Genomic DNA, 270,379 nt, shown 5'->3' on the forward strand with positions numbered 1-270,379 from the left:
ACCATCGCCAATAGTATCTGCAACAAATGAAGTCAGGGTTTTAAAAAAGGGGGGGGGGGGGGGAAATCAAGCATTTTACGATTAAAGCAATAGTTTTCAAGATATATCAAAAATCTAGGCCCCGCAGACATAAAATTCAAAATTAAAGAAAATACAGAAGAAAAACTAAAAAACTAACAAATATGAATTAATAATACTAAAATAACCACAGAAAAATACTAAATTACGGAAGGGTGTTACTACAAAAACTTAAGATATCTCTTCAGGAAAAAATTAATAATATTCAGAATTAAAAATTAAACATATTTGGCTTGCACACAAACAAAGGAAATAAATCATGGACGACATCTACGCACTATACAAAGTAATCACATCAAAATTCAAAAGGAAAACTCACGAAATATCACAACCGAAACATTAAAACACACAATCTTCAAGAAAAAAGAGAAACGCTCAATGAATTCAGAAACTAATAGAACGAAAGAAATTAGAAAAATCAATCGGACAAAAAACACCATTAGCAAACACTGATCCAAAAAACATATACGAAGACTTTGAATTCAAACTTCAGGCATCATGTCTAGAAAATCAGGATAGGGGAAGGCGGGGCAAGATGGGGATATGGGGTAAGACGGGGTAGTGGCACTTCCAAACCTGCCAGCTGTTGCAATCTAGCGGTGACAGTTGGAACTAAATCAAAGTAATCGTAGAGAGCAATACCAGCGTTGGAGCCATTTTCTCTTCAGTTGTTCATGACACACATACAAGTTTGCATTATTCGCCGACGTTGATATAATTTTCAGCATTTTACTATCATCCAACGGTAAGTTGCTTTAATATATCTAAATAAAATTTATCATACCATCAATAGTGCTCCTTTTATGGATTTAAATGCAGTATTTACTATAATTTTATCGTTCGTTGGTACTAATCTAAGTCGGTATAACCTATAAGGCGTGGTTTGGGGCAAGACGGGGACGAATGCCCGGGGTAAGATGGGGAGGTACCCCGTCTTACCCCAGTATTGACCTACATAAATAAAAAATTAATCCTGAAGATAAATTTTGTTTGTGAACATTGCGCGTGACACTAAATGGATCACTCTTGTAAATGAAACTTTATTAATATGAAAATGAGGGTTTTTATTACAAACTGTTGTTCTTTTATAATGTTTAGGTATATTTGAAATTTTAATTGTTCATTGGTTTCTAAATTTATAATTTTAAAATCCATGCAAGCATTTTTTTTATGTTTTTAGTCTTCCGACAATTTATGTAATTACATATCGTAACTGATTTTTGTGTTTTAAATTTAATTATTACATGTAAATCATCCAAAATTCAAAAGTAGATTAATAAGAAATGTATCTCTTTAAATGTTCATAGTTCTGTTTATAAACTCGGAATTTTCCAGTGAATTGAATGTATTTATTTTTATTTTCCAGAAATGGTTCGCTGTTATAAACGGACCAGTAACAGAGGAGCTTGGTCAGATGATTCTATGATGAAAGCAGTGAATGAAGTTCTGAGCGGAAGAATGGGTTACTACAAGGCTGCTTCAATATTCGATGTTCCACAAACCACACTGGAACGTAAGGTACGAAAACATCGAACAGAAAATGAGCAGAATGAGATGACAGATGTGGAAAGCGTGAGAGAAAAGTTAGGTCCCATGACCACCGTATTTACCATGGACGAATAAAAGGAGCTGGCAGCTTATGTAAAGCACATGGAAAGTCGGCTATTTGGTCTCAGAACAAATGATTTGAAAAAATTGGCTTTTCAGCTAGCTGAAAAAAATAATAAGAAACATAATTTTAATAAAGAAAAGCAGGAAGCAGGTGCAGATTGGCTGGCCGGTTTTTTGAGAAGGAATCCTGATCTGTCGATTCGGAAGCCCGAGCCTACATCGATAGCTCGTGCTACAGCATTCAACAAAGAAAATATTTCGCAGTTTTATAAGTTGCTGGGAGAACTTTATGACAGCTACAGCTTTACACCAGACCGAATTTACAATTGTGACGAGACTGGAATTTCAGCTGTTCCCAAATCGACATCTAAAATTATTGCTACTAGAGGAAAAAAGCAGGTTGGAGCATTGACTTCAGCTGACAGAGGGAAAACAGTTTCTGTTGAATTATGCATGAATGCTGCCGGCACATTTATGCCACCCATGCTGGTGTACCCAAGGCAAAGGATGAAGTCCGAACTGCTAAACGGTTGCTCTCCTGGAATGTGGGCGCAGTGCCACATTTCTGGCTGGATGCAGAAAGATATTTTTGAAAGTTGGTTTGAGAGTTTTGTGCAGTTTTCAGGTGCATCAAAGGAACGTCCAGTTCTCCTCCTGCTGGATGGGCATTCAACTCATGTTCAAAACTTAAACATTCTCGATAAAGCCAGAGAATGTGGGGTGGTTATAATGTGTTTTCCACCTCACTGCACCCACAGACTACAACCCCTTGATGTTGGAGTTATGAAACCTCTTAGCACATATTATGACCAAGAGACAACAAACTGGTTAAGATCGCACCCAGGAAAGGCGGTCACTATGTTTCAGATTGCTGAGATTCTAGGAAAAGCCTTCATTAGAGCTGCAACAATGAGCAATGCCATAAACAGCTTCAAGGCGACAGGAATTTATCCTTTTGATTCAGATATTTTTCCTGACTCAGCTTTTCATGCATCAAACACTACTGACCACACCTATCCTACTGTCAGTAATGAATGTGCACTCAGCGAGGCAACAACAGCTGACCCTGGTACGTCTCAAGTCAACAACGAACCTGGATGTTCACATCATCTTGTGCCTTCGAGCCACCAAGACGACTCCATCCTCAGTGACTCAGGGAAGATGAGTGTTTTCACCACTTCTCCAGATCGAATATTGCCCATTCCTCATGTAGTAAAAAGAAACGTTAGGAAGGTAGCATGTCGAAAAGGCAAAACAGCGATAATTACAAGTTCTCCTTATAAAAGAGAACTCGAAGACAAACTTTCAGGGAAGGGCAAACTGCAAAATGAGACAGTACAGAAGAAAACACTATCTGACAAAAAACTGAAGAAAAATTTGCCAAAAAAGTGTAAGGGGATTAAGGCCAAGAGAAGAGCAGGAAAAATAAAATCTAAAAATGTTTCATCGGAAAAGGATGTGGATAGCTCAGACAGTGAAGGAAATTGTGATACAGAATGTTTGTACTGCGGCTACTTTTATACTCAGTCTAATGAAGGATGGGTGTCATGTAGACACTGCTACAGATGGGCACACTGCTCATGTGCCGGAGAGGAAGATGAAGATGATGAAGTCAGTTTTGTCTGTGAACATTGTAAGCAAAACTAAATGGTTCACTTTAGTAAAATCTAAACTTTATTAGCAAGAAAATGAAAATCTTTCTTATAAGCGTGTGTTTAATGGCAATGGTTTGTTTCAAAACTTTATTGCTTTAAAGTTTCAAACTTAATAGGTACTTTTAAAGTTCTTGTGAGCGATAATACCTAATGTTTTTATGTAATTATGTATAATAACTCATTACTATGTTGAAACTTTAATTATTACATGTAAACCTTTCACATTTAAAACTTTTTACTCATACCCCATCTTACCCCAACAACCACCCCATCTTACCCCGGGGGTCGGGGTAAGATGGGGCATTTGCCACTCTCTGAGAAAACGAAATTTTTTCGTTAATGTAAAAAGTTATAAGCATTTTGACCAATGTGTTTGAAAGAAAACAAGACAATGTTAACATGTATACATAATAAAACATATTCTGCTAAATAATTTATTAAATATATTACGAAATCCCTTAACCACCCCATCTTGCCCCGCCTTCCCCTAATCTGGCCACCGCAATTCAATATGTAATCATCAACACAACAGATTCTGGACCTAATATTTTACTACCAAATTCACAGTACGTCCTCAAAAGAAAACTAAGAAGTAATAACCTACCAACAGAAATCAATGCACTAAAAGACTTAATAAATAAATCAGGACAGCTACGAGGGATTAATTGAAAACAATAACTGGCATGACGAAATTAGACATCTCACACAAAAATACGGCAAACTAACACTAAAGTACAACGCAAACGCTAAGAAATGGGAAGAAACGATCACAAGAAGCTAAAAATACTGGACAGGTGTGCACCCAACTAGGCAGAAGAGGAAGAAGAATGAACCCCCTTTCCCCCCAGTCAGGCGCTAGAAGGGAGCGAGCCTGCAGCACAGTTTTGACAGTTGTAGAGTAGTAGTAGTAGTGATAGTGAGTAGTGAGTAGTGAAGTAGGAGTAGGAGTAGCGTAGAAGTAGAGAGGAGAGTTGAAAAATATGTTAAAAACACCAGAGCACTTCCAGGACACCACCGAAAAACACAATGGAGAAGAGAGGAGGAGCAGAGGAAGAAGGAAGAGAGAAGAAAGGAGAAGGAAGAGAGAAGAAAGAAGGAAGAGAGAAGAAAGAAGGAAGAGAGAAGAAAGGAGAAGGAAGAGAGAAGGAGGAGAGAATGAAAACACAGGAAGAACAGAAGAGGAAAAGACTAACAGAAGACACCGATGAAGATGAAATAGTAAAAGACAAAACATTCAAAAGTAATAGAATCAGAATTCGTACAATCAATTTCTAAAATCAAAAAATTCACAAAACAGATTGAGGCACTTCAAAAGACTTAAAAATTTCAATTCTTACTAAATCAAACATTTTTTAAATTATCAATGGACTCCAGGATATAGTTTTAGAAGAGGAATTTGAAATCATACAACTAAAAACACAACTAGATGAAAAACAAAAACAAAAAACTACACAGCAACTTTCGTATGCAAAAGTTGTCCTTCCTAAACTTAATCAGAACAAACATGAACCGGTAAAGCTAATAATCGAACCTAAAGTCAAAGAGAAAGACGGTAGCAGCGAAACAACCAAAAACCAAATTATAAAAAACCAACCCCAGCCAAGAAAAAATCCAAATTAACAAAATAATTAAAACTAATTCACAGGCAATTATCTTAGAAGTACCAACACAGGCACAAGCCGAAAAGATCAGTCAATTCATCCAAACAAAAAAAAACCCAAATGAACTGTAAAAACATAATCAAAAAAAAACCAAAGTAATTGTATACGATATCCCAACCACAATTAGCAAAGATGAAACACTAAATCTAATCTATCAACAAAATTTCGAAGAACACATTGACGAAACAGAGTTTTAGAATAACTGCAAAATTTACTTTGAGACGCGACCGAGAGGGGCGAGTAGACATGTGATTCTCGAGACATCCCCTAACATATTCCACAAAATCATAAACAAAGATCGATTGTACATACACTATAACTCACACAAGGTAAAAGAATTTATTTCGGTCATGCAGTGTAACAAATGTTTAACCCCTTATGGTCCACCGTAACATATTTGATACATAATATGTTTTACCTTAAAAATATTATTTTTTGCCCAAATATTCATTATATCTCTTTGGTAATGTGTCTAGAAACACTTCAGTGATATTTTTTAGCCACAAGTTTTGCCATACTGTTGTTAGTGTAATCTATGGCTCTGTTGTTTTTCATAGCAGCCATCTTGTGAAGAATACTCTCAAATTGACTGAGTTGATGTTCACCAAACAAAGGTAATTATAATATTTCTCCTACATAAAAAATATCATCTTATAGCTTATACTTTTAGCTATGTCTGTATACCAAGAAGTTTATAATTTGGTGCATTTTTATGTTCTAAAATAACAAAAATGTTTATGTATCAAATTAGTTACATTGGGCATCAATGGAAAATTTCCAATTTTAGGTTATGTAAATTTTTAAGATATAAAATAATGAAATGTTCAAGATATGAGATGTTAGTTTGATTTGTCATTAACTATTAAATAATTTCAATGTTTTGGTTGATATTTAAATGTAAAGTCTACTCTATTTTGGCTCAATAACTGAAAACTATTTAGTACCTACTGATAAGATCTTGAAACAGATGCATATATTTTCATTTGCTTATGTTATATAATGTTTATTTACAGATGAGTCGTGTTCCAGGGAAGATGAAGAAAGTGGCAGTTCCGCCTAACAGTTCAGAAGACGATAATTTTGACGATAGTGATGATGACAGAGACTGGATTCCTAACCATACAAGTGCCAGTGAATGTTCTACAGGTAATTATATTAAATATAATGTTTTTTTTTAGGAAAATAGTTTAACCTTGTAGCAATTCATATACTTTATACACCTTGTTGATTGCTTTTTCTTTTTTTGCATCAAATGTCAGTTTATTTATTCTCAAAATATTGATTTTATGACTTTTTCACAACTGGCATATGATGACTTTTTTTTTAATTTGCTCCACCAGATACAGTGCAAGTGGCACATGATTGTCCTAAGCTAGGACACATTGTTTATGCATTCACAACACTAACACTGGAATACAAGTCCGAGTTCTAGTAATTGAAGTGCAGGGCACTCGGGCAGCGCAACTGCAGTGCACTAAATATCAGTAATTGGAGTGTACAATGATAAAGTGGTGCTTGTGTATTATCACATCCCCTCTTTTATTTGATTCTATATACTGTTTTGTCTTCATGAGGCCTAAATGTCTGTGAACTTTTTTTTTTCTTTAAAAATATTCATTTGGTAGTAAATGTGTTTATGTTTATTTTTTACAGGCTCTGATGTTAGTAGTAATGATGACAACGGTGATACAAGCGAGGAAGAACTGCCACTACCTTCATGTTCTTCAGGAAAATCTCCTAAGCCTAAACAACACTGGTGGGATGTACCAAATAACCTGAGTGAAAAACCACATCCTGTTTGGACAGGTAATGTTGGTGAACCAAATTTATTGCAGTTTCCTGTAGACTATTTTCGTTCTTTGTTTAATGAGCAAATAATAGACAACATAGTTCAAGAGTCTAATTTATATAGTGTGCAGAAGAACCCTAATAAGCCTTTGAACACCAACAGAAAAGAAATAGAGCAGTTTATGGGCATATGTATTTATATGTCTATATATGGTCTTCCTCGCAGTCGCATGTATTGGTCTAGCAACACTCGTGTTGAAAAAGTTGCCGACATCATGTCTCGCGGGCGGTGGGAAGAACTCAAAGCAAATTTGCACTTCAATGACAACTCAAAATTACCAGCAGGGAATGATGGCAACAAGGACAAACTTTTCAAAATCCGTCCACTTTATGAAGCACTTTGTTGCAATTTCAAAAAATTGCCAATGGATGAACAAATGCTTTGTGTAGACGAACAGATAGTGCCATTCAAGGGCCAAAGTTCTTTGAAACAATACAACCCTAAAAAGCCTAGCAAATGGGGATACAAAATCTTTGTGCTGGCTGATTCCAAGGGCCTCATCAAAAACATGGAAATATATTCTGGACAAACAGAAGCTGTTACCAATTTACCTAATTTGGGAGCAAGCTCAAATGTAGTTCTAAGATTAGCTCAGATTGTGCCACATAACCAAAACTATTTGTTGTATTTTGACAATTGGTTTTCATCACCGGGCTTACTTGTAACACTCGGAAAACTTGGAATTGGATCTCTCAGTACTGTGAGGCTAAACAGATACTCTGGTCTATCTTTTTCCAGTGACAAGGAAATGAAAAAGAAAGGAAGAGGTTGCATTGAAGAGAAAGAAACAAACATTGATGGTATTGATATCAGAGCAGTAAAATGGTGCGATAATCGTTGTGTAGTAGTTTGCTCAACTTTCGAATCTGCATATCCTGTTAGCAATGTGAAAAGATATGACAGCAAACAGAAGACTTCAATTGAAGTTTCATGTCCCAGAGCAGTTACCACATACAATAAATTCATGGGAGGTGTGGACCTAATGGATGCTCTAATAGCGTATTACCGAATTCAAATCCGCTCAAAGAAATTCTACTTGCGTTTCTTTTTTCACTTTATTGACCTTGTGCTTGTCAACGGATGGCTTCTGTACAGACGTGACTGCGACTCCCAAAATCTTTGCAAAAATGACCGCCTGGATCTTCTGTACTTCAGAACTTCTGTTGCTGAACTTCTCTGCAAGCATGGCATCGATATGAAGAAGCGTGGCAGACCATCATCTTCTCAAGCTGCATTAGACCACGAGTACATGCTGAAGAAGAAAAAGAAATCTGCCGCTGTCCTGCCATCATTTGTGTTGAAGAGGGATGGTATTGGTCACTGGCCCAAGGTCCAAGAGTGCAGGCAAAGATGTAAATATATCTTATGTAAAGGCTTGACAAGTTTTTATTGTACCAAGTGTAAGGTGCACTTATGCATCACAAAACATAAAAATTGTTTTGTAGAATTTCATTCCTAAATGGTATTTCATACAAAACTTTTTAATTTGTTGTGTTATAATGAGCCAACGTATCATTTTTCATTTAATGGTTGACTATATTATTGCTGTGTTTCAACTTATGTCCAAGGGATGCCACAATGACATGTTCCTACTGTGCAACATTTTGTTTTTACTCTTAGCATTGTAATGACTTAAAAAAATCTGGGATGTCTAACTAATAAATGCCATAATGGAATGTTCCTACTGTATTGTATAATATTTTATACTGTTAACATTATAATGACCATAGATATGTTGTCATGTTCTTTCTGTTCAGCATTGTTTTTTTTCTATAAGCATTGTTATGGCAATAGAAAATCATTGATGTAATACTAAGAAATGCTACAACTTTACGTTTCTACTATACACAAATAATTTGCATTTTTAGCAACATTGAATGAATTACTAAGAAATGCTACAAGAGTGTGTTCCTATTGTACTGTATTATTTATTGTACTGTTAGCATTGTTACAACCCAAGTAAATCCAAAAGGCACACAAATAAGTTATTCTTTTCAGTGTAATTCGGATTTATGAAAAAAAATATTTTGTTTAATTATTACAATACTTATCTGGATAATTTTAGGAATTTATCTGCCACTAAATATTTGGTGCGACATTTACCACTTGTTGACCAGTGTATCAAATTTGATACATAATTGAATTTTATATAATAAAGTAAGAATAAAATTGGAAATAATATTTTATGTAAATAATATAACTATTAAACAATAAAAACACTAGTGAATTTTTTTTAACTTGATTTATTATAATAGTGGTCCTTAAGGGGTTAATATTCGGACACACGGAAAAAAGATGTAGGGGCGACATCACATGCTGTTCCCAAGTGTCCTGTGTCAGAGCAGTGCTCTGACACAGGACACTTGGAACAACAATGCAAGGAAAAATTTTTAAAATGTATAAACTGTACCAGAGCAAAAAAACCACGCAAAGAATGTAAACACTCAGCGAAAGACATAAACTGCCCCCTTTTTGTTTCCGCCAAAACTAGAGTCAAAAACAATATAAATTATAATGAACAATAATACATATAAATTTTTACAAGCAAACTTACAAAATTCTAGAATAGTAACTTTAGATACAAACGCTAAAATAGTAAACACTGGCTGTAATGTAGCATTCCTTCAAGAACCCTACCTATATCTAAATCTTTATATATATATTTCTTGTGTGCGTGTGTATGTCACTGAACTCCTCCTAGACGGCTGGACCGATTTTGATGAAATTTTGTGTGTGAGTTCACTGGGATTCGAGGATGGTTTAGATTCACAATTAGATATTTTATCTCAATTCTGAGTTAAAAAAAAACTAAAAAAACACGCTTTAAAAGCAAAAATTGCAACGCATTATTAGAAGCCATTATGTTTTGCTATTGTAAGGAACTAAGTAGAGAGTAAGAAAAAAATAAAGATCCTGACAGTTTATAGCGTCGCCATATTTGTTTCAATTTTCAATACCCTTTTTGTATATTACAATTTAAATTGCAGAAAAAAAATCATGTTTCATAGCCACACAAATAGTGAGGATGGTTTAGATTCACAATTGGATATTTTATCTCGATTCTGAGTTAAGAAAAACTTAAAATACACGCTTTAAAAGCAAAAAAACTAAGCATTGTTGATAATTAGCCTCAATGGCAACGGGCTTTTGCATTGTTGTTGCCTTCTGCGTAACCATGGGAAAGGTTTTTGGTAACGGCAGTGGCGTGCCCAAGAGGAGGGGTATGTATAATGAGAAGATACAAAATGTCCAGCGTAGAAATACTTACCGCCATATCCATACCTCACAAAAAGTACATTTGGGCAGGACAATGTCTGTCGGGTCCGCTAGAAAGATATATAGAGATAGAGATATAAATAGAAAGATAGAGAGAGTTATAGAGATATACATAGAGAGATAGAGAATTAGAGAGATAAAGAGAGATGCTTAGTATACGTTTAAAAAATTACAAAAAAATGGATTGAGGCATTGCAACGCATGCCGGGTATTATCTAGTAAACATATAAATTTGAATAAAGATTGGCATGTAACACATAATCAAACAGAAAGTAAAACACTAACAGCCATAATAATACATAAAAGAATATAAATTTTAGAAATGAAACATATTAAAATTAGTGAAATAACAGTAATAATAACAAAAATAAATAATGTAGAAACAGTACTAATTTCAGTGTACCTCCCCCTATCTAAAGACATAGAATATATTTTAAACCTAATACAAAAAATTATAAAAGAAAATAAAAATAAACCATTCATTATAGCAGGAGACTTTAATGCAAAATCACATAATTGGCATTCTAAAAATAAAAATGAAAGAGGCAAAATAATATTCTAAATTCAGAAGGTAACGATTACACATTTGATAGTATACAAGGACAGGAAAATATAGATATCACATTAATATCAAAAGATTTAGAACACTTAACAACAGAATGGAAAGTAGAAAAAAGTTTAAGCGACCACAATATAATTACATGGAAAATAAATAATCACTCAATTCCAATTATAAGCAGAGAAAAAGGATTGACAACACATGAAAAATAATCCAATAAATATTAAAAACCTAGAAATTAACGAACAGATTAACACACTACAAAACAAATCATAACAGCATGCACACAAAAAAATATACACAATCATTAAAGATAAAAATAAAAATAAAATCTGGTGGTGGAGTAAACAATTAGAAAGAACAAGAAACCTAGTCTTAATATATATAAATCTCGTGTCACAATGTTTGTCCTCAATGGACTCCTAAACCACTTAACCGATTATAATAAAATTCGCACACCATGTGCAGTTCGATCCAACTTGAGAGATAGGATAGTTTAAATCTCAAATTATAGTCGCATTTTAATTTATTGCGATTTATAAAAGCGAAATACCACTCACTGACTCACTCATCACGAGATCTCTAAAACTATAAACCCAATTGACTTGAAATTTAGCATAATTATTCATTTTGTGATGTAGACGCTCACTAAGAACGGATTCTGCGGAAATCCGATCCCAAGGGGAGTTTCGGAGGGGGGAGGGGGGGGGGGTAATATATCAAAATTTCCATTTTTTGGTAGGAAATCACCATGGCAACGGCTGTTGCTTTGTTGATGCTTCATTCGTCTCTATGACAACGACTATTTCATTGTTAGTGCAGTCCTCATCACCGTTGAAATTTAGCTGGTATCTAAATATCAAAAATTACCCTTTTTTTTTCAAGTATTTATATTTTACAGACTTGAAACTTCACAGTAATGTTCCTTATGTTACGCAGGATGACATTTTCCGAAAATTAGATCCCATGGGTGGTTAAAACAAGGCAACAGGATTTTGCATTGTTCATGCCTTCTGCGTCTCCATGGCAACGGGCAAGGCAACAGGATTTTGCATTGTTCATGCCTTCTGCGTCTCCATGGCAACGGGCATCGCGCGGCAGTGGCGTACCCACAAGGAGGGGCAAGTATAATGAGCGGCGCAAGCGTGATCTGCCTGTAGACTGCCGTAGCGAAGTACGGGTACATCAGTTGTACGTTGCGTGCACGAGTCGGGAAACCATCGGTGCTATTCATTTTCTCTCCGGTACATTATACAGCATTGTAATAAATTTTCACTGATTTTTTTATTATTTACCATTACTGTAAATGAGTGATGTGGCTTAATTTTTTTCCATTAGTATAGCCGTGTGAAGCCGGGTCGGGCAGCTAGTAAATAATAAAAATAGACAATACCAACGATGCTGTCCCTGTAGGGCTAAACAACAATTTAAAGAAGAATTAAAAATTTTACGTAAAAAATATAAACACTCAATAAATAATAACACAAATGAAAACTGGGAAAATTTTTGTAAAAGATGAAGTTAAAAAATCAGTTTGGAATGTCACCGATAAAATTGTTAGAGGTAAAATTAGACGAACAGAACCCATAAATAGTATAAACATAAATAATGAATGCACTAAATCAATTCAGGATACCTACACAAAACTCACAGATTACCTATTACCATTTGAAAGAAGAAACATTAAATCAACACGTAGAATTAACTAATACAACTAACATAAATGACGAAGACCCTATAACTAATGAAGAAACATATAATGCAATTAAATCATTTCGAAATAATAAAACACCAGGTAACAACACTATAACAATCGAAACAATCACACAAATATGGCCAGAAATACAAGAACAATTTAACAACAATATATAATAAATGCTTAAATACAGGAAACTTCCCTAAAATATGGAAGATTTGAGAACTAATAATTATAACGGTAACAATAAAAATAAATCTAAACCAACTTTGTACAGACCAATATGCCTATTACCAGTTTTCGGAAAAATACTTGAAAAAATAATTTTTAAAATAATAACACCCACAATAAACTAACTATTACATGAAAAACAATTCGGATTTAGGGAAAATAAATCTACAGAAAATGCAATAAATAAACTAATGAAAATAATATCACAAATTCAGGACAAACATGCAATAGTAATTTTTCTAGGCATCAGTAATGCATTCTCAACAATAACATGGTACGATAAGACTGCAATAAACGAACTCCCCGTAACAATAACTATTAAAAAAATCTTATACAATTATCTTAATAACAGAACAATTCAAGTAAATATTGGCACCACTAATAATACACGAATAATGAATAGAGGATGCCCACAAGGCTCAGTTTTAGGCCCCACCCTTTGGAATTTGGTCATAAACGATTTAATTAAACTAATTGATATAAATAAAATATACACTATCGCTTTCGCCGATGACTTAGCAATAATAATAACTGGTAATAATAGAGCCCAAATAGAAGTTAAATCCAAAAATAGTCTAATCTTAATTAAATCCTGGATAGGTAACCATAAACTTAAAATATCTATTGACTATGGAAGTTAAAGGAGACCTGTATAAACGCCCACCAACAATAAAATACGACAATAAAACCATTAAATTCTTAAAACAATTTACATATCTAGGATTAATAATAGACCATAAACTAAATTTTCTCCCCCATATAAAATATAAAACTGATAAAACTAAGCTAATTTTCTCTCGCCTAAGACAATCTATCTGGAAAATAATAGAATATAATACTAAAAACCAAAAAATAATATATCAATCTCTTTTTCTTAACATAATTCAATACTCAGCATCGACTTTTAACCACAGACTAAATCACACACATATAGTAAGAACACTAAGAGCAGCCCAAAGATATAACTTAATAAAATTAACAGGAGTTGCTAACACAATTTCATATATCTCAATACTTATTGTAAATAAACAAATACAAATTTATTACCAATTAGGTGAGATGTAAATAACAATCATTTTCTGCAATTAAAAGACAGGACAGGACAGAGCCCGCGTGAGGCGGCGAGCGAAGCGCACGCCGGTAACCAGGTCAAGGAGGCCGTGGCCGGGGGGTCCCAAGGAATGCGCGCAATCAGCAACTCTGCGACAGCCGCACCGCCTCGCCGACGAGCGCCGTAGCAGCCACAAATTAAGTCAATACATTTACTTTTTAAATAATCTTTTTAGTAAATACTTTGGATGTCTGGTTATAATTGCATGTGATGCTTAAGCCATCTCTCGAGAACTCTCATACAATATTTTTCTAATTTTTAATTTTCGGGGAAAACTATTATATTTTTTCTAATACTTATTATAATACCTTCTTCAATATTACCAATTCATATTACGGATCTTAAATTTAAAAAACATAAACACAAACACTAAGATTTTTTTTTTATTTTACGGGAAAATTCATCAAATTTACGAAATATCAAATTTACGAAATATCAAATTTATGATGTTCCTTAGCATATATTATACTTTTTTTAAAATAGCTTTTTCAATATCACGATCTCATACTTTTTATTACCTCATGTTTTTAGTAAAATTAATTTGGAGTCCCTATAAATCCCTCAAATCTTTTATAACATATATCTTTATAAAACTATATATTTATTTTTTAAAAAAATATGTATCCATCTCAATATTTTAATAACTCTTTATATACAATATATATATATATATATATATTTATCAATGTTATATAATCTTTTCCAATACTTACTTTAATATACAATATTTATATCCTTTTCAATTTTTTTAATAACTTTTATGTACAATTTATACCCTTTTCAATGTCTCAACATTTTAATAACATTTATATATTATTATATTTTAATCTTTCTTATATATAATATGTATCATTTATAATACTTGTCCTAAAAAATATGTTTACTAAAATTATAACCTTCCTGCAAATGGAAGACAAAAAAATTGTAAAAAAATTCAAAATATACAAAAAAAAATTATAAAAATTAAAAAAACTACAAAAAATATATAAAAGAAAAAAACAAAAAAAATTAGGGGCTAGGGTCGCCGGGCAGCAACCTCCACGTGGTACCCTGCGGTAATCGGACACCAGTAGCTGTAGGTCAGTGAGAAAGGGTTTGTGCCGCGTCCCCACTGGTGGAGCTGGCCTGTAGGTGTGCGAGGACAGCTGGGCAGTTTGTGGAGGCACGGTATTCCGGCCTACTGCAGGAGCCCTTCAGTCTGACCTAGCCCTGTGGTACCGCCCTATCGGTCAGAGGAATAGCGACTGCGCTCTGGACCACATTTCCATTAACAGAGAACACAAAATTACATCTTTGTTTTACAGTAACTGTTTACAAAAAAAAAAAGTATATTTAATAGTGATGTACCCATTTCTCGAGTCTAAGGAATTGTGGAGATGTTTTTGTTTACGGATATCTATTGATAACATTATTTGGCAGGTATGCTTCTATTTAGGCATTACATGTAATAAAACAATTGAGAAAAAAAATTTTTTTTTTATTTTCAGCTTTGTTCCCATTTACAAAAAAAAATTAATTTCGCTCTTCATGTTATAAATGTGGTTATTCTACAAAATTTAAATTGATATGTTATTTATTTTATTATGTTTCCATGAAAAATGGAAAGGAAAAAAGTAACAACTATACAAAAAAATTCTACATTCAAGTGATATTTATAATGTTCGTAGTTTTATATTTTTGGTGTTATTTTGTAAACCATTTCAGCTAACTAGCTGAATATTTACGGGACATACAATTAAAGCGACAAATAATCTATTTACCCTTCCAATTAAATCTAACTAGGAAGTAGAAACTTAAAAACTCACTTCCATTTGGTGTATTAAGTTAAAATACTTACACACATAAACCCTTTTTTTGTAGGCAGGAGAACAAAACTAAAAATGAGTGCCTTAAAATTCATACTGCCCAGATTACAAAAACCATTAAAAGCAATTCTAAGTTCATAATATATATAATTAATATCGACGATTACATTTTTTATGCCAACAAAAATCACTTCCAATTATTCCTGTTCCCTACTTGTTTGGTGCATTTTTTTGATTGGTTAATCCAACACAACCTTTGAATATACTGTGATTTGTTGTGTGGTTAATGACTGGTAGAAGACGGTGCTGGTAACTATAGATGGAAAAATCTACTATTTGTCATCAGAGTCATGTCGTGTGAATAAATAATTTATTTATAACTATTAATCATACCTATTTATAATTCCTTTTAAATTTAATATTTTATTCCCACTGTATTTTGGAAAAATCAGTGCATAAGAGAGCATTTGTAGGGCAGGTTAAGTGAAATAACTTAAATAATTAATAGCTTAAAATACATTACTCTTGTTTAAAAATATTTTCACCCTACAATTATTCTAGATGGTATTTCTAAAGGAGATCCTTGTTTGAAGTGTTTGCTAGTTTGCTATACTTTAATAAATTACACTACCTGCTGGATGCATACACTTTGTGCCGAACAGCAATACTGTGGCTTGTTGCTGTAGTATAATTTGTTTTATATTAAAATATTTATTTTTAGTTATTTGTCAGCTGAGTCACAAATCTCAGGGAAGAAGAATTTTTTTTTTTAGGCATTTAATTATATAAATTTAACCGTAGTTAAGGAAAACTGCATATATTAAATGAGATGGCACTTGGAAAGATTGGCAAAATAAATTGTATGTACGCCTCAACTTGTAGAGTAAAACTAATTTAAAAATTCCCTATGTTACACAGTGAAGTCTAAAGTATTTGCCATTGTCACACCTGATACTCTGCACATCCCTGGAATTCATTGTAAAATATTTGTGTTACTAAATATTTACCTTGCAAATCTTTTCCTTTCAAAGCAGCCATTATTACAGGATGCTTCGGGCGTTTCAACATTCCTGGGGAATATTTGTCCCAACTAGGTTGGCTGTCTATAAAACAGAGCACAGAACATTTCTTATCAACTCTATAAATTGGGTTGTGTGCACACAGGCATGTCAAAAAATTCCAACAAAAACATGTCAATACACAAAAACCAGCATGTTCGTAATAATATAAGATTTTTTTTGTACACTAACTAAGGGACCTAAATGTTTATACAGTCAAACCTCATTATTACAAACCTGAAGGGACCATATTTTAGCACTTTGTAATAACGAGGGTTTGTATTAACCAAACTATTGGGATGTCATGACAAAAAAAAATTTATTGAACTTTAAATGCCTATATTTACAATTATAAAGAAAATTATACACACCGTTGGTAGTATAAGCTGGCTTCACTACATGCATGACAATATGTAAACACTGAAGAAAACAAACACAATGCAACACTTAAAGAATAAATCATAATACAAACTTCAATAAACTTGCATTCATGACACATTTTCAATTCAAACATTTGGTTTAAAAAAAAGCATCAATTCAGGTTTGCACTATCTTTTTCTTATAGGCATTGTTTACCACATTTAACTTTGGTCATATATACTGCTGCCGACTCCCTACACATAGTTCTGCCAACAAGATTGTTGTGATCCTTAAACCGTTGTAGCCAACCATTGCTGAACTTGAAGTCTCAAATTCCTAACCTCAATGCTAGGTAGTCTGTCTTCTTCTGAATCATAGGTCCAGAAATTGGCAAGTTTGCTGCACACATTTCTTAAAACCACTGCAACAATGTAGCTTCCATTTCATGATGTTTTGGGCCCCGCATTCGTTTTCTTGTTGATAATCTGCACGAACTCGCAAAAGCCGATTCAATCTTTTCACGATTTTTTAATATTGTCGAAAACGACGATTGCGGGATGTTAAATTCTCTTGCAATTTCAGTTTTCGTTCTCTCTCCATTGTCTACTTCATCGATAATTTTAACTTTAACTTGCAGTGTAAGTTCGTTGTGTTTACGTTTCGCAGTCATATTACAAAACAACAAACACTCAAAATTGAGGTTAAGATACACGTGCGTGAACAATGGAAAATATCAGAACTTTTTTCCATAGATTGTTTAAACTTCTACGTATGTACACTTCCGACGACTAATATCAATAAGGTATAGAGTTCTTTCCTTTTCGTTTTCCGTTTACAACATGGCATCTTTTCTAGTTTAGTTACTAACATCGCCACTAGAGTTGAACTTTTCATCTTGTTTTTCGACCATTTTGTGCTGTAGGATACATACATTTATCTTTGGAGAAACGTTTGTTTACATGACGGTTATGAAGACAATTTACTTTAGACTTCGGCGGTGAAATTCGTATTAACCGTTAACAGCTACTTGAGGGATCAAAACAACTTCGTAATTCATATTAACCGTATTTCGTATTAAAAGTACTGAATAACATAGGAAATCATACTTAATTTTCCGGGACTGTGAAAGTACTTCGCATAAACGGGAATTTCGTACTAAGCGGTTTCGTATTAATGAGGTTTGACTGTAGATCATTAAAATACTATATTAACTGGAATATGACTGCCAGGAAACTGTTTACATGTTGAATGTGCATATGCACAAATGTAAGTGCATTTCAAATGCAATGCACCTCCATGCCATCAGAGACACAGAAGCCTTCACACCAAAATATTTCACAAGGAATGAGGAAATCCCGGAAATTAAGTATGAGAATGAGTACTTCCAGTACCTATTGGAATACCAGGACAATCAAATCAACAGGGAATTTACTCTGCTCAACACTCCTCTCACAATGGTGCCTCCTACAACCACCCCACCACCCCAACTACCCATGGAGCAGGAAGAATGGCCGAATGCATCAAAGCGAAAGAGTTGCTCGCCAGTAAACTCTGGAGCTGAGAACAGGCCACCTGCGAAGGTGTGTCGGGCTAATTACTAGTCTCATTCTAGCAAAATATAGCTAGTTGAACAGATTCATACATTGTATAGGATAATTTTTCCTTTTGCAGTTTCAGATGGCGCTGATCATTGGGGATTCTCAGGTCAAGTACCTGAACCAGTATCTCTGTGATGGAATTACTTGCATCCTAAACCAGGGTACAAGGTTCAGGATCTTGTACCGATCATTTAAGAGGTTGGACCTTACTTCAATAAAGTAGTCCTCCATTGTGGAACAAACAATGTGCTGAGTGAGGATGCAGAGACCATCGTCAACCATTTCTTGAATCTTGCAGAGACCTTGAAGAGGGTAAATTCATATGCTACCCTGATGGTGTCGGGCATCCTACCAAGGAAAATGAATGGCTACCACTGCGAAACATCTGGCCAGCGTGTTTTTGGGATGAATGCCAAGTCAGCTTGTGTAAACTAAATGCTGTGACAATGTTTGCCAAACATAAAGGTAATTTTCATTGAACTTTGTGATTTGTTTTTGCAGCCAGGAATGATTTCACATCACGGCTCAAGGTTGAATGTTGCTTTGCAGATCTTATGGGAAGTTTTGCAAGAGTAAGTTGCCCATAAAATTTTCAGTTCCTACAGAACATAATGTTGCTATTATTTCCAGAATGACTAGTATGATTTCTAGTGAGCAGCAAGTGGTCGCAGCATCTTTACGTTATTATGAAGACTTTCCTTCCTTGGCAGAATCTTGTACACAGAAACATTTTGTCCCCTCTCAGGTTCCAAAAGTCAAGAAACTACCTGCTTTTCAGAGAATGTCCCAGTGTGTGAAAGGTTTTGCCTAGCCAGTTTACTTCAATCTCTTGTGTACCTTGTGTAGTCCAGAATTCCTCTGCTCCAGTAAATCCTGTTGTGCCATAAGCTGTTGAGTCCCTTCGAAGCAATTTTCAGATTCCTGTGTCCACCCCATCTTTTGGACAGTCATCATCTCAGGCTAAAATGTCTGCGCCACTACACAACGTATCTTCAGCATCTCATACACCACTGCCTTCTTTTCAGCACAGTGCTTCAAAAATGTTTTTTCGCCCAGTTCTGCCACGTATTTAATCATTTGTCCATGTAAACAAGTTTAATGTTTTCATGTCTGTAAAACAGAGAACAAAGATGCCGGCATGTTTTAATGTAGTTTTGGTGGTAAAAAGTGCACTAAAAAAATGACATTGTAGGTTTAAGAATAGTGCCAATCCAAGGAAAGTTCGGAGCCATTTCATTATCAGAAATAGTATCAATAAGTAGTTATAAGGAAGTTTATGAACAGGTTAGAAGGACATCATCCATTGAAGGTGAACCATTCCGTAAGAAGTCCTGGTGGTGGTGATGATAATATTCCTTATGTGCAGGTAAAATATGTGTGTAAACATTTTGGTAAGACTAGGATTAGAGGTAATGAGGTTCGGCCAAATCATAAGTATAATGCCAAAGGTTGTCCTGTATATGTGAAAATTATTTATAATAATAAGCTAAAATGAAGTGCGTAGTATGATTAATGGCCATAATCATGAAACTGGTTCAGATGTCATTATGCATTATCCTGATGAAATATTACTTGATAAGAGGGAACAAGAGGCAATTGCCCCTTTAATCAAATATAACATGGGCATGAAGGAATTAAGACAGCGGGAAAATGTTACAGAGTTAGGATATTCACTATTTACGTCAGCGGGCAAAGGAGAATATTGATGACGGGTGCAGTCAGGCAGCTTTGTTGGTAGATGAGCTAACAAAACTGCAAGAAGAAAATGGCTGTCCAGTTCATATAGTGACACGCGAATTGCCGCGTACATCTGTAATCTCGAAGCCGTCAGACCCTCACTTCCTAAACACGTGTGCGAGCCGCCACGACAGCTGCCATCGCCGGTTGCCAGGGCAACCTTTGCCGCGCCCTTGGTTGCCAAGACAACCAACCGAGTGCGCACGTAAATCCCCCCCCCCCCTCTTCCAATCATCGCCTGCCCGGCCGCCTCCTCCCGCCTCTCCCTATCCCACCAAGCCGAGGTCCGTCCAAGTCACATAGGCCAGCTGGAATTCCTGGAATTCCTGGAACCCCCAGCCCTTCCTACGTCACGCCCTGGCCCTCAGGAGAGGTATAAAAGGCCGGCCCTTGGGCCAGTTGGTGTCGAGAGACACCAAGGGGCAGCCGAGCCAGTCTCACCGCGCCTCCAGTAGCCGAGCCTTGCTCACCGCACTGACCTATCTCCAGCTCCGTGAGCAGCATATGCGTGCCGACGACGAGAGGACCGCCTGTCGCGTGCATCGAGGCCCGAGTGCCGGAGCCCTGTTCGTGGAGAGATGCGTGTGGCAGTGTACGCGACCGCGAGTGAGAGTAGTGTGTACGGGAAAGACTGCCGCTACCCCATAGTGCCGAATAAAAGCCACCAGTTAAAACCATTAAGTGTCTTATCCTTTCGGGGGACGCGGAATTCCACGGGAAACCCCCCCCCACCCTCAAGGCACCGAACGCAGCCAGCACAACCTATGGAGACCCAGCCACCGCACCACCAGACCGGTGAGAAACATCTGCAGCTGATGCCCTTCTCACGCCGGGGAGGGGCGAAGAAGCCCTTCCAGCCCCAACAAGGTAAAACTACGCCACCCCCAGCCTGGCCAAGACCCATCCCTGTGGAAGGGGATTCGCCAGATCCAGCCCCCTGGGTATACACTAAAGCCCGAGACAAGGCGGCCGTGGAGAGGAGAACGGCAGCTGCTCGCGGCTCTGACCCAGCCGCCGTGTTCTTTCCCCCGGCCTGTCAGGCCCACACCGCCCCCGACACCTGCAGTCAGGGAGCTCCAGCCGGTTTCGGTCGGCCAGTCGATGGTCCAGAGGAAGAGTGATCCCCACTTCCAAGGAATCCCTCGCTGGGAACAGACCCCAGAAATCATCACGCCATTTCCCCCCACTCCACCCAGGAGCTGGCATTAAGCAGAGAGACACCGCTAATCAAACTATCTGCCCCATCCATAGGCAGCAAACAGATTGCCGGCATAGGGCGTTCCGAGTCAGCAGTCGAAGGGAAGCGTACCGCGACAATAGAAACTGATGAAAATAATGAACAACTTTTTCTTGTAATGCAAACTAGTTTTATGAAAAATTTAGCTACTAAATACAGTGATGTTTTGATGATAGTTGGTACTTACAAGGTTAATACTGAAGGTTCTACTTTATATTGTGTTTTGTGTGAAGATGGAAAAGGGCATGAAAAACCTATTAGTTTTAGTTATGTTATTGTCAGAAATGAAACAGAAGAAGTTCTTAGTAAAGCTTATGTTAAAGTTTTGTACCGAAATCCTAACATGTTGTACCGTTGTAATGTTGGTGGCACTTGCTCAACTTATTTATTTATAATTATTTTTTTTCGTTTTTTTGGGCGAACTGGTTTCCACACGTTTTTAGTTTTCTATATTGGTATTTGTTAATGGTAATATGTTATTTAAATATTTAAAAGTTAATTCTGAACGAAGTTGTAATAATTATAATTATGTGTAATTTAAATGTTTTAACACATCAAATTTTTTTTATAGTGTCAATGTATTTTTTTGAATCTATTATGAATAATGTGTTTACAAGTTAATTATTATAGTAAATATGTGAAGGTATATTTAAGGAATTATAAGTCAATCTTTTGTTGTAATAGAATTAATACTCCAAGAACAATCGATCTTTGGTTGTTTTAAAAAAAAAGTACTCTCTACGAGTGCCATGTTCAATGTCCTTCTTCGTCTTGCACTTACAGGCCACAAACGGTCTTTTCCAGCACCTTGACGCCATGTTGCAGTAACGCCAAAATTTTTGATATTGTGATTTTAAGCTTTTAAGATGCATTAAGCATCTACAACCGCACTAAGTGGTAAGTTTTGTTGTCTTATTTCTCAAGAACGTAGGGAAATGTTTGTAACACCGGGCGTGTTACTATTCTTTGTTATTTTTATGTTAATTAGCGGTAATCCACGATACCGGCCATGCGGTAAACTTGAAACAACTTGTGCTGTGGTGTTGGGGGCCTGTCCCCGGCAGCCCGGAAGCAAAATGAAGTGACCGCACCTAATTCAGGAAAGCCGACGACTATTTCATTATTTTTGGCATAAACTACTAACCTTTTTTATCAACTCTACATAATGTGAAAATTTCGTGGACTTAACCTCATCGGACTTCTCGTCAAACTTTGTCTTCTCTTCTATCTTAAAGAAATTTTTTTTGAACCAATGTAACGTCTTATTTAATATATAATTTACAAGCAACGAAATAATGTAACATGGACTAAATATATTTTGATAATCAAAAAAAAAAAAAAAAAGTTTTGTAAGAAATTCATCATGTGATATTGTAAAGAAATTTTTTTTTCTTCTCTCTTGGGGCCCCAAATAAGATAAAACTTAAACATAATAAAATCAATATCATGTTAGAAATAATTTAAAATACAAGTGATATTATAAGAAGGTCAGGGTGTTTTTTTAAAAAAAAAAATAATTTACATAAAAAATAAATTATTTATCTGAAATTGTCCTTTTTTTTATTAATCATTGAATAATACTCTTATAGTTTATTGTGAGTGTGCATGACCAGTCAGCCCTGTTGATACTCTAACTAACCCCTCCGCACATCGAAACACTTCATGAGCCTTGGTCCACGAGCTTTCAGCATCCGCCTGCCTCTGTTCATAACCTAAAAATTTATGAGTAGGAGGTAAGGTGTGGTGCAATGTTAAATTACAAAGTAATAATAATGGACAAAGACAGGGTAGAAATGAATATAGTATCAAAAATGCTCCCCCACTGCAAAATTATTTTATGTTTCTTCATGTCTTAAAAGCTTTCAAAGAAAAAGTTGCATCGTTAGATTGTACGAGAGAGAAGAAGGCACAGGTGGTGGCATGCTTGAAACAGCTTCTTTATTCTTCAAAAGAAGATTCTTTAAATACTAATGTTCAGGTTTTGTTAAATGTAGCCCTTTCTGAATTTATGCAATACTATATTATAAACTGGGATAAATGTAAAGAGCTTGGGTGTTTGCTTTCAGAAGGAAGGAGTTGACTTTACGCAAAAATACAAATAACAGACTGGAAAGTCATAATCAAAAATTACAACAGTATTCAAAGTCAAGCTTGCATTTACCTGAAGCAGTGTAGGCACTGCGTGATTTCATACGAGTTTTGGAGGTCAATTTTTCTCAAGAAGCTTTTAAAGAAATGAAGACTCATATTGCAACGGCCTAAAATACTGTAGGATATCAGGGAAAGTTTGTATTGTTTTTTTAAATAACTAGCCAGACGATCAGGACCAGCGGGACACGATGAGGAAATGACAAACACAGCAGGAAACATTAAAGGACAGGTGAAGCGAGATTTGCGGACACAATGTAAACGATAGCATAACACGGCCGCGGAAACAAACAGGGGGATGCCGCGCGCTCATCTGGCGCGACCTTGGTCACAGCGCAGCGAAACTTGGTCATAAGCAAGAACAGGGAAGGAGGGGGAGTGTGTAATGACGTCAGAAGCGGCGTGGAAGTGGAACTTTTTTATGTTATAACCAAAAAACACAAACAGGGTCCTAACGGGCTTCTTATACCGGAAGATTTTATTCGAGAAGGCGGAGTCACAGAGTCAGTGGGAAGCCACGCTAGTCCGCCGCTGAGACGATTGGTGAGTGACCAGCCACGATGCGACGATGGTTTAACACTAGACAGCAGCACAATGGCCTTAGGCCCATGTAGCTTATAATAGTTGGTATCTCGCTCTCTCATTTCAAAAACTAAAAATACTCACTTTAAAAACCACGCGGTCGACATGATTAATTAATTTAAAGTAAATTGTCACGTAACTTGATATATTAGTCTGCAACTGTTGGTAACGAATCACGAGACAAATGAGGTTAAGAATAAGCTCTAGAAAATGTCCGACAGCACGGTTTATTTATTAACGACAGTATCCCCGATAGGAATAGGAAATGTCCCACAGAACGGTTTATTTATTAACGACAGTATCCCTGATAGGAACGACTATGGTTCAGTAATTATGTATTAGTAATAGACGGTTATCAAATGTACTGGTAAAGACCCAAAAAGGAAAAGAATAAAATGTTAGTTAAAACTGTGTAAAAAAACCTGTTCTTGTGGAAACATTTACCCTTAACCACTAAATTTAAAATGCTTTGCAAATAGGGACTCGTCACCCTACCTTAAGGACTGTTTAAGGAAAAACAGGAGTGGTGGAACCGCCCCCAGAACCTGATACTCATGAAAGGGCCGTCACGATTTCAGGTACACAGACGATCCCGGTAGATTCACTTCCATTCCCTTTCCCCATCATCCATCACGATTCTTTTCATGTACATATTCCCTTTATTTCCATATTTACGGTCGACACAGATACGTGCGACGTGCCGCGCACGTCTATAATCACTAAGCCGTCAGCCCCTTCCTTCCTAAACACGTGTGCGCGCCGCCGGCCAAGAGATCCCGGATAACTCCACGAAATAGCTCAATATCCCCGTGCTACCCCCGGTACATTCCCGTGGAGGGCGACTCCCCTGACAAGGCACCCTGGGTGTACGAGAAGGCTCGAGACCGAGCAGCAGCAGCCCGCCGCCAGAGCATTGCAGCCCCCTTCCAGCCAGTACCTCCGCACCCCAGTATGTGGTAACCCCACTCCAACTGGCCAGGGCAATAGTCCCACAACTAGGCTGCAACCCCAGAAAGAGGTATCAAGAGCCACCGAAGACCATCTGAAGGGAATCCCCCGATGGGGATATCCACCTGAAATAATCAGGCCCTTCCCTCCGACACCCCCTAACCAGACCCATCCACCCGAGTAGGCAGTCTCAGTTATAATTTGGACGTAGAGTGAGGTCTCGTCTCACTAGGGAACCTCTTCATGCAACCCTACCGGGGCCAAAGGGATACCTAGGAGAGAACACCACTATAACTGCGTCAAGGTTAAGAAATACCTAGGTTAGGTTAACCATTAAATGTCCAGAGAAACTAAGTACTTGAAAATAGTATAATTTATACAAGGGTTATAAATGTTTAAGGAACAAAAGGTGGAGTTTTGAAGAATAATAAGGAAGTGAAACCAGTAGTTACTTTAGAAAGTTCAGAATCTGAGGAAGATAATTTAAGTTTAAGAGCTAGAGATAAGATAATATTAGATTTTAATTTTGAAAGTAAAATAACTGAAGGAACAGGCAAAGAAACAGAAGATAATTAAAACCAAGTGGTATTGAAACAGGTACAATGGAGCAGTCTAAATTTTTCATTGACCCAGGGTTTTACTTTGGAAAAAGTTCAGAATTAGTATGAGAGAGATGGAGATTTTTAATGTTTATTATTAAGTGTAGATTCAGATTCTGATAGAAGGTTAACAAGTGTTAACTTCAGGGTTACAGATTTTAATCTAAGTGGAGGAAGCATTTGAGATTTTTTTTGAAGTAACAGGAGTTTATTTACGGTGAGGATAAAGTTTTACGCGATAAGTTGTTTTAAGTCGTTTAGTTTATTGGAGATTTATCGGGGATCATTACGTGAGGAGAATGCATTTGTTAAGAATAAGAATCGGAGCAGAATACAGAAGTTATTTATTTTAGGTGTCTATAGGGAGATTACGTCCATGTTGAAGTAATAACAACGGGATATATGTAGTTTAAAAGTTAAATTTACAGTTCGTAAATTAAGATTGAATTTTAAGTTCGTAGCTATAAGGATCGGTCTAAGTTATAATTTAAGTGCTTGATAAAATACAAGTGTTTATTAATTAAAGATAATTAATGATCGTAGGTTAAAAGATTTATAATTTAAAATAAATTTGTGTCGTAAATAGGATTTTTGGCAATCAAGTGAAGTTTGTTTTTGTTTTCGTGAGCGTAGGAGACGTAAGATGTGTAGACGTACGAAGTAAATCTTTTGAGGGGAAAGATATACGTTAAAAATGGATAAAAGAGAAACCAAGAGTTTAGGTAAAAGAGATTTATGGTATTTATAGTGATGTGGTGTTTTAATAAGTAGTAATGTTTAGAACAATAATTTTAACAGAATATATTTATTTTTTCGTCATAATTATTTTATTTTGGCGATAATTAATTATTGAATATTGAGTTTTGGATCACTAGGAGATACACTGTAAAGTGGAAAAGCCCTGAAAAAAGGGTGAGGATAGTTTATTTGGTTGTTGAGGGAATTAACTCCAGGGGAAATAGAGGTTTTCTTTAGGCTGAGGGACCCTAAGGTGAGGGTTTCTGTTATTGTCCATCCAGTGGAGCTGAGCTGGGACAAGTTGAGGTGTTGTGTCCCTGGGAGAGTAGGGACGAGAGAATTGTAGTGCAGACCCATATGAGATGGGCTGGCTATGGGATAAAGGGTCAGGAGAACCCTGAGGTGTTAGTGGTAAGGGGCAGGTGATCCCCAGTGTAGTACCGAAGTGGTTATCCTGTATGGGATAAGGTACCACTTCAATAAATTTTGTTGGAGGATGTAGAGACCCCTGTGTAGGAGGTTGTGTAGTGGGCATAAAGCAGATAGCCCCTACAGTGAAAATTTTGTTGTTCTAGAGGTAAATTTCCTGGGTTAAGTAAGAAATTGGATTCAGTTAGGAAGAAGGGAAATGCGAAACATTGCTGAAGTGAGCTAGTGTACCTGCCTAGGTATCAAATTAAATTTTAATAAATTAATTTATGAGAATGTTTATTCTGTTAATAAATGTTGATTGAAGGGAGCGTATTAATTTTTTTGAGTAAGGTGTTTTAAGTAACAAAGTTGAATAATGTTAAGTCAGTTGAATAATTGGGGAGGAGTTTCTCCAAGATAATTGTTTTTGTATTTATTGATATATTCAGCCAGTGGAGTTTAACTGTGAGAGATACAGTGTGATTTTAAGAAATCCCTGTTCTATTAGTAAGAATGACAGATTTTATGTTAAGAGTCAGTAAGCATATTTAAATTCATGACATGATAATTGTTTACAGTTATTAAGGAGAAAACAGAGCAATATATATATTTTTTATTTTAGTTGTTTGAAGATAAGGTTAAAAAAAATTTTTTCGGAAGTTTCTTTTGCATGTTTGAATAATTTTTTTTTTTGGATTTTAAGAAAATAGAGAAAACTTAATTGATTTACCTTAGTTTAGAATTATGGAGGTTTAGTGTTCTATTAGCCCTAACTAGATGGTCGGATCCCAAAAGAATGCCGTGAAACCGATAGCCATTTGAGAGGAATGCGGTAGGCGCTTGTTTAGAGAGGGGTATTGGCAAAACTCCTTGGGACTGATGGCAGATCAGGGGCCCTAAATATTGTGTGATGCTGTAAAACCAGTGCAGGGGAAAGCCTGGTATGCTTAAATGTTTTGTGGGCACAGGTTATGTAAACCTGGGGTTCCATGGGATTTAGTCATGTTAGCTGCTGTGGGATATTTGTATTTCCAGGTTCCATAGTAAAATCAGAATTAATTTTTGGTTTTCTTAAAATAATAATGTTTTTATTTTTTTAGATATTTTATTTGGGACAATGAAGACAGACCCTGAGGAATAAGAGTTGTCAGGATGTGAGAAGGGGTGGTAGGCCTAAAGGGTATAGGCACCACAGAGGGAATTTGCATCACATAATTAAGTATAAGAAAACTTGAGAACTTGAGAAATGTTGTTGTTGGGTTGGACGCCCATAAGAAGAGTATAGGCAGATTTTTGATTATTATGAGATGTCTAATTTAATTGAAAAAAAAGAAGAGGGTTTTAAGAAGCAAAGTAACATTATTGTTATATTAATAATGTAAAGTTTACAAATAGAAAGTAACTAAGAATGAATAATGAGTTAAATTTCGTGTAAAAGTTTGTTTATTTCGGTAAGTTATGAGTCATAAGTAATTTTTTGGAGACAGAATTTCATTGACAGGAAGTAGTAGAAACTTATGTGAATCTTATGGTAACACAAATAATGTAATAAAAAATAAATAGATGGTAAGTCTTAAGTTAGGATTAACATTTGAAGCACAATTTAATTGAGAAGAAGAAAAATAAGTAGGCCTAAATAAAAAAATTAAAATAAAGGGTTTCAACCTAATAAAAGTATAATTTTTAGGGGAAACAGGATAGAAGAAAAAAATTATGGTGATGTTAAAACTATGATTTAAAGCGTACAGGTGAAAAAAAGGGAGCCGCCAGCACGATGATGAACGGGAGGATGATGCTGGATAACCGCCAGGATCCTGCAGGAGACAGCCACCCAACCACCAGTGGGAGTCATCACCGGGCACAGTTCCAACCGGTAAGTAACGCTAAATTGTACACATTCTCTGTGCCAGTGCATTTTAGAATAACCTGGATCAGAAATTAAATTCAAACCAACGCTGTAGGGAGGATGGAATTAAGGTGTAGCAAAAGTCCAAACCAAAGTCAGGTCTTAAGCGAAAGGGGATGCCCAGGAGCTTTAGATGTGGCTGTACCATGTGATTGTCAAATGTATCTGGAGGGAGAGTTGAAAATAGATGAAACATACCCTTGTGATTACCAAACTACAACGAAATTTGAGATAATTCATGATATTCCAGCAGCTTGGTCGAAATTAAAACATTTGCATTTCCCATCACATTTCACTTCCACAAAGACAATTTTCCCACACTTAACGGATTGTTTAGAGGAGAACTGGCCTTCAACCATTCCCCACTTAAATGTAGCATTTGAAACGTATAAACAAAGTTCACCAGTTGACCTAAAGGAACCGCATGGAAACTTACAAACTTTGGCATTAGGAATAGTGAGTATGTTTTTAATTATTATCAGAAATCCCTTTCTAGTAGGAATTAGAGTATTGCCCAAAGCTACAGCGGAAAACGCAGAGGGATTATTTGTTAGAAACAACCTCATGTGTATCAGTAACACTAATAGCGATGGTATTGTTAATATTTGTTTTGTGGAGATTGTTTAAAGCCAGATGCCGATCCCAAACGAACCATGTCACGGAGGAGTCACCTTCCAAGGAAGAAGAACAGACACCCTGTGGGAATAATCCTCTAACGATTATTCAAGGTCAAGGGAGGGTTAGGGCAACATTTAAAGATGAGGAGGGTAACAAGTATCACATATGGTTAAGAGTAGAAGAAGAAGTAAATGAGTAATTATAAGGTATAAACCAGTTAAGGAAGAATAAACGTAGATTTTAAGTTATTAAGTATTGTTTTATGTAAGAAGTCAAAGAATGTTAACTGGTCGACCAGGTATAAAGTTGTAAAGTTATGAAGCTATGTAGTGAGGAAGTTATACCATTATGTAAAGATTGTTACAAAGTAAACAATGGTAAAAATTAGAAAATAATGTAACAGGGTTACATTATAAAAGCAAGGGTCAGAATGACTAAATAGCTATAATGGTCAAAATGTTATAAGAATAGGATAATTGAATTGTTAGGTTAAGTTAGACTTTAATAAAATTGTAAAACCATAATAGGTTAAGCGAAAACAATGTTCATTAAGAGGGAAGGGGAAATCAAAATAACTATGGCCAGTTTAAATGTAAATAACAAAATAAGTCGGAGAAAGATAGAAGCCATGAGAATAATTAGGGAATAAAGTAAAATAATATAATTAATTTGAAAAGGAAAGTTGTAACTAAGACAAAGGGTGGGAGATACAGTTATCCTTACCCCATATAGAGTTACAAATCATTTAAACAAAAAAGTGCAACAACAAAATAAACGACAAGCATAGAGTGTTCAGAGACTTCTGTACAAGAAGATTTTACAGTTATAGAAGAGAACCACGATAGACAACAGCACAACTGACCCAGTGCACACAAGACGTCGAGCAGAAACTCCAGGCAAGAGGAAAGAAGTAAAGCCCAGCAACCTCCAGGGATGCTATGTGTAGCACTGTTCTACACCCACCGACCTGAGACTCATCTTGGGAAGCATTAGCCCCTACTCTAGCAGTAAACAGACACGAAGGTGAGCTGACCTCAAGAGACTAGTCCGCCGCAGAAGAAGATGAGACAGCTGGTACGAAGACACAAGGCGTGATACACTACGGCCGAGTGTGCGTCAAGAGTCAACCGAAAGCACAGTACATCAGTGAAATACCCAAGTGATAGACACTCATGAACTGCTAAAAGAACTGTTAGCTACAAAGTGAACAGAAAAGAGTGAAAAACGTAAGACTCTTCCCAAACCATCCTTAAAAATCCCAGACTTAGAAATAATTTGCATGGGAGGATAAGAATAAGGAGCGAATTGTTAGTTCAAATGGAAAACTCTCTCTCTCTCCGACTTATTTAAGCCAAAGTAAGATGTAACCAGGTATGTTTGTCATAGGGAGCAGGGAGGCTGTTCTAAATGGAATCGGAAGGGCTGGTCCATCATGTGTAAAGACACCCTTGGGGGGGAAGTAACCAAACCAGAACCCCCCGACACACAGACGCCTGCACGGAAATTGTATAAAAGTGAAATTGTTTTAGTTTAACTCTAAGAGAAAATGAAATCCAAAAAACATTAAGACTGATCAAGGGTGTGAATATGGAAGTGTAAAATGAACCACAGTTGAACCTAGGAGAGTTACCATACGTAAATTTACGTAAAGAGGTAACACTCCAATAGCTGCATTTCCTTACCCAAAAGGGAAAAAAAAGGTTTTGTAAAATAATTGTATAATAATGTAAATTTTAAAGTAAACCTATCAGCGTGAGGACACACCGCTGTTGTGGAGGGGATATTGTAACGGCCTAAATACTGTAGGATATAAGGGAAAGCTTTTTTGTTTTTTTAATAGCTAGCCAGACAATCAAGACCAGCGGGACACAATGAGGAAATGACAAACACAGCAGGAAACATTGAAGTACAGGTGAAGCGAGAGTTGCGGACACAATGTTTGCAAACGATAGCATAACATGGCCGCGGAAAGAAACAGGGGGTTGCACTCGCACTCAGCTGGCGCGACCTTGGTCGCAGCGAAACCCGGTCATAAGCACAGAACAAGGAAGGAGGGGGAGTGTGTAATGACGTCTGAAGCGGCGCCGGAGCGGAACTGTTTGTTATTAACAACAGACGCAAACAGCGTCAAGACGGGCTTCTAATACAGGGAGATTTTATTCGAGAAGGGAGAGTCACAGAGTCAGTGGGAAGCCTCGCTACTCCGCCGCCGAGACGACGATTGGTGAGTGACCAACCACACGATGCAACGATGGTTTAACACTAGACAGCAGCACAACGGCCTTAGGCCCATGTAGCTTGTAATAGTTGGAATCTCTCATTTCAAAAACTAAAAATACTCAATTTAACAATCACGCGGTCGAAATTATGAATAATTTAAAATAAACCTTCACGTAACTGGGGATAAATTAGTCCCCAACTGTTGATAACGAATCACGAGACAAATGAGGTTAAGAATAAGCTCTAGGAAATGGCCCACAGCACTGTGTATTTATTAACGACAATATCCCTGATAGGCATGACTATGGTTCAGTAATTATGTGTTAGTAATCGAAGGTACTTTTAAAGACACAGAAAGTAGAGAATTGACATGTGTTGAATAAACTGTTAGTTGAAACTGCTGAAATAAACCTGTTCTTGTGGAAACGTTCACCCTTAACCTCTTTATTTAAAATGTTTTGTAACTAGGGACTCGTCACCCTACCTTAAGAGGCCACTCCAGTATTTCAGGGGCACTACGCAACCCGCATTAACCTCATAAGATTCAATGCTATTTTCATTTTGCTTATAACTAATTAACTAATGTAGATTTTCAAATGATGCTCTTATCAAAGCCCCTTTCTTCAAAAACGTGCATAAATTATGGTTTTATACTAATCTTTACTAATATGTATAAGTGTATTGTCTAGGTTTGAACCATAATTTATGCACGTTTTTGAAGAAAGGGGTTTTGATAAGAGCATCGTTGTCTCACATATCAACCAAGCATCATTTGGAAATCTACATTAGTTAATTAGTTACAAGCAAAATGAAAATAGCATTGAATCTTATGAGGTTAACACGGGTTGCGTAGTGCCCCTGAAACACTGGAGTGGCCTCTTAAGGACTGTTTAAGGAAAAACACGAGTGGTGCAACCGCCCCCAGAACCGTATACTCATGACAGGGCCGTCACGATATCAGGAAGCGACGATCCCGGTAGATTGACTTATTCACTTTCCCCATCATCCTTCACGATTCATTTCATTATCAACATTTTATGTACATATTCCCTTCATTTCCATCTTTACGGTCGACACCGATAAGAGAAGTCGACGGTCGACACCGATAAGAGAAGTCGACGGTCGACACCGATAAGAGAAGTCGACGGTCGACACCGATAAGAGAAGTCGACGGTCGACACCGATAAGAGAAGTCGACGGTCGACACCGATAAGAGAAGTCGACGGTCGACACCGATAAGAGAAGTCGACGGTCGACACCGATAAGAGAAGTCGACGGTCGACACCGATAAGAGAAGTCGACGGTCGACACCGATAAGAGAAGTCGACGGTCGACACCGATAAGAGAAGTCGACGGTCGACACCGATAAGAGAAGTCGACGGTCGACACCGATAAGAGAAGTCGACGGTCGACACCGATAAGAGAAGTCGACGGTCGACACCGATAAGAGAAGTCGACGGTCGACACCGATAAGAGAAGTCGACGGTCGACACCGATAAGAGAAGTCGACGGTCGACACCGATAAGAGAAGTCGACGGTCGACACCGATAAGAGAAGTCGACGGTCGACACCGATAAGAGAAGTCGACGGTCGACACCGATAAGAGAAGTCGACGGTCGACACCGATAAGAGAAGTCGACGGTCGACACCGATAAGAGAAGTCGACGGTCGACACCGATAAGAGAAGTCGACGGTCGACACCGATAAGAGAAGTCGACGGTCGACACCGATAAGAGAAGTCGACGGTCGACACCGATAAGAGAAGTCGACGGTCGACACCGATAAGAGAAGTCGACGGTCGACACCGATAAGAGAAGTCGACGGTCGACACCGATAAGAGAAGTCGACGGTCGACACCGATAAGAGAAGTCGACGGTCGACACCGATAAGAGAAGTCGACGGTCGACACCGATAAGAGAAGTCGACGGTCGACACCGATAAGAGAAGTCGACGGTCGACACCGATAAGAGAAGTCGACGGTCGACACCGATAAGAGAAGTCGACGGTCGACACCGATAAGAGAAGTCGACGGTCGACACCGATAAGAGAAGTCGACGGTCGACACCGATAAGAGAAGTCGACGGCCGTAACAATATACTGCGATTTTGAGGCTGTGCTAGCGAAAGTCAGCTCATGCCAGTCAGATCGTGCAAATGCATACACTGAGGCATACCAGAAGCACGAACCTGATAGCTATGGCATCTACGTCAAAGTAGATGACAGTGCGATCCCTGTGGCTCTAACAACAGACTTGCCGCAAGAGCCCATTATTTATCGAGGCGTGGATGCTGCAACCAAGTTCATGCAGGAGATTGTTGACATCAGCAGCAAAGTCAAAGCAATATATGAGACCTCAGTACCCATGACACCATTGACTCATGCTCAGCAAGCGAACTACAGATTGTCGAAAGACTGCTGCTACTGCACTAAGACTTTCACTGTTGAGAACTGTAAAGTCAAAGATCATAACCACTTCTCTGGAGATTACATTGGGGCAGCATGTAATGGATGCGATTTGCTGCGGCGTCGACCGAAGAAACTAGTAATATTTTAAGCAGCTGGGGGACAGATTTTCGGTGCATTTCGTGGACTCGTTTAGGTTCATGTCCTGCGGGCTGGCCTCCCTCGCACAAAACCTACCTGCATCGCAGTTCACTAACACGATGGCATTCTTCGAGCCCCAATGTGCACAGCTCGTAATGAGAAAAGGCATCTTCCCATACAATCATGTTGATATGTGAGAGCGTCTTGATGAGCGGCAACAACCTCCCCAGGACGGCTTCTTTAATATTCTTACTGATTCTGACAGTGATGCCGATTATGACCACGCCAAGACTGTCTAGGACACATTCAAGTGCTCTACATTAGGTGAGTACAGTGATGTGTATAGTCGCCGCACGGTAAGTTCGTACTTTTGGGAAGAACTGTTGAAAAATGGAACTAAGAATATTTGGTTTACTATTGTGCAATTTGTTTGACAAATAAATAAACAAAATAGGACGACATAATTTATCAAGCTATTACGTTTCCGTACGTGTGTATGAATACTGAAATAATTTGTATTTGTTAATTTTATATTTAAGTTTTTAAACACGCGTGGTAACGATACTTATCGGTATGTTGGCTACACACTTGAAGAAATAGTTCCTTAGTATGTAATTTTGAACAGCTGAAATAACGATAAATATTGCTTAAAATGTTTCACATATGTTTATTTCCAGATCCTGGAGTAATATTGTTTAATATATACGAAAGTTAAGTTATTTTGTTTACAGATGACGTTCCAAGCTGTTGCGGATGAATCACCTACGTAACTGTGTGTCGGCCCGAGCCATGTTGAAAGCTTGTTTGCTCAAAACGACTTCTGATTTTCCGAAAACATCCAGTGTATTTGTGTACTAATTAATTTTCTAATTTTAAAGGGTTGTCTTAATTGTAACTTGTAATGAACTATTGCTTTTACAGTGTAACTTTGTGTTAGTTATTACGGTTTGTTAGGTTATTAAAATGAATGTAAAGGAGGAGACAACCGGTCATCAGAGACAGCAAGATATTATCAACGTGGCACGAAGAGTTACGATGTTAATGAATACAGGTCAAATGGAACATGGTGATGTCGCAGAAATGACAGCATTTCTTCTAGATCTGGGCGTCACAACCGTGAAAAAGTGAGTGACTAATTAACACGTTATGAAAGTATGTGCGTGAAAACGTTCCGTTAGGTTGGAGCGTGTTTGTAAAATAGTGTAAAAGTACCTTCCTCGCAGCTTTCTTGTTTTGAATGTCGGGCAAATTACGAACAGACACGTTCTTATATTTTCGGTTATATATTAGGTAATGGATTTATCTGCTGTGCACCCGTTGAAAAATGCAGGGCTGTTCAAGACAGCACATTAAATAATACATAGGTCCCTAGAGCTCAGTATAGGCCTACAATTAAATACTGTAAACATAATTGTGTAAACAATGCGTAGCGTTTTCTTTCATTTGTTAGCATTTTTAACCCACAACATCAAGGAGGAGGAGGTTCACCGACTAAAAAATAGCAATTAATGTATATTTTTAATTTAATTCAAGTAAAAAATGTATAATTGTGTTTACATTTCAGTGCAGTCATTCTGAAATTTATTATAATCTTTTATTTTGCGAAAAATACCCCTATGTTTGGTAAATATTAGAGATTATAAAATCGGTATGATAATTTTTTTTTTAAATTATTGCTTCTAAGCTGCATTTAATGATCCATTTAAGTTTGCGTAGGTAGGAATTTTTACAATGTAGTTGGTAGCTAATTATTTTTGGCTAGTACACACACTATTAGTAGATTTTTGATAAAAATACTGATAGCTTCATGAGTTTTATTACAGTATCAATTCTAGTGGACGATATAAAATGTAGGCTTTTTTGCATTATTTTAAAATCTAAGATTAATTTTTTTATAATGTCCTTGGAATGTATTTTTTGCATGGGTTAATACATACTTTGTCACAGTTACTTTGCATACATGTAAGTCACCAGTGTACTTCTATTTGGAATGTTTTTTATTGTTTGTTTGTTATTATTAAACCTTCATTTTTTCAGCACGTAGGCTCACTTAAAAGTAGTTGTCAGTACAATAAACAAAATAAAGCATAAGTTTGAGGATAAATATGACGTGCGACGTGTCGCGCACGTCTATAATCACGAAGCCGTCAGCCCCTTCCTTCCTAAACACGTGTGCGTGCCGCTGCCACTGACGGCCGCGACAGCTGTCACCGTCCGGCCACCACAGCGTCGCCGTTGTCAGGGCGACCACGCCGCGTCCTTGGTTGCCATGCCAACCAGCTGGGTGTGCGTGCACACTCCTACCGGCCACCACCCCTACCCCTCTCTCGCCGGCCAGCGGAGAGCGTGCGCAGCTTCCCCCTCTTCGCCCAGCACCGCCCACTGGCCGCCACCCCTCGCCTACCCCTTAATCGCCAGGCCGAGCGGGTGCGCGCGCAGCCTCCCCATCCTCACCCGCCTCAACCTGCCCAGCCGCCTCCACCCCGCCTTCCCCTCACCCTCCAAGCCGAGGTCCGTCCAAGTCACGTAGGCCGGCTGGAATTCCTGGAAGCGCCCATGATTCTTGGAACTCCCAGCCCTTCCTACGTCACGCCCTGGCCCTCAGGAGGGGTATATAAGGCCGGCCCTTGGGCCAGGAAGTCAGTTGGTGTCCTACAGGCACCACTGGCAGTCGAGCCCTGCTCACCGCGCCATCAAACGCTCACCGCGCCTTCGCTGGCAGCCGAGCCTGCCAGCCAAGAGCAGAAGAAACGCCCGCTGAATCCGCAAGTAGCCAAGTGTGTCGGGAGGCTGTCGGTGTCGACCGCGAGTGCTCATAATAAATTCGTACCTCATATTCGAGAGTCTCTTTTCGGGGTGAGGGGACTCCTCGGGAACCCATTCGGTCAACCGGTCAACCAGCGAGCCAGCCAGCCAGCCAGCCAGCCAGCCAGCCAGCCAGGCAAGACGCGTTGACAACCCACCAGGAGCCCCGTGAGTATTGCTGCCGATGCCTTACTCCCACAGAGGCACAGGGAAGAAACCCTCTCGGGCCCAGTCTGGTGGATGCTGTCTTCCCCCCTGCAATCCTCGACCCATCCGTGTGGAAGGAGATTCAATAGACGCCGCCCCTTGGGTCTATGAAAGGGCTCGGGATCGTGCAGGCCGAGAGGAGGCAGACGATAGGAACACCCCCTATATCAGTATTCTTCCAGGCGCCCATCAGGCTACCATCTGCCCCCACTCCCGTCAACCAGAAAAGGGGCGACGACCACCTGCAGGGCGTCCCACGGTGGGGCAAACCACCAGCACTCATCAAGCCGTTCCCGCCAACCCCACCAAGGGGACTGCACTAGGAGGTCAGGCAGCGCAGCAAAAAATATTGAGCGCAGGGAGGGGACTTGCTCCAGTAAGAAGCAACCCTCACCTCGCGACAATTAGTGGCGCCCAACGTGGGGCCACTCCCTTCTCACCCAGGCAGGAAACAGGATTGACGCTTAAGGCCATTCTGGAAGAGCCAGAGAGGAGAGCCAACACGCGACAATTAGTGGCGCCCAACGTGGGGCCAACTAGAGGACACGTCAGTAGACGGCCACCCACTACTGCCCCCTGAGATCACAGTAGAGCGGCACCAACAGTTATGAGACTGTCACAAAACTCAGTGAGGCCCAGAAAACTCAGTCAGCCATAACGGCTACAACAGGATCCCGACGGAAGCCAAATTCCCATCTCACCTGCAGAGGAAGAACACAAGGGAGATTTGAGGGGTTTCGAACCACTGCACCATGCGGAACCGAAAGTAACAACCCACCCAGAGGACTAGCCCCTCCCTCAGAAGCTCCGAGTCGACCTAGTGGAAGACCCAGTCACTGAACTCAACCTCAGAGTCAACAGTACCCGTGAGCCAACAACCACCCAAATGCCGTTCAGCCCGGCGACCTCGGCCTGTCCACCAAGTATCCAGCACAGGCAGGCAAGATCGTCGGAACCCGTGGCTTACCCAGGCCGACCGGTCAGCTAAGGACCTCCCAGCCCTGACCAGCCCTGCAGCCAAGGAGAAGGTTGAAGAGCAGTCGCCTCCCCCAACCAGGTCTGCAGGAGGCTCGGGCTACAGCACACCCCAGTCGGCCGGACCAGAAGACACACTGGACCAGCCACCCCAGAGGAACCACCAGGCAGGCCTACCTACCGTGGCATCAAGCCCAGTTCTGACAAGGACTGCCACCACCATCCCAGCATGGTGCCACGGCCACCCTAATGCCGTTCGTCCCGGTGACCTCGACCTGCCCATCACCAGGAACCCAGAAAGGGCAGGAAAGGTCGCCGGAACCCGAGGAGATACCCTCCCAGGCTGACCAGTCAGCTAAGGACCTCCTGAACCCGTCCGGCCCAGCAGCCAAGGAGAAGGCTGTGGAGCAAATGACTCCACCAGCCAGGACTGCGGACCACCAGGACAACAACACACCTCTCCCGGGTATGCCAGTCCAAACCCTGGACCAGTTACCCCGACTAGAAACCCCGAACCAGCAGTCCACCCTGAGGACTGACACAGTGCCAGCGGAAGCTGCCACCGACATTCCAGGTTGGCGCCAGCCCGCCAGAACCCAGCCGCTGTCCCCAAGACGACAGCAGCCGTGGCGGTCATGCAAAGCAGCCGTCGAGAGCCGACCCGGGAGGTACTGGGTGGGCAAACCCAGCATCAATCAGTGAGTGTGTGATTGTGCACGGATGGCCATTTGTAAGAAAGGGGTGAGGACGATAACCTCATTTCCTCAGGGGCTTCGATAAGCCACCTGCCCACTCCTGCGTGCGGGTGCAGGATCAACGAAAAAAAATAAGCCTCAAGACAGATAAAGACAATTACGATAGACATTTTCAGAACCGTGCAATGTATAGCAGTAAGAGAAAAAGAAGAGCTCCACTCTAAGAAATGTAGCTATGTGGAAATTGTAAATGTGTAAAGCCGACAGCCGTCCCCAGGGAAAGAGAGTGTACATCAGTCTTAAGAAACATATGTTATAGCCCAATAATCATAATGTATATATGTAAATAGATAGGAACCAACCCGAGATTAAGAAATTTGAAAACTTGGCAGGGCACACCATGTTTCCAAGGACACTAACAATAATGATGGTGTAGCATGGGCCCTGGTTCCTTAGCATGTAAGATAGAGCCTCATCCAGTTGTCAGAGATATTTTAAAGAGTTCGAACTAGGCAGCAAGTTTTAGATTTGAGCCTCCTAGTCACGTCGAAGAGCAGTGTTTATTTCTTCCCCCCTATCACCAGTCAGGTAGGAGGGACAGGTTCATTTCACCGTCATTCACGCCCAACCTGAGGGTCATCCCTGCCTTACCCATATCCCCACCTCCCAGAAGACGGAGCACCGTGGAAGGCATCATCCCCAAGACGGAAGGAAGGATGGAAGAACCACCCCAAAGAACAGGCTGCACACGTGGAAAGTGACTGCCGGCTTTTCAAGGAGAGGGGGTTTGACGTGCGACGTGCCGAGCACGTCTATAATCACGAAGCCGTCAGCCCCTTCCTAAACACGTGTGTGCGCGCCGCCGCCACTGACGGCCGCGACAGCTGTCACCGTGTCAGGGCGACCACGCCGCGTCCTTGGTTGCCATGCCAACCAGCTGGGTGTGAGCGCACACTCCTACCAAACACCACCCCTCGCCAACCCCTCTCTCGCCAGGCCAGCGGAGTGTGCGCGCAGCCTCCCCATCCTCACCCGCCACCTCCCCATCCTCACCCGCCGCCTCCCCCCGCCTTCCCCTCACCCTCTTAGCCGAGGTCCGTCCAAGTCACGTAGGCCGGCTGGAATTCCTGGAAGCGCCCGTGATTCTGAACTCCCAGCCCTTCCTACGTCACGCCCTGGCCCTCAGGAGGGGTATATAAGGCCGGCCCTTGGGCCAGGAAGTCAGTTGGTGTCCTAGAGGCACCACTGGCAGTCGAGCCCCGCTCACCGCGCCATCAAACGCTCACCGCGCCTTCGCTGGCAGCCGAGCCTGCCAGCCAAGAGCAGAAGAAACGCCCGCTGAATCCGCGAGTAGCCAAGTGTGTCGGGAGGCTGTCGCTGTCGACCGCGAGTGCTCATAATAAATTCGTACCTCATATTCGAGAGTCTCTTTTCGGGGTGAGGGTGTGCCGGAAATTAGGCATTTCGTCACCTTTTTTTAATTTTTTTTCTATAATTTTAAAATTTTTGGGATTTCTAATTTTTTTAATTTATCTGGTTGTTAATGGGGGTGATTTACGTTTTGTTAGGCCGGTGTACGCCACGGATTTAAACTTTGTGCCAGTGGACCGAAGCCCCTTCCCAGGGGGCCAATCTGATATTTTGCTGTCTAATGTGGACATGGTCAGCCCGGTTGAAATTTCTCTCGCCTGCAGTCACGTCCCGAGTTTGTAATTTTAATTCCCTGCACGACCAAAACTGCATAGAGCAGCTTCTGGGCTGCAAGCTGCTACTTCTCAGAGAGCTGCTGAGAGTAGTAAATCTGGTCACGAATACGTATTAGGTTCTCTCCTCGAGAAGCACGTCATGGACGCTTGTTCTCAGCGTCGTTGCACTTTTGTTCCCCCCTCCTCTTTCGGTTCTAAGAATCCGCCTAAGGCCAATGACAGGTCAGAAACCCCAGCAGACAGCGACCGTCTCCCAGGATGCCTTGCATAAAAAAATGTGTGTGCCAAGATGGACCACCCCGCGACACCTAGCGGCAAACTCGCTAACCACCCAGCCAACTTACCCTGTAGGCCGCCAGAGTGTAGCACTAGACTGCGTCCTTTAACCCTTGGTTTAAGCAGACGCCTTGGGCGAATCGATTCTTTTTTATTTCAGACAGCCCCCAACAGGTAGCGCTAAAGTCGACGCAATGCTACCAGCTTCGAGACTTCAATCAGAGTTTTTTTTTATGGCCCTCACTCGGGGAACTTCGGGACCTTTCGGTCCGGACTCCCAGTCCTCCCCTCCACTTTTGATTCAAGTTTTACTTTTAATTACGAGACGCGTTTCTCCGCGGGACACTTCGCGCCGCGACTGCAGACGGACCGTTTGATTATCGGCGAGTCGACGAGACTCTGCAAAACTTCCATCCGGCCGCAACCGACTATGTAGTCGCCTAAATGAGGGATGCTATCCCAATAATCTTTTTCAAGTAGTTTAGTCCGCCTGCGTAGTATAAAATGTAATAGTTATTTTTTATCTTTTAATTTTTTTTTTGAAATTAGAAAACGACCGCGCCCAGCCGCGTATTCGCGGGACCCAGTTCCTGGCTGGCGACGCATCTGTAAATAGAAGTCAACTTCCCTGTCTGGTGAGTGACAATCCGGCCTTTTTCCCCCCATTCCCGTTTGTTGGCCTTTTGCGCCGACGGTGTAGGACTGTCTGGAAGCAAGTCTAATTCGTTTTGAATTTGATTTGGGTTTCAGACAGGGTTGAAGTGCTGGAGAGACAAATTGGTCCCAGCTCGTGGTCCTGCACCTCCACTGCGGGTCACATTAGAAGAGAGGTTTCTGCGACTCGACGTTATTTTTTGAAGACCCGGGTCTTCAATGTGAAATCAACATCCCCCCCCCCCCCCCCCCACTTTCTAGCTACAAACTACATTAATCGAATGAATAGCCTACCAGCGAACAGTGCCTTCCTCAAGAATCTGTAAAAAAATCGAGGAAACTCATATATATATGTAATTGTTGGGACATTCAAATTTGGTGCAATTTTTAAATTTTTGATTATGTAATAATTTTTGGTTAAGGTGTAATATGTATTATTTTAAATAATCCTGGGGCGCCCCCCTTTAAATTTGTTGATTACTAAGATTTTTATTGTCAGGTTTGAATAATATGAAAACAGAATTCATTATTTACATTTTTAAATAAAACAGGGAACCTATAGACCAAGCTACTTGTGTAGTGTTAAGTTATTTATGATATACCTTCTTCCCTTAAACGATCCACCAGCTCCCCAGTTGCTTGTGTCAGGGAGTTCCAAATTATCTTGTTCTCCACCTCGTGCCACCTCTGGTCAATAACTTAATTTTTCTTATTTTTCTTACCCAGCAGTTTCCAAGGCTCTTTTTAATTAATTTAAAATAATTTAATTTTGTGGCACGAGGGGCGTTACAAGGGGACTCCTCGGGAACCCATTCGGTCGGCCGGCCGGCCGGCCGGCCCAGCCGGCCCAGCCGGCCCAGCCGGCCCAGCCGGCCCAGCCGGCCCAGCCGGCCCAGCCGGCCCAGCCAGCCAGCCAGCCAGCCAGCCAGCCAGGCAAGACGCGTTGACAACCCACCAGGAGCCCCGTGAGTATTGCTGCCGATGCCTTACTCCCACAGAGGCACAGGGAAGAAACCCTCTCGGGCCCAGTCTGGTGGATGCTGTCTTCCCCCCTGCAATCCTTGACCCATCCGTGTGGAGGGAGATTCAATAGACGCCGCCCCTTGGGTCTATGAAAGGGCTCGGGATCGTGCAGGCCGAGAGGAGGCAGACGATAGGAACACCCCCTATATCAGTATTCTTCCAGGCGCCCATCAGGCTACCATCTGCCCCCACTCCCGTCAACCAGAAAAGGGGCGACGACCACCTGCAGGGCGTCCCACGGTGGGGCAAACCACCAGCACTCATCAAGCCGTTCCCGCCAACCCCACCAAGGGGACTGCACTAGGAGGTCAGGCAGCGCAGCAAAAAATATTGAGCGCAGGGAGGGGACTCGCTCCAGTAAGAAGCAACCCTCACCTCGCGACAATTATACACATACATTTAAATTATAAGCCAATTGCACATATATTTCATGAACCTGAGTAATAAAATGTTTTGAATTAGATATACATACATTAGGCCTATAGATCATTGCATATGAATATTATACATTAAGACAATTATCCTCACAATAATAACCCTTGCAGTGTAAACAGTTTTGATAGTAACTGTTGCTCTGTCATGATAGAATATTCATAAGTGTTTTTCTCTTGTCAACAAATACTAATCATTCCTACTGCATTTTATAGATCCCAATTTCAGTACTTTTTATTTTATTTTATATTCAATTTGTAGATCCTACACAGAGTAACAACTCACGGATATAAGACTTATGGATGATGATCAAGTAAAAAATGTACATATACACAGCAGTTCCTATCATATACTATCATGATAAATGGTAACGTGAAAATGAGCCTTAATGATGGCTCTTTTACAGAAATTAAAGTATTACGCCTAAGCATCAATAATTTTTTGTACGTGTTTCGTTTTTATTTATTTTCATAGTGAGAATCAATTTCCATGTGTACAAAATTCACTGAACATAGTTTATTTGTACCAGATACTATCGCTTGGAATTGGACCACGTTGGTACGCCAGGTAAGAAGCGCAAGAAGAGACCACAGGTTGGAAAGTCACCCTCAAGCATAGATGACTTCACCATTGGTGCCATTCGCCGGACCATCTACAGAATGTACAGCCAAGGTAATCACATTAAGTTTTTCATTTTCATTGTGTGTAGAGAGGAAGGGTATTTATTATATTGTTGCAGTGAGATAAAATGATTCTCGATACTCTTAAGGAATAATTTTTCCAAAGATCTGTTAAAATAATTACTGAAATCACAAATCTGGTTAAATCATTATATTTATGTTTACAGGGTAAGTTTAGCAACAAATGATATACGTACTCCCTAAACTATTTATAATACAGGCATGGTTTATCAATGAAAAAAGCTTCTTATGTTACGAGAATGAGTCACCAGTAAAAAAATTCATGGTACTCATGTTTATTACTTCCGATTTTTGTAGATTAAAAATGTCCCACAAGCAAAACATATTAAATGTAAGGGCATGTACACAGATACTAACCTAACATAACCTATCCTCAACCAACATAATGTAACCTAATGTAACCTAACCCAAACCAAATGAGGTTTATTTACATGAAATTAGGTTTGGTAAATTTTGGTTAGGTTAGGAAACATAATTGTCAATAATTAGAATGCATTTTAAAAAACTTGAGTAGAAATTCAACTCTACGTAGGTTATTGTCATGACATTTGTTAACACGTGTAACCATAAAAAGATACAGCATTTGAATATTTGAAAATGTGTGTATAATAAATACCTTTAGTTCTTTACATATCCGGCAATTCTTCAACAGAATTTACAATGTTTGACAATACCATAATCATGAAGTATACTTTCTTACATTAGGCATGATTTTTCTTTGTCTGAAGGCAGTTTCTTAAACTTTACAGGCCTCCACAGCACGTTGTCTTCCATTTTGAAAGAAATTAGAGAGAATCAGTTGGACTTCGTGGGAGGTGAATCAACTCTCTGCAAGTTGTTTAAGTCTATGAACTTTACATGGAAGAAGGTGAATGGTCGACGATTTCTTTTGCATAGGACAGATGTTTTGATTCAAAGAAGAGATTTTTTGAGAACCTACCATGAATTGAAGGCGACGGGTGCAAACTTCATCTTCATTGATGAAACATGGATATTTGCGAAAGGTATTCTTCAAACTACCTAAGTAAAGAAATGTAATGCATTTATGGATGCTGGCAGGTAACAAAAGGTTATTTCTACACCTTTTTTTTCAGGAACAGTGGCAAAGGCATGGCAAGATGATTCTGTCGAGACAGTGAAGAGGCATACCTTAGGTGATGGGAAGAGATTCATCGTCCACGCTGGAGGGGTTAATGGCTTCGTGCCGGAAGCTGGTTTGCTTTTTGTTTCAGGTCAGAAGAGTGGAGACTACCATGGGGAGATGAACGGAGAAATTGCTGATAAGTTTGGAGGAGCCCAGTGTCATCATCATGAACAATGCTGCATATCACAGCACATTGGTATGGCATTTTTGTTGAATTCACTGAAAATTAGTATGTACCAAATGGGGAGGGTACACAAGGGCAAGGTATCGTACACAGAGTGCAGACATCTGACGGTGCCTGGTATCTAAATACCCTTACGGATGACATGAAATAATGACCTGCAATGAAACAGTGGCGAAATGTGAAAAATGGAAGAAACAGTAGATCCCTGAGAAACCTCAACATCCGAAGATATCGTCCTCCATGTTTACCACATGCGATAAATTGTTCATTGGTCCCGGATTGCCTTGGTGGGAGTCGAGTCGTCTGACCACTCGGACACAGTGGCCCGAGTATTGTCTTTGTAATATATGCCTTCTTGAACAATACCAATTGAAGAATTTTGGACATCTATAATTTGTATTTTATATGTTTACAATCACTTCTTTATACGAAAAAAAATTTTGTTAGGTTAGAAGGTACAGTCCTGTAACCTTCTTTTAGACTTAATGATGTTTTATATTGTTTCAATATTTTGCTTTCATTATACCTATTAAGAAACCAGTTGGCAATCAATTTATTTCGTAGCCTAAAGTCTTTTTTAACTTCGAGATCAATGTGTAACATCAAACATTTGTTTAGAGGATGAGTTTTTTTTTATCAAAAATTTTATTCAGTGTTCTCCAAATTACAATTTAAAATTCTGATTAGAGGTTACCGGGTAATTTTGTGTTAGTTGTATGAACAGCAATATTTTTTGCTTTCCTTGTCACCAAAAATACTAACAGAGTTTACTGTCAATTAATTTCAACTGTTTTATACTAAAAGCATATTACCCATTGTTTTGTCAAGTTTTTACTACATATGTACCCACAGTTTGTTGCAAAGTACTGAATCTGAAGTTATGTTTTAATATTTTATCATTGCTTACCATTTTCCATATCAACTAACATTTTTTACACAACAATTAAATTACAGACCGATAAATCACCAAACTCCAAATGGAAGGAGAGTGATGTCGTTTCTTGGCTGGAACAGCATAACATCCCGTTCACTAGGACTGCTCCAGCCAAACTACACAGACCAGGAGGAAGGTAAGTCTATATATTTTTTTTAAAAGCAAATGTAAATTTCAACATAGTTTTGTTAATGCCTATGTATGTATTGTACATTATCAGTTACTGATCACCATTCTTATTTTGAAGATATGTTATTGACGAGATGGTTCGTGATCATGGCCATGAGGTTCTGCAACTCCCTCCATATCATTGTCACTACAATGACATTGAGCTTGTTTGGTCCCAGTGCAAAACTTATTTCAAAAGCCACATGGGAAGGGGCAACAAATTTGATGATGCAGCTGTCCATGAAATTTGGAGCGAAGCCCTAGACTTTGTCACTCCCGAGAGGTATTTTTTTTTATTATTTTCCCTTACCATATATGAAAATAAAACTTGACTTAATCAAAAACAGGGATATCAGTTTTTTTTAAACTATAAACCAAATGTTTTCCAATTAGGTGGGCTGCTTGTGTGGCACACGTTGAAAAGTTAATTGAGCAAGATTGGGAGCAGCAAGTCTACAAGAACATTGGTGATGTGGCTCCCTTGATAGTTCACCTGGGTGAATCAGGTGAAAGCAGCAGCGAGGATGATAACGTGGCTGGGGAAGGGCACAGCAGAGACACAGAAGTATTGGCAGTACCACTGAGTGAGGGAATTGTAATATCTGACTCTGATTAAGGTTCAATGTGAGTATAGCGAGGATCAGGGCACCAGATCGTGAGTAATGAACATGTAATAATTTATAATGAGTTTTAAGTGTTTTGTAAAGTGTCGTGTCGTGTCGATGTACATTCATGTTGGGTCATAAGTGTATGTTAGTTAAAATTTCATGTTTTTAATTACATATGCTCAGGGTAAATGTGCTAATGTATGCTTTTTAATTATACGTGTTCTGGATAACGTGTTTAGTTATATGTAATTTCTCTGCTGTGTTTATATGTGATTCTTAAACATTAGTTTCATTACAGGATATAACATAATATTTATGGTAGTGATAATTTATTGCTGAGTTTCGATTTATTTAATATATTTATTTTATTACAGACTCTTAAGTTAAGTTTTTCATGGCAATAATTTCTTTTCTGCATTGTACATACTTAAGTGATATAGTTTTTATATGAGACAAACCACATAGACACATAAAAATACACACTTACAGAAATGTTTAATGTATAACTTGGAATTTGAAATTAAAATTTATTCTGCTTGATAGAAAATAATGCCTCTAATTACAAAAAACATGTTGGTTAGCCATAACCTTTAACCGATACTTGACTCGGTTCGTAGTGCCAGAAAAGTGTTACTAACTTGTTATTATCTATTCACAAATGACCTCTCGATGTAATGTAAGTGATGTGCCTGGCACTCACGGCTTTAGGAAACTAACAGTTTAGATAGCTACCTCATACTGAATCATTTCTTAAAGTTAAATTCTTCATAAATGATACTGACATAATTTTCATGCTTTCAACCATAGCACTTTGTGATATAGTAATCTCGAAGCAGCAAAATTTCTTTAGTAAAACTTAACATCAATTTTTATAGATATTATGTGAAGACACAGCACCACGCTGCGTTTAAACTCTAAACAATAAAAATTTGCTTAGAGTTTTTTATATTTAATATTTGAATTATTAAACATGGTGTTATGACATTTTCTACTGACATTTAACCAATTATAAAAATTGCAGTGTAATTTTATTATCCATTAATTACATCCCTATTTGACAGTTACCCAACCAAAACATTGCCATGTGGTAGTCACATGGTTTTCCACATGGCAATGTTATTGTTGATATTTGGCCGAAGGATACATAGTCACCTAGAGTCAGGGGGGAGCCGATTTAGGGGCTGGGAATAACGGTACTTGGCCGCCCGGACCAGCAGTCTCTTGCCCATGCTCGAGGAACGCGGCCTACGCTTGCCTGGTAAGCTCGCTATCGCAAAGGCGCGTTGTTTACCACAATCTTTCTACGTATTCTGTACAAACTGTAAGTAGGCTCTAATGTTTGATGATAACATCATTACTTTATAATGTAGAACCTATTGCGAAACCCATCAAACGTAAATAAGTGAAATCAAAAGTACGGTGTAAATACTTCAGTTACAGATAATACTTTGAGCTCTTTTTTTTTTTTTTACTGAATTGTGACATAGTATGGTATGCAAATAGCTGTTCTTCAAGTTAAAATTTTCTAAGATGCCCGGATGTGCAGTGCAAAATTGTAGAAACTATAAAGACAAGACAGGCGCAGCTATAAGTTATTTTAGATTTCCAAAACACGATGACTTATTAAAGAAGTGGATTTTTTTGTGTGGTAGGAAGGATAAATTTGACCACAAAACAGCACGACTTTGTTCCGAACACTTTACCGATGAAGATTATCAAAGAGACTTGCGAGCCGAATTAATGGGCGAGAAAAGGCGGAGGTTGCTTAAACATAATGCAGTCCCAAACATTAATTTGCCAAACAACAAAAAAGCAGTTGATTCCACGAGGAGCGATAGACTTCAGTCTAGAACCGTTAAACGAAAGCTTGTTGACGAGTTGAACACATCTAAATCAAAACAGCTGCGGTCTATTGTCGATGTATCTGTATCACAGGAAATACTACTTAACAGTTCTCATTGTGAAAACTCTCAAATTGAAAGCTCCAATACAAACACTGAGGCAACTTGCCATCATGATTTTACACAAAATATACATTTACAAAAACAAATACATTTACTACAATTGCGGATTCTCTCTCTGGAAAAACAAATTGAAAGTAGAAAAGAAGGGGAGAAAAAATTACAAAAGCAAAATGAGCTTCTGAAATCTCAGTTACTGTCACTGAAAATTGTTCATAGGCAGTGCAAGAGGTCTGTTAGGGATGAACTAAAAAAGATTTTAGAAAATATTTTTACCCCCAAGCAAATAGAACGGCTTTTAAATAAAAGTAAAAGACAAGTGTGGTGGGAAGATGGGGATATAGCTGCAGCAATAACTTTACGTTCAATTTCCCGCAAAGCTTACCTCTACTTGAGGAAAAAAAGTCGGTATTCCTTTACCTGGTTTATCAACTCTCCGGAAATGGACAAGGAACGTGAAATGCTCTCCAGGTATTCTTGAAGAAGTCTTGACTGTTTTGCATGCAAAATCAGGATCAATGATGCTTACTGAACGGCTTACAGTATTATCTTTTGATGAAATGAAAGTAGATGGAAGATACTGTTATGACCAAACAGCAGACCAAATTTTATGTCCTAGCAAAAATGCACAAGTTATAATGGCCAGAGGTCTGGCTTCTAAATGGAAGCAGCCAGTTTTTTATGATTTTGATGTCAAAATTACTCAAGATTTGCTTACTAAAGATATTAATAAACTGGAAGAAAGGGGTTTTATTGTGGTTGCAATAGTGAGTGATATGGGAGGCAGTAACCTAGGCCTCTGGAAAAGTTTAAACATATCACCGGAAAATGTTTCCTTTCCAAACCCTTCGGACGGAAAAAGAAACGTATGGGTTTTCGCCGAAATTCTTCATCTCATTAAGCTACTGAGAAATAACTTCCTTGATTTTGGAATACGGCTAGGTAATAGAACAGTAATCCTCAAACAGCACATAAATGACATAATAGAAGACAAGGAATGGAAGTTGTATCCTAAACTGACAGAGTTGCTTTTAACTGTCAAAGGAAGTACAAGGCAGAAAGTTAAATATGCGGTACAACTTTTTTCACACCATACCGCTAGACGTCTTCTGGAAAACTACAAAGATCACCCAGAAATCGGAAATTTTTTCGAAACTGTTGACAAATTCTTTGATATTTTGAACTCCAGATTTGTCAGAGATTCGAAAAAACCGTGGCACAGTGCATTTGGTCTAAATATTGACAACCAGCTTAACATACTACAAGAAATGGAACATCAAATATCAAGTTTAAGAATATTGCAACACAAAGGCCTCATGCCATTTCAGAAAGGAATTTTGGTAACAATAAATTCGCTTCGTGAATTACGCAATTTTTTGAACGCAAAGTATTCACTGAAATTAATTCTCACGTCTCGTCTGAATCAAGATGTTTTGGAAAGTTTTTTTTCGCGGATTAGGAGTGCTGGACACGCAAATCAAAATCCGACACCTGCAGACTTTAAGTATTGTCTACGTTTGCTGCTTTTAGGATGTGAACTACCTCTGCCAGCTGGTGCTTGTGTCACTGATGAAAGTTTGGCTGACAAACCGTATTTGACAAGCCAAATGTTTATTTCATTAAACACTGCGAAAGAAGAAAGTGCCCAAATCCCGACCCCAACACTTCAATCTTCCGACAAGTCCTTTTCTGATATGACAACAGAGGAAAGTGAGGCACTGCGATACGTTGCTGGCTACTTGGCCCATGGCACCAATGACGGAAATCTTATCGCAGATTCGGCTGTAAACGAAGGTATGTCAAACTTTTGAAAATACCGGTACTTGCTGTTTTATTATCAAGGTGTGAGTGTCCTTTTATTCAACACGAGAGAGGGCTTAATGCAAATGTTATAAATGTTATACACAAACAGTAGCTGATATTGTAAATTATTGGTTCTGGTCATATTGTTGTAAATGGATTCATTGGTTTTTACATACAACTATTTTGTGAAGCAAAAAAATGGTTTTTATAGTTATTGTGTAAACAATAATTATTTTAAATTGTGTTAGTACGGTAATTAGCTAACATCTAACTGTTTATAATGTCTCAAAATATTATGACAGCATCAAAGAAATATTGGGTACTGTTAATGTTAAAAACAATTATTTCCCTCACAATTATAGAAATAAAAGACCACGGCCTTGAACATATTGCTATATAAAATTTATGTTAATTTATAAATGTGCTTTGTTTATGCAAATGGATGGATAGAAAAAATTAGCAGAGGCGGTTTGACGATTCCATCCCAGGCATTCGTAAATGCAGTGAAATCAGCGGAAGAAGTGTTTACGAGTCTTCACGGTAAAGGAATAAACTCTCACCCAAGAATTATACGAGCATTTTTTAATAATTTGGTGACGAAGTTTCCTGAAATAAACTCTAACGTTTTAATGAAGCTTGCAAGAACTAGGACATTTTTTCGACTAAGGCATTTGAATAGAAGAGCAGAACAAGACAGCAATGCAAAAAGGGAGCAGAGAAAAAAGAAGCAGTTCACCCAATAACTTACGTAAGTAATAATAATTGACTTCCTAAACGTGTATGCACATACACACACCAACACACACACACATATATATTTCTTATACGTATGTTCTATGTAAACCACTGTTTAACAATTGTTTTCTGGTCGTACGCCAGGTTGTGGAAGAACACAATCATCTTTTTCGGTCTGCGCCTGAGAAGGTTGCAGTCATTACATGCAGGTCCAATAAATTCGCCGGTGAAGTGATTATGATCACGAACTTTCTTTGCGACCCCTCCAAACTTTCCTCCACAGTAGCAACACACACTTGCTTTCAGAAAAGCAGTGTTCTGTGCATTTGTGAGCGGAGTCATAGGAACAGACGTAGAAAAAATTTTCTGTACATCATGCCCAATCTCCACAATGCAAGAAATGAACTTATCCTCTGCGTCACAACCGCGATACAATTCAGGCTCTGATGGAAGTGCTGAAGTGAGGTGTGCTGGAATGACGGAGTTATCTGCTTTCACATAAATGCAGTAGCTGTACGCTTTATGTTTTTGGTACTGCAGCGTGTATGCTTCATCAGGATTCGGGTGACACGTATGAATTTTCTCCAGAATAGCTTCAAAGTCGCAATATACCACGATGGGCATCTTATCACTGTGATGGAAGTTTTTGAACTTCAGAACAGGTGGCTGGCCGTTTTCATCGGTGGATGGCATCTCCATCCTAACAGCAGCATGCTGTTAGCAGAGCTCACGGTGTTTTGCCAAGCACTGAAGACCAGTGAGCCCGCTAACGCTATCCCGATCATCATAATGCTTGAAGCATCTTTTGCAAACTTGAATAGCATCATGTGTAGTGAGTTAAGACCGAACCAGGGCAGAAAAATTTTTAATGTAGGTGAAATGGGACGAATTGTCATTGACTAAGAGCAGAAGGTCGAAATGATGTTCTTTTTCTTCAGGAGCGACTCGTGCAGGTACAACATTCAGATTCTCGTCGATGCTGTAGATGTTGATGGAGACTCCGGGGTTCTGTTTTTCAAACAGCGGTATTTGCCTGATTAGAGTAGGAAACTCTATGTTGTTGAAATTGAATTTATTTTCCAAGTCATGGTAACGCTGGTTGACACGTTCTGGGTGCTCGCCTTCAACGTACTTCACAAGAATTGACCACTTGAAGCACATGTGATCATCCAGGTTTTGTGGATTTATCACCGCATATTTGTCTTTGATGGAAGTAGGCAGTTCGATGTAGGAGCTGGCACGGAGTGGATCAAGCTTGTTGATTCTCAACTGTAGTCGCTTAACGGCTGACAAAGTATAACCGGACCCCTTACCCATGTAGTCTTCCTCCTCCTTGCAGATCTTGGAGATGGATTCAGTTACCGCTTCCTCCACCTCGTGAACTGCGTAGAGGGGGACATTCATGGTTTTGAATGCTCTCTTGTCTGCTGACATCCGTAGGTTATTATTTTGTTCTTGATGGAGTTGAGATATCCGCATATATCCTTGGCAGAACTTGACATGTTTTCTGCCACGTACGTCTTCAAGTTGCCCTTGAAACCTACTTCGGCGGAGATGAAGCTGTGGGCATTGGCCAAACCCATGCCGGTCACCACCTTTGTTCGGCTGGTCGAAGGCTTGGGCGTAACTGCAGGCTTAATTGCTGCCATCCTCTGCTTTTTGGTTGGAGGCGGAGCAGGCCCCTTGCATACCTTAATGTGGTTGCGAAGAGTGTCAGACCTGGCGAACTCTTTAGCACAGTTGTTGCAGGAATGTGCTATGCGGTTAGGATTAAGTCCACAAGCCGACTCCTCATGTAGTCTGGCGACATCAGCACGGGCGAAGGCCTTGTAGCAGAAGCTACACCGCATGCCTGATGTCGTGGCGATAGCACCGGTACATGATGCAAGGTGCTGCTGCATCTTGTCGCTGCGTGCGACCATCTTCCCACACAGGTGGCACTGCTGGTAGTCACGATGCAGGTTCTCGCCACACTGACGTTCATGTCGGTAGCGGTTGTTGCCTGCCGTGACGGAGGCAGAGCAGAAACGGCATTTCGACAATCGGTAGTCTGGTCTCAACGTACGGAACAAGCGAAGGAAGCTCGACGTACGGAGAACTATAACAAAAAAATAAAGAAAACAATGTAGCTAGATGTTACATGAAAACAAACATAACCTCAAAACTCTAGCCTAAAGCTTTCTAACCTAAACTGATAGTGATATTACTAAATAAAAAAGTTGCAAACATAACCTCAAAACTCTAGCCCTTAAGCTTTATAACCTAAACTGATAGCAATGTAACTAAATAAAAACAGTTGCAAACATAACCTCAAAACTCTATTCCTCAAGCTTACTAACCTAAACTGTTGCAATGTTACTAAATAAAAAGTTACAAACATAACCTCAAAGCTACTCCTTCATGTACAATCCTAAAAATGGTAGAATATTTAAAGTACTGATAAAAGTTATAGCTGAAAAAGTATTCAATGTTAACTAAACATGTTCAAAACTACTCTAATGCACAACCTAAAATTGCTAGAATATTTAAAGTACTGTTGAAAGTTTAAGCTAAACAATTCCTGGTTACCCGCACATAAGTGTACAGAGAAAAAACTAGCTAGCTACAAAAAAAGATGAGAAACATATCGAAACATGTAGCATACCTCAGAAAACGGTGAAGTGGAGCTGTAGAAGGCGATGTGGCGTTAGCGGTAGGAATCGTGGTAGCAGCGAAACTCACACACAAACTAACTCACTCAAACTCTAAAAACACACTGAAGCTCCGACAGCTAATCCTGTCCTTTTATAGCCTCGGAACTCCTTTTTTTTAGAAAAACCAATAGGAACAAAGTATTTCTACCGAACCTACCAATAGGAACAAAGTATTTCTACCGAACCTACCAATAGGAATGTAGTACATGGAAGTACCATTGTCTTCGGAAAAACCCAGCATGACTCATACCCTACCACTCGCGAGTCGGGTAAAACCACTAATGATCTAGGTGATTAGAGATTAGGTCGCGAGGCACTGCCTGCATCGTGACGCTGAGGAGGGCCGAACAATATACTTAACCGTGAATGTCGTAGCAGGTCCATTAGTCCGCGACTTTGTGGCGTCATGAGGTGCTCAGGAATGTCTAAGCCTGCCATAAACAGCTTGTCAACAGTCCAAGCACTCGAGCTGCAGTCATGACGCACTTGTTACAAAAGGTCTGCGACTTCGTGGAGTCAAGCTGCGTTCGAGGAACATACAGCTAAATACTCATTATAGATATGTAAGGAAATAAATAAAAAATAAATCGGGTATGTTTAATACATTTATTAAAAGTAAGAACACATTACAAAACTAAAACATTAAAAATTTATTCTACATTTATTATCTCCGACATACTTTTTAAAATCTTTTGCATTTCATTACGTACAATCCGTTGAACATCCACAGTATGCAAGATCGCTGGTTCGAAGAAAGTACTTGTAGTTTTCAAATTGTTTTTAGCAGGCTTGCGAGGATTTTTTTCTTTCTGGTACACTTTTCGCACGTTGGAAATTTGTTCTTTCGTGGTTTGAATACCAATTTCACTCGTAGTAATACAGTTTGTTGCAGGATTGTAGAATTGTATAGAAGCACATTCAGGCGAATGAAGAGGTAGTCTTTCGTGATTCTTGGCGAACTCAATTACTTGATCGATAGAACTCGGTAGTACAGTTTTTTCCCTCATGTAAAACACAGGGCACTGTCCGTAAATTTGACAGCTAACAATATTTTGACAATGTTCGTATGAATTCAAGTCATCGGAAACTATAGTATGAAATAGTCCGTCACATGTTTCCGTATAGCTTTTTAAATCACCGCCATTCCAGTAAGAATAGCTTACCTGGGATAAAGCTTGTTTCACACTGACGTACGGATTAGCAGGATGAAACGTCTGCATGCTGAGGCTTCCAAACTCGTACTGATCAGTTTTTTTAAATATACTACTGATCAGTTTTAACATATAACCGGTTAAAACCTGTCTGTATGACTCAGCGTTTAAAAATATATGCAAACAGTCGGCGAATGCATTCACAGAAACCATGATAGTGGTGATGACAGTTACAATCACAATTAATTTCTGTAGAACTTGTTTCTGTATTATGTACATTACTTAAAGAATTAATATTAAAAACAGGGCATTTTGAAGAATCACACATTTTAGTTTCGAATATTTTTATTACCAATTTCTCTCCATGTAAATAACCAACATGACAGTCATCATTACACTGTTCAGAGAACAAAACATATCTGTCCGAACTATAAGTAACAGTTTTATATCCCTTTAATAAAGTAACATATTTTGCGTCCTCGCTGTAGCGTAACATTTTACAGACTGAGACATTATTCGTTAACACACATTATTTAATCATGTTCGTGAAGTTTCTTGCACCAGCTACGACTGTGTGGTGTTGAAGGCATGTCTTCATTTTGTCCGAAATTCGCGTAACACTCGGTGCACGGCAGACAATCCACTATGTCCTGATCATTTTTCAGGTTGGCAGGTAAGTATTTGAATACCCACTTTATTTGATTGACTGCATACACCAGCAAAAATTCTTTAGGTAAGTAGGGTAGTTCTTCTGTCTTATCAAGTTCAGTGAGCACACCACACTTTCCAAAGGCTAAAATAGCACACATTGTTTTTTCATGACTCATTTTTGCATCAGATTAGCCCGACACATCCATGGAACTGCAGGAACTGGTGTCGTCATCCTCATCACTGGAGACAGCCCAGCTCGGCTTATCGGCCAACCATTCGTCCAAAGCTTTTGAGTTACACTCTGCACACTGCAACCTCCTTTTACGTCGCTGGCATTCATGTAATTTATCTGCATACTTCACAACAAGGTATGCAAGTGGCGGGCAGCAAAACTCGCTTTGTAGGTCGATAATATTAACACTATTTACAGTACCTCTGCAAATTTTCTGCAACCACAACTTCTGCTGATAGTCGGCGACGTATATTGTTCCAGTCAGTAGCTCTTTAATGGTACTACCGATCTTGTGGAATGGAAGTTCGCCGTGATGCCATTGAAGCCCATGTTGAGTGCAGGCTAGTCGAATGTTGGTTTTCTTACATCGCTGATGTAGGTAATTCCAGTCGTATGGTGGCTTGAATGTTTTTACTATTGTTACTTTGTCTTTACCAGTAAATGCAAGTTCTTTAACAACGAACCCTTTTTGTGAGTTTAATCCTTGCACGTTACACGTCATTCTGATACTGACTCATCTGCTCTGAATTCACTCCTTATATAGCTTCGGGGACATTTTTTTTGCTCCCATTTCCACATAAGCCATGTATTCATCTGCGAGCTTGTTTCGACTGGACCATAGTATTCTTTTCGAAGTTGCGCAAGCGAAGGACAGTCATACTCCTTCTGAATATCTATTACATTAATTTCCGGTTTACAATACTTTTTTAACAGACGTTTTTGTTCGATTCCCGACACATACACATCACCAAATAATATCTAATTAACAAACTTTTCAATTTCTTTATGTGAAATATTACCATCACCCCACCTGAGACCATGTAAATTTTTCGTTAACCATTTATTTGTAGACTTTGATTTTTTGTCCAAGTCGTTCCATGCAAATGGAGGTTTGAATACATAAGCAATTGATTTTCCGTCGTTGTAAGTTACACTAAGTTCTTTCACTACAGTATCAAACTGGGACCGGAAGGCTTGAATGTTACAGTACATGTTAGCTCGAAGGCTAAGACACGACTGACATGATTACATTAATATCTTAACCATTTTGTCCCTAGAATTGTAAGTTGCTAAGTGGTCATGGATTATGAGAGCGTACGCTTGAGCGTACGCTTTTGTGTCTTTTGGCATATTTTCAGAGGCTGTAATTTCAATCCTACAGTCGATTATATTTGAGTTAATGCGATCGTCTTGTGCCGAAACATCAAAAACCAGAAGAGGTGCCATGGCCTTATATTTTTCCGCGTCGAGTGTAGCAGAGCTTGCCGACCAAAATAGGCTTGTTGGAATCTCGAATACATTTGTTACGCCATTAGGAACAAACCACTATTAAAATTAGCATTTAAATCCAAGTACAGATATGCCTTGTGCCATTGTGCACTTGTTGTGTGGGCATGCGCCCATTATTGCTTATATATGTTGTTTAATTAAATGCAAACTGGGAGGCTACCTTTTTTATTTAAATCGCTTTGCTATACCTAATTGTTTTTAACTTTTGATTATTTGAAGTATAATGAAATTATTATTATCTTAAGTATCAATTTGTAAGAAATAATTGTTTTTGTATAAAAATCTTTTTTTTGTTAAAATATATTTATGTCTTTGTTAAGCTTTGTGGATTTAAAAGAAAAACATATGGACTTCAAAAGACTTTAAACATCATAAATTAATTTTTACTTTTCTTTATATTAATATTGTGGTTAAGATTAATTATTGAGTTATTGCACGTAAGTGCAGGAAAGTGTAACATTTTAAGTTTCTCATCTCTACGTAGTGTCATATCTATGGTCATCTTCCTATTGAAAAGGAAAAGGTAGTACTTTCCTTTCTGTTTTTGTCAGCCATGATGTAGACTTCAAAATTTTTGTGCTCATCAAGTATCCATCGACATCCATCTCGAAAGTTATGTATTTACTACCGCATAAGGTGAGTTTTACCGCCTTTTCCCCGGGAATCATTGTTTTATAATTATTTATGGGATAGTTTTATTTTTTTGTTGTTAAAAACTTGTTTAGCGGTCCGGGTGTTGGCGACCTCTCGCTGCCCCATGCCTGAGGCGTGATCCATAAGCTTCGCCCATAACATCTGGGCACCCCAGGGCTTGTCCCGTGGTTCTACGGCGATGGGAGCCGCCAACAAAAATCCCAGGAAAGTTTTCGACGACTAAATCCTAAGCATGCAGCATGGGTAGTTAACCTGTTTCGGCCACGCGTATCTTCTTGCAATTTCATCGACTATTTCATCAAACTACCCCTTTGGCATCGTAATCAACATTTAATTCATGAGCAATATTTTAATACTTTCTGTATCTTAAATTTACGTTAATTATTTTGAAAATGTAACTAAGTAATAATTATTTTGAAGATGTAACTAAGTAATAATTTTTTTTTGGGGGCCCCATTTTTGTTTTGACTGTACGAATACTCAACTAATACTCTTTTGTTATCTTATTTAAATAAATATGTTTTGTTATGGCTGACCCAATATCAGTGTGTATTTTATGTTGCAATTACCTAACCTTTTATTTAATTTCTTATTTATATAAATTCTTAACAGGTTATCAACTTTTGTTCGGTAGTTTTCCCAGTCGGCATATTTCCTCTTTCTCACTTTTGAATACAACAAAGCAATACTATTCAACCTAAGATCCCGGGGTCTTCCGTCGTGATTTACCTTGGTGAGGTTTAGCAAACCGAAACAAGAGTGAATTACCGGCAGAAAGATGGTAGCAGAGCTGGTGGTTGTTTTGGTGTTTTGTTTTGTTGTGTATTTTTCTTGTTATAGATTAATCGTAATTTTTTTTGAGTAAATTAATGAATTTTAAGTTTTTATAGTTTTAACTTTTAAATAATTTCTAATCTATCATCTTGAAGTACTATTTTAACTATTTAATTTAATGGTAATTATTGTTTGATAATCTTTTTTATGGCAATCTATTTTTTTTACTTTAAAGTGTTTTCCTTATAAGGTACATTATGAAGTTAGTATTGTCTAAGAGATTTCTTTGATTTCTTATTTTGCTCTCGGTTTTAATCTTGAGGTTTTAATTTTCAGTTTCTAAGGTGTTTTGTCTTCAGTGACATATAATCTGCAAGAGATCTAAACTTTGTTTTAAAGTATGCATCTTTCTTAATATAAGCAAATTATCTATTTACAGTTTCTGGCTATATTTGAATCAGTGTGGTTGTCAGTCCTGTTGTTTACACCAGTTGTGTTGCCTTTATCATGTAGTTTACAGGTTATTTTGGGTAGGTTATTAAGTATTCCTTTTAAGTATAATTTGTAGCCTTCAGTTTAAGTGTGCATTGTATAAGAGCTGCAGCCTAACTTTGTGTCCTACTGTTGGCATTGTTTTGTTATTTGGGTCCTTGACTCAGTTGATCGTGGACTGATCACCCACGTGTCCTAGTCTTTGAGACCCTCGTAACTTTTGTACTCGAGTCATAAGTAAATAAAAAACCATGGTACTAGTTTTTAAGTTGTTGCAACATTATTTTTTTAATATTATTTCTGGGGAACAAGTTTGGTTTAGGGTTTTCTTAGTTTGAATTTTTATGTTCAAGTAATCATGTGGTTATTAGTTGGTATTTGGGGTATGTATTTTCGTACAAGTTATTTTGTTATCATCTTCATGTTTTGTTTTATGAGTTTTTCGTGTCTTTCATTACACGTAATTTAAGGTTTGGTGTAACAACTAGATTAATTTCAACACTGATTTTTTTTGTTTAATTATGTAAGATTGAGGTTATGTTTGGTAATTGTTGTCGTTAATTTGTCGCAGGTTGTTTTAGAGTTTTAAAATTTTATTACTTTTCACCTATGAAATTGTCTTAGTGGTTTTAATTTTTAATTTCACTATTTGCATATGTTTTAGTAATATAATTCTATATGAAATTTCAATTTTATAAGATTGCAGGTTTTGTTCGTGAGAGAACTCTTTAAACATTATTTCTCGTTTTCATAATATTTCAATGTTTCTGATTTTTTTTTGCAGATTGCCATATGTTGAAAAGTCTGTGGTTTCTTCAGTAATATTTAATTGATATGATGTTTGTTTACTTTTCGTGTTATCACCATTTGGGGCACGTTTTTCATAACCTAACAATGATAGGTATATTTTCTTGTCTTGTTGCCATCGTTTGATAAGTTCTTTTTTTTTAGCAGGTGGTTTTAATCATTTTAATATTTTTTTTGCACATGTTGTGTTGTAGGTCATCTTGGGTATGTATTTTATCTAATTTATTTTCAGAGACATTTTGCCGTTTTCCTAATAAGTTCATTTAATGTGTGTTCTAGTGCTTTTCATTGCACGATTTAATTATTGAGGTTATGGTAACCTAAATTTTATTAATATTATGGTATTGTCTTATAAGTATTTAATTTCCAGTAAACTTATCTTTGAATCAAGTATTTGAGTAACATTTTTAAGTTGTGTTGGATCATCATTTAAATTTTTTTTCTTGAGCCTATTAATGTTTCTCTTCATTTAAATGTCGTTATTTTGCTTTGTTTTGTTTTAATTATTTTGTTTCAGTGAGATGCAGTAAAAGGTCAGTGGTTTTCTTGTTAGAATTTTGTCGTTTCTCTTTTGAATCTTTTCTTTAAGCACTATTATAAAGGTTTTATAGTTTTTAATGCATTGTATGTATGCAATTTTGTACTGTGGGAGTAAGTGACTTCCAGACGATATTTGGGTTGTGTTTTAAATTGTGTTGTTGACTTTGGTCAAGTTTAGCCAGTGAGCAAACTTTTTATTTTAGGCAGGTCCTCTGAGCCAGAGCCATGAGCCAGTGCCAAGTCCTGTTGAGAAGTGTTTAGGCTTCACCAGCACTTTTCATTTTTGCAGGCCTCAGTCTTTTTTTTTTTTTATCAAACCATATATCTGCCATGGAAGATCTATTCACTCATTTTAATAATAGTTTCATTTTAGATTAATAATGTTTTGTGATTTTATTTGTTTTAAATAATAAGTAATTTTTTTGAGTGCTAACCTTGATTTATTGCTTTTCTATTTTGTTTGTCTTGCTAGTGTCATCTTTTAAAATAACATTTTAGTATTTGGGTTTTGTTTTTTTGTCTTGTCATCCAAAACATATACTTTTTGAAATTTCTGTCTTGTAGGTTATGTGTGTGTTAGTTCATGTGGGTATGTGGTGTGTAATGTGTTTTACACAGCTTTCCACACGACACAGCTATTGCACATGTTTTCCACACATTACACAGTGTAGTTTTATCCACCTAATCAGTCTTCAATTTCTTGCAGGTTTGTTTTGTTTTAAACTTAGATACTGTTCTTGTTTTTGATTTGTGTACTAGAGTTGTTCCTGTATGACATCTCTCCGGTGGGGTGTCTGCTGCATGGAGTTTGCTAGGGTGGTTGCGGCTTCGGCTCGGTGTTGCTGCGACTCACCGTTTCAGCCATCTCTGGTGAATTTCGTGTAGTGGAGTTCTGCTTGGTGAGACTGTCGTATAGTGGCACATTCTTCATTGTAAGGTATGGTTTCTACTTTGATTTATTTTCATAACATTTTCTTCGATTAATTGCAGGCAGTTAGTTTTATTCACTTCCCTTTTGCTGAATCTTAACTTAGTGATGTTAAATTTTGTGTTAGTGGTCAAGCTTGCTTTTGCAGGTGCTAAATTATTTCTTGAGTGTCTAAGGTATGGGACTTAGTCATTCACCTTTGGACGACCGTTTTCTTATTTTTCTTTCAATTTTGTGTTGTCGTTGAATAAGCATTTTTGATTTTTTGTTTTCTTTTTTTGTGGCTCATATTTCTTTCGTATTTGATCAGTATTGTCAATGTAAGTTTTGTTAAACTTTGGTGAGGTATTCTTCTATTTGAATTTTTTTTAAATTTTATCATGATGTGTTGTTTGAGCGGTATCTTAAGATCAGGATTTTAGTGACCAGGATTTATGCAGGGGTAGAGAATCCCCAATTTTGTTAATATGGAGGAGGTAGAAGCCCCCCCATTAAGCTGAATAAGTAGGGGTAAGGAGTCCCCACTATTCTGAATAAGCTGACGGGCATTTTATATGAGGTATGGTCCTCTTTTGTTGTAGTATGTACTGGCGGTCCTGAGTATTTGTACCACCCTTCTGTCCTGCTTGTTTCTTCGATTACACATTCATTTTCTTCGTCCTTTTCGTATTTTGATCTTCGTCTTCGTTTTTCTTTAGCTTTGAGATTTGTCTCTCGTAGGTATGTGATCATCCTACGTTTAGCTAATTTAAGTTGATTCCGAGACAGAGATTTTTTGTTTAGCTCACTTGTGTGAGTATTTAAGTATTTTTAATGTGAAGGGGTGCGTAGTACCCATTCTGATGTAGATGTGTATATTCCTCATGGTGCATTGTCTGTTGTTTCATCTCTGTTTTCTTGAGACTAGCAGAATATTGATCCTGTGATTCTCCAATAGGAACAGTACTTTTACTCATACTTTTTGCAAAACAAAATCAAGGTCTACCATAATCTGGTTGACAAAAACATATTCGTGGTTATTCGTTTCCACCACTAACTCAGTCATTACCACTTGTTCGTCATTCATTGTGATTTCATTGGTTCTTTCTTTAAGATGTTTGGTTCGGTAAGTCAAACTTATCTTTACCTACCATACAACTCCCAAAGGTTAATTGTAACATTAGCTACTTAATGTTTTCAAACATTGCTAATCCATTTCTTAATATGTCTATTATTCAGGTTATTAACAACCTAGTCGTACCACCATTCTGTCCTGTTCTGTTCATCTACACACATATTTATTAAATAATATTTTGATCTATTGATATCTCTCGTATATTGATGTTTTGCATTCTCGTGTATTTAAGTTTTATAGATTGCCATATAAAAATAAATTTTTTTTAAGAGAGTGGTGTGCTTTGAGGGGGGAGTGTGTGCCGTTGTGCACTTGTTGTGTGGGCATGCGCCCATTATTGCTTATATATGTTGTTTAATTAAATGCAAACTGGGAGGCTACCTTTTTTATTTAAATCGCTTTGCTATACCTAATTGTTTTTAACTTTTGATTATTTGAAGTATAATGAAATTATTATTATCTTAAGTATCAATTTATAAGAAATAATTGTTTTTGTATAAAAATCTTTTTTTTGTTAAAATATATTTATGTCTTTGTTAAGCTTTGTGGATTTAAAAGAAAAACATATGGACTTCAAAAGACTTTAAACATCATAAATTAATTTTTACTTTTCTTTATATTAATATTGTGGTTAAGATTAATTATTGAGTTATTGCACTTAAGTGCAGGAAAGTGTAACGTTTTAAGTTTCTCATCTCTACGTATTGTCATATCTATGGTCATCTTCCTATTGAAAAGGAAAAGGTAGTACTTTCCTTTCTGTTTTTGTCAGCCATGATGTAGACTTCAAAATTTTTGTGCTCATCAAGTATCCATCGACATCCATGTCGAAAGTTGTGTATTTACTACCGCATAAGGTGAGTTTTACCGCCTTTTCCCCGGGAATCATTGTTTTATAATTATTTATGGGATAGTTTTATTTTTTTGTTGTTAAAAACTTGTTTAGCGGTCCGGGTGTTGGCGACCTCTCGCTGCCCCATGCCTGAGGCGTGATCCATAAGCTTCGCCCATAACATCTGGGCACCCCAGGGCTTGTCCCGTGGTTCTACGGCGATGGGAGCCGCCAACAAAAATCCCAGGAAAGTTTTCGACGACTAAATCCTAAGCATGCAGCATGGGTAGTTAACCTGTTTCGGCCACGCGTATCTTCTTGCAATTTCATCGACTATTTCATCAAACTACCCCTTTGGCATCGTAATCAACATTTAATTCATGAGCAATATTTTAATACTTTCTGTATCTTAAATTTACGTTAATTATTTTGAAGATGTAACTAAGTAATAATTATTTTGAAGATGTAACTAAGTAATAATTATTTTTTTTTGGGGGCCCCATTTTTGTTTTGACTGTACGAATACTCAACTAATACTCTTTTGTTATCTTATTTAAATAAATATGTTTTGTTATGGCTGACCCAATATCAGTGTGTATTTTATGTTGCAATTACCTAACCTTTTATTAAATTTCTTATTTATATAAATTCTTAACAGGTTAACAACTTTTGTTCGGTAGTTTTCCCAGTCGGCATATTTCCTCTTTCTCACTTTTGAATACAACAAAGCAATACTATTCAACCTAAGATCCCGGGGTCTTCCGTCGTGATTTACCTTGGTGAGGTTTAGCAAACCGAAACAAGAGTGAATTACCGGCACAGCTTGAGAATTGAGAAATACTTTAACATTTTTTATATTAACTTGGTCGAAAATAGACTTATCGGCTGTTATCGTGTTTTGTCTTTCTTTCTGAAAACCTAATATAATAAATTGAAACCTCTCCGATCCCAATGTAAATTTTACGTTCCAATTTATGCTATGTGACCGAGGTAAACTAGGATAGCTTTCCAACGTCCATGATCTAAAAGAAAGTTCGATATCTTTACCTTTTTCTATAAACTTAAGCAGTCTTAATCGTTCTTGTGTTTTAACCTCAATGTGCGGTACCATCCACTTGATTGTTAATAAAGATAAAATCATATTTTCAGGATTTTCTTCAGATGCTAGTACGCTATTATTCCATGTGTTTGCAAGAGAAAATACTAGTTCTTGTTTTGAGTTGATTATTATATGTTTGTAGTCGTCTGCGAATCCTAGGATCGTAGCTAGCGGTACGCAAATTTCAAATTTCCCACCTTCATATACAGATACTTTAAAATTTTCTTCGTTACCCCACCCCGCCATCTTTGCTACAGGTAATTCGTTTCTCGTAAGATTTAAATAATTTTTTATTGTACATGTAATTCCTGGATCTCTAACAGAGTCCAATTCGATTCCATTTAAGTTATAAGATATTCTAGAAAATAAGTGCAAAACACCATTTCGAATAATCCACGTAGTTGTTGGGTGTTGACCATTATTCTTTAAAAGCACGCCTCTTATTCGTATGAAAGACTGGCTCGGAAGAGTATACACATCTTCGTTCTGAATAGTTATAATAACTTCGGAAGATTGTAAGTACGGACCTGAAATATAAGGAGAGTAGCTATGTACTTCCGACTTTGTGATTGAATCATCAAAGCTAACTCCCTCATTAAGATTGAAGATTTCCGACTCCATACTTTCTTACTTTATATCCTAGAATGTGTAGAAAAGCCTGATTAGTAGTTGTTGACCTTCTTTCGCAAACTAACTTTTTTTTTAGTTATGCGCCTGCTTTTATACATTCTGTTAAAATTAATTCCCATCTTTCTTCAAGTGCAGTCTCAAAGTAATTTCTTCTCCTCTAAAATTAACTACCTTTCCGTGTTGATCTACAAGTTGAACTGTTATTTCACTAACTAATTTTACTATTACAGGAATGCAGATTACGGGTTTTGGTATTTCAATCAAACGAAAGCCTGGAGGAACATTTATTCCAAACTCATGTATTATTGTAGATGGTTTACCATTTAAAAATGAAGATCCTACTAAATTACAATTTACACGAACTACATTTATCAGTAAAATATTTATCGACTTAACAGACTCATGAACTTTCCCTGCTTCATATACTCTAGGCTCGAAACCGAATAGTGATCCTATGCTACTGTCACCTTTAAAATCTATATCGCAACTGCTAACTAAAATTCTTTTCATGGTATTTATATTCCCCGTAAGAATTATTGTTTCATCCGGTTGTAAAATATTCTTTAAGTAATCTTCAATATCGCTAATTTCGTAACATCCAACAGGTATTTTTACCTCTTTGAAATAATCTTCGCTAAGGTGTTTGTATCTGAAAACATTATTCCCTTCATCAACATTAGCTATAGAATTAAAAGTTTGTAAATCCGTCAGCGCAACTGACCAGTTTCCCTGCAATTGTATTGGAGGGAAAAAAAATAGAAGTTAATTCGCTGCTAGCACCTGACAATATTGTTGTAATACTCATGTTTACAACAAACTGGCTAATAAATTTACATGCATCTGTTTATATACTTTTTTTACGTAAAGGTTTTACCTGTAAAGTTTTCAAAGTATCACAGATCGCTAGGAAAGAAAGTATTTGCAAGCAAACTGCGGTTGCAGAAAGTCGTTAGTGAGATCGTTAAATGTTCCAAACCTCCTGGCGTGTCACAGCTCGTCGGGGAACGGGTGCGTATTTCGTGCGGGAGCGCGTCATTAGTCAAACTGTTTCCTGAAATGTTACGTCGGTACTGAGGAATGTGTGTTCGAACAGATGTCATTACTCGCGCGGGCGTTTCACGGCAGGTTTAGTGGTGGTATACTGGTGTCTGTCTGCGACTGGTACTAGAAATGTTTTCACGAATATTTCGCTAGAAATATTAAACATAGTTTTCTACAATTTTCAGAGTTAAAGTTTTGTTCTCTATTGTAATTGTATGATATTTTTGCACCGTTTAAATAAATTACGATTTCTCTTGGAGGCTTTAAATCTCCGAAACTATCAAAGTAAATAGCTGTTTTACCGCGTTTCACATATGCTGTCCAGTGAGTACCACTGTTACTGTTACTATCTAAATTAACAATTGAAGATTCGTTAACTTTAGGTTTTTCTGGCATTCCATCTCTCATAAAAACTCCTCTAAAGTTCTTTATTTTTAGTTTATGAGCATATTTTATTAATTCTGTGTTTGATAATGCTAGAGTTGGTATTGGTTTATAACTTCTTGTTTTTCCGATGTTTTTTCTTTATTTTTCCACCTCCTTTTGCATATGGACGAAGAAACATTCCCTTTCCGTTTTTTGAACTTGCTAGTGCCTCCATCTTCTCGTTGTGCCGTCTGGCTTCTTCCAAGTTTTTTTTTATTGGTCTTTGCCGAGTTAATTGCTCTAACTACACCGCTGCCCGCACCGACCAATCCTGCTAGTGCGGCAATAGCAGGTAGAAGTGGTAAGAATCCACCCTTCTTGACTCGTTTCTTAATAGTTTTCTTGACTTTACGTTTTTTCTTAAGCCCCATACCTAATTTCACTTTTGAATTCATGATTTTTGAAACGGCAAATGAAGCTAGCTTTTCACCTAGTTTAGTACCCCCCGCCTTGTACAAATTCTCTGCTGCCTGCGATAGGATTTTGTCGGCCTCGTGTCAGTCTTTCAGATCTGTGCTTTTGCTATAAGCTACGTCGTGGTTTTTACAAAAATTATCAAGTTTGTTTATACCTTTATCTCCCCGCCTAAGTCTCTTAGCTAATTTCGTGCCCGGACCACAGTAGTTATAACCTGGAATGTGTAATTCGAATGGTAATTTATTTATCAAACTATTTACTAATCTCCCACCGAGCTTAGACTTACTCTCATAAGTCATTGAAGCTTACTGAGGGAAACATATAAATACAGCTCCTTATATAGCTAAGTACCTCAGTTGTAAACTGAACTTTGAAGTAGTTACATCGACTGTGTCAGAATGTTTTACTTGTGTAAATACTGTGGTAAAGGTTTCAGTTTAAAACATAATGCTTCTCAGCATGAAGAAAACAAATGTTTAAAGACTTATTCCTACCGCTTTTTTCGCTGTCTTAAATGTCCTCGAGAATTCAAGAGAGTTAGTAACTTGCGAAAACATAGTATTACTTGTAGTATGGATAGGGAAAATATTTCAAACATAAATGAACATATTTCAAACAAAACTCAGCCTATTTCAAACATAGATATGCATATTTCAGACAAAACTCAGCTTATTTCAAACATAAATGAATATATTTCAAACACCGATCACGTAATAACTAATAGTTTAGGTTGTGGTATGAAAATTATAAAACCTGATTTAACTTTACCTGTGAAAATATCAGAAGTTGACCACGGAAGCTTACTACCTAATACTGTAAGATGTATCATTGCAGGGCCATCAGGGTGTGGGAAAATGTGTGTGCTCATGAGCTTGCTCGAGCATCCGAATGGTTTACGATTTGAAAACATATACATTTACTCGAAATCCTTACAACAGCCTAAATATGTACGACTTGAATACATACTAAAATGTATTGATGGTATGGGGTACTATCCCTATAGTGATAATGATGCAGTCATACCTCCAGAAGAAGCTAAACATAATTCTACAATTATTTTTGATTACGTCGCTAACGAAAAACAGGGTAATATTCAAAGATATTTTTCGATGGGTCGACACTCATACATGGATTGTATATACTTATGTCAAACATACTCGAGAATACCGTAACATCTTGTACGTGATAATGCAAATGTCATTATTTTATTCAAAATGGATGACCTCAATCTTAAACATGTGTACGAAGATCACATTTCGAGCGATATGACATTTAACGAGTTTAAACAAATGTGTTCTGTGTGTTGGAACGATAGGTTCGGTTTCATCTCGATTTTTAAAGATTTTCCGCTATATAATGGACGTTTCAGAAGGCAGTTGGATCAGTATATCGTTAGAGATGACTGACTCCATAAGTAAGTTTGGGCATAGTGCCTTGAAACTTACGCGTGAAAAATCAATATTACAGAAATGTGTGATGGGAACTTGTCAGTAAATGGTAAAATTTTACGTAATTTAGGACAGCCTGCACTTTCTACAGATGCTAGCACAAAGCAGAATGTGCAGGAAATAAACTCACAAACATTGCAAACTCTGAAACTAGTTGTGGACTCTGTAAGTGAAAAACAAAATGAAAATTTTGAGCGTTTATTTACTAACATAAAAAACGCGTTTGATGAAATTCTTAACAGCAAACTAGCAATTGTGTTGGATGATGTGAATGAGAAAATTTTGGCTCTGAGTCATGATGATGAGTTATTTAGGCATTGTGAACACATACGCGAATCTTTACTAAAACAAAGTGAGGGAATTAAACTGGTAGTTGAAAAAAGTTTTACTAATTTACATAAACAGTTCCTGACCGAAACGAATGCTCGTATGGATAGATTAGAAGAACATATAGTTATTAAACCTTTACAAGATCCTAAAACTTTACCGCAAAAGGGGAGAAAGCCGGTTTCATAAAGGTATATAAATACGTGATGATGGAGTTAACCGTCATTTTATTAACATGTCTGAAACAGCGAAAGAGCTGCATGACATAATCAAAAGTACAGTACACTCCCTATTTAACGCGGTTGTCGGGGGACATAACTTTTACCCGCGTTGTTGCATAACCGCGATGTTTCGATGTGACCAAGGTCAAAAGGCATAAAACACCGCCTGTGTTCTAATAGGTCGGCAAGCACGCACAGTATAGACGGCCCGCCGTTGTGCGGACTTTGCATCCGCAGTTTTCACTAAACGCGGGTGAAAAAATAAAAATAATAAATTTTAAAGATAAATATTAAATGTTGAATTGTTTTTATTTTTCCGCATGCCGCGCACAGTTTGTCGCACGGCCTACGAGCGCGCCACACGCCGCCATACACACGTGCGGCACACAAGCTGCTGCCAGTCTCGTGGTGTCAGCCACAGTATCTGCTTTGTCAGTGTCCGTAACAAAGTAAGTGCAGTGTGTGCGGTTACACACGATTCTGTGGTCGAAGTCTTCTAAAAAGAAAGGCCGTAGTGATACTTCAAACCGAATATGAATCGCAAAGTACAGAGTTTGATTAACAAAATAAAAATTCTATATTTACTTACAGATAGCTTGTCTTTTGCAGAAGTAGGCCGCAGATACAGGAAAAAAACTATTCTAGCATTCGTACAATAAAAAATAAAGAATCGTCTATCGTGTCAAGTCGTTAAACTTTATTATCCATGCTTACAGTAAATTATAAATGGTCACGTGTGGGAAACAAAAATTGCGCCAATTTAATTTTAGCGCAATCAGTGACGCCGTATTAAAAACCGTGTTAAACTATGTCTTTAATTATTTCACCAAACACTGTGTCGAGTTGCTGAGTGTGTGTTTCTCGGATCGGCAAGTGTTATATTCCCCAGCCTCTGGTTAAAGGTCGGGAGACCGCTACACATGAACATTTCCGGGAATTGTTTACTACCTCACGGCAAAAGTGGTACAGTATGGTTCACGTAAGTATTGGACCACTGGGAATTCCTGGGCAAAGATTAAAAATACGCTAGCTGATTTACTTTACCATTTAATGTTAAAACATTATACCAAAGTAAAAAGATGAACGTGTATAATACAATGAATTACCCAATAATATAACGTCTGTAGGTTTAAGTTGTAACAAAACATTTATATACAGATGTACCAATTATGATTCTGGAGTGGAATTTTAAACACCGGACTACCTGATTTTGCCTTGTACGCAGGGACGCTGCTCAGTCAAGTGACTCATGCTCTGCCTGTGTGCTGCGTGAACACATTCCCTCCCCCACTCCATGTTTCTGCCCGCTCTAATCTCTACCTCTCTCCATATTCTCGGCTCGCCTCTCCCTACCCAGCGCTTGCCGACAACCAAGCCTATCCAACATCAATCCCCAGCCGAGTCACGCTGGATAATGTCGCTGGACGGTGGGCTTTATCAGGTCCCCTGTCCGATGCTTCATTTGTGAGATAAAGCGACATTAAGAACTAGTCTTTCAGAAAATATCACTGGGCTGGATTGGACCATAATTTGAAAACACTACAAGATAGAGGAATAATGTACGGAGATATCTTGTTTAGAATTTCACTGCGGACATTTTCTACGCCTAGGCTTTTTTCTGCCCGATGCTTAGTTTGTTAGTTACAACGCAAAATTATCCTAATCGGCTATCAACCATTTATTCCATTATTATTCATTTCTGACTGGGGGACATGGTTTGACCCGCGATATACCCGATTCCGCGATCAATCGGGGCGCGATATACCGGGAGTTTACTGTATTCGTGATAAATACTTACTCGCGAAGAAGGAAAAGTTAGGGTGTGATATTGTTAATGAAAGAATATTCAAACCAATTACTTCACGACTAGATAATTTAAAACATGAAAATGTTTCTCCTACACTTGTTAAAACTGAAAATGTTTCTTCTGAAGCGAAAGAAAAGAAACCTGCTAAATCTTACCGTAGAAAGCGACGTATCATACATGTAAACGAAGAAGATGTACCAATTTCATATTTACTACAGCATAAAAAATTACGTTCCTCAGAAGTTGAGCCAGAAACTATTGCTTCTACTTACTTGTCTTCATGCTCGTCACACAAAGGAGATCCTATTTATGGCATTTTTAAACGTAGCAAAAAGTGGTACATGGGTAAATTGGAAGTACGTTTTTTACCTGGTAATGTCATACAAGTAGGTGGATTTACCACGGTTGGGACACCTGGACTCTATAATTTGCTGTTTCTTAGAGATCCTCAGCGATATACAAATACAGATTTAGAACAATATAAGCTAGTGTTAAAAACTACAAGCGCTCATTACAAAAACAACTGTTCGAAAACTAACTTGTTAAAAGATGAGCATCATATAAAGTATGAAATTATATCTAAACTGTTCCCTGAAGTAGGTGTTTCAACAGGATCCGGTTTAGTTAGTAAATTATTTGATAATAAAAGACTGTCATACATATTTTGGAATAATCCTAATGAACTTGTAGATCGGCTTCATTTGCTGCTTGCTTCTAAAGAAGCAGTGAATACTTCGCATCAAAACGAAATAATATCCATACTTGAAGAATTACAGGAAGACGGATACATCTCGAAATGAGTCGTCGAGCTATCGCAAAAGAATTACATAAGCCGGCGCGACGTACTTTTCCTAGACGAAGTGTTCTGACATTAGGGCTTTTAGACTTATTTCAAGCGGATTTGGTTGAAATGATTCCTTATTCTAAAGTGAATGGTGGGTACAAGTATCTGCTTACTGTTATAGACGTCTATTCTAAACGGGCGTGGGCAGAGCCTGTTAAGAGTAAAAACTCGAATGATGCAATGTTAGCCATGGAACATGTTTTTAAATTAAGTTCAACACCTAAGAACTTACAGACTGATAACGGAAAAGAATTCTATAATAGTAAATTCCAGGCTCTTATGAAAAAACATCCAATAAACCATTATTCCACATTCACCGAGATAAAAGCAGGGGTTGTAGAACGTTTCAATCGTACTTTAAAGGAAGCCATGTGGAGGGAGTTCACAGCAAAAGGAAGTTATAAGTGGATTGATATGTTACCGGCATTATTAAATGACTATAACAACAGAAAACATCGAACAATCGGTATGACCCCGGCTGATGTAAAAGATGATTCACTCCTTAAAACTGTTTATTCTAACATAAATAAACTAGAGGTAAAAAAACCTAAAGCACAAATTGGAGAATTTGTACGCATTTCAAAATATAAACATACTTTTGAAAAAGCATATACACCTAACTGGTCTACAGAAATATTCAGTGTTGTTAAAATACGTAATAACCGTCCGAGATGTTACTACTTGGAAGATTTACGAGGTTCAGCGATACGTGGTGGATTCTACGAGGAAGAAATTCAACCTACCAAGTACCCGAATGATTATTTGGTAGAGAAAGTGTTGAGACGAAAATATGACAGGCTGTTTGTAAAGTGGTTAGGATTTGATAAATCTGAAAACGGTTGGATAAAAAATACTGATATTTTAATGTAATGTGATGTAAATAATTTATGTTTGATAAATGAAAGTTGTAAATAAATAACTTTGTTTTATTTATTTCCGTACTGTTATACACTTTTTCTTTAGCGTCGGAGCACTTGTGGGTGGTACTTAGGAGGCTAGGATCGTGTGGTGACAGGTCCGGGCTATTAGGGTCGGGGAGGTTAGGGGTGTAGGGGGTAGGTACGTCAGAGGCTGTACGTCACGGGGGAGCGCGTGCTTGGACAGGGCTGTCAAGGAGGGTGGGGAAGGGATAACATAAATACCGTAGACGGCTGGAAGCACGCTTCAGTTTGCTGCAGGATACTGATATGTCTTTTCACAGTAGTGATTTTGAGCACAGCTGGGGGAGTGTGGAGGAGGGTGAAATAATCACCATTTATAGTGACGGGGAGGAAGACTACGGCACCATAAGCGAGGAGACCTATCTCCACAATTGGGCTGCCATCGAGCAGTGCCGACGTCAAGGTCGCCGCTGGACACGGGAGGATCCGTGGGGGCAGACTCCTGAGCGGGAGCTCTCGTCGACGCGGACGGCTCGACTGGTTTTTGGACCACCACCACCCCTCATCCCGATTGTTGTTGTCGGTCGGCAGACCACTACAGAGGGGTCTGGGGTGTGTGAACCACCGCCACCACCCCTCACCCCGATTGCTGTCGGGCAGCAGCCTCCTCCTACAGAGGAGACAACACCGTCGGCTACACCCCACCTGGATGGGAGACTGACACCGTTGATGGAGATTGCCAGTCGCCGCCCGCCGCCAACATCAGCGGTGTCAACACCACCACCTACATCACCGCCGCCAACTCCAAGTTCTGCTGGAACTCCTACCACACTGTCGCAGTGTGGGTGGGGCACACCTTCGGAGAGTGACTGCAGGCAAGTGAGCGTGTGTGGGTGTGCCGGGCTGGGCGAGAGACTAGCCCTGATGGAAGAGGGCCTCAACGCCCGGTACGACAGTCTAGAAAACATACTAGGTAACCTGAGCGTGGAGGTACGACTCCTCAATATATTTTTGCGTGAGCGATTTGGAGGAAAATAAGTGTCTGATGTAAATATTTTTGAGATGTGTTTTTGTGTTAAATAAATTCTTTTCATTTATTTTTTTCTTTGAATTTATGTTTCAAGGTAACTGGTTATTGTTTCCAAAGTATTAACATGCGAGAGTTAGTGAAATCATGTACGCAAACATTAATATATCTGCTTCCATGCAGCTTTTAAAACACGAGTACGCAAACATGGTCTTGTTTTGAAAAGTGAAATGATATTATACGCAGACATTAAAAATATCTGCTTCCATGCAGCTTTTAAACACGAGTACGCAAACATGGACTTGGTTTGAAAAGTGAAATGATATTATACGCAGACATTAAAAATATCTGCTTACATGCAGCTTTTAAACACAAGTACGCAAACATGGACTTGGTTTGAAAAGTGAAATGATATTATACGCAGACATTAAAAATATCTGCTTCCATGCAGCTTTTAAACACGAGTACGCAAACGTGAGAAGAGATTATTACTTGTGAGTTAGGACTCTGAAAAATTTCTGGTCAGCTAAGATTGAGTAATAAATGTTTTTTTAAATTATCATCACTTTAACTAGCGCATCCACAATGATAGTATTGATAACATATATTTTAGTCAAAACCTATAAGTGATAAGACTTTAAGAAAAAATGGTGGTTACAACAACAAAATGACTGGATTTTTGTGGATTTTGGTCTATAAGGTTCATAATAAGGATGGTAGAGAATTGTAACTCAACCTTACATACACTAACATACTTTAGAAACCTACACCTGATGATGACATCCATCAGATGAAATCAAGATGGCAGTCTCCACTAAATAAGATGGCTGCCTCCAGCAGACAACGATGGTATATATTTTTTTCCTGATTTTCTAAGTTAATAATTATGATTTTCCAAGATGGTGGATGTAACGAAAAATTGTAACAGGAATGAGTGGGGCATTCGATGCATAGGTTTTAAATTAAAATTTTAATAAATATATTTTTTAGTTTTATTTTTAAAATTTTTATTATTTAATTGTTTAAAATTTTAATTTTTTTTTTCATTAAAATCGGATAATTAATAAAGATTTTCAAGATGGCGGACGAAACTCTAAATGGTGGAATGTTCTAGAAAACAAAATGGCCACCAGACTTGATGTAGTCCAAGATGGCCGCCGGAAGTGACGTAATCCAAGATGGCCGCTGCGGATCCCCCGATTACCCACCACCCACCAGAGTCCCCATATGAACCAAATACACCTACTACCTAGAAAATAGATCCCAGCTTGAAGCAGGGCTTCCTAAAAGTATGAACTTACCGTGCGCTGGCTATACCTCAAGTCTGACGTCCTGATCCTGTGCGACGTATTTGAAAACTTCCGCACACTTTTCCTTTCTACATATGGCCTGGACTGTGGGCACTTCATCAGCGCCCCCGGATTCTCGTTCGATGCTATGCTGAAGTACACTAAGATGCAGCTCGAACTTCTTACAGACTACCACAAGTATCTGTTGGTCGAGTCGGGAATCCGGGGAGGTGTGGCACAGTGCATGAAGAAACACTGCGTGGCCAATAACACCTATCTGCCAGAAAACTACGATGCGAGCAAACCAATAACACACCATCAGTATCTCAATGCCAACAACCTGTATGGGTGGGCCATGTCTTGCCCTCTGCCGGACAATCAGTTTCAATGGGTCGCCGACACAACCATTGACTTTTTTAATGTACGGCCCCATCGGGTACATTGTGGAGTGCGACAACAGTACCCAGCAGCGCTTCATTCGTCCCACCGCGACTAGCCCTTCCTTCCTGTGAGACAATGTCCTTCAAATACATCCCAACCGAAACTCATCACCACCCTTGCCGACAAGTCCCACTATGTTGTTCACCATGTAAACCTCAAACAGGCCCTTTCTCACCGACTCCGCATAACCAAGGTGCACAGAGTCCTACAGTTCCAGCAGTCACCTTGGCTGAAACCATATATTGACCTGAACACCGTCAAACGTCAGGCAGCACAGAATGACTTTGAGTGGGACTTTTTCAAGCTGTGTAACAACTCTTGCTTCGGGAATCTTATGGAGAATCTTCGCAAGCGACAGAAGATGGAGCTGGTGTGCAGTAATGAGCATCTGCAGAAACTTGTTGCACGCCCCACATTCAAGGATAGTACAGTTTACGACGACAGTCTGGTGTTGGTTCGTCTATCTAAAGATGGAATTTAATTCAACAAACCAATATATGCAGGTTACGCAGTTCTCGATCTGTCGAAGAGTCTAATGTACGACTTTCACTATGGTACCATGAAACCCAAGTACCAGGATCCTGACCGCACCAATACTGTTAGCTGAAATTAGTTCTTGTTTTTCGAGGCGTTTAATTTAGTGAATTTAATATTTTTCAAGCAGGAATCGTACTTTATGAATTCATATTTTTTCTTACAGCGATGTTCTTAGTAGAATATATTCTATGCTTTGGAAGAGGCCTTCACTGCAGTGCGTGTTAGGGCAGGAGTAATCGCCGTTGAGGTCACGTCTCGCCAAGCCACTCAGGGTATTTGTAAATGTTGTTTGTGACATTCCTGGGCTAATGGAACGTTGTTTGGGATGTTCCTAGGATTTATTTCCATTAACACCGCACCAGCTACAGGGTTGCGACTGGCAGCCTGTATTTCACAGAATTATGGTTTAGTTCGACTAGTCTCTACCCGCGCTCCTGTCAACATGACTTCATCCAGCGACAGTGAAATGGACGATAGTAGGAAGCGATCTCGCAGCCCTCTGCATCGAAGGACACTTCCTTCTTCAGGACCTAGTCTAATTTCTTCCCTGGACAGAGAGGCTGAAAATGATGCAGTTTGAACTGCCATTCTGCTACTCAGCAGTGGTAGTGATGATGACGATGATGACGATGACGATGATGATGATTATGTTGACATGGATAATTATACGGAAGATGAGTGGGATGCTTATTTACAATATTTGTTTGCGGAGATAGATGATGAATGGATGGGGAGAGATTCCCACCGCGACTAGCCCTTCCTTCCTGTGAGACAATGTCCTTCAAATACATCCCAACCGAAACTCATCACCACCCTTGCCGACAAGTCCCACTATGTTGTTCACCATGTAAACCTCAAACAGGCCCTTTCTCACCGACTCCGCATAACCAAGGTGCACAGAGTCCTACAGTTCCAGCAGTCACCTTGGCTGAAACCATATATTGACCTGAACACCGTCAAACGTCAGGCAGCACAGAATGACTTTGAGTGGGACTTTTTCAAGCTGTGTAACAACTCTTGCTTCGGGAATCTTATGGAGAATCTTCGCAAGCGACAGAAGATGGAGCTGGTGTGCAGTAATGAGCATCTGCAGAAGCTTGTTGCACGCCCCACATTCAAGGATAGTACAGTTTACGACGACAGTCTGGCGTTGGTTCGTCTATCTAAAGATGGAATTTAATTCAACAAACCAATATATGCAGGTTTCGCAGTTCTCGATCTGTCGAAGAGTCTAATGTACGACTTTCACTATGGTACCATGAAATCCAAGTACCAGGATCCTGACCGCACTAATACTGTTAGCTAAAATTAGTTCTTGTTTTTCGAGGCGTTTAATTTAGTGAATTTAATATTTTTCAAGCAGGAATCGTACTTTATGAATTCATATTTTTTCTTACAGCGATGTTCTTTGTAGAATATATTCTATGCTTTGGAAGAGGCCTTCACTGCAGTGCGTGTTAGGGCAGGAGTAATCGCCGTTGAGGTCACGTCTCGCCAAGCCACTCAGGGTATTTGTAAATGTTGTTTGTGACATTCCTGGGCTAATGGAACGTTGTTTGGGATGTTCCTAGGATTTATTTCCATTAACACCGCACCAGCCACAGGGTTGCGACTGGCAGCCTGTATTTCACAGAATTATGGTTTAGTTCGACTAGTCTCTACCCGCGCTCCTGTCAACATGACTTCATCCAGCGACAGTGAAATGGACGATAGTAGGAAGCGATCTCGCAGCCCTCTGCATCGAAGGACACTTCCTTCTTCAGGACCTAGTCTAATTTCTTCCCTGGACAGAGAGGCTGAAAATGATGCAGTTTGAACTGCCATTCTGCTACTCAGCAGTGGTAGTGATGATGACGATGATGACGATGACGATGATGATGATTATGTTGACATGGATAATTATACGGAAGATGAGTGGGATGCTTATTTACAATATTTGTTTGCGGAGATAGATGATGAATGGATGGGGAGAGATTCCCACCGCGACTAGCCCTTCCTTCCTGTGAGACAATGTCCTTCAAATACATCCCAACCGAAACTCATCACCACCCTTGCCAACAAGTCCCACTATGTTGTTCACCATGTAAACCTCAAACAGGCCCTTTCTCACCGACTCCGCATAACCAAGGTGCACAGAGTCCTACAGTTCCAGCAGTCACCTTGGCTGAAACCATATATTGACCTGAACACCGTCAAACGTCAGGCAGCACAGAATGACTTTGAGTGGGACTTTTTCAAGCTGTGTAACAACTCTTGCTTCGGGAATCTTATGGAGAATCTTCGCAAGCGACAGAAGATGGAGCTGGTGTGCAGTAATGAGCATCTGCAGAAGCTTGTTGCATGCCCCACATTCAAGGATAGTACAGTTTACGACGACAGTCTGGCGTTGGTTCGTCTATCTAAAGATGGAATTTAATTCAACAAACCAATATATGCAGGTTTCGCAGTTCTCGATCTGTCGAAGAGTCTAATGTACGACTTTCACTATGGTACCATGAAACCCAAGTACCAGGATCCTGACCGCACCAATACTGTTAGCTAAAATTAGTTCTTGTTTTTCGAGGCGTTTAATTTAGTGAATTTAATATTTTTCAAGCAGGAATCGTACTTTATGAATTCATATTTTTTCTTACAGCGATGTTCTTTGTAGAATATATTCTATGCTTTGGAAGAGGCCTTCACTGCAGTGCGTGTTAGGGCAGGAGTAATCGCCGTTGAGGTCACGTCTCGCCAAGCCACTCAGGGTATTTGTAAATGTTGTTTGTGACATTCCTGGGCTAATGGAACGTTGTTTGGGATGTTCCTAGGATTTATTTCCATTAACACCGCACCAGCGACAGGGTTGCGACTGGCAGCCTGTATTTCACAGAATTATGGTTTAGTTCGACTAGTCTCTACCCGCGCTCCTGTCAACATGACTTCATCCAGCGACAGTGAAATGGACGATAGTAGGAAGCGATCTCGCAGCCCTCTGCATCGAAGGACACTTCCTTCTTCAGGACCTAGTCTAATTTCTTCCCTGGACAGAGAGGCTGAAAATGATGCAGTTTGAACTGCCATTCTGCTACTCAGCAGTGGTAGTGATGATGACGATGATGACGATGACGATGATGATGATTATGTTGACATGGATAATTATACGGAAGATGAGTGGGATGCTTATTTACAATATTTGTTTGCGGAGATAGATGATGAATGGATGGGGAGAGATTCCCACCGCGACTAGCCCTTCCTTCCTGTGAGACAATGTCCTTCAAATACATCCCAACCGAAACTCATCACCACCCTTGCCGACAAGTCCCACTATGTTGTTCACCATGTAAACCTCAAACAGGCCCTTTCTCACCGACTCCGCATAACCAAGGTGCACAGAGTCCTACAGTTCCAGCAGTCACCTTGGCTGAAACCATACATTGACTTAAACACCGTAAAACGTCAGGCAGCACAGAATGACTTTGAGAGGGACTTTTTCAAGCTGTGTAACAACTCTTGCTTCGGGAATCTTATGGAGAATCTTCGCAAGCGACAGAAGATGGAGCTGGTGTGCAGTAATGAGCATCTGCAGAAGCTTGTTGCACGCCCCACATTCAAGGATAGTACAGTTTACGACGACAGTCTGGCGTTGGTTCGTCTATCTTAAGATGGAATTTAATTCAACAAACCAATATATGCAGGTTTCGCAGTTCTCGATCTGTTGAAGAGTCTAATGTACGACTTTCACTATGGTACCATGAAACCCAAGTACCAGGATCCTGACCGCACCAATACTGTTAGCTAAAATTAGTTCTTGTTTTTCGAGGCGTTTAATTTAGTGAATTTAATATTTTTCAAGCAGGAATCGTACTTTATGAATTCATATTTTTTCTTACAGCGATGTTCTTTGTAGAATATATTCTATGCTTTGGAAGAGGCCTTCACTGCAGTGCGTGTTAGGGCAGGAGTAATCGCCGTTGAGGTCACGTCTCGCCAAGCCACTCAGGGTATTTGTAAATGTTGTTTGTGACATTCCTGGGCTAATGGAACGTTGTTTGGGATGTTCCTAGGATTTATTTCCATTAACACCGCACCAGCTACAGGGTTGCGACTGGCAGCCTGTATTTCACAGAATTATGGTTTAGTTCGACTAGTCTCTACCCGCGCTCCTGTCAACATGACTTCATCCAGCGACAGTGAAATGGACGATAGTAGGAAGCGATCTCGCAGCCCTCTGCATCGAAGGACACTTCCTTCTTCAGGACCTAGTCTAATTTCTTCCCTGGACAGAGAGGCTGAAAATGATGCAGCTCAAACTGCCATTATGAATGTTGTTTAGAGAAGGAGTAAGAGCAAGAGGAGATAACCAAATCATAAGTGAGTTCTCATGATCATATTCCAGGTAACTAATATTGAAGGACCATACTAAGAAGACGCCGATGAAATGTCTGGTTGGGGCCCCGGTGACGTCGTTGTGGACCACGTCCATAGAAGAGCCCACCTTCAGCTTCGCACTCAAGGCCGGAAGACAACGCTGACGAAGATGAGAGCCCAGCAGTCTGTTGGTGTTCCGAGACCCATCTCCATTGACCAGCCCATACAATGTATTGTAAAGTGTGCTTATTCCTGTTGAGTGTTTTGCACCTTTTACTGCCACTTTCATATTGCAGTGCATGTTTGTACTACTTCTTGTAATAAACGTGTTCTAGTCCTGCATAGGTATGTTATACCTAGGTTGTACCACCGGTTGATGTGTATGGGTGTCTGGAGTGCGAGTGCCCTCACGCAATATCGATGCATCCATACCTGTGGTGGAGATGTGCTCGTTGGAAGGTCCCTTTGTCTATAGCATGGTGCATGTGAAGATGAAGGTTGTTCGGCTCTAGCTGCTGCCGACCGATGGAATTGGAGTCTGCTGGATGCTGTTGCGGCGTGGATCTGCTAGTCGTATGACGTGCAAGTTGAGGTGTCGGACCCACCCCGGTGGGCACTAGTATCCGAGACCAGCTAGTCAACATAGTTACGGAATGGTTCAAGATGCGAACATAAAGCCTCTCTTGAGCACGGCGACTCCTACCTCCTCGTGGTACTGCCGGAGTCAAACTGACAGGATCTATGCCGACAGGAGCTATGCCGACAGGATGCGGATAAATCCCTGTGGTCCTCCCTTGAGCAAGGTGGTACCACGTCGCTCGAAACCCAGGTTCAGCCTACTCTCTTAGGTTTCCGTCCAAGGGGAAACGGTTGCCATCCGCCATGCCCCCGAACAACGGGGATGGTAAGAGAGAAGTATACAGGCATGTATACGGAGTCGTGCTCGGGCCAGATATCCTGCGTGACTTGCTCGACCCTATATCTCCTGGAAGATTACCTAAGCCTCGGATGGGGGTGGTCCCTATGATGGGCGCCCCCGCACCAAGGACGCGGGCGCGAGCTCCCAATCCCCGCGCCCTAGACCCGCCACGGGTACATCAGCTGGAGGAGGAAGAAGAGGAGGTGTTGTGCCCCTCCTGCCGGAAGGATTTGAAGGACCGGCCTGTGCCAAACCGTGCTCGCCACATTTAGCAATGTGTGCAGCCTCCCCCCGGGGAGGATGGCAAGTACACATGCCAAGTGCACGGATGTGGAGAGTCCTTTGACACCTACCTCAGAGTCCGTCAGCACCACAAGAAACAGCACGCTGCCGATTACAATGTGCGTGACCGTGCGCTGGTGGACCTCCGAGGCTCCTCATCCAGGTACAATGACGAGGTGTATGCCAGGATGGCTGAGGTGAAGTGCGAACGCGAGAAGGGAATGCTTCAGTAAGACATTGTGAAACAGATGTCCCAACAAGTCAAAAGATCGGAACATGCTCTGAAGTAGGCTAGGAAGCATCCGCGCTACCTCAAAATCCTAGGGGAGCGCAAAGAAGAGCTTGCGCGGGGAAGCAGGGTGATCCGCCTCTGATACTGCCAGTCCTCGTCCTGGAGGTTGCTTGTCCATCGCCACGCCTGTCAGAAAGAGTTCGAGAAGAAGACCTGGGATGGTCTAGACACCGAAGAGACCAGTGCACACCGAGGATGCGAGGCATCATCGATTTGTGCACAGAACCGCGATGCCTCAATGGGGAATTTACATGCTACATCGAGGGACTGTCGCGGGAGGCTCCAGCATGGAAGAAGGCCCTTGGCGGAAAAAGGGGAAGAAACGGAAGAGCGCTCAACGGACTCCTAGCAACAAGCGTCGGGCCCACGAATATGCCGAGCTGCAGCACCTGATGTGAAGGGAACCGGCCAGGGCTGCAGCGCTGATTCTGGATGGAGCCCCACCTGAGGGCCAACCACCGCCAATGGCTGAGTGCGAGGAGGCATACATGGGGATCTTTGCAGCAGCAGAACGTTCCTCCAAGATAGGTCCGATTGGTGATGGATCCAACGACCTCAGCAAACCGATAGACGTGGAGGAGGTGGAGAGATTCCTGCACCGGCTGAAGGAGACGGCAGCCGGTGTAGATGGTGTAACGAGGGGAGACCTGGTGAGCACCCATAGACCAGATCTGGTGGTCTTGCTCAGAATCATATAGCTGTTCCGCTTCATACCAACACCTTTGAAGCGGAACCGGACAGTGCTGTTGCCCAAGGGAGGAGACCCAGCCCAGACCAAGAACTGGAGACCCATTACGATCTCCAGTATGACCACGCCAACCGCCTTCCTACACGCGCCGATGAGTGACAGCGGACTGTCAATCCCCCGTCTACGCTACCAGATCAGCATGACGTACTTCAGGAGGTTGGCCAAGATCAGGTCATCAGGTGATCCCCATGCTATTGCAGCCTTGGACTCAGACGCAGGAAAGAGACTCATCCAGAAGCTCGGCGTGATTTGTGGGCTCGTGGGCACCTCCAAGGACGGGGTGAAGATGCAGCAGCTACACCACCATACAGGGGAATGGCCTCCACCATTCAGTTCCCCAAGGAGGGAGGTGGATCACCAACCCGCCCAGATCGTGGAAAGGGCGGGACTACTGCGGAGCCCTCCAGCTTTGCATTGGCTGCTTCCCACCGTCTGCACCCCCTATGTTGAGGGGGAAGGAGCACCTCCAGTAGGACACGGGAAACACTCTCCCATGTCATACAGAGGTGTCCTATCACCCACAGTATGCGGATTGAGAGGCACAACCACGTCAACCAGCTCCTTCAGCATAGCATGTAAGCAAGCCTAAGGTCACCTGGTTCACGAGGAGCCGCGACAGACAGCGGGGTGGAGTAGGTATATACCGGACCTCATTGCTGTCCGGAACGAGGTAGGCTACGTCATAGAGACTACGGTGGCATGAGAGCACGGCGGATCCTTAGAGCGGGCCCACGACACCAAAAGGGATAAGCATAATACCCCAGAGATCAAGCAGAAGAGTAAGGACAGATACTAGGAGGCGTCGGCAAAGATGAGGTGGGGAGCAAAAAGTACTGAAAGGGCGAACTCCATAATAATACCTCCCTAGGGACCAGGTTGGAGCGCATGCTCCCCCAAGGAGGAAAATGGGTGATGAAACCCCCCCTGTTGGTGGACGGGAAGAAAATACATCTCCACAATCTTTCTGTGGATGGGATTGCTCCCCACCAAAGGAGCTCCTTACGTTCTCCTTGAAAATAGTCTGTGCCGCAGTAATCTATGTCAGACCAGAGAGACTTTAGGTCATGTCATCCAAAGGTGCCCCATAACCCACTACTGTATAAGGCAATAGAGGATAAGCACAAGGATGTGCACTTAGAGCCGAGATTAAATACACGGTCTGACTGCTACATACCTGATATCATCGCGGTGAAGAATGGGATTGTGAATATTATTGAAACCACGATAAGCTGGGAATATAAGGACAACCTGAACTCAGCATACGGGCTTAAGAGACAAGTAAGATTCCCCTGACTTATGTGAGAAAGTTCGACAGACTTACTGTGTCAATGATGTAAGATTCTGTCCCTTTGTAGTGGGTGGACGAGGATCGTGGTTTCCCGAGAATAAGATTATCTGGAGTGCTCTATAGTACCTCCATCCATAAAACTTTCATGAATGTTGTTTGGAGGAAGAGTAAGAGAAGATATATGCTGAGCATAAGTGAGTACTTGAGATAATAGTTCCAGGTAATGAAGATTGAAGATGGTTATGGGAAGAGATGAAGATAGCCCAGCCGACCTTCTACGCTGAGTGCGGCGCTTCAAATGAAGATGATGGAGGCCGATACTAAGAAGACCGGAAGACGACACTGAATAAGAGGAGAAGAGAGCCCAGCAGTCCGTTCGGGGTCCACCTGGTGATGTCGCCGCTGAAACCCATCTCCATGGAACAGCCAAGATTGTGTGTTATTTAAGTGTGCCTGTCCCTGTTGAGTAGTGTCTGTCATGCTGTGCTGCGAGTAGGAGGTGCCTTGGTGTCGCTCCCGAAAATGCCTTTGTTTGGGGGGGAAAAAAGGAGCCCAGAAAGTTGAAAACAGACATCTGAGCCTGGGGAGTGCCCACCGTTATCCTGCCGAAGGAAAAATTTCAAAATTTCATTTAGGTCCTAAGATAAAATTATTTTTTTTATTTTACTACAGCTCCGCCTTTTTTTAACTATCTTGAATTTAAATTATTTTAAAAAATCAAGCAAAAAATCTAGTTTCCAGTGATATATTTACCTTTTTTGTATGACTTATAAAACTCAAGAAATAAATTTTTGAACATTTATATAGTATTAACATCTGGACTGTAACCTGCCCTGAGATCACTCCAGGACCCATTGTTCTCGGCACGCGCCTGTAAGGAGGTCAGGGATTCCGAAACAAACACCTGGTTCACCTCAGTACAACGATGAACTCACAACACCCGAGTGCAGTTCCGACAATAAGAACTCCAGCCAAGCAGTCCAACTTAAATTTCATCTGATTTTCACGAAATTTTACACACAGAGAAGGGAACTTAAATTAAATGTATTCTATTCATTGAACTTTTTCCCTAAAACAAAAATTTAAGAAGATATGATTAAAAATTACTAACTTTTAAAAGGGCCCAACTGCACACACCAAACCATCCCCAAAAGTGTCTCCAACAAACGAAGTCAGGCTTATCATAAGGGGCATAAATTGAGTATTTTTCTCTAAATGCAATAGTTTCCGAGATATAAGCATATTTAGGCCCTGCGGACATAAATTTAGAAATTAAATGAAAGTTTCGCAAGAAAAACATAAAAACTGACAAATACAACTTCATAGCATAAAAACTATCACAAAAACAATCTACATTACATAAGGGCATAACTACAAACATCAAGATTTCACTTCGGGAAAAATTGTAACAAATTGAGAATTAAAAACTAAACATATTTGGTCCCCATATAACATTTGATAAATCCAATAACTTAAAAGATAAAAATAAAAACAAAAATCATAGATGACATTTACTCACTATTCGAAGTTCATAAGTTCAAAATTCAGAAGAAGTAATTATGAAACCAACAAACAACACCAACACAAGAAAACATGCAACCTGACACAAAATCTACAAGGAAACAAAGAAATGCCCAAAGAATTCAAAAACTAGAGAACCAAAATAAAACACACATTGCAGGCAAAGACCCAGTAAGTATGTACGAAGACTTTGAATTTAAACTCCAAGCATCCCTACTAGAAAGCCAAGACAACCTTTCCACTGTAATCCATTAAGACAATTCTAACACCCTGCTATGAGGGGTTCAAGTCATTCTTTCTTTCTTTCTGTCCCTGTTGAGTGCTCTTGCACTTTTGACTGCAACCTGTAAAGTTGCAGTGAATGTTTGTACCTTAACTTTCTAGCCAAATGCCTCGTCGTCTAATTAGTGATGCACATGAATGGATTAACCAGATTCCCACTGTCCCTAACTCGGGGGCTACTCGCGATGTCGCTGTCGAAGGAGTAGGTTGTGCTGGTGGGTAGCTCCCGAAAGTGCGCGATTTTGAGGGGGAAAAACATTTGAAACATTCAAGAAAACATAATACATCGATGCGGACAGTGAAAATCTTCAATTCAGTGAAAACAGTTTATGAAAACTCAAAATAGTTCAAAAGTTATTAAAGAAAAAGTGAATTAGTGTAGTGCTATCAAGAAACAGTGAAAAAAATATGAAGCAAGAAGAATTTGGCAACCCAAGAGATGTCATTTAAATCGTAAATTATCTTCAAAACACAAAAAACAGCTTTTCTTAATTCGTGACGGTTCAAAAGTTATTCAAAGAAAACTGTATTTACATTTTGACCATTGTGACATAATTTTCGGACATATACCATAAACCAGTGAATCTCTACGAAAACTTCGGTGCACTTAGACAAAACTTTTTGGATTTATGGTACATTCTTTCGGCACATTAACAACAATTATCGGGTGGAATTTTCCACAGGAAGTGCACTGACCTCAAAACCAACACTTAGAAATTTTTACAACTGTTGTACATTTTTTTTACAAGTGTTACATTCCTTTTGACTTTCCAAGATTGATCCAGTAGTAATTATTAATACCAGTATTTATCAATTTCTTTTATTAAATGTATAAATAATTATCGTATCATACCATAATTACACCCAGGTGTACCATAACTCCGGTACACACCCAAATTTCATGCTGGGCCTACCATAATTCTGGTACACGTACCATAATTATCGTACGCACGTTTTTTTTCAGCTGCCTGGACATCATGAACATTATCACCGCAATCATATTAGCAATACAATCAAAATTAAGCAAGCAGAAGCCATTAGAACCAACACATGAAAAACAAGAAAAAAATTATGGAACTAACCTACAAGAAAGAAACAAGGAAAATGAGATAACTAATAATCAGAATAAAACAAAAAGACAGATCAGAAACAAAAACCGGCTCCAAATGTACAGGAAGAAATTAGAAAACCAAACTGATCCGACAGAAATCTACAGAGAAATGGAAAAAAACTTAATGCTAAGTCGTCTGGAAGAAGACGATAACCTATCATTGGCCATCAAATTCATCATCCATGAAACTTCAGAAACGGTAAAAAACATACTACTACCATACTCCAAATATGTAATGGCAAGAAAACTAATTACAGCAGGTCTCCCAACGGATACATCACAGCTTACAAAAATCATTAACGAATCAGGAATTGCACGCGGATTAAACGCTATCAATTGGAAAGAAGAAGAACGCCATTTGATTAAACGTTTTGGCAAAATTACACTTAACTACAACAAAACAAAACAAATCTGGCAGCAAGAAATAACAAGAATCTGAAACCGAATTTTCCCCTTCGGTCGCGCATTAGTAGGGAGCACCTAGTGCACTTATTTTAAGATTGTGACATCGATTAGTATAGAATAGGGTGAGTAGCAGTAGATTAGGAAATGAGTGAAGAAAAAAACACGGACCCGTTTGCACGGGGTATAAAAACTCCAAGGACACCCCCTAAAAAACAACAATCACAGACTACACCACAGTCTACACCACAACTAGTAATTCAAAAATCATCTATTTCGGATCCAGAATCCTGGTACCAACCGACACCGGAATCGACACAGAGAAGAAAGAAGAGGGAGGAGGAAGAGAAGAGGAAGGAAGAGCAAATGGAGACACAAGAAGAACTAAAACGAAAACGATCAACAGAAGACGACCTGGACGAAGACATACAAGAAATCAGACGTGACATAAGACAACGAAAAGACATAGACACAGACGAAGACACAGTATCACTCTTCACCATCTCGGCCTCTAGAATTAATAAGTTTGGAAAACAAATCAAAAATGTTGAAAAATACTTGCACAAGGATACCAGATTAACCGTAGCAATAAAGAACCAAATTTTCGAAATTTTTGATGGACTTCAAGGAATTATTTTGGAACAAGAACTCGAAATAACCCAAATTAAAACTAAATTAGAAATCAAGGAACAAATTGTACAACCATCAGCAGGACAACCCACATATGCACAGGTAACACAACAAAAAGCTAAGAAGAAACAGGAACCAATCAAAATTATTATTGAACCCCAGAACAAAAAAGCCGACGGTAGTAGTGAAGTAACCAAAAATAAAATTCTAGCAACATTAAACCCAAAAGAGCAAAAAATACAAGTTTACAAAATTATTAACGGTAATAACCAATCAATAATTCTGGAAATACCTACTCCGGAACAGGCAGAAAAAATCCAAGGTATTATTAGGGAAAGGGAACCAACAATGAATATTAAAAATATTGTAAAACGAAACCCAAAAATAATCATCTATGGAATACCAATAACAAATAAAAAGGAAGAAGTATATGAATTAATTTACCAGCAAAATTTGTCCGAAATTCTAACATTTGAGGAATACGTTAAAGAATGTAAAATTGTTTTTGAGATTAAACCTAAAGGAAATACAAAAAATTTAATCCTAGAAACTAGCCCAAAATTATAACAAATTATTAGGAATAAAAATAGATTATATATTCATTTCCAAAGTCATAAATTTAACGAATTTATATCTATAATGCACTGTGCTAATTGCCAAAGATTTGGACATACGGAAAAAAGGTGTAGGGATGAATCTAAATTTTGTTCAAAATGTGCTAACCAAGGACATATAGAATCCCAATGCAAAGAAAAAATTACCAAATGTATAAATTGTGTACGCGGAAAAAAGAATGAAAAAGACTGTAAACATAATTCTAAGGATAGGAACTGTCCGTTCTATGTATTAACATTTAATAGGGTTAAAAGTAGTATAGATTATGGTGACTAAAGCTAATGGAGAATATAGTTTCCTCCAGGCCAACCTACAGAACTCGAGAACAGCAACAATAGACATGAATGCCAAAATTATTAACGATAGGGTTGATATAGCTTTTTATCAGGAACCATACTTGTATTATGATAAATTTATAAATTTAGACAATAATTGGAACGCTACATATTGTAAATTAGATGGTAAAGCTTTAAAGGCCATACTTACGCATAAAGAAATAGAGATTTTACAAATGGAACATATAAAACTAAAAGAAATAACCGCAATTATAGCAAAAATTAATAATATTGAAACACTGCTAATTTCAGTATACCTTCCCTTTCAAGATTTCTAACATATCATAACTATAATTGAAAATCTTTTAAAATTACACAAACCGAAACCATATATAATTGCAGGAGATTTTAACTCTAAATCATTTGCTTTGTTCTCCAAAATAAACGACGAGAGAGGTGACAGAATCCTACAATTTATTGAAGATAATAACCTAATAATAGTAAATGAAGAAGGAAATTATTACACATTTGATAGTCTAAACGGTCAGGAAAATATAAACATAACATTAGTATCCACAAATTTTTCAAATAAAATTAAAAATTGGACTGTTACAGAAGGAATCAGTGATCACAACATAATAACATGGGACATCGATAACAACACATTAACACAAGTAAAAGAGGAAAAACGCCTGCACAGATTAGTAAAAAATTGGGACAACATAAAACAACAAATACTAGAAAATCAAATTAATATTGAACATAATGAATTAACACATAATATAAATGAGATTCAAAAACAAATAATAAACCTGTGTACACAAAAAACTAAAACTAAAAAACTTCAAAATCACGACATCTGGTGGTGGAATAATGAATTAGAAACAGATAAAATAATTCTTAAACATAAAAATAGGAAATATAGGCGATGCTGTCAATGCGAGGCAAAAAAACAATATAAACAAGAATTTAAAAAACTAAAGAAAGAACTTAAAATTAAAGTAATCACACACATGAACAAATCTTGGGAAAAATTCATAAAAGAAGAAACAAAAAAGTCAGTTTGGAATTTACCTGATAAAATTAACAGAGGAAAAATTAAAAGAAACGAACCAATTAACAGTATAAAAATTAATGATAAATACATAGATATGCCAACTGTTACGGATATTCCGTAATTATTACTGATTTTAACCATAATTACGGGGTTACGGACGTGACAAAATTTCTACGGAAAATGCCTTAAAAGAAGAGACGAGACAGTCGATATATGTTATCGACTCTGACTTGGCTGTGGCTGTCACATGGCGATATATCGAATCGACTTCAGCGTGTGCGCCATTCAGTTGTGAGAACTTGCGTCTCGGCGTGTTGTGCTGTTAATTTTTTGTAATTTTAATGTGTTACGTGTTGCGACCGTATAGTGTGTGTATAATAGTATGTGTTAGTCAACATTTTTTGTGATAAATGTTCTCACCATGTTTTCAAAGCGGCAAAAAGTTCTTCAGAAATATAGACAAAGCTACACTGAAGAGTGGCCATGTTTGCGTGTGTCCAAACGGTCTGAAAATCACGTGTGGTGTTCTGTGTGCGATTGCGACTTTTCAGTTGCTCATGGAGGTAGAGACGACTTTAGGCGACACGTGAATTCTACTAAGCATCAGGACAACATGAAAATAAAATGTACATCGAAGCCGGTAACATCATATTTTGCAAACAAAGACGACACTTCCGTTACAAATGCCGAGCTTTTATTCTCGTCATTTCTGATAGAACACAACATTCCAATTGCATGCGCGGACCATGCGAATTCTTTGTTTCGAGCAATGTTTCCCGATTCAACCATTGCAAAAAAATTTGCATGTGGAAGGACTAAAGCTACTGCTCTAGTTAAATGCATGGCTGATTCCACAACAAAGCATATTGTACAGCAGTTACAAAATGGGCCGTTTGGTTTGGCAACAGACGGTAGTTCAGATTACAATATGAGCTCTGTAAAATTGTATCCAGTTGTTGTGTCATACTATAATAGTTGTCAAGGCCGAATATGCACCTCGCTATTGTCTTTGCTGGAATCCACTGATAGTACAGGGAAAGGAATCTTCGATATATTGAATAAGGAACTGACTCAGAAGTCTATACCTTGGAAAAATTGTGTCTCCTTCGCATGTGATAATGCAAACACAATGGTGGGCAATTTAAAAGGAGTTATAGCTTTCATTAGAGAAGTTCAACCTTCTGTACTTCTGCAAGGATGTTCTTGTCATCTTCTTCATATAGCTGCACAAAAAGCCTCTAGTCAATTCAGGGATTTAAATGTTGAACAGCTTTTGATACAGTTGTATTATTTTCTTCAAAAGAGCTCGAAACGTAAGAACTGTCTAAAGTTGTGTCAAGCTGTTTGTGGCACCAAACCCCACAAAATTTTGAAACATGTGAGCACTCGATGGTTGTCTCTGTTGGATTCTGTTAACAGGATGATCGAACAATTTGAAGCTTTGGAACATTTCTTCTCTGGTGACAATGCTGATGTTTCCAATTCACAGTTTCTCGACATAAAGTCTCAGATTGAAAATCCTTTATGTAAACTGTACTGTCTCTTTTTCAGTAACACTCTTCCACTTTTTGTTTCTACCAATGTTTTTCTTCTACAAGAAGCTCCCCAAATACATGCTCTACAGAGGAAACTTGTTGCTCTTTACACAGATTTACTAGTAAGATTTGTTAAGCCTACAGCACTCAAAGATAGTACTGATAATGCATCTATTTTTGATGTTGACTTTCAAAGAAGAAAAAATCAGAAAGATGATCCTGACCTAGTGATTGGTGCTAGCACTAGAGCCTACATCCAAGGGAAAAATCTTACAGCTTTACAGATAAGTCAGTTTTATTCCAATGTTAGGGAATTTTACAAAGCAGGCTGTGACTACATTCTCAATGCCCATTTACAATGAGTTTCTGAAGCATGCTGAGGTATTGGATGTTCGTTTGAGAAGAAAAGTTTCATTTTCTTCTGTTCAGTACATGGTTACTTTGTTCAAAAACTTGCCTGTTAATATTGGCCAATTGGAAACTGAATTTGCTGCTTACCAGTTCTCTGATTTTGGTGAAGAAGTTCTTGCTGCTCCTAGTATCGATGTAGCATGGCACAACATTTCCAGATTGCAAGATGAAAGTGGGCTGTACAAATTTGGAGAACTCAGCAAATTAATGTTAACTATTCTTTTAGTTCCTCATAGCAATGCACCAACTGAAAGAATTTTCAGCATAGTACGAAAGAACCAAACTGTATTTAGACCCAATTTATCTACAGAAACACTAAATGCACTGCTTGTGCAGAAAGTGAAGTCATTTACTCACAACACCATATGTCACAAAAACAAGTTTAGCAAAGAAGAGTTGGCTGCAGCAAAACGTGCCACAAAGTTGTCCCTGTCTGATGAAGGACAGTAATATGGGGTAAGCTACCTACCTTTGTTTACTGAAAAAACTATCATGTATAAACTATCAAAAAATGTTTTTATATAGTGTAACATCCAATATGAGATTTATCGTTAACATTGGATTATACTCACTATCAGTAGGTTCATAATGTTCAGTGTTCATAAATTTTTGTCGCGCCTGATTTACGAATGTGTAAAAAAAATTGTGATTACTGATTGTCTCACCTGGGGGTTGGCATCTCTAAATACACAACATCAATAAATGAGACATATGAAAAATTAATAAACTATTTACTCCCACTAAATGAACCATACCTTAATAATAAAATAGTACCTATAAAATTTAATAATAATGACAATGACAATGAAGAAAAGGATATTACAATAAGCGAAATAACGTACATTATTAAAACATTCCGAAATAATAAAGCCCCTGGAATAGATACCATAACAATAGAAGTAATCAAAAACCTTTGGCCAGAAATTCAAGATAACATTAAATACATATTTAATCAATGTTTAAAAGAAGGAACCTTCCCAAATACATGGAAAACTGCAGATTTGGTAATATTATATAAAGGAAATAATAAAAATAAAACAAAACCTAACTCTTATAGACCCATTTGTTTACTACCGGTTCTTGGAAAGATAATCATCCTGTATAGAATTACACCTATAATAGACACATACTTACATAAAAACCAATTTGGCTTTCGTAAGAACAAATCAACAGAACACGCCATAAATCAATTATTAGAAACAGTACATAAAATAAATGACAAACACGTTATAATCATATTCATAGACATACACAATGCATTTTCAACAGTAAACTGGAATAAAATTAAGGAAGTACAAAATAAATTACCACTAAGCATACAAATAAAAAAATTATTATGGAGTTATTTACATGACAGAGAAATAAAATTTAATATAGATACAGTTCACATAAATAGATTAATGGATAGAGGCTGTCCCCAAGGTTCAGTTTTAGGCCCAACGTTTTGGAATTTAATAATAAATGAATATATTAAAACAATAACAGATGACAATAATATAGAAACAATAGCTTTTGCTGACGATTTAGCCTTAATAATTCCAGGAAAAACTAGACAAGAAATAGAAAATAAATCTAATAATATTCTAAAAATAACTAAAGACTGGATGGATAAACAAAATTTACAGATTTCTATTGATAAAACATATGCAATGCAGGTAAAAGGAGATCTAAATAAAAGACACCCCACTATAAAATATGATAAACAGAGCATAAAATTTGTTAAACAGTTCACCTATTTGGGTGTAATTCTAGATTCTAAATTAAACTTTTTGCCCCATATTAAATATATAACTAATAAAACTTAAAATATTATTTTCAAGACTAAGACAAGCAATCTGGAAAATACTCGAATATAATAATAAAAACAGAAATATAATTTATAAAGCACTATTTATAAACATAATACAATATGCATCTTCATCATTTGATAATAGAATTAATAATACACACATAATTAGAACTTTAAGAGCAGCACAAAGATATAATTTAATAAAACTAACCGGAATATGTCCAACAAATTCATATATATCTACAGTAATAATTAATAAAACAATTCAAATAGATTATCAAATTAAAGACCGTAATATACTATATAAAATAAAAACACATAAAATAGCAATAGATGATAGAGGCGAACACTATAATATTGTAGAAGACACTGATAATAATAGACTTTGGATCCTAATAAATAACGAACCATATAACATTAAACAATTTAAAACTTATCTTAATAATAAAAGCATAATTGAATGGAAAAATGAGATACAGAACACAGAGGGGAGCTATTCACTTAAAAACCACATTAAAAATATAACTAAATGGTATGAAAGCAAAATTTATTTCAATAAAAATATGATCCCACTGATAACCGGTCATGGGCAATTTAAACATTATTTAAAACATAAAATAAATAAAACAATAGACAATATTTGCCAGTGTAATGAAGAACAGCAGGATACATATCATGTTTTATATAACTGTAAACTGTTTGAAAAAGAGAGAAATGAACTGAAACTAAATTTAATTACACAACATGAAACTTGGCCATTAAATAAATATGAAATCTACGATATAGAAATTTTTGAATATATTAGCAAATTCTTTAACGAAACATATTTAATACTTAAAACTCTAAATGACGATTTGGAAAATTTAAATCAGGTAGTCGGGTTCTGTGGTTAGGCACTGGAGGTGATTTATTCAATATTTATTTATTTTTAAACTCATGTGAATAACCCGTTGTATTTATTTGATTTTGTTTAATTTTGTTATGTATTATATCATTATATCAAAAAATTATGCCACTATATTATTACCTTTGTATAATCATAAATAATCACTATAACTGTATACTGTATGTCTATATGTTCTGTGTATTGTGTAAGTTATATAATCTAGTTTTACATATTTCTTTTTTTTTTCTTCCAAAAAAAAATTTTTTGTTTTACCGTCCTCGTTCCGGAGTTGGTATATATAAATGTGTGCATTGCGTGGGTTGTCCTGTGTGATCCTAAATTATATTGTAATATTCTTTTGTATATGCCCAGTGCAAACGTGTTTTAGAAAAAAAAAAATAAAAAAAATAAACAAATAAATAAATAAATAAATAAATAAATAAATAGAAAAAAAAAAAGGGAGGGGTCTATGACCGGACGGTGGCCTCCGCGTGGCACCCCGTGGGCAACTGGGCTCTCGAGTGGGATCTCTCCTGGAGGAATTTGGGCTCGGGGGTCTTTGAGTTTCCGCCGGGGTCTTTCGGGGGCTGGGTGGCGCGTGTCTCTGCGCCTGGTGGGGGGGCGGGGCACATGGATGCTGGACAAGGCACGGTATCCGGCCCGCCGCTGAAGTGTTGCCCTTCGCCCCTCCCCCGGGTGGGGGGATGCGTCGCTGCTTGACCGCCCCCTGGCGCTCCTCTGGTGTGGCCGATGACTCCTGGTTCATTCCGAAGGGAAGATCCCGGTAGTTTATAGGCTCCTTCACCACTGGTTTTCCGTGGATGCCTGGAGGGGGTAGCTGGATGTTCCGCTCCCCTGCCGGCGTTCTCGGTGCCTGTGGCGGGAGGATGCAATTTAGCAGCAAACTCGGACATTCCTCCCTCACTCGTGAGGGATCGACTAGCAGTAGTAGCACCTAGTCTTCGAGAGCCCAGGCTAACGACCGTCTTCCGTTCCTGTTAGGCCCCAAATGGGACCTAACAGGAACGGACCTCCAACCGAGATTTCCATAGCCCGGAACCGAAAAAAAATTAAAAATAACCTAATCTTTTTGTTCCCTTTTTTTTATTTTTTTTATTTTAAATGCAGTGGTTTCAATTAATGTAAATTTAAGTTCAATATATCTTATAAAAAAAATTTTCTATTCCTTTTTTTTTTTTCAAAATACCGCGGTGGGGGAGGCATCGGGCCTTGGGCAGGGAAACCCAGTGAGGGAGGGGGGGCCTCTCGAAAAGGAGAGCGCACAGGGGGCCCCCCTAGCGTCCGATCTGGGTGGAACTGTAGAGAATGGGGCACGGTGTCTGGTTCACTGTGGGACATTATTAACAATATCATTAAATAAAATTTAACGTAAATACCCCGGAAGGCTAACGCTATGAGGGGTCCCGGTTTTCTTTTCTTTCTTTCTTTCTTTCTTTCTTGTCCCTAACTCGGGGTTTTCTCGGGGTATCTCCTGTTTGCGGAAGTCTGAGGAAAACCACCATCTAGTTGTTGTAGTTGTACTTGGCGTCGAGGTTGTGTAGACGATTATGGCCTGGTGAGCAACGACAGGTGCACCTGTGCTGCGAAGCACAGACAGACTGCGTGCGAAGTCTCTCCACCTCCACGTGGTGGTGAATGGTAACGAAGGCGGGTGATCAGACGACCAGTCGCTGCCAGAACCGAGTTGCAATAATTCCTCTGAAGGACTCCCTGTCACGGCGAAGGAGAGAACAGGGGTAGGCGCATGCGCAGGGGTGGATCTGTCCACCTCTGCATACTCACAGGACCGGATGGACCCCGTCGAGGAGCGCGGGGTCTTCCGTAAGCCTGCTACCGGCACGCGGATGCCAAAAGACCCCCATCTGGCACGAGGGGGGGAGCGCATAAAAGCTCCGGCTTGCCCCCCAACTGAATCGGATGTTGAAACCACGGCCGAAAGTGATGACTCGGCACGGCCAAGTAGGTCCAGGGGCGAGAAAATGGTGAAGCTTGTCGAGCGGCCTTGGAAAGAACAGCGAAAACGGAGATCTAAGAAAGAAAGGCGGATCCAGAAAGAGGAAAGTGATGAGGCGATTGATAAGGGTTTGCACGAGGAGTCGGCCCAGGTACAGGCCACAGAAGCACTGCCGGGCCCCTCCGCAGATGGAACCCGGGGAAAACCCCCCGTCAAGGCTAATGGTACAGAGCCCTTGCACGTTCCAGAAACGGCTCCTACCCAAGAAAAGCTTAAACCAAGAACGTTGGAAACGACCCCGACTGCGCTCAGCTCCGAGGCACTCGAGGTCAATAAACTCGTGGCGGAGTTATATGGGATTTGCTCCGACCGCGAGCGAGTGACTAGTGGGGCTGCGCGTGAGATTGGGGCGAGGGTCCGCCTAATGCAGAACGCTATTGACCGACTCGTACACGCCAACTTGTTTCTTGCTGGTGCAATGAGTACTGCGGCCAAGGTTGGAGCGGGCAACCGGAAACGGTCGTACGATGGTGTGGCCAGTGGCAGCCCGACCACTGAGGTCCTGCCAGCGGCAGGTCCCGTGCAGATAAGGCCAGCGCGAAAGGTTATGGTCGTGTACCCCGGTGATGAGGCTGCCCCATCCAAAGACACGCAGCAGGCCGTTAAGAGTGGATTCGCCAAAATCGAAAAGGACATCAAGATCAAAGGGATGCGCGCCGTGGCACATGGGGGCGTAGTGGTCGAGGCTGCCGATGACGCCACGATGATCGCCCTCCGTACGCAACTTGCCGCGCAAGCAATTGGGAACCATCTCGGCCAGCACAGTGGTGCAGCATCGGCCACGGCCTGAACCTCAGCCGGTGGTGGGTGCCCATGAATCCACACGCGGATTACTTAAAACACTAGAACAGTTTAAAGAATCTGTAAGTGCACGTGGGTAACCTAGATTGCCCCCGTGTACCTGAGAAACCTGTCTGGCGTCAGCCGGACAGGTGGAGGGGCGTGCTTTCAAGCAACACGGATCCTTGAGATAGGCAACAAGTTTGTGTCGAAGCTTTGATAGGCCTGTTCTAACATCTATCAGCTGTCCCCTGATTCTACCTTTGAGGTGCAGGTACAGGGAGGGAGGAGGTGCGGAAAGCCGGACATGTTCCGGAAACTCGGGACTACTTGCGATGTCGCTGTCGGAGTAGGTTGTGCTCCTGGGTAGCTCCCGAAAGTGCGGGACCTGGGGATGGTACGCATCTCCGCCTCTTGGCCAGGATCCCCAATGCAAAATTATTTTTGAAACAAAACCTAAAGGAACTGCAAAAAATTTAATTTTAGAAACAAGCCCACACCTATATTCAATTATCATGAACAAGAATAGAGTATATATCCATTTACAGTCATAAAATTAAAGAATTCATCTCCATAATGCATTGCAATAATTGCCAAAGATTCGGACACACTGACAAGTGATGTAGGGAAGAAACAAAAATTTGCTCAAAATGTGCGAACCAAGGACACTCGGAAACACAATGTAAGGACAAATTTACTAAAAAACATTAATTGTATACGCGGAAAAAAAAGTGAAAAAGATTGCAAACATAATGCCAATGATAGAAATTGTCCTAAAACAGTGCAGTGCTATAGAAAAGTAACAAAAAAAAAAACACGAAGAAAGAAGATCCTGGGCACGAAAGATATACAATTGGAACTGTGAGTAAATTATCTGTACAACGCAAAAAACAGCTTTTCTAAATCTCAAAGAGGTTAAAAGTTATTAAAAGAAAACTGTTTTTGCACGCTTATAATGGTACTATAATTCTCAGATACCTGCGATAAATTATCGGACACTTACAAAAACTCTGGCAAAACTTAGACTGAAATTTTTTAACTTTTTGTACACTATTTTGGTATCTGATCAAAATTATTTCGTGGAATTTTCCACAGGAAGTGGCAATGACCTGAAAACCAACATTTAGAATTTTTTACTTTTTACAACTTTGTACAACTACTACTTGATCCAGTATTTATATTGTTCCAGTATTTAATAACTTTTATATAAAACACATTTATAATTAAGTCCATATGTACCATAATTCCGGTACACATACCCAAATTTTTTGATATAGCGTACCGTAATTTCGGTACGAATTATCATTCCGTACCATAATTACCGTGCACCCGTAATTCATTCTCTGGGACACCATGGATATTATTTTGGCAGTTATTTTGGCAATACGACATAAATTCAACAAAACAAAGCCAGTGAAATCATCAAAAATAGTCATAGAGTACAAGAACCAAGTAATGAAAACATTTCAGACAACGAAAATGAAGAACAATCAGCACCAAATATCAAAAACAAAACTAAGACAGATTAGAAACTACAACCGACTTCAAAAACACAAAAACAAGCAAGAAAATCAAATTTACCCAACAGAAATCTACAGAGAAATGGAAATGAAGTTAAAGTTAAGTCGATTGGAAGAAGAAGAAAACCTATCTCTGGCTATTCAATTCATCGTCTATGAAACTTCGGAAACAGGAAAAAATATTTTACTCCCACACTCAAGATACGTGATGGCAAGGAAACTCCTTAAAGCAGGTTTACCAATAAATATAACGCAACCAACAGAGATAATTAATGAATCAGGTAAAGTACGTGGTTTGGATCCAGTTAATTGGCAGGAAGAAGAAAAACATTTGACGAAACATTTCGGCAAAATTACCCTAAAATATGACAAAATGAAGAAACACTGGAAACAAGAAATAATAAGAATTTCAAATTTATTTCCCCTTTAGTCATGCACGAGTAGGGAGCACACTGTGCACTCTTTTGGATAGTGACACGAATAGTGGTAGTATTAGTGTAGGCTGAGTAGTGAGTAGAAGATGAGTGACGAAAACATTGACCCGTTTGCACGGGGTATGAAGACCCCAAGGACACCGCCCAAAAGACAGCAATCACAAACCACACCACAACCGACACCACAATCGGCACCCAGAAAAACATCAACATCCGAACCCGAGTCCTGGTATCAACCAACCCCTGAATCAACACAGAAGAGAAAGAAAAAAGAAGAGGAAGAAAAGAAGAAAGAAGAACTTATGGAAATGCAAGAGGAGCTAAAACGGAAGAGATCAACAGAAGAAGAATTAGAAGAAGAATTAGAGAAAGACATACAAGAAATCCGGCGTGACAACGAAAAGACACAGATCCAGAAGAGGAAGTATTATCAACTTTTGCAATCTCGGCCTCCAGAATAAATAAATACGGAAAACAAATTAAAAATGTAGAAAAATACTTAAATAAAGATTCAAGATTAACTGCAGCAGTTAGAAATCAGATTTTTGAAATATTGGATGGACTACAAGAGATCATTTTATAACAAGAATTGGAACTTACACAAATTAAAACGAAATTATAAATGAGGGAACAAATAGTACAGCAGCCATCGACAGGGCAGCCCACATACGCACAAATCGCACAACAAAAAATTAAGAAAAAGAAGGAATCACTTAAAATAATTACTGAACCCCAGCAAAAGAGAACAGATGGAAGTAGCGAAGTAACTAAGAATAAAATTCTAGCGACATTGAACCCAAAAGAACAAAAAATACAGGTAAACGAAATTCTTAGAGGAAGCAACCAATCCTGGAAGTGCCTACTCCGGAACAAGCGGAAAGAATCCAAAACATTATTAAAGAAAAGGAACCGACAATGAATATCAAAAACATTGAAAAACGAAACCCTAAAATAATTATTTATGGAATACCGGTTACAACTAAAAAGGAAGAAGCATTTGAATTAATCTATCAGCAAAATTTATCAGAACTCCTAACTTTCAAGGACTATATAAAAGAATGCAAAATTATTTTTGAAACAAAACCTAAAGGAACTGCAAAAAATTTAATTTTAGAAACAAGCCCACACCTATATTCAATTATCATGAACAAGAATAGAGTATATATCCATTTACAGTCATAAAATTAAAGAATTCATCTCCATAATGCATTGCAATAATTGCCAAAGATTCGGACACACTGACAAGTGATGTAGGGAAGAAACAAAAATTTGCTCAAAATGTGCGAACCAAGGACACTCGGAAACACAATGTAAGGACAAATTTACTAAAAAAACATTAATTGTATACGCGGAAAAAAAAAGTGAAAAAGATTGCAAACATAATGCCAATGATAGAAATTGTCCGTTTTATGTATTAACGTATAACAGGGTAAAGAGTAATATAAATTATGGTGACTAGATCTAATAGGGTATATAATTTCCTCCAGGCCAACCTCCAGAACTCGAGGACAGTAACACTAGATATGAATGCTAAAACTATTAAGGACAGGATTGACATAGCTTTCTACCAGGAACCATACTTGTATTATGAAAAATTTATAAATGTAGATAAAAATTGGAATGCCACTTATTGCAAAATAGACCGTAAAGCATTAACAGCCATAATTACACATAAAGAGATCGAAATTTTACGAATGGAACATATTAAACTAAAAGAAATAACCGCAATAATAGCAAAAATTAATAATATAGAAACACTACTAATTTAAGTATACCTTCCCCCCTTGCAAGACTTTGAATATATAATAACAATAACTTAAAACCTCTTAAAAATACATAATCCAAAACCACATATAATTGTAGGAGATTTTAATTCAAAATCAGTTGCTTGGTTCTCCAAAATAAATGACGAGAGAGGCGATAGAATTTTACAATTTATTGAAGATAATAATCTAATAATAGTAAACAAAGAAGGAAATCACTACACATTTGATAGTATAAACGGTTAAGAAAACATAGACATAACATTAGTATCACAAAATTTTTCAAATCAAATTAAAAATTGGACTGTAACAGAAGGAATCAGTGACCATAATACAATAACAAGGGGAAATTGACAATAACACACTAACTCAAGTAAAAGAGGAAAAACGTCTGCATAGATTAGTAAAAAATTGGGAAAACATAAAAAAACAAATAATAGAAAATCAAATTAATCTTGAAAATAATGAATTAACAAATAATATTAATGAGATTCAAAAACAAATTATCAACCTGTGTACACAAAAATCTAAAACTAAAAAATCTCCAAACTATGACATTTGGTGGTGGAATAATGAATTAGAAAGAGATAAAATAATCCTTAAACATAAAAATAGGAAATATAGACGATGTTGCATATGTGAGGCAAAAAAACAATATAAACAAGAATTTAAAAAACTAAAAAAATAATTTAAAATAAAAATAATTACACACATGAATAAATCCTGGGAAAAATTTATAAAAGAAGAAACAAAAAAGTCAGTCTGGAACCTACCCGATAAGATTAACAGAGGAAAAATTAAAAGAAATGAACCAATAAATAGTATTCTTGGAAAGATTTTAGAAAAGATAATCCTGCATAGAATTACACCTATAATACACACATATTTACATAAAAACCAATTTGGCTTCCGTAAAAATAAATCAACAGAACATGCAATAAATAAATTATTAGAAACAGTAAATAAAATAAATGAAAAACACGTAATAATAATCTTCATAGATATACATAACGCATTTTACACAGTAAATTGGAATAAAATTAAGGAAGTACCAAATAAATTACCATTAAATACACAAATAAAAAATCTACTATGGAGTTATCTAAACGAAAGAGAAATAAAATTTAATATAGATACAGTTAAAATAAATAGATTAATGGATAGAGGCTGTCTTCAAGGATCAGTTTTAGGCCCAACATTTTGGAATTTAATAATAAATGAATACATTAAAATAATAACAGATGACAATAACATAGAAACAATAGCTATTGCCGATGACTTAGCTTTAATAATCCCAGGAAAAAATAGACAAGAAATTAAAAACAAATCTAATGATATTCTAAAAATAACCAAAGAATGGATGGACAAACAAAATTTAAAGATTTCTATTGATAAAACATATGCAATGCAGGTAAAAGGTGATCTCTATAAAAGACACCCCACTATAAAATATGATAAACAAAGCATAAAATTCGTTAAACAGTTTACTTATTTAGGTGTAATTCTAGACTATAAATTAAGCTTTTTGCCCCTTATAAAATATATCACTAATAAAACTAAAACAATATTCTCAAGATTAAGACAGGCAATTTGGAAAATACTAGAATACAATAATAAAAAAAGAAATATAATTTATAAAGCACTATTAAGACAGGTTATTTGGAAAATACTAGAATACAATAATAAAAAAAGAAATATAATTTATAAAGCACTATTTATAAACATCATCATTTGATACTAGAATAAATAACAGAACTTTACGTGCTGCGCAAAGATATAATTTAATAAAACTAACCGGAATATGCCCAACAAACTCATACCTATGTACAGTAATAATTAATAAAGTAATCCCAATAGATTATCAAATTAAAGACTGTAATATAATATATAGATTAAAAACACATAAAACAGCAATTGATGATAGAAGTGAACACTATAATATTGTTGAAGACACTGATAATAATAGACTTTGGATCCTAATAAACGATGAACCATATAATATTAAACAATTTAAAACCTATCTTAATAATAAAAGTATATTTGAGTGGAATAAGGATTAATTTTTATTATTAAGTGTAGTTTCAATTTCTGATAGAAGGTTAACAAGTGTTTACATCAGGGTTACGGATTTTAATCTAAGTGGAGGAAGTATTTCAGATTTTTTTGCAGTAACAGGAGTTTATTTAGTGAGGAGAATATAGAGAGAAAACCTAATTGATTTACCTTAGTTTGGAATTATGGAGGTTTAGTGTTCTATTAGCCCTAACTTGATGGTCGGATCCCAAAAGAATGCCGTAAAACCGATAGCCATTTGAGAGGAATGTGGTAGGCGCTTGTTTAGAGAGGGGTTGTGGGAAAACTCCTTGGGACTGATGGCAGATCAGGGGCCCTAAATATTGTGTGATGCTGTAAAACCAGTGCAGGGGAAAGCCTGGTATGCTTAAATGTTATTTGGGCACAGGTTATGTAAACCTGGGGTTCCATGGGATTTAGTCATGTTAGCTTCTGTGGGATAATTGTATTTCCAGGTTTCATAGTAAATTCAGAGTTAATTTTTGGTTTTCTTAAAATAATAATATTTTTATTTTTTTAGATATTTGATTTGGGACAGTGAAGACAGATCCTAAGGAATAAGAGTTGTCAGGATGTGAGAAGGGGTGGTAGACCTAAAGGGTACAGGCACCACAGAGGGAATTTGCATTACATAATTAAGCATAAGGAAACTTGAGAAATGTTGTTGTTGGGTTGGACACCTATAAGAAGAGTATAGGCAGATTTTTGATTGTTATGAGATGTCTTATTTAATTGAAAAAAAAAGAAGAGGGTTTTAAGAAGCAAATTAACATTATTGTTATATTATTAATGTAAAGAGATTAAGAGGTAAAAAGAAATAAGTAGTTTTTTAAGTAAGTACTAAAGTTTACATATAGAAAGTAACTAAGAATGAATAATGAGTTAAATCTTGTGTAAAAGTTTGTTTATTTTGGTAGGTTTTGAGTCATAAGTAATTTTTTGGAGACAGAATTTCATTGGCAGGAAGTAGTAGAAACTTTTGTGAATATTATGGTAACACAAATAATGTAATGAATAATAAATAGATGGTAGGTCTTAAGTTAGGATTAACATTTGAAGCAGAATTTTATTGAGAAGAAGGAAAATAAGTATAAAAAAAGAAAGAGCACTTTATGGTAAATAAATTTTTTTTTTAAAGTAATAAACAATAAACAAATTAGTTTTGTGTTGCAGAGGAAAACACTTTTTTTTCCCTAATGAGTTACTATGTTTGTGCCTGGTACTTAGTTCTGTAAAGTAGTGTTTCAGAGACTGTGGATAGTGATGCTGGTCGCACTCCAGGGAGGACCTGATGCAACCACCAGTTGATGCTGTTTCGAGTTGTTGTTCCCACCAGACGAAAACAATCAGATGTTTGTTGCATACAGCATTGCATGTTGTTAAGGTGAAAGTATTTTTAGATTTTTTTTTTATTTGTTGAATTTTGGGCTAGGATGTTTAATACAGTTTTTATTTCAGCATCCATTGATTATTAAATAGCAGGCGGGACCAGAGCAGTACTTCCTAACAAACCCTTCAGGAAAATTAGAATTGCAATGCATGAAACATAACAATGAATCTTAATTTTTAGGAAGTGGAGACATTCTCAGAGCTTTGGATAGAGAAGTACCCTGTGATTGTCGTGTGTATTTAAACCAAGAACTTAAAATTAACGAGTTGTATCCACGTGATTCTTTAACGAAATCTAAATTTCAATTAGTACATGTAATACCAGCTGCTTGGACGAAGTTACGCAAATTGAAAATTTTCCCTCATACTACGTCAACACATACAGTTTTTCCATCTTTAATGGATTGTTTAGATGAAAATTGGCCAACTTTAATACCACATTTAAAACCCCTTTAGACCCAATTCATTTAAGAGAACCAGAAAACGTACCTAGATTTGTTACGAAAAACTTGCAGAGTATTGCGCTTTCCATTGTAAGTAGTGTCTTATTATTAATTATTGTTAAAAATCCATATCTAGTAGGTATTGGAATGCTACCAAGAGTATCCGCCTTGGACAATAATACTACCCTTGGCATAGAAATAAGTGTAACTTTGATTATTATGATTTGGAATGTTGTTATTTCTGTTACTAAAATATCTGAGGACTCTGAAACCCCTCAGTATACCTGTATAAATGTCAACTCCAGTAGAAAATTCTGTTCCTTCTACCATTGGAAAGGTAGAATTAAAAGACATACTAGCCAGAGATAATGGTTGTGTAGCTAAGTTATCCAGTGAAACTGGTGAGGAATTGAAAGTAACCATTTCCGTTTGTGATGATCAGTAGTAAATGAATATTGTTCCATGTAAAACTTTATCTATGATTAGAGAATTAGAATTTGACTAATGTTGATGTGAAGGGGCATGCGCCCATAAATAATTTTTATAGAACCAAATAACGATCGAGGGAGAATACCAGGTTTAATAAGGGGAATTATGACGTCAGGACTAATCATTGAGAATGTGGGTGGGATCCTTTCCTTATTCCCTTTTCCACCATAAATCCCCCCCCCCCCCCCTTGTTGAGTATTATGCAAGAAGTGACATTGATAGTTATCGTCAATATAAGAAAATGACTTTTGAAGAGGACTTGTTGAGTGCAATTACGAAGAGAGTGCGGTGGTGCAGCTCCATCCAGAATACTGGTCCCTTCTCGAGTTGGGAGAAGGCGCGTCGTGAAGGGTCAGCCAGATACTGAGTGGGCCAGTTGGGAGACGAGGACCTTCATGTACCCAATGCTGCTGGCTGACGCTCAGGTCGTCGAATCGTGTGGTGAAGCACGATTACCAGGAGTATCAGCGGATAGGGAGTGGCCATGTCCGAGGACAGTGATTACTCATCGCGGTATGGAAGACTAGACTAGAATTATCCGTAGTTTGGAACTACTAACCGAACTTTCAAAGCAAAGTGTATAGCAAGACAATGCCAGTGTAGTTATAAACTTTCAACCTACATGCGGACACATTCAAGTTTATGTTAATTTTCCTATTAGGTACCTTGCCTTATCCTTCATCCACGAAATGGGGGGTAGGCTTTTCAAGATGTTAAATATTGCAGATGAGTTAGGAGTTTGGTTTATGAATAGTTACTTGTTTTAAGAATCTTTAACAGTTTTTTTTGTTGATACCTGGTATGACCCTCCTTGGTTAGTTGTGTTGATCTCTTGACTAATTCTTGATAAACACATTAAATACGTCATTAATTTAAAGAATTAATTTAAAGAAGATAATTTAATTGTTTGATTTGTTCATTATTAATTTGATATTTGAAAGTTTTTTTTTGAGTTGTTTGTAATTGTATGACTCCTGAGGCTTCATCAGGCTGTGTAATCCGCACAGGCAGCGACTCGCGCTGTGGCACTACTTCCATTACGCAACTAAACAGAAAACTATAAAAACAGCATACTTATACCAACTCGAATCAGTATAGTGTTATGCGTTGTACACGAAATAAGGTACAAAGAGGTGGAGGAATAATAAACTCTGTTATTAACAAGCTTGAAGCGGTTGTTGAAGCGGTTGTTGAAGCGGTGGAAGGTTTAGGATTTTTCCCGTATAAGGAAAATGCTGATGTGATACCTCCTAGCGAGGCCAGGGCCAATTCGGTGTTTGTGTTTGACAATATAATGTGTGAGAAACAAGGAATCATACAGCAGTGTTTTTCTTTGGGTCGACACGCACATGTTGATTGTTTTTACCTAGGTCAAACTTATGGCAGAATACCTAAACATTTGCTTCGTGATAATGCGAATGTTATCGTGCTTTTCCGCATGGATATGCTTAATTTGCGACATGCCTACGATGATCATGTAAACAGTGATATGCAGTTTCGCACGTTTAAGGATATGTGCTTCTAGTGTTGGAAAAATGAACATGGTTTTATTTTTATCGTAAAGGATTATCCTTTACTTAATGGCAGGTATCGTTGTGGTTTTGATCATTTTATTGTAGCGAGTCATTGAAGGATGTCTTACAGTTTGGAGGTGGTCCTCTGAAACGTCAGCTTGACTCGTGTATATCTCGCGATCTTGATGGGAATTGCGATTTGGGCGGAAAACTTTTAAAGCTTGTGGGTATGCCAAAGGATGCTGGGGATGGCGCGAATAAACATTATATTGACTCGGTCGCGAGTGTATTCACTCGCACGGTGACTGAGGAGCTGTTGCGTCGTTTTACGGAGCTCAATGCATCGTTAATCAATGTACGGGATGTGCAGGTTGGTATTATCGAGTTTTTACGTAATATGGAGGTGAAGGAGCAGCGGTCTGTGGATCAAATCAGTTCTCGTCTGTCAGTACTGCCAACAAAGTTGTGTGATATGTATGCTAATTTGTTGGAGAATAAACTCAATCTATTTGAAAATACGATTATAGAAAAGGTAAACAGAATCTTGGCGGAATTGGTATTGAAACTTACCGCTAGTGGCGCTGACATTTCGCAACGTGTTTCTCAATTGGCTCGTACTATTAGTCTGTTAATTCGCGTTTGGATAAGCTTGGACAAGTCTCGTCGCTCATGCAGTCTATCCCGCAACATTATATTGTTCGCCGCCGATGTTTGGGAGTGTTGCTTTCTCCTTCCCCTTCCGGCCACACGCCGCATCGGTAAACACTTTCACTAGCGTCTCATCCAGACGCATCGCGGCTACCAGTGTGAGAACATGCTTGCAGCTACACAACATTTGTTTTAATTTATTTTTGTTACACGTCGCCGGGGTGGGTGGGGTGCGTTCCGGTGAGGTTTTATTTTATGTACGCTTATTGGTACATGTCGCTTCACACTATTTGGTTTATTTCTATCGATCTTGCCGCATCTACATTTTTTTTTAAATTACTTAACGCTACGTGTTAACTGTAGGGGTCCTAACTATGCTTAATACATCACTGCTCGCCGGCACACGAGCGAGGCTCTCAGCACGGCGTTTGTACTCGACGTAAAATAATTGTAACTATGCTTAATACTTAACTATCTTTACAATATTATGAATTTTTACTATGCTTAATACTTAACTATCTTTACAATATTATGAATTTTTACTATGCTTATTACTTTTTGAACATGATCTACCACAATAGAAGTCCTACATTTTTTAACTATGCTTATTACTTGGCGTGTTGCACAAGTGCTACCACTAAAGACATTATTATGCTTATAATATGATGTGGGGATTATAATTGCGCAGTTTATGAGTGACGCTCCAGCGGGCAACATCTCGCTCTCTGCGCAGGATTTTTTGAGGTTATGTTTATTTAGTCATAGCTAATATGGCGGTGTTTGTTTTAGACATACTCTGGGGGTTTTTAAGCATACTGGGGCTGGGTGCTTTAAGAATACAACATGGCGGCGGTTGTGGAGTGGCGGGGCTTTTAAGCATAGCGGTTGGAAATTAAACATGGCGGGTGCTTTCAAAATTTAACCTTGGCGGCTTAAGCATACTTTTCCAAATTTAACCTTGGAGTCTTAGGCATAATGGTGGGGGTTTCTTTTCGAAATTTAAACATGGCGGTTGGAAATTAGATATGGCGGGTTAAGCATAACTAGTATGGCGGGAATTGCTTTAAGCATTTTTTTTTTCGACATTTTATGGTTTAAGCATACAATATGGCGGCGGTTGTGGAGTGGTGGGGGTTTGCTTTTCGAAATTTAACGGTTTAGGCATAGCTAGTATGGCGGCATTATTTAAGCATAATTTTTCAAAATTTAAAGACATGGCGGCATATGTACGTTATTTATTTCCCCATACTTCATCTGGTCCCGTGGTCTAGTGGTCAAGGCATCTGCCTCCTAACCTCGACGTTACTGCGTCCCACGGATCGAATCCACCCACCGCCCAGGATTTTTTGTATACAATTCCCGCCTTCGGAGCGACGGTGGTGCGCTCCAGTAACTAAAGGCTGAACTAAGATAGCGGCCTCCAGCAGACGGAAAAATAGATGGCGGCCTCCAGTGGCTGCGTTGGTGGTGCGCCCTGGTAGTGTTGATTTTAAAGACATTATTATGCTTATAATATGATGTGGGGATTATAATTACGCAGTTTAAGAGTGACGCTCCAGCGGGCAACATCTCGCTCTCTGCACGGGATTTTTTGAGGTTATTTTTATTTAGTCATAGCTAATATGGCAGTGTTTGTTTTAGATATATTCTGGGGGTTTTTAAGCATACTGGGGCTGGGTGCTTTAAGAATACAACATGGCGGCGGTTGTGGATTGGCGGAGATTTTAAGCATAGCGGTTGGAAATTAAACATGGCGGGTGCTTTTCGAAATTTAACCTTGGCGGCTTAAGCAGACTTTTCCAAATTTAACCTTGGCGTCTTAGGCATAATGGTGGGGGTTTCTTTTCGAAATTTAAACATGGCGGATGGAAATTAGATATGGCGGGTTAAGCATAACTAGTATGGCTGTAATTGCTTTAAGCATTTTTTTTTCGACATTTTATGGTTTAAGCATACAATATGGCGGCGGTTGTGGAGTGGTGGGAGTTTGCTATTCCAAATTTAACGGTTTAGGCATAGCTAGTATGGCGGCATTATTTAAGCATACTTTTTCGAAATTCAAAACATGACGGGTTAAGCATAATGTTGGGGGTTTGCTTTAGGCATACATCATGGCCTCAATTGTTTTAAGCATACAACATGGCTGTTTAGACATAGCTAGTATGGCGGCATTATTTAAGCATAATTTTTTGAAATATAAAGACATGGTTGCATATGTACGTTATTTATTTCCCCATACTTCATCTGGTCCCCTGGTCCCCTGGTCCCCTGGTCAAGGCGTCTGCCTCGTAACCTCGACGTTACTGCGTCCCACGGATCGAATCCACCCACCGCCCAGGACTTTTTGTATACAATTCCTGCCTTCGGAGCGGCGGTGGCGCACTCCGGTAACTAAAGGCTGAAACAAGATGGCGGCCCCCAAGGGGGTTCTGGGGCAATGTTTACATTTCAATGTTTACATCGGTCCCAGAACCGCCTTACTGCCCCTACTGGGATTCTCTATGGGGTTTAAAATGTGGTGACATTGGAGTTTCAAACTGTAGAAAAAAATAGGCTCAGAATGTATGTACAATGGCAGAGAAACAATGACAACTTAAGATGTCAGGTAGAGAGTATGTTATATAACTTACCTAATGAACCAGAAACTTGTGAAAATAAGTTACTTGATAGTTCCCCAGTTTCAAATACAAACATTTTATTGCCTACAGCAGTGGAGGAATTTATAATGTTGAAGAAATAATACAATCGTGTGATGGTACTCAAAGTATTCCAATCGCTCTGTTAATTTTGAACACAAGTGAAAATCGTATATTTAGTTCTTGGCAAGAAAGTAATTACAAAAGTTTATATCTAATAACTGTCGATGGAAACTTGCATAAAGAAGTTTCAAAAATTTCCCCAACACTTCTTTGCCAGTTTATGTTGAACGGTCTATTTAATGTAACATACATACATTTGCAAGTAAACAATGCAGTAACAGTGTTGAAAAAGTGCAAAATGCCCAAAACGATGCTCCCTGCAATGTATCAGAGAAACCAGATATTTCAAAAAGTTTGAAAAACAATCTAAAAACTATAAAGTCATTTCCTATTGCTTATGAAAGCTTCTCAATATTTGATACAAAGTTACCTACTCTTTCCCCCAGCATTCGTCTGTCACGCGTTGATACAAGTAAAATTCACTGCTCCCTCAAAGATGCACTGATGGAAAAATTGAATATTATGTGTGTGTATAAGTTTAAAGAACTACAACTGCGTTCCAAAGGAAATGCAGTTGACTATGCTCACTGCCCAGATATTCAATGTCAAAATAAGTACAGAATTTATATTTCAAACCCAACATCAGGTACCTACGTCATACAAGTCAGAGCTAGGAAACAAATGCAAGAGCTTCATGAGAGGAGGACATGGCAGGTACGAGGTTTGCAGCAGGAGCAGTAGAAGGATAAACTAAAAGAACAAAGAACAACTGCTTTTCAATCATGAAACTATTAAAACCATGAGTGAAGATATACTTAGGTTCGGAAACATGCAAGATGTTAAAAGTGTGAACGTCATTATAAACCAACCAGTAGTTTATAGTAATTAATAATGTTATTTAATTTCAAAATTTGTATATATTTATTTGTGAAGTATTGCCACAACTTGTGTTTTGGGGAACCTTCTTCTTTTTCTTCTCATTGTACTTCATAGTAACTTTTAACAACGATATCTTTGGATTTAAAAATATGTATTTGCCTACTTCCTCTATTTTTGCTTTGAATTACAAGGTCGATGGAGAATTTTTATTAGGAATGGTGAATTCGAACGGCGAGCATGAAAGAAAATTATAAGCAGCAAACTTGACTGAGACTTCGAGAAATGTACGAATCTAAAAATTATATAAAACTTATAGTTCATCGCTACATCCAGCGCCGCTGTTCCTGTGGAGTCATCATCAGGAAGATCGAGAACTAGGACATCACTACGTCAGTACGAATGTAGTTACTGAGATCCACAGTTCACGGTATAAAGTCCATCCACGGTAACCTCCTACTTTTTTAAACGAACCTTTGAAAAAACACACCAGGATGCAGCATGTTTGGTTCGTTTGCAAAAATACCTTCCATCATATGCATATTAAACATGCATTAACACTAAATTACCGTATAATGATGTTAAATAAAATTTTACAAAAAAAGTAACTATCTATGTACAATATTATTAATATTAATGATCTCGCATGTGTGTAAATGAAACAGTGAGAGAAGTGGTGTGTTGGCAATGATTAGAACGAAATAGTTCCATAGCCAAAATATATATTTTTTGACTTTCCGCATGTATTTAAGAATTTGTTTGGGTATTTGTTAAGTTTGAACATTTTTTTAAATCTCTGGAGAAATAAAAACGTTATGTTAACGGTAAAAAAATATTACGTGCCGAAACCGTGGTCGCGCATTAATAATATTAATAGTCACTTGTTTGTTTTCTCTTTCAGCCGTTTGTCTGCAGTCTGCACTCTTTACGCCATATTGCAGTGTGTTTTAATATATTACTGACCGTGAAATAACGTACAGTTTGTGTTTCAGGATTTTGTGTTAATATTGTGTATTTTAACTTTGTTATATTATTTATTATCTACTATTGTAATGATGGAATTTGTTATCGTTTTGATATTTTGTGTGGTTCTTGTGATTGCTATAATGGTAATTGGTTCCGGGATGGGGAAAGCTACTTCTTCGCAGCGTCAGATGGACATCATTAACGTCGCTCAGAACTTATATGTTTTAATTAGGAAAGGCGACTTGAAGAAATGTGACGTTACGCAGACGACCGCGTTTCTTCTCAACATCGCAAAGTCAACTGTTCTCAAGTAAGTAGGCTTTTTTCGTTTTCATGCACGTAAAAAAAATATCGACTGTGTCCTAAGTATTGTCGGCCTGTGTTTTAACTCACGAGGTTTTTTGTGTTTTATTTCCAATTTATATTTTTTGGTGTGAGACAACACCGCCATGTGGCGTCTCTGTTGAAAAGTTAACCTAAAATCATATTAGGCCTACTCAGGTCCTAACAATAACAATATAGGCACTTTCAAGTATTTTTATGGGTGTGATACACGTTTGTTTATAACGATGTTTATAAACTTTATGATAGGTTTAACTATAACATAAGGGAGTGATTTTATAATTTGCATTTAATTAGTTTTTCATCTGTTTGGGAGATCACAAAATAAATAAAAAAACACTTCATTAATTTCGTGGACAAAGTCTGTCATGTTTCCATTTAGTGACCACAAAGCAAATATTTGTGACAAAATGCCATATTTGGAACACTGCCTAACTGCGTATTGTGAACGGGTCCCCGGAAAAGTGTTATGACAAATGTTTTTTTTTTTTGGTTAGGTACTACAAGAAAGACATTGAAGAAGTTTCAACACCAGGAAAAAAGAGGAAAAAAAGGCCACAGGAAGGAAAGTCACTTGACACAGTCGACGATTTCACAGTAAATGCAATCAGGAATGCAATTTACAGGATGTACGCTGAAGGTAAAAATTTGATACTGAAGAGTAGTTTCAATATCACTGGGGTAGGCCCTACTTAATTGTATTCATTTCATATATCCATATGCAGATTGACCGGTTCAGTTTTTTTCCCGATATCATCTGTCCTTTAAAAATACTTCACATTTTTGGGTGGTTTGTTAGGTTTCTTTATTGATATGGTATTGATATATAGAATATTGTGCAACATATGAAATAGGTACACGTCCTTTTAAGGTTAGGTTAAAGATAGAAAGAAAATTGTTACATTCTAAAACTACAAGTAATGTTTATATCGTTATACAAAGTATACATATTAAATAACCTCAACTTTTATGATGTATCAGAAGGTTAAATAATGACTATTTCCAGTATCAATAATATCCAGTTGTGCGCTTTAGCAGTAATTGGTTACAAATTAGTGAGTTGTGGTCTAAGCAAGCATGGTTATTAAAAAAAAATTGGGATACTTAATTGGCTAAATTGTTCTGTGTGGCAGGGTCCAGTACAATATATATTCTATTGCAAAATAGTGTCATGCCCCGCCTAACCCTTTAGAAAATATAGGGGTATTGTTATTTTATAAACAATAGGCCTACTTCATTGTAATGAAGTATCATATGAAAACACAACTTAGCCAGACAAACTGTGTGTTAGTGTATGAAGTAACAGAAGGTTATAAAACAGTAAAAGTTTAGTATCGCGTATCCGATTCGATACATTGATCCTGATCGCATGATCCTGCAAATATTGATCCTGTGATTGATGATGCTTGCTTTTCTAATTTATTACGTTTAAAAATCCTGTACAAAACCAAAACTAAAAACCTGTGAAGTAGTAATGAGTTATGATTTAAAGTTGAATAATAATGAAAATATATATGTTTTATTAAACTTATGATAATTATTCTTGCTATACCACAATATTTGATTATGTTCAGGATCTTTGATCTGAATAAATGAAAAAAAGCATGCACCACACGATCAATAGGATGTACAGGTTCATGCATAAAGATCTAGGGATCACATGGGATACACGATACAAAACATTTACCTATAACACAGTGTAGAGCTTGTAACTTATTGATTGCTAAATTGAATGCTGAAATACTAATGTTTTACACAACTTCAATACAAACGCGCAATATAATCGTCATATCATTGCAGACAAAAATACTGCAATGTAGAATTCCTCTAAGCGAACTACAAAATTTAAATTAATTTAAAAGTATTTTTGAAATGTAAGTTTATTAAAACTATTTAATAAATGTAAATTGTGCACTTAAATTATCTTCTACGGGGTTGTGGTTTCGCTTAGTTTTGTGTACCTCTGTTATTTCATGTATTGTTAATGTATGCAATAAATTTACAGGTTTGAATGTTACAGTCGACACCATTTTGAAAGAAATCAGGGAAAGACAAATAGATTATTATGGTGGAAGATCAAGTCTTCATAAATTGTTAAAGAAGATGGGATTTTCATGGACAACTGTTGATGGACGAAAAGCTTTGATAGAGAATGAAAACATAGTATTGCAGCGAATAGATTTCTTGAGAAAGTATAAAGAAGAAAAAGAAAGAGGTGCCAATTTCATATTGGTTGATGAAACATGGATTTTCCAGAGAGGCAAGGCATTAATTTATTTGAAAATTTGTTCTGTGGTCCAATACAAAGTATTTCATTTCCATTTCATATATTTTTCAGGAACTGTATCAAAGTCATGGCAGGACAAGAGTCTACAATCTGCGAAGAGACGTACTGTTGGAGATGGTAAAAGGTTTATTGTTGTTAATGCTGGAGGGCGCACTGGCTTTGTGCCAGGAGCAGGATTACTTTTTGTTTCAGGTCAGAAGACTGCAGACTACCATGGCGAGATGAATGGGGAAACTTTCTTGATGTGGTTTGAAGACATGTTGGTGCATCATGAGGAACCCAGTGTCATCATAATGGACAATGCTTCATATCACAGCACCCAGGTATGTGCAATGGTAAAGCAGTGTCTTTTTATTGCTCAAATTGTAATGTGAAAAATTTACATGTGTTTATTATTGTGTATAAGTACGAATATTCGAGACTAATACATTTTGCCAGCAATAATTGTTATCTTAATAGTATGCCTACACTACATTTTTATAAACTATAATGTTTGAGCTGAAATTGATTACACACACACACACACAGATATATATATATATATATATATATATATATATATATATATATATATATATATATATATATATATATATATATATATATATATAATGTAATTGAATTACATCGTAGTGCAAACTAATTTAGTAGAGGGTTTGAAATACCAAATAAAAAATTTTTATTGCAAATAGCATTTGAAAATGACATAATTACTTGTTTGGTAAAAGGACCCACTTTATGAATGCTCTGTTGCCCTACTTAATAAATTAAAATAATATTTTCAAAAAAATTTCTAGTCACTAAACTAACATGCTTTGTTAAATTTAGAAATTCATTACGACAATATGCCAAAACACATGTTTGCTTTGCATAAGTACAGTAGAACCCTGTTATAATTTGTTTTTAAGGGGCTACAAGAAAAAAAAACATAAGCAGGAAATTCAATTTAGTACTTTTTAGTGTGGATTTATTGCCAATGGACTCAACAAGCTGCATAAAGATATATTTGATGCTCCAATTTGCTTGTAGCAAGCCAAAAACAATTTTTCTTTAACATCATGGTGCTTCCAGCTTCTATCTGCTTTGTCTTTACTTACACATTGTCTCATTGCTATAAAATTGTCTCATTTCTGTATAATTGTCATAATTCACGACAGTGTTTACAGTGGAAATGCTTAAGTCCAGTTCTTTTGCCACTTGAACATGTGATTTAAGTGAATACATTTGAAAACACACAGAATGGCTAAAAATTTATGAATTTATTTGTTTTCCAAGGGTTTCAACAGGCAGTTAACTGCTAACATACACATATACATAGACAGTATAGACAAAGGCTTTTAATTTTTTTCGTCTTCTAAAATTTTATGAAGGAAACATTACAAGCACGAAACGCATAATTTGTGAAACATTATATCCAGGAATTAAATACATTGTCCTTAAAGGGAAAATATTGGACTTGAAAAATAATACATTATAGGCAGGAAAACTTTATAAGCAGTAAAATTGTAACAGGGTTCTACTGTCATGAATTCTTATCAGCTACTTGAGTATTTAGTTAAATGTTGGCATAACGTAGGTTGAGAAAACGCCTACAACGAACTGGACCAAGGATGCACTGATCGCGTGGCTGGAGAAGAATGAGATAAAACATGAAAATAATTTGTTGAAAGTGGAGCTGCTGAGAATAGCTAAACAAAACAAGCCCCGAATACGGTATATTATTTCGTTTTTTTTACAGCATTTCTTTAAAAGTGAGATAGTTGCAAAAAATTACGTATACGCCTTGTTCTAGCACACTTTTCAGATATGAGGTTGACGAGTTGGCTCGTAACTATGGCCACGAAATTCTACGACTCCCACCCTATCACTGCCACTATAATGCAATCGAACTAGTTTGGGCTCAATGTAAACACCATTACAATAGTAACGTGGGGCGGGCCAAGAGATTTGACAATGATGCAGTTGCAGCCATCTGGAAAGAGGCTCTTGATGCTTCCACACCAGAGAGGTATTTTCATGTTGCATGACCAATGGGGTATTCCTTTTGAAGTAGAAATTGTTTTATTTTCCTGTAGAACATTCCTCAAGCTTCAGCAAAACCCTTACCATACATTTTTACATAATACGTAAGTATTGTTGCCTAGCAGCCTGGTCCTACCATTCCTTTTGATAACTTTGTGTGCTAGTGTGTGTATAGTGTGATTATCATTTTGTGTATATTCATATACCAGTAATACAGTTTTAAAACAATTGGTAAAAATAAGTGGTTTGAATTTGTGTAGTTGTCGTTTTGAAAATGTGTTGCATGTATGTGTTTGTGTTCGTGTTTGTGTTTGTGTTTGTAATTTTATTCCCATGTGATTCATACATATCTGTGTAGTTTCTAGATCTAACAGTGGTGACTTATTTGCAAGGTTTTTTTTTTTTGTAATTGCAGTCCATTTGCAATTGTTTCATTTCCATAAATAGTTTTGTATTTATTAGTAATTGTGATATTACTTTCTGTTATGCTTAATCTTGTGTCAATGACTTTAAAGTTATGGTGGGTTCAGTGCTGTAGGCAGATTTCAATATTCAGATAAAATTTCAACGTAGAGAATTTTGAATATTTTCATCTAGCGAACTTGAATAGGTATTTACACATGTAGTTCTTGCACATTAGTATTTTCAAAAGTTATGTTATTATAGTGAAATACATATACAGTAAATCATCAAAACTATTCAAAAAATTAAATTTTCGCTATATCTCACTGTTTTTGTCTGGGATAAATTTTAACCAAAAACAAACACAAAACTTATGAAATAAATATTTTATCATATGCATTCTAAGCCTTTATTGATAACATAGAAAATATTTACAGCTTTATTATATCTTGAATAAACCACTATAAATTTTTTTTTTTCAGATAACATAAAACAAAACATGTTACTTCAAGTATTAAATCATAGCTTTGATAGTTGAGGAAAACACATTAAATGAGTTTTGTTGTGTTTAAAAATAGTTTCTTGTGGAGTGAGTTCAAAATTGTATGTAATAAAGAGCATGCCATGCATTGTTTACTATGCCGTTTTGACAGAAACAAACATATTTTGTTATAGAGTGGTTTTTGCTATAAACAGGTCATTTATATAGAGGTTTTACTGTATACATTAATTTTTTTAGATGGGCGAGGTGTGTGGATCACGTGGAGAAGCTAATTCAAGCAGACTGGGAGAGAGAAGTCCACATAGACAGCGGCACCATTCCTCCACTCATCATCCACCTCGGCGAGGATAGTTCAAGTGAAGACAGTGACAGCGAAGAATTTGAGGTTACGACACAGCAATTAGATGGAGACAGTGAAGTACTGGCAGTTCCTCTTGATGATTTACCCGGGTGTTCTTATTGAGGTCTGTATGTAATAAACACCTGGGCAACTGTAAGTATTGGGGTTTGAAACATTTTTTTTTCTTTTATGCATTCCCATTAAGTATGTTGATTACTGGAACTTTATGTATTAACTTTATATTACACATATTATGAAATTAATAATAAATTTCATTTCTGGATTCGTATAGGTGTATGTGAAACATTTTATTTTGTTGTGTGTCTTCATTTTTCAGTGAACTTACTTGGAAAACAAAAAGCCAGTCCCCATCCAGGGCCATAAATAAATAATGCATATAAGTGGTATAGAAATTACTGTCAATTCTTTACCACAATTTAACTGTTCATAAAATTATGATTTTGTCTAATAAGTATACTCAGGAAAATGTATACAACCATATTTTTATTTGTGGCCTTAACCGGCAAAATGGTAGGGGTTTATTAAATAAAAGAAGAAAATTCATTTTTAAATGTTTTCATTTGAATTTGTTAATTTTATTAAACCTTCAATCCTTAGTCTTTTCCAGATTGCTTAGATGGACAGCCATATGTATAATTTACAATACTTTTTTTTTTCAGATGCAGAAAACTGTGTTGAACTGTACTAAAGGATGATATTTATTGCTTACATAAATGTTGTAAATTTATATGTTCTCCTAAAAATTTACTTTAAATTATATGTTATTTCTTTAGCTAACAAACTTATTTTTTAATATTTTTACCATTGGGTATCATTAATGTTATGAACATATACATGTATACTTAGATCATATTCAAATTACTTTTATATATATATATATATATATACACACACATACACATACACACACACACACATTGTTTTGACAGCTGGTGATTGTAAACAAACCATTTGACATTTGTCACATGGCAATGTTTTTGTTTACATACGGCGGAAGGATACATAGTGACATTAAAGTAGATCCGGTGAAAAGCAGGGCTTCAGAAAAGTAGGAGGTTACCGTGGATGGACTATAGTTGAAATACCATATCTTAAGGTTGTATTGTCCCTAACTTGCGGCATATTCTTAGGTAACTATGAACTACGAGAAATTTTTACATCTTTCCAACTCCTCAAGCTTATAATTAGGAGCAGTACATAACCCGACAGCAGTTTATTAATCTTATGTCTGATTCACCTACTTACACCCATATAACCTGAGATACTAACCGAAGAGTCCCGATTGAGCTAAAACTTTACTACATTTGAATATAGCAATATTCGTAATATCAAGTTTCAAGATGATATTGCAATATAAATATTAAATTTTATTTGAAGAGGTGTCCTATTACACAGGTTGTGCAATATTAATCTTTTAAACCATTCTACTGAATATAGTTATTCTTGTAAAAATTCCAATTAGAATGTTGTAATGTGAAAACAATATCATTTCCAGTAATATAACTATTCATATTACAACAGTGAATTGTTTGCATTATCATTGAAATTGGAATAAAAATTAAGATTAATGATAAGTATAATTTTGTGTTTATAAATAACACAGTGGATCACCTTAACGTAACGTGTTACTGATTGTTATTGATTCACCACCAATAATCATAAACATATACTCAGAGATCATATAAGTAGTATAGTTTGGGGGCTCCGAGATCAGGGTCCAGGGGGTGGTGCCTGTGGTGCCGACCGCCATATTGGATTGTGACGTCACGGCGGCCATCTTGGATAGTTGTGACCTTGACCTTTGACCTTGACCTTTGACCTTGATCTTGACCCCGGCGGCCATTATGGATCCGCCATTTTGTATGACATAATTGTGTGTTCTTGAAAATTCCGGTGATGCGTTTTCCGCCATTTTGAATGATCACGTCACCGTTGAAATTTTCGTTACGGCCGCCATCTTTAACTTTTTTATTTATTATCCGATTTCAACGAAATTTTTTTTTTAAATTTATAAAAAAATTTAAATAATAAAAATTTAATAAAAAATATTTAAAAATTGTACTTTTACGACACGGAGTTCCGAGTCCTCGGTACGAATCCGGTGAGGGCAAAAAAAAATGGCGACCGATCCTTCCCCCGTGGTGGGTGCTGGCAGACTGACCCCCACCACTTTTTACCATGTACATATACGAACTTACAAACCCCCCACCTTACCCTCCCCCTCACCAACGCTCCTAAAAAAATTATTATTTCTCGCACATGAAGATCCACCCCTCCCCTTTTTTATTTTTTTATTTTTTATCGTAATAACCACCCTCCACCACCACTACTCTAGTTTTTTCCCTCCCTCCCTCACTTTACCGTCATTTGCACCCCTACCCTCCTCCTCACCCCTATTCTACCTTTTAAAGTATAAATACCGGCTGCAGGACCCGGGAGCCTTCAGTTTTTGCCTCAGTTCCTCCGTCGACGCCAAGTACTTACTTCGTGCCGCGGAGACGTCCGTCGACGCCAAGTACTTACATCGCGTCGCGGAGACGGATTTTTGATTTTTGACGTAATAAATATAATCATGGTTTCGCTTGTCGAAATGCATGAATTCATTGCTGAAATAATCACAGGATATGAAGGGATGTCGTTCGATCAAATTCGTCAATCGGTAACTGCAACCAACATAAGTACCCTTGAAGCATTTCCCGGATGCGAGGAATTCATCCTGTATCTACACCACCGCATCCTGTATACGGTGGAGGCGGCTATAGAGCTCCAGCAGCAGCAGCAGCAGCAGCAAGATGCACAAGACTCCGGCATCGAAGAGTGAGGCACCATCGTCGTGGCATCCTCGTAACAAATCCAGCAACATCAACATGTCGACGACGGAGGCGGCGGCGGGTGACCACTCGACGAGGGTCATCGTCGGAGCCCATCGATGTCGCCATGGTCCGACACGTTTTGGACATCTTTCACAGAGGGGTCGTGGCAGCCGCACGTCCCAAACGAGGACATCTCAGTCGTCGTGACGCGACAGCTGCCCCGGAGATCGTCAACGTGGTTCGCCCAGAGAACATCTTCTATCGGGTACCCAGACTTTGTCGACCACGTCGGCGACGACGATGAAGATGTCATCACGTGGTGCTGGGACCTGTGTCCGGACCCACGCCCTCACGAGACTGAAAAAGTGTGCCTTGTTCGACATCAGCCAAGAAAACTATTCTTTCGTACGATCAGGACAGCAGTGCGTTCAATATAAAATGTTTTATCACGGTTCCACTACCGACGTGTTCGCCACGAACATTACGTATTTTGAATCGTGTCGTGACGACATGCACTTTAGGCTTAAATGGGATTCCAAGGATCCCTTCGGTATCGTGAAACCTATTATTGCATATGACTGTACGAACCCAAATTGTGTAATCAAACTATGCCATCCGCAAGCGTATTTTCCGTGTTCGATTGATGAACTAAAGACATCGAAAATTGGTAATCGTAAATATCGCTACAGTGAACAGTGCGGTGGACTAAAACATTGTACGTACATGTACCACGATGATTTAGGTTATTGTTCAAAGTTTGAGACACCTTGCTGTCGTGAACTGTGCCCCGTGGCCAGATCAAAACTATTGTGTGATGCTAACTTTAACGCAGCAATGCATATTCATAGGCAATGCAAAAATCAACCATTATATACTTTATAAATATTATTTTGATGTTGTATAGTTGATGCAGTGTATCTTTTTAATCAAAACGTGAACGAAAAAAAAATAGCCATGTTCTTTATAATTATTTTGTTTTTTGTATCTTTTTAAAAAACTTTGTAATCAAGAAATTTTTTTATAAATGTATATCTACAAAACGAAATTAAAATTCTTATAATGTTTTTGATGTTAAAGTATGTATTTAAAAAAAACTTGTTAAACAAATGAATATAAAAAAACAAATTTACGTCTAAACGGCACGAAGAAGGTACTCGGTAGGGGGGAGGGGGAATTGGGGCAAAAAACTAATGTATGAGTGATGTATATATATGTATGTATGAAAACGCAGAGAAAAAAAATGGAACAAAAATTTAATGTTTGTGTTTTACCATAATAATAAATCCCCCAAGTCACTATACACACACACAACGTTTTAAAAAAAAAAAATTAAAAAAATATCTCTCATGTCTATACGTGGAAAAAAAAAATTATCAGTTCATCGTTATGCTTGAAAAAACATAGCAGTTCACCTTTATACTTGGAAATTTATAACAGTACATCTTTATACTTGGAAAAAAATTATACATCTTTATACTTGTAAAAAAACTAATTCTTTATGACTTATACCTGTAAAGAAAATTAAAAGTTATTCTTTATAAAATAATTTTGTAATATATTGTTAGCACGTGGCGACCAGCACACGTGACCTTGAAGGGACATCAGGTCTCTGCCCTCAGCGCTGTGTCCCCCGCTCCGGCAAGCGACATGGAGGGGGAAGATGCACCTGCATGGACCAGGGGAGAGGAGGGTATATTTTTGCAAAGTAAGATTTCCACCACCTCCACCCTGCCACCACCGCTGCGGCCAGGGGACGCCAGGCCCCCACCACCGCCACGGGCGCTGTGGAGGGGGTAAAAGTCGCCTCACTGCCCCGTCGACAGCGTAACGGAGCGGTCACGCTTCTTGCACGCTCCCCGCATGATGCATATATACACGTACAGAAATAAAAAAAAAATACAATTTATTACATACAAAGATTTATTTACACACAAAATATGTTTTACACACACAAGTATTTAATTTAAAAAACAACTCATTGTTTAAAATATCCTTTTCATCAATCCACGAGTCAAACTCTGGTCCATGATGCAACCATCGTATTAAGACCTTACCCCTGTGGCCCCCAGGCCACATTTTTGTTATTTATTTATTTTAGTTATTAATGATTTTACGAACTATTTCCATTTTAAATCTTTTTTTTTGTTAAATCTTATTTAATGTTTTTTGGTTAATTATTTAATTATTGTGTTTTTTTTCCTTTTATAGTTTTATTCTCATTTGGTGTCATTCTAGTTTTGTTATTCTATATATATATCGATTGTGTTTTCATGGCCAGCTACTGGGAGCGCGGGTTCGATGCACCGATGACGTCTCATGAGCGCTCGAGTGCCGGCGGGAGGGCAGACTGAACTGTGCGCGGCGGTCGGTTGGTTTTGGAAGTCGCCGCGACCGGACGTGTGTCGCGAGGCAGGGAACACGGCTTTTCGACTCTGCACCGGCCAGTCCTCGCCGGGGCCTGCTGAGATGGTGCCTTGCCTTACCCAGAGGCGTCTTTCAGCGGCAAGATATTCGCAATCTACGCTAAGGTAAAGAGGCGACACATAGCTTTGGCAGTAGCGGATTGTGGATCAAGATTTATTATTAAAAAGAAGCATAGTTTTGTGAGATGAACTTTTATATGAACTGCGTATAACGGTGCAAGCTTATGGATTAGACCTTCCCATTCTATAAAATGGATCAATGCTCCTTGGCTGGACTATGATAAAGGTGGAGTGTAGAAATTGCTGCTATGCCCTGAAGAGATTTATTATTTAAATTATGTCTACCTGCGAGATTTGCCCTCAGAACTAAAAACGTTTTAGTGCAGCCGCCTCATTGCGATTGAGTGATATTTTGCATGGCGCATTTGACTGAACTATATCTACGTATTTTCTGAAGGTCACAGTATCAGCTGTTTGATTCTTGGAAGCAAGACCTGCAAATATTCATGATCGTGCACGTAAATAAATCCGGCTCCCAGTAGGACTCTTTTTGGACTTTTATAATTAATTGTTTTTAATATAGTATTTTTATAGTATTGGAATTTTCTGATTATATAGGTATTTTGGATCTTTTGAAAATGGTATTAATAATAAAATTTTGAGTAGCCTTAATCTGTATGATTGTTGAAATGAGCCAAAGTCTTGCTGTATACGTTCGTAGTATTTATGCCTTTCATAGCTCGACCGCCCGGGTGCGACTTTTTGGAGCAAATTATCTTTTTTTGTATGCATAGTTACCCAGGGTGAGTCGGGGACGGGACCTCCCTTCCAATTTGACCGGAAGGCGGGTTTCACCCTTCTTACGCCGTAACACTTTTTCAACGAGAAAAGTATCTGGAAATTTAGTTTTCATAATCTCTTCTCCATAAAACGCCCCTGTTATACGTTTTCCTTTCAGATCCTCGAGAAAATAAGTACGTGGATACGTATTTTTTATTCTACATACACGAAATAATTCTCCAGTCCTATTCCCCTTGTAAGGCCTGTGAAAAATTCCGCGATTTTTTGAAATCCGCACAATGTCGTCGACATTCGCTTTTTTCTTTCGCGAATCTAGTATATTCGTCTTGGAGTACACAGTTCCAAGCAGTCGATTATCCTTTACGTCCTTCGGCTTGAGTTTCGTTGTAGAATGCACAGTAGAATTGTATTCTCGTACTAGTTTAGGAAGTAAACTCAGCCACTTGTAATTACCGTTCGCTGTAAAATTCCTATACAGTTTATTCTTCATCGTACGAATCACACGTTCCGCCATTGATCTGTGTTGCTTGGCGAGCAAGTACTTTGTTCGTATGGCCTCGATGACATCGTGCAGTTGCTTAGCCAAATCGGTGTTAACATCCATAATTTTTTTCTTATTTCAAAGCACCTTTAGACACCAGACGTGAATTAAGTTTTGACAGAAGAGAATTTAGGTCGTCGCGTCTTTGTGCATTCGAAACTTCGATCATATCGCGAATTCGAGAATCCGAAGCTCCCACGCGCTGGTCTATGGCTACGAGATACACTATTATTTCGTCCTTTGCGCGTTTTATTTCTTGGCCAAGTAGCGAAATGTATTCACGTATTTCAGCATCGTGTTTCACGGTGCATAGTTCGATACACGGAGCTCGACTGCTACGTCCAAATTTAGAAATGCTATGATTCATGTTTGACGATAAACTGATTGAAACCCTGTCTGTACCTGCCCTTATATAGAGGCCAGTCCTTTACAATGACTAGAAATCCGTGTTCGTCTTTCCAACACAAGGAACACATGTCTTTGAATTCCTGAAACGACATGTCGGTGTTTACGTGATCGTCGTAAGCGTGGTGTAAATTAAGTTCGTCCATGCGAAACAATACTATAACATTCGCATTATCACGCAGCAAATGTTTGGGTATTCTACCGTACGTCTGACACAGGTATACGCAGTCTACCTTGGCGTGTCTGCCCATGGAAAAGTACTCTTGTATTATGCCTTGCTTCTCACAAGCCACATCATCGAACACAAACACGGAATTAGGCTTTGCTTCGTCGGTAGACACCACATCGGTGTTATCGCTAAACGGAAAATACTCCAGACCATCCACCGAGCGTAGAACAGCGGCCAAGCGCCGGTACTTTGGCTGTTGCAACGACTTGGAATACAAGTAAACGTTCTCGAACCGAAGACCGTTTGGCTCCTCCAGTAAACTCAGTAAAACGCACGTTTTACCGCAGTTTGATAGTCCTGCTATGATGCAACGTACGGTGGACGGTAATAATACACCATGTTGTGATTCACGACCGATAGTTTCATCGTCCTGCGTAATGCACACTGGCAAACAAACATTTTGCTTGACTACCTCCATCGTACTGACGAAAATTTTATAAGAACAATCGTATTTATTGATTTTAGGTCAGTTGCATGTAATGTCTCGAAGAGGCAGGAACAAACAACACATCGGCGCGGGACTCGTAAGCTCTCTGATAAACAATCTACCATTCGAGCTACACATTCCTGGCTACAGATTTTGTGGCCCCGGCACGAAACTAGCGAAAAGGTTAGCTCGCGGTGACGTGGGCATTAATTCTCTGGACGAAAAGTGCAAGCAGCACGATATCGCATATTCATTAAGCAAGGATCGGGAATATAGGCACAGAGCAGATCATATATTGGCACAGGAAGCCGAGGTAATAAGCAAATCGCCGGACGCGGGAATAGGAGAGAAAATCGCAGCGTGGGGCGTATCTAAAATCATGAAGGCAAAGACGAAATTAGGAATGGGTGCTCGTCGCCGGACCAGGTCTCGCAAGACCAAGAAGCGCAAGATACAAAGATCCAATAAGAAAAAGGGCGGATTTTTACCGCTGCTGGTGCCTGCTATAGGTGCACTAGGCGGGATCGCAGCAGCCGCGGCAAATATTGCTAGAGCAGTCAACACTAGCAAGAACCAGCGAAAGCAGTTGGAGGAAGCACGTAGACATAATTTAAGCATGGAAGCCATTGCCATCGGTAAAAAAACGGCGCAGGACTGTACCTACGGCCTCACAAGGCAGGCCGAGGCATGAAAAAGAAACGTGTAAAGAGAAAATCCTAAGTTCCCTACCAAAACGACCGCTCACCAACGTAGATTTAATAAAGTACGCTCGAAAACTTAAAATACCAAATTTCCGCGGCGTGTTTATGCGAGACACTTTGCCCAGCAAGTCAAAAACGCACGAACGCGCCATAATTAATTTAGACACGTCGGCGGGTCGCGGCACGCACTGGGTGGCCTATGTAAAGACGGGAAAAAAAGCTACTTACTACAACAGTTTCGGTAATTTACGCCCTCCGCCCGAACTGCGACAGTACCTGGGTCGGACCACTACGATGTTTTACAATTACGAAACGGAACAGAGGCCTAATCAAACAAATTGCGGACACTTGTGCTTGAGATTTCTGACCAAATATGAAGTATGAAAAACAAGTATATTTTTTCTTTTATATAAAAATAAACGTACAGTAGCGAAAATCAATCAGTCATGTCCGTAACACTCATATTGACAGGTCGTAGCTCGCAGCTACGAGCCACATTCTACCCACCGCTGGACTTGAACAGAGAATGGAGCATCGGACTCGTAGATTTTCAAACTTATAATGCCATACCGAACATTGACGAAGAAAACTGCAAAATGTGCTTCTTGAAAAGTGATGGAACATCAGCTCGGGAAGTTGCCATACCTACCGGCGCATACGAGTTGAGCGATATTACAAATTACATCAAGCAAGCCCTGTCTCCAAACACAATTTTCGAATTGCGAGATAATCCAAACACGCTACAGTGCGAACTTTACTGCAGTGAAAATGTCGACTTTACGAAACCTGGCACCATAGGTACCATGCTCGGATTCAAACCGAAAATATACGCAGCCAAGACCTTGCACGTCTCCACGCGACCTGTAAATATCATGTCGACAAATGTAATACGCATAAACTGTAATTTGGCAAGTGGAACATGACTAAACAACATGCTACAAGAGTTTTTGCCAACGGTTCCGCCCGGATATAAACTGGTCGAAGTACCGCAAAGTATCATTTACGCCCCTGTGTTCGCCAAAACAGTACACGAAGAGGTAGTCGACATTGTCGATCAAAACGATAAACTAGTAAATTTTAGGAACGAAGAAATTACACTTCGTTTACACTTGAAGCGATGGGACTGATCTTCAAGGCCTATAAATCAAATAAGAGACACGAACCCAGGACCAGTTTGTTGCGAGGCCGCGGCGCGCAAACACCTCTTAACGTTAAATATCTCCGCAGTTTAGGTTACAAAGTTCACAAGCATGGAAGATTATTTAAGCGTGTCAGAAAAAGCTCAGTTTAGCGACGATGTAAATAAATTTGAATACCACTGCTACGCACCCTACCTCCAAGGGCCGTATATGCCCGGTAGGGAAATACGCATTCCGGTACAGAAACAAGACGTCTATACTCTACCATGCCAGTCGTTTATTCGTATAAGAGGCACGCTGACAAAGGCGGACGGAACACATCCCACAACTGCATATTTCGGACGAAACGGAATATTGCATTTATTCGAACGAGTTATTTTCGAATTGAATAATATTGCGATCGATGAATCGTGGGACTTGGGCATTACCGGCACGATGAAAAATTACCTGTCTCTAACACCGAACGACCTGAGCGCGACCAAAATCGCAGGTTTTGGAATGGAACCCGATTTCAAAATTCCCATCTACGAATCTGGAAAATTCGAAGTTAGCATACCGCTTTCGATGCTTCTCGGCTTCGCGGAGGATTACAAGAACATATTAATTCAAGCCCGCCAAGAACTCGTGTTAATTCTAGCGACATCGCACCTGAATGCTGTCGTGGGAGCACCCGGAAACGACCCCCAGCCGGTCGCAGTCACCGTCACGAGCACCGAGTGGTTTGTTCCGCACATAACCGTCAGCACGAAGGAAAGAGTCAGACTTTTAAGTTACGTCAAAAAGGACAAGACGGTCGAAATTGCGTTCAGGAGCTGGAATCTCGTAACGTGCCCCTTACCGACCCAGAATAGACGCAATCACTGGGTCGTCAAGACGTCAAGCAGTACAGAAAAACCTAGATATATAATATTAGCTTTGCAGACAGACAGACAAATGAACCTCAAGACTGACAGATCGGTGTTTGACCACTGTTTTATGGAAAATGTACAATTATTTTTAAATAGCGAAAGTTACCCGTACGTGGACATAAACATTGATTTTGAAAATGGTGGTATTTCCTTGCCGTACTACATGTACACGCAGTTCCAATCTTCGTACCACGGACGAGAATCGCACCCAATCCTGAGTCCAGACACATACAAAACATTGGCTCCGCTTATCGTATTTGATGTGTTCTTCTGGTGAGTTGAATTTAATTATTTTTATGCGTATGTGCTTGTTTCTGATGTTTTGTGTGTGTGTGTTTGTAGCTGTCTTTATGCAAGTGTATTTTGTTTGTGTGTAGGTGTGGTTGTATTTATGCACGTGTATTTGTTTGTGTGTGTGTGCGCTCGTGGTTGTATTTATACACGTTTATTTGAGTGTGTGTGTGGTTGTATTTATGCATGTTTATTTGTTTGTGTGTGTGTGATAATTATGATGTTCTTGTTGCTATAATTTTTCCGTTGGTGTTACAGACTTCATCATGAAGTTGACCGCGTCTTGTGTCCCCGTGGCAGCCGGCCAGCCCTCGACATCGGGAGCCCTCCAGCTTGTGTCATCTCAGGTATGTGCACCGTCATCAGGGAATGGGTGTGCCTACTGTGGCAAATTGTTTTCAGCTAGCCGTAGTGCTAGACGGCACGAGAAAGTGTGTGCATAAAATCCTGGCCGCACTGTTAACAACCAGTGCCATACTTGCGGCATGACAATAAGTTGCAAGGACAGTTTGGCCCGCCATATGAGAACGTGTGAGGGCACTGTCGAGCACAGCTCAGGCTCGAGGTGCATTCACTGCGGGCAACAATTTGAACATAGTTGCCATGCCAGACGACATGAAAAGAGCCAGTGCCTGTTCAATCCCGAGCGCATAACATTTACATGTACGAAATGCCAGGGTGAGTTTACTCGAAAAGACAATTTATTGACGCACATCAAGACGTGCAAAGGCCTGGCCGCTAAGAGACGGTGCGTAGTCGTGACATCCGGCCTGCAACAGCCCGGCCCCAGCACTCGTCCGCAATACGTGGCGAGTGTGCCCGACCAGGCATAGCGAGACTTGGAGACGCAAGCGCCTGACCAGGCACAAGCGCCTGACCAGGCTCAGGTTTCGTTGAGGCGGAGACTGTGTTCCATCGCAACCTAAAGACCTTAGTGGCAGTCAACAATGGTGCGACGTACCTGGGCGAAATGAAAAATAACCTAATAAATCGCATTTCCCAGGAAGTACGTGAAAATGGTCCAGTGAAGTTTAATGTATGGCTTGAATGCGATTATGCCAAGCCCGCTCCCTTCGATGAAGGTGTAGTTAAGAGGGCATTCAAGACGAAGAATGTACCCATCTACGAAGAGAGTGACATTGAAGAGGCAGTAACAGAATGCATTGCGAAAATATGTAGGGAGGAGGACGAATATGTCAGTAAAGGCTCGGGGGGTGGACTCTGTCTGCAGTAAAGAAAATTCAGCTCCGTTTCAACAAGTTAGTACCTCTTCGAGTCTCCTCCTACATTGATCTGCCTGCTGTCATCAAGAACCGTGAAGCATGTATAAATCCCATGAACCTGGAAGACAACATGTACTTCAAGTGGGCCATACTGGCGCGGTACGTGGAGGGGGTGAGTCCTCAACGTGTGGACAAGCGCTACTTTGAGCTTGAATAAAAATTTGATTTTTCAGGATTGGAGTTCCCTACCCCCCTCCACCAAATCAAAGTGTTTGAGCGAAACAAAAAAGAAGTGTCTGTCAACGTCTACAACATTGACGAGAACGACAAGATCGCGCCAGTGCGTGTGGGGAAGGAAGAAAAACGTCATCATTTCGACCTCCTGCTTCTGTCGAACGAAGATAGTAACTCTCATTTCTGCTATATTAAGAACTTCTCAAGACTCGTCAGGCCTCAGATCACAGCACACAAAGAGAAAATCCATGTCTGCAAGAGATGCTTCATGTACTACGATGAGAGGCCTCATTTTTCGGGACTGTCAGGGCAGCAGTGTCTCGACGCGCACAAGAAATTCTGCAAAACCCATGCTCCCGTGCGCGTCGAGATGCCTAAAGCTGACAAGAACGGCCACCCCTCAGTCCTGGAATTCAAAAACTACTACCACATGTCAAAGATGCCCATCGTCATTTACGCAGACTTTGAGGCCATGCTCGTGCCCATCTCATCATGCCAGCCGGACCCCCAGCAATCAAGCACACAGGCCTACCAGAAGCACGAGGCATACAGTTATTGCATATATGTAAAGGTGGATAATGATGTGATCCCAGCCACACTCACCGCCTCGCTGCCACAAGAGCCGATGCTATACAGGGGCCCGATGCTGAAGCAAAATTCGTGGAGGACATAGTCAATATTGGGAATCAGGTGAAGGAAATATACGAGACGAGCCTGCCCATGACGCCGCTGACGGCTCAAGAGTATGCCAGATTCGGCGCAGCCCAACAGTGCTGCTACTGTAATGCGGTATTTACCATGGAAAATTATAAAGTCAAGGACCACGACCACTTCAGTGGAAAGTACCTTGGTGCAGCCTGCAACAGCTGCAACCTTCTGCGCAGGCGACCCAAGAAGCTTGTTGTGTACTTCCACAACCTCAGCTACGACGAGAAGTTCATCATCAAGAAACTGGGCTACGACAACAAGGAAATATTTATTATTCCCCACACGCAGGAAAAAATTATAACATTTTCGAAAAGTCTGGGCAACAAATTCTCCGTACAGTTTATCGACACATTCAGGTTCATGGCACGAAGTTTGCCGTCCCTCGCGTCGTACCTGCCAGCCGACAAATTCAAAGAGACTTCAAAATATTTCACAACAGAAGAAATGTCCCTCGTCACAAGAAAGGGTATAATCCCCTATGATTATGTTTCCAGCTGGGAGAAACTGGACGAGCCACAACTGCCTGCGAAGGAAAATTTTTACAATATATTAAATGATAGTAACGTTAGTGATGCAGATTATGAACATGCGCAGGCGGTGTGGAACAAGTTCGGCTGTGTGACCCTGGGTGACTACAGCGACGTATATTTAATGACCGACGTGCTGCTTCTTGCAGACGTTTTCGAGAAATTTCGTCAGCTCTGTCTCGACACGTACGGGCTTGACTGCAGTCACTACGTCAGTTCCCCAGGGTTCACGTTCGACGCCATGTTGAAACAGACGCAGGTACAGCTGGAGTTGATGATCGACTACGACATGTACATGTTCGTCGAAGCTGGGATCAGGGGTGGGGTGGCACAAGTGGTCAAGCGCCACTGCAAGGCCAACAACGTCTGCCTTCCCCGCACCTACGATCCCAGCCAGTCGTCGAAGCACATACTCTATCTGGACGCCAACAACCTCTACGGATGGGCCATGTCGCTGCCGCTGCCAGTCAGAAGCTTCAGGTGGGTGGGCACGGTCATTGACGTGATGTTGATACCTGACGAGGGGCAGACGGGCTACATCCTAGAAGTTGATGTGGAGTATCCGTCTGCCCTCCACGAGGACCATAAAGATCTGCTGTTCCTCCCCGTCAGCCAGTGCCCACCCGGCTCGAGTCAAACTAAATTAATGACAACTCTCGAGCATAAGGAAAATTATATAATTCATTATAGAAACCTGAAGCAAGCTCTCCAGCATGGACTGCGAATTAAGAAGGTGCACAGAGTCCTGGAATTCAAGCAGCGTGCCTGGATAAAGTCCTATATTGAAAAAAATACATTAAAGAGACAACATGCTACTAATGATTTCGAGAAGGAGTTTTTCAAGCTGGCAAATAACTCCTGCTTTGGCAAGCTTATAGAGAATAAATTCAAGCGGCAGCGTATGGAGCATGTATGCAGCGAGGCAAGGCTCCGAAAAGTGATTGCCAAGCCAGCGTTCCAGGACCGAACCATTTTGGACAAAGACTTGTCGCTAATAAAACTCCAACATGAGAAAATATATCTTGACCGCCCTATATATGCGGGGTTCTCGGTCCTGGACTTGTCCAAAACGCTCATGTACAATTTCCACTATGATGTGATGAAACAGAAATATAAGGACAACATTTCGCTGGCGTACATGGATACGGACAGTTTCATCTACGAAATCAAAACGCGCAATTTCTACCAGGACCTGGCCGACGACTCTGCGCTCATGAGTGTATTTGATACGAGCGCGTATCCCATTGACCACCCCTGCTACTCACCCACCAATAAAAAAGTGGTGTAAGTTCAAGGATGAGTGTAATGGGGTGGTGATGGAGGAGTTTGTCGGCCTCAGAGCTAAATTATATACGTACAGATATGGGGAAACGATTACAAAGAGAGCAAAAGGAATTCAGAAATGTGTAGTGAAAAATAAAATATTATTTGAAGATTTCCTCGAGGTCCTAGAAGAACACACAACAAAGCGCGTAAACGTCCGGTCCATAAGGTCGCACCAAATGGTATTGTACACAGAATGTACGAATAAATTGGCACTCTCATGGCACGATGATAAGCGACGAATATGTGATGATGGTATACACACATTACCATATGGGTACAATGGTTAATGTTATTTTAACAATACCGCAGTATTTATGCAAAAATGAATTTAATTGCAAAAAGGTATTTTTTTCCTTCCACAAAAAAAAAAAGCAACTGAACAAATAACATGAAATGTTGAAACTGGTGTCTGTGCTCGTACGTTTCGTGCTCGTACGTTTCGCGCAGTGTTCTCGGACGGTGTCCCAGGCTGTTGTGGTAGCCGAGAAGAAGACCCTGACGGGAATCTTTACCGTGATGTACGAGTATGGGACTAGTGTTTGCCACTTGGTAGCCACCCATGTCTCTGTTGATTTTGTGTACATAGCCTTCGTCGATGGATTTTTTATTGTTGGTTTCCTGAGTCCGCTCGTTTTAATTATGTTGCACCTACACTGTTTCATGGTGCTCTTTTTTTTTTGTTTTCTTTGCACCTAGATTTTTGGTTTTCTGGTGCTATTTTTCCTTGATTTTTTGCACTCCACGCTGTTTGTGGTGCAATTCGTTTTGTTCATGCACCTACACACTGTTTCGTGGTGCTTATTTGGTTGGTTGGTTGGGTTGGAAGTAGGGTTGTGCGAATGTTCGGTATACCGAAACCGAAATCGAAATTTTGCTACTTTCATTTTCGATTTCGGTAAGAATTTCATCTGTCGAAGTTCGTTTTTAGCTTAATATTTCGAGCCAAACGAAAGTTCAATAGCTTACCGAAGTTCGTTTGTTCTAGTTGAAAAAGAACTCGTAATTTAATAAAAATGTACAGGAGAATACCGGTACAATAACGTATATTTCACATTTATACATTATAAATTATATTTCACTTTAACGTATTTTTTTTTAAGTCCCCGCCAAAAATCGTATCTTTGCCTTAACCCGGATTCAGTTTAAACTTTAAAGTATCACATTTTTACTATAACGTTAAAATTCTACAAGTAGCGTGGCATTACTACTACATCAAAATTTACTTAAACTGGTAAATCAATTTCCAGCTAAATGATTAATGTTGTAGAACAAAGATACACAAATACCACCGCAACGTATTTTCTAGCCTCTAAATTCTCAAAACAAAGTTAACAAACAGTTGCGCGCACTACCATAGATTATACCGTACGTAGTATGCGACGTGAGCAACACACCACCATTCGATACATCAAAAGATGGAAGTTTGAGAGAAGTATTAATTATTTAGACAAAAGTGTTACGCTACGCTAAAAATACTGTTTGATGTCTGTGCCGGGAATGTTTATTGAAATTGTTGAGTTTATTTTCAGGTTACGTTATTTAGACACCGCATTGTATTTGTGCTACAATATGAATGATCCTGGAGATAAAAAGAAACGAAAGCAATTCACGCTTAAGGAAAAAGTGGATATACTCAGAAAACTAGACAAGGGGAAAAAGCAAGTCGCAGTTGCGAATACATATGGCATTGCGGCTCTCCTGTAGCTACATTTTTTATATATTTTTTTCTCTTTGTAAAGATGATATGTATGTATGTTTCAGTACTAAGTACAAAAACTTGAGGTCCCTGTAAGTACTTAGCACTGAGAGATTCTACTGTAATGTCTTTATATGATGTGCAGTTATTACTAATAACTAAATAACATATGCAAATAATATAAAGACATTAATTAGAAAATAGATTTCCATTAAGATTAATTTCCGTGGTGATGAAAAAAACTCACTTTAATGAAAATACGGTAAAATCATAATGTGAACAAACATGGCCGATAAAGTAAACAAAACGTGATTCAAACGTGATTACAGTAGGCCTAGGTATCAAAACAAAATATGGCAATATTTGAAAAATTACCTGATTCATTTGCTTTCAAACAGTAGTGTAGGTACTATATTCGTAAAACATACATTCCAGAACTGTTAGTACACTATTTAGTATTTACTGTATACACGTAAACAAAGAACGTACCTACTTTTATTCGCGCACGGCCAAACAAAACCATTGTCGTCGGATTTATTTAAATTTTACATACTCTGTCTGGCATATAAAATCCTCATAATATACAGCCAATTAGACAAAAAGGTCAACAAGTCACTGTGTGTAATGAGCACTTGGCAGCAACCATTTGTTATGTTTTGACCATGTCCCTTTGCCTGGTCTACAGCTTCCTGAGCAAGCCATGTGTGACAGTGGTGCAAGATGGTGGTCGTTCCGCAGTAGTCACGTGTTTTTTCGTCAGTACCATGCACGTGATAAATATATTATCATAGACTGCGACATTACAACTGTAAAGGAAATAGTCTGTGCGATGAAAGATCTGGATTGATTCTTGAAATTTACGAGTGACATGGGGCTGTGCTGTGTGGTCTAGGGCGGATGTTGATTATATTAAATAGTAATATTTATATATACATCAAAAGGCACCAAAATGATTTAGGTAATAGAATTTATTACTGAAGAGCAAATTTTGGGCACTTTATTTTTCTTTGTTAATTAAAAAATTTCGATTAACTTTCGTTAAGAATATATTTATCTCATAGAAAAATTCATTTTCGTTTCACTTTCGCGAAACTTGATAAATTTTCTTTCACTTTCATTTCGTGTGGATGAAGTCACTTTCGCACATCCCTAGTTGGAATTGGTGGTTTTATGCACCCTCGTTGTTTGTGGTGCTGTGCTCTCTTGGTTGGTTGGTTGGGATGGAAGTGGCGGTGTTTTGCATCCTCGTTGTTTGCGATGCTGCGCTCTCTTGGTTGGTTGGTTGGGATGGCAGTGGTGGTGTTTTGCATCCTCGTTGTTTGTGGTGCTGCGCTCTCTTGGTTGGTTGGTTGGTTGGTTGGTTGGTTGGTTGGTTGGTTGGTTGGTTGGTTGGTTGGTTGGTTGGTTGGTTGGGATAGCAGTGGTGGTGTTTTGCATCCTCGTTGTTTGTGATGCTACATTTTTTGGTTGGTTGGTTGGGTTGGAAGTGGTGGTTTTATGCACCTACAATGTTTGTGGTGTTATGTTTTTTGGTTGGTTGGTTGGGTTGGAAGTGGTGGTTTTATGCACCTACGATATTTGTGGTGCTGCACTCTCTTGGTTGGTTGGTTGGGTTGGAAGTGGTGGTGTTTTGCATCCTCGTTGTTTGCGATGCTGCGCTCTCTTGGTTGGTTGGTTGGGATGGAAGTGGTGGTTTTATGCACCTACGATGTTTGTGGTGCTGCGCTCTCTTGGTTGGTTGGTTGGGTTGGAAGTAGTGGTGTTTTGCATCCTCGTTGTTTGCGATGCTGCGCTCTCTTGGTTGGTTGGTTGGTTGGGATGGCAGTGGTGGTTTTATGCACCTACGATGTTTGTGGTGCTGCGCTCTCTTGGTTGGTTGGGATGGAAGTGGTGGTGTTTTGCATCCTCGTTGTTTGCGATGCTGCGCTCTCTTGGTTGGTTGGTTGGTTGGGATGGAAGTGGCGGTGTTTTACATCCACATTGTTTGTGATGCTACGTTTTTTTGTTGGTTGGTTGGGATGGCAGTGGTGGTGTTTTGCATCCTCGTTGTTTGTGGTGCTGCGCTCTCTTGGTTGGTTGGTTGGTTGGTTGGTTGGTTGGTTGGTTGGTTGGTTGGTTGGTTGGTTGGTTGGTTGGTTGGTTGGTTGGGATAGCAGTGGTGGTGTTTGGCATCCACGTTGTTTGTTATGCAATACATATTTTTTTTTACACTCATGCGTTTTACACCAATGCGTTTTTTTATGCATCGTTGGACTCCTTACGTCGATGGTGTCATGATGATGGGGTCACTACGATCGATGGTGTCATGATGATGGGGTCACTACGATCGATGGTGTCATGATGATGGGGTCACTACGATGGGCTCCTATCATCGATGGGGTCATGACGTTGGGCTCCTTACATCGATGGGGTCATGACGTTGGGCTCCTTACATCGATGGGGTCATGTCGATGGTGTCAACGCTGGACTGTTACGCCGCTGGGTTCCGCAGTTGTTGGCATGCAAGATTTCGGCGTTGTGTGTCAACGCTGGACTGTTACGCCGCTGGGTTCCACATTCGTTGGCATGCAAGATTTCGGCGTTGATACATCGTTGTTACTGGTCTATTTCAGCGTTTGTATGTGACATATGATAGTTTAGGCACGTGCTTTGTGTCAATGTATCATATGCTAGTTCTTTCTGGTAGGCTTGCATCGTTGTAATGGGCCACGGCTAAATAGAGACGTTTTTCATAAGTACAAGAAGATTAAAGAAACACAATGTTTCAAAAAAAGCAAGGACCTTCTTGATGAAAATTATTTGTATCCTGATAGTGGCAAACATACTGGATGACCTAAAGAAAATTTTCTATTTATTCATATTAATACTTACAAGCAAGTATAACACAGAAAATGTAATAAATTGCATAGAATCTCTCCAAATAAATGTCGCTGTACGATTGTGTGCAAAATGTAAAAGATATTGATCAGAATATAATATCTTTAGAACATGACTATGAACTGGAATTTACTTCAGCGGAAAACCTATATAAAAGTAGTCCATTTTTCCAAGAGTTTAAAGAAATACATGATATAATTTCAGAAAAGAATGATAACAGTTGTACAACTGAAAGTATGAATATTTATTACTTGTCAGCTTTTTCTAAGGAACTAGTAGAAAGTTATATATACCAATGTCACCGATGTGGTCTCAAATTCTGCCAAACTCATCACACCACTACAGTAAAGCAATTGTAGAGAATTGGTTCTTCAAAACAAAAAGCAACGTACTAAACAGTTCGACACATTCGAAGGTTGGGCGTTTCATTAGACAGATGAGTGACCATATTCAGGGCATCTGCAAGACATTAAGAAATGAAATACCTCAAACATTTCATAAAAAGAAAAGGGTTAGGCATAACGTCAACCAAACTAATACTAAACCTGTCGAAGGTATGGACTCTGATCCCGATGACCCAGATAGTCTTAACGTCCAAGAAATTTGGCAGAAAAAAAATTAAAAGCAAAAGACCTATTTTGAAAAAAATTTCTTTAAGAACACTGGTACAGCGCCTCCTGATTAAAGTATTCAACAACATGAAATGAAGTCACAGGTGAAAGGTTTCAATTATGTTGACAACATGCGAAAACGTATTGGATTGTACGAAGATATTTTGACACAAGAAGATTTCGAAACTTTATTTGGAAAGGAATGGTTGTCAAGTGGTGCTATTCATGCTTGTGTAGCTGTTCTGTTGCATGAATGTAGATCACAAGATATAACTTATATACCTGCAAACTGGTTTGCAAGTTTTGTCTCATTTGGTAAAGTTCTGGAACGTGAAGCGGAAATTAATAAAGTTAAACTCATGACAGAGAGGAAGTGTTTAATTCCTTTAAATTTAAACAACCAGAAAGGGACACTGATTGTTGCAGACTTCCAGAACAAAACATTTTTATACATTGATCCCGCAGGTGGAGAAGAAAATTTAATTTCAAATAAAAAATGCACTAAAACTATTGCGTCATTTGAAGACTTCAAAACTTTACTTCAGCAAAGAAATATTTTTTCTGCAGAACAATAGACACTGATAACTGGAAAGTTATAGGTGACTCTGATCATCAAATTCAAAAAGATTCCTTTAACTGAGGTGTATGTGTGATCTTTTTCATTAAACAGATACTAAGTGATGCCCTACTTCTGCGAAACATTCAACCTAAATGATTTCAGAAAGGAACTTGTAAATAAAATTTGCTGCTTTGCAAAATCTGATGGCCAAATGAAACTTACTTTAGATACTTCTAATTTAGCTAAAATCTATCCTCATCCTTTAGCAATGGAAAATGGTATATTTAAAAATATAGAATACTATTCAATTGATGATTTTGAAGTTGTCGTTTCTTTATTCAATGACGTCTGCACATATACGATAAGAGTACGAGGTATAGATTATTGCAGTCTCTTAGAAAACAGAAAGCTCACACAAGGAGCTGAAGAGGCAGGAATTGCTCTTTTTCTCAACAGAGTAAAAAATCAGAACTGTAAATTTTACCAAAAAATTCAGTACATCTCCATTTTTGAAGGAAATTGTGTGTTTAAAGAATCCGGATGCATGGGAACATTTGTACATCAGGAAACTGCATGATCCGTTTATCAGATCACCTTATAAAACTGGCCGAATTTATTACTATGCTGCTGTAATAAACGTACGGATTAAAATACTTCCCATTTTCGAAATAATCTCTTCATTTCAAGATGCTGCTTCACTGACATGTTTTCTTCTTCAAGTAGACATTACATGCACAAAAATTGAAAATGGCCTGTTGTTCCCAGAATTGTTACTGATTTTAGTTCAGCTTTGATTAAGGTTGAGTCCTAGCTGGAATCCCGGATACTCCGCAACCAGCAGTACATGAAAACACAGTGTCAGGCTTATAAATTTATTTTGTGAGAACTAATTGTGCGATTTTAGTGATTCAAATTTTAAATTATTGATAAAACCGTAGCAATAAACCTTGGAAAATATGTTTTCCCTACTAAATCAATTTCATAAAAAATTATAAGAAAAACCTTTAGAAAGTGTATTTAAATGGGTTTATTTCTTCAGCAGTTTGACGATTTCTGACATTCTAACTGAAATTTCACAATCGTATTTAGTTTGCGAGAAAGCGTAAACTTTTTTGTAGGGTTGTTATGAGTATGACTGTAATCAGTTAGTTTAAAGTTCATTAAATTGATTTTTTCATCAGAGCTGACATTTTTTTGAAAAAAATTAATTTGCCTTTGTAATAAACAGTTTTACACTCAACAGCATGAAAAGCAAAACAACCCTAGAAATTAATGTGAATTTTAATATACAGTTGGTTTCAACTAGCTAACTGCAATACTTTCCTGATAATCATCGGAATACCGAAATAATTGTAAATTGGGTCTAGGATGTGCTGCTTTCGCTGGCTAGTGGTATGTCTGGAAACTACTCGCTGCGACCACCTGCTGTAAGGGCCAGTGAACCCATTGATAATATTGTGTTGTTCAGACTTTTACCCAAACACATTTGACAGAATGGGCTCGCGAGAAATGAATGAATACGTGAAAGCAGTATTGTGCCGAGGGAAAGTGTTTCCTCTCTATGTCATTTAGAAACAGATAAAAACAATATAATTAGATCTGAAAACAAAGGTTGAGTAAAAATGTACAAGAACAGGAACTAGCCCAGCTTTCACTTCATGAAAATGGTCAGACTAGTATTTGAACCTGGGTCATCTTGAAAGTTACTCCAGGATTTTATCCGTGCCCTACCTTTTCCTCATGTAAGTCGATACTAGCTGACTATTATTGCCGTTCTTTTATGAAAATAGTGTTTGATTCTCGAATGTTACACTTACATTTTAACACTAACTTACATCGCAGGTGACAAGCTTAATCAAATATGTTTCATATTAATGTTTACGGATAACTGATGAAATGTACAAGCAGTGAACAGGGATGGATTAAGCTGTATGCGAAAATGGCGGTTGACAAGAGTCCCGAATACCCAAAGGGCCTTTTGCTAAGCCCGATAGTTTCCAAGTAGACCTAGTTAAAAACAGAACAGGAAATGTAATTTTTAATTGGATTAAACAATATATTTTAAATGTATAGATTCATAACCGAAAATATGTTCTACTGAATGGGGTGCCTGCGATCCACTTATGAAAATGTACAAAAATTGTATGCATTTTCTTTCCGAAACCCAAACACTGGCGACAGATTCTCTGCACGCAGAACCTACATTTTATATCGCCTTCTTGTTGCCAGAACCGGCTAGCCCAAACCTTCAAGGCTTCTCCCAACACCCATATTCTTAGAAACGGGACAATGGTCACCTGGTGAAGGGACGGCACCAGCCAAGCCCCTGCTCCCCAGATGATGTATTAGGAGCAGGTAGCTGGGGCTGTGGAAGGGGGGTTACATGCGCGTGGCTACACCTCACGACCTGGCTCGGCAATTCTAGCTCACTATCCCATTGCAACGTGAGCGGTAAGGGAGGAAGAATGAAGAAATGCAAGAAACGAAGAGGATTTCCTTCTTGCAAGAAGGTTACAAAGCGTGGCAAGTACAAAAGGACACAGCAGAAAAGTGCCAGGTAAGTGCAAAGAATGTAAATATTTTGTAATTTTATTCGGCATGACTAAGTATTAGTTTGCTTACTGATATATTGCATGTTACATTAACAGCTTAGGAAGGCATAGATGGAGGGAAAAGGGGTCGCCTAGTTGGATTTGTCACTTTAAACGGAAAATCGCCTTTGCTTTGTTTAAAAATTGTAAAACCTTTATAGACGATGCTGCACTCACGAAATATATTAATCTGATTACAGATATAACCTAACTGGTTAATGCGTACCAAATACCAGAATCTTACATGGTATTTGTTAGCTTGTAAAGGATTGAGTAAGCAGAGTATTATTTATTGACATATGAAAATACAAATAAGAAAAATTTCTGTTTCCAACCAACTGGATTCAATTCATGGAAAATAACATTAACACTATGCATTATATTGAAGCTATACGTTCTTTAGCATTATAATTACAATGTTTTTGGTTATATTTTTCTGTAAACATTGAATGGGGTATTGCATGAATTTCAGTGACAAAACTGACACAATCTGCATGTACAAAGAAGCCGACGTGTAGTTAATTTTTTAACATTTTGGGTTGATTTGATGTAATCACAGTAGTTCTAAATTAGAGCATTTCAAAGCCCGCACGGCAGTTAATCATCGAAATTCTTCAAAAATGACTCGAAATTCCTCAAAATGACTCAAAAATTTTTAAAAATTTCCCATTTTGAGACAAAAATTTCCCATTTTGAGAGAAAATATCCCATTTTATTAAAAAAAAATTTAAAAAGGTGACTGTGCCCCATTTAGGCTTCAATTCCCCTGGGAAATTTTTCTCTCAAAATGGGAAATTTTTCTCTCAAAATGGGAAATTTTTGAAAATTTTTTTGAGTCGTTTTGAGGAAATGTGAGTCATTTTTGAGGAATTTTGATGAAATTTAACACCAAAATGGCCGCCGTGACGTCACAGTTCGAGGTCATTGATCCTGCTCCTCGCTCCTCGCACCAGGCACCTGTCCCAGTAGCCCCATTTACATACTACGTACAAGGTTATGAATCCAAAATTTTAACTGTGGTTATAACTGAGCCTGTATCCTTTATGTATAAATTATGTGCCAATACGTAGCTCAGGGTTTCGCGAGTGAGTGAGAAGTTGTTTTACGGCCCTTTAACAGCTTAGTTCTTGAGAGCCGATGAGGGGTGATATGACTTGAATATGGAGCGACGCCGGGAATAAAATGCGGGAGAAACAGTAGATCCCCGAGAAAACCCGCCGGCCAACGGCATCGTCCCGGTACGATTCCCACATGCGATAATCTGGGTGACCCCGACAGGAATAGAGCCCGGATCGCCTTGGTGGGAGGCTATCGTCCTGACAACTAGACCAACCGTGACCCCCTTCTCGTTTCGCGTAATCAGAGATATGCTTAAATGTAATAATACACCTCCTTTCCACAACATTAGAAATAAATTACGAACAGAAAAAATGCACATAATTATTTCTTTTTTAGTGTAGGGTATGCCAGTTTTCACACTCCCGCTTTATTTTTTTTGCATTTATTAATGCTTTAAAAACTTATTATTAGGTTAGTCTAGTAATTAAAAACAATAAAAAACATTTAATCTTAACCAAATTTTTTCCAATGAGAAAGAGAAAGCCGTGTTTAAAATAGTTACTTTTATATTGTGTATTTTACGTTTATCATTCCTGCGAAAAAATAAATTTAATTTCTTGCAACTAGAAATAATTTTGCTATAATGTGACAAATCGCTCAAGGACGTCCAAAAAGGGATTTGTTTTTTGGAACTTTCAAAGAAAATTAGTATATAACATTAAAAGACGTCCATTTATTAACACAGACTTGTTAACTATCGTCACATTTGTTTTTTTCTTTTATTTACGGGAATATCATTCATGAACTGATCTTTTTAAATGAAACCAAAACATTTTGGCTTTCTGTAACACGCCATTATTGGGCGAATACAAACTTATCACTTTAATATTTTTCTTTCCACAGTCACGAAAGAAATGCTATTCTGCACTCCCAAGAATACACTGAAGTGGAAACCGACGATGCTACAAAACATCCTTTAACTCCTAGGGATGGTGACGTGCATGTGACAGAGCACTTTAGTCATTTTAGCGACGATTTAAAATTTCCTGTTGATCAGCTCATGCGCCTGTAAGTATTAGCCACGCAAGTAATCACATAAACTTTCAAATGTGAAAATTTTTGTCACGCTATAGAGCATCCCACTCTTAGATTGCAGTGTGGAAGTAAATGGGAGCATTCTCTCTCTCTCTAACACACGCCAACTGCCGTTAGCGCTGTCCTTGTTTATTCGTGCGTTGTTGCCAAATATCATACGAAAAAAAAAAATTAATTTTTCGGACCAAGCTTTTTTGCATATTGTACAGCATCGAAATACGCATCAGCCAATGCATATTTTGCATACTTAATAACATTTCAAGTGTCCGAAAAAATTAAAAAACCTAACTTCTTCATTGCGAACTGTTCCGAAGTATTCCAAAATGTTTCACATCAATAAAAAGGTAACCTACAGATATATTTAGTCCAGATTTTTTTCGTTGATAAATTCATGTCTTAGGACGCCACCGAACAAATTTCGAAACAAAAACTCTTAATGTTTCAGTTATATAAATTTATTTATATACTGAAATGCATTTACTCACAAACTGAAACATCAAAAAGTTGATCAGCGGCAAAGTTTTTTGCTATTATAGATAGATGGGGGAAGAAAGCGAGAAAGATGTTCCAAATGAATTGAATTTGTTTTTAAAAAAAGAAACAATTCAATTACTCCTACAGTTTCCGTGTCCATAGCTGTTGAAGACGCGTCTTATGAGTGCACGAGCGCGCGGTAAAAGACGTTCGCTCACAAACTGCCGGCCGGCGCAGTGTTAGTCACAGGAAGGTGTGTTTAGATAAGTGGGGTTCAATATTTTAACCTGTATATCATTATTAATAACATTTTTAGGATAATAATCAACTGAATTTATATTCACAAACAATGATATGAATTTGACTTTTACAAAGACATGCTATCACTTTTCAGAAGTTCTACACCCACAAGAAAGAATGGAGACCCAAGTAACGTAGGCGCAACAGGATCTGATGGATCGATATTGTTTGATATGGACACTTGTCAAATAAACGTTATTGAAAGTGCATATACCGAGCCTAGTGCAGCAAACGATTCTTTAGCGAGTCAGGAAGTTTCTCGTTATTTGCTGCCGTAAGTACAACATATTTCTGTATTTTACATATGCTTCTTTATACAGGGCATATTTCAGTTACTATTAGCGAAAAGAAATGTCTACAGTGTCTTGTTTTTGCTACTGTTACTGTAAGGTAATGTCAAATAGCTGTTACATGAGCGAAAACTCTCTTTTGCGTCAAATACATTTCACATACAATGGTGGGTTTATATAATTCATCTTTACGCAAATACATGCTATCATTTTTCAGAAGTTCTACACCCACAAGAAAGAATGGAGACCCAAGTAACGTAGCCGCAACAGGATCTGATGGATCGATATTGTTGGATATGGACACTTGTCAAATAAACGTTATTGAAAGTGCATATACCGAGCCTAGTGCAGCAAACGATCCTTCGCTTACACATGAAGTTCCTCTTTCACCACTGCCGCAAGTAGAGAACGTGTTACTGCGTTTAATTTTTCTGGTTGTTGATAAGTATAAATCTCTAACAAGAGAGATTTAAAATATTGCAATGGAGCAGTATTTCATTCTATTTAATTAAGTTTTATATAAGAGTTTGATAATTGTGGTACAATTAACTCTTGTAGAAACATATCATTTGCTCAAATAGATGTGTGAAACATGCCTCGTGGGCCTATGCTGCTTGAATATTTTTGTTTCCAAAATTATTATTAATTGGTAAATAAACATTAATGAATATCAATCATTTTTGGCATTTCCGGAACAAATTCTGGAATACCATGCGCTTATATTATGTCGAACTATGGTCGAATAGAATTTAGGCTACAATGGAAACCATAGTGTAGCCTACTTAAATTTTTCTCCTTGACAACCGTTTCTTGTGAAGTGCTCCGTTTTCGATTGAAATCATTTTATTTTTATAAGTGTTTCCAAAACGAATTTCGGAAAAAGAAGTAGAAACAATGGTTGTATTTTTTTAGTGAATTTTAAATTATTAAAGATAAAGTTGATTTTCTTTAATTTAAGTCTTCCCATGTAGGTTGTAAGAAGCGTTTACTATTTATTATATTAATTGTTAGGGTTTTTTAGTCATTGCATTGTAAAAAATTAAGTGGATTTCGTTGGATTTTGGATATGGTAATCCAAAAATATTTATTTGAATTTTTACTTTATAAAAATTTTTTATATTTTCCCATGTTGGTTTTTTTTTTTTTCATATCTTTCCTGGTTTGATAGCACAGAAAAGCAAAGCATTGCATGGTTATTCCGCAATATATAATTTATAACCTGCACTCTTCGAAAACAGATTAACAATATTTTAGGTATATTTAAATTGCGATTACTCACCACATATTCCCAGCAATATACATGTATACATATTACTATACGTTATAACACATTCACTATGTTGTCATGTGCTTATAACCATACGGTATTATTTCAGAGAACTGTTGATTGAATCACGACATGAAGTGGGGGACAAGGACAGCAACTTGAATAACATTGAAGGAAGGAGAATTTGCGACATACGTCATGTCATTACTAAAGCCAGACAGTTGGAGAAGCACAATTTGGAATGCAAAGCTCGCATTAAAGGATATTTTACTTATACAGGGGAAAAACGCATCGGCTTGAGAAGTGTGTTACATTTCAAGTGTACTTCCTGTGATGCCAGGACATCTATTGATACTGATCCCAGTGACACAGTAAACACTGCAGCAACATGGGGTACAGTAATGAGTGGAAAAGGACATGCAGTAATAGAACAATTATTTTCTCTGATGGAGATTCCACCAGCAAGCAGCTCAACGTTCATGAAAGAAGAACGGGAAATCGGAAAAGTAAGTGCATGTAAAAAAGGTAATGCTAAGAATAGATTACAAGTTGTATCTTGAACATGTCTTGGACATATTCCAAGATCTTGGTAAAACATTACAGAGATGCCAATTTGATGCTTTAGCAATCAAAACACCCATATACCTCAAATATTTTGTTTTAATTAAATTAGGGTCTCGGTTTAAACAGTCAGGACTCTTGCTTACACCACCGTGAACTGAGTTCGACCTCCTACGAAATCAACACATATTTTCGCATACGTGAATCGTGTATGATAATCTTGCTGGCGGTTTTTTTTTTTAGTGTGTTACCCATGTTTCTAGGTATTTCTTTCCTGTATTGCTCCATTTTGAGGGTTACATTTCATAGGATTTAATATTTTATAACACTTAAGTTTATAATAACGTTTATCTGCAAAAGGGTAAATCAGAAAGAACCCATTTCCTATGTAAGTAATGCTGAAGATGAAATATTCAAATGAATGACTCCAAACAAAGAAATCGTATCGTGTATTAATTATAGCAGTTATATATAATATATAAGACAGTTCTTCTTATTTGTACAATACATTTCATGAACGTTACTTGTTATTCACTTGTATCATAAATAGTTTATGTCATGACAGATATAAAGGTGATACTGCATCTTATTACAATCAAGTTGTCTTTGCATTACAACTCATAGGGAATTGGATTAAATGCAAAACAAATGAATAATGAAGGGACTTAAGAATTTTTTAGTTTTATTTTGTTACAATTTAACAAAACATATACTGCTAGAAACATGAACTTATTTGTAAAGTACTAAATGACAGTGCTACTACCGATGTCACGCCTGACATTTAAATTCCGTAAAGATAGATGTAGAATAATTAATTTGCTGTCAGTGATTAACAAATATTTGTAACCTATTAAAGTGGTTCAACAATTTGCCGTTTTATATATCTTAACTTCGTATTTCGGCATATTTTTATTAACATATTATTTTCTTTAAACAGGTATGGTTCGAATCGTTGACAGAGGCTATGGAACAAGCTGCAAAAGAAGAGCATCTACATGCCTTAGAAGAAGGTCACGTTGACGACGATGGCATACCTTACATAACTGTTATAGTAGATGGAGGATGGAGCCATCGTTCGTACGGTCACAGCTACAATGCTAAGTCAGGCGTAGCTATAATTATAGGTAAAAAAACAGGTAAAATGTTATTTCTAGGAATTCGGAACAAATATTGCAGTATCTGCTCTTTGAGTGAAAAAAGAAACGAACAACCTACCAAACAGATCTGCTACAAAAACTGGTCTAGTTGTTCATCAGCCATGGAGAGTGATATACTAGTGGAAGGTTTCAAAGCCAGCGAAGAAACCCATGGTCTACGGTATTTTAAATACATTGGTGATGGTGATTCCTCTGTCCAAAAGTCTATAGTAGAACGTGTGCCGTATGGTTTGAAAGTTGTCAAAATTGAGTGCACAAACCATCTGCTAAAAAATTTGTACAAACACTTACTGAAGCTCTCCAAAGAAAACTCTGGGAACAAGAAAATTTTAACTCCAGCCAGAATGAAGCACATCCAAAATAGAATACGTCATCTCATAACCGAAGAATCTCGGAAAGATTGTCCAAGCGTCAGCTCTCTAAAGAATGACATACGAGCTACTATAGAGCATGTTTTTGGCAACCATGGCAACTGCAGAATTCAAAATTGCCCGAAAGCCAACATTACTTCCATCACTGATTTGGACACAGCGCCTGGTAACTTAGCGGCCAGAATTATTTCAATTATAGGAAATCTGGCAGCAAAAAGTGACAGCCTTGTGGAAAATTTGACGAGTAATGCAGCAGAAACTTACATGCATCTTGCAGCAAGATTTAATGATGGCAAACAGAGTTTCTTTGGCAGACGTGGTTCGTTCAATACCAGGTGCTATGGAGCTGGCCTTAGTTTTCAGCACGGTCCCGCGTGGCTCCACACAGTTTGGAAAAAGAAGGTAACCTTTGTGGCATAGCTTTATGTTTCATTGTTTCATTTATGTACAATACTTTTAACAGCATGAGTTAATAATTTTATGTTTTCAGGTTGGAAAAAGTCCAGGCCAATGCGTAAAACGCCTAATAAAAAAAAAATTAAACAAGAAGTCTTCAGCCAGGAAATGTCTCAAGTTTCATCCAAACAAGCAAAGTATTGGGGAAGCTAACAGTAGTATATCCAATCCTCATTATGGTGAAAACTGTCAGTTACCAGATGTCCCAGCGGAGGAAATGAAAAATATGATATCACGCCTGAAAATGCAGCTAACAGTAAATCGCCAGAGGAGAAATGAAATTGAAATTCACACAAGAGGACAGCGCAACAATGACATGTGGTACAGGTATGCGAATAATAGAAAAATATACATCTACGTGCTGCGTTAAACATCATATTTTTCATGTTCTCAGTGCATTTCATTTGCTGCCAAGAAAAATATATGTTTAAAAATTTCTATTTTTAGTTCTGAAACTATTGTACAGCATAAGTAGAACCACGATTATTTCGCGGATTCCTTTCTCTCCATCGTAGACCTGATATGCCTATACGTAATCAAGCCATTTTAGTGTGCTCAATGGTCGACAGTACGTTTCCCATGATTTGACGAGTTGAACGTGATTGGATGAAGACTTCCTCACCTTGTTTGCTACTGGTTTAGCATCGTCAAGGGCGGGTCGTCAGAACTTACATCCAATCATCAACGCGAAGCTGATGTTCATCTACTTCCAGTTTACTTATAAACAAATGACTCCTTTCAGTTGATGTTGGGATAAAGTAGCGCGAACGGCACACCAAACGCGAAGCGAATATTGTAGCAAACCAATCAGAAGTAGACGCGACGCGACGCGACGCGACGGAGTTTCCGATCAGACGAGAATTCTATTCGGTAAATACGCGTCGCGTGTGTTGCGCCTTTCGCGCTATTGTGATTTCAGCATGAAATGTCACGGGTACGTCTGCATTATTTTCAACTTCATAATAATAAACACAATTTACTTTTCCTAAGGTACTTTATTTATATTTAAAGTCTTTGCGTTTCAAAAAGTAATGTAAAGGGGTTAAAACAAAAAATTGTTTACATTTTTTAGGGAAAGAAAAATGAGGCTCACTGCTTCGAACTTCGGTGCTGTCTGTAAGCGACGAACGGCAACAGCAAGCTTAGTAAACAAAATTTTGTATTCTCAACCCACATCTAGTGCCATACAATATGGTATTCTGAACGAAGAGGTCGCCCTGAAGGAGTATGCGACCGCAAATAATGTCCGTGTTTCAAACTGCGGTCTCTTCGTCCATCAAGAAAGAGGTTGGCTGGGTGGATCACCTGATGGCCTTGTTGGCACTGAAGGTATTGTAGAGGTTAAGTGTCCTTACAGAGCGAGGGATCTAACTCCCGCGAAGGCTGCAGAGAACTTGAAGAACCCATCATTTTTCTGTAACCTGGACGCTGAAGGAAATCTTAAACTGAAGCATACACACGACTACCATTATCAGGTCCAGGGGCAGCTCGCAGTTACAAACAGACAGTTTTGTGACTTCGTTGTTTGGACACCTATTGGAATATCCATTGAGCGAATTGAAAGGGACGAAGACTTTTTGCAGGAAATGTTTGGCAAACTTGATTTGTTTTATGATGCATATTTAGCACCAGAGATACTAGATTCCAGGAGGATACGTAATATGCCTATAAGAACTCAACCACCATGTTAACCTGTTTCAAGTTGTTTTGAGTTGTTATTTGTTGTTTTAGTTTGCTAATTAATAAGAACTTTTTATAAAAACAATTAAACCGCCAATAAAACTGAAAAGCAAAAAATAAACCTTTTTGAGTCGGCGCCAAACAATCAATGAACAAAGATCACTAAGGTCCACATGAAATAAATCAAGTCCACGTACTACAACTTTTCAAAGGAATTTCCGTCTTGCAGGAGTGTTATTAATTCACGATAGATTCCAATGTGACTGATAGTATGTAGCCAGCTTCCATCAGTTATTCTAGCGTGGAGATTATTTTTTCCATGTGCTAATATTTTCCTGTACAAAGCGAAGCCATCAGCTGGTTTTACATGAATACCAACTGTGTAAGTTTATGTTGTATTTGATGATTCAAAGTGAGCTTTCACGTCACTATAAATTACAAACCACAAATGCAGTGATACATTCTGAATGACCAAACTTCTTTTCGAATCCTGTTCCGAAATAAATTCGTGTTACAGCCACTGTGTATAAGAAATTTATTTTTAATTACTTTCTTTTCGGTGTGGAATGTGAATATAAAACAATTCAATGTTTAATATATTGAAAGTTTGAAACGTCGGTATATTAGGTATACGTATCATATGTCGATTTTAAAGATATGAGATATTTTCTATACATCTTTCTTTTCGGATTTTGATGAGGAAAATTATGATTTGTAGCGTTTTAGATAGCTATTAAATAATATACGAAACCTATGATGATATTTATAACACATTTTATTAGACGATAATAATTCCATACTAGGCAGTAATTTTTATTTACATAAATCATCACTATTTATAACTTGCTTCTACAACTATTATTCGTATTTATTTGGTTCTTTATGTATGTACGTATATGTATGTATGCATGTGGTATAAATAAAGTTTAATGACAGTATTCTCATATAGAGGTAACCGTGATTAATTTTAAAATTGTGGTGTTATGAATGCGCATGTTTGTAAGTTCTGATTTCTATATTTATATTTAAAATGTTGGTGAAAATAATATCAATAATTATAAAATGTGTTAATTTTGTTTTATTTTTTAACTTAAACCAGTTTTAACATTAGTTCATATGTACGACATGGTTCAGTATGAAAGCAGGAGAGCCTGACTCGAAAGACCGCTCTTTTGTTTTCCTAACCTAAACTAATTTAATCTAATAGTGTGCGGGAGGGGTCTGGGTAGGAAAGGCGAAGTGCGTTTCAGGCCGAAGCCTATATGGCCGTAACCTTGAGACACATAAGGTTCGTTTCTTTCAAACTTGGTGTAGCTACACAGGCTACACAGGCAGACAAATCTGTATATTATCGTTTCTTTCAACCGGATATGACGTCAGAGTCTTCCACATTGTGCATTTGTTTCAACTGTTGTAGCTCTGCCAGTATAAGTTTGTGCTACACAACTTACACCAGCTCTGGATGTGGTGTAGCTGGTGTAGTGTTGTTATGCAGGCGGGCAGTTCGAATTCTTTGGAAATTGATCATTTCTCAGAGAGAGTAAAGCTTGTACTATGATAGTGACGAATAATAGTGGAATATTTTATGTGAAAAAGTAAAGTATGAATATTAGAAATAATTTTTCCATTTCTAAGTGAAAGATAACCTCACTTCTGACTAAGTCAAAATGGCTGCTTCAATAACTTATGCTGTTGCAGAGGATATTGTATTATTTCCACTAATCAAATTGAACCATTCGTTAATTTTTAATTAATTTTATCTGAACTGTAATGAAATTGCGTAACGTGGCTGAAAAAATTAAATTCGGAGAAATTTTATCTTCAATTTTTTTCATACATAACACAAAATTTAAGCACACGTTTCAAAATCATGCAAAATCATTGAATTCATTCAAGCTTTCTCAGTGTAGCTACATTGGTGTGAATATCTGTGCAGCTGCACTACACTACACAGGCCGCACCAACCATGGTTGAAAGAAACAAATCTATACCTACCGCATTACTGATACAGTCTTGTTTTTCAGTGGTGAGTAATGTGGACAATCGTTCAACTTCATTTAATAAAAAAAATATTTTATTGATCGTGTCTATATTTATAGCAATTACTGTACAAAATAAAACTGTTCTTCACAATGAGTATTTACATGTCGTTAAGCCATTATATTTTTTATTGTTTTTAGCGCAACATTTGGGAAAATGTGTTTTACATCGACACGGCCTTACGCAACAACTACAAAAATTATTTAAAAAATAAAATATAGACACAATTTGTAGCTACAAAACAAACAATCTGGAACAGCTTGAAAAAACAAAAAAACTTTTTTTTAATAATTACCCCTTTACCAAACTAGCCAAACTTACGAGTACATACATATTTATTCTATGTCTCTTTAGCTAAGTAGGTCAGGGGAATACAAATGGTGAGTAAATTTTCAGTTTATATGTACTTTTTTAGTAGTAAAAATAAGTGACAATTTTTCTAAGTATAGAACATTTTCTGAAAATAATAAGAATATCTCGTTGAATAGAGGCACACATTTAGTAACTTACATGATTTTTATTGATAAAAGTAAAGATTTACGACACCTGAAAAAATTTCGTAGTAGGCCTTACATACGATGAATAAATGCTGTAGTCACCTCTCTCTAGAAACCTTGACCATGCCTTCCCTTCAAGAACCGGTGTGTGCCTGTGTGCCTGTGTGCTGTGGATGAGAAGCGAGGGTTTGTGAGCTTGAGTGACAGGGGATTATCTCTGGAGACAATGGCACTATAGTCCGGTCCGCAGTCCACTCTCGCCTCCTCCTCTCCCCCCCCCCCCCTCTTCGTTCGTAAGGACCGTGACGTGACGTAGGCGCACGACAAGTTGCCTAACGCTACAGGCGTTTCATTCGTTTAGACGAACGTTAGTGCTGCCATCTACTGGGCCAGAAACAGACCAGAGCTGGCTAGGACTCAACCTTAAAAGCACACTGCTTGCATTTAATTCCATGACTGTTTTCATTACTTAATTATGTGTTTCAGAGTTTTTTGTGGTGAAACAATTTCACATTTGAATTGACTGTGTACTTTGACATCTGCTGCAGTCATTTTGTCAACCGCATAGCCTTCAATTTAAAGAAACGTGACATAACAGGCAAACCTAAAGTTTTCATAATGGAAAGTGTGTGTGTTCTAATGACGTCACCTGATTTAGAAACACTGACTGATAGGTTTGAAAATATGATGACTGTGTTGGTATCAAAGACTGTGACAGCAGAAGTGGGAAGAGCAATGCAATTCCTGAGAAACTGTTCACACCTGTCAAACATAAATTGTGAAAAGGAATGTAATGTTATACTGCTTCAGAAGAATGTCTTCAATCTGGGGAGCTTGGTGAAAGAGTGTTTTACGATAGCCCTTTATACTTGTTATTCAAAAATAAGTATGATGACATTGTTTTGCGGTTGAGCCACCTGATAATGAAAAAGAAAATGAGTTTTACTACCCATAGTTTGCTTTGTTTATCGTTAATACATGCCGTTTGCACCAATGTGGAGTAGTATCTTGCCAACTGGGGAAGGGCGAGGTTCAGCAATGCAAGTGTAGAGCAATGGTTCAACCAAGTTAAACATACAATTTTCCCTCGCAATAGACGACATAAGTTCGGTAAATTCCTGGACTATCTTTGTGAGCATATTCAAAACATTTAAAAAACCCTAATTAATGACATTCCGAAGGAAGTAACAAAACGTTACTACGCGAAACTTAAAAATAACCAAGGTTGATTGTAAACAGTCCTGCAGTGATAACCCAGATGACATAACAGTGGAGGAAGTTTGGAAAAGGAGGGCAGATCCAATACATTCATATTTTAACATTTCATTTATAAAATCTCAGGAGCAAACCACAGAAAGCAAAAAAGAAAGCAACAACCAGCATTGACAGTAGCACTGTAGTCATGTATGGAAGTAAATATTTAAATCAATCAGATTTCAATACACTTGAAGATAAAGAATGGTTGTCCGATGCAGCTATTGATGCTAGTATTGCTTGCCATTGATGCTAGTATTGCTTTAGATTTCAGCGAGTCTAAATCTGATGCCGTTTATTATCCCAGCAATTTATTTAAGCAACTGACAGATTATCCAGAATCACGTCAAGACAAAAGTAGTTACATTAATACAGTTAAACTTGGAGGTAAAAAGTTAGTGTTCATACTTGCACATGTTTCTGGAAACCATTTGACACTGATAGTAGCAAATTTTATGTGCAAAGAATTCCAGTTTCTTAATTCTTTTGGCTACAAAAACAAAAATTTAGGACAAAAGCTTTTCAAGGAATTTATAGATATTATGCATGGACGTCAGATCTACACAAATAACTTTATTTATTTGGATGGGTAGAAAGTCATACTCTCCAAACCATCCCATACAACATGATGGTTATAACTGTGGTATATTCATTGTATTTTTCATGCAAAGGTTAGTACAAAATCCGTCTATTGCTGTTCAGTTTGATGCAGATGCATTTCGGGAAACTCTGAGGGACAAGATTAACAAACTGGCTAAGACCACAAGAAAAATAAAAGATTGGCATGAGAATAGTGATTGTGGTTACCCTCACGAAAAAGCTATTCAAAATGGATTATTTCTGAATACACATTATTACTCCGTAGAGAATGATATGGTAGCGAGTCGTTTCGAGATTGGTAAGTTTACTATTAAACTTAGATGCACTGACTACTTCACATACATGACTGACAGGTTATTGTCTCAAAATGCAGTAGATGCTGGAATTGCAGTGTACTTGGGATTATTGCGACAAATCAATAGGGTAATTTATGACAAAGTTTTTTTTGTGCCGATATACGTAGGCAATCTCTGTTTAGAAAGAGCGACTAATTGGAACCGGGAATGGTATGAAGATGTTTTTGGACAGCTTCATACTAAAGAACGGCTGATATTACCATATATTAATAATAATAATCATTGGAGTTTACTAGTTGCCAACATTCAGAAGAAAGTGATACACCATCTAGATTCACTGGGGGAGTTAATAAACGAAGTGTGCACAAAAATATTTTTGAAATTACTAATGGTGAGAAATGAAATGACGAATAATCAAATTGATGTAAACCACTGGAAAGAAGAAATTGTGTGCAATAAAATACCACTACAAAACGATGGAGTAAATTGTGGTGTGTTTGATGTATTCTATGTAGTTTGTATTTTAAAAGTGAGAATGTTCTCTGAAAATTTGTCACCCGAGGCAGAGCGAGCATGGTTGCAACAGGCAGTTTTGAAACAATCTGATAGTGTTGTGAACATATGTTTTAAATGTGGGAACAAGGACATTAGAATAAATTATATAGAACAATGCGTGATGTGTGATAAGTGTTGCAGATGGGCTCACTTTAGGTGTTTGAGACACATAAATTAGAGATGGGAGGTAGTCACCTCAAATAACTATAAATTTATATGTGCACTTTGTAAGTTGAATTCCCCAATGACAGGCTTAATGTCCTAAACCTTTGCAACATACTAAGAATATCAATTAAAATTTTTATCTCAGGTAAAAAAATAATTAAATGGCTTTATAAAAGATGGTTATATATTTTAGAGTTTTAGCAAAAGTCTTAAATCATCTATATGTAAAAAAAAACAGTTGGAAAGGTCATAGGCAGGCTAGTGTGAACCCACCTGTAAAAAAGCCATCTTAAGGAGGGTAATGATGTCTAATTTGCTTTCAGTTGAATTGTTACTTACAGTCATATAAATGTTATAAATGTGAGCTGAAAAAAGTTAACAGCAAACTGTGAGCAGGCTAGTTTGGCCCCACCTGGCAGAGAGCCAGGATCCAAGGGATCTGTGGCCTGCTCTAGTTCTGTGGCCTGTAGCCAAAGTAGGTACTGTATTAGATCTGTCAGTTTCTTTTACTTGTTAGGATCTATGGTGTCCGAGCTTTCAACCCACACACCAGAACAATGCAGTTTTGATTCCCAGTGGAGTGCCTCAAATATTTAAAAAGTGGTAAAAAGAACCAACTATTGTGAACTGGTAGGTTTCTCGGGGTACTTACATCCCCCCTCCGACCTGATTTCATTTCCCTCCATTGTTTCTAATGACCTCGATAGTGCCACTGTTTGGTTTACTTGTAGATCAGCAGCTTACATACGGAAAAATTAACTTAAGTGAAAGGTTAGGTAGGTGAAGTAAGTTAAATTCACCAAATATATGTATTCTTTAAGTGCATAATATTTATAAACATAGATAATTTAATTTAATATACTTTTCACTTTAGTTTTTATGTGCTTTGTACTGAAAAAATATTAATACATACAATTTTATCTTTGTAGCTGTTACAGTACAAATTGTATCCAAGTCTTTTAACTGACAATGTTTGAAATTTATAAACATTCAATAAGTATGTGAATATTCATATATCTTCATAGAAAGAAAATAAATCTTATTTGTGTGTAGGTAGTCACCATATAACACACTTATTTTCAATAGTGAAGAAAGGTATGTAATTCATATTTGCATGTTAAGTTGTGGTCAGAGTTCTTGAAGGGTAGGCAAACAGGAGTACATTAAATTACCTTCACACACAGCTTGTTTAACAGGAGGCCTCACACTAGCATTTATAAAGAAGCCAAAAGAATTCTAAAAAATTAAGTGCATTAGTAGAGGCAGATCTAAGGTGATAAATAAAGGAGGGGCAGAAACCCCATATTAATCCACAAAATGATTGAGAAAATAGTTTCTGAATACAATCCCCCATCCCTTATCAACCCGTAATAAAATTATTTTGAGCTTCTGGACCTGCTACTGTAGGCAATAGTAAGGGCCGCTTGCAGAGTCCCGCCTAAAAACTCAGAGATTTCTCAGAGTGCGAGTGGAGTTGGAGTGGAGTTCGAGATAAATTTGGATGATATTACTCGAGATTTTTTCGTGCATTGCACAGTCGTCAAATGGAGATTCCTAGAAGCCGAGTGGAACTGTTACAACACGCCCACAGGGTAAATTATTTCTCCCGATGTTCACCGCCTTGTAAATGCAATTTTTGTCTTTGTTATGGTGGTGATTTCATCCAAAACATCGATAGATTTTTTCCCACTTCACTCTTTGAATTTTGAAAAATGAACCCGATGGGTACAAGAAAGTTTAGTACTGAAGAAAAGGATATATTGTGCAATCTAGTACATAATCATAAATGCCTTGAAAACAAGTGAAGCAATATCACATCAGTGACAGCAAAAAAGAAAGCCTAGGAGCAAGTTTCGACGGAATTCAATGCGCAAGAATTCGTGCAAAAGGTAAAGTTTAGGTTCAATAAGGATGCATGATAAAATATTGCCAGGTCTGTACGTAATTTTAATCAATAGTTTTTTCGGTGGTTAGAACTTAAGTATCTGAAATAATTTTTGTCTACTGGCCTAACTTCACACTACAGAAAGGTATATTGTAAATTAATACTGTTTTTTTTTTAAACAACATGCGTATGCTACTCAGTAGCGGTTCCAGAGCTCAGGGCTCAAGCCCCCTCCAAAAGCATCTGGGTCCACTATTGTTTTAGTGTTTGCCTTGATAAAGCCTAGCCTCAGCTGGGACAAGCCCCTCCCAAACCAAAATCCTGGATCTGCCACTGATGCTACTGGCGTTAAAACATACACTCCTACATGTATGCCAGTTGAAATTATAAAAATTGTTAGATAAATCATCATTTTACCAATTATTTTTCTAGTACCCAACTGAATTGAATTAAACATGTGTCGGGGTAATTATTCCATATCACAAATCCAAGTTTACTCCTTGATTTTGATGGCATGATCATGTGTTACACGATGCTTGAGTGTGTTGAAAGAGCCTGAAGATAACAAAAACCTGGGTGCCACACTACAAACAATCTCGGGGTCTTGTGGGAATAATTTTCTTGACGTGCATTTTACAATTATCATTATAATGCTACAAGTTTGTTTTGTCCAGGATCCTTCAGTGTACTAAATTAAAACAAGCATCATGTACCACATTACAATGAACATTTACTCAATAAACTTATATTTATTTATTATTATTTCAGCTTTAACTTTTAACAATTAAGTATTACGAAAGTTGGACACACTAAAATATGTAGTGCATATTTTACTCTAGTCACTAATTTAGGAATTCATGCTTCTTTTGTTATTTCTTATAGCGCACTCAGTTGCAACTAAAAAAATCCTGGGAAAATATGAAGATGAGAAGGAGGAAACAGCTGGCTGCAGAATCCCGGTACAGAATGGGAACGAGGGGTGGACATTTCATCCTCAGCAAGCCTGCGGTGCCAGAACTTGATGTAGCAGTGCCTCACTTAACGGAAAATATTGGTTTTCTCTGGGACAGTGATGCTGTTGCAGAGGAGACTGCTGTGGAAGCTTTGCCTCGTGATCCAGCTCCTGCTACTTCAACTGCACCAGTCCCTCAGACTTCTGCCCAAGGTAACTATTTGAATATTGTATTGTCTGTTCTCACACTTCATTCAAAAGTAGCAAAATGTCCAGTGTACTGACTGAAAACATTTGAGAAATTAGAAAATGGTGGTTTGAGTACTAATGATGCTTGATTGTCCTGCAGAACACAATTTTTCATTCCCAAAAGTAAATGGTCAGGATAAATACATTAAAATGCCACATATTGAATTCAGAAATGTCTTCAAATCATGATGCTAATTAAAAGTGATATAACTGTTTTTAGTCCACATTTATTTTTATTTAACTAAACAAAGAAAAACATTTACTTGACTTAAGAACTGACATTTTTATTTAGATTAGATTTTAGATTTCTCGCAGATTCCAGCATTCACTGGGAACAACGAAAACTCAACTTTGCAATGATACATCCAAATGATTTCACAATCCAATGGAAAATAATGGTTACCAGGTTACAAACTCATATCATCATGCTCCCTGATGAACTAACACATTGCTAAGGGTAGATGGCAAAATAGATTGTTGGTTGATTTTGCAAAAGCCATTTATTGTAAGTGATACCAAACAGAATATTGTACAAGTAAAGGGAAAAAGATGGGTAGTACATAACGTACAGTGTATCTATTATTATTATTTATGTAAAATTTGGTTTTTGTAGCTGCAAATGTTTTGTGCCTCTTCCCTTCTCGTACCTGCCTGCTATGCTTGTATTTATCAAAATTAGGAATGACTGACACCATCAATTTGAAGTCTGGTTACAAAATTACACTCTTTATAATGCATGTTTCAATCATATTTGATTAATATTACACCCAATTCACAGACTGAACAATTATATGCATTAGTTGAATTCTATCTCATTTGTGCACTTAGAAATTATAGGCTGTGTAATTTTAAATAATTAACATTTATGTGATAGAATCTTCAAACCCAAACCATAAAGGTGAATACTAATTGGCATATTTCAATAAACTTCTTAATTTAGAGGCAAATTTGTCAAACATTAATATCACAGCAGATTATTATATTTTGTTTCTCATCCTCACTAAAAATATTTGCATTCTTTTGTATATTTCAGAAAACCCAGCTTCCGACAGTTCTTGTGGGGATGTTGCTCCTACTCTTCAGCCTCGATGCTCTAGTACAGCTGTAGTAGAGCAGGAGCTAGACTTTCCTTAGTCTAGTTTCGCGAGGAAGGAAGAGGGGAGCAGGAGATTCACAAAGAGCGATTGGCGGAGGCTTCGTTTCTTCAGCAAAATGCTGAGGAAGAGTGCAGGCGAAAGCAGGAGCTACACGAGCAAGAATTGAGAATAAAAGATTATCAAAACTGTCAGGACATGAGGCACAAAGAAGAGGTCCACAGGCAGTTTCTTAAACACCAAGATGAGATCCACAGAATGGCAGTGAGGCATCAAGAAGTGCTGAATCTGGCCCACCTCAGGTCGTTGCGTGAGTGAGGTGTCTGCCCCACCAACCAGCGGACTGCAGCCAAGCAGCCTTCATATTTCCCAGCATTTTTAATCTCCCATGCATTAAAACCGATGTGACATTGCTTACTATCTTGCACAATAAATCCTTTTTTTCAGCACAACTTTTTTATATTAGCAGGAATATTGCAACACAAAACCTTTATTTTGTATTTGGATGTATAATTTTCAAGAGTCAATTGCATGACAAATAACGCAGGTATATTATTAATACGTAAAATATTACATACAAAGCAGACAATTGTATTGTTGCTATAAGAATTTCGTGTTTGTATTAGCTATGGTAATTAAAACCCAACAACTTATTCATAGCAGACGTAGTATTTTTCATATATTATTTTTCATCACACAACTTAACCCTCTCATGCATTGTGTCATCATTTGGGGACAGATAAAAAAAGTCCTTGTATGCTTTGCTTGAAAATGCTTTTTCAAATTTAAATGCATGAAAGTCTTGCTTGAGGACGGATATTAGTTCAACAGTCGCAGCATAGATGGCAGCACTAGTTCCATCTGCTACAGCATTCACCAATAACCCTCGTTTTTGTTCTCTATGACGCCATGTTGTGCATGATCTTTGTATGTTTGCTACATATGATTGAACAACAAATGTGAAGGTGAGTTAATTCCTATATCAAGTTATGTTTAAAAGAAGTTAGTTAAACTGTGTAAACATAGTTTTTATTAAATAATGCCCCATTTGTGCTACAGAAAATCATTGTATTTTACATTCTTATAAACAGATATTTAACAATAACTTTAATTTATTTCTTATGTAAACCCGTAAACTATTGAAATAACAGAAAGGATATTAGTTCCAGAAATATTTTCTTTTATAATTATTATTATCATTTTGGTTACTTATAAACTTTTGAAGCAAGTTCAGTTATAACATAATATTTAGTTAAATGATTAGCCCTAGAAATTTTTCTTTGCTTTGTTTGCAATATTTGCCTTGAAAACTCACAGATAACCTACATTGTTTCTTTTTAGATGGAACCTACTCCTAGCACATCACATAATGGAAATCACGACCGAGATGTCAACGTAGTTACCGGCTGCTACCATTAAAAGACTGGGAAATTGCTCAGATTTTGGCTGAAGAGTCTGAAAATGATCTTGTTGATGATGATTCCGACAAAGATACTTCATATGTACCTGAAAAACTGTACAACACTATTTCTTCTTCGTCAGAAGATGGCAGTGCTGTGGAAGAAATAGAAGAGAAAATTTGTACAACCAGTTGTGTTACAAGTCAAGAAAGAAAGGTGATGTGGTTCAGTGAACGTAATAATGATAAGGCAGATTGTGCACCAGTATTTACTGGTAATCACAAAGTACTAGTTCATGGCAACACACCACTTGATTTTTTTTACCAATTGTTTCCTCTTGAACTACTTACAGAAATTACATATCAGACAAATTTGTATGCGTGTCAACAGGGAAAGGATAACCTTTCACTTTCCATATCAGAACTAAAAGCATTTCTTGGCATTGTTCTTGTTATGACTTACATAAAGTATCCACGGATAAGACAGTATTGGTCTGAGCAAAGTGGACTATGAATGGACTTGATTGCTGACACTGTCAGTAAATCGTTTCGAGGAAATACATAGGTATTTGCATTTTACTGATGCAAGTTCCATTCCGCCAGATAATACGGACAAAGCTATCAGAATTCGTCCCATTTTGAATAAGCTCCATGATACTTTTCATAATGCTGTTGATCCTGAAGAATTCCAGTGTCGATGAAATGCTGATACAATTCAAAGGTCGCTCTTCGCTCAAGCAGTATCTTCCCAAAAAACCAAAAAAATGGGATTATAAAATGTGGGTTAGAGCTGGGATATCTGGTTATGTTTACTGCTTTGAACTATATGAAGGAGCAAATTGCATAAATTCTGAGAAATTAGGTTGTGGTGCAGCAGGCGATGTTGTACTAAGGCTCACACATGATCTTCATGGGAAAAACCACAAAGTTTATGCTGATAACTATTTCACCAGTTTACCCTTTGTACTGAAATTGAAAGAACAAGATATATGGTATCTTGGCACTGTCCGAGCTAACAGGCTGCAAGGAGCTGAAAAGAAACTGAAACCAGTGAAATTATTGCAGAAAGAAGGAAGAGGAAGTGTTTCTATTTGCAATCCAATGAAGGTATCACAGTTACTCGTTGGATTGATAATTCTGCTGTACATGTTGTTTCTACATTTGCTGGAAAGGAACCAGAAAGCACTGCCCAGCATTTCAGTAGGAAAGAAAAAAGATTTATTGAAGTTCAGCATCCATACAGTGTTGAGTGTTACAACAAGCATATGGGTGGTGTCGACCTCATGGACACTCTTGTAGCATTGTACCGAAATGATGTCAGAAACAGGAGATGGTACATGCGTATATTTTATCACATGTTGAATGTAACTGTGATAAATGCATGGATTTTGTGGAAATGGGACCAAAACGAAAGAATAGACCTTCTTGAATTCAAAAGTCGAATAGCTACTGGACTAATTTATAATGGGAAAGCAGTAATGGGAAAAAGAAGCGGGGGCGTCCATCTGATGAAAGTCAAGAACCAAAGAAAAAGAGATCTAGTCATTCTGTACCAAAAGAACTGTGACTTGATGGTGAGCACTACCCAGAAAAATCAACTGAAACACATGCAAATCGATGTCGTGACAGCCAGTGCAAGAGCAAGACAAGATTTGTTACAGTTTGACCTCAGTGTATGCAAAGATTTCGTAGCAAATAAACAAAAGCATTAGACAAAATAATACAGCTTTACCTAGGGTTTCACAGTTCTAAACTTTATGAGCATTGTAATGTTATAAATTGTATTTATGTGTTTAAGTGACATTTTGCAAGCTCTGATAATAATACAGGGATAAAAATACTGGTATATTTTTGTATAGATAGTGTTTTCTTTTACGTGGACTTAATGTAAAACCTTATAATAATGTTATTTGTATTTTTTTGGTAGTAAAGCATAATGTCCTCAAGTGAGGACACTATAATTTTGGAGGTTTATGGCAGCAATGCATTTTATTTTTTCTTGTTAATTTCGCCTATTAAAATTAGGATGCACTTGACAGTCATAACTACGAGTATGGGATACTACCAGACCTTTGAAATGCACCGTCAGTTTGACTACGTAAATAGTAATCCTAAACTAATCTGGTTATTACGAGTGCTTCCTTGTTGGCTCTTTCGTAAGAAAGAGTGATTTAAATGGCATCTTCAAACAAGGAACAATACCGTTAGTTGGAACGAAAAAAAGGTTCACGCAGTAAACAAAGGCTGCAAAGCGACAGAGGGCCGTGGCTATGCTGGCGCCGGGGCTGTCGAGAAAGAATTAAGGCTGTTGTTGGGTGGGGGTGTGGGGCGAGGAAGAGGTGTCTGGTGGCGAACAACATGCTCCTTTCTCTCTCTGTCTCTCTCTCTCGCTCGGCGGTTTTTGAGAAGCCCTCCCCCTCCCATTGTGTTTCTGGCTGCTTCGGTCGGTAGAGGGGAAATTCCTAAACCACCCCCCTCTACGCCCCCCCACCAAGTGTGTACGTGTGTACGAGAGCCCTGTTCCCATGCCTGTTCCTTTTGTGCGTGTGTGAGACCTCGTTGCGTGCATGTGCGTGGCAAAAAAAAAAAAAACACAGGCACTTACTTGTGTAGCTTTACAGGTTTTAATGATGCAATATTCCAATAGGTAAAGGAGGTAGAGGGACCAAAAACTTACTTTGCTGCCCAGCATCGCTCATCATGAGCAAAGGAAAACAGCTCAAATCCTCGTCGACAGTAAACGAAAACGCTTCAAAAAGGGCAACCTGGCCGAAAACGCAGCAGTGCCAGACCAAGTGGAACTTCCCGGTTAAAAGCGTTAACCGTCCACCACGATGAATTACATTAAACTCGTCACGTTTGCTGTAATCGTAAATGAAGTACAACCAGGCACCAACCCGTTTCATTGCAATAGCTAGCAGCACGAACTCGTCGCAAACACTACTCGTAAACTGTAATGCTTAATATTGCCATAGTATTCTCTGCAATAGCTATTAGCATGCACTCGTCGCAAACACCACCCTGTAAATCGTATTGCTTAATACCGCCGTAGTATACAGTGGCTCAACTCCACTCGTTGAAGTTACATCGTCGACAGAGCGCCCCAAAAACCGCAACATTTTCAATTACAACTCGCCATACCGACACAAACCTCACAAAATATTACTTCCCTAGCCCTACCAACAGCTGGCTACGGCAAACAAAAATTTCTCCATCGTGGCGCTATCAGCACGCCGTATACAGAGACCTCCTACGACAAATCAGAGAACTACGAGGCAAGGCTAGTTCAAAACCACCTCACCAGAATGTGTAAGCATTCACATAACCAGCGCGGTCACAAAGAAAACAAATATGTGACGAGCGAAGCTAACGTCACACCGTGATTCAAAATCCAAAAACATCAATTCACAGAAATTGAACATTTTCAGACGCATACTGAAAGTAGTAAACATAAAGTAGCTGTATGTGAAATATGTATGTAATGTACATGTATGTGTACATGATATGTTTTAGCTGATGGAAATTACATACAGCATGCAATATAAATTAATGTGTGTGGCAGAGCGTTTAACACTAGGCTTACCAAACAGTCATTTTGACCTTATTCCTTTTTTGTTTTGTGTAGTTCCTACATTTCCAACATTCATCTGAGGACGAAATTTCATGACTTTTAAATATTTTTTATGTACTTTTACATGATGTACACATATGTGCTTTTAAGGCTTTAGTTTTATGTTATTTTGTGACATTACACAGTGGGTGGAAACCATAAAAACTCAAGTTAAAGAGAGCTCACAAAATTTCATGTCATGATGTACGTAGAGAAATTGAAAGGTAAAACCAATTCCGAAACAAACTCACCCAAAATGAGTAAGTAATTCATGGACTAATGATTATTTTTGAATGCAGTTACATTAGTTGTTTTACATACCTTTTTTTTGGCAATAAAATATATTTTCACATGGTTAAGTCGTTAAGAATTTGATGTTGAAGTTTTTGTACTTTTCAGAAGCTAAACTAAAAGAAGGCGTCTTTGTCGGACCTGACATTAGAAAAATGATGTTTGACGTTAACTTTGAATCCACAATGACCTTAAATGAGAAAGAAGCATGGTTATCATTCAAGCAAGTTGTTAAAGAGTTCTTGGGAAATGAAAAACACCCAGAATATGTTTCTATTGTAGCTAAGGTGTTAAACAAGTTTAAAAATTTTATAAACAAGTCACCTAGATTACTTCCCGGAGAATTTGGGAGATGTTAGTGAAGAGCAAGGTGAGCGTTTTCACCAGGACATTAAAGTAATGGGAAAACGCTACCAGGGCCGCTGGAACACCAACATGATGGGGGACTACTGCTGGTCACTTCACCGGGAAGTTCAGCAAGCAACTCATCGCAGAAAAAGCTACACAAGAAACTTCAAAGAAAAAAAGTATAAACCGATACCAACTGACAAGTGAAACCTGTATTAGCACATTATATCACTGTTGTAAGTAGCTTACTGTAAATACAAACCATGCTTATGATGAAACATAGTGTTTCATTAATTTTCCCATATAAGGATTTATACTATATAAAATAGCTGATTGCTCGAAAACTATGGGTGATACAAACAAATCAAAGCCAGATTTGGATTCAGCACAAAAAAAATCTATAAAGATCAGCTACGAAAGTCAAAAAAGTTTTCAAAATAAAAATTTTTGTTGGCCTGTGTAATGGATCTAATGATAGTGAAGTTAAGGTTACGCATAGTCTCTTCAGACACATCTTTCAATACAACTTTAATATAAGTTTCAAGACACCCAGAACCAATGCTTGTACCACGTGCCTTCAAATCACAAATCTGTTCAAGGCTGCTAAGACAGGCAATGAGGAGAAGGTTGATTTAATGGTGAAATTAAGGGTTTATAAACTCAAAGCTACTGCATTTTATTCTCAGATTAAAGAAATGCGTACTAAACGTACAGTGGTTTTTACTTATGACTGTCAAAAGAATCTAGTTTTACCTTGTGTTCCTGATCAAGCTGCTTACTACAGTAGACAATTGTTTATGAATAACTTTACTGTGTGCAGAGGACATTCCAAAGCACCTCGAAATGCACTCCGTTAGGATATTGTATAAGCGAAAGTAAAATACATGTTTTCCCGCTATTTGAAGGTCCGGAAATTATACATCTTATGGTATTCGGCAAAAGAGGTCTGTGGCGTTGTTCTCATTTACTTATCAAATCATCATGAATAATTTTGATCGGAAGACTGGCATGTTGAGGGATTACTTCCATCGTTACAACTGTCTTATTTATACCCCCTAAAGTCATTACGCTGATATGTGTCATGCTAGGAGGGTGAAGGGTAAAGGAATTATTAACTCTGCCATAAATAAATTACCTTTTGAGCTACATTTGCCAACTTATCAGTACTGTGGGCCCAGTAAAAAACTTGATAAACGTTTAGCACGTGGAGACCCAGGCAAAAATCAATTAGATAGTGTGTGCGAAGAGCACGATATTTTATACTCAAAGTGAAATGATTTGGAGACTTAAAGCTAAACAAATTGCAAAGAGCCCTCAAATTAAGCTAGATGAAAAGATCGTGGCTTGGAGAGTAAGTAAAATAATGGGTGTTAAGCTTAAACTAGGGGCCGGCATAAGATTCACAAAGAAAAAAATAAGAAAAATAAACGTGATAAAAAGGGCGGTGTACTACCATTTATATTTCCAGCTCTGTAGCACCCGGTTCTCTGATCGGAGGCGCAGCCGGCATCGCAAAGAGCGTGACACAGCTAATAATCAGACAAAGCTTTTGCAACAAAATGCACAGCATCATAAATGTATTCAAGCCTTAGCAAAACGTTCAAAAAACGGGCAGGTACTGTTTTTGAGGCCCTAGAAAGCCGTGGGAGGGGTCTCCTACGACGAAGAAAGGGGGTGAGGAGGAGGGGACACTCTTAACCCTGCCACACAGACTGCTATCGACAACGGATTTATAAAACTCTGCATTCCAGTTGAAAATCAAAAATTTCCGAGGCGTTTTTATGAGAGATAACTTACCTTTAAAACCAAAACCTTACGTGTGATGGATCATCAATCAAGACATATCTACAGGAAAAGGAATGCACTGGGTTGCATATAAAAAGTCTGGCAGCACTGCACTGTATTATGACAGCTATGGCGATCAACAACCGCCTCCTGAAGTAAGAAAATACCTGAAAGGGACAAGTTTAAGTTACAAAACGATAAACAGACATTCAAATCGTGGAATTCCGGTCATCTGTGTATAGATTTCTAGTGTCCGTGTAAAAGAAGCAAAAGAAATAATTTTAAACATCACAGATACACAAGCCATTGACACGTCCAGTCTATACTAGAGTGCAACCTACCCTGGTGGTCCATACTGTAAAGCAAGCTAACCTGAAATGTCAATTTCACTTATATTAACGGGAAAAAATTCTGAATTACGGTCCGTATATTTTCCACCCCTTGACCTTACGAATGGAGAGTGGCAGATTGGGCTAATCGACTTTCAAACATACCATTCCATTCCGAACGTTGACGAAAAAAACAACAAATTCCGTTTTTCGAAAAACAATAGTCCTGTGTCTCAAATTATTCTTCCCGTCGGAAGTTATGAAATTTCAGATTTGGAAAGTTACATCGGAGATCTGTTACCACACGATGCAACCCTTATTTTGAGAGGCAACCCTAATACATTGCAATGGAATATGCATTGTAATTACGATATCAATTTTACAGGAAGCGATACTATCGGAAAAATGCTCGGTTTTGAACCTAAAATTTACGTGGCAGGTCGAATGCATGAGTCAACACAACCGGTCAATATTTTCCCTGTATCGGTCATACGTATAGATACAAATATTGTGGGCTCCAGCTATTTAAACGGACAACCTAGCTTGAGCATACACGAGTTTTACCCCAGCGTCCCGCCTGGTTATAAGGTCATCGAAGTACCTAAATCTGTCACATACGTTCCGGTGATCGTTAAACGAATACACGAGTTGTCTGTGAGGATAGTCGACCAAAACGGGAAGCTCATCGATTTTAGAGGCGAAGAAATAACGTTACGACTGCATTTAAAAAAAATATGGGACTGAATTACTTTGGCATTCATAAAGGCTCCGGCAGTTTCGAAGGCAGACCCAGTAGTCAGCGAGACGCCAAGCGGTTAACACGTAAAAATATACGTTTTCTCAAGAAACTAGGATTCAAAGTATTCCAAAATGGATTCCAACATTCTCCAAGTCGACCAGCCAATTCAATTTGATAATGATATCACGAAAACGGAAATACATAGCTACCGGCCATTCATTTCGGGTCCTTATAATTTAAATTCCGAGATACGTATCGCAATCCAGAATTCTGATATTTATTGTCTGCCTTGCAAAAGCCTGTTAAGAATCCGCGGAAAATTCGTCAAACCGGATGGCCAGGCCGCTACATACGCAAAAATTGTCAGAAATGGAATTTTACACATGTTTAAAAGAATTGCGTACGAGGTAAATAATTTACAGATAGATGAATGTCGCGACGTTGGATTAGTCACTACCATTAAAAACTATCTTTCGCTAACGCCCAGTGAAAAAGCCGTTTCCAAGATGGCAGGCTGGGGCTTGTCTGAAGACTAAAGTGTACCCATTAATGCAAATGGCGATTTTGAAATATGCGTGCCTTTGAGTCATCTCATGGGATTTTTAGAAGATTATAAACACGTTTTAGTTAACGTTCGACAAGAATTAGTGTTACTGGTTTCAAACTCTCAGAACAACGCGGTGTTAGACACGGCAGCGCAACCGTTGCCTGTAAAACTAACACTCACGAGCATCGATTGGCTAATGCCTCATGTAACCGTTTCTACCGCACAGAGGATTCGTTTGCTTAAAATGGTTGAAATAGGAAAAAACATAGACATTGCTTTCCGATCCTGGAGCCTCGAAACATATCCGGCCCTGCCGCAATCTCAATCAGTACATTGGTCCGTGAAAAGATCATTTAATACGGAAAAGCCTAGATATATAATAGTCACATTTCAAACGGGTAGGCAAAACAACGTCGCCGGTGATAAATCAAAGTTTGATCATGTTGACATTAAGAATGTCAAAGTCTTTTTGAATTCGGAATCCCATCCGTACACAAACCTGGATAGTAATTATCCTAATGATAGCTATCTGCTGGTGTATAACATGTACGCGGAATTTCAAGACTCATATTACGGTCGTCAATCATCACCACTTCTCGACCCGGAGAAATTTAAAGATATGCCTCTTTGTGTTTGATGTGTCTAAACAGAACGATAAGATGATTGGAGGAGTCGTGGATTGTAGAATAGAAATTACCACAACGAGAAATATTCTCGTCGGCACTCAAGCATTCGGACTAATTCTGCACGATCGATTGGTTTCGTATAACCCGAGAGACAAATCTATTAAAATTCTAATGTAATGTGATAACACAGTCTTCCCTGGGACGTCATGCTGTATGCCAACCTCCAGGGATGCTACTCTCAGCACGGTTTCGTCTTAAAAGATAAGCCTGGCTAATGACGAAGGGGAGATAATTACGAGAACATTTCAGCCGCCATACTCGTGGAAGTACCTCCACATAAATTACCAGAGAACAAATTCTTGGTTAACTAGACATTTCCACGGCATCCATTGGGATGACGGTCTGTTTCCGTATACTTCGTTGCAAAACGTCCTGTCAGGACACATCAGCGGAACCGTAATGGTGGCAGGCGTAGAGCAAAAAAGGTGGCTTGCAAAGTTGCGTAAAAAACATGTTAATATTCAGGATGCTCAGACCGAGCTCGGATATCCGTCACTGAAAGAACTGAATAAAATGTATACGCAAGATAATAGCCGTGCACGGCCCGTTACGTCATGACATAACGCCGCGCTGCTTAGGGCTTGGGCGATGGAGCATTGCCAAGCGACGCCAGACCCTGCTTGCTTACCCCCCTCACCCCCCGATGCTATAAATTGAAAGCGTCGCTCATAGGGATGGGGAGCCCGGTGGGGTTGCCACCCTCGGTGCTATAAATGGGTCGTTCGTAGGGGAGCCTAGTCACCCTCCAAGCCACTCTTCGTACCAAATGCAGTTTAATCCGGCAACGCTGTATCGGGATGTGTTGCTCGGCTGCGGTCGGGTGAACTTCGAGACGGCGGACGGTCGGCAGTGGTTGCACGTGTGCACAACGTTGGGACACCTGGTTCGCGACTACGCAGACGAGGAAGTGATAGAGGTGCCTTGCACTCAGCAAAACTGCAGCGTAAGACTCCTACGGCCGGACACACACCTCCCATGCTCTCCGGAAGCTCTGCTCGTCGAGGCCGCAGATGAGGTGGTGCAGGTGTGGCCCGGCCAGGAGCAAGGTTTTGTTGAGTTCGAGGTGCATCGTCCCAACGGCACGGTGGTTGCCTGGAGTAAATCGTGTGATTCGTTCACACATGCAACATTCCTCGACGGGGGCAACCACTCATGGAGTGTGCCGTGCAACCCGGAAGTCTGCGACATCCCAACACCGGTCGGCTCCGACGACGAGGAGGAGGACGGCCGCCGTCGCGGCTAGACGCCAGACGCCAGCCGCCGCCCGCCCGCCAGCTGCCAACAGCCCGTCTTCGCCAGTAACAGCTCCGGTGAGTGACGTCCGCCATGTTCCCACCCATCTGGGGCCGAGACCCCATCAAGACCAAGCGGGAAAAGTCTAGACACATCCGCAGGCCGTATCCCGCAGGCTTACGACTAGATTCCGGTGAACATCTGGACGTTACCATGCCGCTGTTCGAGGATGTTCGTTATTTAGATACGAACCCAGAACAATTGTCAGATGATGGTTTTAGTGATAATCAAAGTGACCGAAACTTCTATGACATTCCTATTTCTTTGGCTTCGCGCCGATGGCGAGAAAAAGCGAAGAAACACAGAAAAGCGGATCCTAGGTTAACTGACACTTTACCGCAGATAATGTACGACTGTCAAGAAACTAGATATCTTTACGTGCATTCTAGCCTGCACTGTGTCGAATACCGTGTTAGATATTACGACATTGAGAAGGATTGTGAACGTCTGCCTGTATACTTTGAATCGTGTCGCGATAATATCCATTATCGCATGTGTTGGGATAAATCATTCCCATATACTACCATGAGACTGTTAACATCGTTTCACTGTGAAGATAAGAACTGTTACGTGCACTTATGCCATCCGCTGGCTAAACATCCAACAACCGTTGATGAACTCAGGACCTCTAGAGTTAAAAATGATGAAACTTTCATAGAGCGCTGTCGGAACCGATCATTGTCGGAAGAAAACGTACAATGTTTTGTTGGGAGACGATGACGACCTGAACACACCGTATGTAGGACACCTATGTCCTATTTACCGTGCAAAAGTAATAAAAGAGTCAAACTTTTCAGTGTCTAAATCATTACCTCTTGCGCCATATGTCGGATTCAAGCTATCGACGAAACGTAAACTTTTCTAAAAAATAAAAAAAATAAACCATGAACAGTTGTGAGTCAGCGTGTTGTAACACCCTCTGTGAATACATTGCAAGTTTGTTTATGGAAGCCATACGTATAATTGCTAAAAGACAAACAGAGTCTCAGCTCAGTGTGGAGTGAGCCTCGGTCGAGTAAACATGTCGTTTAATCCGGGTAACCATTATGAAAACCTGTCTCGTGGTTTATCAATGGTGGAGTACTCAATCTGGAATAATGGCATCCTGAAGAACTATGTGGAGAGTTGTGACGGTCACTTTCACACTGTTCAGATTATAAACCCGGACACTAACGATTTACCCCTGGAAGTTAATCAGTGCAATTCGTACGGACGTTGTGCAGTTAATTACATGCGAAAAGACACGCCATTGCCTTGCAGTGTCGACGAAGTCTACAATCACGCCTTGCAAATGCCAGAACTGCATTCACCCAACTGTACATCAGCTATCATCGAGCCTGCGAAACCAGCGCACAAGAAATGTCAGCGGAGAGTGCCCGCAACGTATGCACCGCGCAAAACTCGAACCCGAGACCTCAGCCATCTGGGACCCGTCAGTCAAGATGGTGATCACAACGTTCAGCAGAACCAGCACGAAAGAGACCTAAGCAATGCCAAAATAGCCCTACGTACTGTACTCATAGAAATGTATAACAAACTGTAAGTTTTATGACTTGTGCTTTATTAATTTAATACGTGGTTTTTGTGGAAAAAAACCTCTTCATATCAATTATTTGTTGTAATTTAAAACACACATAAGTGTGGTATAATATGAAAATTTTTATAAGTAAATATGTAATTTTGGACTCTGATTAAAGAGTCATAATATTTTTTTAATTTAATACATCGTTTTGTGAAAAAACGTTTTAATGTAATTTTATTGTTGTAATTTAAAACACACATAAGTGTGGTATAATATGAAAAGTTTTATAAGTAATTTTGGACTCTGATTAAAGAGTCATAATATTTTTTTTTTAATTTAATACGTCATTTTGTGAAAAAAAAACCTCTTCATGTAATTTTTTATGAGTATAATTTTTTTTTTTTGTATGAGGAGTGGTTTGAAGAGTGACTTTTGAATAAAAACTGTAAATGTTATTACTTGTTAGATTATTTGAATACTATCCTGTTCATTGTGTTACTGGGGTGAGATCCGTCTGGAGGGAGGGGTGGTAAGTTGTAAAAAAAAAATAACCAGACGCAACGCGCTGCGGCGTGAGGGGTACCCAGAGTAAAAAAAATACGCTGGCAGCCATTTTGAAAGATTAGTTTCATATATAAATGGCACAGACTGTGAGGGAACACAGTCTCTGATCAGTCGCCGCACTGCTGCTACCTCGACGAGCAGAGCTGCGCCTCCTGTTTTTTCCAGCAAAGGTAAGATAGATAGATACAATTTACTGTAAATGTATTTACTAAGCTGTTTGTAATGTTAGGATGATATTATTATCATTTTGAATGGAAATATTCTTTTCTTTCATTTAACATGAAAATAATATTAAACTTCAACTTTCTTCACCTTTTGCTACCACACAATGTTTTCGCATTTACCATCTATAATTTACTATAGTTTCCTATTTCATTAATACGTAAATGTTTTTTTTTTTTTTTTAGAAAATATTTCCATCTAGAGATATTCTCTAAAAAAATTTTTTTTTCATATCTTGCAAACGGATGGGAGATTTTGTGTACAATCTAACATAGTTTTCTGAAGAAAAAAAATTAATTTAAAAATATTATGTCAAACCCATACTCCATAAATACGTCTACTAAATTTTATTCGTTTCTTTTTGTTTTAGCTTTGTGCTCACTGTTGAACGTAATTTCCCTCTCTCTCTTTATTTATTTTCTATCTCTTTTCTCTTAATATGTCTTCCCTTTCTTCTTCCCCCGAGGCAAAGCGACTCAGTCTTAATGAAGCTGGGCCTTCTATCCGTGACTCTCAGGATGGTGGGCTGGGGTCTGGGGTCAGGGGTGGTGTTGGCGCAGGGGTCCGACGTCTTGCCTTGCCTGGAGGGTGTTACCTTGAACACTGCATTTGCTAACAAGATAGTGGACTTTCGAATTGGAAATGATATTGAAAATGTCGATCCGGACTTGGACCGGTTTCTACAGAGATGTAGGGTTCCCTTTCTGGACTTAACTAACGAATTAATTCGCCCCTTTCAAGTTTACGTTTCACTCTCGGCTTCATTTGTTAAGGAATCTGTGGAGGGAAACGAGAGTGAAACTTTTCATTTCACAACTCACTCAACCGCGATACTGCACTGATGAGGTAGGGGAAATCTACGATTCAACATTCATTCCGGAAATCAATAAACACGTTAGTGATTTCGGTGCGCGTGGCAGTGGCTGGGCTCTAAAAGATTGATTAACATGGATGTACATGTTTCAAGCTATAGAGTTTTCACGGTTGGCGCAGCGCACACGAAATTGCCGGCGTTTTTGTTCAATAGGAAAGCTTGTGTTAACATTGAGTGTCCCGAGCAGCATTGTTTTCTGTATGCCGTCATGGCAGGTGTGTCGACGGTGGAAGGCAATGTTACTCGAGCCACTTCGTATCCAAATCCACTCGTGTATTTTAATACGAATGGCTTGACGTTTCCCTCCACTCTGCATCAGATTAAAACATTTGAGAGGAACAATGATATTTCCATTAATGTTTACGCTTGCGTAGATTCTAAGGGGAATATCGTTGACGAATGTTTTAGTGGCAAATCTGAATCCTCGATCCAGCCTCTTCGCGTATCCTCTGAGCGAAGAGAGAGACATGTAAATATATTGGCGATTCGTTCGAGTGGCGCGACAGAGCACCTACATTTTGTTTACATAAAATCAATGTCCAGATTATTGCATTCACAATTGTCCAAGACGCAACATAAGAAATGGAAATGCGAGCGCTGTCTTCAGTATTTTACAAGCGAAGACAGATTAAATTTACACAATGTTCTCTGCAGCCAGCATCAAGCAGTGTGGACCTGTTTCCCTACAGAAGAGAACAAGTATTTGCAATTTACAAACTTTGCAAAACAGGACCGCCTAGGCTTTTATTGCTGAAATGATCGCAGAATTAGTTTCAATGACACAGTGGGTTTGCGATATTTATTCAAAGATCATTACTATTAAGACACCGACCCCGGCCGTCTCTGCAAGGCTTGCGAGTCAAACACATTGCCATATCTGTCAGAAGGTATTGGCTGGGCAGACGGTGCTCGATCACTGCCATTTGACTGGTGAAATACGTGGTTATGCCCATTCTAAATGCAACCTGGCTTTCAGGTTGCAAAAGAATAAACTCGTCGCGGTTTTTCATAATTTGCAAAATTACGATGCCCACTTTTTAATGCAACATTTAGTTTCGCGGCGGATTGCACAGCCGGACGGTTCCTTCGTTGTGGAGAACCCCGGCAGTGTCAAAGTCCTTGGAGTTACAATGGAGAGCTACAAGTGCATTACAAAATACATACCCATTTCAGATAATGCGCAAGGAGGCATGCGCACTGTGCGTCTTAGATTCATAGATTCACTTAACTTTTTAAATTCATCTATGGAAACTCTCGCTGGCAATCTCACGCCAGATAAATTAAAGTCACCCGTTCAATGTTTCCAGATGACGCACAGTTTCAGTTAGCTACTCGTAAAGGTGTGTTTCCCTATGATTTTGTTAAATCTAGTGAACAATTGCAGACTGCCTCGCTACCCCCTAAGGAAGCGTTCCATAACGTAATGAGTGGCACGGACGTGAGTGGTCTGGACTATACTCACGCTCAAAAGGCTTGGGACGTCTTCCATTGTGCCACATTGAAAGAGTACGCACTTAGCTACCTTAAGGTGGATACTTGTTTGCTGGCCGATATATTCGAGTCTTTCCGTTTCGTTTGCTTACAATATTATTCATTAGATCCTGCCCATTACATTACCGCTCCCTCGCTCGCATGGGATGCACTTTTATTTAAAACCGGTGCGCGTCTTGAGCTGATAACCGACCCGGATATATACCTCTTCCTAGAGTCAGCCGTTCGTGGAGGTATAACAAACGTTAGTCGACGTCACGCGAAAGCCAATAATGTTCACATGTCCACTCACGACCCGAGCCTTCCGTCTTCGTACATCTGCTATTTCGATGTAAACGCTTTGTATGCTCACACAATGTTAGATAAACTTCCCGTGGGCAAATTTGAGTGGGTTCCCAGGGATGAGTATGCGAGTTGGGATTTCAACGCCATTGACATAGATGGCGATACGTCATATTTCGCGGAAGTGGATTTGACCTTTCCCGATGATTGTCACGACCGCCTATCAGATCTGCCTCTGGCCCCTGTGAATGGCGTACCGCCAAACGGGCGAATGAGTAAATTTCTGTTAACTCTCGCGCCGCGTAATAATTATGTTGTCCATGCTATAACACTGCGGCACTACGTTCGGTATGGGGCGGTCATCGGCCAGTATGGGGCGGTCATCGGCCAGGTTCACCGCGTGCTGCGGTTTGAACAGGCGGCCTGGATGAAAGATTACATAACCTTTCATGCTGAGCATCGTGCCCAGGCTGCGAATCCCTTCGAAAAATCGTTTTTTAAGTTACTATCGAATGCTGTGTACGGTAAAAGTTTAGAGGATTCTAGAAAACACAGAGACATTCGCATCGCTCATTCGCATCGCTTCGTGTTACGAAAGTATTTATGGGGCAGCCGAGCTGATTGGTCGTCCGACATTCAAGGGTCGGCAAATCGTCGATGAAAATCTAGTTCTCATAGAGTTGCAGAAAGGTTCGATAACCTTCGATAAACCTTTGTACACGGGTGTCGCCATTTTAGATTTGTCAAAATTGATTTTATACGACTTTCATTATAACTACATGCAAAAAAAATTCCCTCCACAGTCTCTGCATCTCTTGTACTCGGACACTGATTCGTTAATTTACCACGTTCAGTGTGATAACGTTTATGATTCCATTCGACCCGACTTAGCTTCACGTTTCGACACGTCAAATTATGCGCCAGGTAATGATCAACGCTTCCCCTTAGTCAACAAGGGTGTAACAGGGGTGATGAAAGATGACGCCGCTGGCAAGATCATTACGGAATACGTGGGTCTTCGCCTGAAACTCTACGCATACAAGATGGAGGATGGTTCTTGTATGCGTAAAGCGAAAGGAGTTAAGGCCAACGTAATCCGATCACTTCTGTTCCCTCATTACCTGGATTGCTTGCTTAAAAATTCACGGATTCTAGGCAGTCAATACCATTTCCGTTCGCGAGGCCACGCCGTGTTTACGGAGCGAGTGAACAAGGTAGCACTGTCTTCAGGAGACGATAAGCGTTGGCTTTCTGAAGACGGTGTCAGCACATTACCTTGGGGACATAAAGATCTGTGTCCTTTTAAAACTCGTGCCTCGCCCGATCCTTCCTAATCATTGTACTTATTTCCATTTTTTTTTTCCTCTGATTACGTTCACCAGTGAGACGAACACTGCTGACGTAACCTCCGAGCAGTGGTTGCAGGAACACAACAGCGCTCACCACTCCTCCCCTGCTTGGAGGGGTTTCAAGCGTGTATATGTGTGTGTGTGTGGGGGTTGAAGGCAAACAACAGCGCTTCTTCCGCCTCCCCCCCACACACAAAAGAAAAAAACTTATCCCGAGAGGGGTGTGTTCACCTCCCCCCACCGCGCTGCGCCATGATCCTTTCCATTATGCGTGTGGAGAGAAAAACCGTCGGTATGTTAAAGAAAATGTGTAGAGATGTTTTTGAAAAAAAATATATTCCCTGTTACCATGTTAGCTTGCATATTATTCAATCTATCATGATTTAACGTAAAAATAAAAGATTGTTTCAAGTTGCCTCTCAAAGTATATGCAATCTATCATGATTTAACGTAAAATAAAAGTTTGTTTCAAGTTGCTTCTCAAAGTATATGCAATCTATCCTGATTTAACGTAAAAATAAAAGTTTGTTTCAAGTTGCCTCTCAAAGTATATTCAATCTATCCTGATTTAACGTAAAAATAAAAGTTTGTTTCAAGTTGCCTCTCAAAGTATATGCAATCTATCCTGATTTAACGTAAAAATAAAAGTTTGTTTCAAGTTGCCTCTCAAAGTATATGCAATCTATCCTGATGTAACGTAAAAATAAAAGTTTGTTTCATGTTGCCTCTCAAAGTATATTCAATCTATCCTGATTGAATGTAAAAATAAAATATTCCCCTGTTTTTTTTTTTAAATTTATATAAATCGTCCTCTTGATAGGATGCCTGAAATTTGTGTGACGTTCTACAGATCTCCCCAACCCCAAGACAAATGGAAAGGATACCATCAGCGTTGGCGGCCTCTTTCTTCGAGGAAGAGGTGGAGGAGGGTGTGGGGACCAGTATACCAGCCGACATTGCGGCGGCCTTCTTCGCAGAAGACCTGCTGGAAGGCCGTCGTCTCCCCCTCCTCCTCCAACACCGCCGGCCAAGACTTCGCCGCTGCTGTTGGTGGCGGGCCCCTCTCGGACATGTCCCTGGGGTCGGCCGCTAACAGCCGACGAACAAAGAGGGGTCCGGCTACCTGCTACGAAGCAGCAGGTGCCAGCTCTGCCTAGCGGCAAAGTCGTGGCCAAACTGATGGCTATGGACGCCCAGCGGGGTAGGGGAGGGGGTAAAAAATAATTTTTTTTTTTAACTAAGTAATATAGTTGTGTTGACTACATTTTTTCAATATAGTCCATCCACGGTAACCTCCTACTTTTTTAAACGAACCTTTGAAAAAACACACCAGGATGCAGCATGTTTGGTTCGTTTGCAAAAATACTTTCCATCATATGCATATTAAACATGCATTAACACTAAATTACCGTATAATGATGTTAAATAAAATTTTACAAAAAAAGTAACTATCTATGTACAATATTATTAATATTAATGATCTCGCATGTGTGTAAATGAAACAGTGAGAGAAGTGGTGTGTTGGCAATGATTAGAACGATATAGTTCCATAGCCAAAATATATATTTTTTGACTTTCCGCGTGTATTTAAGAATTTGTTTGGGTATTTGTTAAGTTTGAACATTTTTTTAAATCTCTGGTGAAATAAAAACGTTATGTTAACGGTAAAAAAATATTACGTGCCGAAACCGTGGTCGCGCATTAATAATGTTAATAGTCACTTGTTTGTTTTCTCTTTCAGCCGTTTGTCTGCAGTCTGCACTCTTTACGCCATATTGCAGTGTGTTTTAATATATTACTGACCGTGAAATAACGTACAGTTTGTGTTTCAGGATTTTGTGTTAATATTGTGTATTTTAACTTTGTTATATTATTTATTATCTACTATTGTAATGATGGAATTTGTTATCGTTTTGATATTTTGTGTGGTTCTTGTGATTGCTGTAATGGTAATTGGTTCCGGGATGGGGAAAGCTACTTCTTCGCAGCGTCAGATGGACATCATTAACGTCGCTCAGAACTTATATGTTTTAATTAGGAAAGGCGACTTGAAGAAATGTGACGTTACGCAGACGACCGCGTTTCTTCTCAACATCGCAAAGTCAACTGTTCTCAAGTAAGTAGGCTTTTTTCGTTTTCATGCACGTAAAAAAAATATCGACTGTGTCCTAAGTATTGTCGGCCTGTGTTTTAACTCACAAGGTTTTTTGTGTTTTATTTCCAATTTATATTTTTTGGTGTGAGACAACACCGCCATGTGGCGTCTCTGTTGAAAAGTTAACCTAAAATCATATTAGGCCTACTCAGGTCCTAACAATAACAATATAGGCACTTTCAAGTATTTTTATGGGTGTGATACACGTTTGTTTATAACGATGTTTATAAACTTTATGATAGGTTTAACTATAACATAAGGGAGTGATTTTATAATTTGCATTTAATTAGTTTTTCATCTGTTTGGGAGATCACAAAATAAATAAAAAAACACTTCATTAATTTCGTGGACAAAGTCTGTCATGTTTCCATTTAGTGACCACAAAGCAAATATTTGTGACAAAATGCCATATTTGGAACACTGCCTAACTGCGTATTGTGAACGGGTCCCCGGAAAAGTGTTATGACAAATTTTTTTTTTTTTTGGTTAGGTACTACAAGAAAGACATTGAAGAAGTTTCAACACCAGGAAAAAAGAGGAAAAAAAGGCCACAGGAAGGAAAGTCACTTGACACAGTCGACGATTTCACAGTAAATGCAATCAGGAATGCAATTTACAGGATGTACGCTGAAGGTAAAAATTTGATACTGAAGAGTAGTTTCAATATCACTGGGGTAGGCCCTACTTAATTGTATTCATTTCATATATCCATATGCAGATTGACCGGTTCAGTTTTTTTCCAAGATATCATCTGTCCTTTAAAAATACCTAACATTTTTGGGTGGTTTGTTAGGTTTCTTTATTGATATGGTATTGATATATAGAATATTGTGCAACATATGAAATTGGTACACGTCCTTTTAAGGTTAGGTTAAAGATAGAAAGAAAATTGTTACATTCTAAAACTACAAGTAATGTTTATATCGTTATACACAGTATACATATTTAATAACCTCAACTTTTATGATGTATCAGAAGGTTAAATAATGACTATTTCCAGTATCAATAATATCCAGTTGTGCGCTTTAGCAGTAATTGGTTACAAATTAGTGAGTTGTGGTCTAAGCAAGCATGGTTATTAAAAAAAAATTGGGATATTTAATTGGCTAAATTGTACTGTGTGGCAGGGTCCAGTATAATATATATTCTATTGCAAAATAGTGTCATGCCCCGCCTAACCCTTTAGAAAATATAGGGGTATTGTTATTTTATAAACAATAGGCCTACTTCATTGTAATGAAGTATCATATGAAAACACAACTTAGCCAGACAAACTGTGTGTTAGTGTATGAAGTAACAGAAGGTTATAAAACAGTAAAAGTTTAGTATCGCGTATCCGATTCGATACATTGATCCTGATCGCATGATCCTGCAAATATTGATCCTGTGATTGATGATGCTTGCTTTTCTAATTTATTACGTTTAATAATTCTGTACAAAACCAAAACTAAAAACCTGTGATGTAGTAATGAGTTATGATTTAAAGTTGAATAATAATGAAAATATATATGTTTTATTAAACTTATGATAATTATTCTTGCTATACCACAATATTTGATTATGTTCAGGATCTTTGATCTGAATAAATGAAAAAAAAGCATGCACCACACGATTAATAGGATGTACAGGTTCATGCATAAAGATCTAGGGATCACATGGGATACACGATACAAAACATTTACCTATAACACAGTGTAGAGCTTGTAACTTATTGATTGCTAAATTGAATGCTGAAATACTAATGTTTTACACAACTTCAATACAAACGCGCAATATAATCGTCATATCATTGCAGACAAAAATACTGCAATGTAGAATTCCTCTAAGCAAACTACAAAATTTAAATTAATTTAAAAGTATTTTTGAAATGTAGGTTATAAAAACTATTTAATAAATGTAGGTTATAAAAACTATTTAATAAATGTAAATTGTGAACTTAAATTATCTTCTACGGGGTTGTGGTTTCGCTTAGTTTTGTGTACCTCTGTTATTTCATGTATTGTTAATGTATGCAATAAATTTACAGGTTTGAATGTTACAGTCGACACCATTTTGAAAGAAATCAGGGAAAGACAAATAGATTATTATGGTGGAAGATCAAGTCTTCATAAATTGTTAAAGAAGATGGGATTTTCATGGACAACTGTTGATGGACGAAAAGCTTTGATAGAGAATGAAAACATAGTATTGCAGCGAATAGATTTCTTGAGAAAGTATAAAGAAGAAAAAGAAAGAGGTGCCAATTTCATATTTGTTGATGAAACATGGATTTTCCAGAGAGGCAAGGCATTAATTTATTTGAAAATTTGTTCTGTGGTCCAATACAAAGTATTTCATTTCCATTTCATATATTTTTCAGGAACTGTATCAAAGTCATGGCAGGACAAGAGTCTACAATCTGCGAAGAGACGTACTGTTGGAGATGGTAAAAGGTTTATTGTTGTTAATGCTGGAGGGCGCACTGGCTTTGTGCCAGGAGCAGGATTACTTTTTGTTTCAGGTCAGAAGACTGCAGACTACCATGGCGAGATGAATGGGGAAACTTTCTTGATGTGGTTTGAAGACATGTTGGTGCATCTTGAGGAACCCAGTGTCATCATAATGGACAATGCTTCATATCACAGCACCCAGGTATGTGCAATGGTAAAGCAGTGTCTTTTTATTGCTCAAATTGTAATGTGAAAAATTTACATGTGTTTATTATTGTGTATAAGTACGAATATTCGAGACTAATACATTTTGCCAGCAATAATTGTTATCTTAATAGTATGCCTACACTACATTTTTATAAACTATAATGTTTGAGCTGAAATTGAATACACACACACACAGATATATATATATGTGTGTATATATATATATATATATATATATATATATATATATATATATATATAATGTAATTGAATTACATTGTAGTGCAAACTAATTTAGTAGAGGGTTTGAAATACCAAATAAAATTTTTTTATTGCAAACAGCATTTGAAAATGACATAATTACTTGTTTGGTAAAAGGACCCACTTTATGAATGCTCTGTTGCCCTACTTAATAAATTAAAATAATATTTTCAAAAAAATTTCTAGTCACTAAACTAACATGCTTTGTTAAATTTAGAAATTCATTACGACAATATGCCAAAACACATGTTTGCTTTGCATAACTACAGTAGAACCCTGTTATAATTTGTTTTTAAGGGGCTACAAGAAAAAAAAACATAAGCAGGAAATTCAATTTAGTACTTTTTAGTGTGGATTTATTGCCAATGGACTCAACAAGCTGCATAAAGATATATTTGATGCTCCAATTTGCTTGTAGCAAGCCAAAAACAATTTTTCATTAACTATCATGGTGCTTCCAGCTTCTATCTGTTTTGTCTTTACTTACACATTGTCTCATTGCTGTAAAATTGTCTCATTTCTGTATAATTGTCATAATTCACGACAGTGTTTACAGTGGAAATGCTTAAGTCCAGTTCTTTTGCCACTTGAACATGTGATTCAAGTGAATACATTTGAAAACACACAGAATGGCTAAAAATTTATGAATTTATTTGTTTTCCAAGGGTTTCAACAGGCAGTTAACTGCTAACATTCACATATACATAGACAGTATAGACAAAGGCTTTTAATTTTTTTCGTCTTCTAAAATTTTATGAAGTGAACATTACAAGCACGAAACGCATAATTTGTGAAACATTATATCCAGGAATTAAATACATTGTCCTTATAGGGAAAATATTGGACTTGAAAAATAATACATTATAGACAGGAAAACTTTATAAGCAGTAAAATTGTAACAGGGTTCTACTGTCATGAATTCTTATCAGCTACTTGAGTATTTAGTTAAATGTTGGCATAACGTAGGTTGAGAAAACACCTACAACGAACTGGACCAAGGATGCACTGATCGCGTGGCTGGAGAAGAATGAGATAAAACATGAAAATAATTTGTTGAAAGTGGAGCTGCTGAGAATAGCTAAACAAAACAAGCCCCGAATACGGTATATTATTTCGTTTTTTTTTTACAGCATTTCTTTAAAAGTGAGATAGTTGCAAAAAATTACGTATACGCCTTGTTCTAACACACTTTTCAGATATGAGGTAGACGAGTTGGCTCGTAACTATGGCCACGAAATTCTACGACTCCCACCCTATCACTGCCACTATAATGCAATCGAACTAGTTTGGGCTCAATGTACACACCATTACAATAGTAACGTGGGGCGGGCCAAGAGATTTGACAATGATGCAGTTGCAGCCATCTGGAAAGAGGCTCTTGATGCTTCCACACCAGAGAGGTATTTTCATGTTGCATGACCAATGGGGTATTCCTTTTGAAGTAGAAATTGTTTTATTTTCCTGTAGAACATTCCTCAAGCTTCAGCAAAACCCTTACCATACATTTTTACATAATACGTAAGTATTGTTGCCTAGCAGCCTGGTCCTACCATTCCTTTTGATAACTTTGTGTGCTAGTGTGTGTATAGTGTGATTATCATTTTGTGTATATTCATATACCAGTAATACAGTTTTAAAACAATTGGTAAAAATAAGTGGTTTAATTTGTGTAGTTGTCGTTTTGAAAATGTGTTGCATGTATGTGTTTGTGTTCGTGTTTGTGTTTGTAATTTTATTCCCATGTGATTCATACATATCTGTGTAGTTTCTAGATCTAACAGTGGTGACTTATTTGCAAGGTTTTTTTTTTTTGTAATTGCAGTCCATTTGCAATTGTTTCATTTCCATAAATAGTTTTGTATTTATTAGTAATTGTGATATTACTTTCTGTTATGCTTAATCTTGTGTCAATGACTTTAAAGTTATGGTGGGTTCAGTGCTGTAGGCAGATTTCAATATTCAGATAAAATTTCAACGTAGAGAATTTTGAATATTTTCATCTAGCGAACTTGAATAGGTATTTACACATGTAGTTCTTGCACATTAGTATTTTCAAAAGTTATGTTATTATAGTGAAATACATATATAGTAAATCATCAAAACTATTCAAAAAATTAAATTTTCGCACTATCTCACTGTTTTTGTCTGGGACAAATTTTAACCAAAAACAAACACAAAACTTATGAAATAAATATTTTATCATATGCATTCTAAGCCTTTATTGATAACATAGAAAATATTTACAGCTTTATTATATCTTGAATAACCACTATAAATTTTTTTTTTCAGATAACATAAAACAAAACATGTTACTTCAAGTATTAAATAATAGCTTTGATAGTTGAGGAAAACACATTAAATGAGTTTTGTTGTGTTTAAAAATAGTTTCTTGTGGAGTGAGTTCAAAATTGTATGTAATAAAGAGCATGCCATGCATTGTTTACTATGCCGTTTTGACAGAAACAAACATATTTTGTTAGAGAGTGGTTTTTGCTATAAACAGGTCATTTATATAGAGGTTTTACTGTATACATTAATTTTTTTAGATGGGCGAGGTGTGTGGATCACGTGGAGAAGCTAATTCAAGCAGACTGGGAGAGAGAAGTCCACATAGACAGCGGCACCATTCCTCCACTCATCATCCACCTCGGCAAGGATAGTTCAAGTGAAGACAGTGACAGCGAAGAATTTGAGGTTACGACACAGCAAGTAGATGGAGACAGTAAAGTACTGGCAGTTCCTCTTGATGATTTACCCGGGTGTTCTTATTGAGGTCTGTATGTAATAAACACCTGGGCAACTGTAAGTATTGGGGTTTGAAACTTTTTTTTTCTTTTATGCATTCCCATTAAGTATGTTGATTACTGGAACTTTATGTATTAACTTTATATTACACATATTATGAAATTAATAATAAATTTCATTTCTGGATTCGTATAGGTGTATGTGAAACATTTTATTTTGTTGTGTGTCTTCATTTTTCAGTGAACTTACTTGGAAAACAAAAAGCCAGTCCCCATCCAGGGCCACAAATAAATAATGTGGTATAGAAATTACTGTCAATTCTTTACCACAATTTTACTGTTCATAAAATTATGATTTTGTCTAATAAGTATACTCAGGAAAATGTATATAACCATATTTTTATTTGTGGCCTTAGCCGGCAAAATGGTAGGGGTTTATTAAATAAAAGAAGAAAATTCATTTTTAAATGTTTTCATCTGAATTTGTTAATTTTATTAAACCTTCAATCCTTAGTCTTTTCCAGATTGCTTAGATGGACAGCCATATGTATAATTTACAATACTTTTTTTTTCAGATGCAGAAAACTGTGTTGAACTGTACTAAAGGATGATATTTATTGCTTACATAAATGTTGTAAATTTATATGTTCTCCTAAAAATTTACTTTAAATTATATGTTATTTCTTTAGCTAACAAACTTATTTTTTAATATTTTTACCATTGGGTATCATAAATGTTATGAACATATACATGTATACTTAGATCATAGTCAAATTACTTATATATATATATATATATATATACATACATACATACACACACACACACACACACACTTTGTTTTGACAGCTGGTGATTGTAAACAAACCATTTGACATTCATGGCAATGTTTTTGTTTACATACGGCGGAAGGATACATAGTGACATTAAAGTAGATCCGGTGAAAAGCAGGGCTTCAGAAAAGTAGGAGGTTACCGTGGATGGACTATACCCATTATGTGTTACTTGTGGCTGGTAACTTAGTATGAAGAAAATTGGTAATACGTGTAAAGAACTATGCGGTCATGGTAGACTGCTGTTAATGTTTAAAACTTGTTTTTGTTTGGAAAAATAAACGTACTATTTAATATAATTTTGTAGCAATGCGCTACTCGTAAAAAAAAAAAACTGCTGTGTGAAAAAATAATATATACATACATACATACATACATACATACATTATAGTTGAACAGAAACATTTACGTAAACGAGACTATGGCAAAATATTATTATTACAAGTTACTTTTACCTGGTATTAATCAAATGGCAGGTACAGGTAACTAACACACCAGGTAGACGTAATATTTTTTTTTAAGTGTTGGGGAAAAAAATATATATTTTAACTTTGGAAGAAATTACATTTGTATACAGTTCTCTTCGGCTGCGGCGGCCGCCAGCCCTCTGCGAGCGGACAGCTGCCAGTGTATGAGTCATTATTTAAATAAAAAAATTGACAATGGGGGACGAAGGGTTCCAAGCCGTCTTCGGTTGCAGCCGCCACCCCTCTGCGAGCGGTGTCCCCTATGCGGACACCTGGCTGTCTGAGTCATTATTTAAATAAAAAAAATTACACAGGGGGGGACGAACGAAAGGGCCGTTGGGAGTACGCACCATCGTCGTCTGCGCGGCTCTAACACCCCTTGGGAAAACATATATTTTAATTTTTTTTTTTTTAAATATATAATGCCTATAAATGCACAATACCTTTTCTTTTAAATGACAAGTGACGTAATAAGCATACCTTTTTTTATCGATCCTATCGAAGTTGGCTCACAATCGATTAGTCAATCCCAATCTTGAGCCGGCAACCGGTGGCACCATACATACTATAATATTTTTCACCTACTACACACCACACCCCCCATCCTAGTTTTAATTCGCTGAAATACGTAAATTATAATTTTTTTTTTATCATCATGCTATAAGCATAAGTAATGCCTATAGCTTTTTTATTTATTATTATTATAGACAGACATGCTACACACCAAATTAAGCATACTATAACTATACTGGTCTAGTACTATAAGAAAACATGGCTACACTTCAGTGTGTGTTTTTTTTTTTTTTCAAAATTTGGCATCTACTACTACTACTACTACTACTATAGTCATAGAGTAGTGGCTGACGAAATAATACTTTCTTTTATATTCAAACTTGAGAGAAATGCAAAAAACAAAAACAATGACTATATATAGGGAAGAAAAAAAAGATGGCGGCCTGGTATGCTGTGCTACAGATGGCGGCCTGGTGTGCTACGCTACAAGACGGCGACTTTCAGCAATCGATTGTCATACATATATATATATAATATTATTTAATTTTTTTTTTCCAAAGTTGGCTGTTCTGGTTACTTCCTAGCAGTCAAAATTATTATTATTTTTTTTTTCCAATGTTGAAATAAACATGGCGGCCGACCCGTTTTTTTTAAATTTCCCGCTTAGCACCGCCTTATGCAATGAACTGTTCACAGTGCTGTGATTGCATAATACATTTAATTATTCATCTGGTAAATATTGTTTTAAATAGACACGCAGGTCCGTGCGTGAACAGTCGTGCGGAAACAGTGACGGTGTAAAAATGGCTAGCTTTAATCCCCGGAACACGTATCCAGATGTAACTCCAGGCGTAGGCAGCGTTGAGTTAAGCGAGTGGAGTCAGGGCGCGTTGAGACATGTTACGGAAGAATGTGACACTACCGTCCACTCGAAACATATGAGTCGTATAGTTCCAAAACCTGCCTTCTCCCCAAAAATCACAAAATGAGTTGGTGGTACTGGCACCTTCTGTTTTTGAATTCGCATCCTTTGATGTTGTCAGATTATACCAAAAAAAATCTATTCCTATTTTAAACACCATAGCAAATCTAAGTTTTTTTCCAAAAACTGCCTTCTCCTTTCTAAATTAGTTCCAATACATGCCTACTTCAATTTATTCCAAATGCTGCTTTATCCTCATTTTTAGAAGTCTGCCATATCCATTTCTGTTCCAAAACATGCCTATTTAAAGATTATTATTATGAAACTACCAATGGTTCAGAACAATTGTATTTTTAATAATTTTTCTTTTCTAGGCTGTACATTCTGGCTGTATTCGAATTTATCACATTCATTTGTTGCAGAAAAGAAATCATGTGTTCCTGTGCTCCTGAGTTATATCTGAAAGAAGTTTGTGCTGTGATGTAGATTAAATAGTGTTTTTCTTCATAAATCTCACATAATGGACACATATTCTGAACTAGATGTTTCTGTCATCAAAACTACAGAACGGGGGAGGAAGAGAACAAGAGATCCTGCAAAGTGGATAAAAAACATAAAGAAAGTAGAACTAAGTATTGTCGCCACCAATGGGTGAAATATTGTTTGCAAGCTTTTGTTTTGAAAAATCACATTATAAAACATTAATATAAATATAACTATAAAGAATATAAATACTTATTACATTTGCAATTGTACAACTCTAAAAATGTCATTTATTTTCAGATACACGTCCAAGTGTCCACCAAAGCAGCCCGAATGTGATCACAAATCAAATGCATACAAGTGCTGCACATTGACAAAAAGGGATGTAAATCAATTCAATGCTCTTTTCTACAAGACACCAAATAAACTTGTACAGGATTATATTATTATTAAGTACTGCAGTGCATCGTTGCCGAAAAGAAAAAGGGCAGTAAAAGAAGGAAGTTCACGTAAAGGTATATCAATAACGTATTACGTTAAGAAGGCAACATTGAGACCAGGAGAACCTGGTAAGATTCCTGTCTGCCAAAAGACATTTTTAGGCATTTTAGGAGTTAAAAAGACAAGAGTACAAAACATTTGTAAGAAGCATTTCATGAAATGTGAGGTGTTGAATGAACGCCGAGGTGGGGACACCAGGTCGAAAGCTTATGAACCAAAGCGCAAATCTATTGCACAATTTATTGAGCAATTAAAACCACTTGAATCCCACTACTGCAGAGGTAAAAGCAATAGGCATTATTTACCAAGCGATTTGTCGATCAATAAACTGTGGAGAATGTATAATACCCAGTGCACTGAAGTAAGTTCTGAAGTAAGTTTGAAAGTAACAAAATCTTTTTTCAGGAATTATGTTAATAGAAACTTCAATATGGGTTTTGGCCAGCCGGCAATGGACGTTTGCTCTCAGTGTCTTCAGTTAACAGAACAAATTAAACGTTGCCACGACAGTGAAAAGAAATCTGAGCTGATAATTAAGAAGCGAGTATATTCAATGCGAGCTAAAGCATTTTTTCAGCTTTTGAAAGAGAAAAATGAGGAAACGCTCTTTCTGTCATATGACTGCCAGAAAAATCATGTTTTGCCTAAAGTACCAGACCAGTCAGCGTACTATAGTCGACAAATATTTATATTTAATTTTACTGTTTGCAGAGGATCATCTCGAGACACACTGGATAAAGGGAATGTATTTGTTTATTGTTGGACTGAAAAGGATCATCCTAAAGGTGCGAATGAAATAGCAAGTGCTGTATATCATAATTTATGTTCATATCCTGTGGATCCTTCTGTAAATAAGGTTAGGTTATTTGCAGATGGGTGCGGAGGACAAAACAAGAATGGTATTATCGTCGCAATGCTTTCAAAGTGGCTTCTTTCTAAGGCACCAAAAAATGTGAATACCATTGAACTTATATTTCCCGTGACAGGTCATTCTTTCATGCCTGCAGATCGAGTGTTTGCTCGTATTGAGAAAGTGATTAAACGGAAGGATACGATAATTGAACCATGTGAATACATGCAGATATTTTCTGACCATGGAACTTTACATTGCCTAGGTTCTGCCGAATGCCCAGTCTATGATTGGAAAACAGCTGAGTGACGTCCAACTACCACCTGGGAAATGGCACTTCAAATTCAAACCTAGTAAACGTATTATCCTCAGTAAGTCTAAGAAAAGCTCTTTAGTGCTTGTCAGGGGAGAAGAAGCATACAGAAGTGACATTTTATGTGTTAATAGGTCCATTGTTAAGAAACATAATTCAGTACAAGAAATTAGCGCCTCAGTGCTCCCATTCTGCAAAAACAGAATAAAAAAGGAGAAGGTAAAAGATGTTTATAAGTTGCTTGAAAAACATTTTGGAGATTTGTGGCAAAACCTGCCAGTGCTTTCATTTTACAAGAATTTAGATAGTGGTAATAATGAGTTTGAGGATTGTTCATACCAGGAGCACGAGTTTTGTGAAGGTGGCTATGAAGAAAACAATTTGAGAATATAAATATTTTTGAAATATGTATATTCTTTACAATGAAAGTGTAACATTGAAAGTGCTTTTATTTTAAGCTACATTTGTTTGACAGATTGTAACTGTATTTTACAGTAATATTTATGTATAAGATATTTAATTGCATGTAATTGTAACATCGTCATGTCTATAGAGATACGTATTTCTTGATTACAACTTCAAATTTTGTATTTTCGAAACACCTCAAAACCTAAATCTGAAAATTTAAGTTTTCTTTTATTTTCAAAAGCTGTCATATCCATGTGTGTTTATTCCAAAAGTTTCCTAACACCACTGTTAATTCCAAAACATGCCTTCTTCAATTTTGATTTCATTATAATGCTCACAATTAACATTTTTTGAACATTTAGCTTTGAAAAAACTGCCCTTTGATTCATTTTATTTTGATATAAACACAAATCTTGCTAAATTTATTGTGTGATCAATATGAATACGTTTTCCTTGATTATTGTAAAAACACCAAAAGTGGAAAAGGCAGGTTTTGGAACTATACGACTCATATACACAACCCAAGACCGGAAGACCAGCCTCTAGAAGTGATTCCTTGCCCCGGCTTCGGCGAGTGCTGCGTTAGTATGCTACGCAACGATACAACTCTACCCGCAACAAGTGAAGAGGTCTACGCACACACCTTCGATCTACCAGCTACGCAGCCGCCATTGCCCGCTTGCAGCCAGACTTCACCGCCGACGCCGACGCCGCCCTTCCTCCCGCAGAGCGCGGGGCCTTGATGAGGGCGACCTGGGTCCAGCGGTGAGCAACGACCACTACCAAGCATTGGACAAAAGAGTGTTAGACGTTGCCAGAACCGCACTGCACAAATTACTTACAGACCTTATAAAGAAAATATAATGTAATTCAGTGTAATTTAACTTTTATTTTATACGTAAAAATTGATTTCAATGTAATGTAACTTTTATTTTATACGTAAAATTGTTTTCAGTGTAATTTAACATAACACGTTTTTAAAATACCATTTAATACAATAAATGGTTTGTACCTCTAATCCAACGGGTGTGGGCTAATAAAAAAAAAATGTCTCGATGTATGTTTTTTCTTTCTACTTGACCCTGAACACCGCATTAGGAACTAATGTGTTCACACTTAACCCTGAAAACCACATAAATATTTTTTATAATGTGTTCACACTCGACCCTGAACACTGCATAAATATTTTTTACTAATGTGTTCACACATAATTTTGTCGTAAGACGGAAAACATCCGTGTGACGTACATGTTTACGGATGTGTGGTGAAAGTGTGGCCAACCCGGACAGACCTAGCTGGACATGTATAAATACCGCCGGCGGGGGGTGAAGCTTGCATTTGATGTCCGCCCATGCTACGTGAGGTAAGTCTCATTCGCTTGATTCAACTTACAGGACTTCTGTTACTTGTATTACACGCTATATTTCTACACATTTTCTATTTATCACGTCTCTACGCATGGTTGTTACACGCTTGATTCAACTTACACGACTTTTGTTACTTGTATTACACATTTTTCTATCACGTCTCTACATGGGGCGTAACCCCTCCCCAACTGTGGGAGGGGTAAGGTCCGCCCACGGAGCGACGGGAAATGCGCGCAGACTAACATTTTCACGTAGCTTGGGCTTCACTCAGTCACGCGTACGGTGCTACACGTACACATAGCTTGGGCCTCACTCAGTATACACAATACCGTTTCCTTTAATATTTACAAATGATGGGTTTATTATGTTTCCAGAACGTTATTTGTACCGCTGAACGTAACTTCCCGTCTACTCCCCCCGAAGCGAAGCGACCCCGTTTCAGTGAGGTTTCCACGTCGGACACTCGCGACAAGGCGCGGGCGTCTGGAGTGGAACCGCATGAAGCTGGCGACTTGCCTCCCCTGCAGAGTGTGATCTTGGACTCCGCTTTTGCTAACAGGATAGTGGACTTTCGGATCGGAAATGATGTTGAGTCTATTGATCCCGATTTGGACCGGTTTCTACAGAGATGTAGGGTTCCCTTTCTGGCCTTAACTTCCGTCTTGGTACGCCCCTTTAAAGTTTACATTTCACTCTCGGCTTCATTTGTTAAGGAATCTGTGGAGGGAGGCGAGAGTGAGACATTTCATTTTACAACCCACTCAGCCGCGGTACTGCTCTCTGATGAGGTAGGGGAAATCTATGATTCAGTATTCATTCCATAAATTAATAGGAAGGAGGGGGATTGGGGGAAGGGATAGCATAAATACTGCACACGTTTGAAAAACAAGCTTTAGTTTTTTGCTAGAGAGCTAACAATGTCTTTTCACGGTAGTGATTTCGAGCACAGCTGGGGGGGTGTGGAGGATGGTGAGATCTCTTCGCCGCCGATAATAGACCTCACAACAGACGAAGAAGATGAGGAGACATATCTCCACAATTGAAGCGAAATAGAGCGTTGTCGGAGTCAGAGCTGCCGCTGGGCCCGCAAGGAGCCTTGGGGCCGGACACCTGAACGGGACCGCTCACCGGCGGGGTCGGCCATCCAAGTGTTTGGGGCACGCGGACCACCACCGCCACTCATCCCCATTGATGCTGTACGGCAGCAGTCTGCTACCGCCACCACTCATCACCATTGCTGCTATCGGGCAGCAGCCGCCTGCTCAGCAGGGATCACCACCTCAGGCTACACTCTCCATGTCGCGACCGCTTACGCCTCTGATGGAACTTGCCGGCCGACGGTCGCCTCCACCGTCAGCAGCATCAACACAACTACAGTCATCGCTGTCACCATCCCCCCACCTCACTATCACAGTGTGGGTGGGGTACGCTGTCACCACTGGAGGACGTCCACAAGCAAGTGTGCGAGTGCGCTGGACTGGTGGAGAGGCTGCGAATGATGGAGCAGCTGATAATGCTCGTTTCAACAGCAATGAGTTTGTGGCAGCAGGTTTGAGCGTCAAGGTGCGGTTGCTCAATATGTTCATGCGTGAGCGATTTGGAAGTGTCTGATGTAAATATTTCGAGGGATTTGTTGTATAAATTTTGTGTTAAATAAATTAATAGAAGAAAATTCATTTTTTTTTATTTGTGTTTCATGGTAGCAGCTACAGTTTTAAAAGGTATTTAACATGTGAGCGAGAGTAAAAAATATATACGCAAACATTAAAATGTCTGCTTCCATACAGCTTTAAAACACGAGTACGCAAACATGAGAAGAGAATATTACTTGTGAGTTAGGACTCTGAAAAATTTCTGGCAGGGGGAGCCACTTCATTATCAAAAGGTGTATCATTCAGTAGTTATAAGGAAGTTTATGAACAGTGGTTAGAAGGACATCATCCAATGAAGGTGAACCATTCCGTAAGAAGTCCTGGGGGTGGTGATGATAATATTCCTTATGTGCAGGTAAAATATGTGTGTAAACATTTTGGTAAGACTAGGATTAGAGGTAATGATGTTCGGCCAAATCATAAGTATAATGCCAATGGTTGTCCTGTACATGTGAAAATTATTTATAATAATAAGCTAAAATGTTGTGCGCAGTATGATTGATTGCCATAATCATGAAACTGGTTCAGATGTCATTATGCATTATCCTGATCAAAGATTACTTGATAAGAGGGAACAAGAGGCAATTGCCCCTTTAATCAAATATAACATGGGCATGAAGGAATTGAGACAGTTTATTGGGATGAAAGTGGGAAAATGTTATAGAGTAAGGATATTCACAATTTACGTCAGCGTGCAAAGGAGAATATTGTTGATGGACAGTCAGGCAGCTTTGTTGGTAGATGAGCTAACAAAACTGCAAGAGGAAATTGGCTGTCCTGTTCATATAGAAACTGATGAAAATAATGAACTACTTTTTCTTGTAATGCAAACTAGTTTTATGAAAAATTTAGCTAGTAAATACAGTGATTTTTTGATGATTGATGGTACTTACAAGGTTAATTCTGAAGGTTATCCTTTATATTGTGTTTTGTGTGAAGATGGAAAAGGGCATGAAAAACCTATTAGTTTTAGTTATGTTTTTGTCAGAAATGAAACAGAAGAAGTTCTTAGTAGAGCTTTTGTTTAAGTTTTGTACCAGAATCCTAACATGTTAAATTGCAAAGTAATGATAATGGACAAAGACAGGGTAGAAATGAATATAGTGTCAAAAATGCTCCCCCACTGCAAAATTATTTTATGTTCCTTTCATGTCTTAAAAGCTTTCAAAGAAACAGTTGCATCGTTAGATTGTACGTGAAAGAAGAAGGCACAGGTGGTGGCATGCTTGAAACAGCTTCTTTATTCTTCAAAAGAAGATTCTTATAATACTAATGTTCAGGTTTTGTTAAATGTAGCCCCTTCTGAATTTATGCAATACTATATTATAAACTGGAATAAATGTAAAGAGCTTTGGATGTTTGCTTTCAAAGGAAGGAGTTGACTTTACGCAATAATACAAATAACAGACTGAAAAGTCATAACCGAATGTTTAAACAGTATTTAAAGTCAAGCATGCATTTACCTGAGGCAGTGAAGGCACTGTGTGATTTCATACGAGTTTTGGAAGTCAATTTTTCTCCAGAAGCTTTCAAAGAAATAAGACTCATATTAATAAGAATTTTTCTTTTGACATTCATTTACAGATATCTTCTCATTGCACTGTTGAAGCAACTAAATTAATATGTAAGCAGCTGGAGAAGTCTAAACAAGAAATTATTTATGCTAATGGTATTGTGTCTTAATGGCTTCAGCTACTGTGTATGCAATAACTTAACAATATGCAGTTGCACATTTTTTCCACAGTTTTCTCTGCCTTGTGCTCATTTGTTTTTTGCCAGAAGAGCTTGTGGAATGTGTGTTTTTTCAGAAGATACTGTCAGCAGTAGAAAGAAGAAAGAGACATTTGTGGGTTCTTTGCCATCTGCTCAGAGTGAAATGTCTGTTTCCACATCTGTTGTTGAGAAAAAAATGTTGAAAAAGCCTCTTTCCGAGAGAGAGAAATATAACTTGGCTCTTTCCCATTTGAAACCAATTGCTTCTTTCATTGCAACATTAGGTGTAAACCAGTTCAATGACTGCATCAAAAAGACCAATGAATTCTTTGGATAGCTACAACAAGATTTCCAGAGTTCCAGCATGCACTTACAAGAACATAATTCTGTAGTTTCTGATGGCAACCGTGGTTCCCCCCAACATGTCTCTGGTGATAGTTCTGCTAGTAGTTTCCATGAAAATAATTTCAGCTGCCCAGCAAATGCTTCTCTGCTGCATGATGAGTTGGGAGAGTTTTTTTAAGTTTACAGGTTCAAGTGTTCCCAGTGAAAAAATTAATTTTTGTGAAAATGTTTCCTCTGCATCCACTTTACCTCTAACTGTATCTTCTTCCTTTAGTGTTAATTATAAGACTAAGTTTCAGTATATGGATTGTCTACCAGAATCTAGTTATGATTCTGTTCTTTCTGAGCCAAACCTTTGTGAAATTGTTTTACAGGAAAGCTTCAGTAGTAGTTTAATTGTAGATACTAACGAATATGGTAATGAACCACAAAGTTTTGATAGTCTAGAGTGTCAATGCACTGGTAAAAATTGGTCAAGTATTAGAAATTAATTAATAATTCCTAAAGTTTTGAAGCGTAGGGGCTGTCCTAAGGGGTTCCTTTCCAAATTTTTCCACATACATCTAGGAAACATAAGCTAGTCACCATCCCAGAAGTTGAAGATGTAGATGATTCAACTCAGGAAGCCTGCATTCAAGAAGATTTAAAGAGGTCTCCAACTCCTCAAATGTTTCCACATTATTCTAGGAAATGTGAGCTAGTCACCATCCCAGAAGTTAAAAGACGTAGATGACCCACCTCCGGAAGCCTGTATTCCGGAAAACCCCGTTACCTGTAAATACATTCCAAGTTTTTTGAAAATCCTTTCATCTAGAGAATGTTTGGATGATACAGTAGTTGCATGTGCTCAGAAGTTGCTTAAGCAACAGTATTATTTTATTAATAGTTTGCAGGATACTCTTTTGGGTACAATTTATCTATTGCAATAAACACTGGGTTACCATTTCTGCTATTCAGAAGGATATGTAGATGTGTTTGATTCTAAGTTCTATTCTAAAAATTGAGTGTTGTAGAGCTGATTACTGACCAGGCAGCTGAGCTCTTGAAATTCAGGGGCCGTACAATAACACTACACTATCAAGTCCCCCAAGAACAGAAGGGCTCTGATGACTGTGGCCTTTTTGCAATTGCCAGAGCAGTAGCTTAATGTAGTGGTTTCTCAATGCATGGTCGAGCTTTCGTGCAGGCACAGAAACGGCCACATCTGCTTAAATGTTTGCAGGAGGGCTCCATTGAACCTTTTCCTACAGTTTCTGTCAGACAGAAAACTTTTTCCACTGAAATTAAGTGTAACATATTTTGTGTTTGCAGGTTACCCCATTCACGAAGCACAAACTTCAAAACATTAAATGCTATGGTGCAGTGTGATAGTTGTAACACCTAAGCTGTCTCCATAAAGTTATTGATATTGTTGAAAAATTTATGTGTCATTTATGTGAGTTGTCCTAAATTTGCTTGCTCATGTGCATTTTAATTTTTCAATGCTTAAATTGTTATATGTGCACAGCAGCTATAACACTGTATGTAAAATTTTGGAACAAACATTGCATGTTGCACATCTGCCCCTTGAAATAATTGTTTCATGTGTGGTTTTAAAAAACTATGCCAATAAATTACTTAATTTTGTGTAGCGCTGACACGCGAAATGCCGCGCACGTCTGTAATCTCGAAGCCGTCAGCCCCTCTCTTCCTAGGGAACACGTGTGCGAGCCACCATCGGCCACGACAGCTGACACCGCCCAGCCAAAGCCACCGCCCAGCCAAAACCACCGCCCATTACCAGGGCGACCACTGTCGCACCCTTGGTTGCCAAGACAACCAGCCAAATGCACGCGCACACTCATACTGGCCACCATTTCTCGCCAGGCCAAGCGAGTGCACGCGCAGCCGCCGCCTCCTCCCGCCTACCCCTCTCCCTCCAAGCCGGCTGGAATTCTTGGAAGCGCCTGCGATTCCTGGAACCCCCAGCCCTCCCCATGTCACTACCCGGCCCTCAGGAGGGGTATAAAAGTCCAGGGACCCAGCAAGGTCAGGCGAGACCATAGGAACCCGAGGAGAAACTCTCCCGGGCCGACCAGTCGGTTAAGGATCTCCCAGCCCTGAGCAGCCCAGCAGCCAAGGAGAAGGTTAGGGAGCAGTCGCCTCCTCCAACCAGGTCTGCAGGAGACTCATGCAACAGCACGCCCCCCTCAGCCAGACCAGCAGAGACACTGGGCCAGCCGCCCCAGGGGAACCACATGGATCTACCAGCCAAGAAGGCAGACCCAGCCCCGTCAAGAAAGCCTCATCACCTCAGGGGCTTCGATAAGCCGCCTGTCCACTCCTGCGTGCGGGTGCACGACAAACAGAGGACACGCCTCGAGGCAGGACAAACCAAGCAAATGAGGACAATAGATGTTTTAACCTTGCATTGTATAGTAGTAAGAGCAAGCCAAGAGCTCAAATTCTGAAACATACATGTACAAAAAGGGTAACCTATGTAAAATTGTAAAGTAAATATCCAACAGCCTTTTCCAGGGACTAATGGTGTACATAATTTATAGAAGACAAGTATTAGTGCTCATCTAGCATAATGTATATATGTAAATAAGGTGTAACCAACCCGAGATAAGAAATTGTAAATGTGGCCTAGGGCCCTGAGTGTAAGATGAGGACGCATCCCAAGTAGCTAGAGATCTTTTCCTGGAATTAACACACAAGCTATCAAGCTGTAGAGTTCAGCCCCCCCCCCCCCTAATCATAGTGAGAGTAGGTCTCATTTCACCACACTCACACCCAACCTGATAATAACTAACCAGAGTTATGGACAGCCACGTCTCCGACTGGGAAAATTTTCCCTTTCTACCGCAATTAACCAATACCCCTCCCAAAAAGACCCATGGACGGCCCAAGCCCACCACGACTTGCAACGAAAGGCATTCCGAGGGGGAACAACTACCACAACGCCACACTGATGACCACTCCCGCCCACAGACACCAGCCAACACTAGTGCCAAGCCGCAAACTGCTTGCGTAAAGGTGTCGGAGCTGCGCCGTCTTGACGGGCTTATCCCGGCAACGAGCCTACCCACAACAGCCACAGCCATCACGACCAGCTCGTGCAGTGCACCGAGAATGAGCCACACAGCCATCCCGTCCTTGCTCGACCTCCCCCGACCCTACACTACCCCCAGCAACCAGGGAACCCACCCAGCTGCACCCGGAATACCACATACAACCACCACCCACCACCGCTACGCACCCACCAAGCACCGGGGTGGCCCCCAGCGCCGCCCCCACCGCCATGGACCTGTCCGACGGGTTCCAGCCAGTGCGGAAGAACACCGTGAAGTGCCGCCGCACCACCTCCACAGCATCGGACAACTCCATCACCATCAGCAACCACTTCGCATCCACCTTGACGCTTGACGACACAGACGAAGATGACACCACCACCACCGCCACACCACCGACGCTGACCAAGCCCAGACCCAAGACAAAATGGACCACAGTACCAATGGACCACAGTACCAATGGACCACAGTACCAATGCACAGTACCAATGGACCACCAGCAACCATCCACCTACCGTGCTCCCCCTCCACAACAACCACTCCCAAGATGCCCCCCAATGCCTGCATTGTCTCCTCCACGAACCAGCCCTTCCTGACAGCTGCAAAGCTACAAAAAGAACTCACCGGCCCCCTCACCATCTCCTCCAGCAGAGAGAAGACATCGTTCTACACCACTAATGCAAGGGATCACGACTACCTCTACAAGAAGCTCGCCGCAGGGGGCTTCCAACTTTTTACCCACCTCCGCCACGACGAACGACAAGACCAGGTGGTCATCAAAAGACTACCCCTATGAACGACACCCGAAGAACTAAAAACACAACTACTACTTGATGGCTACCCGGTATCATCTGTCCTCCCCCTGCGGATGCCCCCCGACGCAGACACCAGGCCGTTCCTGGTGACCACGAACCGCCTGGGAGAGGCCTCCCAACTCCTCTGCATCAAGAACCTCAGCGGCTGGGTCGTCAGGTACCACGGGTCTGGAAGGGTCCCCCAGTGCTACCGCTGCCAGACGCCCGGCCACAACTCCAACAAGTGCGACCATGCCCTCCACTGCTTCAAGTGCGCGGGGGGACACTGGTCGCGCGACTGCACCCCCACCCCCGACAAGAAGTGCTGCTTCTGCAAAAGCGTCACTCACATCGCCACCTCCCCTGAATGCTCCAACCTCATTTATACTAATATCTTTATCGTTTTAAGTGTTTATTCATTTATTTAATTTAGTTTTGTTTAACTGTATTTAGACCCTAAATAAATAATATCGTAATAGTTCTTTTTTAACTCAAAATTCAGGACAACTTCAACATACTTGTTTGATTATTTTAATATTGCTCTGTGACTTTCAAACAATATTTAATTCATTTATTCATCCTTCAGTTACTAATTAATTGCTAAAAGATGTTTTGTTTTTTTTTCTTTCCAATTATTTAAGTGTGCACAATGTTGCTGTTAGTAGACTATTCTAATACTTGTTTTCCAACATGGAAAAATGCGGTGATGACTGGGAATACTTCACGTCATTACCAACACTGACTTGTACGCCATCAAAAAAAACATACGGGAAAGTAAAACCAATACCTATAAATGACAAAATATTACAGATCAGTGAAACAGTGCAGCCAAGAGACACAATCACCCCCAAAAGTGACAATCAAAGAGACGACCACCATTGCTCTTTCACACCCAGCGAGACAGGCCACAGGCAGCAGTCTGCCTGCGTCAAAATTTCAGACTTGAGGAAAATGGACAGGCTGATCCCGGCCTCGTCTTTCACAGCGACTCTTGACAACGACCACCATCACCACTTTGAGCCTGAACAGCGGCCCCATCTTCAGCACCGCATCCACCACTACCACAGCCACAGAACACCCTCACTGATGGACCTGCCTCAATCGCCACCACTCCCTGCCTCCTCACACCACATCGACATGGCCACGACGGGGTTCAGGATCCCGAAGACCAGCAAACACCGCCGAACCAACTCCACCGCATCTGATACGTCACCCCCACCACTATGCCGTTTTGCAGCATTTAGCTGGGCGTACACTCGTTTTTGCTTAACACTTTATGTGTTTTTTTTTTGTTTCGGCAAACTGAACGCTGGTTTATTTTTAATATTTTCTGTTATGGGGGTAATTTATTTGTAATTTTTTGTCTAAGTGAAGGTATGTTTTGGTTTAAACCATTTGTATATAATTTTATTATCACGTAATTATGATCTAATTTAAGTGCATCAAGAATCAAAGAAAAGAACTCTAAACAAATTTTATTATTTTAAAGTTTAATTATTATTATATTTTGGTCAAGGCGGTGTGCTTTTCAGTTTTCGGAACTATTCTTAAAATTGCGCATTTGTGACAATGTTTTGTTAACTCTGTAATGCCATCTAGGGTGACTGACTTCCTCCTTGGCGACCATCATGTGAATAACAGTGTTAATTATTTGGTCTTAATTATCTACTGCATCCATGCGGTAATTTCAAGTTTGGTTAGCCGCCAATTGGGTGAGTTTTCGCAGATTTCTCTGGAAATCATGCTGAAGATTTATTTTTAAATATTTCATCATGTAATTAGTCTTTGAACTGTTTTTATAGCAGCCCACGAGTCATGGATCAGGAGGGCTTTTCCTATGCCGGCCATGCTATGAACAACTTGTAACCCTTGTTTGGAGTGGAGGATGTTCTCCTCTATCTTTCCTGGCACCTGCGGAGTTCAGGAAAGTGATTCTTCGTTTTCATACTTCGCATGAAGCATGTTGTTTTCGACTGAACATATGGACAACCTACCAGAATTTATTTTATTAACTGTTAATTGTTTGTTCTTATTGTTTTTTTTTCTAACATAAATTTATGAATTAAAGTAACTTTTATTATTTTTAATGTTTTGGGGCCCCATCTTTTAACATTTAAAATAACAAATGTAACAAGCAGACCTGCCAACATTCAAATTTAAAAAATCATGAGGTCCTCGATAAAAATTTTCAGGCCCATAAATACAGATTAGATATAAAAAACATCAAATGAGAATCTTTAAATTTAAGTGACATACCTGTACACATGTTACATGGTCTCTGCTTCAAAATTTATTTAAAAAAATTATAGGTTGCAGATTTAATTTAGTTGAACATAATTTAGCGCTGTCGTGTAGTGATCATGCAGGGCCGCAACTAAAAAACATGTAAAATAACATTCTGCTCGTGTAACACTATTATCACTGTTCACAGCCAAATTATTTTTTTTTATTGGAAGCAATACACTTCATGTGTTAGTTGTGTTTTTTTGTAGTGACATGTTTTACAATGTCTCCTCTTCCACTATGCGAGATAGAAAAATCAGCACGGCACACGCTACAAAACGCAAAATTGTTTCCTTTACGTGACTCGAGTATTGATGGAAATTCGTTACTGTAAGCTTTCGTATAACTTGTTTTGAAACTTTTACAAACAAAATCTTGGGGCCTGAAAAATCGAGAGGAAACACTATTTTGGCGTGAGGGTGTGAGATGGACCTTAAAATCGTGAGCCTCACACCAAAATCGTAAGAGTTGGCAGGTCTGAACAAGTAACCCATGATACTCTATTTATTGTTTATGGAGATTTTATAAATAATTATGTAATATTGTAATATTCACAAAGTTTGTTTTAATATCAAATATAAATGGTGGTCTGAAAATGAGTTAGTTTCTATTTTTCCTATACTTATATATTACCGCCAAGTTAACCTTAAAAAAATATTTTTTTTGGTCGTGAAGGTCTACGACATATGATGGGGATCTGTTGTGTTAATTTTTTTATTAATTTTATTTTCAATGTGGTAACATAACTTAATTAACGCTAATTAAGTACCATAGCTTTGACGCGCACGTCTTTAATCTGAAAGCCGTCAGCCCCTCTCTTCCTAAACACGTGTGCGCGCCGCCGCCGACCGTGACAGCCGGCCCGGCCCACCCAGCCGCAATCAGTCGCCCGTTACCAGGGCAACCACGCCGCGTTTTTGGTTGCCCCTGGCAACCAGCTGGGTGCGCGCGCACACTCCACGCAGTGGCCGCCATCCCTCGCCTACCCCTCTCTCGCCAGGCCAGCTGAATGCGCACGCACTTCCCCCCTCGCTCCTCCTCTGAACCCAGCCACCCCGCCTACCCCTGTTTGAAGATTATGAATATCAATGCCCTCTCCAGTGCAATCAGAAAGTGGGTCTTGAAGAGAGGAAGAAGGAATTTGACAGATTCTGGAAGTTGAGTGATTACACAGCACAAAAAAAAAATATATATATAGGGAGCCTTGTAACAGAATACCCTAAAAAGCGACAGTATGGACGTGATCCGAAAAAGAAGTAGTTTTCAATAAATTTTAGTTTATCATCAGTACGAGTATGTAGAAATATGTTATGCAAGACTATAGCTATCTCTCCATGCAGGGTTAACACGGCACTCAAAAAAGTGAAAGGTCGACTACCGTTAAATGATCAAAGAGGAGTTCAGCAAGGATGCAGCAACAAAGCATCTGACATCAAATTGGAGAAAGTTATAGCATATATTAAAAGTGTACCAACATACACCTCACACTATTGTAGGGACAGGGTTTCTTATAAATATTTGCCATGAGACATGACACTGGAGAAGATGTACAATGCTTACAAAAGTGAAACAGAAGACCCTGTAAGCCTTGCAGCCTACAAGAGAGTATTTTACGAATAATTTGACATAAAAATCAAACCACTCAAAAAAGACACGTGTAACAAATGTGATACATTACATAACCAGATTCAGTGTGGCAACAAAACAGTGCCAAATTTAAAGAGCACTAAAATCATCTTCAAATTGCTACTGATACTCAAACCATGTTGAAAAGTAACATGAAACTTGCGAAGTACTGTGCTAATATTGAGTGTCTCACCTATGATATGGAGAACACTTTACCATTACCTCGTATCCCAACCAGTATCATCTATATATATAAAAATTTAGCTTCCGTATGTATTTGGCCGCAAAACTCGGAAAGTATACGATGGTTTGGATTGAAATTTTTACAGAACATTGCATCTTAACAGAAGAGTGTTTATATGAAATAAAAGTTTGGGAAAATCCACCGGAAAAGTCGGAAAAAAAAGTTTCTATAACTAAATATCATGGTCACCCAACTTAGTTGTGACCACGCTCGACGATGCTGTACCATATTGTCGAAGTTCAAGCACATCAGGCTACTCGACCATTGTGCCTTGACGACTATAATTTACACAAATATTTATTTATATATATATATATATTTCAAGAAAGAATAAAAAACTTTATTTAATTTGAAAGTATATTCTTTCGACTCTATTGATAAAAATACGTTTAAATTAAAAAATACATTTCGTACAATACATTTGAAAATTAAATAATTCTTATCTTATAGCTTATATCTTATATATTGCTATTATAATTTGTTATAATCACGTACGTTGTTATGATAATTGTTGATATATCAAACCGGTTGTCATATCAACCCTGTTGTCATAGCAAAATGTGTTTGTTGATTTTTCCAACAATAATCTTTTAACACTTTTGTTTTGTTTTCTAATAAGCCAAATATTGATTAAGCACAAAATGTGTCACTGTGACCAGTTTATGTGTATGGTATCATTTATAAATGTTTAATTAAAGAATGGAATTGGTTGGATTTCATCTGTAAAGTGAGTAAACTTATGTTTTATAAAAAAATTGTGATTTAATGAAACACTATTTTCAGAATTTTGTATTCATATAGTTTTTTTATCTTGGAAATAATTTAACTTTATTTTTTCACTGGAAATATGAATTAATTAGGCTACTATCATTAAACCTTATGGTGCCAAAGTATGAAAAATCGTGTTTTCTGTGTTGTGCGAAAATTGTCAAGGCCGAAAAATCCTCTTAAAGTATATATATTAACTAAGACACGTTTTTCGACACTTAACCACATTATATCGTTGTGAGTTGAGCTACCCTATTATTAGCTGCTTTTTCTCATAAAATATTGCAGAAGTTTTATGTTTCTGGGCATCGCACAGCATGTGACACTGGAAATGTGTTTTTCATATTTATTTGTTTACAATTAAAACTTCACATTTTAATTAATTTAATTACATGTTTTAAAAGTATACATTTGTTTATTTTGAGTTTATTTTGGTTAATTATAAATTTTTATTCGCTTTTAAAACTTATATTTTTTTATATATTTCTTAGTAATTTTATCAATGAAAGTCAGTATAACTTTCATAGAAGGTTTTATATAAATTGACTTAATTTTTTTTCAATACATTCTGTGTAAACAATTATGAACGGAACAATAATTACAGAACTAATATTTCATTGTATTAAGAAAAAATTTAAGATTTAAAAAATAAAATCCATGAATATTATTTTATAACTACGTCCACTCCTCATTTTGCAAAAAATGGGAAAACAAGGAATGTAGTCCTTCCATTAGCTTTACAATAAAAATATTTAAGCTAAACACATTTTTATTTCTTCTATTACATTCCACAGCCATGCACAGTAAAATATTAAATTAAACAATGAATTAATATTAAACTGTGCCACAGCAAAGCGTGGCCGGGTTTAGCTAGTGTTTTATAAACGACAACTATGGTTATTAGGGATGGGTGTGTCGATTCTTTGGTGCTTCGATTCTGCCAGGAATCGGAACCGTCGATTCTTCCGCCAAGTTACAAGGAATCGTATTGTATTTAGTATGGTCCTAAGCACTCTTAATAATTTAGAAGAAAAAAAGTTTTTTCCTGAATGAAACCAGCGATTCCTGCTAAAAATACCATATTTTTCAGCCAGAATATTGTCAATATTTACGTATCTCACCTTGCACTTTGATTTCAAAATTCTGTAAATTACGTAATAGTTATCTTATATCACGTTTATATTGGTTGCAGTTTCAGCTTATACAATTACATTATAAAAGTTGTTAGGATCAAATGAAATATTTGTTTTCCAAACTCTAGAATCATAACCATGTTTTAACTTATTTCGTGTTGAATATACAATACGTAAAGAAAGGAAAAGAAACAAATTACGAATACATCATCTCATCTAGCCGAGTCCGCCATACTTTAACGTTGTAAACAGCTAACAGAGCGTGCAACACAACAAAAGCAATACTATCTATCGTAATTTCTTTTGTTTTAAAATGGTTAAAACTGGGTTAAACACGTAATATATCACAGTATTTTTATTTAATAAAATAATATATTTAACTAGTATGTCTGATTAATTAACTTTTTTTTATTTGCTTCGCACCTAGATGGTTCATTTTGACGCGGCTGAGCACTTACTACATGAGACGAAACACGAAAGCCTCCATATTATTGAATACTTTATGTTGTAACCTCACTTTTGTTTCTATTTAACACGCGTGGTTTCAATTACTTTTTTTCAAGAGATCAGGTCAGTTTATTTCTACTATAGTATAATACATGTATTTCTGTGATGTATATAACTCGTTTTTGCAGAAACAAAATCATGTCTGAAGTGTGGAAACATTTTACTATCTACCCGTTCGATGACAAATTTGCAGTATGCAATTATTGTAACACGAAATTATCTCGAGGGCCAACAAAGACCACAACCAACATATTAAAACATTTTCAGACTTGCTTTGGGGGACTCCAGTGAAATTCATAATGTACCATAAGATTCTATTGACGTGCGACGTGCCGCGCACGTCTATAATCACGAAGCAGTCAGCCCCTTCCTTCCTAAACACGTGTGCGCACCGCCGCCACTGACGGCCGCGACAGCTGTCACCGTCCGGCCACCACCGCGTCACCCGTTGCCAGGGCGACCGCGCCGCGTCCTTGGTTGCCATGCCAACCAGCTGGGTGCGCGCGCACACTCCTACCGGCCGCCACCCCTCGCCTACCCCTCTCTCGCCAGGCCAGCCGAGTGCGCGCGCAGCTTCCCCCTCCTCACCCAGCACTGCCTACTGGCCGCCACCCCTCGCCTACCCCTCTCTCGCCAGGCCGAGCGGTTGTTTGCGCATCCTCCCCCTCCTCACCCACATCCGCCTGCCCAGCCGCAGCCTCCCGCCTTCCCCTCACCCTCCAAGCCGAGGTCCGTCCAAGTCACGTAGGCCGGCTGGAATTCCTGGAAGCGCCCGTGATTCTTGGAACCCTCAGCCCTTCCTACGTCACGCCCTGGCCCTCAGGAGGGGTGTATAAGGCCGGCCCTTGGGCCAGGAGGTCAGTTGGTGTCCTAGAGGCACCACTAGCAGCCGAGCCCCGCTCACCGCGCCTTCGCTGGCAGCCGAGCCTGCCAGCCAAGGGCAGAAGACCGACAATCGAGTCCGCGAGTAGCCAGTGTATATCGGGAGGCTGTCGGTGTCGACCACGAGTGATAATAATAAATTCATACCGCATATTCGAGAGTCTCTTTTCGGGGTGAGGGGACTCGTCGGTCAACCGGTCAACCAGCCCGCCAGCCTGCCAGCCTGCCAGCCTGCCAGCCAGCCAGCCAGCCAGCCAGCCAGGAAAGACGCATTGACAACCCACCAGGAGCCCCGTGAGTATAGCCGCAGATGCCTTACTCCCACAGAGGCACAGGGAAGAAACCCCCTCGGGGCCAGTCTGGTGGATGCTGCCTTCCCCCCCTGCAATCCTCGACCCATCCCTGTGGAGGGATATTCAGTAGACGCCGCCCCTTGGGTCTATGAAAGGGCTCGGGACTGTGCAGCAGCCGAGAGGAGGCAGACGATAGGAACACCCCCTAGAACAGTGTTCTTCCCGGCGCCCATCAGGCTACCAGCTGCCCCCACTACCATCAACCAGAAAAGAGGCGACGACCACCTGCAGGGCGTTCCACGGTGGGGCAAACCACCAGCACTTATCAAGCCGTTCCTGCCAACCCCACCAAGGGGACTGCACTAGGAGGTCAGGCAGCGCAGCAAAAAATATTGAGCGCAGGGAGGGGACTCGCTCCAGTACGAAGCCACCTTACCTCGCGACAATTAGTGGCGCCCAACGTGGGGCCAACTATAGGACTTGTCAGTAGACGGCCACCCACAGCTGCCCCCTGAGATAACTTACTCATCAGCCAGTTCTGAGACTGCCCAAAACTCAGTGGCGCCCAGAAAACCTATCTTGAAAACACCATGGCTACTGCCAGCCCACAGGGAGATAGCCACTATTCCCCCCATGCCCTAGAGGCCTCCCAAAAGTGCCCTGCTCCCAGCTGCACAGGAGAGGGGTTGTATTACCTAGAATGCAACACCTGCACAAAGAAATTTCATGGCAGATGCCTAGGCTGGACAGACGAAGCCAGAGACTGGGAGGGGATGGAGTTCAAGTGCGCAGACTGTAGAATACAGGCCCGGAAATGCTCCCACCCCAGCTGCAGAGGCGACGGTCAGGAACGCGTGACCTGCCGAAACTGTGCTAGGCCCTACCACATGACCTGTCTAGGATGGAGGGAGGAAGTGCTGAATATTGAAGGGTTGGAATACACGTGCACCACTTGCAGGACCCAACAACTGGCTAACTCCAGAATTCCGCCCCACCCTGCCATCACAAATGGGAGCGGCATAATGCTTCCAGAGTTTGCAGGAAGATCTCATGAGGACCCAACCGAGTTCCTTGATCAGTGCGAGGGCCAACTAATAGAAGCGGGAATCCCTCATGGGCAGTGGCTCCAACATGGGCGACGCCAACTCAGAGGGAATGCGGCCACCTGGTGGAACACTTAAGGGGACTGTGTCCACTTGGGCAGAGCTACGATCCCGACTAGTAGCTCGATATGCAGGAACAGAGCTAGTAGCAGACCTGAGTCGCCAATTCTATAGCCAGGAACAATCCCCGCACGAAGAAACAGAAATCTTCATACGAAAGAAGATACAAATATATCGGAGATTGCACCCCAACGAACCGGAAGGGACAGGGATCCCCTTCATCATCGAACTTTTACTGCCGAACCTCCGCTCGTTTCTGCGGGCCCCCCGAGCAGAAACAATTGAGGAGCTCGTCGATCGAGCCCGAGCACTTGAGAGGGACCGAATATGCAGACAGCCTCCCGAGAAACCGCCTCCCCGACCACTGCCTGCAAACACAGGACCAGTCCAGAGGGGAGTAATGCAAACCAAGCCACCCGAGCATGTCAGCCAGAATAGGCCACCCAGATGTTGGTACTGCCCCGGATACCACCTAAACAGAGACTGCCCCACACGCAGGGACAACCAAGGGCCAATAGCCGGCGATGGATCCAGGGGACAGCTGCAGAGGCAGGGAAACGAGAAGGCGGGAAGGAACGAGAGGCCGACCGACCCGAGCAAGGCATAAAGGTCTCAACTCTCCACTGCACTGGGCTGGGAGATACCAGGACAGTCACCCCGAGACTTATCGTGGGCATCGGAGAAAAGGAGGTAATGGCCCTCCTCGACTCAGCAGCCTCTGCCCTCTGCCAACTTTATTCAGACAGACCAAATCCCTCTAACCTTAAGGGACAGACTTCAACCCTCGTCAGTCAGAGTCTCCCTAACGGACCCCACGCAAAAAATACATGTTGAGGGAAGCATCGAACTACCCCTCCAAACAAGGATAGGGACACAGCCCGTCAAATTCCTTGTAACTGGACAGATTGAGGAAGAGATGATCCTTGGCCAGCCCTGGCTACACACACAGGAATGCATTTTGGACTTTGGGACCGGGCGTGTGCATTTCGGCACAAAGACTCGGATAACAGAACAGTGGTCGGAAGACCAGCCAACAGGGAATTCAACAGAAATAGACAAGGAAGGTGTTAAGCACCAATTGAAACCCTCCCAGGTCATACAGCTCCTGGATACCTTAAACCAGCACAGGGGGCTATTTGAGGACGACGGGCCCCTGCGGCAAACCAGAACCACAGCGCATGAAATTCACCTCAGCTCGGAACAGCCTGTGTATGAAAGGCCAGGAAAGCCCTCCCCAGGGAAACGGAAAATCATTCTCGAACAATTGAAGGAAATGAAGCAGCAGCGGATAGTGGAGCCTGCCAACTCCCCTTACAACGCACGTATAGTTCTTGCCCCGAAGGGCAGTAGCGGAATGCGCTTCTGTGTCGACTATCGACCCCTGTTGTTCCAGCGCTGTTTCTTGACACCAGGCAGGAAATTTGATTCTGTAGTTCTTCAAAAAATTCCTAGGAACAAAAAGAGTACTTTTACTCATACTTTTCGCAAAACAAAATCAAGGTCTACCATAATCTATGAACTGCACCAAAACATTTTCCTGGTCTTCTAGCATCCAGTTCAAAATCTTGGCAAAAAAAAAAAAAAAAAACCCTTTAAATTTACACACACAATTTGCAAGGTCTGCCATAATCTGGTTGACAAAAACATATTCGTGGTTATTCGTTTCTACCACTAACTCCGTCTTTACCACTTGTCGCCGTACGTGGTGACATTGTTAGTCCTTTCTTTAAAACCTTTGGTTCAGTCAGTTCCTCTCTAACGTTTAATATGTCTCTACCCATTGTACATGTACCTTAATTTAATGTCAATTTAAGTCAGCTGACATTTTCCAAGTTACCAAATGTATCCTTCAATTCTTCAGTTGTGGAAGATATTAACAAAATTTTGATTTCTCAGCCTAGTGGTGCTCCATTCCACGACATTGTTAAGCTTTTACGTCCTCACCAGTATGTTGAAACTAATTCTAATTTTAATGTCATTGCTTTAATTTTGTCAGTCTTCGTTTTCCTTTGCATTTTTATCCTATGTATAACTCTATGGTTCAAGTTTAGGTCCATCTCGACCACCCCTTCCAATCCCTCACCCCCCATTCCTTCTGCAACCATCTTAATACCCGTAGCTTCATCCTCCAACGTGGAATACTTTGTAATTTTTTTTATGATGATATGTATGTAATGGTTTTTTTTTTGTGGTCAAGGATTTAGTTTTAATTTTTGTGGGATATATGGTGTAGTTTTTTTGTTGTCTCCCGGTAGCGTCTGCTTTGAGGGGGGGAATATGTGCCATTGTAATGTTGGTGGCACTTGCTCAACTTATTTATTTATAAATATTTTTTTTTTTTTGGGCGAACTGGTTTCCACACGTTTTCAGTTTTCTATATTGGTATTTGTTAATGGTAATATGTTATTTAAATATTTAAAAGTTAATTCTGAACGAAGTTGTAATAATTATAATTATGTGTAATTTAAATGTTTTAACACATCAAATTTTTTTATTGTCAATGTATTTTTTGAATCTATTATGAATAATGTGTTTACAATTTAATTATTATAGTAAATATGTGAAGGTATATAGAAATTATAAGTCAATCTTTTTTGTAATAGAATTAATGTATTATCGATCTTTTGATTTTCAAAAAGGTACTCTCTACGAGTGCCATGTTCAATGTCCTTCTTCGTCTTGCACTTGCCGACCACAAACGGTCTTTTCCAGCACCTTGACGCCATGTTTTCGTAGCACCAAAATTCCTTCTTGTGAGATTGTGAGCTTTTAAGATGCATTAAGCATCTACAACCGCACTAAGTGGTAAGTTTTGTTGTATTATTTCTTAAGAACGTAGGGAAATGTTTGTAACACCGGGCGTGTTAATATTCTTTGTTATTTTTATGTTAATTAGCGGTTCCACGATACCGGCCATGCGGTACACTTGAACCAACTTGTGCTGTGGTGTTGGGGGCCTGTCCCCGGCAGCCCGGAAGCAAAATGATGTGACCGCACCTAATTCAGGAAAGCCGACGACTATTTCATTATTTTTGGCATGAACTACTAACCTTTTTTTATCAACTCTACATAATGTGAAAATTTCGTGGACTTAACCTCATCGGACTTCTCGTCAAACTTTGTCTTCTCTTCTATCTTAAATAAATTTTTTTTGAACCAATGTAACGTCTTATTTAATATATATAATTTACAAGCAACGAAATAATGTAACATGGACTAAAGATATTTTGATAATCAAAAAAAAAAATAAATATGTTTTGTAAGAAATTCATGTAATATGATAAAGAAATTTTTTTTTTCTTCTCTCCTGGGGCCCCAAATAAGATAAAACTTAAACATAATAAAATCAGTATCATGTAAGAAATAATTTAAAATACTAGTGATATTAATAAGATGGTCAGGGTGTTGTTATTTAAAAAATAATTTACATAAAAAAATAAATTATTTATCTGAAATTGTCCTTTTTTATTTAATCATTGAATAATACTCTTATAGTTTATTGTGAGTGTGCATGACCAGTCAGCCCTGTTGATACTCTAACTAACCCCTCCGCACATCGAAACACTTCATGAGCCTTGGTCCACGAGCTTTCAGCATCCGCCTGCCTCTGTTCATAACCTAAAAATTTATGAATGGAGGTAAGGTGTGGTGCACCAGGCTGACCAGTCAGCTAAGGACCTCCTAAACCCGTCCGGCCCAGCAGCCAAGGAGAAGGCTGTGGAGCAGACGACTCCACCAGCCAGGACTGCGGACCAACAGGACAACAACACACCTCTCCCGGGCATGCCAGTCCAAACCCTGGACCAGTTACCCCGACTAGAAACCCCGAACCAGCAGTCTACCCAGAGGACTGACCCAGTGCCAGCGGAAGCTGCCACCGACATTCCAGCATGGCGCCACCCTGCCGCCAGCCGGTTGCCACCCCAGCAACGAGAGCAGCCATGGCGAGTATGCAGAGCAGCCATCGAGGACCGACCCGGGAGGTACCGGATCGGCAGCCCCCCGCACCAACAGTAAGTGTAGTGAGTGCGCGAATGGCCATTTTTAAACAAGGTATGGGGTCGCAAACCTCATCACCTCAGGGGCTTCGATAAGCCACCTGACCCCTCCTGCGTGCGGGTGCAGGATCAACGAAAAAAGAAATAAGCCGCAAGAATGACAAAGACAATTACGATAGACATTTTTCAAACCATGCAATGTATAGCAGTAAGAGCGAAAGAAGAGCTCCACTCTAAGAAATGTACCTGTACCTATGTGGAAATTATAAATGTTTAAAGCCGACAGCCATCCCCAGGGAAAGAGAGTGTACATAAAGCTTAAGAAACATGTGTTAGAGCCCAATAATCACAATGTGTATATGTAAATAGATTGGAACCAACCCAAGATTAAAAAAATTTGTAAACTTGGCAGGGCACACCATGTTTCCAAGGACACTAACGATGATGATGGTGTAGCCTGGGCTCTGGTTCCTTAGCGTGTAAGATAGAGCCTCATCCAGTTAGAGATATTGCAAAGAGTTCGAACTAGGCTGCAAGTTTTAGATTTGAGCCCCCTAGTCACATCGGAAAGCAGAGCTTGTTTCTTCCCCCCTATCACCAGTCAGGTAGGAGGGACATGTATCATTTCACCATCATTCACGCCCAACCTGAGGGTCATCCCTGCCTTTACCCGTATCCCCACCTCCCAGAAGACGGAGTACCGTGGAAGGCATCATCCCCAAGACGGAAGGAAGGATGGAGGAACCACCCCGAAGATCAGGCCGCACACGTGGAAAGTGGCTGCCGCCTTTTCAAGGAGAGGGGGTTTGACGTGCGACGTGCCGCACACGTGGAAAGTGGCTGCCGCCTTTTCAAGGAGAGGGGGTTTGACGTGCGACGTGCCGCGCACGTCTATAATCACGAAGCCGTCAGCCCCTTCCTTCCTAAACACGTGTGCGCGCCGCCGCCACTGACGGCCGCGACAGCTGTCACCGTCCGGCCACCACCGCGTCGCCCGTTGCCAGGGCGACCGCGCCGCGTCCTTGGTTGCCATGCCAACCAGCTGGGTGCGCGCGCACTCCTACAGGCCGCCACCCCTCGCCTACCCCTCTCTCGCCAGGCCAGCCGAGTGCGCGCGCAGCTTCCCCCTCCTCACCCAGCACTGCCTACTGGCCGCCACCCCTCGCCTACCCCTCTCTCGCCAGGCCGAGCGGGTGCGCGCGCATCCTCCTCCTCCTCACCCACCTCCGCCTGCCCAGCCGCCTCCTCCCGCCTTCCCCTCACCCTCCAAGCCGAGGTCCGTCCAAGTCATGTAGGCCGGCTGGAATTCCTGGAAGCGCCCGTGATTCTTGGAACCCTCGGCCCTTCCTACGTCACGCCCTGGCCCTCAGGAGGGGTATATAAGGCCGGCCCTTGGGCCAGGAGGTCAGTTGGTGTCCTAGAGGCACCACTGGCAGCCGAGCCCCGCTCACCGCGCCTTCTACCGCTCACCGCGCCTTCGCTGGCAGCCGAGCCTGCCAGCCAAGGGCAGAAGACCGACAATCGAGTCCGCGAGTAGCCAGTGTATATCGGGAGGCTGTCGGTGTCGACCACGAGTGATAATAATAAATTCATACCGCATATTCGAGAGTCTCTTTTCGGGGTGAGGGGACTCGTCGGTCAACCGGTCAACCAGCCCGCCAGCCTGCCAGCCTGCCAGCCTGCCAGCCAGCCAGCCAGCCAGCCAGCCAGGAAAGACGCATTGACAACCCACCAGGAGCCCCGTGAGTATAGCCGCAGATGCCTTACTCCCACAGAGGCACAGGGAAGAAACCCCCTCGGGGCCAGTCTGGTGGATGCTGCCTTCCCCCCCTGCAATCCTCGACCCATCCCTGTGGAGGGAGATTCAGTAGACGCGCCCCTTGGGTCTATGAAAGGGCTCGGGACCGTGCAGCAGCCGAGAGGAGGCAGACGATAGGAACACCCCCTAGAACAGTGTTCTTCCCGGCGCCCATCAGGCTACCAGCTGCCCCCACTACCATCAACCAGAAAAGAGGCGACGACCACCTGCAGGGCGTTCCACGGTGGGGCAAACCACCAGCACTTATCAAGCCGTTCCCGCCAACCCCACCAAGGGGACTGCACTAGGAGGTCAGGCAGCGCAGCAAAAAATATTGAGCGCAGGGAGGGGACTCGCTCCAGTACGAAGCCACCTTACCTCGCGACACTATTTTTGATATATATACTGTTTTAATATTTCAGTTTGTTTTGTAAACACACCTGAATTCTCATTTCTATAAATTGATGAAATTATAACCTTGTATTGCTTATGAATTAATTAGCTTAATACAAGCAGCTGAGTTCTCATTAGAATTGCATTAAAAACTTTGTCTTGAAATAGAAGTTTGTTTGGAATCATGGTATATTGTATTTTTTCTTTTTTAAGTTCTATAATGATTAGGTACATGGCAAATTTTTTTTTGGTGGAATTGGAACCGAACCTGGAATCTGAATCGAGATTATGGAATTGAACCGAACCTGGAATCGGAATAGAGATAATATGGAATTGACCCATCTCTAGCATTTACTAAAGACTAACAACCAGTATTTAAATGTATTAACAAGGGAATGATGTAAGATTCTGCATTTATAAAATTTAATGTGATGGTTCAGAAAACATGTACACAAAATACATAAGTATTATTTTCTGCAGTACATATTTTACTGTGCTTATCCAATTTGCAGAAAAAGACCACCCCACATTTACTTGGAATAAAATATGGAAAACTATTTTTTTTGCGTAAATATTTTTGAGAGCAAGATATATGCTCATCCTCGATATTACAATATCAATTTCATATTCTTTGGTGAGCCTCAAAATATTTCAAAGAGCATTGACTTTAAATCTTGTTTTCTCTCTTTTGAATTTCTGTGGCTTGGATGGCTTCTGCATAACACCATTCAATTTATACATTAAGATTTTAATTCAAAATGTTTCTCTTTTATTATACATATATATATAAATCAATTAAAGAGTTTAAGAATTGTAGGAAATATTTGGAAAAGCAAAACTTAATTATTTACCTAATGAGAAAAGCAGAGTGGCAGCAGGAAATCACCTTTTTCACGGCTCACCAACTCCTACCAGTTAATCAATTACTATCTTTATATATTTGTTTTTAAGATTAGCAGTTCTACAAACTATTATAAATGAAATTAAACATTAGTAATATCAAAATGTTTATTGAACTCACACTTAGGTGTTCCTTCTACCAACAACTGAGTCACAGCAAGAATGCAATACAGGAATAAAAGCATGCCTGTGTATCACCTACCAAAAACTGAGTGTCAGCAAGGGGTCAATCCATATCACTTCACCCAGGCTATGACACCCATCAACTCAGATTTTCTTGAAACTTTTTTTAACTGGACCACTTATCAATTTACTGATCAACCTAAATTTTTTTCGCTGTAGGATAGGTACATAGTTTCCGAGATAAAAATTTCCAAAGTTTTGGAAAATTGTATGTAAGTGACAGTTTCAAGACACCACTTTTCAAAACTGTGTTACAGAAAAAAAATTGTAGCTCTATGTCTAACTTACATATCATTACGAAATTTTTTCCACATATGAATCAAAGTATGTAGATTTCAGAAAAAAAATGTGTCATAAATCCTGCGTAACTCTTGACACACATTAAAATTTAATGTTTGATTAAGAAACTAATTTTTAAGTACAATTGCTTGGTCTTATTGAGTTGGTATTATTGTAGCTGGCATAAAAGATACCAAGTCAATTTTTTTAATCTAACCTAAAAGAATGATCTACAACATTGTGATAGTAATTTAATAGCTTATATAGTTATTTTTACCTTAATTTATAATTTAACTCATTCATTACAAAATTGAAAATACCCATTTTGAATTATTCATAGTTAATTATAAAATTGTTTTAATGTTTTAAGTAAACATTTTTATCTGGAAGGAAGGCTATGTGTCCTGAGAAGGGAGATATTGGGAGATATAGTCTATTCCATGTAAGGTTTCCAGATTGTGACATTTCTCTACTGAGAAAGAAGCCTAGGACAGTTCCATTGTGATCTTTAATCCCTAACAGCTTCCTTGAAAAACCAGGCCTTTACAAACCTGTTTACAGACACTTTTCTCAGTAGAGAAATGTCAAAATATAGAAACCTTACGTGGAATAGACTATAGTGTGTATGTAGATGAAAACAGCTGACATAAAGTTCAGCAATCTGAATGCAGCAGATGACTCAGCATGGCAGATACTGGCATGAGTCATACCCCACTTTCTAAAGAAAATGAGCTGATTCTTTATGACCGTCTTTCTTCTAGATAACGGGGGTTCAGCTGGAGTGGCAAGCCATTGCTCAGTTGTTTGCTAACCATTGTTGAGTGAAGGTGCTGCACATTGCTGTGTTAAAATGTTTTAAGTTTATTAAAAAAGTACTTGCAATATACCTGAGTGAAACTAGCTTTTAAAATGTCCCAAACTGAACAGCATATTGAACAGTGTAGTATAGGAAAAGTAAATAGAACAGAGTGTCACAAGAAAAGTTACCCACATGTGATATATCTTATAAACATTGAGACAATAAGTGCTTCAGAAAAAACACTTGTGGCTGTGAGGAGTGGGGTAAGTTGTGAACTTATACTTACTGTCTGTGAGCTTCATAAAATATACTACCTCAAAAAATAAACTTACCAGACAAGTTGTTTTTATCCTTTTAAGTGCCATAAGAAAAAAATTACAAAATCATTAAGGACTGTGACATCTGACTTTTCAGAAAAAATCAATGAAATTCCAATGCTTGTGAAATCAGTTTCTGGACAAAAAATATGTGATGCATGTAGAGACAGAGTACAGAGTACAGAAACATCCATATTTTAAAAATGAATATGACCAAGAGGTGGATTCAGATAGTGACAGTAATCACAGTATTAGAAATTTACAAACATCAATTTCAAAAGAGGAGACATTAGAAACAATTAATACATCATTGGCAGAATTAGGAGAGTCTCCATTGAAACTTCATTCCATTTTCATCACACAGAAAACCTGCATGTGAGTGAGTATGCTGTTCGTCAAGCAAGAAACCTTCTGAAAGATAAAGGACTTATGGCTTTACCCGAGCCAAGAAAAGGAAAAACACTAGATAAACACACACTTGAAACGGTGACAAACTTTTACCAAAGTGATGAATATTCGCGAATCATGCCAGGCAAAAAGGACACTGTTAGTATGTCGAAAAATGTAAATGCACAAAAGTGATAAATACTTATAAATTTAAGCGAACTGTATTCTTCTTTCAAATTTTAATATCCCAACATTAAAGTTGGTATTTCGAAATTCTGCATGTTGCACCCAAAATGGTGTGTTTTAGCAGGGTCTTCTGGCAGACATTCTGTTGTGTTTACACAATCCATCAAAATGTAATTCTTCTGCTTCATGCTTGTCATATAGAAGAGGCATACCAGGATTTGATTGGTTAATTAGTGTGTTCTAAAGATAACAGAGACTGGATGCTACGACACTGCTCTCAATACCCATCAATTGAAAATTCACAGTGACATTTGATGAATATGTTAACAACTTTAATTGAGAAACTACAGATACTTGTGCCCCATGCATTTATAACTAAATCCCAGACAATTTTTTTAAAGAAATTAAAAGCGGAACTTGAACTGGATACAGCTGTAATTCTCCTAGACTTTAGTGAAAACTACACGTGTATCATTCAAGATACAGCACAAGGGTACCACTGGACAAATGCTAGTTGTTCACTACACCCAGTTGTACTTAACACACGTGTCCAACAATCAGAAGACCTACTCGTCTCAAGTATTTGCATCTTGTCTGATAATTTGGAGCATGATGTAGCATTTGTGTATGAAACGCAAAAAAATAATCACTCCGTATATAAAGAAAATGTTTCCAATAGTAAAAAATGTACTTTTCTTTAGTGATGGATGTGCTGCACAGTACAAACACTGCAAAAACTTTCTCAATCACTACCACCACAGCCATGACGTTGCATTAACTGCTTCATGGGCATTTTTTGCTACTAGTAAAGGCAAATCACCTTGTGACGGCATTGGTGGTACAATTAAGCGGCTGCAGCCGGCTGGTTACCAAAGCTAGTCTTCAAGCATCTCCTAGTGATGTAATAGCCTCCGCTGAAAAAGTGTTCAACTTCTGCAAGGAACGAATCCAAAACATATAATTCTGGATGGTTAAAAAAGAGACACTGTTAGAAACACGTAACCAACTGAATGCACGGTTCTCCACAGCAAAAACAATTCCAGGTACACGCAACTTTCACCATTTCATCCCTGTTTCTGAAAGATCGATTGCAACGAAGCAAATCAGTTTTGATAAATAATTCAGCACTGTTTTCCATTTTACTGAAGAGCAGCTACCTGACAGTCAAAATGACATATATATCAACGAACTCATACATTGTACATATGTATTTATGACTCCTGCTGGTTTTTCCACTTAGTTCTTTCAAAACAGGAAGAGGAAGGTGACGTAAAAGTGAAATTCATGAACCCTTATGGCCCTGCACCATTGTTTCACTGGACTCCACAGAATGAGATTTTTCACGTTCCTCTTTGCAACATCATTTGTTCTGTTAGTACTCACATTACCAAGGGTTCTGGAAGAGTGTACTACTTCTCTGAAAAGGAAGTTGATTTCATACAACACCAATACAAGAAGTCACGACAGTTCAAATGAAAATTACTTTTAAGCATTATTCCGTAAGTTTAAAAACTTTATTTTTTAAGTTATTTTTCTTAATTGGCAAATAACAGTCTATATTTGAAATTTTTCTCCTCTCATTGAAAAGGGCCACTTTGCCTTTTTAAAGTTATCATCATAAAACTTTTCTTGCCATAAACTTTATTTATTTCACAAATGTTTGTAAATTTAGTAGTCATTTACAATAAGAATTTTAAAGTTTCCGGTAAGTATTGAAAGTGTGAAGTTACTTCTCTTGTATTGTGATGCAATGTGTTTGCGTATGTGTTAAATTATAAGATGTAATTTATAGTAGAAATAGCTATGTAAGCCACCAAATTAACATCATTTTTCTTTCAAAATCTTGTAGATCATTCTTTTATGTTCAATTTATAAAAAAATTGACTTGGTATCTTCTATGCCAGCTACAATAAAACCAACTCAATAAAACCAAGCAATTGTACTTAAAAATTTGTTTCTTAATCAAACATTAAATTTTAATGTGTGTCAAGAGTTACGCAGGATTTATGAAACATTTTTTTCTGATATCTACATACTTTGATTCATATGTGGAAAAAATTTTGTAATGATATGTTAGACATAGAGCTACAAATTTTTTTCTATAACACAGTTTTGAACAGTGGTGTCTTGAAACTGTCGCTTACATACAATTTTCCAAAACTTTGGAAATATTTATCTCGGAAACTATGTACCTATCCTACAGCGAAAAAAATGTAGGTTGTTCAGTAACTTGATGGGTGGTCCAGTTAAAAATTTCAAGAAAATCTGAGTGGGTGGGTGTCATTCCACACTAGAGTTGGGTGATCTGATATGGAATGACCCCAAGGAAACACTTTCCCGAGGATCACCAAAACCTAACTACTGATATTTTTAAGATAATAAATATTTGTATTTATGTTTTGGATATTTTACACAAGAAAAAAATACATTTTCACACTAATTGACAAGAAAATAATTAAATTTGGAATCAAAGCATGCCTGTGTATCACCTACCAAAAACCTGAGATAATATATTTATAATAATGAGAATGGTTTTTAACTAGTCCGCTCTTGAATTATTGAAGTGTCAGCATCTTATTTCAATTGTATGCTGCTGCCACTTGAATGGCAGCAGACTCTGCCATAATTAAATTAACAAACACAAGATGTTAGTTAGACATTGAAAATAGTGTCAAATATTTTGAAAGTTTGGTTTTGCTAGGTTAATATTTCTGAATCAAAATGAATTTAAGATGAGAATTTGAAAAGATAATAAAGCAACATTAGAAAAAATTTCATACATTTTTTCAGATATGCTGATCACAAAGTTTGTTATATTTTTGATGCAGACTTTTTTCAAAAGGTCAAAAACCAATAAAACATGACAAATTTAGGCTTTATAAAACATTGGTGCAGCCAACTGAGGATAAGTAAGCTTCGAATCCAGAATTCATTTCTGTATTAAGGTGAATGATGGCAAGTGGATAACAGTTATATTTTGTAAACCATAGATTTACAGGTGCTACCACTTTTCATAGGCATGAAATGGTCTCTTATTAGATTTAAAACCACTCTGCAGCAGCACTAGTACTATCCATGGAGGAAATATATATGGAACAGTACCAGCATGTGTAGTAAATGTCTTTGCCTAGCTTGTTGACTTTATATCTTTTGCCATCCAGCTTATGTGTAAAGGAAACATTATTGAATTGTGTTTTTTGTGAAGTTATTTAGTGGCATTTTCTTTGTGTTGTGCTATTGTTTTGTTATTGTGTGCACCAAAATAAATAAGGTGTGGTGTGCAGTTACCACACAATATTTTATCAGAGGGGCAACTGCATACAAATCACATGGGGTAAGTGCACACCATAGTATGCACTTTCCCTTCTGCTGCTGATGCTTTTTGGTAATAAAATTAATGCTGCATTAACTTATAAATGTATTAAAAATGGTTAGAAATTATGTCTGGAAGACTCAAAAAGGGCCATCATATACTCGAGAGATGTTAACAGAGGCTGTTGAAGAAGTGAAAAGTGGACTTAAAACAGCGTATGGTGCAAGTAAACAATATGCTATCCCATACCCTACAATTATTGACCATGTTAAAGAACGGCGAGGAGTGAAATCCAAATCACATGGTCAACCCACTGCTTTTTCAATTGAGGAAGAAAAGAAAATGGCAGCAAATTTGAAGTGCATGGAAAAGTATGGGTTTGGTATGTCAAGGAAGGAAATAATGCTATTAGTGGGTGAGTACGTCAACAAAAACCAAATAAAAACACCATTCACAAATGGCATACCATCAAAAGATTGGCTGTTCTCTTTTATGAAGAGACATAAACTGTCAGTAAAGAAGCCAGAGAATGTAGAAATTGCACGTAGAAAAAGCTGTGACCCATTTGTTATAAATGATTATTTCCAGCTGTTGAGTTAGGGATTCGGGATAAGCCACATTTAATGTGGAATCTTGACGAAACCAGTTTCTGCAAGGATCCCTCAAAAACTAAAGTAATGGGAGCAGTTGGAGTTCAATGCAGTCCAACAACAAGCACATCTGGAAGAGAGAATACAACAGGACTGTTCGCATGCAGTGCTGCAGGTGAGAAAGCACCTCCTTTGATTGTTTTCAAAGGAAAGAAAATTTGGGATATGATTGCCGCAGAGTATAAAGCATATCCCGGAACAACATATGCAGCAACACCAAATGGATGGATGCAAACAAATGTATTTGAAAATTATTTTAAGAAAATTTTTTTTAAGGCTGTAATTTTAAAGACCAGTAATTCATTTTGTGATGGTCATTCAACTCATGTTACTAGAGGTCATTGAAATGGCAAGAGAGGCTTCAGTCACAATCTTGAAGTTACCACCCCATAGTAGTCACTTGCTGCAGCCTTTGGATTTGTGTGTCATGAAGTCCTTTAAAGTGAGGTGGGATGCTACTCTGACATACTGGCAGCGTAAGCATATTGGCAAGAAACTACCAAAGAAGGTTTTCTCTCAACTGGTAGGAAGTATGGATGGAGTATAACCCTGAGATAATCAAAAATAGTATCAGGAAAGCTGGGATTTACCCCTTCAATATTTCAGTAATCTTAGAAGAGAAGTTTGATCTAGCAGCTCTGACGCTGGAAATTAAGGAACACTGGTGTAGCCACAGAAGAAATGCTGCCAACACCATACACTTCAGATCATATTTTATCTAAGCTCATAGAAAATGTTTCTGTTACTAGATCTAGTCCGCTTCCATTACAGCCATCTACAAATGCTGCATTTGAAATGAAAAATGTATCTGTGATTATATAAATTTCTATTCTAAAGCCTTTGTGTAAAGATGTTGCTGTAAGGGAACCCATACCTATTGCTATGCCTCTAGATGTAGTGCCTTCACCGCCTAGGCTTATTGTTATTCCATCAACATCACAGTCTTCCACTCAAGAGGATGGACATAGTGTTAGTTTCGAAGAACTTTTGTTTGGGGTCTATGAAAAGTCCCTCAACATCCACAGATGGGGAGAACTCAAGTTTGCAGTTTTTTTTTATCTTATAATATTCAATAATCAAGTTAGTTTCTGTAATTTAATAAAAACTGAATTTTCCACCTGATTTTTAAACACTAAAACATTTCGAACAAAAAAATATGGTTTTATATTATTTTGGTTGTTAGGCTATGTGTTATAGAGCCTAACTATCTATTTAGCCTGACAAACCTACAATATTGTTAAAAAAAATTTTTTAATCCTATTAATCAGTTTTTTTTGTATAAACATATGGATGAAAAAAATTTTTAAGACCTTAAAGACTTATTTTACCAACTCAAATTTTAAACGCAAAGTTAAACTTGTGGGCCTTATGATATCTGTACCTCAGAACCAAACTATCGTAAGTCCAAAATATGGTATTTTAAGGTTTTTGGTTTTTTCATCAGATCTAAGACTCCTCTTTAGAACTAAACAAACGTATGTCCACTGTGGTTAATAAAAACTGTGATAAGAAGGGTTACTTGATCAGAAGTCTCATTTTCCATTAGAGCTATAATGTCGCAAGTCCCTATAAGACAGTCTGGCTCTAAGGAATGTGATGTTTGTGTTTTGTAAGTCCAGATAAGATATTTTGGCTCTGAATGTTGGCATTGTTGTGAGTGGTTGTTTATTGTGTGTAGACCTACATTATATTGACTAAACTGTTAGATTTATGTTTTAATGCAATTTCAGACATGAGTGAAAGAATGAGAAAAATACTGCAACTAGCCCTTAGTAAATGTAAGAAACCTTAGTATCTACATTTCACTGAGAGTGCTACTAAGTGCATAACCCTTTAGTGTGATTATAAATCAAGACAAATTTCTTGTGACAGACGTAGGTTTATTTTCTACGACACGCAGGGTGTTAATTTCAGAATAAAATTTAAAATAATCATACATATTTTATAATATTGAATTTGATATCTTTATTGAAGTGTTTCCAATTGATTTTTATAATAGAGGTTATGTTAACACTTTCAGTGATGTGATTGTCTGTAATCAACCGGTATACAGACATAAGTCGATTTACGCATATGCAATCAGATGAAGTTGATATTATACACAATGGTTTAATTGTTTTTGTTAATAAATGCTATCTGCTGGGGACAGTGTTAAAATTTTTCCTGGTCCCTTGAGAAGTGTAAATAAGGTGTTTCACTGACATATCTTTATACAAATAACAGATATGTGCATATTTTAAATTTTTAATATAAGTTGAGTGAATGCTTTGATCTGTTTTTAGGGCCTCACCAACACGAAGAATGTGAAGGTAAAACTGCAGAATCCAACAATGTGACTGATAAAGCCATTCATGAGAACATTGAGTATTTAGCCAGTCAACAAGTGGTTACAAATGATTGTAATGTGGATGATAAGCATGATGATAGTAAAATAATTATATATGAATGTCACCTCGAACCATGTGCTGTAGATAATGACAATGTTCCAATATATAGTGTAATTGAGGATGCCACAACAGAACTACCAATTGCAGGAGCCCTGGAAGTCAATCAAGGACTGCTAGAAACAGATATTGGTATTTCAGATTTCTCTTATCTGAAACATTTGAGTAAAGTTGGGCCCCTGATCTTGGCTACACTATCAACTAACAGTAACATCTTACCAGATACCAGAGAAACATTAACCAAATGCAGTGACATCTGCATGTTCGCCTTAGATGCAACTACCAGTTCTAACTTCACTCAGTTTCCATCAGTATCACCCATCGGTAACGTTGGCTCAGTACCCACTTCAAGCTGTGCAAGGGCACAGTCGATGTTAGAAACTTCCCGGAAGACCAGTATAAACGTTTTTGAAAAGCAGTCTATCGCAAATAATGTACATTCAGATTTCTCAAATTCATTAGAATTTGAAAGCAGAGGAAGTGATATAGATGATATCAGTAGTTCCAACAATTCTGACAAGTAAAATAGAACAAGCTCCCTCTACTGTAAATGGTACTTATTTAGCACAATGACACACAAAGCTGTCAAAGACAAATGAATGTGTCAAAGACAAATGAATGTGTCCATGTTGCTTTGGTGCCTTACTCCGATTCTGATTCTGAGTCTGACACAGGTAAAGAACAGAAGAAAACAAAGAAAAGGAAGCAAAATGTGAAACACTGGAAGAAATCTGTACGGAAAAGGAAATGTGTATCTGGTAAAAAGTATACGTCTACACGTGGGACAATAGTTAAAAAGAAGGAAATGAAACCGCCTTGTATATGTAGTTGTAGACTGAAATGCCGAGAAAATCTTGCAGAAGACGAACGTAAACGTATATTTACAGAGTTCTGGCATAGTGGTAGGTCGTGGGATTTAAAAAGACAATTTGTATTATCCACTGTAGCTGCAGTTACGAGTTCAAAGAAACAGACCCCGAGACAATTCAAGGAAAGAAAAAAGAACAAAGTCAATTGTTTATTCATTCTTAGTAAATGGACAAAACATTAAAATTTGCAAAACAATGTATCTGAACACATTGTCTGTTAGTGAACAATTTGTTAAAACGGAACAGATGAAGGGGTAGTTCAGGGCTGGTGATAGAGGACCAAAGAGGGAAACATACACCTGTTAATAAAAGTTATCCAAGCATAACCTAAGACATTAAGAAACAAATTAGAAAGTACCCTGTAACCTCTAGTCACTACAGCAGCGAAAGAACAGATAAAGAGTACTTGGGTTCCCATTTGAACATTTCAATTATGTACAAACACTATGCTACAGAATGTAAAGCAGAGGGAAAGCAAGTTGACAAGGAGTGGCTTTTCAGAAAGGTTTTTAACGAAGAGTTTCAATCTTTCCTTCAAACAGCCAAATGTTGACACTTACGATACTTGTGATGCATATGAAAACCAGTTGAAATATCTGACAGGAGATGAGAAAATTGTGACAGAAGAAGGGCAAAAACAGCACTTAGAAGAAGCTGCACTGCGTTATAATCTTAAAGCGGAAGACAAAGAAACAAGGAAGAACTGCCAGATTCAAAAGTTATGGTAGACCTTCAAAAATGCCTCCCCACTCCATTATTGTCGAATTCACAAAGTTTCTACCTGAGGAAAATTTGGACACTTAATTACACAGTTCATGACCCACGCAGTAAAAGTAGTTACTGCATGATGTATGATAAAGTGTTGGTGGTCATGGTGGAAATGAAATGGCTTCCTGCTTCTACATGTGGGCCACCAGATAAGTAATAGGAAAGGAAGTCGAAAGTTTAACCATTGGGTCAGACAATTTCTCTGGCCAAAATAGAAATCATATTATGATTCTAATGTACTTTTGGTTGTTAATGCCAGCCAAGACCTGAAGGTGATTAATCATAAGTTTGTTCTCAGGGGTCACACACATATGGAGGCTGACATGGTTCACAGTCTTATTGAAAAGAAACGAAAGAAAAGGAACACTCAGGAAATTTTTACATGCAATTATTGGGCACGAATGTTAAGTTAAAGTGGAAACAATATTCATGTATTGAGAATGGACCTGGATAACTTCAAGAACTTCAGCTCCTTAACAGCAACCGGCAGTGACCCATTCGTCAACAGAAAAATAACTGTAATGGGCAAAGAAGTGGCTATTTCAAAAATGGTCCATATACAAGTTAGAAAAGAAGAAATTGATTGACATTATTTCTTCAAGATGTTATTTGACGAAGATTTTCAAGAAGTTGACATGCGAAGGAATCGACGTGTTCAGATGGTTTTGCCTGCACTTGTACCAGTTATTTCAGACAAAAGAAGCCTATAAGTAAGGCAAAATACTGTGATCTTATGAAACTTCTGCAGTGGGTACCACCAGAATATAGGGCTTATTTTAAAGCCTGACATTCACTGAAAATGCTGATTAATATTCAGCAGAGTGAGACAAACATTTTTATTGAGTGTGTTATTCAAAATGAATAAGTGTGATTGTATGACTGTATGTATTCATTTGACCACAGTACTTACAATGTTTTTGTTGAACTTCAAAAGTGGTCTCTTCAGAGTTATTTTTTTTCCTCTCAATTGTTTTGTATCCATGTCAATGTTTGTTATGTGGTAAAATAGAATTATTAATATAATTTAACTTTTAAGTTAGAACAGAAGAAAACTCTTGTTTATTTTTATAAATAAAAGACAATAGTTCCTTCAGGTATTATGCATTTCGCATTGTTAAGCTCTAGGTAAAACGAAGCTCAAGTCGAAAAAGACAAATACTGTTTAGCGCCACATTATCCTAAGTCCATTCTATTTCATAAAAATTATTTTTATTAAATTAATAATTCAAAATAAACATGTCAACAGCTAATAATTTAATTTATAACTATATTATTGATATCTCAGATAAGTTTAATAGTTTCAAAACATTAATTAAATATGCAAACATTGCAGCAAAAACATGACTGGACATTAAAATCGAGTTTCTATAAAATAAAAATAAAAAGGTGAATGTGACTAAGATACTATGGTTCTGAGGTACAGATATATTAATAAAATGATTGACCAATTACAATTTTTTTTTGTTGAGTCTGTGCCTCTTGCATTGTTCCCGGAAAAATATCATAAGTCCTGAGCCGTTAATGATTTTATCAATCTAAAAAGACCATGTCGAAGTTGAGACATGTACTTTTATGCACTTGCCCCATGATTTTACATATAGTATATAGCTGTAAGGAAAAGGCGTAAGCGACATTGGTAAGGCCAGTGTTGGAATATGCCGCTGCGGTGTGGGACCCCTATGTGGAGAAATAAATTGAGGAGTTGGAGAGGGTGCAGCGCAAGGCAGCGAGATGGGTGACAAATATGTGGAGGAGAAGGGAAGGCAAAGGCAGGATGATGAAGGAGCTGGGGTGGGACACGCTGCAAAAAAGGAGGAAAGTAGAAAGGCTAGTGAGAATACATAAAGTAATTGGGGGGGAGGGCGGATGCCCAATTGCAGGTGTATTATTATTATTATTAACAGTACAGTATGCACTTGCCCCATTTTAAGGGGCTTTATATTTATCAGCATAGTTGGAATATATAGGGAATTCCATATATCAACAATAAAAAAAAGTTTTTTTTGTATTAATAAAGAAAATACATATTGTTATAAAGAAAAGTAAGCGTTATTAGTAAAGGTAATATTTTATGTACATAATTTTTCCAAAGAGAGAGTATAATACTTCATTTTATATATAAAGACAATCATTTGTATCATATGTGATACAGCGTGCAATCTGACCAAGGTAATAGATAAGTGATATTATTAGTTCTTGAATTTATTACTGCTAGTTTGACCTGTTATTGAAGTTAATTTATTTTGTTTATTTATTTACATAATGTGCCTGTATGCAATATAGTAAACTAAATATGGCAAGCAACCAAGAACAGGAACACTTATCTCTAGGACTTCCATATGGGAGCGATGATGATTTGGATATTTCAGATAATGAGGATATGTTTCATGTGATGGATCTGATGATGTATTTTCACACATTGAATTTTTTGAAATGTGTGATGTGCCTGAACCCTCAAAACAAATAGAAGTTACTACTAGTGAAACCATTCTGGAAACTGAAAACGCTTGCGAGTTCATTCCTCAGCCATGTTCATCAAAACACCCAAATATCAACCCCAGCAAGAAACAGGACTCAGGCTCAAAGAATCTCCGCTCAACTCCATGGAAAGAAGAGACTTTTCCAATAACAGAAGAAGTACCTTTTTCTGGACTGACTTCTTTGCCAGAAGAGGTCATGAATTTTGACACATGCTACTAATTCTTCCGATATTTTCTTTCCAAAAACATTGTTGAAACAACTGTCGAAGAGACGATTTGTTACAGCGTCCAAACTGACCCGAGCAAGCCCATTGATGTCAGTGAAGAAGACATGCTGAAATACATTGGTATTTGCATCATGACGTCGATTGTACACTTGCCAAATGCCCAATCATATTGGAACAGTGAGATGGGGGCAATGTTATGATACAGGAGACTATGCCTGTAAATCGCTTCGAAAAGATTCGTCAGTTCCTGCATATGAACGATAACGACAAGATGCTCCCCCAAGACGACCCTCAACATGACAGACTACACAAACTAAGACCGGTGTTTGACATGATGGTGGAGAACTTTCGAAGTATCCAGCTGAAGAATCTTTCGGTGGACGAACAGCTGTGTGCTACAAAACGAAGACACTATCTAAAACAATACCTCCCCATGAAGCCTGACAAGTGGGGTTATAAGATTTTTGTGCTGTCTGGTGTTTCCGGTTATGCCTACAATTTGGAAATGTACACAGGCCAAGAGAATGCAACTGCTGCTCGCCTAGCAAATGAACCAGACATCTGTGCCTGTGCAAATGTAGTCATTCGTTTATGCAGACTTTTGCCACGTGAAGTGCACCACAAAGTGTATTTTGATAATTATTACACTTCACTTACCCTTCTCTTCCATTTGGAAAAAAACTGTATACAGTTTGGGTACAGTGAAGAAAAACCGGTTACCAAAAGGATCACTCCCTGACGATGGGGAGATAAAAAAGCAAAGGGGCTATTATGTGGAGAGGGTGGCCACTGTTGAAGAAGTCACTGTTACAGTGGTGTCTTGGGTTGATTTGTCAATTTGGTGTCAACATTTGTAGGAGCAGAACCACTGTCAAAAATTCAGCATTTTGACAAAAAAATCAAGAAGAAAGTGGAAGTTGATTGCCCAAACATTGTCAAGCAGTACAAAAAACACATGGGTGGAGTTGACCTGCTTGACAGCATTTTGGGCCGTAACAAAATTATTATGAGGACGAAGAAATGGTACCTGAGAATATTCTACCATTTGATAGATTTGGCAATAACAAATGCATTAGTTACTGTACAGAAGAGTACACAGCATGAAGACAGAAGAGAAGTGTGTCACAATTGCTGTTTTCCATGAGGAGGTTGCACAAACACTTTGCCACTTGGGTACTTCTAGCACCCCAAAGAAAGGTCAACCTGAGTTGAAAAAGAATATGCAGAAAAAGCAGAAAGTCGGGCGTTCAACACACGTTCCAACGAAGGACGTCAGATTAGACCAGACCAGCCATTGGCAAGTTGATACGATAAGCGAAATCGTTGTCGCGTTCCAGCATGCAAAGCATTGACATTTGTTAAATGCAGCAAGTGTGGAGTATATTTGTGTTTTAATAGGGACAATTTTTTTACTGTGTTCCAAAATCAGTAAATTTTGTGCTTGTAAGCAAAACATTAGCAGCCCAAAAACCAAAACAATACCTTTGTTATGATTGTTTGTGATGTGGAATGCATAATGTATCAGGGTCATTCCATGAGATTTCAACCAAATAAAAAATATTTGGTTGCTGCATGTTTTTCAAAAATTCCGAAGATTTGTCCATTCATTGGTTCATGTTTTGAGAGATCAAAACCAATTTTATAAAAAATTATTTTCTTTAATTTTTGTCTAGGCACCTGTTTGAAGATGGCGGCGTATGAAGATTTCAGCATTTTCAAGCATTTACGAAAAATGCTATATCTCCTTCAATTTTTATCGTAACAACTTTTTAAAACATACATTTTACTCAGCTCTAAATGCTGTTTAATTTTTGTTATAAGCATTTCCTGCTGTGATAATTAACATATTTTCTGTTATTTTTCAAAGTTTACCAACAAAATTGACTTTTTTTCCAACTTTAAGCCTAAAACCTTCCATGAAGGACATAAAACATTCCAATGATTTCTTGTATGTGTATACTACAGTATTAGTATTATGTGGCAGATAGGTGAAAATTGGGGTGTTTTGAGTCCTTTCATATTTACAGGCTGTTAAAAATGGAATATTTCTGAAATTTTCCATTTTCAGCGTAATTTTTTACGGTGTGGGACACATGTGAAAAATTTAACATTTACACAGAATGTAGTTCTATTGAGGTACTTTAGCATATATAAAATTGGTGAGGGTGTTTTGCAAATTAAAACCAAAAAAAAATTTTGAATTTAGCAGAAAATCACTATTCACTGACTCAAAATTAGAATTTATTTAGATTGGGAATTGCTAATTTAACAATACACAAATAAGAAAACACAATGCTTAAGATGATCTGCGAACACTTATATACAATGCAGTGTATAAATAAAATAATAACAGTAATTAATGTTATCTGCACTGAAAATTGAAACACCTAATGAGAATGCATAATGTCTCTTCTGTAAAATCTTTCTAAAGCTACTGGTAATTAACACACAAGGAAAACTTCTACAACAGGAGTGGCTCTGTAATAAGTGATGTTATTCCTTCAAATATAAAAATATTGCTATAGGGCGTGTTTTTATTCTCATTCAGCAAAGCAATGAGATTGTCAAACAGAAAGAAAAAAAATAAGAAGTGTGAGGTAGTAATAATGCCAGTTGAGGAATGTAATCTCTATGAAAGTTTGCAATTTTTTATTGTCGCAACTCTTTTACATAATGCTTAATCTATGATATTAGTGTTTGTTTTGTTTTTTATATAGCTATAGGTGCATTGTTTTGGATGATGTATGAAATGAAAATCCTACAGTGAGTTTTTCTATTATTTTACATGATTGTGTTAAAATGAAGTGTTCAATTGGACATTATTTGAGTGAAGACTGCCACAAGAAAGACTATGGTAGAAATATTACAGACCATTTAAAAAGGTTTAGTGAGTTAAGTGAGAAGAATCAAAGCCTTTTGAATCTAAGATTACAACAATGTGACATTGAAACAATCTGTACTTTCCATGAGAAGAAGTATTTGGAAAAATTCTCTCACCTGTTTGGGAAAACTTGTTCAGATCCATTCAGTGTACATAAAAAAGTCATTTCTAAGGGTCTCAAAGAAATATCTCTGAATTTTTCAACAAGGTATTCAATACTTAATCCAAGTCTAAAATTGATTCCTGGTAAAAGTTTGTGCATTTCCTGCAAGAAAAGAATAGTGGATTTACAAACATGTCAAGAGGAATCATCTGAAGATGATCTCTATCATCCTGTTGAAGAAACTTTAGTTGAGGCAAATTTGATCTGCGAGACATTGGGTGTGTCACCTGTTAAAATACAAAAACTCAGCATTGAAAACCGACCTCGAGCCTTAGACACAAAAGCCAACAAAATTTCTTCAGCTTTCAAGAAAAAAATCTCCACTTCTCTTGAAATCTGCACAGTGGAGGAAAGTGAAACACTACCACCAGAGGACGATTACAGTACTTTGTTGAACTGTTTAAAAGAAAAGTTCAAGCAACCATCCTCTTTTTCTGAAAAGGTAAAGATTCTAAGTTTGGCACCAAAATCCTGGTCGATTGCTAAAACATGTGAATATTTTGATGCTACCCCTTACCTTGTCAAAACTACTAGGAAACTTGTCAAGAAGCATGGAATTCTACCTGGCACGGATCACAAGAAGTGTAACAGACTAACTAATGAAACAGTCAAAGAGGTTGTGAACTTCTACGAACAGAATGACAACAGCAGAATCTGTTCAGGTAAAAAAGAGTACATTTCCATAAGAAATGAGCAAGGACAAAAAGAGCACAAACAGAAAAGGCTAGTTCTTTGTAACTTGAAAGAGCTGTATGCAAGCTTCCGCAGTGAATACACAAATCACAAAATTGGATTTTCTAAATTTGCAGAGCTTAGGCCTAGGTGGTGTGTGTTGGCTGGTGGAAGTGGCACTCACTCTGTCTGTGTCTGCCTTGCTCATCAGAACATTAAGTTGATGTTAGATGGGGCAAAGCTCAACATAAATTACAAGGATTTACTTGAATCTATTGTGTGTGATGTAGAAAAGGAAGAATGCATGCTTAGTGAATGTGACAGCTGCCCTGGACCAGAGGTGTTAACAGATTTGTTGCAAATGGAACTGAAAGCCATGAATGAAGGCTCTGAATTTAGTGGAAGTGAAGATGAAGAAAAAAGTGGTGAGTGTAGCAATAATGATGACTTTATAGAGAGTGTCACTTACACTTACAAACAGTGGGTGAACACAGACAGGGCAGATCTCATAAGTGTTACTAAAACTAATGATGAGTATATTGAGGATCTAATTACAAAGCTGACGAACCTAAAGAGACATCATTTTGTAGCAAAAACTCAATCTGCTTACCTCAAAACCAAAATAGAGAACTTGGATTTGACTGAAGGAATTGTTCTTGCAGATTTTGCAGAGAATTTTTCCTTTCTTGTGCAAGATGCCATTCAAGGATTCCATTGGGTGAATGATCAGGCTACCCTTCACCCTTTTATCTTATATTACAGGGATCAGATGAAAGGCTCAGTGGAATCCAAATGTTTTTGCTTCATAAGTGACTGTTTGGAGCATACAACAGCTACTGTTTATGCTTTTCAACAAAAACTGATCGCTAAATTGAAAGAGGATTTTCCACAAATAAATAAAATTATATACTTTTCGGATGGTGCAGGGGCCCAGTACAAAAATAGAAAAAACCTTATAAACCTCTGCTATCATGAGATTGACTTCCACCTTCAAGCTGAATGGAACTTCTTTGGTACATCACATGGTAAAAGTCCATGCGATGGCATTGGCGGGACCGTCAAACGCCTTGTTTCAAAGGCCTCCTTGCAAAGAACCACAACGGGTCAGATATTAACTGCAGAAGATATGTTCGCATTTTGTCAAGAAAATATTAATGGAATTGCCTTCTTATATGTGAAAAACAAAGAAATAGTTTCAAATGAGGCATTTTTGGAAAATAGATTCAAAAATGCTAAAACAGTCCCAGGAACAAGACAGAAGCATAGATTTTTACCATTTGAAGTTCGAGGATGTATTAGATGTTTTATCACATCCAAATCAGTCAAATACGAGGATGTGAAGGTCGAGCATACATTTGACTCCCAGTTCATCCCGGTGAAACCACAGGGAATTAAAGAAGGAGCTTTTGTTGCATGCATCTACGATGAAAACTGGTGGGTTGCCGAGGTTGTGCAAGTGAACATGGATGAGGACGACTGTGATGTTCATTTCTACCATCCTCATGGTCCAGCTGCTTCATTTTTTAAATCGAGAAACGACCAAGTTCGGATGCCTTTCGACAACATCCTACGTGTTTTAACAGTTTGTGAATTTTCAGTTATGACAGGAAGAGGAAGACGCCTTGATGCAAATGTTGGAAATGAAGTGACTGAAGTTTTGGCACACAGACTACAATCCAGAAAAAAATATTTCAAGAAATAGACTGGTAACAAATGTTTTCCTAAAGTTGTGCTAATGAACATTTCCTAGGTTTGGCAATAACATTATGACTTGTCAAAATTGACTAAAACGTTATACACACTGCTAACATAATGAGAATATGAACAAACAATTTTATTTAGGGTCTATGTTTATGGATTTTCTATTGAGTTAAATACATTGTGTTGTCTATTTCGAGATCTTCCACAATGTTTTAGAGTATTGTGAATATTGATTTTTTTACTAAATTCAAGATTTTTTGTTGGTTTTAATTTGCAAAACACCCTCACCAATTTTATGTATGTTAAAGTACCTCAATAGAACTACATTCTGTGTAAATTTTAAATTTTTCACATGTGTCCCACACCGTAAAAAATCACGGTGAAAATTGCAAATTTCAGAAATATTCAATTTTTAACAGTCTGTAAATATGAAAGGACTCAAAACACCCCAATTTTCACCTATCTGCCACATAATACTAATACTGTAGTATACACATACAAGAAATCATTGGAATGTTTTATGTCCTTCATGGAAGGTTTTAGGCTTAAAGTTGGAAGAAAAGTCAATTTTGTTGATAAACTTTGAAAAATAACAGAAAATATGTTAATTATCACAGCAGGAAATGCTTATAACGAAAATTAAACAGCATTTAGAGCTGAGTAAAATGTATGTTTTAAAAAGTTGTTACGATAAAAATTGAAGGAGCTACAGCATTTTTCGTAAATGCTTGAAAATGCTGAAATCTTCACACGCCACCATCTTCAAACAGGTGCCTACGCAAAAATTATAGGAAATAAATTTTTATAAAATTTGTTTTGATCTCTCAAAACATGTACCAATGAGTGTATAAATCCTCAGAATTTTTAAAAAATGTGCAGCAACCAACCCTGGTTGAAATCTCATGGAATGACCCATCATATTTGATACAAATACTTACATATATTGATTTTTTACGAAGAAATTTTTGTCACATTTTTTTCATTATTTTCCTTATGATTTTTAGGGCGTGTTCAACAATATGTATTAATTTCAAGAGAAAATAATTAATTATGCAGTGTAGGTTTAAACATAAAATCCAGAAGGATAATAATAATTTCAGATTTTTAATTCATTATTATACGCACTTGCCCTTATTCACTCTATATTGTTCAAAAAATAAATAATAGTGAAAACTGATTAGCCCAACTTGAGAAAATCAGGTTTGGGGAATAAGCACCGATCTCTGCACAGAAATAGACATAGCAGCACCTGGTAATAAACATAAGACTTGGTGGGCTGGAAATGTCTACACATGGAACGAATACACTGAAAAGTATCGACAAAGAAACTGCGACGACAGATAGACCACTGGGGCGACCTTGACTGGTCTGAAAAGACCAAGTCCTGGAAGATTGAGGCGGATGGGCGTGGATGTGACTTTGATTAGCGACCGAGACATTGGTGGCAAATTGTTGGAGAGTTCAAAACCTTCAAGTGTTGCTGACGGCATAGCGTAAGCCAACGAGTGCCAAAGGCAGATGTTGGCGAGAAAAGACAAACAGGCCGGACAAAACAACGATGTAGCCACAAGCCACGAAACACACGCTGCGACGTAACATCTCTTCAGGAAACTACGAACACAATCACGAGGCCTGGAATCCGTTATGCACCGTTTACTTGCAGAATGTGTTTACCAGTAACGATAAAGTAATATTTTGAAACCAAAAAATAATATTCTGATAGGTAGCTCCAAACAAATTCGTTTCCTCCCTAACAGGTACACAGATTGCACGGCGTGCAAAACCGGAAGACGATATATAACAAAAAGAATATCGTCACCAACTATTTACAATTGTACTGGCCCTAGTTTCCTATACAGCCACTACTAAATCAAAGAAAGTGATTTGTACATGCTGCCAAGTCAAACTGATCAAGAGGCTGCCAGAACTATGGTTACATTTAAACGAATAAGGCATAATTTCACCATACTGTAGTAATATAAGTTTACCTAAGGGTAGTTTAAATTGCCTAACCTGTAAAACAACTGTAAATATTTTTCACTTCACCACACATTTCGTGTGTTTCCCTAACTTTTTGTAGCTAAGCAAAATTTATCTATATTAAAGAAAGCAAGGAATGCAATTACAGGCGGTAGCCGTTCTATTCTGTTTATTTTTGTGTGAATTCAAGATAAGTTAAAAAAAAATATTGGTAATAAGAATTTATAAAAATTTTAATTAATTAAACAAATGTTATTTTAATTTTACAAACAATGTTTTTTAAAGCAAATCAAATTATAATATTTGTTCTGTTAATCTATATAATATGAAATTTTAAACCTGGTTTATTAAAATTATGGAAATACATTAGGATGTGTATGAATGTGCATGTAACACTTAGATGCAACTGATTAGTAATATTTATATGAAATATAATTTGGACTTTTGAACATTCTTGCTTTGGTTAATTTGTAAAATCATGTCCATGTCCATGCATTTTGTATTAATCTTTGTGAAATCAATAGTAAGGTATCTTGAATTATGGATTTATAATTTTTTGAGTTTGTTTCAATCCAAAGAAAAGAAAAAATAGCCACAATATGTGTTAATGGTTGTATATAACTTTTATCACAACTAAAAACTCAAGTAATTACATAAAAATTAGTATATAAAATTATTTATTTTAAAATTATCACATTAATATAAACTTGAAAATATTTCTTAATGAAAATTATTTTTGCAACATTTTTGATGGAAACACAATTATAAGTTAAGTTTCCTTTAGCTCATTCGAGATTTAGTTAAAAGTACGCATTTAACCATTATCATCACCAAAAAATTTTACAAATTTTTCTCCAGCTCAATTTGAGATATGAGTGTATCAGGGAACACTATTCTCCGGCCATTTAGGTATGTGTTAAACATATGATAAGAAGTTAAATGAATGAAATCAGACTTTAAAGTTAAGCAAATGTGATGACGCCGACCGCCAATGCTCCTCTATATCGCATAGACCGCTATGCCTCATCAACATCTCACGAAGGCGTGTGCACCGAACGCACTCGGGCGCGCACCATAGTGTAGGAAGTGCAATGGGGCGAATACCTTGTAACAAGTGCCACGTCGGCGGAAGGATCCGGCCGGGTGTGGCATATCCCATACAGCACAGTGACGTAGAAAAAACGTGAAATATACGTTGTTTAGGAAACCTGCTGACGTTAAATCATCATCTATTACACGTATATTCAACGTTTTATCAACGTAGAAAGAACATCGAAATGTCCGCGACAGGCGACGTCGCCAGATGGACGTTAATTCTACGTCGATCGGGGGACGTGGATACCACGTTGGTTGGGCGACGTTGATGAAATGTCTATCGGAAGTCGTAGAATCTACGTGGCCATGTGGACGTGAATTCAATGTCAATTGGTGGAGGTTGATTGTACGTTAGGTTGAGGCCGTGGATACCACGTCGGCTAGGCGACGTTGATGCTATGTCTATCGGAAGTCGTAGAATCTACATGGCCATGGGAACATGGATTCAATATCAGTTGGTGGAGGTTGATTATGTACAAACATACCAATTGTCTCAGGGAAAAAAAAATATTTTTTTTTTCCTGCCAGTGATATTCTCTACATTGAGGCATGAAAATTGCTTAAAAAGCACATATTGTAAGTGTTCTTACAGTGCCTAAGAATGACATCTCAAAAATTGATACTCATTTAAAATAGTTATACACTGATTTTAACAACCCCCCCCCCCCCCCCCAAACAAATACAGTTGCATTTAATTACATTTTCCAAATTTAGTCAGCTGTAAGCATCAGTAATTGCAAAATGCGTGGTTTTTTTTTATTAAATACCATTTCAATTAAATTGGCAAACGTCAAAAAAAATTTCACACTGAAACTTAAAGTATTAGTACACTCCATGACACAAATTAATTGAAAACATTGGGTGCTAAGTAACCTTAAAAAGTGTGAAGAGAATGTAACATGATAATTAAATATTTTCACAAATATGACTTTTTCATTTTTTTTTTTTTTTTTTTTTTTTACAAATTACAACTCAAAATCACTTAAACAAGTAACGCAAGGACAGATCAGAGGATGTCGTTGGTATTTTTCTTGATCTGTCCAAAGCTTTCGACACAGTAGATCATAAATTACTTATTGATAAATTATATAATTTGGGAATTAGATGTGTAGTCAATAAATTGTTGAAGTCTTATCTCACAAACAGAATGCAGATAGTTCAAGTTACTAGAGTCAATAGTAACAATATATTAGAGTCTTATAATTCCCTACCTAAACTTATGAATGTAGGAGTTCCTGAAGGTAGCATTTTAGGGCCACTTCTTTTTCTGGTCCATGTAAATGATCTAAGTTATCATTTTACCGATATTCCTATCATTTCTTTTGCAGATGATACTTATGTACTGGTTAAAGCCAATCCAGCTTCTAAACTTGATGCTCTGGTTATGAATACACTACATACATTAAACTCTTGGTTTACAAATAATAAACTGCTACTGAATTATGGTAAAACAAATTTTATTTTTTTTTTCCTCTAAATTAAAATCAAATAAACCAAATACTCTGTTAAAAAATACTAACTTAAATTTTGTGGCACTTTCACGATTCCTTGGACTTGAGATTGATGAATTTTTATCATGGGACGAACATACGTTTGGTTTGCTAAATAAATTAAACAGTATGTGTTATATGTTTAAAGTACTTTCTCATATAACTACCAAACAATGCCTATGGTCTGCCTACTTTGGCTATGTTTATTCTTTAATAAGCTATGGAATTATGTTTTGGGGTAGTAATAGACATCATCTACAATCAGTTTTTATTATACAAAAAAAATTAATCAGAATTATACTCCACATGAAACGTTTGGACAGTTGTCGTAATATTTATAAATCCTTAGGTCTTCTTACTGTGCCCTGTATTTATATTTACAAAGTATTATTGTTTTATTCATAAAAACAAATTAATTTATATAAAAAATACTAATATTCATGAGCATTTCACGCGAATTAATGCAGATTTTCATCTGCAAAGGGTTCATAAGAAAAAAAACTTTACAGTCAGTTAGAAATGTTGGTATTAGGTTATTCAATAAATTACCATCAGTTCTAAAAAATATGGACCAATATAATTTATTTAAAAAGGAATTATTTCTTTATTTATCACATAAGGCTTTTTATAATATAAATGATTATGAACAGGAGGTAGCTTCGTAATTTTGTTTTTATGTATTACTTTTCTTTTATATATCATATTATCTAAATAGGTGCTTATTCATGGAAGTGCAGCTGTTATATTATATTATTTTAATATTGTAATGCTTTTAATACTGTTCTTGTACCTGTTTGTGTGTTTGTATTTATGTTTATTTGTAATTTTATTTTGACATATTCTATACCATTATGTACGGTCTATTGAATGAAATAAAAAAAAGTGGATATTATTTACATAGTATTCAAAGCAGTTGAAAACAAATTAATATAATTCAAAATATCAAAAATTGGCAGCATGTTGACACTTAACAATTTTTCTAACGACACGTATATTGAGGGTACAAGCCCAAGCCATAATTTTTAAATAAGATTTGACCGACTGGTTTCCCAGTTAATAGGTACCCTGAACTTATAATGATGACTGGAGGCCCATATCACAAATAAACACTAAACAAATTATACTTACTTATTAAGAGTGCTACATGTAGAGTTTATAAAAAAAATGCCTTTTTTAAGCATTTTTCTATAAAAAAAACCTGTTTTATTTTACAAAAAACAAAAAAAAAGTATTTTTTTCACAATAAAGATTAACTGTAAAGTATGAGCTACAGTATATAAAATAATTTAAAAAACCTGAAAAGTGGGGGAAAAAAAACTAGGGACAAAGTTTTTTTCTAAAAAAAAAACATTTATTTTTGAGAGAAAAAAACACATGCTTTTTTTCATTTACAACACTAGCTACATCTCTTCTTCGCATGTTTTAACCAATTAGAAATAATGATGGACACTTCAGTCTCGGTAGCAGACGGATAATGGAAACGAACCACCCCTGAAACAAATTTTTGAAGGTAAATGAGTTCCACATGAAATAAATATTGTTTTGTTACAGGGAATCAGTGCCTATACTACAAACATTTATTTTGGTATTTTGTTGCTTTTACGTTATATTTTAAGGCCTGATATCACACGGGGTTGCATTATGACAAATTTTCTAAACTCACTATTACAATAATTATAAATGCAGATGAATTTACTCAGTATGTGAATGGCCAAAGAAAAAATTGAAATTACAAGGGGTTTAGCATATCTAAAAACTTCGGAAACATCAGGTCACAGATTTACCATTCTTGGACGTTGCAGAGGAGGAACAGATCCAAAAGGAGTGGCAAAAATAGAGTGATAACTGTAATTGAAATCTTCTGCTAATACCAACTCTCGCTTGCTTCATAATTTACTGCACAACAATAATTCCCATGGCAGCAAAATCAAGCTACACATGAAATTGTTCCTCAGCTGTACACAAATACACATCTGTTTATACTTGACTAAGACACTGCAATTATTAATTTTTTAACTAATTGAAAATTTTTTTTGGCTAACCAAATTAATACTGGCTACTCACTCATAACAACATGTGAAAGTTCCAATTTTCTGAAATTTTTCTTCCCTTTTGCTCCCCACCAACTGTACTCTGCAGCCAGTTGATTTGTCAACATTCTTTTGAACAAATTTGCGACACTTCCTTGCAAGTGATTTCCTCTAATTACCTTCAGCGATAATACGCCGTTTTTAGTCAGCATGTAAAAGTAATTCCGTACAATTCATTTTGTACGTCATGATCACAATATTAATATCACAGTAAAAGTTTCGTATTGCGTATCCAAGGAGATACCTTCATTATGATGGCATGTTTTTCAAGTATATTTAATGCAGCTGCACTAACCTAACAAACCATGCTAAATCACAACAGCAAGCATCATGCACCACAGCATCAATATTTACAGGATCGTGTCCTCAGGATCAAGTGATCTCCTCGGATACGTAATACGAAACTTTTACCAATATTACAAATAAATGTGTGACATCATAAGAATAATAGTTTATATGAATTTACAGTACCTACGTGCATTAAAATATGGTAAAACTGGAGAGTAACGATATCTGTTAAAAAAAAATATATATATTAAAAATCCCAAAATAGTGTCATTTTGTGCTACTTGACTTCCTCTTTTCATTAAAGGCGGCGGAGATAAGAAATTCCAAATTATTAGGAGATATCGCCGTTTTTGTATAACTGGAGAGTAACATTGTGTTTTTTTAAGGAAATACAGCTAATCTACATATTTACCCAAATATTACCCACAATTCTTGTATTGATACTGCAATGGGATTTTTTAATGGTAGCACATCAGAACTTCAAAGTATCATTTCAGTAGGTTAAAGTGAGCTACTGCCCCTATTTTACCTGTAACCGTTTACCACTGCAACAGGAATCATAAAACATGCATTATTCCGATTTCCTACGTAACAACACGCAACGTAACGTACCCAACCTAAATTAACCTTTGTTTGTTTGGTATCGTATTCTACAATACGCCTGCAAATGCTTTTAAAAACTAACAAAATAAGTCCTCAGTATAGTATTCACAAAAAGTGACGGGAACTTTAGTGTACACAAGTCAAACATTTTATATTCGAAAACGGCCGCACGTGAAGTGTGTCTATGGAGGTTATGTATAGAACATGGGATTCGCGAATCCACAAAATAAAATACTCTTCATCATTCTAAACATAACAAACAAAACTGCATTAAATAGTACATAGCGTTACAAATCTAAACTTACCAAACTAGTCCAGAACCACAGAATTCAGAACGCCAATAATATTCCAAAAACACGCCATTAACCGTAAATGACCAACTGCGCAGAAACAATTCAAACATCCGTTTAAATCTAATTAAAAAAAAATACTTATTACATTTAGTAAAAAGGACAATGAACATTTATTAATGTAATATTATTATAATTTTACATTAATTAATTATACTGTTATTATTTTCTAAAACGGAACATGATGGTCGAAAGATAGACGTCATGCCGACGTCCTGTAGGCGACTCGAACCTCAGGGAAACTGAAAAACACGTCGCTCCGACGTGGACAACGTACACTTACTTCATGGTTTCAAAGACCACGTCGATTCGACGTCGGTTTTGGTGACGTGACCACATTTCGACATTACCACGTCGATGCGACGTTTCTTACACCAAGTGTGCTGTATGGGTATCCCTCCGCCGAACTACAACCAATGTTTATGTATTTTTCCACAGGAACATATTAGACTTTATTTTCATTGATTAACGCTTTATTTCTTTCAAAATTATGTCTCAATGTGCGCCTTGTCCCGAACATGGCCGGTTCAGTTTCCGGCGAAAATAACACTTTTCCACGGAGGACTGGCGGGGAGGGGGGTCGCGCGCGGTGATAGCGGCAGTATCCTTCCGGAGCTCACCAAGGCCGGCAGCCTCCGTGCGACACGGGACCAGCATTTCTTATTTTTCACTGATATGTAGTTTTCAATAGTTATATAATTCCGTAAACCTTTTCTTTCAGTTCCGTGGTCGGCCTCGACTTACCGAGTGGTATGTTACCTAATTATTCAGTGCTCCAAGACGAGTGTTCGATGTGATACATAAGTACTTTGTGCGAACTATGAGATGGTACGTTGGCACTTCACACTATATCCTAGTATCGGCTAATTAGTTTCAGCCCTCATGGGGCCGCCAGTAGGCAACACGTACCAATCAATCTTACTAATTCGTCAATTTCTGGGACGGTCGTAAGATTCGTGTAGCATCGCCAGAGTTACAGGCCTACGTGTTCTTAGCCCAGTGTACTACGTAATTATAGTTGTGAAGTGTAATCTTTTTCAGGATTCTAGTGTGTTATGTTAGGGTTTGTTTTTGTAATCACCGCATTGTGTCCAAAGTGAATGACCTTACCGGGTAGTAAAATCGTGAGCCGCCACTGAGTGAGTGGTCGCGTGTGTGACGATTCGATTCGGGACAACCGTTACGGCCAGGATGGGCAGCACTATGTATAGGGCTGTGCCGGAATAAATCAATAAGAAATCAGCCGGTATTTTCTTGTTCTTTTCAGGCATCCCGAGTGGCCTAAACAGCTCGGGGGGGGGGCCTACTGTGTCGAACCACTGCCTCTAGCCACAAGGCCGAACCTACTTTGAGATTCCGAACAATACTTAAGTCACGTAAATTTACATAGATGTAGCGGGGTTCTTGTCAGAGGTATGTCCTAAACTAAAAAAAAAATGGGTGAAATGCAATTCATTATTGAACTTGTACCTCTTATGGTTGCTAAGCCCGGTCACAAACCAACTAATGTCCGACACACTGGCGGCACACACTCTCGCATCATGTCCGCGCTGAGCCAGTGGATGACAGTAGGGAGGGCCAAATGAATTTCCCCTTTCCTCCACGAGACAACTAAGAATGTATATATCATTAGTCTGGTAAAAACTCCAAACAGGAAAGTGCATTGTAAAGATGGGGAACAAGTGCAAGAAATTTTTGTGATTGTATTATTGAGCCCTCCTCCAGTGCTTACAGTTGAATGGTGGGAAATAGCATTATTCTTTTTTGTTGTAGCCACAAGCCAAAGTGCTGCCAACATGGCTGTCATGCATGTGGCAACATTGAAAAACATTCCAAACATTTTGGTGTGTCAAATGAAAATTTGTCATAGTGAAAAAACTATGAAATATGACGCCGTCCCCACTGCCTGATAACTGAATTAATGATAAGCTGTGGAAATTTAGGATTTTAACTCGAGGGCGGGGTTTTTTGCCTCGTGGCTGCAGGCAGGGACGCATCGACAAAGGACTCCTCGGGCTGTTTAGGCCACCCAGGACGCCATAACAATTAAGGAAGAACACATGAATATAACTGGATTTATTCGCATGTCATATGGTACACTACGTCACATGGTACATGGCGCCATCACGTAACTGGCCGTATCGTCTACCTTCTAATCTCCGTACACATAGCCCTCGAATGGCGGCACTGCTTCACAGCTTGCGGAACATCCTGGAAATACCCCACCAGGGGATTGCAGGCTATCCTGAGACTAGCAGTAGTGGAGATGATGGTGCGTGATGCGTCTGGAGGCTGTGATTAAGGATGCGCTGGACGGCAAAACAAGTAAATGACTATGACTAACTAATTTTAAATTGACCTAGGTGAATACTGGAGTACAAAAGTATATGTGGTGGTGATCTCCACACCCAGCACGCCCTTGGCATAGGTAGGTAACACACGTGGCTGATAGCTGAAGCTAAGACTAGAATTATTACCGTAGGCTAAAATCTGAAATGGAATTGTTCTGCAGAGCAGAACGAATCTGGTAAAGAAATACAGTTCATATTAGATTGACATAATTACCAGGGTTCCGTCCTCGTTGTGGCGTAGAGGCCACGAATGCTGGGTGCGGGCGCGGTGGTACCGGGGCACGGAAAACTCACACGCAACTGCGTCTCGTCCCAGAAACTAATAGTTATAAAACGTCACTGTGCGTGTTTAGCTATCACGCCGCCCCGCATGGGCAAAGTTCAAAATCCTGGCGGAGGTATTACAGCGTGAAGCGCGGGCACATCGGCGTGATGCCCACAACAAGAGTACTTACGTATTGCAATAAAACTGCTCATGCCTGAGCCACATACAATTAGTAAAGGACCGCGCGAAACTTCGCACGGTCGGTTAAGGGCCGGCCGTGGAGCGGATGAAAACGGATTAAAAGATTGAACTATTGAAAACTACATGCTGGTTTTGGCACAAAAAGTGAAGGCTCCACATATGCGGAGCTGCCAGCCCTGATGATTGCTTGATGGTTACTGACTCCACTCCATGGCAACCCGGCCAGGGAGGGCTCGATTTCCCGCGGAAAGTTACGGAGCGCGGGAAGATGGTGACGGCTGTCGTTGTGACACAAAAGCACCTAAATCAACATGTATTAATTATTTGGAAATTTTGATGACATAAAAAGTTTAATTTTCCCTTAATTACAATTGCATGTGCACTATGTTCCGATGGCGCATCGCCACACCCGGCCGGGCGCGTCACACAACAGAGCCGGCTGTGACTAGCGTTACGCCGTTTGGTGCACTGCCCTTACTCACTCTTACTAGCACACGCGGGCGTGTTCGTTACATTCGTCCTAATCAGGTGTTGAGGACACATAAAGGTCTGTGCTCTCAGAGGGAGCACCGATGGGTGGCGTCAAATAAATTTTGCAAATTTAAATACTTAAGTTATTTTGAAATAATTATAATTTTAAAAATTTGTGATTCAACTATTTTTGTTACATTCATGAAGTAGCATATCAAAAATTCAGGCTATTTTTGTCTATATCACAATGGTAAAATGTATGGAGTCATTGAACATATATTCCTACATAGGCTGGTATGCATAGTCTTGTCTTGCGCAATGTCTTGAGACTATTTTGGAAAAGACCATCTTGTTTGTTAAGGCGGTGATTTTAATATCCATGTTTCATATATAAAAGATTTATCAATTTTTATATGGTATCGTAACTTCGAAACATAACGGGCCTTTTTTTTGCTTGAAAATAAACTAGCAATGTTTTTTTTTTAAAATTGCCAGTTCCTTAAAGTACTTTCAATACCTTCTTGATTACTCATTATGCTATCCTTAATGCAAAATATTTGTGTTGCAACCCCTAGTTTAGTTTTAGGTTCTGGTTTAGAAGTTTAATTTTTTTTGATACATTAGTATTTTTTTTTTTAGCACTTTTGCTATAATTTATTTATATTTGGCCTGTTTAGCTAAGTTAATTTTTACATTTAGATCATAAAGTATTTTTTTATAATTGGCGATTTATTTGGAAACATGTCTAAAAGAACTAACCCTTAAGTTGGTAGTATCTTAAATGATCTGTAAGCTATAATAACTTCCTGGTTTATTACAGTTATATTGTATTTAGTATGCTATAAATATTTTCAGAGTATTTTTTATATTAATTTGAGCTAAACATTATTATTACTTATTGACATCATATCTCCGTGGGCAGTAAAGCCCAGTCCCCACCCCGCCAACACCAGCCCCCGCTGATGGAACGCACCCTCACACCCCTCCTCCGCGCAGTCACCATCACTAGTCAGTCTTCGCCCGCGCGCGACCAAGGACGGAAGTGTAACCCTGTGAGACACCGGGAGATGTGAGACTGCGAGACGTGAGACGCGAATAGTGAGATATGTGAGTGTTTTCTGGACGCGAATTCCGCACTGTCGGCGAGCCTAGTGAGCTGCACAGGGGCTGATGATCCACACCCACTGTGGCCTAGCTGCAAGCTAGCCTGGCGCCCATCCGGACCGAACACAATACCAGTCGACTTCCCTTCCAGGCACACCCGCTAACGCAGCCTCCGTTACCGGGACGACGGCATTTGGTGCCCCTGCGTGTGGGAAAAATCAAGAAAATTTCAGTGTTCTGCAGCAACTTTTCAACATCCAAGCTGAGTGGTATGCGGGAAACGGCCATTTCATGTGCGCGACGTGATTAGGGTCAGACAGGCCGGCGCGACCAGCGCAGCGAACAAAGAGCATCCCTCCCCACCCACGTAACTTTCCAGTGGAGCGAGCGACGCAGCTGGCATGCGTCACGACCCAACACCTGTCGGAGCTATCGCCCTTCTCTTTGTGCGGTTATCCGGGCAGCTATCGCCCTCCCTTTTGTGTGATCGTCCGGGCAGCTATCGCCCTCCCTTTCGTGTGATCGTCCGGGCAGCTATCGCCCTCCCTTTTGTGCGATCGTCCGGGGAGCTATCGCCCTCCCTTTTGTGCGATTGTCCGGGCAGTGGCCCACACTCTTTCCTCGACGCTGCGCGCGCAGACAACTACAGTACGACCCAACCTCCCACTTCCCCCCCCCCCCCCCAGAGTTATCACTCTCCTCTTTGTGCGGTCGTCCGGGCAAGGGGCCTCCATGCCTCCCCATGTAACAAACAACTACGATCAAAACAAACACCAGACACCACTCCATTAGTTTTGATTCTTAAAGATTCCAATGTTAAAAGTAATTTTAACTTTTTATTAAACATTTTCGACTGACCATCACCTCAGATCTGATAGTAACACCAACACAATGTTACCCCACACAATGACCATCTTCTGTGCAAAATGCTCCTTGCCAAAAAAACATGGATCTACTGACGGGAACATTACCATGGCACAACACGTGGCTGTGTGCAATGGACATGGGAAAAGTCCCAACCAAATGTGAGACCGTGGCCAACGCATGGGACATACCAGGAAACCCCATCTGGAGAGGGGAGACAGAGGTGAAGCCACAACTTCCTTGGCAACCAACCCAAGGAAACCCAAACACTGGTAACCCCTCCATCGGGACACCACCCATCGACACAAAACCAACCCTATGTAAAAACTGCGCTCAGTGCAGCTCCGAACAGACGCCCATGCAACAATACTCACCACTGGTCGACCTAAGCCCACCATGGGTAGCAGCACCACATGTGGAGATGAGTGCCGGAAGGACCACGCTACCGAAGTTCAGCGGACTATCACACAAAGACACAAGGGCCTTCCTGCGACAGTGCAACGTATGCTTGGCGCGAGCGAGGGTACCAGTTAACGAGTGGGCGCAACGGACGAGCGAACAGCTACGAGGTGCTGCACAGCAGTGGTGGAGCCTTTGGGGCCAGTTCGACATGCCATGGCCCGAGTTCGTGGACCGGTTCACACGGCGGTTAAACACCGGCCAAGCGATAGCACTCTGAACGTCCCAATTCTACAAGGAACAGCAGCGGGATGGGGAGCAAGTAGAGCTGTTCATCGCCCACAAAGTACAGTTGTTCCGGCGGATCGCCCCAAACACGGATCTGACATCTACGCTCCCGACCATCACCACACTGCTACGTGACGAGCTCCAGCCTTTTCTCCACAACAGCCAACACCTCTCAGTAGAAGAACATGCAGCAGGCAGTGGCCACAGAGAAGAAATTGCAGAAAATATGACGGCGAGGTGCACCAACCCCAGAGCGGGCAAACAGCAGCCACTTCACAACACAGTGCAGCCGGCCGAAAAACCAACCAGTCAGGACAACCGAGTGGCAAACCCTACCCAGACGACAGCGGGCCATCGAGGGCGCGACAGCACCACCATTGGCACTCAACCCACAGGGCTACCGTGAACACTCGCAGCCACGTGAATATGACCAGCCACCACAGTGCCAACGAGGCTGTCCCAGCGGAACATACCACTGGCATTGTGAGTGCCCCCTCCCTCCATCACAATGCCAGCACCCGACGACAGCCTCATCGGGAAACGGGCCACCGGGGGCGCGGAACTGAGGTGCCCGCCCCCACAAGACCACCATCCGCACCACCAGCCATGCCAGCACCACCTACCACAGACCCAGCACCATTAACATCATCAGCACCACCTGCTATTACACTCTCCCGGGCACCAACTGCCCCACCACTGGGGGCACCACTGGCTACTGGGAGCACAACTGGCCCCAGGCCAACCCTGGGCCAGCTATTCCAACTGCAAGACCACCTGCTGCGCATACCGGTGGAGGTGAATGGCCGGCCGGCTGCAGCGCTGGTGGACACAGGCGCCAGCCATGTGTTCATCACCCCGAGCCTCGTACCACCAGGGGCACTCCGGCCTCACCATGCGGAGCTGCGCCTAGCGATCCCCACACGACCAGGAGTGACAGTGGGCCAGGCAGAGATTGAGGTAAGCCTTCGGGACCTTACGACCACAGTGACTGCCCTTGTTGTGGGGGATTTACACGAGGCCCTTGTCCTGGGACAACCATGGATAGCAGCACATGATGCTGTAGTGGAGCTAAAGTCGGCCCGCGTCCACGTGGGAATACCGAAATGGTTCACAGTGTATGGCATAGGCTTCACACCTGAACCACCTAGTGAGCCGCTGACTCTGAGACAGTTACACCACGATGTCCCCCTACAGTATCAAGCCGCCATCAAACAGGTACTCTGCGAGAGGCAAGGTGTGTTCGCCACGTCCAGCCTACTCCGACGCACCACAGTAGTGGAACACCAGATCCCCACCACCCATGATCGACCTATCCACGAGCCACCTAGGAGGTATGGCTTCAGGGAGCAGCGTGCCATCCGGGAGCAGGTGTCAGAGATGCTGCAAGATGGCGTCATCGAGCCATTTAGTAGTCACTACAATTCCTGTGTGGTGTTGGCCCCCAAGAAGGATGGCTCATTACGTTTTTGCGTCGACTTCCAGCCCCTGAATGCCATCACCATCGGTACTACCCCCCCCCCCCCCCCCCCCCGAAGATCAGTGTCGAGGCCGCCTTAGTCGAGGCCACCTTAGCTGGGCTAGGACGGGCCAAGGTGTTCAGCACCCTTGACCTGAAGGCCGGCTACTGGAAAGGTGCCCATACGGCACAGGGACAGGGAGAAGATGGCCTTCACCATCCCAGATGGGCGGCGCTTCCAGTTTAGAGCCATGCCTTTCGGCCTTAAGTGCGCGCCTGCAACATTCCAGGAAATTATAACACGAGTGCTGGAGGGCTATTTGGGGCAGTTTGCCATGGCCTACCTGGATGATGTCATTGTGTTTTCTGAGATATAGGAAGACCATGTCCAACACCTAGCACTCGTCCTGGAGCGGCTGGCCACTCACCACTTAACGGTAGCCCCGCTCAAATGCCACATCGGCGCTTCAGAAGTCGAGTTCCTGGGACACGTCGTGGATGCAGCGGGCAACCGCCCACAGCCCAGCCACCTGCGGAAAATCGCAGAGGCCGAGGTTCCCCCGACCCGCAAGCAATTGCAGTGGTTCATCGGCCTCGTCAACTGGCTGAGGAGTTATGTGCCGAACTTCTCTCACGTCATTGCCCCGCTGACTGACCTCCTGTCCCCACAACACCGCTACCGGTGGGATGCAATTGCTCAGAAAGCATTCAGCCAGGTCAAAATGGTGTTCACACAATGCCATACTCTGGCACGGGTCGACCCAGAGCGTCATTTGTACTTGCAGACCGACGCCAGTACCCTGGGGTTAGGGGCCGTGCTGTTCCACCTGGACCAGCATGGGGGTCGGCAAGTTATAGATTATGCCAGTGCGAAGTTCGGCTCGGCAGAACATCGTTATCATAGTAACGAGCAGGAGTGCCTGGCTGTCGTGTGGATGATAAAGAAGTACCGCCCACACTTGGAAGGGAAGTCCTTCACACTTCGCACAGACAACCACTGCCTAACCTGGTTACATACAATGCACGGAAGGAAGGGCAAACTGATCTGGTGGGCATTGTTACTTCGAATTCAACGTCGAACACGTCCCCGGAGCAGACAACCAGCTGCCCGACCTGCTGTCCAGTGAGCCGGACGAGCGCAATGAGCTGATCGACCCAGAAGAGTGGGAAGACATGTTGCCCCCCAACAGCCGAAACAGGCTACCTCACCCAGATGCGACTTGCACTCGGATCACAGCCGACACACTGGAAGAGGGCAATCCTCCGTGTACCTCGAACGACATCCACCGACGGGTACTAGAGGCACAAGAAGTCTCACCAGAAGCTGCCCGTCGACGCCAGCAGGTGACCGAAGGAGATCAGGAGACCTGGAGTACCCAGGACGGGACATTGATGAACCGAGCACCCGGGGAACATGTTGAGTGGAAAACATATGTACCACCCGAGGCACTGGAGGCTGTGCTACGTTTCCACCATGACCATGACTTCGCCGGCCACCCAGGTACTGACCAAACATGACGGGCAGTGGGTCAGTTCTACCACTGGCCCGGAGTCACCCGTGATGTACGAGATTACGTGCGTGAGTGTGAGATATGCCAGTCGCGGAAGGCTCGAAGACGAGTTGGGGAGGAACAACAGCAGCCCCGTGAGCCCACCACGGCATTCCAAACACTAGTGCTCGACGTGAAGGGCTCCTACCCACGAACTCCTAGAGGACACTGCTTCATCCTCGTAGTAACTGACCTCTTTACATGCTGGACGGAGGCCTACCCATGTCGGAACGTGCGGGCGGCCACGATCACCAAGATCTTGAGCACAGAGTTCCTGCCACGCTGGGGCTACCCACAGTCGGTTCTCACGGACAATGCCAGTCAGTTCCTGGGCCGGTGTTGGAAAGCCTGGTGTGGAGAGCAACAAATCCGACACCACACTATACCTGCCTACCACCAGCGGGCCAACTCCACAGAACGCAGGAACCAGGAGCTGAAAGTGCAACTCCGCATCCATTTGGGCCAGGACCATGCCCAGTGGGACCAACACCTCACAGATGCACTCTTTTGTGTCTGCACACAGCGGAAGATTTGGAGGAACGGGACAAGCATCGCAACCTCGCACACGAGGATGCACGTCAGAGGCAATGGGCATACACGCAGGAGATCACACATATAACAAATCAACCCCCTCCTGGGGTGCGGGCCGGGGATCAAGTCTATGTCCGGATCCACCCGTTGTCAGCTGCCCCTCGCAATTACTGCGCGGGGTTAGCCCCGCGATGGGGCGGGCCCTACACCGTTCAGAAACAGCTCGGCCAGACGACATACCAGGTATGCCTAGGCGGGCGCCGAGTCAAGAAAATACACCGGGATGACCTACGACTCGCCCCACTACCAGGAGACAGGCTCCCGGGGACACCGACTCCCAACTGCCCATCCATCGACACGAGGTCACAGGGGGAATCGGATGAACCTCAAACACCCTCCGCTGGGAGGAATAGCGAACTACCCGACGTACAATCCCTGTGCCGACCACAGCCTCAACAAGAAAACCTGGGGAAATTCAGCATCACAGATGTCTCAGCAGAGTAATCTGAGCCCGAAGCTGATGGCACGCCGCCCACCCTACCAGTCGTGACTGAGCCGGAGGAGCTAGACCCAGAAACACTGGAGTCGCCCACTCGCGGTGCCTGGGGCCACCTTGCACCCCTAGAAGGAGCCACCTTCACAATGTATGTGAGCGACCCAGATGAAGAACCACCCATAGGACCACACCGACAGTCACCGCACCCCCCCTTCGTGGAGGACTATGCAGGAGACCGGCTCACAACAGCCGCACCAAGAGGCCAAAACTCGAGCTGCCCATGGCTAGGCCTGAGGCTCGCGAATGGTGGAATAAAACAGGGAGTCCCCAGTGCTATCAGGCTGCTGAAACCAACAATGCAGACATGTCACCAGGTATCCCTGAGCAGGAGAGGGTGCCCTACCGGTCATCGTCAGTCAAATTCGGCCCAGAGAGAAAAACAGCTGCATCAATGGACCCACAGATGGACCCTCGGTAGGAATCCCAGAGCAGGAAAGGAGTCCATGCCATCTGCAACAAACGCGGGGGCAACCCGGATATGGGGTAACCACCGTAAAGACCAATGACAGCCCACAGCCTCTGGGGAGTCGGGCAGGAGACGGTCGACCTGACCACCCCCGCCGAGTACGACGGCCACCCAGGTACCTGGAGGCATACCACATGGGCAACATCCCAGGGGCCCTCATCTGGAGACGCCGCCCCCAGGTACACCACGAGGGACGCAGGGGGAAGCAGAGCGCAGACCCTACCAGCGGCGGCTCTCACAGGCGCCTCCCACCTGGACCTGCTGCCAGCAGTGAGGGTGCAAACACGCCGCGGGGGCCCGAGCGCGGGGTAAGACCGGGCTTCTCCAGGGGGGGGGGGCAATTGACATCGTACCTCCGTGGGCAGTAAAGCCCGGACCCCACCCCACCAGCACCAGCCCCCGCTGGCAGAACACACCCTCACACCCCTCCTCCGCGCAGTCACCATCACTAGTCAGTCTTCGCCCGCGCGCGACCAAGGACGGAAGTGTAACCTTGTGAGACACCGGGAGACGTGAGACCGCGAGACGTGAGACGCGAATAGTGAGATATGTAAGTGTTTTCCGGACGCGAACGCCGCACCGCCGGCGAGCCTAGTGAGCTGCACAGGGGCTGACGAGCCACACCCACCATGGCCTAGCTGCAAGCTAGCCTGGCGTCCATCCGGACCGAAAGTATACCAGCCGACTTCCCTACTAGGCTCACCCGCTAACGCAGCCTCCGTTACCGGGACGACGGCATTATATTTTACTTAGCTACCTTCGTTATAGCATTGAATATATATAATGTATAGAAGTCGCGAGCCCAGGTTAAATTTTCTGTCCATTTTCGCAGAAGAATTGTTGTATTAGGAAGCTCCGTCTCAGCGATCGCTTCAATCGCTGGGTATCGACAGCGCACGCCCCTAGCAGTCTTAGGACGTACTACGTTAACCAGCCAGTCATGCCATCTCCCCTCACCCTCCCATGTACGGGAAGCTGGTATCAGCACCGCTCGGCGACCTTGACAATAAGTATTCCTTACCACTGCCTTTGAGAGCCACGAAACCCCGGGAGAAAACAGTTACTGGAGTGGATTATGTACCCTAGTAATGTGAAAATTAGCTCCTTATAACTTTGTATCAGGCCTACAGTTAGTGTTGAGCTTAAAAAATAAATACCCATTTATTTTAACTTTATTTCGCATTGATAATTTTATGTCAAACATTCTGAAGGGTAAAAAGGTGCGTACACGGGTTGTCAGAATACGAGGATCAGTTCACGAGGCACATCAATGTTCCGATGTTCCGATTTCCAGTTAAAAATAATGACAGGGAAGTTGTGAATTATAACTTTGCCAATTTTGTTTTACATTATTTATCAGTTAGATACTAACTTATGTAAAAAAAAGTTGACGCGAGTATGCGAGGAAAGTCCTAATTATTTAGTATGAATTAGTAAAGAATTATTTTCTTTTATATTTAAAATATCCACATTTTAATTACTTAAAAAAACTAATTAGATTAACAACAACCACATATTTTTAATTTCATAATTTTGACTAAAACCGAGTGAATGCTAGTTAATTTTCGATGTAAATTTAAATAAACTCAAAGTTTTAGCCAAGTATTACCCACGTCGTCTGTTTCACATAAAATGCATTTGTTTGGCAAGCATTTCAACAAAAAAACTTTAAGATCGATTGCAAAATATGTTAAAGAAATAACTAAACAATTAATTATTTGTGAGTAGATAGACTGCAGCTGCATTAGTATTTTTTGTTTATTACTTTATAATATTACGATGTTAGTAGCTTAATGATCGCTGTCAAAAAAGTCATGTGATAAATGTTGCGTTTATTTACCAGAGAACATACAAGTGGATTAGTGTAAGAAAAACATAAGTTCGAACTTTTGTTTTATACAAAAATAAAAACAAAACCGTGGTAATAATTGGTCCACACAACCACCTCAGTACTTTCTTTAATTAGATAAAACTGTTTAAAATGCATTAAATTCTACCGTTATTACCTAAGTTATGAACAATTTAAATTCCAAAATACTTTATTATGTATCCAGAAACAAAATTTACCTGGAAGACACTTATATTGATATTCTAAAAATTAGGTACTCATTTAAACACGAGGTGTTACAGACTTCTAGCCCAGCCAAAGTATATTATGTGCTCAAATTCAATCCGATGTTTATGATTTTGTATTTCAATTGTTCAATGGTCTGCATGGAATGTCACATCAACAGTCATGATAACTAGGGAATGATAATGTAATTGAAATATCTTGGGCAAATAGATGAATCAGTACCACTTGTCGGCTATATGACTCTGTGTAGTAAGAAACCACCATTATGAACAAAGTCAGTGTTCTCCAAGTCCAAATTCTCCCTTGTCACCTAAAACATGTAATTACAGGGTTGCTTTCTTGGTTTTGCGTATCCCAGCTTCGTCAAAGAGAGGTAAATGAAATTGAGCCAACTCATACTGCATATACATGATCAAGTCATCCTATTTTTCTTCACTTATCGTTATCCTCTGGAAAACTAACAAATGATGAATGAGCTATTACAATTGAAAGTAATACCTAGTGTAGCTAATATTCGCCAGAGGGAGAGCTTGATCTTTTCGTGACAATGCTTGATTAGAATTTTTCCAACATTACTCTGTATTGATTGCTTGCCAATTACTACTAGTCCAGTTGCTATAGACATGATTTGTTGTGATCCAGGAAATGGTGGGTAATCACCCAGCAGAGATCTTATATTAATCTGTGGCATCCCTACTTCTTCGAGATTGTCAGAAATCAAGTTCAAAAGATATAAAATGAGTACCGCATAACTCTTCAATGATGAACAGATGCAGTTGCAGTCATCCCCAAGGTCCACTGGCTCAAGAACTTATCAGTGAATCCTCGTCCTCGTGTGAGGCTTCCAACAATTTTCATGTTACGCATTTAAGTCTGTTCTGTGGTATGTCTGACCAAACGCTATCAGTTCTTTTCTTTAAGAAGTAACCCTGATATGCAAAAATTTTAAATTCTGGGATTATCATGGACTCTAGCTGAAACATGTCTTGTAAATTCAAGTGAAAGCATTTGGCATACGAGAGGCACGGTTCACAAATATATAGGTCAGTTGCTATAGGAAAAAGGTTTGAGATAAAATGAAAAAAAGTAATTTTTTTAAGCGAAACTATCTCAAACAATATTGGAGATATGAAAAAAGTGAAAATAATCTTTTATAGGATTTTTAATGCTCTTTCATTTTTTATTAACGTTTTCTTTTAAGGTTAATCATTTACGAGATATTTCTTTAAAAATCAAAAACAAATGCCTTTTTTTTATAATCCTTTCTAGTTTCTGACTACCTCACTTCCCATTCATCAGGACTTTTGATTTTAATTCCCCTGGACACTACTAAATACGAGTAAAGTGTAACAAAAATATCGGATTTAATTCGACTACGAGCGAAATTTTAGCATATTTTGACTGGGCTATTCCTTCATTAGAACTATTGCTAGTTTGAAAGCTTTCAACAAACGTTTCTGACAAATAATCTCAGTCCTGACATATGACAGTTGATTATTCCTCTGCATTTTACACGATCATATTTTTACATATTTCACAGATGAGAAACAAACACGTACATTTTCTAACGAGTCATTGATTTATACACCTCACTCTATACATGTCAGTGATTGCACGTGTGTAAGTCGTTTGCTAAAGTTCGACAATGAAATATTTTACATTAGTTAATGTTTTAAAAAAATAATGAGATTATTTTACTTAATGTATAAAATGTATACGTAACGTATACCTATGGACAATAACATAACAGTTTTGTTAAATGTCATTAGATAGCATTGTGCATGTTTCGTATCATTAAGAATTTACGGAAGTAAAAGTTACAAAATTTTTATACACAATGGAAGTTTTTTATATACTGATATTTAGAATGAAATAATTCTTGGAAATTTATTTTGTACTGTTTTCTTTTTGTTTTGTTTTTTTAAGTTAAGTGATATTTAAATTTATTGTGCATATACATATAATATAAGGTAAATACAGCTGTGGTACATGGGAACTTGCACGATTACAATTTCGCTCAAAATTACTGTGCCCCATTTAGCCATAGTATGTTTCACTTAAGGCTGTTGGATGGTTGGGCGCTGGCATCTTGCCAGTATAGGAGAATCAATGTTAACTAAATTACATTTTATGTAGGCACTAAATAAGATAAAAAGGTGAAATAAAAACCAAACGCAGATAATGCAGATATACACTTGCGTTAATACCCAATTTTTTAATAACATTTTCACATAGTTTTTAAATGACTTGTTCATTTTTTAATACTCTATTGTAAACAGGCTGCCCGTTTTATATATAAAATGAATATTAAGGCATATTCTGCAAATTATTTAAATCAAAAAAGTTTCAGACCGCATGTCTCTATCTGTAATAGGAAAGCTATAATATTATATTTGTTGTATTGAAATAATTTGGCAGGGGCAAATATCTCAGATGAGCGATGGCTAGCTGGGTGAGGGGGGCAGGAAGGGAGGCAAGCTGTCAGGTAGCTGCCTTCGAGACTGGAGGGGGGGTGGTACTAATCCCTTCCTGGAGCTGTTTACAGTTTGTAGGTCGTGACTCACCATGGCATCAAAACTCTGGTATATTTCCCCCCCTTCGTTCTTGACAAGTTGACTTGACTCAGTTTGAATCCTAGACCCTAAAACAGATTTCGCGAACTGGTATACCATATCACCTCAGTGTGGGCCACCAAATTATAAGTGTATATTACCATGTTACTGACGATGCAAATAAATTTATGTAATTTACTATGTGTGCAATTTGTGTGACACTGATTATAAACCAGTTATAATGAATAGCCAAAGTTATTACAACTTCAGCATAACATTCGTTAACTGCTTTATTTACACATCGCGGACTTAAAATGGATTGAAAACATGTATCATTAATAATATATATGGTAAACAAAATGTTAAATATCTGAAAACAAATTATATAGTCATATCTTTTAACTAGGGACCGATAAAGTAGGATATTTTTTCCAAACTTAATCATAGTAAGTAGTATTCATTAAAATACCTCTATCGAATTCGTATACTTATTTAGAAATGAAATATTTATTATATTTAGCAGATTAAGTGTGATTACGCGTGCAATCTCGGCGAGTGAGCATACATACAAATAAAAAAATTGCTTACAAACCGTTAGTACATTGGGCCTGCGTGTTATCTGACAACATATACATAACTGTTATTGTAGGGTCAGTGAGAAAACTATTTTGCAATGTTTGAATGATTTCACCTTAATTGCGCAAAGCAAGTATTGTTGGTAAATCAGCCAGAAAACTACGTAATTATTTATTACGCTCAGTTGCGTTCATATTTAAAAAAAGGAGGAAAAAATATACCAATACGGAATTAAACATTAAACGTATATGTTTCATTGCTCCAGTTGTCTGTATATTATAAATATATATATTAATATACGATAACTTACATTGCTGTAAATATTTTGCAGCATTGCGAAGAGTGTAGAATTATAGTGTACAGTAAAATGTAGGACCGGGACCATATGTGCGTCGCATCGTTCTTTATTTCGGCAATATAAGTTTACGCTACTGAATACACACATGCCTACATTATATACATACATTAGCATAATATATCTGAGGACATAGAACAAGTTATAGTTATATAATTTGTATGCGAGTTATATTTGAATTAATGTTGCATTTACTTCACGAAACTAATCACAAACATTATTATTATTAAAATAAGTGAATATCTAATCAGACAAAAGTTATTAAACTATACAAATAATACGTTCTTTGAATGTTTGATGCAATGGTAAATCTTGATTCAGTGAAGTCTTTTGGACATACGCCATACAAACAATAAAACAACTCACTTAAACTTTAATTTATATTTCTTAATCTAAAAATAATAGTGCTTACCCAATTTATAGTAGGCCAATATATAGATGAAATTATTATATTTGAATTCTTTTGGTTAATCACAATTAACAGCCATTATTCTGATAAATTGCAAGTCCCGTGTATGTTTCAGTTGCACTCATGACACAATTCATCTTCATATTAAAAATATGGATTATTTTACAGGTTTACTGATCGACGAAGTCAGAGTAAGTAGAGAATTTTGGTTCAGTAAAATGCTTCCAAAACTTCAGACATTTTACAAGGAGTGTCTTCTGCCTGAAATAATAGATTCACGGAGAGCTCGAGGGCTGAGCATCAAAGATCAGCCATACATTCAAGATGCAAAGAAGAAACTGCAGCTTGACAAACATAAAACAAGAACAAAAAGTATTTGATGTGATTTGGGAGGTAATGTGTAGCTTATATGCGTGTACTTTATGTACAGATATGTAGGCCTATTGTAGATATTGTAGGTATGTTTGTTTTTGAATGCCTAAAAAAGGTTATCAACCGATAAAGTAACTAATAACGCAATTTAAAAGCCTGCGTGTTTCTCTCTCTCACTCCTTTTTACATCGCACATTCTCTGATCAGCTTCTGTAAAAAAATTTTTTGTGAAAATCAATTTTCAACATGTTTTTGTGTCTTGTTGCTGAATTAATAACAACTACACAATAACGTAATGACTTCTAAATCACATATAAAAAAATAATTTATTTGCTTATATAAATTATAAGTAGATTTCTTCAGGCTTTGCCGACTTCGGAATAACGATTACTAGGTACAAAGATTTGTCTTAGGTCGTGCAAGTGTTTCAGATTATGCTTGTGGTAAGAGAAAGGATTTATGTTTCTTGCAGGAATGAACAGTAATTTTTTTAACAGAAAAATTAATGAAAAAAATTATTAAAAATTACTTTAGTACACTCTGTAATTCGTTGGCATATTTAATTTTGTTTCGAAGGCATAAGAATTTCACCGAAAGGGAAATTTACTAGCGAAGAAGTTTCTTGCTCATTATGGTGACCTTCGAAACAGTTTTGAAGTATGCTCGTATAATAAATGTGTGTATCTACAATATCAGTATAAATGCAAATTTAATAGAATTACATAATTATATCTATTTATATATTTGTGTAATTATAATAATGATAAAAGGTTAAAATAATATTGCAAAGATTATATGTATGCTGCATACTGTACACTTTATTCAGCTTGCAAATTATTTTTTTTTACTCTCCTGAACCATACAATGATAACACAGTTGCCCATATTTATTATTTTTTTTAAATGCACCGTGCTATTGCATAATCGTAATTCCGTCCGTATAAAATTTTAGGTCAGCTCATATCTGAATAAATTATTGTATTAAATATTTAAAACTTTTTCACGAGACAAAAAAAAATCCTCACTTAATTAGTGTATTTTCACTAATTTAATACACTCATTATTGGATTAACAGAAGTCTCATTTGTCACGTAAAGTAAGAAAACAATGTTTTTCCAAATTCAAATAGCAAATTATAACATTAACAATGCCGTTTTAATAGTAGGATATTGATATGTAGCTCGCTCGTCGTAAGTTTTCAAGAAAGTTAGTGCGTCTCTGCCCATTTGTATCCTTCCCCACGTTCAAGTACACATATACAAGATGTAACCAAACCAACTACGTTGTCATTAACTTGACTGTGGATTAAAGGAAGGCTTCATTGTTCAATGTCTTCACTTCAAATTCAAATCGAAATTTCGGAAGTTAATTGCCTATAATGTGCAATAAAACGTAAACGACATCAACTATTCAAGTATATATATTTGGGGACTAGTTAAGTACTGATCTTTACTTTTATTCTTAAACGACACTTACACACGCTTATTATTTACAGTTAGGCTTACGAAAAATATCTGGATGACCAGTTATGAAAAAATATAGTAAATAATATAACATTTACAGCACAGTACGTACGTGCTCATCTAAATTGACGTTTGGCGGGAGTTTGTACGAAGTAGAGTTTGGTTCAGGTACAGAAAATTAAGGATCTTTTAGTCATCTCTGCTAGTGTCAGAAGGATCATTACAGTGCTGAAATACGTTTCGCTGTAGAAGACTCACCAGCTTGCGGAGGGTGGGGTCATGGGTTCGAGTTTCTCGTGAGACATGCATGAGCGTGGTGGGAGTGTTTAATGTCAGGTTGATGTTGTTTGATTACTAAGCCATCCTCATTCCCTCTACAAAGTCAGCCTACGGACTAAACAAATAGGGGAAGTGTTTGAATATTTATTTACACACACGATTATTTCACCAGTAATAACTTATAAAAATCCAGTGGTGGAATATTCACTGACGCTTTACATACCACGTGGCAATTTCAGCCTTTGTGGTATATCTGCTTCTGGTTTAGATATTGTTTCAGGCTAATGATGTATAATTCCGCCAAACGTTAACAAAAGCATTGCCATGCAGGAAATGCCATGTGACTACCACAAGAAAATGCTTTCAATCGGAAGATGCAAAATACGCATCAAAGTAGATCTAAGCCAGAAGTAGATCTAACAAAAACGTTGAAGTTACATTGCGGCACCTATAAAAAACTGTAATACCACAGTCGTGCGACATTTTACAATTAAAGTCAAATAAAATTCAAAATTTTTTTCAATAATTTCTTGTGTATTACACCAAATATTACATAATTATATGTGGTAATTTAGTATTGACATACTTTAATGCCACATTAATTACTTTTAATCTCACAGACGCTGGAAATTTGACATGTATTGCATTTTTTTAAAAGTACAAGTACAGTATTATAGTGATCACGGAAGCGCCTTAGATAGAGAACTGCAGTATGATTGGTCAAATGCGAACGATGCTAGAAAACCAGACAGGAAATTAGGTGATAAATCCATACCACCTGCGTGGCATAAAAACTGATAAAGTGGATATCACACAACTTAGTAAGACATATGGAATTAATTATGCCACAAAGCAAAAAAAACGTAGGTATATCTTACTCGAGGCAACTACATTATGCATATAAATCGAATGGCTACCGAAAGAAAAACACCACTAATTTAATAAACTTTTCATGTAGGCAATTTTATTTAGGTTTGGCATAAACGAAAAAACTGCTAATTAAAAAGTTCAATTAGCGTGCCTTAAAAACGACGCTTTTATTATAAGCAACTGTGATGCATTTATAAATTAGAATACAAATGTGTACTCCACGTGACTGAAAGCTTCTCGACTACGCACAGGGATCAAGCCTTGATTCTGCGTTCAAACAATAAACTTGTTTTTGTCAGAGATATACACGGAGACATACTCAGTAATTCTAGAAATATCGAAGGTGAATTGTAGATACGCGTAGATATAGGCCCTACATAAATTAATACACGTATGCGTTGCCTTCCATTACTATTTATGATTTCTTTTACTGCAACATCGGCAGGCAGACTATGTAGGGCCTAAATGTCGCTGCGCGAACTTTCGGTGTTATTTTGAAAAGACCTTCTAGTTTCAAATGATGTCGCACATAGAATGTGTACGACGCCTTTTACAGGCATGTTCAACGGAGATGTAAATCAAACAAGCAAGAGAAAATAAACACATATGGCACTGTGAAAACTTAATTATATGTACCACTTTGCAGAGTTCGCAATATCAAAGTATTTATTTTTAAATTCTGTGTAGCATTTTGATATCTATAACTTATTGAATTAAATTATTGAATTCACAAATTCCACCATTTGTTTTTCCTGAGCTCCCCATAACACCTCGACTCGCCCCAGGACAAGCAGCATGAGATGCTTCCTTTCCTCTTTTCAAACAAGGGATTACGATAATCCCCATTAGTGAAGCACCCAGCTGTGTTGACGAGGGTCGACAAGGCGTGTCATTACCCTGGAGGGACAAAGGTGGATTGTACGGCCAAATTCGCCTGAAAATTCAGAAGATGCTACTTGTCATACATCCGTGCATTTAGATAGGCAATTTTTCATATTTTACTGGAGTTCTTGGCAACCAGTCAACGGCCTTGGGGGCTTTATATTACATTTATTGTGACGGCTTAAGTCTTTGGCCGCTGAATATTTTACTGTAAAATAAACAAAAATTATTAATACATGATTAACTAGTCTTGCACTACATGAATATGTGTTAGTTTTGTTTATTGCTTCACAAATTTTTAATGCTTCACATAATTCTTAATGCTTCACATAATTCATATGTCAAAGTCTCAAATTTCGTTGTACGACCTGTCAAAATGTCACCTACTATAATATGATGATTATGTGGCTTTTTTACATTGAAAGTTTTTGTGCATGTAAATAAACTCTTCGAACAACTCTAGAATACAGAGAACTGTTTTTCGCAAGAGTTTTATACACCAACTTAACTCAAAGTTACTGGGCCCTCATTATTTGGAAATTATAAGTACGTATAATCATTTGTTTGTGGTATTTTAATTTTACTCACCCATTTTAATTTTATTTTATGTGACTTGTAATGCAATTTAATGAACTGTGTTGTATAATGCTCCTGAAGGAGAATTTACAAACCAACCTTACTTCTGAAAAGTATAGGTAGTAAATATTTTTAAAATTTTCTATAAACTTTTTTTATATCTAGCCATGTTAATAAAATATTAATTTATCACTGCAAAATAATATTCACTGCACGTATGCAAACATAAATAATATGTATGTACATGTTTACTGTTTAGTTATTTCTTTAATATATAATTTTTTTTCCCCGATAAAAACGAGTTTCTGGTGTTAGAGCTTACTAAAGTTTTTATGAATGTATGATTTACACTGATCAATCTTATATATAAAATTCTCGTGTCACAGTTTTCGTTGCCATACTCCTCCGAAACGGCTTGACCGATTTTGATGAAATTTTTTGTGCTTATCCGGTATCTATGAGAATCGGCCAACATCTATTTTTCATCCCCCTAAATGTTAGGGGTAGTCCACCCCTAAATTTTTTTTATTTCCAGTTTTTGGTAGGAAATCACCATGGCAACGGCTGTTGCTTTGTTGATGCTTCATTCGTCTCTATGGCAACGGCTATTTCATTGTTAGTGCAGTCCTCATCACCGTTGAAATTTTGCAAGTACTTTAAATATCAAAAATTGCCCTTTTTTTCAAGTATATATATTTTACAGACTTGAAACTTCACAGTAATGTTCCTTATGTTACGCAGGATGACATTTTCCGAAAATTAGATCCCATAGCATAGGTGGTTAAAACCAGGCAACAGTGGGTACTTTGTCTGCATGAGAACAGTATTTTGCATTGTTCATGCCTTCTGCGTCTCCATGGCAACAGGCATCGCGCGGCAGTGGCGTACCCACAACGAGGGGCATGTATTATGAGCGGCGCAAGAGTGATCTGCCTGTAGACTGCCGTAGCGAAGTACGGGTACATCAGTTTTATGTTGCGTGCACGAGTCGGGAAACCATCGGTACATTATACAGCATTGTAATAAATTTTCACTGAATTTTTTTTTATTTACCATTACTGTAAATGGTAGATGTGACTTAATTTTTTTCCATTAGTATAGCCGTGCGAAGTCGGGTCGGGCAGCTAGTTATTTATATAATAGTGTCCGGTATTTTATAATATTCGCTTTGCATACATTTGGTTGAATATATATTAAAGTGGATTCTTTGAGGTACTTTAATTAATTTGGTGAATAAAATATTTATTTTATATCCAATTGGACCATTTTTTATTCAAATACAATAATTATTACACCAATAAATTACTTATATATGTGACTGTTTTTAAATAATTGTGTAATATTTCAAGGATTTATTTTTTGCTTTCGGTTCTTTAAACAATTTACGCATCGTTTTGACGAGCATAACCTCCCGCCTTATCTATGCGCTGGCTCTCCATTCAGCAACGGAAACAAAATACAAAAGATTGAGAGAGAGAGAGAGAGAGAGAGAGAGAGAGAGAGAGAAAGAGATAATACGCGCGCGACCTTGAGACAAGCGATACTATAAGCGCTCTATCGTGGGAGCAGTGTTGCCAGACGTACCCGAATTCGGGTACGCATACCCGAATTACTGTGTCTGTACCTGGTACCCGAGAAGACTTGCTCGGGTACGCAAATGTACCCGAATTTTAGAAAACGAAAAAATCAATAGTAATAAATTCTCAACTTTATTATTTTAATAAAATATTTCTGTTTTATAACAGTAACTTTGACGTCGGCCCAAAGGCCTCCTTAACTCTTACAGGCCTATATGTCACGCCAATGCCTTCTCCTGCCGAGTGTTGCTTCGTGGAAGTGTTTCTACTCACCGAGGGTGCAGTGTAGACTTGTGTTTCCTTTTGTATGTACTTATTTTGTATTGTATTTCATTTCAGATTAATTTGTTTTTATAGTTCATATTTCATTTATTTTATTGGTATTATTCACCGGGCGCCTAGGCCGTGGTTCTCCGCGTGTGGCCAATCCGCGCGTTCCGCGGGCTCGCTGAGGAGGGGAGTCAAGGTCGCGGCACGTGGGAGGGGAGTCAAGGTCGCGGCACGTGGGAGGGGAGTCAAGGTCGCGGCACGTGGGAGGGGAGTCAAGGTCGCGGCACGTGGGAGGGCAGTCGCTTGCGCGGCACGTGGGAGAGCAGTCGCGCTCGAGAGACGCAGGGAGGTGGACGCAGGGAGACGTCGCTCCACAGCTAGGCCTTTTTAGTCGCGATTACAGTAAGGGTGGGACGCCCCTTGCAGTGTGTGGGGAAACTAAAGCGCGCGGAACCGGGCATCGCCCTTATCGAGATTGCCACAGGCGGGACCACGGTAGCCCCATGTAAATGGTATGTTTTATCGTACATAAAACCCGGAAACTTCATGCGGACTTTTATTTCCTGCAGTCGTCCTGGGCAGGCTAGATCCCTTAGGCCACGAGGCAAGAACCCTAATCTGCCGCCCCTGAGCAGCTGGAGATGCACCACTAATAACAGGGACTATCCGCAGCCTTGTCAACTTTATTTGTTAATATTAGTGAGATAACTCTGTGGCCGGCAGGGCCACATTTTTACTTGTAATTTATTTTTGTTGCTGGTCTCTAGTTTTATATGGTTTTTTATTTCACGTATTTTTACGCCTTTTTTAATTAATGTCAATTTATCTGTAAATTTTTTTTAATTATATTTGTTTCTGTTAATTAGTTATACGCCGTTTGGTAGCTATCGATTATGAGTTTAAGAATATCGATTGTGTTTCACGTAAATACCACTTGGTGAGCGCCCGGCGGTTGGCTGATGACGTCAGACATTCGGCTTGCCGGGAAGAAAAAATCAGCTGGGCCGAGGGAGTTTGTGCCGAGCGACCGTCGAGGACAGAGCCATGTGACGGCGCGGACTGGTATGCCGGACGGCAACGGGCGACGAAGAGTATTGGGTTGGAGGCTCCACGATGGGTGACAGGGCAAATGGATTGCCCTGTGGTACAGAAGAAATCAAGGTAAAGAGAGGCCGCGATTTTGATTTTTACCCTCGTGGTGCTGCACTGGTTTTTGGCAAACCTAGTGAACTGTGTATTTTCCCATACTAAATTTTATTTGGACGGAACTTTTATTAGCCTGTTTGGTGAAGAGGCCCATTTGTTTCACACGTTGTTCCAGTGTGGGATTTTTTAATAAGGTCGCCCGTTTGCCTGTAGTTGTAATAAAAGTATAAGTTTGGAAGAAACGAACATTTTGCAATTTGTTTTTGAGACTTTGTCTTCGGAATTTGCATACTTAAAGTTGCATTTAGCTAATATATCAGCTTGTGCAGTATAATTAAATGTATGCGATCGGTATTGGACTACATGCGCAGCCTGATGTTGGTTGGTTGGTGCGGCCATTCTACGTTTTTATGAAATCATTGGCAAGTTAATAAAGAAGTAAGACTTTGTTTGAAGTATATGATAAATACTTCTGTGGTAACATAGTTATGTTACGTGAAGAGTTTTTGCTACATTTCCCTTAAAAATAAGATAATTTTTTTTTTTGATCATCGTTCACGCCTTTGTGAATTCGTACCTATGGCCCGGCGTGGCATTAGACTCTGGAGTTGGTGAGGAAGGTCAGGAAGCCAGCGCACGCCTAGGATATTAACTTTGTTTTTTTGGCAAGTCTTTAGCAACGAACATCTGAAGAAAGACTAAACCGTTGATTGAGAGTTTAAGAACTTTATTTAAATAAATTTTTTGTACTTCAGTTTTATTATTGTAATATTTTTTTATATATTTATATATTATATTGATTGTCTTGTTTGATTTTTGGTATTAGGGCAGTCAGTATATTTTGATAGTTTATAGTGGCCACGCCTCACGCCCTTATATATTTTTATACTTGTTGTTATCAGTATTTATATTTTTACGATTTTTTAAAGGTTATTGTTAGTATCGCAAATGGGGATAAGATGCTGCCATTATTAACGTCAGCTTTTGTAACTAAGCTTGTACGGTTATGTATAGTAAAAATTATTTTTGCAAATTTCTATTTTTTAATAACATACGTCCAAAGTCTTGCCTCTTGTTTGTTTAATGGGTACTCTGCTATTATATCCTTTGAATTTTTTGGCCTGACCCCTGGGCAGTGGTGTGGGGAATTTATATTGTTTAGCTTTTTATGCCTGGTTTTAATATTTATTTTTTCCCTTCGCGCCCAGAGTGAGTCGGGGACGCAACCCCTCTTCCAATTAAGGAGGAAGAAGGGTTTCAACCTGCGCCACTCTGCTTGGCAGAGACTTTGGACTTTTGCGATTTTGCTGACTTTTTTGATTTTTTTAATAATGGCAGTTTCTTGGATTTATAAACTTCCCAAAGAACAGGTTTACGCTAATTTGCAAGCTGCGGGAGCAGGATCAGCACCAGGAATTTTAGTGGTCTTTTAGATTTCCAGTGATGGTTTTGATTTTTTTCCTGTGAGGTTATAGTTTTTATAGTTCTTTGCTTTAGTTTGCAACCTTTAGTTATTGATAATTTTGAGAGAGAAGGTTTTGTCTAATACGTTTCGGTCTTGACTTTGGAGCTTGTTTGTTTTGTTTTGGCATACTTAGATCCCGTTTGTTCGGTTTGTGAGTTTAGTTTGTCTTTTCCGTTACTTGTTGGAAAATCCTTCTCTTGTTTTTTTTTTTTTGAGCGTTGAAATTTTGACTGAGGCTTTGGAGGCAAGTTTTCCTTGTTGCAGGTTTGTTTGTTTGAGTTTGGGCTGGTTTGTTGGATTAGAAGTTTTTGAGAATACTTTGTCTCCAAGTCCAAGGTTTTTTTTTTTGACGTTTTAGTTTTTTAAGGTTGCTGTTTAAATTTTTTTTTTTGTTCAAGGCGGAGGTTGTGGCCGGCAGGGCCACATTTTTACTTGTAATTTATTTTTGTTGCTGGTCTCTAGTTTTATATGGTTTTTTATTTCACGTATTTTTACGCCTTTTTTAATTAATGTTAATTTATCTGTAAATTTTTTTTAATTATATTTGTTTCTGTTAATTAGTTATACGCCGTTTGGTAGCTATCGATTATGAGTTTAAGAATATCGATTGTGTTTCACGTAAATACCACTTGGTGAGCGCCCGGCGGTTGGCTGATGACGTCAGACATTCGGCTTGCCGGGAAGAAAAAATCAGCTGGGCCGAGGGAGTTTGTGCCGAGCGACCGTCGAGGACAGAGCCATGTGACGGCGCGGACTGGTATGCCGGACGGCAACGGGCGACGAAGAGTATTGGGTTGGAGGCTCCACGATGGGTGACAGGGCAAATGGATTGCCCTGTGGTACAGAAGAAATCAAGGTAAAGAGAGGCCGCGATTTTGATTTTTACCCTCGTGGTGCTGCACTGGTTTTTGGCAAACCTAGTGAACTGTGTATTTTCCCATACTAAATTTTATTTGGACGGAACTTTTATTAGCCTGTTTGGTGAAGAGGCCCATTTGTTTCACACGTTGTTCCAGTGTGGGATTTTTTAATAAGGTCGCCCGTTTGCCTGTAGTTGTAATAAAAGTATAAGTTTGGAAGAAACGAACATTTTGCAATTTGTTTTTGAGACTTTGTCTTCGGAATTTGCATACTTAAAGTTGCATTTAGCTAATATATCAGCTTGTGCAGTATAATTAAATGTATGCGATCGGTATTGGACTACATGCGCAGCCTGATGTTGGTTGGTTGGTGCGGCCATTCTACGTTTTTATGAAATCATTGGCAAGTTAATAAAGAAGTAAGACTTTGTTTGAAGTATATGATAAATACTTCTGTGGTAACATAGTTATGTTACGTGAAGAGTTTTTGCTACATTTCCCTTAAAAATAAGATAATTTTTTTTTTTGATCATCGTTCACGCCTTTGTGAATTCGTACCTATGGCCCGGCGTGGCATTAGACTCTGGAGTTGGTGAGGAAGGTCAGGAAGCCAGCGCACGCCTAGGATATTAACTTTGTTTTTTTGGCAAGTCTTTAGCAACGAACATCTGAAGAAAGACTAAACCGTTGATTGAGAGTTTAAGAACTTTATTTAAATAAATTTTTTGTACTTCAGTTTTATTATTGTAATATTTTTTTATATATTTATATATTATATTGATTGTCTTGTTTGATTTTTGGTATTAGGGCAGTCAGTATATTTTGATAGTTTATAGTGGCCACGCCTCACGCCCTTATATATTTTTATACTTGTTGTTATCAGTATTTATATTTTTACGATTTTTTAAAGGTTATTGTTAGTATCGCAAATGGGGATAAGATGCTGCCATTATTAACGTCAGCTTTTGTAACTAAGCTTGTACGGTTATGTATAGTAAAAATTATTTTTGCAAATTTCTATTTTTTAATAACATACGTCCAAAGTCTTGCCTCTTGTTTGTTTAATGGGTACTCTGCTATTATATCCTTTGAATTTTTTGGCCTGACCCCTGGGCAGTGGTGTGGGGAATTTATATTGTTTAGCTTTTTATGCCTGGTTTTAATATTTATTTTTTCCCTTCGCGCCCAGAGTGAGTCGGGGACGCAACCCCTCTTCCAATTAAGGAGGAAGAAGGGTTTCAACTCTAGAGTTAGGTTTGACCCAACAAACTTGGAACATATTGGGGATTTACAGGTAAACGAATAGTAAATATGAAATATTTTTGTGTGTAGAACCACTTGCTTGAGTTACTTGTTTTTATGTATTACTACTCCTGCGTTTTTAATTGTGCATGGTTTACATTAATGAAATTATTCAATAAGTATTTTTTTTCAATTGAAATTGCCTGGTAAACGTATGTAACGTCTGAGTTATTTGGCTATTTATATTTATTTCACTTAATCGAATGACAAATGCAAATGTTTATGCAGACCTACAACCACAAACATTAAACCAACTACATGTCACTACTGAAGACGATTTCTCTTTTAGTGACTGAAGGTCCCACAAATATTTCCTGAACTTTCTATAAATTGTTAAACACACGTGTCATATAAAAATTTGTGTAATTTTTTTTTTTTGCGAAAGTCTGTCGCACTTCTAAAACCACGATTTACGAGTGTAACACTCACAAATCATTCAATCATTCGGAAAGTTTGATACATAGGTAAAGTATTATCATAAATAGTATCAACTGATATTACAAACCAATCTTAAAAAATTATAATATGCCCATTTGTTCACCAGTAATACTCATAAAAGGAAGCAGTAGCATAGCCATGCGTTAAGAGGGTCTGGTATTGTATAAAAAAAAGAGGGCTAGTTGGGTGTGAAACACTCTTCAATGTACCAGGAAAAGTTGTATATACAATGCTTTTGAAGATCTTATATTCATTTTAATTTACTTTTAATCATATAATATAATTGAGTTGTTAACTAAAAATTATAATATTAGCGAAGTTTTTTGTTCCTGACCTCTAAATTATACTTTTTTTTTTATTTGAGACCTAATCTATCCCTTCCACTTCGTTCTGCCAAAACCACACATTTTAATATTCTTCACACGGGCCTTGAAACTATAAAAGTTTTTGCTATGAGATTGTGTCATATATGACAATTTTTTGTTTAAGAAGATAGCTATTTATGTTTTAATCCTTTTTTGTGTGTGTACCGGAATGATACCCGAAATAAGAAATTCTCGTACCCGTAAGTACTCGAATTTTGAGGTAAGTGTACCCGAATTTTGTGTGCTACGCCTGGCAACACTGCGTGGGAGACACTAACCACGAGCGCCTTCTTTTCGAAAGCAGAGCTTTCTGGCGGGGGAGCTTCCAACTACCTCAGTTTGGATTCCAAAACTGGCAGAATAAATTGTATCCTCTCGCGACTTCTATATGTTATATATATTCAATGGTTATAGGAAGGTGCAATAGTACAAAGTGTGCTAGAGCTATTTCTTGCATGTGTGCTTATGACAATCTGGTCATGTGTGATTCCGCGCAGGCGGCTGAAGAAGGGAGGCGTGGGTGTTGACAGTAAAGATTCATCGCGTCCTTCTGTCACCCATCCGGCCGTAAGTCAATAAGCCGAGCGATACACAATTATTTTCATTTTAATACTGGTGAAAATTTCCCCTTGTGGAAAACTCGCCCCTCACCACTGATTTTAATGTCTAGTATTTTAACAGGTAGCCGAAATGTTTACACCTGTTATTTTTTGTAGTCCTTAACTTTTAGGTACGTATAAGTTTAGGATCTTTGAAAGCAATTTTTTTTGTTTATTTTAGTAGAGATAAAGTTAAGCCCAGTAACAAAGTGTGTGTTTCAAAACAATTCAAGACTATGTGTATTTTCCCTTGGAAGAGCTGTTTATGATTTCTATAGTAAATTTCAAAATAATTTTGAATTTTTTAAATTTCTCTGTTAAGATTTTTCATAAATATAATTGCTTTTAGGTATAAATTTTTCTGGTACTTTTTTAAACGTGAGAGCTACCTATAGGATTTATGCGGCACTTAAATATTTTGTTTACAGGTGCACTGCTTTTGCTTCACATAGCTTTCCTCAGGGTGTTGAGGTTGTTATAATTGACCCAGAGTAAAGGTAGTGGTAACAAAGTGTGCCACTCTGTTGGGAGTAGCATGATATGGATAGTAATTTGTCTTTATTTAAATAATCATGGCCATGAATTGCGCTGTACTATTCGAATTTCAATTTCTAAAATGACACGATGTGACAAGGAGTCTTACTCTTAAATTTTGTATGCTGGTGTTGGAAAAGAATGCTTTGGTTTTCCTTCAAATGTTATTTTTAGTCTTAATCCTGTCATAAGATAACAGAGTTTTTAAAAAATTGGTGAAAATAGAATACATTCTTTAATAAATTACACTTATTTTCCCACATCAACA

General features: G+C 38.7%; 4 protein-coding genes and 1 long non-coding RNA gene across 10 annotated transcripts; 4 read left to right on the forward strand and 1 right to left on the reverse strand.

Moving 5' to 3' along the window:
- The first annotated feature begins 22,214 nt into the window (after positions 1–22,214).
- On the forward strand, positions 22,215–188,484 carry LOC134536648 (uncharacterized). Its single transcript, XR_010075831.1, has 3 exons — positions 22,215–22,419; positions 22,511–23,285; positions 186,710–188,484. It is a non-coding gene; the product is annotated as an uncharacterized LOC134536648 (long non-coding RNA).
- Positions 53,647–73,789, reverse strand: LOC134536638 (uncharacterized). Its single transcript, XM_063376440.1, has 2 exons — positions 54,126–73,789; positions 53,647–54,093 (listed from the first exon to the last, which is right to left on the reverse strand). The coding sequence occupies exon 1, from the start codon at positions 65,123–65,125 to the stop codon at positions 63,977–63,979; it is 1,149 nt and encodes a 382-aa protein (XP_063232510.1). The 5' UTR covers positions 65,126–73,789; the 3' UTR covers positions 53,647–54,093; positions 54,126–63,976.
- On the forward strand, positions 111,985–118,461 carry LOC134536647 (uncharacterized). 3 transcript variants are annotated; one of them, XM_063376454.1, is made up of 5 exons: positions 111,985–112,169; positions 112,699–112,841; positions 114,207–114,605; positions 114,681–114,811; positions 117,652–118,461. In XM_063376454.1, exons 1-5 carry the CDS (start codon positions 112,000–112,002, stop codon positions 117,763–117,765), a joined length of 957 nt encoding a protein of 318 aa, XP_063232524.1. In that variant the 5' UTR covers positions 111,985–111,999; the 3' UTR covers positions 117,766–118,461. The 3 variants fall into 3 exon arrangements, with proteins under 3 accessions (XP_063232524.1, XP_063232526.1, XP_063232523.1); XM_063376456.1 differs by having other exon boundaries at positions 114,207–114,416; positions 114,540–114,811; XM_063376453.1 differs by having other exon boundaries at positions 114,207–114,811.
- LOC134536639 (uncharacterized) lies at positions 145,273–147,897 on the forward strand. Its single transcript, XM_063376441.1, has 2 exons — positions 145,273–145,796; positions 146,789–147,897. The coding sequence occupies exons 1-2, from the start codon at positions 145,692–145,694 to the stop codon at positions 147,797–147,799; spliced, it is 1,116 nt and encodes a 371-aa protein (XP_063232511.1). The 5' UTR covers positions 145,273–145,691; the 3' UTR covers positions 147,800–147,897.
- LOC134536645 (uncharacterized) lies at positions 177,711–184,316 on the forward strand. 4 transcript variants are annotated; one of them, XM_063376450.1, is made up of 6 exons: positions 177,711–178,549; positions 179,079–179,221; positions 180,615–181,013; positions 181,089–181,219; positions 182,452–182,588; positions 184,032–184,316. In XM_063376450.1, exons 1-6 carry the CDS (start codon positions 178,326–178,328, stop codon positions 184,255–184,257), a joined length of 1,260 nt encoding a protein of 419 aa, XP_063232520.1. In that variant the 5' UTR covers positions 177,711–178,325; the 3' UTR covers positions 184,258–184,316. The 4 variants fall into 4 exon arrangements, with proteins under 4 accessions (XP_063232520.1, XP_063232519.1, XP_063232521.1 ...); XM_063376451.1 differs by having other exon boundaries at positions 177,724–178,549; positions 180,615–180,824; positions 180,948–181,219; XM_063376449.1 differs by having other exon boundaries at positions 177,712–178,549; positions 180,615–181,219.
- Positions 188,485–270,379: the final 81,895 nt, after the last annotated feature.

Source organism: Bacillus rossius, chromosome 11 (genome assembly GCF_032445375.1).
Source record: "Bacillus rossius redtenbacheri isolate Brsri chromosome 11, Brsri_v3, whole genome shotgun sequence".
Classification (NCBI taxonomy): Eukaryota; Metazoa; Arthropoda; class Insecta; order Phasmatodea; family Bacillidae; genus Bacillus; species Bacillus rossius.

Excerpts from the sequence above, each read along its gene's own strand:
- LOC134536638 (XM_063376440.1), bottom strand. The coding sequence starts at position 65,125 with ATGGAGTCGGAAATCTTCAATCTTAATGAGGGAGTTAGCTTTGATGAT.
- LOC134536647 (XM_063376453.1), top strand. The coding sequence starts at position 112,000 with ATGGTAATTGGTTCCGGGATGGGGAAAGCTACTTCTTCGCAGCGTCAG. Across the intron at positions 112,170-112,698 it reads GCAAAGTCAACTGTTCTCAA|GTACTACAAGAAAGACATTG; the intron begins GTAAGTAGGCTT and ends TTTTTTGGTTAG. Across the intron at positions 112,842-114,206 it reads TTACAGGATGTACGCTGAAG|GTTTGAATGTTACAGTCGAC; the intron begins GTAAAAATTTGA and ends ATAAATTTACAG.
- LOC134536639 (XM_063376441.1), top strand. The coding sequence starts at position 145,692 with ATGAGTGGAAAAGGACATGCAGTAATAGAACAATTATTTTCTCTGATG. Across the intron at positions 145,797-146,788 it reads AAGAACGGGAAATCGGAAAA|GTATGGTTCGAATCGTTGAC; the intron begins GTAAGTGCATGT and ends TTCTTTAAACAG.
- LOC134536645 (XM_063376449.1), top strand. The coding sequence starts at position 178,326 with ATGATGGAATTTGTTATCGTTTTGATATTTTGTGTGGTTCTTGTGATT. Across the intron at positions 178,550-179,078 it reads GCAAAGTCAACTGTTCTCAA|GTACTACAAGAAAGACATTG; the intron begins GTAAGTAGGCTT and ends TTTTTTGGTTAG. Across the intron at positions 181,220-182,451 it reads CTTCATATCACAGCACCCAG|GTTGAGAAAACACCTACAAC; the intron begins GTATGTGCAATG and ends GGCATAACGTAG.